Consider the following 288,358-nt stretch of genomic DNA (forward strand, 5'->3'; position numbering starts at 1 on the left):
TTCTCCCTCCCTCGAAAATTTTCCCTCGTTTTGAGTACTTTTTAGCACTTTTCCAAAAAATTTTTGAAAAAAAGTGCTTATTAGTTTCACTCTGTCCGTCCGTCCGTGTGTCTGTTTACAAAAGTTCTACACCCTTGAAGATAGAAAGCTGAAATTTTGTGTGTACATAGATCTTTACTAGAAACTTATTTCCGTAGAACAAAGTTTTTACCTATTTTCCCTCCCCCCTCTAGAAGTTATACCCCCCCCAAAACCCTAGAAATGGCCTTTTTTAAATATTTGTTGCAATGAAACCATAAGCATTTTTGAAATTTTGCAAACACATAAAGGCAGCGGCTTGCTTCCCCTTGCGCGGTATACTATAGTTAAACTTTAGAAAAACAAAATGGCCGTTCAAATTTACCGTTATCTAAAGTCTTTTTTTTCTAATTTTTTGATATCGTTCTTCTTCTAAACCCCAGCATGTAGCAGCTTGAAATTTTAGGGGCTTTTAGACATTAACAAATAGTTCATTTCGTTAGAAAAAAATTTTTTTCCATCCTCCCCCTCTCAAGTTATCGTTTCTTGAAATTTGTAAAATTTGAATTTTTGACACCTTATATTTCCGAAACCGCAAGCTTTTTCAAAATTCTATAAACACAAAAAGCTAACGGTAAATTCCATGATATTAAAAAATATAATTATTTTTCTTAATTCACACAATTAACCCTTAAAATCGAGCATTATGTTAACCCCTCTTTCTATTAATTTTTGCTTTATTTCAAAACTGCATCTGTGCATCATCCTAAATATATGCAATCCTAGAAAGAGTATCGTATATGAATGAAAATATTTTTAACAGTGTGTTAGATATACATAGACTGCATTTAAAAGCAGAATTTTCGCTTGCTGAAGGGAAAAGTGCTACAATGCAAACCATTGGTTTGACCCAACTTTATTTTAAATAGAATTTTAATTATTAAGAGCTACTGTTTTAATCGACAAAAGTCGTTATACAAAATTAAAGAAAAATACAATTTAACTTATAATTTGTGTTGCAATATTTCTATGTTATTTTATTCATTTGTTTACTATTAAAATACTAAACAATATTTGCCCCTAAAGGTATGCATTTTTACTCTCTATACTCCTTAAAGATTTTAACATTTATTCTTCTTCAATAATTTGAATTTAATTTTAAATAGAAAAAAAAGGAGCATTCAAAGAGAAAAATTCATTAAAATACGATAGAAAAAGAATCCTTGTGTGTTTTTACGTAAAAATAAAAAATCGAAATTAAAAAAAAACGTTTGTCATTACACAAATGAAAAATAAACTACAAAATTAAAAAAAAAAAAAAAATTAACAACAAATCATTCATTTGCAATTTTTCTACTTTCAGTTGATTAGAAAAAGGCAAACAGATCTATTTCAAAGAAAAATACAAAAAAAAAAGACTCATTTCCGTCTTGTCATTGAAAACAGAACATCTTAAAAATCTAAAGGTACTTATTATTCGTTACTAATTGTTTGCTATATATATTATCTTAATCCAAAAAATTTTCTTTCATCCCCAATCCACATCTCCTTTAGAATATTATGTGAAAATAAAATGGTAAAAAAAATCAATTTTTTATCTCTTGAAATATATTTTTTGTTTTTTTGATGTTATTTCTTAAAAATTCTAGAATTATATTAAAAAATGGTTATATAGCTATTCTAACATATTTAGGTACAAGAGAACAAGTATCCCATAAACATAGAAACGCACGAATAAAAAAGAATATTAAATGTAAAACGTGTAATTCGTTATTTAGAGCGTGAAAGTTTAAGTCAATTCTTGCGAATAAAATTTAATAAACCCTCATAATCTAAGCCTTCTTTTTAAGGAGATTATGTTTGAAAAATACAGTTGGCTCCAATTGAACTGAAACTATAATGAAAAGATATTGTTTAAAATGAAAAATTTGGGGGAAAAATATTTTTCTACTCAACTAAACTAATCGCCAATTTTACTGTAATAACATGGCAACTCTTATATTAATTTGTAACCAGTTGAACGAAATTCATTGAACTTTCAAGCCTATAAGTTGTTAAGAAATAATCAATTTCAAATGGAATTACATTTAAAAATTATATTGAGATTTTTTATTTTATATGCTTACTTCTACCTCTATTCATTCAGCTTGTAATGTGACATCGGACCGTCGAACTCCTATTTGTTTTCAATTTATTCTATTGTTCAGAAAATTGAAGTTAAATTCCAAAAATATCATTTTCTTATTTCATCTATACGTGTATATTTAATCATTCAATTATTAGAATATTTATGTATTTTAATATTATCATGAAATTCCTATAATTTTTAAATTTAATATTTCCTGATTTTTATATTAAAGAAAAAAAAACTCAAAAGGAAATATATAAATACATAGGTAAATATTACAAAATTAAAGCTCATAAATTCCTTATACAAGGTAATCTCCGCTATCACTTTTATTACTACACGTAGACACACAATTTCATATATACGCACGCATTCATATACATACTGAAATTCATTTTAATATATAAAGAAACCCTCAGAAATTTTGGTAGTATATATAGGAGACTACTAAGAAAAATGTAAAACAAAAAAAAAAAAATTGCGTGCCATAACGCAATTAAAAAACAATGAAGGGAAAAAATAAAATAAAAAAAAAAAAAGAAAGAAATCACATCAAAATCGTAATATTTTACAACACAATTGGGGGCGTCATCGTTTTATGTACACATTTATAGCGAAATATAAAGAAAAGTAAAACAAAAAAACATAAAAAAAAAAGTGAAAATCCAAAACAACTGTAAAAATGTAAAATATGTAGATTCCTACAAGGTATTATTAACGCTCTCAAAATCTGTTCAGGAAATCTTAACCATTTAAACAATGTACGTATAGATATGTTGATCCTTTTTAAATTATCATATATATACTCGTACATATACTAGTATTAAGTAATGTTCACGTATTTTAATATAAATTACTATACATATGTTATTTCTGTTATTTATACACGTTTCAGTTCATTAAAATTTATTTTTCCTCGTAATGTGCCTTATACCGAAAACATTTCAATAATAATGTTAATTTAATAATTAGCTCTTAAAATGAATGTACATAAGTGTGTGCATGTAAATAAAATTTTTGGACATTATTGTGAATTAAATTGTTTCTTATATTTTCCTCGAATTAATTATAATTATCTCTTCTAGGGTATTCTTTCTCCCTTCTCTCTCAATGAACAAGTCAAGTAAAGAGAGAAAAGTCATATAAAATTTTTAATATGCAATTGCAAGTAAATTTTACTGTTATGATGTGATATTAGTAACATTACCACTCTTATTATCTACCTTTCTCTCAAATTTCTTTACATTACAATGTTGAAATAAAATTTTATTAAAAACTCTCTCTCTGAAATTCCTTCACCATAGTAGTATTTGAATTTTATTTATAAATTCAAACAAACAAAATTTATTTTATTTTTTCTATTTTTATTTTTCATTATTTTCAGTGTTTTGTTATTTTTGCCTTGGTTTTTTTGGTTTCGTAACCATATAAATATTGATAAAATGATGGAAAATTGTTTAAATCCATGTAAACGAGTAAAAATTCAGCCGGTGCCGGTAAACACAAAAAAAAAATTCATTATAAAATTTAACGAAATAAATTTTATTTTTCAAAATCATTTATAGAAAGTTATTGGAGATACAAACACCAACTCGAAGGAAATACCGGAAATAAATACTAATATGGAAACAGCACCATCTGCAGCTGGAAAAGAAGTCAATTTTAATGAAATTGAAGTAAACAAATGTTGCTATTGCATTAGAAAAGAAATTAAAATTTTTTTAATTATTTACAGAATGTCTTAACGGATATTCCAGCACCACCAATTGAAGAACCTGCAACATTAGCAGCAAGAATGAAAGCAGCAGATTTCGCTGTAAATATTAATCTGCACCAAAAATAAATTTTAGATTAAAACTGTTAAACATTGAATATTAAATAGGTTACTGAATATAAAAGAGCTGATGAAAGTGTTAATCCACCATGTTATTTACCACAACCAGAAGATTCAGCACCAGTATGCAATAATATTGAACCAATGGGTCCAGTTGGTCCATGGGCAACAGGAAAAGTTGATTGGAGTCCTTTGGGTGGTTTAACTGGAACACGTCCTGTTGTTGATCAATATTCAATAACAAGATACAGTACAAATGAATGGCGACAAAAGAATAAAGATATTTTTAATGAAGCATTTAATACTTTCGAGAATGCCGCAAAGTAGAAAACATTTATCAAATATTTTTTCATTTCAAAATATTGATTTATAAAATTATTTTCAGAGTTATCAATGATGGCAAGGATACTATAAATAGAACCAATGCTTTAATAGATAAGTCTCAGAATGAGACAACAAAAATGGTAAGAGAAAGAGCTCAATTAGTTGCACGTTGGAAAGAATCATTGGAGAGGGCAATTAAAGCGATGGCTGAAGAAATATCAACAATGGAAGTACAAAGAGCTCGCTTAAAATCATCACTAACCATTCTAAAAACACCACATCTAATTGGTAATATTACAACACTGTCAATACACTCATAAATGTTTCTTGAATTGATTTTTTTAATATTTACTAAAGCCAGTGAATGTCTTGCTTTGCGTTCAACTCGACCTGATAAAGAACTTATTCGTGACAGACCTGAAGAAGAATTAATCAGAGAACTTGCAATGATATCTGAAATTCGAGTACTTCTCGAGAAAACATTGGCTGATATCACACAACAACAAATTGAAAATCGTGCAGCCAGAAACCGTTTAGAATATGATTGGAGTGATAAAAAAGATGCATATGAATTGGAATTGCTTAATGTTTCCTACAATAATTTTTCCAAAACCACTGTTTTCAGACCAGGAGCAACACGTCTCGATGCAGAGTAATTTTTTATTAATTTCATATTTTATAATCGTCTATTAAGAATTTCTCTCAAAAAAGGCAATCATCTCAGGAATACTGGGAACATTTTACAAAAGAAACCTTAGATGAAAGTGAACGGTGTAGACAAATGTCTGTAAGTATGAAGTAAATATTTGCTATATTGTGAAACACGTTAAATGCTAATGAAATCATACATTTAGATAAATTTACGGAGCACTTTAGATGCTCTTTTAATGAATGCTGCTCGAGATCTTAGAAATCAAGCGGATACTGTTGAAAAAGCTTTCCATGAGAGAATTGATTGCATGCAGGAAAATGTTAATCGACTCGAAAATGAACTAAAATATGTACTTACATTTCAGCATTTTCAAAAATCTAGTTTCTAATTTTAACATTCTCCTTCTTTTTATATTTTTTAGTGCCTTCAAACATTGGCCGACACCGAAAATAGAATTATAGCTTTGCGAGAGGGTATGGTGTCTTTGGATAAAGTTGCAAAATTAACTCAATCAAGATTATATAATAAAAATAGTCGACCACATGTTGAAAATTGTCGTGATCATACATTAAATGGTCTTGTTAATGAAGTTAAAATTACACAAGATGGTGTTAGTTCAATATTAGCAGCAATGGAACAGTCTCAACAGTCCAAGTTGCGTTTAATGAATACAAGAAGTGACTTGGAGCGTGATTTAATGTTAAAGAAAAGATGTTTAGTAATTGATCGTCAACGTTGTATGCTTTTAAGATCACTTTTTCCATCAACTAAGACTTTGACTGGATTATAAGAATTCCTTTAAAATACAGAATTCATAATTATGTGCTTATGTGTGTTTTAAAAATATTTCAACCGGAGTGAGAAAATTGCAAATTTTTTAGTGTTGTGAGGCACCGTTTTTTACATATTGTAGTATTAATAAAACAAAATTAAAAATTTAATTATTTTTCTGTTCCTTAAATATTTGAAATTCGTATTTTACAGCAGATCTTGTTTAGCTTTTCAAAATACTGTTCTTTTCAACCGAGAGGGTCGAAAATATGTGTACAATTAAATTTTATCAATTAAAGCTACACAAATATTAATTCAACTTACGGAATTTTGTGATAAGTTCAACTTACCTGAAAGGAAAAAGAAAAATAAATAATTAATTTCAATTATAAATAATAATATTATGTATGAAAATAGTACATAAAATTTCAAATAGATGGCAATAATTTAAAATTATTTAAAATTAAGCAACAAATTTTCAACCGCGCAAGGTGTTCTAATACATCTTGGGATTTTTAATCTTATGAACTAAGTGACACTGTAACAATTTTCAATGATCTACAAGCTCTTACTAAAATGTTACTTATTCTGTGAGAGGAGAAGTAAAATATATGATATTGTTCATTTATAAATTTACTCTTATGTCGGCGAATAAAATGGCAGTTTAAGTCATATATTGTATATTGTAACCACGGCCACACGAAAGAGTTATGGTTTTACGCTTAATATGGATTGTAAAATTGCGTTCTTCGTTATGTAATCGCGTTTCTAGTATCATGCGTTTTATTAGTAAAAAATGTAGACTAACAAGCACGAAGAATTAATTAATGCGAATAATAAAATTTATTTAGTTTTAAATAAATTGAATATGAAAACTTGAATGAGAATATCGAAAATGGCTGTCTGTCATCGGTCAGAAACTAACTTCTAATAATTATTTTCACTGCCGCTATAGACTTGTTATTAACACAAAAAAAAATATTTGTATTAACAAAACAAATGTCAATATATATGTTTGGACATGAGCTGCCATTACTCGCTCACGTGATGTGCGGATAAACTATAAATTATTAGTTCGGTTATTTTCGAATTATTTACAATTCTCTAATTATTTAGATTTTTTTTTTACAGAAATATGGTCCCACAATACGATCTCATATTGTCAATGGAATGACTGACAATTCCAATTACAAATAAGTTTTACACTTCATATTATTTTTTATTATAACAATTTTTAACATTATCTTTATTAAATCATAAATTTACAATATAAAATTACGGTATAAAATTACGATAATTATAATAGAAACACCTTTTTTTTTTATATTCTTATAAATTAATTTACTTTGCTATTGTTATAAATTATGGATATAAGTACGTATATGCATACATGTGTACATATATTATGTACAATACAATAGTGTATTGTAACAGAGGCAAAGAAAAAAACCTCTACTTGAACATTTTTAAATTTTTATTAGAAAAAATTATGAAAAAAAAAAATAATGAATATTACAATAAGTTTGTGTGTGTGCAAACATATTTTGTGATTAAATAATATATTCAGTATTGTGTTGGTACTTGAAAATTCATATAGCAATTAAATATTATAAAAGAATCTATTTATAGTTCTTTACATAGATATTGAATGAAACAGGATATTTTTCAGAACTAAAATTTAATATTGATTGATTAGTAAGACAAAAAAATATGTATATTTTGGGAACTTCCTTATTTTATTACGAAGAAGAAATTCTTTTGCATATTGTAATATGGCTCCTTTTACATGTGCATGTCTTTTTGAATAACAAAGTTCAGAAATTCATAATATATGTAAGTACAATTAGATAATGTACACGGGCATTTATTAATATAAGATGTTGCACGACAAACATGAAAATACGATTAAAATCAGATACGTATTACAAGCAAAGTAATTATGGCAAAAATTCCTTTATATAAAAATAATGTGCTTATTGGTATTACTCTGCCATATTTCTGTCCGGGCATTTACTTATAAAGATTTCACATCCTTTAGGAAAGCAAAAACGAAAATTTTTACTTACAAAATATTTGTCTTTAGTTTGAATCCAAATTAATGTGTCCAGTATTAATAAAATGTTGTCGCATTTATGTCAAAATCATAAACACACATTTAAATAAAAATTTAAATTATAATTTTCAGTTTGTATTTAACATTTTATCTTTCCTCTTTTCAAACTCACATCTTTCCAAGTCTTTTCAAACTCACTTTATTTAACTGGTATTAAATGGAGGATTAAATTTACAATTTTATAATAATTTTAAACAACTGCACCATAACTAGTACATGAACTTTTAAAATGTAATTATTTTCTATAGAACACGTAGAAAAGAATATCATCTAGAATTCTAGATACTCGAATACTTATAAAAATCTTTCTGGAATTTATTAAAATATTTAATAATAAATTCCCGGTTGATACTTGAAAAAAAGCTGATAAAAACCTATACAAAAGTATAAACATTGTATTTTAATACCAAATTATCATATTTTGTTGCTTAACACAAAGTTTAAGATGAAGGAAATTATTTTCCATAAAGAAAAAAAATAAAAATATAAGAATTTTTCCCTAAAGACCTTTTTAACACTAAAACACTTTGAAATTTAATTCAATCACTCATAATTTTTTAATAGGAGTCATTAATGAAAAATGACGACAAAATTTTTTTTTTTTTGTTAGTTACACTACCCTGAATAAAATTCTTTTATTTTTGAAAAATATTTCGAAAACAAAAATAACAAGGAAATTATTTTAATAAAGTAGATCATAAGGTTATACAAGTATTGCAAAGAAAAAAAAATGTGTAATACTTAAAATTTCGTTATTGGAATGCAAAAAATTTTTGTGCTTAAAATACCATTAAAAATATAAATAATCAATAACCGTGTCCATATACAAGTTATCACCGTCTTTAGTTACATATTCAAGTGGTATCAAATTACATCTTCAGTACGATACTAATTTCTGTTCACATGAAAATTGCTGACACAGCGTCTGCAATCGAACATGTTTAAACATGAAGAAATTACGAAATTATCGTTCCCATCAAAAATGCTGACGAAACGTCTATAATTTTGCACGAGGCCGGAAATGAACTTAATTTTAATTACTATAAATACTGTTAGATTTTAAGATATGATTTAGTCTAAAATTGGTGTTAATAAGAATAGAATATTATAATTAAACTATCAATTCGAATTTAAGTAATTGTAAAATTTAATTTTTAAGTAATAGTTGTGACATTGTGTGAAATAAAATTATTTTTTTATAATCGAATCAAGATAGTTTAATAACTGGCGCCCAACGTGACTTGAATCGTGAAATCGCAAAACTCTTCGTTAAATTTTAAAAGAAAAGAAGAAAAATAAGCATATCGCGATAAAAGTGTACCCAACTATAGTGCGCGTATTGTGGAAATCCGAAGTGAAATAAAAAGAAAAAGGAACTGAAGCAAACCGTACTTACAAAAAAGTGTTGAAGATTGTGCCGCAGTAGGACGTTTACGAGAATAAAAGTTCACGTCTAAAAAGGACAAACACAACTCAACCGCTATTCGCATTACTCACCAAGACTCAAACAGATGAATTACGTTTTTTTCCTGTAAGTAGTTTTTCATTACACTTAATCTTAAAAACTTAACTGAGGGAAACTAACTGCATCTCACTGAATAAGCTTTAAAAATATAGAAGCTTCGTTAATTTTAAAAAAAAAATTAAGATTTAAAAAAAATTGAAGTGATAAATGAAAATTAAATTGAAAATTTGAAAAATTAATCAATTAACCGATAATAAATTGAAAAATTAAAATTTAACCAATAAATATTTAATACAAAAAATAAAACAAAAGTAATTAAAAATTTAAATGAAACCAGTAAAAAATTAATAAGATTAACCAATTAAATTTTATATTACCAAGAAATATTTAATTAAAAAATAAAACAAAAGTAATCAGAAATTTAAATAAAACCAGTGAAAAATTAATAAGATTAACCAACTAAAAACTTAAATTTAACAAAAAATTTGAAATTAATCGACAAAATTTGAAAGAAAAATATAATTTAAAAGTTTAAAACCGCGTAATAGAATAATTTAATTAGTGAAATTACCTTAATAAAAAGTTAAAAATGGAACAAATAATGGAAGAGCTCAAAAAATTAAATGGAGCCATCAATGCTCAAATTGAACAAAGCAAACGGTTTGAAATTCGCCTAGCAAAACTAGAGGCTCAGTTCAATACACCACAACCGCAGGTAACAAATTTGGCAGCACCGAAAAGTGAAGACGACCTGAAACAAATATCGAGACTTCCGGACTGTGTCAAAGATTTACAAACCTTTGATGGCGATGCAGTGCAGTATGTATCATGGGTGCACAGCGTAGAATCAATTCTACGAGATTACGAAGTTGTCAGAAACAAACCCATATACAGAGCAATATTACAAGCTATTAGAGGAAAAATTAGAGGTAGAGCAGATGCAGCTCTAATATCGTACAACCTGTTCGACGAAGAATGGGCCGCAATCAAGCAGTGTTTGTCCCTGCATTATGCCGACAAACGGGACATACGCACATTGGAGCACCAAATGAGCACACTGACGCAGGGAAGATCAACCATAGATGAATTCTACGCCAGAGTCAACCATCAATTCTCCCTCATAATCAATAAGATCAAGACCGAGAATTATACAAAAGAAACTATAGACGTATTGATAGAATCACAAAGAAACAGAGCACTGGACGTATTTATCCGAGGGCTCAATGGGGAATTGTCCAGGTACTTGATGCTTCAGAAACCGTCAACTCTGCCAGAAGCATATTCAACGTGTCTAGAGCTCCAGAACTATAGTTGCCGAAACTTCGCTATACACAACAGGAATGATAACAACAGAATCACTGTACCATTCAACAAAATGTCCATGAAACGACAACAACCAAGTGCTGGGAACCCAAGGTCGTATCAACCAGAACAGCCATTAACAGTGGAACAACGGAACTTGGCTTACAACATTCAACATCAGAGAGAATCGCAACCTCCACCTAGACCGCCAAAACCGTTAGAGAAGATGGACGTTGACCGATCCATACAAACACGTCAGGTTAATTATATGAACCGGCCAGACAACTACAGGGGAATATACAAGAGGCCACCATCAGTAGGCAACATGCCTAGCAATAAGCACCAAAGGCTATTCAATATGGAAACACTTGAAGACGACGTAGATGACCACCCAGAAGAATGCAGCGAATATGACGAAGAACCAGCATATGCAGATGATGAGGTTCAAGAAGTAAATTTTATGACGGACGCCTTTCAAGCGTTCCTTACTTAGAATTCAAGACAAAAAACAACCAGCTCCTAAAATTTCTAGTCGACACAGGAGCTAATAAAAATTTTGTAAGAGAAGAGATCGCGACAAATGCCAAACCAACAACAAAACCATTCAAGATACGTTCAGCTGGAGGAGATATAACAATCACCAAGAAGATCGGAGGAAGATTTTTTCAGAGTCTGGGAAACAACACCTTCATTGAATTTTTTGTTTTGCCAGGATTGAAGACCTTTGATGGTATAATTGGAGACGACACGCTTAAGAAGCTCGAAGCCATTATAGACAGAAAGAACAACACCTTAAGGATCAAGCCAGATATAAAAATTCCGTTAAAGGCAAAGGCATCAGCTCAAGTCAACACCATCGAAATCGGGGCAGACCATTTACCGAAGGCAATCCAAGAAAAAATTATGGGAATAATAAGGAAATACGAGAAAATATTTGGCCCAATAAACGACAGGGAAATAATAGACACACAAGTGAAAGCAGAAATTAAAACTACTACTGATGATCCCATATACACCAAGTCATATCCATACCCAGCCAATATGAGGAAGGAAGTAGAGGAACAAATCAAAAAGCTGCTAGAGGATGGAATTATCCGCCCTTCGAAAAGCCCTTACAACTCACCGATCTGGGTAGTAGCCAAGAAACCCGACTCATCAGGTGTGAAGAAGTATAGAATGGTTATCGACTTTAAACGACTTAACGCAGTAACGGTACCAGACACATATCCTATACCGGATATTACAAGCACACTAGCAAGCCTAGGCCAGGCCAAATTCTTTACAACATTAGATCTGACATCCGGATTCCACCAAATCATGATGCACAAAAAGGACATTCCCAAGACGGCTTTTTCAACAATGAATGGAAAATACGAATTCCTAAGACTACCATTCGGGCTGAGGAATGCGCCTTCAATATTCCAACGCATGATAGATGATGTTCTAAAGGATCAGATAGGCAAAAGCTGCTACGTATACATCGACGACGTTATCATATATGGAAAAACGGAGGAGGAACATTTAAGGAACATTGAAACGATTTTTAGCATATTGGAAAAAGCTAACCTGAAGGTCAACCTGGAAAAAACAAAATTCTTCAACACCGAGACAGAATTTCTTGGATATATAGTCACAAGCGAAGGAATCAAACCCGATCCCAGAAAAGTGGCGGCCATTCAGAACATCATGCCACCGACAAATTTGAAGGACCTAAAATCATTCTTGGGACTCACATCATATTATCGCAGATTTATTCAAGATTTTGCAAAAGTGGCGAAACCACTAACGAGCTTAACAAGAGGCGAAAACGCACAAATAAAGGCCAATCAATCTAAGAAAGTTGGAATCAAATTGAATGCAGAAGAGTTAAAGGCATTTAACAGGCTGAAAGAATTACTTATATCTTCAGAAGTCCTAATATTTCCAAATTTCGAGAAGCCGTTCATCCTAACAACCGATGCTTCCGACACAGCTATTGGAGCGGTGTTATCACAAGGTTTCTTTTTAGACTAGCAGTCACTAGAATTACAGCATTTCCGAAAATCTTCGAATTCAAAGGCGCAATAGCAACCATTAAACAAGGACAAGGTCAAATCTTGGAAGGAAATTTCAATTTGGTGCACATCATTGATTTAAAGAGCTATGACGAGGTTATACAACAAATCATTCCTTTGGTTGATGGAATCAACTCGACCAGCATAATGAAACCACAGTTAGAACACCAACTGGCTCAAATAATGGAATTTCTGACTAAATTGAGAAGCAGCAAATCAAGAGTTCAACGGTCAATAAATTGGATTGGTACAGCATGGAAATGGCTGGCAGGAACACCAGACGCCACAGACTGGGACAACATCGTTACAAGCCAAGACAAGCTGATACAAAATAATAATCAACAGTACAAAATAAATCGTGAAGTTATGAGGATAACAAACCAAGTAGTAGAAAGATTTAACCACATTTTGGAACATGTAGGGAACTTAGATCATCGATCCGAACAAATAATATTTAACAAACTTGGAATCATAAAAGAAGCCTTGGGAGAAATCGTGTTAGCGACAGAATTAGCAAAAAATGGAATTGTCAACACAAATCTTCTTAGCAGGATTGAAATCCAAAAAATACTGAAGGAGATCGATACACTACCCTACGTCAACGAAATTGAGGCAATAGAATACGCAAAACCACAGGTAGTAACCAATGGACGAGAAATTCTCTACATATTATCAATACCGAAGACAGGCAACCAGTACTATGACCACATTATAGCGAGATCAACAATCCGAAACTCCCAACAAGTCTACCTCGAATATCAGGAACTTCTCGTGAAAGATGACGTATATGGCATATCGACAAAATGCGAGAATTTAAGAAACATCACCATATGCGAAAGAAGTAAAATTCGAAAACTGGACGAAGGACACTGTATGTATCAACTGCTAAAGGGAATAAACGCCAGTTGCAGCCTTCAATACAATAAGGAAGAAATCATAGAAACCATAAGTGAAAATATCATCTTTCTCAATAATTTCAATGGGGAGCTAACAAGTGGCAACACGAGCAAACACTTAACTGGAAGCTTTATGATACAGCATACCAACGAAACCGTTCACATAAAAGGTCAGAAATTTACAAGCGAATCTGCCACCACGTCGCAAGTTTTACCACCTGTTCTTCAAGAAAATTTAAAAGAAGGAGATATCAAGCTAAGCCTCGACTACATTCACGATCTTCATATCAGCAACACAAAACAACTTCAGAAGCTAATACCAAGGAGCCAACTCTCTATAGCATCCGATATTACTATAGGACTCGTCATCATTGCAGACATCATCATTTGGGTCATCAAGAAAAACATCAGCAAGGTTGTGAGAAAACGCACTCCAACAGTGGTTCCTACTATAGAGATTCCGCAAATTTCAGTCATAGAAGCACCAAAATTCCAGCTTGATCTACGGGACGCAGATCTTTGAAGGGGGAGGAGTTATCACCGTCTTTAGTTACATATTCAAGTGGTATCAAATTACATCTTCAGTACGATACTAATTTCTGTTCACATGAAAATTGCTGACACAGCGTCTGCAATCGAACATGTTTAAACATGAAGAAATTACGAAATTATCGTTCCCATCAAAAATGCTGACGAAACGTCTATAATTTTGCACGAGGCCGGAAATGAACTTAATTTTAATTACTATAAATACTGTTAGATTTTAAGATATGATTTAGTCTAAAATTGGTGTTAATAAGAATAGAATATTATAATTAAACTATCAATTCGAATTTAAGTAATTGTAAAATTTAATTTTTAAGTAATAGTTGTGACATTGTGTGAAATAAAATTATTTTTTTATAATCGAATCAAGATAGTTTAATAACTTACATAACCGCCCATTATTATCGAATATTACAAAACCTGAGCTGTTTATAAAAAAATTTTCAAAATAAAAATTCCATTTCCAACCATTTTTTGTATTAAAACTTTGAAAATCTTCTTACCGTATACTCTGTTTGCTGACGATTTTCCATTCTTTTCTTAAAAATGATTTTAAATATTTTATAAAAAAAGAAAAAGTAGATCCTTTCTTTAAAATACTTTAAAAATGAATAAAATTTAAAAGAAAAAAAACCAAGTGAAAAAATGTGATTACATTATTATACACGTACAAATATAAATTTTCAATTCCTAAACCATAAACAGAAAATATTCGAGATTAAAATCTCATCTTATGTATAACAAAAAAAAAAATAATATATAAGAAAAGTTTTTCTTTTTAACAAACGCGTTATTGTACAGAAAAAAAATTCTGAAATGGTAAAGGAAAACAAAAAAAAAACAAAAAAGTTATTCTTATTTGTTGTTCAATTTGGATCATGGAAAATGGGTACATAAAAATGGTTATACAATGGTAAAACGAATAAAGAAACCAAAAACAGAAAGAACGGCAAAAAAAAAAGTGAATATTTCCGGATGCTTTAAAAGAGTTTATACGACACTTTTCTTTTGCTTTTGTTTTTTTGACTTTTTTGTTTTGGTTTTTTTTTTTTTTTTTGAGAACTGCACATAAAAATTTATTAAATGTAATGTATACATTTATTTTCTACCTTTTTGAAAGCATCTCACTATTTCTTTTTGAACATTACAATTAGATTTCCAATTTTTTTTTTTTTTTTTTGAATTTTGTCTTATTGCTTTTAAAATTTTTCAAGGCTCTATGACTATTTAGCATATTTCCAAGAAAATTGGAAAATTTTTATTTAATTCAACGCTGCCCGTCGGTATATAACGTTTAGCAAACTATTACCGCGCTTAAGATTAAAAATTGAAATTTAATAAAAAATAGCAGATTTTTGGGAGAAATTCCCCTTAAAGAAAATTTTATTCATAGCTTATCCCTCGGCCAAGAAATACAACAGCATAAATTTCTTTTTAACTCTTCATACCAACTTCTTCATTCTATACCGTAAAATATAACAGAAAAATGTCGGTATAATAAAATGAATAACGCTAGTAATCTGGCAAATAAAGCGTTTAATTCGATCATATATTACATACATTGGTACTTTTGATTAACTTTTTCTTTTCATCCTATAGTTATGCAATTTGAAAAAATTTACAAAACACAAAATCGAATAAATTTGATTTTACCGAAAACAAAAATTTTTTTTTTGGCAATTTTAAGGAAATTTGCTACATTATTAACTATTTTTTTTTTTCACTAGAGTAAAATTTTTCAAAAAATTTTAAAATTGAAAAAAAAATATTCAAAATAAATTTTAAACAAGCAAAAAAAACAATCACAACTTGAAAAATATTTCTTTTTAAAAAAAATTCTATAATAATTTCAGCAATCAACATTTAAATAAGTAAAAGGCGCAAAAATATACTATAGCCACCACACATTGATGGTTCTCTCACTAAAGCAAGACTCATCTAGTTTTATTTATGTCAACAATTATATATCTGGAACAATTATATATCTGGAATCTGCAACAATTATATAGTTCTATATATTAAAGATTAGAAATTAGGAAAATATTTAACATTAAATTTAAATGAAATTGATTGACGAATTGGACTTAGTGTGCAAATTTTTATAAAATGATTGAAATTTCTAGATATGTAAAGAGGCGAGATTTATTTAAATAAGATGTCATATTTTTGTAAGTTCCGAATTAAATATATTTTATTTTTAAGGCTTTCAAAATTTCATAAGATATAAAAGTTGAAAAGAGTCCTTGTTAAGACAATATTCACTTCGAATAAATGGAAATCAAACCCCGCTTTGTCAACTCAAATCCTGCTTAATTAAGTATTTTTCTATTGTTCTGCTGAAATAAGCTATTCCCCAGCTTTAATTTTGAATATTTCTGTCTGAGCTCGTAATAATGAATATTTTTATCATATTTTCAATTGACTATTGTTCCTAATACAAAATTTATTATTTTTATTCTACATTATTAAATAATATTTAACATTTATAATTAAAGACACATAAAATGGTATTGTGAGAGAAAACAAAAACAGTAAATATATTCGCATGACATTAAATATACTTTTTTGCATAACTAATCTACTATAGAAACCGTTCAGTAAACTTTTAAATTATTAATATTAAATATTCATTAATAATTAATTTTTCATTTTGACTAGCTGACCATATTCCAGAGATCATAAACAACATACTATGCACATACTATAGAAATTTAATCTTTATAGCGAAATTTATTAAAAATATTTTATTTTTCTTCTCCATATCTGGTAACATTATATACAAATAAATTATGCATGTATTTTAAAAATATTTTTCTTTTGATCTGTAAAGCCTGTATGAGTGTATAACAGAGAAAATGAATTCATAAAAGAAAATTTTTTTTTTTTTAATATAAAAGGAATTTTGTATGAAAAAAGATGAATGCATCCATAATGTAATTTTTTTTTTTGTTATTTTGTTTTTAAAACCAAGCGATTAAAAGATAACACTTTTTAAGTTTAAATGGAATGAAAAGACAGAAATCAAAAATAATAATTGAAGCAATTAAAAAGAAGAATAAGAAAAAAATATTGTACAAATTTTCATATGGCAATAAAAATTTTTTTAAAATGTCCTTGCATGTACATAGAAAAAATCCTTCACAAACATCTATTTTTAACACAATATATAAAAAGAAATAGTACAACAAAATGGAATCAAAATTTAAAATTAAAAAAATAAGGAAAAAATTCAAAATTTTATTTTAAAAATGTTGAAAACAAAATTTTCGCTGTATGATGGTAAAAATTTAATTTGGTTTTTAAATTCTTGTAACGACAGTGTAAATAAAAATTTTAAGTGACAAGCCATTTAGTTCAGAAGTAGTGGAGAACATTTTTACTCTTATAGACCATGTTTAAAGTAGCAGGAATAAGGGAGGCCGCATAACTTTTGAAATTTTTATTTTAAATTTATGAAATATAGTTATTTGTAAATTATGTGTGCCTGTATCTAAATATCAAGAAGATAAAAAAGAAGAGATGGGGCCGTACAAGAAATTCAAAGAGGCCGGATAACCACCTGGAGGCCCCGGGGTGTCCACCTCTAAATTTTCCTTGATTATTATCTAAATTTATTAGATTTTTCTTTGAAATCTCTTGTTTTTCTAACAAATCATTTTACGTGTGAATTTTAAAAAAAAATCATCAAGTTGTGATTCACAATATTTCGTTCAAAATTTCAAAACCTGAAAGCATATAAAATATTTTTCTGTAATAATAAAAAATTTTTTAGATATTCTTGGATCGTGTATCTCGTCTTTATGCTCACTTTTTGTTCACTTTTCAATCAGAATTCTCAGTTTTTTCTAATTGTTATTTTACTTTTCCAATAAGATTGCTCATTGTTTCAATTAGATTTTCTATTGGATCGCTTTATCGTCTCATTTTCAAAAATAAAGTGAATACATTTTGTATGCATCCAAGAAAAAAAAACGAGATACGCAATACCAAATAATTTTTCTCACTCCAAAATTACATTGTACAAGTATATAATAGTTACTCACATTCTTCTCACTTTCCGAGTAAAAAAGCAAGATACACGATCAGGCCCTTAAATTTTAAAAAGGCAAAAATACAAAAAGTGACGCCCAAAAACCCAATTATAATTTATGAAAAAATGACACCAAATGAATTTTTATTAAAAAAATTAATAAAAAAAATACAGTAAAATCTTTAGGGTCTATTTTTTATACATGTTGCGGTGAGTTTACCTTTCTTTTTCACATGAAAAGAAATTAAGCTAAACCAAAATTCATGCACATAGAAAAAACATGTTTGTATTAAACTTTTTCTATAAGACATCTACTTCTTATGAACTAACTTCAATTTAACCACTATCAATTACACAGACTATTAAGAAGAAATAGAAATAAAGCCGTTCAACTTAGAGATCAACAGAATTGCAAAGCCAATAATTTCTTTTAATTACGAATGAATTTCTCCTTTCTACCAGATTTCAAATAAAATTTTCTAATTTATAATTCTTATTCATTGAATTGGAAAAAAAAAATTGAAAATTCATTTTCAATATTTAAAAAGAAATTGAGCAAAATTTCACTCAAATAAATTCTTAATGATAAAAGAAGAAATTTATAAAAAAAAAAAACAAACTATAAAAAACGAGTAAAACGATTAAAGTTTTCCTTTTTCAATATTTTTTTTTTCTAACCATCATAAAAGAATTCTCTCTTTCTCTCTGTCTCTCTATATTTTTACTACCATAAATTCAAAAAACCGTAAAGTAATAAAGTCCAAGATTTGCACTTTATTTAAACCATAAGGAAAGTAAGAAAAAACTAAATGGTTTTTAAAAAGAAAAGAAAAAAAAAGTACACTTTGGAACCACAAAATGAAATTTCTTTTTTTCTAACCATAAGTAATATATTTTGTTTCTTTATAGTTCTCAATCTTGTTCAGGGTTACCAGGGTTGATTTTTTGAAAAAACGGTACAATTTGTTCCAAAGATGAAGAAAATAATGTAAACTATTGTTTGAGTGAAGATATTTTGAACTAGAATCTAAAATTCGAATAGCTTGTTTGGTACACAAAGCCTTAGAACACCGCAAAGTACGCACACTTTGCCGTTTTGAGAGTAAACCAAACTTTTCATTCCAATTTTATTCGAACATTTTATAAAAATTTCAAAAGCTAAAGTATACTACAAATGTACTGTAACAAATGTTTGAAAAGTGTTGCCAACTTTCAACAGCCAGATACATGATTAATTTCCAGTTCAAGTGTTATCAAAAGAATTTGACTACAAAATAAGTATGAAGACATTTTTATTGTTCAATAGCAATTTCCCTTACTGTAGTGGGGTGTAAAGTACACGTAAATTTCAGAAAGGAGTAAAAGAGTATGCATGGTAACTCTGAATTCTTCTTTTAAAATGAACTTAAATTGTAAGGAAAATGGAATTTTTTGTTTTTTATTCTTAAAGATGTTTTGTAGTTCAACTAAATGAAAAAAGAAAACAACACAAAAAAAAATAAAAAAATTAAATCAGAATAAAAATGAAAACATTAACCTATTTCTTTTTCAGTTTTTCAACTTCGTTCACCGATACCTTGCAATTATTGAAAGAAGGTTTTTCAATAAAAAAAAAAGAAAAAAATACTGATATTTTTTTTTGGTTTTGCACTCTTACACAATTTTAATTTAAACTATACAATCAATTGATTTCTCTGTCACTATAAACACCATCTAACTCTAGTTGTTGTAAGAAATTATTGACTTTGTGTCATTAATATGCAGCAGTCAGGTGAATATTTTCAGTTATAAGAAAAGAAATAAACCAAACAAAGCTAATTGTTTTGTTGGTTTATCCAATTTGAAGAGCAATTTTGTAGGATTCTTGAGGAATAAGTAAAATCGATCCTTTTTTCATTTTAAAATGTTATAGAAAATGTTATAGAAAGCAATTTTGAGTTATAGAAATTTGATAATTTGTAAAAATTTTAAATTTTTAGTTTTAATTGTTTTCTAAAATTTTTAAAATTGAAAGTTGCAGATCTCCCCAAATTAATTCTCATTTTTAATGAACCGTAATGGGTTAATTAATTTTAATTTTCCTACTCATCGATCGCATACACGCACAAACATTAATTTTCTCTTGAAATTAGATTTTTTTCTTAATGTCACTTAAATTTCTAAATCTTACAACTTATATCCGAAAATATTCAATTTTTAATTGTACAGAAGAAATTTTCAAATCAATTTTTCAATCTCACAATTAAAACTTTCGCATTTTATAAGTAAAAAAACTTGAATACCTTCATCACATCACAAATAAAGATGACAACTAGCGACATAAAAAAAAGATGACAACTACAAGAGAACATTTTATGACACATTTTTCAAGAGTGAAAACTGAAAGAGAAAAAAATAAATTGTGTTGCCATATCAATTGAAAATTATTTTGTACGAACTGAAAAACTCTTCATATTTCAAAAAAAAAAAAAAAATTTTCAACTAAACTAAAAATGTGTCTATCTAAAACTACTTATCCGCCTACTCACCTAAATATTATTTTACATGCTTTTATAAATAAATATCCATAAATATATATATATAGGTATATTTTATAATGGATACCCTTTAACCATTTTTTTTACAAAAGCAAAGCTTTTCTTTCATTTCACTTATTTTTTTTTTTTTTTTGTGCAGGAAAACAAAATATTTTCCTTCCTGACAAAAAGAATTCTTCAATCAAAATTTACCATTTACAATATAAGTACGTTTTATATGTAATAATAAATATATATATATATATAATAACAATAATAATAACAGTTACATTAAAATACTTAAAGAATAAGAAATTTTTCGCAAATAAACGAAAAAAAAAATTTTTTTAAAACTAAAATCTACTAAATGTGTATACCTTGTGCAAATATGTAAGTTTATCCAGTTGTGTATATGTCTGTTTATATATGCATTATATACGAATTGAAGTTTAAAATGTAAAAGAGAACGAAAACTTCAAATAACTTTTGAGAAAAAAAAAAAAGAAAATTTTTTTTTATCGCATTACAAAACTTGTTATTCTTCTTTTTCTCTCCTTGTTTACCTTTCTTCTGGTTCCATTGTTGACTTGTTTGTTTGTATATGGTATGTAGGTAGGTGGGTAGGTATACGTCAAAACGTATAAATTTAATCGTCTTACTACCCCTTTTATTTTGTTGTTTATTATTATTGTTATTTTTTGATGTTATTTCTTATTCGTTTGTTCTTTATTTTTAAAATCCTTTTAAAATGTCCTTAGAAATTGAAAATTTTCTTTCGTTTTCTTAGTGTTTTTTTTTTATTTCTTTGTATTTCACTTTAATATTATTTTTTCTGTTCATTTTTTATTATTTTATCTATTGTTATCAAGTACCTACGTCAAATTATTGTATTTGAATAATTATGTACAATATAGTACGAAGAAGAGTTGCCATATTTTCGTTAAAAAAGAAAAAACAAAAACCGAAAAAAATGATCATAATTTAAAAGAAAATTTGGATGAATCTTTTGGAGTCAAAATTTTTAATTACCATCGGGTCTTAATTAAATTTTTTGATTCGAATTCTTGATTGCAATATTCTAACCAATTCGCTATTATGGGGCCGATACGTTCAGAATAATAAATATAAATTAATTTTTCTGTTTATACCTTGTAACCTTGTATTATTGTATTCTGTAATTTGTTATACATTATTTTGAGTGATGGGTTAAAAATTAGTCAAAAATTTCCTAATATTAACGGTATTGGGTTAATGGTGTAATTAATTAATTTTTAGCTCATTTCATCTAAATTTTAGGGGATTGTCTTTTATGCACCATTTTCCATTCAAATTACTAGATTTTGTATATTAATTAATTAAAATTTTTGAGATACAAAAAGTATCCTAAAGCTCTTATAGAATTTCTATTGCTTACAATTTCTCCTCCACTTCCACCAGTTAAAATTTATTTCATCAAATATTTAATATCACATTCAAAAATGTATTTGTTTGCAAATAATTGGCAATTCCCATGCATATACAAAGCTTATATGGCTTATATTTTTATGTTTATCAAATAACTAATAAGTAAATAAAAAGAAAATTTACCTTTAAAACAATAATCTTCGTTGTTAAAATAAAAAAAGGACATAACAAAGAAAATAGATAAAATATCAGAGAAAAGAAAATTTTTGAATAGTACAAAAGGATAATGGTGTAACCGTGGAAGGATTACAAAAGTAATTTGAAAAAAAAAAAATAAAAATAACAAAAGAGAGAAATAAAAATTAAGAAAACGCGGAAAAATAGAAAATTATTAAAATAATCAGGGGTTTAGTTGAAAGTGAACGTTTACGAAAGACAAGGAAGCATTTGCTTTATTTTATCATTAATTTTTTGTTTCCTTCTTCTTCTTCTTCTTCTTTATGCAAAAGACCTTCATTCATTTTGTTCATTTGTTGAGCTATTTTTCAATAATGAATTGTTCATTTTATTGAATTGAGTTTAATTAATTTTATTCGTTATTAAAAATTTTCATTTTATTTTACTTTTTTTTTCAATACCCAGTAAAATTTACAGTTTATTAAATTGAAGAGTATCTGCTTAATTATATTAGAGGCATGCTAATTAATCTTTAAAATTTTATGATAAAAACATTTCCATGAAAACTAGAACCAAAATAACGAGATTCATAATAGGATAAATTTTTTTTACAAAATCTAGATTCAAGGCGAATCTACTGAGGGACTCAGGCAGAAATGCTAATTTTTTGCTTTCGCAATTACTGCTTGATTATTAAATTGTTGCACACACAACTATTAAACTATTGTAACAATTGAAATCGAATGCGTTTAAAAATTGTAATCAGTTTGCAAAAAAAGTTTGATTGCCTAATTGCAAGCGGCCATACAGTCGCATGTATCACACAATCCTGAACCCTAATAATTCCCTACCGGAATTCTTTGATGAAAGTATAAAGCTACAAACAGCATTGAATATTGAATTTTTAGAAACTTCAGACTATAGAAATCAATAGCTTACGCGGTATCTATGACATCATCGTTACCATCTATATAAATTTGTTTGAGCGACTTTTACAGAAAAATACAGAGTTTCATGCGAGTTTTAAAATTCTAGTATTATTTAATAAAATTATAGGAATTCCATTAATTTTTAAAGTTATTAATTGTAATTAAACACTAAAACTTAAATATTTTTCACAATAAAAAAGTAAAAATAAAATATATAAAATAAAAAAAATAATAAAATAAAAAATTCTCAAAAATCTGAAATAAATCATATTGTTCTTACCTACTTTATTAAGGCACAAACAAACTACTACATTAAGCCTATAAATTTCCTACCAATATTGAAATAAAAAATTTATTAATGATTTTATATTTTTATTTTTATAAATGCTATTTTAATAAATAACTTCCAATTAAACAGAATATTAATTGGAGAAATAAAACAAATAAATACAAACAAAAGGATTAAAATTTATGAAAGTATTTAGTAATGTGAGTGAATAACTTATGGCGTAACAAAACTCATGATAACTTTAGTTCATTTGTAAAAATTCTTACTCATACTTCAAAAATGACATCAAACATCTGAGAATATTTTAGTCGTTTCCTATTTATTTTATAATAAAATAATCTACTTAAAGTTTATGAACATAAATTAATTATTTTTTTCCAAGGAAATTTCATATAGAGGTGAAACTTCTAATTAACAAAATTTTGATTTAATATTTTTAATATTAAACAGTTTTTTTCTTATTATTAGAAAACTTTGGAATTTTACTAACACTTTAATCAAAGAGCAAATTGTGTTATCCTTGGGATCCAAAAAAAAGGTAGTCTAAAAAATTTTATTTAAATAATATGAGAAAATTCTATTAAAGTTTGATTAATTTTGTTAAGTATGTGAATTTGTTATATTTCGTTTAAGATTTCTCCTTTTATGAAGCTTCCAAACTAGTTATTTATTATTACAGTTATATGGATAATAGCACACATCACTACCAATTTTACTTATACTTGTATAAGTAATAACTGCAGAGAGCCTTGATTATTTTCTTAGGCATATGATGAGTTATACTTTGGGCTACTCTCCTTTAAAACTGAAACAGTTCAGCTCTCTCTAACCTCGCACAAGACTGACCATAGGCAAATCTAATAAATCTCTTCAGTTGTCTCTTCTAAACAGCTTTGACTATGACTGATTTTGAATAAAATTATTTAAAGAAAAAAAATTATATTAAAAATTTTATAGACTTATTCCAAATTTTTCTATATTGAGGAGACTTTGTGCGAGGGATTGCTGTATTATCTGATTTCTTGAAATAAATAGAAATATAGATAAACTGAAAGTATTTTAGCGGTTCAGTTTAACTGCACTATTTAATTAATAATATAATATTTCTCAATCTAGCACAAATTCTTTTTATGTGAAGCAAATCATAGACAACAATTTTGCTCCGACAACCGAAGACATGTGATTTAATTAATTAGAAATTTAGAATTTCTATTTAATCTTTATTTGTTATACAGTTGGTTCGAACGATTTTGCAGAAATAATTTGAAACATTTGTGTAAGACAAAACCATATTTTTAAAAAAAAAAAAAATTGTAAATTTTGACATAGCAAACTGAAAAAATTAAAAAATATTTGCTCTCTCTCAGAGAATAAATATGCTTAACTATATGTACTGTATGTCAAAATTAAATTGTTATATAAAATCTTAAAGGCAAACGTCAAAATTAAATTGTTATATAAAATTTCTTTTTTTTATATATTTTCTTTGTTTTCTTATATAAAATGTGTTAATTAAAAGGATTTAATTAAGACCGGTTTAAATCTAATTAAGAACAGTTATGTTTTTTTTTTCTCTCTCTCCCTTTATGTCCTCTCTCAATTTTTTTTTTTGTTCTTACAATTTCGTATATTTCGTATACATATATTCAAATAAGAAAACAACTGAGAGAAAAAAAAAAATCAATCATATGATGACTTTGAGAAAAGCACTCGCATAAATTAATTTTGAAAGCGACCTAATTTATTTATCAAGAAAAAAATGAGAAGAAAGAAAACAAAAACTTGTTATAATAGAAGCCAGTTATACCTAAAACATATTTAACTTTTAACATTTTACCTTCTCATACTTATTTACCTCATTAATTTACATTTAGTTTTTTTTTTTTCTATTTTGTTTTCTGTGAAAAATTTTCTACAACAGCAATAACAGCACGAAAACAAAAAAAAAAATCTCTAGAGCTCATAGAAAGCCCATTTAATCAAAGAGTTTTCGCTTCTTTTGTCTATTATTTTTTTCTCTTGTTTTTTCTCTCTCTCTCTCTGTATGTATATATATATTCATATTTCATATAAATAAGCATTCTTTTTTCAGCTCACATAAAAATTTCTCTATTCAAATCAAAAAAAAAAAAAGACAAAAAAAATTCGTATATATATAATAAGCGTTGAAGTGCTACAATGAAAGAAGAAGAAGAAAAATGAAAAAAAAAGAAGAGAAGAAAAAGTTATTTTCATCATCGTTTTTTTAGCTTCCTTTTTTATCCTTTTCACTTTTTACTTTTTCTTTTGCTTATTTAATATTTTTCTGTTTTTCTATTTTTTTCCCTCAGTTTTTTTTTCTTATTTTTATATTGTTTATCACCGTGACCGGTAAAATTTTTCTCTTTTTTTTTCATTTCTAATTTTCTCTTCTGTCGATTTCTTCTGCGACCCCTCCCACTATCTCTTTTTTTTTCGTTTTTCGTATATGCATATTATATAAGTTATTTGTTTTTGTGTTAAGACAAAATTGTTTTGATGATATTGTTAATATTTATAAACATGCAATTTATATTATATAAGAATTTATGTATATAAATAAAAACTAAAATAACTTCAATATGTAAAAAAAGAATATTTACTTATATGGTAAAAGTATAATACTTATGTATGTATCTATTATATATGAATTTTTTTTTGTTGATATTAACGCCAACACTACTACCGCACCATCTTTTTTAAAAAAAAAAAGGTATAATAGTAATATATCTATTCAGAAACCAGTAAAAAATAAAAAAATAATACCAAAAATGGAATAATCATTGGAAAAGTTGGCCTTAAATATTGTAGGATACTCTTAAGTATTTAACAAAAGCAAATAATATATAAAAGGTCTAAGATCATAAGCTTAGTTCAACTTGATTTGCTTAAAATTTTGATTAATTTTTTATTCTGATATATTCAGCAATAAAGACTTATTAGCTGAATTGTATAACAATAACGTTTTACTATGAAATTCAGTTCATAAGTTCTTATTGTTAAAGTATTTGTTTTGCTCACATGGTGTAATATGAGCTGAATCATACAGCATTAACGAGTTACTGCATAGTTTAGCTCCCACAAATCCTTTCAGTTGAATACGGACAAAATTCAGCAATTAGAATATGTGAGCTGAATTGTTTAATAAAGCTTTTTTATCCCGTTTTCATATTTCATTATAATTTCGGATATCCTGAATATATTTACAATAACAATACGTTTGTTTTTTCAATTGAATTTCAAATGATTAACCTCTACAAAATATTTTAGAAAAAATTATATTTTTGGTATTATTAACGAAATCTCATAAATACTATGTAAAACTTTTAAATATAATTAATTTTTCGGTATAAAAATAACCTTAATTTTAATACAAACTCAATAACAGGCGGAAAATAAACAATAAGTTAAAAAAAAAATGAAAAAAAAATTCCCATACCATACATTTTACTACTTAAAATTCAGAACAACTAAACATATAATATACATATATATTTACATTAACTTTATATATGTATGTATTTATGTTTGTATACCTATGCGATAATGGATGGCAGTCGAATATATAAATGGCAAGTTAAAATGAAAAAAATTGTTAAAAAAGAAAACATTTTAATCAGCTGTTATGTACCAGGGATAAAATGAAAAAAAAAAAAAAGTGAACAAAAGATATGTAATAGATCACCCTAATGCGGCAAAAATCCTGGGCAATACATCAACATTTTATATTAAGTACTTATAGTTAGTTAATATGTGTGTAAATAAATAGGTAAACTTTCGATATACATATATAGCATGCCTATACTTCACATAAATATTATATAATGTATACAAATGTACCTACATACATTAATATTTAAAGAAAAAATTAAAAAATTTATATATATGAATGTAGATTAAATTTTTAAATAATTCCTGAAATTTGTAAGATATTGGATGAATTTCATAAATTTTGTGAAAAAATATTAAAAAATTGCTTTGAAAAATCACTGCACTCTTCTGACCCAAACAAGCAATTTTTTCAGTTTACTGGTGGTATATGTAATATTTGCTTTTCAATAGATTTCTCAATAATTTTATTCTCTACTGGTTTAATACTGATGCTCACTCATTAATATTTGTTTTCAAAAAAATTCAAATTTTCGTGGCAATTCTAAATTGTTGTGGAAATTTTGAAAAATTACAGCTTATGCTTATCATTTCTAAATATTTGCGATTCATGAAATTACGCGACTTCTTTATATTTTTCAAAATATTGTAAAAATTGTAATGTTGTAAAAATAAATTGCATATTTTTCCAATATTTTAAATTTCTTGCCCAAAAAATTGGATATTTGCCCAGTGTACATTTTAGCTTATAAGCATATTATAGTCGTTTTAGAGAATTTTTACTAAAAATTTCAAAATGAAAATAATTTCAAGAACTTTCTTAAAGCTATAATTCTTATATCGTACACGCGTAGTCAAAATTGCATATTTTTAGGGGAACGTTGTTCTGGAATTTTCTAATAAAAATCTTGAAATTTCCTGATATTGGGACACTACAAAAGCAATACAAATTTGGAAATACTAAAACAGTTATGCTTATCAATATGCCTTTTATATTGAATTTCGAATAATATTGAAACGAGTTTAGCAAATTGAATTTCAAGTAAAAAATTATGAAAATTTCATGAAATTTCGATATATTAGAAATGGCATTAGAAATTAGGACTTCATCTGTTATATTATTAATTCGGGTATGTTAGAATAGACCCAGAAACAAAAATTATACAAACAAACAGAAAAACATAAGTAAAAATTAATAATAATAACGATAATAATAAAAAGAAACAACAAAATTCATTCACTCATTTCATTCATTATCCTACTCCGGAAAAAAACCAAATAATAATATGTGGGACCATTTAATTTTCTAAACAGAGCATATGTATAATATATAATCTTTTTTATATGATTGAATGAATTCTTTATTGGTTGTTGCCAGGAGGCCTCATTTTAAAACAGAACATTAAAATTATTTCAGTTCCAACACAAATCCATATCCATTCCACATTTAACTCAAAAATTATAACTTAAAAATTTATAATCTATACACAAGATGGTAAACATATTTTATACACATACAAATATACATACATATGTATATACACATATTGTTTAATAATATATGGAGTAAATATAGGCAAGCATGCATATTATATAAAATGAAATATAATTTTTAAAAATAAAAACAATAAGAAATTGGTAAGCCGGAGCTGATTTAAATTATTATATTTATGTGTATGCATTTAAAAATTTACATACATACATATATTTACAATGTATAGAGATTTTCATCCTTTTTTCATTTATTCTCTCTCTCTTTCTTCGTCTCTCTCTCTTTATTAATTATTAAAAAAAAGGATATAAGAGTTATACACAGAGCTTAAGTAAAGTAATAAAGGAGCGTGATAGAAATTTTAAAAATATAAAGAAAAAATAACAGAAAAAAATGTAGAAACAGTAACAACAACAACAACAATAACAGTTGTTGAACTGATTTATAAAAAAAAAACAACAAATTTTCTTTTTTTTTGTTACTCCATATAAAAACAACAAATATAAAAAAATAAGGATACAAGCTTAAGGGTATGCATACACAAGGATTTCATATTTTATTAAACAAAACGGTATAAGTGTTTACATATATTTGTATATGTATATACATTTACTTATATTTTATATTTATAGAGTAATATTGTTCTTGTATGTAGTGTCTCATACTCCAACAATGTCAACAAATTATAAAACAAAATGTAGCTTACAGGAGCTATTTTGATAATTTATAAATTTAACAAATATAGTTTTAAATAGATTCCCACCCTACCCTATCATGGGATGGTACAAAATATAATTAATCTTGTATAAAAAATATCACAGATTTCGGTTGAAATCCAACCAATGAAATATCTTAAATCTAATATTATTAACAAATTGTATAGGGGTCAGATAAATTATAGTATTGAGTGTTCTTTATTCGCTCCAATACGTCATTTTGTGTATAACCCCATAAGAGAGTCAGTGTAAATCAATTATGCTCAATAAGTGTGTGTATATGAATCGAAAAGCAATTAATTGAATCAATTTTGTTTTTTACCAATTCTTTATACTCTTATTAAATTCTTTAGAATTTAGACTCTTATTTAAATCTATTTTAGTTACATAGTTTTTAAAAGAATACTACGATTTGATTTCAATTTTAATCAATTTTAATATTAATGGTCGAGACATTTTTGAGCAGTTGCATTTTTAGAAAACTCACTTCCAAAATCTTCTGTAAATTGAAAAATTGCCAAATTGAATTCGGAGAAAATTTAGCACTTTTATATTTTAATCAAATTTTAATTCAAATTTGGATTAATTTTCAAAAAATTCACTTTCGAATTTGAAAGTTCGATGCTCTATATGAATCTAATTTTAGCAATTTACACGTAAAATTTTCAAAATAAATTTCAATAAAATATTAAAATATTTACCGCAGAGAATTGGAATTTTAAATGATAATAAGGAGACCAGATTTTGCTGCAATAATTCAATTTTTTAGTTTCTGATTATATAATCTTTCGACACACCCTGAATATTTAAATATTCAAACACATTTACATACATTTGTACAAATCTTAAAGGCAATATGTTACCCTATTTTTGTTTTTCATATTTTTCATTTATCCAAATGATATTTTAACTTTTTATTTGATTTGATTTCTTTCCCTCTCTCTCTCTCTTTCATTTTTCTTTTGATTTATGAACTATGGAATGAGTAACTCAAACGATAAGGTAAGAGAAAGGGTATATAAGAAGGGGGGGGGGGAGGAAAAAAATATGTTGAAGGAAGAGGAAGAGAAAATATGCTACAAATTTCTATAGATTCATTGTATATTTTTCTTTTTTTTTGGAATATAATAATGTTATTCCTGTCTTATCCTACCAGACTGCCTACAACCCGGTTTTTTTTTGTGTGTTCTTTGTACCGTTTTAATGTACATGAAAATATAAATGTGCGTATATGTACTTTTATGCAGTTATTTAGGGCAGACACGTCTCTTAATTCTATACGTTTTTATTTTTCTTTTACATTTGGTGTTTTTTCTTCGTTTTTTTTTTTTTGGTTCCTTATTCCATTGCCTTTCATGTTTTTAATGTAACTAAAATCTCTGCAGACGATTCTATTAAAGTTAAATTTTATATCTCTGTTTTTTTTTTTCGTTTCAAGTTTTTCTCCTTATTCTTTTCCCAGCCTCCGCTTTCTTTACGTGTTTTCTATTAAAGCTTTCTACTGTGTACATTTTCTATATATATAAAATGTTCTTTTGCATGTTCTTTCTAGAGAATTAAGAATAAGTATATATATTTTTCTTTCTGTAAAAAAAAAAACTAAGATATTATATAAGAGTGCAAGATTAAAATAGGAAGTAAACACGAAAAAAAAAAACAAGTTATAAGAATAAAAATTGGCAAAATTCCCTTATTTTCTTTAAAAGTACAAATGTAGATGCAATTTGAAAAATCTTTAAAAGAGCAGACAAAGAGGTAAATTGAAAGGAGTTGTTTTTTTAAGCATAAATCTCTGGAAAAAATTGATAAATTAAAAACTATTAGTCTTTGTTAAACAAGAAATTTCAAGAAGATATTAAAAAAATTTATAAAAAAAAATGAGTATATGAAATATAAGTAAAAATTAAAAAATAACAAAAATTTAGGAAGAAATTTATGAGAAAAATGTCAAAATATTAATTTCGAAAATTGGTTGATGAAAAATCAATAAAATAAAAAGCAACTATACAACTGTAATATATTGCACAACACGTGCTCAGGCGGCAGTCAACATTTCACGTCTTATTCATAGACCGTGTATATATTTTTATAGAGCGTGTGCTCAGGCGATGGTTAAGATTTCACGATTGCGAAAATTTGAGCTATTTGCAAGATTTTATTGAGCTATTTTGCAAGTTTAGCGTGCACAGGCGGCAGTTAAAATTTCACGTCTATGAAAATTTACGAAAGTAAAGCTATAGTTTTGTAAGATTTTCTCAAATATCACATACCCAACCAGAATATTTTGCTTCACCATATTAAGTATTGCCTTTATTGTATATTAGGTATTATGAGTGGTATATCAAGAAACTAAGTCGCCGGCCAAAATTATTCGAATGTTATTACTAATTATTAATGCAATGGGTAGACGCTTATTTTTTATTATTAATTCTAATAAGAATAACTAAAGGAAATTTTTTTATTCAACTATAGAACAGATGGATGACGTAACCAAAGGAACGAGTCAAGACAGAAAAATTTAAAAAAAAATCGAATGTTTTTTTGGAAAGTGGGAACCTGTTTCAGAAAAAATGACAATTTAATTGTTTATCGTAATAATTTAATTAAATTTTTTATATTCCATAAAATCCTTAAAATGTAAAACAGTACTGAGAGCAAAACAGTTTAAAAAATCTATGAACCCTAGTCGATTTTTGTATACATTCAAATGTCAAACGTAATTATAGTTCAAACGTTACACATATCGTATACTTTATAATATATTATTTAATAAAAAACGAAAAAAATTTTTTTTTTGAATTACAATGAATAAAATTTATTGAATCTAGGACAAATTAATACCAACCACAATTAAATATATGAAAAAAAAATAGAATGAAAATAGAAACATGGTGTTTTTTCTCTACTTTTTTTTTTGAGCACCGCACAACGAAACAGAATGCAAAATCATAACTAAATGCAGATGACATACATTATGACATTGCAATACAAATTGTACTTAACAAACTATCAACCTAGAATAATAAATTTCAAGAGTTTCTATACTACATTTTTATGATGTTTTTTTTTTTTTTAATAATTTACGTTTATGTATTCAGAATTTTAAAAATGTCAACATGTCAACCAAAGAAAACAAAAAAAAAAAAAAATGAATTTAATAAAAAATTTCATTTGCTAACAATTTAAAATCGCATTATTTTTATAAAAACAGGGAAAAAAAACAATGCGATGATCAAATCATGTGCTTGTAATTAATCAAATTAAAAAGTTTTTGTGATGTTTATTAAATTAAATGCAATATAGAGCAAAAAAATTTAGTAGAAGAAATCAGGTGGGAGCAGTAAGTTATCGATCACATCCAATTCGGGATACGTAAACTCCTAAAATATATGAAATTTTCTGTTATTGGTTAAGATTTCAACTGTTTCAGTAAATTTATGAAAAATTTTTCAAATAATTTTGTGCCAGTAATCAGAGTTAAGTCATAACATACAATAAAACCTGCTACAGTTATATGCAATGCAATAGGCAAAAATCCATAACAGAAAAGAATCATTTCCTGTTTGTCAATTCAATCAATTCAAAAAGTCAAAATATGAAACTTTCACGCGTTTGTTTAATATTGTTTTAAATATGGACGAAAAGGCAACAAGAATTGCCCTCGATTAATCGAATCCAAGAACAGAACTTATAGTTCATTAAATTTTTATTAAAACCAGTTTAGTTAATAACAATAAAAATAGGTTCATTGCCTTTCCGTAACATATAAAGAAATTCTGTGGAAAATTCGACATTCAAAATTTGTTGTGATAACAATACCTTCCTTATTGTGTATGAGGCTACTTTCAAAATTTGTCTATTTATATTCCATAAAAATTAAATTTAAACTATGTACACAAAACGAGTAATTATCTTAAAAATTCCATGTACCAATATAGCAGGTATGCTTATGAAAAAGCTATTTAAGATTATGGCAATTCAAGCGTACAATTCAGGTATTAAAGATTAAAAAAAAAAAATTATTGAATTTATAATTTACAAATTAAACACTAATTGTTTTACATAAGACTAAAAACTAAGCTAACTAATTAAAATATAATAAATTTGACATTTTAGTTTCATTAATAAAATATGAGTCACATACATTCGAACCTTAAATTTTAAATGCATAAAATGCAATATAAAATGCACACCAGCGCGTAAACGTAACATTTGTAATTTGAACGTATGCTGTTATTGAAATATAGTTGAATCTCTATTATATATCATTACTCCTGCATAGTTATTAAAATTTAATATAATATAATAGAAATATAACAGTTATTACACACAATTATATACATCTTTATTTTAACATTACTAGAGCCTTATGAGTAAAATTTCAATGTTATTTTAAAGTGATCACTAGAAAACGTCAAAATACCTAGAGGCGGGCCTGTATACGACCATAAAACTTGTGATAAATTTTACCGAGAATTTAAAATATAAAAATTAATTATTTTACATGAATTTCATTTCATAATATTGCTCAAATTAGTAAATTTTAAAGAATTTATAAGGAAAATGCCTTTTTCAAAAAAAAATTTTTTTAAATATTTTAAAATAATAAAATTCTTAACAATCTTAAATTCTAACGTTAAATTTCAAATTGATTGAGTCGAGGAGCATGAAAATACCCAGAAATTCAAAATAAAACCTAAATTTTTTGTCATACTGTAAGTATAAGTGTTATAAAATGTTATAAAATATACTCAACACGCAAAGTAGATCAAAGAGAAAAAAAAATTTTTCTCAAATATTTTCATTTTCTACTTTTATTTTTTTTTTTCTCAAATATAATTTCTGTGTTAAAGATTTTTCTAAATTTTTTTTTTTGGTTTTTATTTTGTAAAATTGTAACTTTTACAATTTCATTTTATTTATGAAAATCTCAGTTAATTTTTTCTTTATTTTTTGTTTCCAAGTGGTTAGAATGTCAAGCATTTTTCACTTAATTTCGTTTTTCTTCTTTTTTCTCAAGTTTTTTGAAGAGTTAATAAAAAATAAAAACCTTGGTTTAATCCTAATAAGTTATTACATAAATATTACATTCATACAAATAAATGGGACATTTGTATATGTGTGTGTGTGATTATTAGAATTTGTATGTGTGTTTTTTTCATAATTACTTTACAAACTATTAATCACGTTTTAAATATTCTTGTTACACATAGGAAAAAAAAAATTTTATAATTTTTTTTATCATAAAACTTTAACATTTTTCCTAAAAAGTATTTCAACTATTTGAAAAATTTTCCGTATTCAATTTTTTATGCAAAAAAAAAATGTAGAAAAGTAAAAAGTTGAAAAAAGAAACAAAATTTTTTTTTGCATTCGTTCAAAATGTTCCCTACATAAAAAAAAATGCTAAGACAAATATAGGCACGTACATTTAAAAAAAAAAAAAAACATTTTTCTAATTTTATCTCTTTCTCTCCCAATAGAGAAAATTGAATAAAACAATTTAGGTGTAATCAAACAATAAAAAAAAAATCGCAAATCTTTCTTTGTCTAGGAATTTGAAGTCGGAAGATAGAAATGTAGTTTGTATTAATGGTAAAATGTAACGGTGATATTGATGGCACAGGATTTGAGTTTATAAATAGCTGAAATTTCATTTGAAATATTATAAATTTCTTATATAAATCTGGTTAAGTTGCAAAAGTTAGATAAGTAGAAAAAAAGATTTTTCAATTGATTTTTCAATTGATAGCAAATTGCAAAAAAAAAAAAAAAAAAAACAACAAAATCAATTTCATTTAACCAGAATTATGTTCTTTCAACTCAAAATGTTTCGGCTTTTGGACACAGAAATATTTTATTGATTTCAGTATCCGGTACTGAATTCAGTATAGATTTTTGAATATGTACTTATAAAGCTTTTATTACTTTGCTATTCATTATAATAGGAAATTTTCAATTTAGTCTCACCAGATTTTTAACGTCATAAAGATTAACGTCGAAAACAGAGAAAATATCAAACAAAATACTCAAAAAATGTTCAATTTTAATTTGAATTCGAGAAAAATCTATAAAATTTAATTAAATCAACAAAAAATTGATTATTTTCATACAATTAAAGCACAAGTCAGCATAAAATATGAAAAATATTAATATGCATCTAATATTAATTTCAAATTTTAGAACATTAATAGCTCTACGATAATCGAAGAATTAGAATTCTTTTGTGAGTTTTATTTTTTCTTCTGTATGCCAAATAAAGTTTCTTTTTCGCCTCAAAGCACCTTTTCTCATTCATATTTTCTTTTTATTTTTAAATTTATTTAATAATAATTAAACGACAAGCGTTCCATAACAATTCTTTTTTATAAAAAGATGAAAAAATGAATTGTTTTTCATTAAATTTTAAAATAATTTTAAAATTTTAATTAATAATTCGTATCGTACACACATTTAATATTTAGTTTAAAAAATTTGTCATTAAATTCTAATTTTTTCTCAAAAACAACAAAAAAAAAATTATAATATTTAAGTCTGCTCTAAATTCTAAACACTTCAATAATCTAAAAACAACAATATTCTCTCATTTCACAGAATTTTGTTTTGTGTTTTTTTATTTATTTTTTTACTTTTTTATTGCATCCCCTATATATATGCAATATTTTTAAATAAATGTTAAAGAAAAAAAAAATTTTCTGAAATTTATTTAACTAAAAAAACTAAAAATACGACAAAAAAAATGCTGTTAGGCAATGTACACACTACACACACCACGCACAAAATATACTTGGCATCGTACAAGTATAAGAGAGGAAGAACAAAAAGAAAGCAACAAAAAGAAAAAAGAGAGGAAAAAAAATAAAATTTATAATTTTAATTTTTGCTTAAACACAATTCTTTCACTCTTCAAAAAATAAAATTTTCTTGTTTTCTCTTCTCTTTTTTTTTCTCTTGTTTTCTTTTTCAAAACTAAAGCATATACACGACATACATACACTTTATTAACCTTGATGTAGGATGATGGAAATGGTGCTGATGATGCTGACGGTAAAACTAACAAAAATACTTGAGTAAAAAAAATAACTTGTATTTTTTTAAATATTCTCGCACATGTAAATGTAGGTATAATCGAGAAAAGGGAAAAAAAATTTACAAATGTAATACATACATGCATACATCATTATAAACATAATCTCTAACATAATATGTATGTATGTTTATGCAATGTTTGATTATGTAAGGATATAAAAATATATTTTATTATTTACCTAAATAGAAGTATGCGACATTATGTTAGCCCGCATGTATTATGAGAAATGTGGGAGAATATAAAATTATATTAATATATATGTATATATATAACCATATTAGTAAATATTCTGCAGGTAAATATTAAAAGATGAAAAAAATTTTTGTTATTTGTTTGAACCTACATACATTGGGATAAGGCTAATAAAATAAAAATGTTATTTTTTGCCGAAAATATGACTGTGTCAATGTTAATCAGTGTTAATATTCGAGAGACGAGAATAAAATTATTATAATTTGAAATGTAAGTAAGAGAACAATGAATTTCGCGGAAACTTACAAAAACAAAAAGTTTCTCTAAATTGGTCATCTAGTTTCCGGAAATAAGAAAATTAAGAATAAAATGACTTTACTGTTAAATCAGAATTTCTATAATTTTCCGACCGAAAATTAGAACTTGCTATATATAAAATATAAATGTATTTATATAGTAAATCGAAAGTGTGACATGATCGCCTAAGTCAGTTTCTTATTTCTTAATTTCTTCCAGCCAGTTTCTTCACTTTATGGTAGTTTGTGAAAATACCTGAAAGATTCTAGAACTATAGTCAATTTTAAATTGGGAATCTTTTACTTTTTTTAACAGATTTTAATATTTAATGTGAGTGAATCTTCATTGTTAATTATTGGATTGATTCGTCATGGAGCTAATCAGCGGATCTAAATTTCTTATGTATCAAATAATGAAAATTTCCATCAACGTTATAAAAGGCGGAACAATACTTTAACACACCTGTAATACATATTTATGTTACATACAAGCAAAATTGCAAGGAACTGAAACAAAAAGAGGGAATTATAAAAAACTAAATTAATATAGGTAAATTAAAAATGATAAAAATCAAAAAGGAAAAAAAAATTTCTAAAAATTGTTTGCTAACATGCTTGTAACGTTGAATAAGAACAAAGAAAAAAAATAACAATTTATGTATAAATTTTTTAAGAGGTAAATAGAATCTCGGTTTATTCAAGGAAATGTAAAATAGCGCACAGGTACTCGTATATATAGAGAAACACACACTACATAACATATGAAATCATACTCTTGATCATCTTCATCAAAATTCTTGTTATCACCCATATGACACAATATATATTATATGAAAATATTGAGCAAATGTAAAAAGAACGCATAAAATTCTCGAGGGCCGAAAAAAAACAAAAACAAGATAACAAAAACTAGTAGCATGAAAAGGTTAAAATAATTAAAGTGAATTTGAAGTTGCTTTTGAATTTCATTTTTTTTATTTTATGCGAATATTTAAATTTTTAATTTTATATTTTAAAAAATATAAAAATCGAAATTTTAATAATTAATAATGAAAATTTAAATGGAAGCACAACATCAGTGAGAAGCTCATCTACTGTCATAAAACAAAATTTGAATCGTCCTTTCTTAAACAGCGATGCGCATAAATATGAATATTTAATTGCTCTACTATAGCATTTTATTAAAGAGAAAATTGCTTATGGCAATAGATTAAATTACTTGTGTTTAAATGATTTGCTTGCATGAAGTAAAATTGGCTAATTAAAATTTGAAGGTAAAATTGAATTGCTATTTTAGGCGATTGTAGTTGCCTATATAAAAAGACAGTGACTTATATAATATCCCATTCAGAAATTATATTTTGAAAAAAAAAAATTAAAGTCAATTTGAATTAATCAATTCTTAAAGCGGTTTTTCATAACTCAAACCAAAATCGATAATATTATGGACATTTCAATGAACTATATACATAATATTATGGAACGGCTACTTGTAATTTAAAGCTGATAATTCGTGTGTAAGAAAAGTGATGAGCAAACTGATCGGAACAGACAAAGAAATAGAAAAATCAATCGATATATGAAAAGAATTACCTAGTGGCACAACAATTACTAGCACATATGTTTTTTATTTTCCTTTTAAATAACATCATCTTACTGTTAATTGTTTTGGAACGATATGCCAATTAAAATGTCATTTAATCTATTCAATCAATATCATATTATACTATGATTTACGATTTTTCTACACATATTATTGTACCATGACTCAATAAGCTAAACATTAAGTACATATATTGTGTACATGAAGCCGTAATATATGCAATTTTTCCACAAGTTAACTACGTTATCATTATAAAAAAATTTGATAGGATAAATTATGTAACATAACTGTTATACATATTTAACTTAACTTCAATATAAAAAATAAATAAATCAGTATCTAAAAATTTTACGATATACTGCAAAAACAAAATAAAGATACTTTGCCATAAATATTCTTATACCATAAAATTGAACAAAAACCGTTCTTCGAATACAAGTCTATTTAAAAGCATAGGGTAAATATGTGTGTATATATACATGTTATGTATACATGGTTAAAATAAATTTCAATGACACATTTTAAAATATATATGTACTTAAAGTTGATTTTCTATTCTGTTCCTTAAATAATGTAGAATTTTATCCCTTACGGCGATGGCTCAAATACGCGTTTTTAAATAAAAAAAAAAAAACATTTTTTTTTGGGTATCTTTTTCAAAATTGTTTTTGTATAATACATAAATAAATAAAAGCCCAAGCAAACAAGCAAAAGACAAAAAAAAAAAAACGAAATAACACAACAGTAGACTGACTTACACAATAACGCTCACAACTGACAAGCATAAAATTAAAATTGGATCGTAAGAAAATTTTATATATATTTTTTTTTGTTTCATACTCCCTCCCCATTTTCGTCAGAATATTTTTCCGTACAATTTAAAATAAAAAAAAAATTAAAAAGAGAAAAATAAAATATTTAATATACACCAGCCCTCATACAACCTCATACAACAAAACATATAAAATTCAAGGAAATCACACCGAAAGCGATTTAAAGTAGAGAATTAAAAAGAAAAAAGAAAAAAAAAATAAATGGTAAGGAACAACAAGACAAAACAAAAAAAAATAAAATTAACGATATTAAAAATAAAAGGATGCGAAAAAAAAATGACACAATTTCACACAGAGAGTTTAGAAGGACCCAAATGCTACCCGTTTTCACTTTTAAAATTATTTTATTATTTTTGTTTTTGTTCTTTTTCAAATAAATTTCATTACGATTTTTTTTTTTTTTTGAAAAGGGGAATATGCAAAGTTTTTCTTTTGATAATTTAAAAATTAATTTAATAACTGTGCTAAAATAGTGCTAAAAAATTTCTTTTAATATTTTAAACTAAATTTGTATAACAGTTTTGTTAATAAAATGCATATTTACTGATCTCATAAAATATTATACAAAAATTTCTCAATTATCTACCCTCAATTTATTTCTACTTCCCTGCCCGTTTTTATTTATAAAATAAGAGAGTAAAAATTATAAACCCATTGTATTTAAAACTCTCTCTATAATTTCTTTTATGCAATATTTTTAAATAAAATAAATAAAGAGCACGTGTAACAGAGCACAATATTATTATACAACAAATGAATATTCTAGAAATTTGTTAAAACTGTAATATACTAAAATTTTTAATCTTAATATTACACACAAATTAATAGATCAATAGTAGCGTATCGTATTTACTCAAAAATAAAACAATAAAACTGTGCTTTGCTTTTATGCAACCATTTCTACATATACAATATTTAATATTATGTTGTGAGAGAAAAATAATAATTATTTTTAATTACTCTCACATCAGTCCATTGGGGAAAATATTGTCTTTTTATTTTACAATACAATACAATATAAATGCAATGCGATGCGAACTTTTTTGAAATTGTTTTTCGTTTAAGAGTGAAATTCATACATAATAATATTATTTCTAAAGTTTCAGTTGCGTAATCTATTGGGACATGTTCTCATTTTATATAAACATAACATATGAGGTAGATATAGATTGTATGTTTCAAGTGTTAAATAAATTTTATTAAAATTTTATACATTTACATAATACAGATGAAATAAATCGTTTCATTAAAGAATAACATGTACGGAGATAAAAAGAAATTTATATTTTAAAATTATTATAAATTTATTATAGTATTTAAATACGAGTATATATTAAATAATTGAATTTAAATAATAATATTAATTAAAATGGAAATATCGCGTTTAGATACTACAAGAGCAATTCTGTATAATATGTGGGTATATTGTTTATTTATCAATTTCAAACGCTAGAAAATATGAAAAGATTTTACGATTATTTGTCATTTTTAAATATTAATTAGTTTTCGCAAAATGTCAAAAGAATTTTATAATCTTTTAAAATTCTACTCTCAAATAAAATCTCTTTTAAATTGTTGTAAACTTTTCTATTGAATTTTGTATGGCTACCCACAAAAAAAGTCACTTAAAGTAAAAACAAAAAGGAAATTTTCTCTTAAATTTTTTTTCTTCTTATATTTCCGACTGTAAAATTATTTTCTCTTTTTGTTCGCTATTTTAAACAATGAATAATTTATAATTTTTTTTTTTTTTTGAAAACGGATTCGCATTCAGAAACAAAAGGGTAGTTTCCTTCAATTTTTTTAAAAACTATTTGAAAAATTTCAAAAGAAAAGAACATTGTGTGTGCTTCTTTACTTTTTGGTCTGATTTTATTTTGCATTTTAAAAGACGCTAAATACTTTTTTTTTTGTAGTATTTTGAAGAAAGATTTCAATTGCAATTTGTTATATTTAATATGCTTATTGTAGTTTAATTGAAATTGTAATTAAAAAATAATTAATAACCAATTTAAATAAAATCATTATTTTTGCTGTGTAAATTAATGAGATTTGAAACTTATAAGCAATTGTTCGAAATCGAGAGAACTATAAGAATTCTAATAAATCTTCAAATTTCTTAGAATTTTTATAATTCTCTCTATATAGTATACTTTCTTTTCGCAAATACGCTGTCAGTGCAATTTTTTTTCAAAGTAAACACAGAAAGCAATTAAAATTCTTAGAAAACATCAGAAAGCTGTTAGGGTAATGGTTCAGCACAGACCAAAACTTTACGTTTCTTACTTTAACAAATGTTAACGCCTTTTTAAATCAAGAAAATAATTTCTCTTCTAAAAATTTTTGCTCAAGCCTGAATTCGTGAATTCTATACAAAACCAAAGAACAAAATCGCTCCTTTATCTCTTATTTATTAAATATAAAAAAATTTATTTTTCACATTTAATAGCAATATCGTAAAAGATCAATATACAAAATCAGATAACAAAATGATTAATTAATAGATTTCCGTTAATTATTCGGTTCCATATAAATTCAAAATCTTTATGTAATGGTTAATCCAAAGGTTATCCAAAAACGAAATTATCCGAAGGATAAAGAGTTATTTTGTCTCATAAATTTGGTTTTTTTTTTTTGCAAAATTCAAGTTATAATTTTTGTAAAATTTTTTGTTTTGCAAAAAAAAAATATTCGTGAGTTTGAATTAATTACAACATTGTAATTGTATCTTAAAATTTACAAAAATTTCTAAATGTACTTGTATTTTATCAGAAATTTTTAATTTATGTAAGCAGTCATTAAAACAAAATAAAAAAAAACTTAATATGCATTAATATATGCATAAATTTTTTTTTTTCATTATTTTACATGTGTTGTAGGGAATAAATTCAATATTAATAACATAGAGAGAAAAAAAAACTGTTTTTTACGAGTACCAATGACGTCAATTCAAATGCTTTCATATTTATTAATAAAAACTGAAATGAAAAATTTTTTTTTGCTATATATTTCGATAAAAAATGAAACAAAATGAAATGAAACATAATGATTTTTTTAGCAATTCAATACAAACTGAATAGATATAACAATAGAGAATTGAAAGAGAGGCTCAAATGGCAGTAACAAAATTTTGCTTCAGTTCATTTTGCTTTTGAGGTTTCGTGAAAGACTTTTCATTGGAGTTTTATGAGCGTTTCATGATGAGCGGCTCAGAAACAAAGTGGCCTAACACTTCCTCCCAAAATTTTTGTGACAATATGCGGGGGCTTAGGCCGCTTTTGCACTGGAAAAAATTAAATTTTGGGTTGGAAATATTTGTCATTTTTGTCGATAAAATTAAAATTGAACCATAATTTTACACACTAAAAAAAGCAAAAATTTTTCGGGAGTGAGTTAGGCCACTTTGAGTCTCAACCTCTCAGATATTTAATTTTAAATTAATTGCAACTAATTATATACTTAATCATGGAATCTAAAATTATTCTCAGTTCATTCTAATTTCATTCTCAGTTTATTCATGTTCAAAAAGAGAACATAATTTAATAATCTCAATTGCATAATCTGTGGTTGAGAGCGGAGTACAGTACGCAGCTATTAAATATTACTCATAATTTCCTTTCACAAAATAAAAGCAATTAATTCACCATGAACAATTTAAATAATTAAAAATCTCATTTAATAATCTTCTATATATTGATTTTTTAATCAATAATAATAGTTATTGAATATATATATATTTATTAATTAATTTATAATTTAAGAAAATAAAAATTTTTTTATAATCATGTTTTTTCAGCAGGATATTTCACATGTTATTAATGAATGTTCTGATAAAAAAACAGGATTTTCACAATAATTAATGGCATGTTAAAATTTTAAATATATATATATATATATATATATATATATATTATGTAACATTATTTAAAGAATATTACACAATATTTTATAATAACATATTATATTGTGTAACCTTGATTTAATTTTAACAGCATGACTACTATACGGTCACTTTTATTCTTATTTCAATCAAAATTGTAAAAGGATGAACTCTGCATTGTTAAAATAAAACCATTCATTTTACTTTCAATTAATTCTTTTCATTATGTTTTTTTTTTTGTTTAAATATTTTATTCAATAATTTTCTGAAATAATATTGTGTTAGTGTAAAAGTATTTAATTTTATTTTATTCTTGCCATTTCCCTCTTACAATATACGAGTACAATAGTTTTTCATTGCTTTTAAGCACCAGTTTTTTGCTTCATTTCATTTATTTAATTTTTTTAAGCGCTTGCATGTGTAGGTGTGTATTGTTAATATTGAAAATCAAACAATTTGAATTGTGACAAATTCATTTGCTGCAAAAATTTCATGTTATTTAAACCTTACACACCAATTTCTTGTATGTATAATTTTCTATATATATGTATATATGCATATGTATATAAGCAAATAATATAATATATGTAAGCAAAATTTATATAATATATGTAAAAAATGTAATCAAAAGTTTAAAGGTTATAAATGTATGTATAAGCATGCACAGAAATCGATTTTCATCAAACAAGAAAAATAAAAAAAAAAATGGAAAACTAAATGGCATTCATTTCATTAGAATTTTTAAGCATTTCAAATGAAAATTCAGATTGTTTGAAAATTTAATTGCCATTCAATGGGTAGAATCAAAAATAATGAATTAAATTCGAATTTTCAGAAAATATTTCATTAAATTTTGGCCATCATTTGTTATACTGCCCATTATCAATTGACAAAAATTAGAAGCAAATACTAGAATTATGTAATCCAGCCATCGGCTAAATACTGCCCATATATGGCACGCTATCGATTCAAGTTCAGAATGCGGCCCATCATTCTGCTTGCAAGAATAAAATATTTTTGAGATCTCAATCATACAATTTCGACTTCCGTAGAAATTTATTATTTGTCAAAACAAAACAATCAATAAAGCCAGTTGAAAATATTATTTCTGCTTCTAAGTAGGTAATGTAAGAAACTCGAGTGGTACTCTATACTCATATTCGCATAGTACATATTTGCCTATAACTCACAAAAGTTTGCCGACAGTTGATGTAATCCATTCTATGTTTAATGCTATCAGAAATCATCAAGACTCCAAAAATTCAAGTTGAACCCCTTGAACTTACACCATTTGCATTAACTTTTAAGGATTAATAGAAAAATTTTGACTCAAAGTAAGAATTTTTTTTTCAATTAAAATAAATTGTGAATAATTTGGAAACAAATTTGATGAAATTAGAATTTTATAACCAAAGCTGCTAGGCAAATAAATTAAAAATTATTTTTCTTTTATTAAAATTTCAATTAAAAAAATTTTCTATAAAATTTTAATAAAAGTGATTTTAAACTTTCCAAAAAAAAAAAATCAAATCAATGCTATTGCATAATCAATAAAAAATTTCGAAAAATTTTTTTTTAAAATTTTTTTTGTTCATCTAAATTTTATATTGAAAAATTAAAAAAACTTTTTATTTCAAAAAAAAAAAATCTTTTTTTTTTTCTACAAGAGCTCCAAAATTTTTTTAACCAATTTTGCAAATAAGAAAATGCCATTATTTTTTAACCACAATTTTTTCACAAAAAAAAAATTTCTCCAACAATATTCGATGCAAATTGGTGATGGTACAAACCTAAATACAAGTAAAACTATTATTATATAAGAATATTAAGGATATTTGAGACTAAAGAACAGAAAAAGAAATTTGAAATTCTAAAATTTTATTTTCAATTTTATACTAATTCTATCGGAATGGTGCATTATGAGAGTGAAAACAAAAGAGAAAAATTATGTCAAATGCATTTTTTATATTTTAATTTCTCAAATTTTTAGATACTTTAAATTTCGTTTATTCATTCTGTTTCGAAAGATTAATTTGTTCATTAATCATTGGTTTTGTTACTTGGATACTATATGATTGTTCTATTTATTCTAATTTATGGCATAGTTCCATTTTCGTTTAGGATTTTCTCTTTATTTAATGACAATATATATAGGGAAATTTATTATTTTATAAAACTAATACCATTAAATTTTTGATGTTTTTTTTTTTTTTTTTGCATAACTCCCCCTCTAAATTAAATAGTTATACAATTACATAACCTAATTAATTATTGTTGTAATAGATAAGAGAGGAGGAATATATTGGATTAGAGAAATCGAAATTCATTTCGAATTTTCGAAACAAAACTTAAAATTTATCTAGGAATTTTGCATATATGCATATGTAACTTAAGAATATTATAATACTCCATGTATAAATATACATATATACATAATTTATATAGAAATACATAATATATACATATAAATAAGAATATAAGATCGATCATTAAAAGTACATTAAACTTTTTATATTAAAATGAAAATTTATTTTGAATTTTATACAATAATTCCCAGTAAAATATTAACATTATTGAATGCCGCAAGTAAAATAAATGCATAATTATTAATTATTCACATTTATGACATTAAGGCATAAAGTAATGAAATTTATTTGCTTAAAAAATCATTTTTAATCGATTAAACCATATTTTCCACACCAATAACTATACCAACAAACGAATAAAATCAGGGAAATACAAAAAAAGAAGATCAAAATATTAAACACAGAATTTATTTTAAAGAATATTATAACAGATGGTATAACAGATATTTTTAGTAATGTATATAAAATTTTTTTGTTCATAAATTTTAACAAACTACAGTAATTAAGAGAAACGAAAATTTATTATCGAATTCTGTTTTTTGTATTATTAACTAGAAATGTTAATAATGATAACAATTATCGGCATGCAACTAGAATAATATATTCTCATTTGGCACTACAATATATATTTTCATTCTCATAATAAATTTACTTTTAAAATATCTTTTGAGATATTTCACTCATATTTAATTTAATTTAAGAGTATACTAAAGAAATCGTTTCTCTAATGAGAGTCTAAAATTAAAAACAAAGAGATATTATTATTTATAACCTCATATCTCTTTGTATAAATTAACAATTTCAATTATGATTTATTGTAAACCATAGTAGTCGATTATTAAATGTTCAGATTATGATTTATTACGAGCCAGTGGTCGATACAATTGCCAAAAAAGTAACTGTATTCTTGATAAAACAATATATTCCCCTTTAGAAAAAGAAATTTTCAACTCTTAAAATTTAATAAAATGGTAAGTCCTGTTACCATAACTAAACAAAAAAACAATTAAATTTTCTATTTTCTATCTAACGAGTGAATGCCCTCTCTTCTTAATACTAATGAGAGACACAGAAATTACATATTTACATAGCTCTACACAAAAACTTCTTCAAATATTATTTATAAAGAGGCAAACAAAACAATCAATCTTTTATAACAAAGAAATTGGAAATATAAACTTAGATTACGAGTACAACTATTTACCACTCTACTTAAAAAGAAGAAAAATCTCTTAAGCAAATATTTTATTTAAACAATCGTTTATATTCTTATTACTATTCTATACATTACTCTCATATTATAATAATGATAATATAACATATAAATATACACACATATAAAATCTCTTTTCACTTTAAATCTTCTCATTGTGATTACAAACTAATGATGTCTTGTTATGTTTTAATCACTCAAAATATAAAATGAATATTTTTCTCATGCCATATGAATAATAAAATCCTAAATTTTAAAATTCAGAACAACTACAAAATAAATTTATCTTTCGAGATCTGTGAGGAAATTCTGATTAGAATTTAAAAATTTTCTAATCATATAGAGGACAAAAAATCATATTCTTTAAATTTTTAAACTGACCAGATTTTTTTTTTACGGTATTAAAGTATTTTTAATAAATTTGCATATTTTGATTATTTTGATGCTATATCGTACTACTACCACAACTACAAATTTTGTTAAAAACTGCTACTGCAAATAATGCAATTTTGTTTCTTCCCTTTAAGAATAGAAAATCCTTTTTTCTTTTCTCTTGTTTTAGTTTTATAATTTTTTTATTTTCTAAACCTTACCATTTTTATTTATTTCACCAGAGTAATATTGTTGTTAGAAGAGAATATAAAATTTCTCTCATACATGTACCTAATAATGATTTTCATTCCTCAACAAAATTTATATTGAGAATTTTTTTAATACTAAACCAAAGAAAAATAGAAGAAAAACAAATGATAACAAGAAAATAAGAAAAATTAATTCATAAAAAAATAATCGTACAGACAAGGAGATTCTTTTTATTTTTAATTCATTACATATTTATTTCACATGTTATTTACATATATATGTATAAATACAAAATTTATGTATAAGTAAATGTGTGAGTATTTCAGCATATTATAAAAATTTATTGAAAATAATAGAAAGGTACATTTTATATAAATTATATACATGCATATACACATACACATTAATATTTTTTAAACATTTTTCAGATCAAAATGTTTTTTTTTTGTCTGGTGTGGTGAAATGAGAAATTTCAATGATTTATTTTAAGAAAATTTACAGTACTATTTAAAAATATTTGAACTACATACAATGTATAAGAAAAAAATTTTTAAAATTTATATTGTGATTAAGCTGTCTTATACTTCCATATTCTACGAAGTTATTGAATCTATAATGAAAAGGATTAATTGATCACTTAAAATCTAGGGAGTTTAATAAAATTAGATCAATGTGATTGTTACTATGAGCGCCAAAAGAGTAAATGTTTTACTTTTAGTATTAACTGTTGGTATTAGATAGCCTAATAATATATCTTGCCTTGTCATTCAACTTTTTTCATTGAATTTCAAATGGGAATTTTTATTTTTTAATTTGAAAGGTAATTTTTACAAATATAACTTACTTATTTTTTAATTAAATTTTCTGATTTTGTTTAAAATATCGATTTATAACTTGTCATCTTCAAAAACAAAATGAATGAATGGTGACAAAATTTTGTAAAGACTTTGATAATAAAACGAGAAAAATAATACGAATAAAATTGTCCTCACTTGAAAATTATATTTTACGAACACTACATTATACACAACCACTTTCTAAAATTTAATAAGAATTAGTTTAAGTTGAGCATCAATATGTTTCAATAAAATTATAATAAAAATAAAATAAAATGAAATAAATTTTTAAAATAGAACCCATTAAATACATTAACTATGCATTCAAAGAACTTTTTAATTTTGTTTAAATTTTTAGTCGAATTTCGAAAATTCTTGAATAAAATAAAAATTTAATTATAAATTAAATCCCAAGCTAATCATTATATATGCTAAAACGAAAATAATGTAAACGTATTCTTAATTTTAAAATTCTATATTCATGGAAAACACAATTAAGTTTAAAAATCTAAGAGTATAAATAAATTCAATTGAAATTGCCTGAACAATGTGATAAGATCTAACTTGTTACGAGTATCAATTTGTAAGCCAAAACCGAAAAAAATCAAAACCGATTATTTATTAGACAGCTTAACAAAATTTTAAATAAATTATAAAATTTTTTTAATAAAATATCTGAAAATTTTCTACTCAAAATTTCAACTTATTGAAAATTAAAAGTGTTATTAGAACCTATACACTAAAATATCGATTTTGTGACAAAATCATTTCTTAAATTAAAAAAACAAAAACTAATCTAGCTTATCTAAACAGAAATGTTTCTATTTCAGCTATATACATATTTGTATATAATTACTTATACATACATCATTTATAAATTATGTATACACACACATAATGTATAAGTACATAATATACATATGAAAGCAAGTACATATTATGAATGTTTTATTATCAATAAAACATGTCCTTAATCCATGAAAAATAAAAAAATAAATTTCAATTTTTTGGTTTTTCTTTCAATTTTATGTCCTTTTTGAATATTTTTATAAGCTTTTCGGTTATATTTAGGTTATACCATACATACATATACAGTCTAGTCAAATTGATTTAAATTTTTTGTAAAAAAAAAAATAAAATTTAAAGTTTTTAATTAAAAAAAATATTTTTTCTATTATCATTAATATTCTTTTTTGAAATTTATTTGAATTTTTTAGATTTTCAATTATCTTCATTATTTTATGCACATAAAATACTTAGATATGAATTTTATATTCTTTTAGATTTTTTGTATAACAAAAATTACATTGAAAACTAAATATGTATAAAATAATTGAAAATATTATTGAAAATATTAAATTTTAAGAATATTTGTTATAAAAATCAAATAAAAAATTTAAAATTTATGAAATATGGTTGAAATTTTTTTCATATAAATGCAAGTATAAAAATTTCTTTTAATAATACATGAAATAATATAGATTTATGAACGACCGTAAAACACTTTTAAACCTTATTGCAAAATAGAAAAAATTTATTATAAGAAATTATTAAATATAACCCAAAGACATAATAAAAAACATGTTAAATTCAAAAAGTGAAAAACTGGTGTTTATCCGGAACAAGCACCAAACAGACAACACCCTTTTCTTTTTTGGAAAATTACTGTTAAAATTTATATTATTTCTCTGTTTTGTACTTATTCTATTAAATTCATTTCTCTTTATCTTACTCTTTAAATAAAAACTGAGAAATCAATTACAAAGAGAATTTATCAATCGACTACAATACATTTCTAAAAATGATAAAATTAGTAATTACTCAGTAATTAAAATTATTTTTCAAAAGATAAAGATGAGTAGGAATACACCATAACTTCATTTATTTTCATTTTCACCATTTTAGATTTGAGAACAAAAACACAAGCTACACGTAAAATACATTCAAGCCAAAAAAAATTACAGAACTTCAACGAGTATTAAGAAAAAAGAGAAAAATTTTTTTATTACATGACACTAAAATTAACACCTACTGATAAATTTATTTCAGTGCTCCCCTCAACTCGATAAATGAGTGTATTTCAGATCGTTTAAAAATCAATTTTACAACTATTTTTATCTTTCACTTTTACTCTCACTTTTTTTTTCTCTCTTTTTGTTTTTCCTTTAAATTACCTTGAATTTTTAAACATTTTGCTGTCAACTTGAAAATAATTTTTTTTTTATTTTTTATCCATTTATAATTTAGTTAAAACACATTTTTAAATAGAAAAAAAGTATAGAAAAAAAAAAACCGAAATTACAAACCCCAATTTGTAAAAAAAAAAAACGAAAAATTGAATTTGTAAAAGAGAAAAAAAAAATTGGACACGCTTGACACTTGACCGTTTTATATATAAAAAAAAAAAACAAAAAAAAGAGCAAATAAAAATAAAAATTTTTTCTATATTTAATTTTCTAATGCATTTTATCACGCGATTTCAAATGCACTCATGCACTTTTCCCTTAAAAAATAGAAGAAAAAAATATCGAAAGTAAAAACCAATTTACTTTTTTATTGGTGCGACAACACATGTACCTTGTTACACATTACAAATTAATGAAAGACGACAAATACAAGTAGAAGAGAATTTTGAATTTTTTTCTTGTTGTTGTTTTTAAAGTTTTCACATTTGTTTCAGAAATTGAAAATTGGATTTGCAGTTCGAAAAGAAACAAAAAAAAAATTCTAAAAGTTTACTTTTACACAAAATAATTCTTGAACGAATTTCAAAAATAATTGGTAAACCAATTAAATTTAAAAGAAAACGAGAATTTAAAAAAAAGTTTTAAGTGCATCTAGTTTACATTTTTTTTTTAAGTTGAAAACTGAAACAAGTTGATTGCTTGTAAATATTTTTATAAAACCTGAATAAGAAAAAAAATGTTTAATATTTGATTTTATTAAAAATCTTTCTTAAAATATACGGAAAAATATTTTATTACAATTTACCAGAAATACAAATAAAAATTTTTCTCAGTGTACCATACAGAAACTTGTCACTGATTTAAAGATTGCAATTAACAAGTTGCTCAAAATTCAATTTATTGGAAGGAAAAGTGTACGTACAGGTACTTTTTGCCAATAAGGTTATACTCGTCAAAAAAACATCGTCGCGTCCAAATGAATCAAATTCAAAATTCACATTTAGTTTTTAAAAAAAAAAATGGTTATTGTTAATATTTTTAACCGTAACATTTATTGATCAAATTTTGACAAAGCACACCCAGAACTATGTAAAATTGAGACATTGGAATAAAATAGAGAAACAACAAGAACATGATTTAGGAACAACAAAAACCTGAGCTAGGAAACAACAAAGGAATATTCTTTCTGTTAACCACATAAATAATTTAAATACAAATCTTAAATATAAAAATTTGCTGTGTTGACAATAAATTGAAATTAAATAAAATTTAGCAAACCTTTAGAACTTTAACAATTAAGAACTCAGTATACAATTGAAAATGAATTATTAGCCATTCAGTAAATGAGACTATTTAACATTAAAAACAAAAATGTTTCAAACAATTGTTTCAAATCACAAAACTTATTTAACTGATTCTGAAAACTTTTTAAGAAAATTGCATATAATACGGCTCATTTCCATATTTTCAATTATTTTATTTCTAAAACTGCATTCGCTTCAACAGAAAGAAAAACAAAATCTAAATTTTCTTCAATTATCATGTTTAAATAACATCAATTATTTTTTTTTTAATTTTGCGACTATTTTATATTTTTTGTCGCCTACAGGCATGCAATTTTCTTTTCTTTTATTTAATTACATTTTATTTTATATTTTCACAATATTCAAGGTGAGTAATGTGTATATTCGGATATATTATAAAATAAAGTGTGCTGATTGAAATATGCATGGACACATTTATTTTCCTAAAAGATACGTAAATAAAAAAATTACTATAGAAAACGTACAAGCATATCTAGAGGACAATTAATAGACTTAAGAAAAAAATCGGTTTCTGTCAGATAAGTGTTTTTTTTTTCTTTTATTTCATTGATTTAGTTTGCAGCACATTTCTAAAATAAATTTCAAAAAAAAAAAAAATATTGTTTGTAGGTTCATTGCGTTAGTCCGTTCATCCTTTTACAAATTTTAACATTCCCATATATTATAGAGAACACTGATATTGTAAAGGTAAATATTTTGATCCAGATTTGAATTATTTCAAGATTCATCCTAAATTTATGCAATTTTATATGGTTATATGAAAATCATTTCAATAAGAAATTCTTTTCATTATTAAGAGATCTTTAGTTTACATTTGATATTTTGAATTGCTTTAAAAGGAAATGTGCTTAATTTGCTAGCCATAGATTTGACCGACTACTGTTTTGTATTTTCAAAAATTAAATCAATTATTTACACTGTGTGTCACTATTACTCTTTTCATTTTAATTTTCTCTAATTTTTTTACGAAAAAAAAAATTTTTACATAATTATGGAGTTTCAAATATTTATAAATACATTCATATGCATACACATATAGCTATATAATGTATGTGTATGTAGGTAAACGCATTTGTATATGAAAAAAAAAATACATATGCATAATCTTCTTGCTATTTTATTCTGTTGAAGGCTAAATACTATGAAAGACACAAAAGCGATAATATAGAGAAAACTGAACAGAACGGAACGGAAACGAAAGATAAAAATCCTGTTCTAAATTATTTACTATATATGTAAATCCATATGTATGTATATGTATGTGCATTAAATGAATAGTTGAAAAAAAAATTTTATGTCATTTTTTTTTTATTATTTTTTATTATTTTTATTTTAATTGTCCTTAAGTTTTTAAATAACAAAACATTCTTAAAAACAATGTGACTGAAATAGAGAAAGGAAAACAAAAAGTAATTCTGAAAATTGTTATAAAATACATGGAGGTTATAAACTGGAGAGATGGAAAATACAAAAAAAAACAAAATTCTGGCAGCAATGTTTTATCTGTCTTATCCTTTTTTTAGTACATTTATATTTAAAATTTAAAATATATATATATATACACACAACAATGGACGTATAGCAAGAGGATACTTAATGAACATCCTCTTTTTATTGTTTTTAAAGAACACAACACACACACACACACAAGAGCAAGAACAAAAATAATAGACGAATGTAAAATTCAACAACAATTATAAAAGAATAAAACAAAAACTGAGAGCCTCTTCCGAATTTCTTTTTCTTATTTTTTTTTTCATATTTTTTGTTTTCTTTGGTTTTCTATGATTACATAAGGGGTGATACTATAAATAATATGTTAAAATTGATTGGCACTACAACAGTCCTGCCACCACCTACAATATACGTACATTATGATCGTTGCAACAGGGCTAAAAGTAAAATTTTACTTAAAAATATTTTGTATTTTATGGGCATCTCAGTGTAATAGCCTAAACACTAAGAACTTATTTTGAATTATGAAAATAAAACTGCATAGCAATAAGTTTGTGTTCTTTTGGATTAAACCCAAAAATAAATGAGTTGCATACCTATTTCTTCGTGCCGTTTTTGCAAAAAATATAATTAATACTTCAAATACACTTCGGACACAAAAATATTGTCCGCCATTCAAGGTATTCTTTTCTAGTACATATTTTTTAAACATTATTTGAATTCTAAGTGAAAAAATGTATTTATTTTGTGACCAATATTAACTACAGTTTGCCTAGTATTGATCGAAACGAGTTACAAGGCCAATGAATGAAAGGCCAATGAATGAAAGGCCAATGTCTGGACAGAACAGCAGTTGAGACAACATTCCCCTTACATGCAAACTCCAATTACATTCAACTGATGAATTAAGATGAAAACTTTTAATAATGACACTGTACCAGTGTTATATAATTATAGTTTAAAATATTTACACGGAATGGATTATAAAAAATATCATGCAACTGCTGCAATTCACCCCAATAATAAATTTATTATTCAATGTTATTCAAAGCTTAGTCCATTACATAATATAAATTTGAACGAAAAGGACTTTTTTATTCAAAAAAATGGAATTTAAAATTCAAAACCAAATGATATTGTTGTCAACCTTTATGCATTACATAAAATAATATTTTATATATAATTTGATTTGTAGAGCTTTTATGTTGACCATATGTGGCTGATTTTATTATAAAAACACAAAAATTTATTTCAAATGATGAGAAATTTGCAATATTCCAAATACTGTGCAAAAGGGTGGTCTCTTCTTATTATATAGAAATTTGTTTGCATATGCGTAGAAAAAAATCTATTTGCGAAAGTGGAATGGTGTATCTTCCTTAAAATCGCAACATATGCAGAAGAGTTTAAAAAATGAAAATTCGACGAATTGAAACTAAACCAATTGAGAGATCAAAAGCAATCTTTAATATCTGTAAGTTTCAAAGAAAAAAATTCATTTTATTAAATTTAAATTCGCAACGGAACTTCCAATTAATCAAAAATCTATAAAATTTCGTTATGTTTCGGCTTTTTAAATTCAAATCTAGCCAATATAGCATTACTTTGATAATATGAGAATTAATTTTTCGTTCCACCCTACTGCATATATCCACAATATAATTGAAACTGTCATGAAATATGAATGACTTTTTACAACACACTCACACTAATTAAATTTTTTTAACATATTTCTCATGTGGTACCAAATCACCCTATATAATCCTTAAAATAGTACTAAAAACAAAACTTTTGTATATAAAAAAACGAGTACAATGTATGAGAGGGAAAAGAATAGAAGCATTTTTTTTAAGTGCTGCAATTTTATTCTTTTTTCTTTTCACATAAAACTTTTTTTTCTTGTTTTTTACTTGTTGTAATTTTCTAAAATTTTTTAAGACACGAGCTCTTATTTAAGAGAAAAAATTAAGTGAGATGATTTTAATTTAAGAAAATTTTATATGACAAAGAGAAGAGGACAAGAGACAGCTATACAAAATGAATAACTGTAATTATTTTAAAATTATATGCACATGGCAAAAGTATAAGGACGTTATTCAATAGACAGTTTTCATTTTTAGTTTTCATTTTTCTTGTTTTTTTTTTATTTATTTATGGAAAACCACCAGTTCGGAAAGCCAACAATACTAGACAAGTTGGTGTGAGAAAGTGTGCAATTGGGATAAAAACTAAGAGCTTTCGAACCATTCAAAATATTTTCCAAACAAAACAGCCCAAAAAATTTTAATTTATGTGCAATTATCGTAATAGAAGTTAAATTTAACAGAGAATTTTTATCGTAATAGAATCGTAAATTTAATAGAGAGAATCATCGATATCAAGACGATTAAAGTAAAATATCAATATGCTGAAAATTCCAGGCACATGCAAAGATTTAAGCATAAAGAAGAACTCATTTTCGGCAAACAAACTCTTCTTGATCATCTAACTTTAAAAGTACTGGCGTTTAAAATACGAAATATGACTGAACATATTCCTTGTCAAATTAAATTAAATTTTCATCTTAATTACTACTCCAATTGTAAAAAAATTAAAATTAATTATCACGATTACCTTATACATAAGTATGCTGCCACAATCCCACAATTTGAAAATAATTTCTTGAGTTTTCATTTCATTATTCAGATTTTTGTTTAGTTAGAATATTTTGAATATTTTCTAATGAGAATTCAGGATAATCTCAACATAAATTGTTCGGGTGTTTTACAACCCAATTCATTTTCATTTGGTTGAATTTCTTTTAAGATATAAGGTCAAATTTCATTCATTTTATTGCCACATTTATCACGGTATCCTTCTAAAAAATCTTATATTACATGTAAAATTACTTAATTTATGGCATATTTCAAGAGCAACTTCTGTTAATTCAAGATTTGATATAGAATCTGCTCCCAAAATTTCATTAAAACATTTTCTCATTTCCCAACCATCATTATTTGCTCGTTGTAAATTTTCAATATATTGAAAATCATGAAGATTTATGTTAATATTTTTATCATCGTCCTGTTAAATATTTTGTAAAGATAACATGAATTTTATTTTTGAATGTCATAAATACAGATTTAATTAAATTATTATAAAAAGTACATGTTCCTGGACAACTAAATTTATGAAATATTTTTTAATAATATTATTAATCAAATTATTTAAAATTGACATTGAATTCAAAAGCAATATTGTTTTTATAATTTCATTGTTTATGGGAATTTTAAACTTTTAGGAAATACTAAAGCGTTCTGTAAGACGGGACCTCAGTTCATGCAATTTGGATTGCATAAAGCGAAAATTACACCTCGTCTAACCCACAACTTATTATTAATGAAATTTTTCTGTTAGAGCAAGTAATTGAAATAAAATTTGCATATTTTGGCTTTTGTAACACTAAAAGTAAGTTGGTGTTCTGCATTTAATGTGGCTGTAATTTTGTGATGTTTTAAGGTGCTTTGAAAGCTTTTATAATATTAATTTAAAATTTTATTCGTTCCTCTCACATATAATTTTTATAGATTATTTTGTTAAATTTTATTAATCCAAAAAAAAAGGATACTGTAGTCCTGATAAATTCTCTTTTGCACTCATGTATCGGATATTTCATTCCAATACGAAATACCTTATACATATGTTGCGACAATCCCTAGCAACAACGGCAATATTGAAAATTTTTAACAATTAAAAAGGACTTTTATTATCTAAAAATTTCACACCTATTAATGTACATTAATTTTTCCAAATAGAAATAAATTGTTTATCTGATACTCCATGAAAATATTAGTTACTACAATTAATTGAAAGTGATAATACAATTTAATAGAATCGATAAAAATAGCAAAATAGGATAAATGATTTAAGGGTAAATGATTTTGAATTCAAGTTAAAATAAAAGTATAATAGGAAATTGTGGTGAATTTAGATTAAGTGTATATTTTTAATACAAATTAATTATTTGAAGAATGCAATCGAATATTTTAATCTCATTGAGATTACCATAATATTATGTACATACACTAAACGTTCTCAATTCCTGATTTATTAAAATATTAAAATATTATTTAAATTCAATTAACATAAAATGACAATAAAATATAAATTATATTCCAATTAAGACTATAATTATAACAATTTTTATTTAATCATTTAAGCATGTAAATTTCGATAATATTAACATTTTTGCATATATATTTAGTTTTCTATTTTGAATTATTTAAAATGCATCGAATTTTGAATTTCGACGGAAACACATTTGGTTTTGTATAGGATTTGAGTTGAGGAAATTTTGATATTTTGAGTAGCGGAAACATCTAAGGATGAGTACTTACGAGAGTATGAGGATTTTTCTCAAAATAGTCTATGTAGTCAAAATGATATGATCCTAAAACGTCACAATTAAGTAATTTGTCAAATTTACCGAAAAAGTATTAATTTACACCAGGCTCAGTATGTTTTCCCAAAAATTATTGAATAAAGTATTTTACCAAATTTTTCTTCATTCAACTTATTTGAAAAAGTTTCTTAATAAATTTTAGAATTAAATATAGAAACGGTTTCGACATTTTAAGTTTATAAAATCGTACAAAATGCTGAAATGTAATTTCAAAGATTTTTAATTAATCTCTTTTTCAAAATTATATTAAAACTTTGCCCTAAAAATATAGTTAATTCTGACAAAAAAAAAAACAAAGTAATAACTATTATAAAAAGAAGAAAATTGTATTTTTGGGTTCATATAATTAAGGTTTTGACAGCCATTTTTTTAAATACATATAGTTTACAAGTAATCATATTTATTCTGCATCATTATTACAATCCTTCAATCCTCAAAAATTTTTGAGAGAACCGCTATTAACTGAGACAGATAATTAATCTTTAAAATAATGATTTAGTGTTATAATTCATGTAATATATGTAATCAGTCTTAAATGAGTAAGCATTGTTAATCAAAATATACCCTTTTAGCCTTAAAAATTACTACAATTTACTTTTCTAATTTTGACCGTATTTTTGAATACATTGGAATTTTTTTCGAATTTCAATAAAGTTTTACAATCATAAAAGTAAAACAGATGAGAGACAAAAAAATTTTCTCAACAAATATTTGCAATTAACATTTCTAATAAACTGAGAATTTTTTCCCCCAAAAAAAAATATTTTTCACCTTATTTAACCAAATTATTAAAAATATACAAAAGTCATTAACTTCAATTGGTTTTCTTCAACAAATTTCTGACACATAAAGAGAATCACATCTCTTCGCATTTATTTTACACAAAAACAAAGAAAACATAAAAATAAGAGTAAAATAAATGTACTCATTTGAACAATTTCACTAAATTTTTGGACTCACTTTAAAATTGTGCTGCATACAATGTAGAGCACGAAATTACAAACAATTTATGCTTATACCCTTTATAAACTCTCATTGAGGTCAAAGTAAATAAAGTTTAATTTTGTTTTCTTGCACCAAATACATAGCTACACAGTTTTGGATTAAACAAAAACGAAAGTAAAATTTTAATAATATTGTCAAATACTAATAAAAATTCTTTGAACAAAAACTAATTTAAAATTTGTTTAGACCCTTTTTACAAAAAAAGAACAAGGAAAATAAACAATAAAAAAATAAAGAGAAAATATTTTAATCGAAATGAAGAGGCAACTTTTTCTCTTGTTTGTTTTGGTTTTCTTTTGCGTTGTTTCTCTCCAAGTTTTGGAAATAATATTACAAGGCTTTTTTGTATATAATCATAAAATTCTTCCAAGCAAAAAATTTTAAGTATTATAATTTTTTTTTTCGTAATTTTTTATGATATCATAATATTGTCATCTTGATGTTACGCCTTGTGAGGATGCAAAAAACGAAACCAAATATTTTTATTTGTTTTTTATACAAATTTATTTTATTTTAAATTTTAATTCAAGAAAATATTTAGTTTAATTTGATAAATTAATAAAATCTCACTAAATCTGAAGCAAACTAAAATTAATACTCGAATTTGGTTTAGAATGATTCCTAGATTATAAAATTCTAGCTATCACTATTGATAAAATCCGACATTCTAAGTAGAATTCAAATTACGTTTATTTCAAGTGTGAATACTTCCATTCTATGAAAAAAAAAATTAAATTAAATTTTTAAATTCAATTCAAATTTATGAAAGGCTGCACCTTTTCTTATAGAAAATTCTGATTCAGTGAATCAGTTAAATTAATTATTAATTTTAATACAAGACCAAAATTGGAATACTGAAGTAAAATTATAGTAAAGCAGAATTACCAGATTATACTCGTACCAACACATATAAGTTAAAATTCTGTATGAAATCAGAAATTTTTATCAAATATCAATAAGTTTAACTAGAATATATCTAAGCATTATTCAAGATCAAAAACATACTCGCTTAATTTTATATTTTAAAAATTTTCAATTTAAATAATTCACGCGAGTGAACACTTAAAAAGAATCCCCTTTAAATTTATTTTCAAATTAAAATCAAAATGTTACACAAACAATTAAAATCCTCTAAAACTTATTGTTTAATTATTTCAATAATTAAATCCCACCTATTTCTTATTCTAAATTGAAAATATTTTAAGATAAATAATCAATTTTTATTTTTCTAAATCCTTTATTCCCTTATTAAACAAATCTTTTTAAAAAAAAATTTATTCCTATATTTTCATTTATGCAAAAATAATTTTTTTCAATTTTTCTCTCTCTATAAATAAAAAATAAACACCATTTACTCGGAAATAATTCAAATATTATTATTATCCTTTCTTTTTTTTTTTTTTGTTCAAAAAATTTTCTCTCATTTCATTAGAATAATAGCAGCAGATAAAAAACCATAATAAATATAAAAAATACAAAAACAGAAGTAGAAACAAAAAAGTTTTTATTAGCTTTTACACTTTCTGATCTTTTCATCTTTATTTGTTTAGGGCTATAAAATATATATATATATATATATCCTTACAATTTTATGACATTTTATAAGTTAAATTATTACTTTTACCTTTAACTATATTATAATACATAAAATGCCTAGTCTTACACTATTTTAGAAAATTCTATTTTCTGCTTTAGGAATATTTATGTAAAATAAATTTAGTAATTTTACGTTTGTTTTGCTATAGCAGTTCTAAATTTATTTTCATTCATTTAAATTGATTGACGGGACAAAAGGGTTAGCTATACAGCAATTATTAATATAGTTAAAAATAAATATGGAAATTCTTAAAATAGTTTCATAGTATTATATATAGAGCTATTAGAAATGGGGATATTTTGAAATAAATATAAAGAAAGGTGATTTAAGGAAGAAATTTCGTTGGCAAATAATAGCACTCACAATGTTATTAAATGTGTAAATTTTCATATAAGCAAAAATATACGTTATGTACCTCTTTCAGTAGGGTAAACTGCTGTAATTAACTTGAAACAAAATCGAGTTTTGACAAATATTGATTTTTTTCTGTGCACCTTGTTTAAATAGTTAATATAATACATAAAATTTTAAGTTTTCAAAATAAATCTAAACAAAATCTTAATCAAAAATTTTAGCAAAAAAAAATTTTACAAACTCGGATTTGATTGCAGTTTTTTAAATGTTTCTAAAAATAGCTTCATAAATCTTTAAATTTATAATGTAAATCATAAAATTTTATACTTATTTTGAATACTAATATTATTTAATATTATAATTTCGAACATGAACCCAATATATAACATACTCCCACTTCAAACGTGTATACAAAATTAAATTCAAATCACTAATCTAAATTATATTTTAAAAATAAAATTTCTAAACTAAATAGCAATAAATAATTTTTTCGTGCCTTCTACAAATATTTATTCGAACTTAATTTCGAAATCAAAACCTACGCCTGTAAATAGAATTATACATATATATATATGAAATGATAATGCATACATACACGTTTACCTTTTATAACAAAAGAAATTAAAACATAATAATTAGGGCTATTAAATTTAATTTAACGATTTCAAAAGAGCATTAAAATTATAGAACATAAAATATTTCCTACTCGTTTATACATATATACGTTAATATACAGGAATTATACACCACACTATATAACATTAAAATAAATTAAGAAACATTATCTTCGTGGTATTGATTATTATATAATACGAGTATTATAAAAAAAAATGAGTGACCATTCCATATAACAATTATATTTAGAGAAATTGCTACATATGTATATACGAATACAACAAATATATTCAATATTATTATTTATTTATTATTTCAAATATCTTAACGCATAATAAATTATAATTGACAAAAGAAAAAAGAGAAAATTGTCATTAAAAATAATAATAAATCAGCAAAAGTAATAAATTTTGCTGACAAATCGAATAGAATAATAATGAAATTAGGATACTCGTGAGAAAATATTATTACCGTTATTAAAATTAATTATTTTTAATATTTCAATGATTTACCAAAAGAATTTTAAAACGTTCCACCGTACCTTCTAGTTACGAAAACACTTATATTTTAATAGAATAAAACCCAAAATATTAAAATAGTTTATGTACTTAATAAGATTTAGTCGCCTATTGATATGCAATATTTTTTTATGAATTATCAATTCTGTGAAATTCTCTATCGTTGTCCGTCCACTCACGGTCGAAAATTGAAATTGAAATATCAAATTTAAGCAATAAATAAATTTTACCTAGGAAATCTTGAAAGTGGTCATATTTTAGCAAAAGAATTCAAGAATTCAAGAAATATTACATACCTCTCTAAAAACTTTTTAATTTTAATTAAGTCCATAATTGCCTGATATGAACAAATTATGTAAGTCTTAAAGTACAAGAGCAATAAAGAATACAACAAACAACTTCACTTTGTCGTAATAATAGATCATTAATTTTCTCAATAATTTTTTTGTTTTTATAAATTTTATTTGTTTTTATAATTTTCTTCAAAAAAAAAATGAAAAATATCAACTCAATTAAAATAATACAAAGGAGGAAATCATATTATAAAAATTAATTTTGAAATTAATTTAAAAATTTTTATTATAAATATTCTCATTCAGTACAGTACTAGACTAAACTTTTGTTTTCTCTTTCTTATTCAAGTAAATCTACCCCAATACCAATTACCTGATATGCATCTGACTACCGTGAATAAGAAATCTAAATCATTGATAAAATTTTACGCCTATCATTTTTCATTTCTCTTTTTTTTTTGTTTCACTTTGCGTTTTCTTTTTTTGGTTCTCTTCTTTGAATTTAGTATCGATTGTTGTTTTGTTTTTTTTTTCTTTATTTTATTCGATTCGATTGATATAATAATGAAAATCAATCGATTGTTAAACATTTTCATTCAATATTTTTATGAAAAGAGAAAAAAGAAAATAAAAAGAAAACAATAATAAAATAAGAATAAAAAATTGTAAGTCAACTTTTTCTCAAGTATAATTTTTATTAAGCGTATATAAGCGTTTTATTTTTTATTCTCTTTTCTTCGTATAACTTTGAATTCTATGTGTAGGTGGTGGGGTATATATAGGGGTTTTATATTCAATTTTTATTCTTTTCGTATATATACTACACCTATTTAAAGAGTTCTTATTGAAAATGAGATTATATATTGAGAGAGTGAATGAAAATAAAGAAAATGGGAAAAAATAAAAAGCAAAAAATAAAAAAAAAATTATTTCTATACATTTTTCTTTTTCTTTTTTCCTTCGCCAATTTTTCTATTTGATTAGAAAATTATCACTCATTTTATCTATAATGCATATAGTTATGTATATGTTTGTATAAAATTACATGGTATATAATATAAGCTATAATAAAAGAATAATGAGGAGGCGTTTTTATGTTAGAAAAAAATAAATGATACCGTTAATAAAATTGTATGTTAAACTTAAACACGGTTATTTTCGAATACATGCAATAAAAGCGATATAAAGAGTAATGGTGTAAGGTCGCGTACAAATATATAAACAATTATTATATGAACATTTTTTGGAAATTTAAGTTGTGAATTTAAATACTTTTTAATATTAGAAAACGAATGACAAACTGGAACATTCAAAAATATCTATTATAACAGCTGTTCTATAACTATGCAATTATCACTTTGACTATATTACCGCTTAATTATTTATTTTCTAAACTAAATACAAATAATTATGTTCAAAAATAGTTTATGTTCTCTTTTCAAATTCTTGTGATACAAATATCTCCTTAAACCTTCTATAATTGTAGAATAATAGATGAATGTAATCTAGTAGCAATGTGACTAAAGTTGTTTCAATAAAATACAACAAGAGTATAAATTATATAGTGTCATAGAAAAAATGCCAAATTATGGTTTTCATTTAAATAGCGTTAAAAACAAGGTCGAATTATATTTAATAATCTAATTTTTTTCTCATTAAATTTTTCTCCAAAAAATTATTACATTTTGTGTATTTTACATACATTTCTGACAAGCAATTTGACGCATAATATATAAAAAATTTCATATTATCGAAATTTGTAAAAAATTTACTCAGTAGTTCTCAAATGGCTATGCATTATGAGAACAAATATTTTTTGGAAATTCTAATTTAAAAATTAAAGAACCAATTATAGTTAGTAGAATAATAAGAGCAATATTATTTTATCTATTATTTTATTTTAAACAAGGTAAAACCAGTGAATTGTCTTAAAGCAATCATTTCGACATTCTCTGTCGTAAAAACTTCCAATGCTCATTGATTAACTATTTCATTTATATTATTAAAAGTATTATAAAATAGAATAGATTCTCAACTGGACAATATTTGTGGACCGATATAGTGTAAAAGAATAAAAAAATGTTTTTTTTTCATTTCTATTTTCATTACAAATTCTTATCGCAAAGAATTCACAAAAGCATTCATATGAAAATCTTAAAATAAAATATCCATTCAAAACTATTTTTTAACAAAATTGTCACGTACAAAAAATTTTTATTATTATCCTTATAATTTGTTTTTGATGCGTATCTATGTATGTAAACATTTAAACATCTTTACTTATTATATCGAAATATTTATTTAATAATAGAAGAAAATTAAAATATAATGTTAGTTAAAAATCTTGGTAAACTTCTAATCAAATAAGTCTTTTCATATAGTACACTCGATTAAAGAGTATTTTATAAGTCTAAAAATATCTCTTAATAATATTTTCTCTTGCTCTCCCGAAAATAGTGCGACAATAACTAGTTAATATTGTGGTTGGACATTGTTATTTACTGAACATCGCAGTGAATTGTTGTTGATAAAATTTCAACCTTAGAGTAAATTAGAGTTTTGAACGCACTCTGGGAACTACTTAAACACTCCCAAATTAAAATTTAATTGGGAGTGTTTAGAGAATTAAAAATAAATATAAATTTTTTATTAATAAAAAAATAAAAAAAGAAAAGAAAACTTACCTCAACAGATATTGTAAATAATGGTGCATGAACTGGACCAGTTTGTGATTCTAATTTATAAACAAGTCCATGACGTAATTCATTTAACATAGCAACAGTATTTTTAGGTTGTGGTATACGCTCTTTACCAGCTCGGGATTTTTTCTTTGGTGTTGCTGATGATGATTTACCGGATATTGAACGACGTCGTTTACGTGTCGATTTTGTAAACGATGTTGACGATGAATTAACAACGAACGACGATGATGACGATGTTGACGATACATGATGATGATGATGATGTCGATGATTATTATAACGACGAGAATATATTGAAGATGGTGAATGATGCCGATAATCACGTTGATATTTATTACGATCATTTCCACCATTACGAGATTTTGTAAATGATGTTGATATTGTTGATACCATTGATTGTAAAGTATGTGTTGTATTATTATTATTGTTATTATTATTATTGTTATTATTATTATTGTTATTATTATTATTAATTGTTGATGTTAATAAATTATTATTATTATTTGTTGATTGCGTTGTATTATGTAAATTATTTGTTGTTACAATTGCAGATGGTAATTTAATAATATCATTTGTATTATTTGATACAGAAGCAGTAGATACAGTTGCCGATGATTTTATTGTTGGCAATAATAATGATGATAATGATGTTGATGATTGTAATGGTGATGATGATAATGTTGATGACGATGTTGATGATGATATTGTTGTTGAAGATAATTTCAATGCATTTGTTGAGGAGCAATAAGGATGAGAAGAAAAACCATTATTTTTATTATCGGACATTAGATTATTATTATTGTTATTTTTATTGTTATTGTTATTGTTACTGTTACTACTAATTTTATTATTGTTATTCATTATTTGTATTTCCAGTGTATTAACAATTAAATTTGATTTTTTAGCATCAGTACCCAAAAATTTTGATCCCTCGTAGCGTCTTTTTGTTGTCACTTTACGACTATGATTATAACCGTTCATATTTTTTTGTGATGATGGTGGCAATTGCGAACGCGGTTGTTGCGTTGCTAATGGTGTTGTTGGCACCCCAGTTGAATTAAAAGTCGTCGAAGGTGGTGGTGGCAAATGAATCTATAAATTTTATTTTATTTTCCAATTTATTTCATTTTCGTTTCAACATCCATGTACAATCATTGCAATTTCGAATAATTAAATATGTAAGAAACATACAAAAAAAAGAAAAAGAAATAAAAATTAATTAATTGGAATTATTTTAAAAAAATTTATTTTATTTTTAGAAATTTTTAATTTATAGAAAAATTAAATATCATGGATTTTATGATAGAATACAAGAAATTAAAAGAAAAATTAATATTTAAAGAAAATCACCAAAACAATAACAAAAAAAAAACAAAATACACTTAAAAATAATAAAGATATTTAATATAAATATATTTATGTACAAATATAAAAATAATATGCTATAATATTGGAATTAATCACATTGCATACACATTTATATTATATAATAAGATAAAATTATACAGTAAACATAGAAAGCAAACAAACACACACATTTATTATGTATAAAAATAATATTTTGTTTGATTATATTTATTTTTGTATATGATTTATGATAATTATGACTGATTTTGGTTACAAAAATATTAATAGAATAAAAATTATTTATATATTTTTATATAACATCTAAATATATACATATAATATTTATATATATATATACAAATTATGTAAGAAGTTTATACCATTTAAAAGATTAATTATTTTAATTATTTTCAAAATTCATTGGTTATATAGATTAAAATGAAATTATGTTTTCCTTCAATAGAATTTTTATTTTTTTAAATTTTATTTAATTTTATGAAATTACTGTAAAACAATAATTGATATAATAAAGAAATATGTATAAATTAATTAATAATTATAAATAAATTTAATAAAAAATAATTCAAAATTTAATTTAAATTAATTAAATTATATGTGAATAATTAAAACTAAAAAAAACAATTAAAAGTTTAAATTGATCTAAAAACAATTTGTCAAATATAGTAAGGAGATTTTTGGGGTAAAACAGATCACCATTTTGATGCATTCTAGGTTTTAAAACTGAATCTATCAAACTTTTTTATTCATCATGCATAATACTTTTGATACAGGTCTAATAATTCTTATTTATTTAGAGCACAAATTTTGATTAAGAGTATTAATTCATTATTAATAATCTAATTTATTCTAAAGCGGAATCACGACTCATAGATGAAAATTACTAACTGTCTTAGTAATTTGGAAATTTTTTGTAAAATTTCTGCATCACAAAGACTATTTAATTAGTTATTATTCAAGATATTTAAAATAGGGAATGAACTACAATTCACAAACGAATTTTAATTAAAAATTTAATTTTTCACAATATTTTAATAGAAATTTGTCAATCAGGAAAGTTTAAAAAATTATTTATAAAATTATGGGATATTGTCTTTAGACCAAATTGTATTTTAAAAATTAGTATTGTAGATTCGTACGGCGGCGGCAGCAGTGCATCGCGACCGCGTATAAGGATCTATTGTGCGCCCTAATTAGTGTTAAAAATAATTTAAATATATTTTAAATTAATTATTAAATCAAGAAGTTATTACAAAACTGGAAAACTATACTCGCTTTAGAAAAATACGAAAGGTTATAACTTTTATGTAGAACCACTTTCATAGATTTAATTGAATCTAATTAATATTTACTTGAAATTATCTTTGACGAAGTGAAGAAAAATTACTCTAAATGATCCACTTTAAATTTTAGAATATTATCCGAAATGAAGAAAAATATCTTATACTAATATAAAAATCATTCATACCTATAATAATTATTAACCAGGTTATTAAGCGAGCTTGTAAAACAATTACAAAAAAATTTTTGGCAAAAAGTCTTTTGCGTCTTAATTACTTTTTTTTTTCCTTTTAAAATTTCATAAATTAAATTGCCTATAAAAATTATTTTTAAAAATTATTTTACACAATTTACGTGTAAGCTTACTCTATATAATATAAAAAATGTTTACATGAAAAAATTCATATACCATTCAGCATACACACACCAATTATTTAAAAAAAAAATAAAAATTTAAAAAAAATTTTTTTTTTTTTGCAATATCTTTACATTGTATGGGAACTTTGGAGAGATTTATATAAAGCATCAAAAATCATTTATTTATTTTCAATTATCACAATCTAAGATACTTTATTTTTTTCTCATCCTCTCATTGTTTTTTTTTTCTTCTCTTTATAATATCATCTAGAATAAATAAATCAAAATTGACAAAATCACTATATTTCACTCTATGTGACATCCTTAATAAATTATTGAACCTATAATATAGAAGTTGCCGTATATGTAAAAACATAATACATAAATACACCGGTATATAGTGAGCACTGATAAAGAAAACTCTATATAAAATGTATATATGGTAGAGTATGAGTATAGTTTTGTAAAATGGCATAAAATTCAAGTGTATAACAAAAATAAGAGTAGGATGTACCAATATAATTGAATGAACAAATATGTTTATGTTACATACATATATATATATACATATACATAGTTATAAAAATAATTTATTACGCCTCATTTTATGCTTTAAATTAATTTTCTTTTTGTATAGTGAAAAATTGTCGTTTATACAATATAATAATAATAAAAGAAAATAATTGTATATAAAATATTATAGAAAAGAGAATGCTAATACAAAAAAAAAATTGAGAGAGAGAGAGAGGAAGAGAGACAGAGTGAGAAAAAAAAATGTTAATATCCTGGATCATATATAACTTAATTATTTTAATAATAATTTAAGAATAAAAGTAGATTAATAACTAAATTACTATTATGTATGGATAAAGAATTTTCATCAATATAACAGTATGAATATACAGATATATAGATGCAGGTATGCATTATTTTATATATATAATAAGTCTTCGTAAATTTAATATCCTTTTATATTTAATAATTTAAAATAAAGAGAAAATATAGAATAAAAATTTTCATATAAAAAATAAAATATACAAGAAATTTGGTATAAAAAGTACAAAGAGTATTCAAAGTAATTTATCTTAGTTAATATGGAGAAGGCATATTTATAAGCTCACTTTACAATAAAAAATAAAAATATCGAATACGCTATATGAAAAAAAACAAAAAGGATTACAACATATTTGAACCTTTTTTTTTTGTTTTCTTTAAAAAAGGATCTCCGTTAATTTTTCACTTATCTTAACACTTATGTAACATATAATTATTACATTGCATAGTTATATTTATATAGTTATAATATTTAGGAAATTTTTTTGTATGTACACACATAATTATCGAGTACATATACTCATAGAACATATAAGCTTTACGTATAGAAGGTTTGAAAGTTTTGTAATTTTCTCTTTATGTAAAGATTAATATGAAATTTATTTTTAATGAGTGTATATAGGTGAATATTCCAATAAGTGGTTAGAACACTTACTGATACATATTATACGAGTATTAAAATATTTCTGAAATGGAAGTAATTTCAGAATTACTTGTATAAATAAGAATTGTTAGAAAAATTAAAGAATAAGGTGCAGTTTTGTAATTTTATAATAAAGAATTTTACAATTTTATTTATTTTTTTGGTCGAAATATATGACCCTATGTCGAATTTATGACGAAATATATGTCGAATTAATTTTTTCAATTTCAAATTTTGTCTTTAAATGTACTTATTATTCGATAATTGCCAGAGCTAGCATAAAATTACTTTAAAAAATAAGATTATTTCAAAATTTTTAAAGAGAAATTTCATTATTCTGAAATATTTTCAAAGATAATATCCAGTTAGCCCATATTTATTTAACAGACAATATACTAAAACTATCATTTTTCAATATGCATTGTACAACTTCCATTTTAGGGTACTTTTTTATCGTATACGAAAAATACCCCTGCGGTTCATATTATAATTGCTAGTAAAGGTTTAAAAGAATTTATATTATGGCACCCTGTATATAAATAATTCATTTTAAATTAATTAAAATTTCATTACATTTTTATCTTAATTTTGTTTCCTTTATTAACGGTGTATAAAAGAAATATTCAATGTTACACCTGCGGCTTTATTTCACCTATTATGTTATGAAAAATCTATTTAAATTCCATTTTGTCTATTTTTTGTTGATTTTCTTTTCCAAAATTGTATACTCTTTTGTCACCTTCACCTTTATAACCTATATATGGTATGTGTCATAGTTTCTTTTTTTGTTTAATAATTTAAATTAATATTTGAAAAGGTCGAAGAAAACAATTTCTTAATAAGTAAAACAAGTTTCATAGCCGACATTACCTATGTAGAAATTAACTAAAATCCGATGGTCCGAAATCGAGAATGCATATCCAGAAAATAGCAATTTTGCAGTAAAATGAATTGGAAATTTTTTGAAAATTTTATGAAAGAATCGTCTACCAGCTATATGACACATTCAATACAAAAAATATTTAAAAAAAAAATTTTAAATTTCTAATTCCAAAATTTTCTAAATATTGATTTCATATTATTTTTATTATTTAACACTTAAAACTCTCACTATAGATAGATTACCCCGAAATTTTTTTTACATATATATACAAGTCGATGTATAAAAATTCCTTTTAGGACATTTAACTGTATTAACAGTAGTTTATATACTAAAGAGCTGGGTAATTTCAAATGGTAAACGATCCTAATTTGAATTAATTAAGATTAAATTTAATGTTCTATTGCAATTTATTAAATAAGAATATACAAAGTAGATCTTCTGATTGAATGATTTTGAAATTTTAATAAACTAAAACAAACGTTCTCAATTAAATTTCGTATTTTCCGACTAAATTAAATTCTAAATTTGATTTCTGATATTTGAGTAAAAGATGAAAGATTTTTACATTTTTATCTTCCAATTTCGAAACTAATTGAACTATATAACAATGAAAATTTTGACAGAACACTAATGTAAGACTCTATTTATGATAAAATTAATTTTAGAAGTAAAATTAAGAATTTTTAAATTCGAATTACATAATTTTTGCTTCAAGCCACCAAATTACATATCATACAAAAAAAAATTTTTCTTGTTTTAAAATTTCGAAAGACTTAATAAAATTTTCCAAATATATTTAAATTTAAATATTCCATATCTCTTTTCTTCTGGGTATATTTTTTGTTAAATTTATAGATTTAAATGTAAGTTTCAACGGTACATAATATACATATGTGTATCAATACATATATATATATGTATATAATAAATAGCTGCGGGTAGCTGTGCATAACCGCACATATAATACGAGTATATTAAAAAAAAAGAAAGAAAACCCTAAAAATCCATTTAAAAATCAATACCATAAGGGCAATATTGGAAAAAAAAACTAAAAGAAAAAAAATTACTAACGAAAAATTATTGAAAAATTTTTGGCCTATAAAACCTATTGATTCTTTTTTTTAATTTCATTTTATGGCAAAACCTATACTTTTGATGTAGGGATACTATGTAATAAATACATATATGTATAACATATGTATAAATTATATACTTAATATTTATCTTAAAATAATTTGTTTTTATATAATCTACTTAATTTAAATTGTAAAGGGAATGGAAAAATTATTTATGCTTGCATTTATATATATGTACATATAATGTGTATATGTATTCGTTAATGTACACAATATGGGTACTTCAACAAAGCAGAAAAAAAAAATCACATTTTTCCCCACATTTTATCACTTGACAACGTTTTGTTGTTACCTCCCTCTCACTTATATGAATTTTTAAGATATTTGGTGCTTTTTAGTATATTAATAAAGCTTAATCGGCAAAAAAAAAAATCATATACATATAAGAATTCATGGAAATTTTTTTAAACATGAAAAGAATGACAAACAAAGGAATTTTATTAATTTTTTTTTTTCATCCTTAATTAGTTACACATAATATTATTCCTCTTATTTAATTATTGTATAACATTTACATTATGTAGAAAACGCAAGCTTCAATATTATGAATGAATTCAGTGATATTATAAAATTTTGCTATGGGTACAACAAAGACACGAATATATGAAAAAATGAACAATTTTATGAAAAGAGCGCCTTAATAAAGAAATAAAGAGAACTTGCCTCGATTCTATTTCTGATTGCGATTTTAATAAAATTCAATTTTCTGATCCTCTTAAATGATTTGAAAACAAAATTAAAAATTAATTTTAGTTGCCCGGTTCAAATTTAGTTTATTGCTGAAATTTTGCATATATATGAGATTATTCGTGCTTTATATACGTGAAAACTATGGGGACTACAAAACTGTCATGAAATTCGATTAACTAGAAGCCAGTAAACGGCGATTCTCTATATAATTCTCTATTTATATTAAAATTTTCGAAATTATGTAATATTGCAAAAAGTACTATTCTAAAGTAATGTTGTAGGGAGTAGTATTTAAAAAGTTTGAAATTATTATGTAATTTTTCCATTTCTTAATTAAATATTTAATAACAAACAATAAAAATAATTATTTACAAAACCATTTTAATTAAAATATTAAGTAATTCAAATTCTGACACATTGTTTATAACATTGCTTTGATATTTGCAAAATTGGAATATAAGAAATTTTACACATAGGCACATGCTTCATAATTTAAAAAAATAGTACAATTGAGAAACAATATAATTTACAAAAATTTCACAGTATGTTTTAATATGTTTTTTTTTATTGAAGAGGGAATTTCCTCGCTCCGCCCACCATAGCCAACCATGGCTTATTGTAGCCCTCTCATATCCAACTTACATTACTCTGGTCCGAAGCAAATAACCTGACATATCTCTCAGGTAGTTGGACGCGAACTTCCCAGCTTCACTCAAAACAGTAAATATGTTAGATTTAATAGAAAAAACTGGCCTAGCTGATTCAAATTTAAAAATTTCAAGAAAAGTTCCAATTCCCTATAGTTGCTCAATGAAAATTTTTCCAAATTTTGACTTAAGTATCTCAATTGGTTGTTAACAGAAGTGCTAATTTAAATTAATTAAGTCGAGCTAAGCAGTTTTTCTCTTTATATTTAATAACATTTTAACGCTTTATTCTAAATTATTTAACCTAAAACCTTATTCAAAATTAAATTTAATCTTCAAACTCAATTTAATCGAAAGATTCTCTTTAACTTCTTAATTATCTAATTTCTTTCAAAGCGGAATTTGACTCTTTATTAAAATGGCACTAACAACAATATAACATAAATGCAAAGAATACTTAATAATCTATTCTATAATTATTTACAAAATTTTAAAATCAATTTTAAAATTTCCTAAAAATAATTTCCCTATAAACAAATAATTTTATATTTATTCAAAATATTTTAATCTATGCTACAGCAAATATTAATTTGCATTATAACATCAATATAAATATTAATTTAATAAATAACACAATTATATATATACTAAATTTGCATGATAATTTATAACAATAACTGTTATACTATACTTATTTCTACTATTAAATCACTTATTTAATAAATGATTAATTTTTCAATTCACATTCATTAGAATTCTATTATATTTTAACAAATAGAACAAAAACGCAAACACCATGGTAATACGATTAATAAACATATAAACAAATTATACATATAAACAAATTATAAATTCAAATTGTATATAAGTAGATATTTAATTTTAAAACTAAATAATTCCAATAATAAACACAATAATTTTCATGCAATAAATAATTAAAAAATTTTTACATATTATATTTGAAATTTTTATTACTATAAAAATAAATTATGGGTTTTCCGTTCTATGACCAATTTCACTTTAAATTAAATATCTTACTAATTTTATAGAAAAATCACTTAATAAAATGATAAATTAGAAATGATCTACCGATAAACAAAAAAAAAAATAGTAAATCTTTAAAAAATGTAAAAAATATCAAAACCAAAAAGTACTATAAAAAATACCCCGACGCCATTTAATCTATCATAAGATTTGTTGCAATTTTTTTTTCTCTTGTCTAATTTCCAAATTCAAATTTCAACCTTTTTTGCTTTAAATATTTTCAAATGAAATTTTTTATTTTATTTTACTTTCTATATGGGTTCCTTGAAAAATTGCACCTACCAAAAAATTTTAAACATAAATAAAAATAATTTATAATAAATTTAAACTGCTCCTTTTTTTTTAGATACACTTTAAAAAATATCTTGATAAATTAAAGCAAACTGTAAAAAACAAGAAAGAACTTTGGATACAACTTAAATGTTGTAAAAATTCATGACATCGAAAAAAAAAAATTTATTCTTTTCTATTCTGAAATTGTCTTTTTTCCTCTTCTATGGCTTATATCTATATCTATACTGCCTCCAAAATTTCAAACTTTTCAGCCGAAATTTTTCTTTTCAATTTTTTTTTTTTTGTTCTGTTCCTTTCTTCTTGTCTTCAGTTCAAGGAATTGTTATTATTTTTTTGTATTTTCATTTCTAATTCTAAGTTCCTCATCTGAAATTGTTAGACAATCGTACTCGAAAATATGAAAAAATACACACAGAATTCATTTAAACTATGAGCCAACAAAAAGATAAAATATAAAAGAGATTTTTTATAGTTTTTTCTAGTTATCTTTTTGTCGTCTCCATGGCATTTTCGGTCTTTTTCTTCTTTTTTTTTGGAAAATAACTTTATCCTAACCTGTCTCGTGTAATACAATATAATAACTTATAGCTTACAAGCAATATAGCCGAAAATGAACTTAATAAAAACTCGACTCCATATATTATAAATTTATTGTATTTCAGAGGAGAAAAACAAAAAAAAATATTATGCAATTGAATAAAATAATTTTAAAAATCCTTTTTATCTCAAATATAAAATTCCTAGATATAAAATGAAAAAAAATTCTCCAATATTTTTATCCTTTTTATAATTTTTAAAATTATATAAATAAAATTCGATATTGCATATACGTAGGCGTTATTACCATTAATATACCTTTAGTAGAACAGCAAAATATACTTGAATTATTTTTCCTACACACATTGATATATATGTATATACAACCATACAAATATGAACATGCACATTCTCTTATACAAATATTATTATAACCTACACTGCGAAAAAAAAGAAAGAAAAGACTGCATTTTATTTTATTCCAATGTACGTGCATACACAATCAAAATTATTATATAAAATTTTTTGGTAAATAATAAAAATAAGAAGAAGAAAATTGATATATAACTACTGCACAAAAATTTTTTGTGAATGGGCTAGTGTGTGTGCATTATAAACACACATAAACACAAGTATATAGGTATACGGCAACCGTATATTTTAGGATTTTGTTTTTATCTCTACGGTTTGGCTTAAATGATAACGTCGCTTGAAGTTTTTTTCCTATTTTATATTGAATTTTTGCCAAAAAAAAAAGAAGAATTTTGTATAATTTTTTTTATCTTTTTTTATTACAATTTTATTTTGTTGTTTTGATTCTTCTAATTGTGGAAATGACATGAATACATTCATTATACAATATAAACTTTTTACTACGGCACAAATACTAATACAACGTGTATTTGTACGTATATGTGAAAATATTACGTATAACTATAAATGAATAACATAACGGATCCATTAAATTTGTAAGTTGAGTTAAGCAAAAATGAGAAAAAAACAAACAAAGTGTAGTGCGACAATTTTATCCAACAAAACGTCATCAATTATTTGTTTTTCAGAACATTTCAAAACTGTGAAGATCATTTGTTACGTAATTTTAATTATATTCAGTTACAAATATATTCGATGTACAATGGTCAAATAATAAAATTAACCCCCATTAAGTTGACAGCTGATAATTTGCGTAACGGTTTACAGAAAACAATTTCAGAATCCGATTTAGAGTGACAGTCGATAATTTTTACGTTCCTCGAATTTTCGTCACGAACACAAAACCGAATTTAGTATTTAATTTTAGTTGGAGCAGTTTCAACCATAAAGAAATAAATAAAGAATTTTATTAAAAATTGTAATAAAAATTGATAGCCACAATGACAACCAATTTCAGCATATAAAAAAGCAAAATATTATCCAAAAACTTCAAAGACATACGTATATACACGCAGACATCTGAGCACTCATTCATTTTCTTCATTTTTGATACAAAAACACAAATGATATTTTGAATTTAAGAGAAAATATTGAAAGGAAATAAACGGTTCATTGAAGAAACACTAAAAACTCCGAATACAATTTTTCAAACCATTTAATTTTCTTTTTTTCTCTCCTTTCATCCTTTTTTTCGGAAAAACTTTTATTTTTGGTTTAACATTTACCATTATTGATTTCAAATTTTTGTTATTTTTTTTTTGTTTTTTTAATTATCTGTTGTATATTAAGATAAAGAAGTTTACTAAAGTTGAATTTCTCACCAAATTTTTTTATTAATTTAAGTTAAATATTATTTTGGCACTTTAAACCTACTATAATTACAGGTTTATTAACTAAACTGGTGCTGAGTTCATGGGACTATATTTATTCCATATTTATATATAAATCCAAAAGATAACATGCGGTTAATGGACAAAATCAATATTGAATGGAAGAAAAAGAATTATTGTATTCACTTGTTTAAATTTCTTCTGGAATGAAAGGTGACCAACTTTCAAAAAAGACGATCAACATCTACATATATCCAATTTACGAGTTAATGGATAAACTAGTAGGATAGCTTCCTTAAGACTTTTCAAGACAATGAACTTAAGAGATTCAGTAAAAATTTAGAGTCCCTTTGTTTAACCAATTTCGGACGCAGTATAGTGATTGACAACAAATCTAATCCATGGAGATGAGCTCCATCTATCCAACCAGAATATGTGAAATCATTTTTTTAACCACTGCATACCAAATAGTCAAAAATATTTAAAATTCAAATCAATTTCAACAAATCAATTATCACAAAAAATTTAATAAATTAAGAGGCCCGAAGTATACACTCGGTAGCCTATTTCCACCGTAAAACAATGAAATTTCAAAAATAAAAATTATTTTTCACAGTATCACAATTTAATCTGTATTTAATTTAAATTATCGCTTAGAAAAGATCAAATTTTTTTATTTAATTTTCAATGATTTGGAAAAATAAAAGGAAAGATACTAATGAATTTCTCATACAACAGTTACAATTGACTGATTGGTCAATTTATAAATTAAAAATTTGGAATGACCACGCATTAAATAAGATAATCTAAATTACTCATTATTTTAAAAAAAATAATAATAAAAAATAAATAAATAAATAATTTAAAAAAAATCATTTCCATATCTTGAAATTAATTTTCATTTTCTCTACATTAATATTGCTAGTTTAAATTTCTTCAAATTTCTTAAAGAACTTGGTTATCGCCTCATGTACCAGCTTATAATAATAAAAAATATTTTCTTAAATTTTTGTATGTGCTTTATGACACACAAATTATGATACAAATTTAGGTTATACCATTTCTGTTATACTTGCACTATAATACTAACAAAAAAAAAATTATTCTACTTATATACTCGTAACGTTAACATTATTCAACGTCATCACCTATATCGCGTTTCATTTTAAAAAGAAAATTATCAAGGCAGATAATATATGAAGGCATATTTTATTCATTGGCATAAAATTAAGGGAAAATTAAATTACATCAAAGCAATTTAATTATTTATAACAAAAAAAAAAAAGAAGAAAGCAAGGAGAACACAATGTAAGAGTATGCATAAATTTGTGTACATTTGTACAGGTACCATTTATATAATATGCAAATTAATTTAAAGATAATATTGTAATAATACCGCAAAATATACAAACGTTTTAACTTTAATACTCAAACAAAAGGCACAAAACAAAAAAAAAATTACAATGTCGCAAGAATTCTTTTTTGTTTTTTGCCCTCCCCACGAATACTTAATGTTGTACCATTAAAAGAAAATGTAAGGATGTGGATGATTTTTATTTTTGCATTTAAATTGCTTATATGGCACAGTTTTATATAATTTCAAGTACTAATTTTTTTATTCAAAGAAAAATTTCTGTACAAAGATCATTTTAATTCTACAATGACTTTAGAACCAATCTAATTATACTATTGTAATGAATATTTAAAAAAAAACAGTGAATACTTTAAAAATTAAATTTGTTATTTGAATTGTAGATATTCTTTAAGTGTAGCCAGTTCCGAAGACAAGGTTTTTATATATGTAGTATACAGCACAGATCGCAGAGGGTGTATATGTGCCCGTCTGAAAAATTTAACAGGCCGATGTTCTTCTGTATTAAAAATCAATTTTAAATAAAAAATTTGTAAGTGATTTTTTGCCAGAGTATAATAAGATGCGATTATTTTAATGTTCTTTCATTGCAAATATTTGTGGTTCTTTAGTAAATAACACTTTTGCGGACAAGTTTAAAATTTCACTTGATGAAAATGAAAAGCCACCCGAAAGACATCTTATGCTCAATATTGTATCAATCTAAAGGATAACCATACTTTGTTACCGTAAAATTAGCCATTTAATAAATAATTTCAAAAGCGGTTTCAGAGCTGTAACAACCAGTTGCAAAGCGTCCTTTAAATTTTATGTATGCCAGCTTGCAAAATTTTCTGGCAAAAATTTTCTTTCCAAAATTTTGTGGCATAATCTTGTTTTTGTGTAGTAAAAACTTCAATGGAAGCCAGTTTAAATTATTTTGTACGCTCAAAAATTTCTCTGCAGAAATTTAAAATTCAATACATACATTGTTACTCCTTAGAAATTCTTGATTTTCTGTCTAATTTATTTCTTATAATTATCATACAGTTGCCGTTTCTTTAATATCAAAACTTATTAAACTTGTTAGGCCTTGAGTTCAATTGAATATTACCTATTTTGATCACTCTTAACAGCATAACTTCTTTGTAACATAACTCTTAAAGTTCAATGTGTTACACTAAATCAGTTAGTCATGTAAGTCCTAATCAACTCTTACCCTTTCGTACTAAATGCTCTCTTTTTCTTCTGATAATTTATTCAATTTCATAAAATTCGGACATCGAAAATCAATTTTAAAATAAAGCCCCATAAAATAAAATCTAAGACCTCCCGTGAACCATAAAAATAACTAAATAAAAAAAAAAATTTTTTACAAAATATTTCTACATATAACTAAAATTTCTAAAAAAAAGCAAAACCGAATAAAGCATAAAACCTGATTATAAACTATGGTACCAAATATCTCAATATTTTCCATCCTCTTATATAGTTTATTTCCGGTATCATAATATTTTAAATTACGTCATAAAATTTGTTTTCATTTTGTTTCTTCTCCTATTATTTTTAGTTTTCGACTTTAAAATCCCTGTATAATTTTTGTTACTATTCAATTCTTTACACACACACACATCACACACATATTATATAGACACAAAAAGATACCACCGTTCTGTTATTATTTTTGTTGTTATATTTGAAAATGCCATCTATCCTGGACCATTTAATTTGGTATTTTTTGTTTTTCCTATTCCTGTTTCTTTTAAATTTATAGTCCTCATACCGAAACAAAAAAAAAAATCAACAAAATTACATTTATCTATGTATAAACTTATAATCGTGTAATATTATAGTGTAGTAGAAGCGAAATATACACGAATATTATCCACCCACCGTAAAATTACGAAAAGATTGTTGAAAAGGCAATAAAAAGGATATAAGTGTATATATGAAAACCGAAAAAAAAAAGATATAGAAGAGAAAAACAGGAAAAAAGAAATGAAAATAATAAGAAAAACAGAACAACAGAAAAACTAAAACAAAAATATTATTATTGGTCAGCATTACTATGCATAAAAGAATAAAAAAAATTAGGTTATATAGCCAGTCAGCCTCTCAATAAAAAAAAACAGCGGCTGTATATAAAATTAAATATATATGAAATATTTTGTTACCGTTATCATTCTGGACATATCCATATATACAATATGTTATACATAAATATTTAATATACATTCAAGTGTATATGAAAATCCAATAATAATCCTGTTATGCTGATATAAATTTTATAAAAGGATTTTTTCTCTCATACCATCATTCTTACATAAAAAAAAAAAACAAAGAAAAAAAACAAAATCCTCATATTCATTTTATTCTTCTTGCCTTAACTATTTTTCTTTTTGTTTATATAGACATTGTAGACATAATTTGAACAGAAGGACAAAAAGAATGTAGAGGAGAAAAAGAATTTGTTTCAAAATGATTGGAATTTTTCTAAGAATAGAAAATGATTTTTCCATATATACTCTAATAAACAAGTATATATATGCGATTAATTCCAATATATATATATATTTTGGAATATATATATATACACTAAAATTTATTTGATCCTTATAATAGTAGAGGACAAATTCTTTTTATTAAGTAAATTAATATGTTCTTTATTATTATTAAATTTAATGGTTATCATTATAAATTATGATTAATTACTTAGTTATATAATGACAGTATTATATCATTCTAATAATAATAATTATTACTTACATAGTTTTTTTTTTTTTTTTGATAAGATTAAATAGCAGTGAATGAGAATTAAAGATAAATGATTTGAAGAATATAAGAATTTTAGAAAATTTTGAATGACGTATGCACATATACTTATAAATAATGAATAATTGAGAGAATTATAATGTAATATATATACATATGTGTATATTCTCTCTTTTTGAATTGAATGAAATGTGAGAAATATTTGACATATCAGATTTGTTATTAACATAAAATTCTTAAATTAAATGTCAATATTGTCAAAACTTCTATCCCGCTTTTGAAAATTACTTGTACTATAATGTATAATGATCGAATTTAGAAGTTAGTTGCGTGATTTAAGAAAAATAATAATATTTTTTGATGACATGGCATTTACAATTAGCTTTCTGCATGTACAGAAATTTGGAAAACTTTGCAGTTTCGGAAGGGCGAGGCGATAATTTGAGAGGAGGCGGAAGAAAATTTTCTTCTAACAAAATAAGCTATTTATTAACATCTAAGAGCTGCTAAAAACTTTAGGTCTTTACATATTCTCGTTTAGAAGAAAGACGATATAAAAAAAATTTAAAAAAAAAACAGACTTTAGATAACTGATAATATTAACGGCCCATTTAAGTTTCTTTAAAGTTTAGCTATGATATACCGTTGTAGAAGAAGCCCACCACTTTGGAGGTTCATTTATATAAGAATAACCGTTATAGAATTTTCAAATAGTTTGTGATTTCGTTACAAAAAAAAATAGTCGAAAATGCCACTTTTAGGACTTTGAGGGGTTTTAACTTAAGGATTATATAAGACGGGAAGAGGATATTAAAAATATAGAAAGTAAAAATTTCTTTCTACACAAATAAGTTTTTAGTAAAAATTTCTGTACATATGAAATTTCAGCTTTTAATCTTCGACGTTATAGAAATTTTGTAAACATATCCATGGACGGCCGAATGAACGAACAGAGTGAAACTTATTAGAACATTTTTTTAAATTTTTTTTTTTGGAAAAGCGCTAAAAATGAACAAATTTACGAAAAATAAATTTTGTTGACTAATCTAAAATAATTCAATTCAAATGAATCCTATATAATAAACTCTTTAAATTTTTAAATAAAATATTAAAATATTACAATTTTTTTTAATTATTACTTTTATTCATTACAAATTCATATAATTATAAAATTTATTATTTAACCTTTATTGAACCCAATTAAAATATTTCCTCCTTCAAAAACTTCCTTCTTCATTATAATATAAAGATATCTATACTTATATTATACTATATTGTACATAGGATATAATTACAAACTTTAAAATATTTATTCCGCTCTAATGTCCATTAATTACTAATATAATTAACATATAATATATATAGCTTATATTACACATTAATTAAAATTAGATATAATTATCAAATAATGCTAATTAATTTGTATATCATGTATAGATTCTTAGACATATAAATATGTCATTGATAAATAAAATGAGTGATTGATGTTTTCTTGTCTATAGATTTTTAAAAGTTTAAAGGACAAAAATTGTAATTTAATTTAATAGTATGTGCTTCTTGAAAAAATATGACCCAAAAATCACATTTTGAAAATTTTAACTTTTAAAATTAGAAAAATTGATTTGAAATATCGGTTTGTTTCAAGGTGCAATTCGAAAGCCTGGTATTTCATAAGAAATCAATTTTCACTTTAAAAATGATTGGAGAACTCAACAACTATTTTTGATTTAATTGTAGTAAGGCATTTTCATGATTTTGAAGAACTACATTATGAAGAGGAGAGTGAATGAAAGGAATTTCACTTTATAAAAGTAATTTCAAAAATAAGTTAAGAAACACATATAGCCCTTTATTATTTTAAATTAGAGCTAAAAATTTAATAATTCAATTTGTATAACAAAATGTCAAATTTTTAAAAAATACTTTTCCCCATTTCAATTTAATAAAATTAAAATATTTATTTAAACATTTTAATATTATTATTTAATAAATATGTCATTTGAATGAAAATTAATTTAAATAAACACACACACATTTATACAAAGGATTCTTTCTATATGTATGTTATTTTTATACACAGAAAAATATTTATTCCTAAAGAAGAAGAAGAAGCAAAAAAAAAACATTTCCATTTTTTATTTATTCAACATTTTTACATAATTTTATTATTTTGTCGCCTTTAACTATAAATTATACATAAAAAAAAAATACCCTCAAAATAAAAAACGAGAAGAAAAACAAAGAAGAAATGTGGACAAAAAAAAAACTATACGAAATAAATTTAAGGTCATTACAATCACTAAATGGAATAACTGTAAATAAATCGGGATCTCCCCCGAAAGTGTAATTTTATTTACATACACATTTACAAAAAGGTACTAGAATACGTAATAATAAAATGAATTTTTTTTTTTTTTTAGGAAAAAGAAAGGATAAATTTTAACAAAAATAAATAAAAAAAAAAAGCAAAGAGGAAATATGAAAAGAGTATAAATCGGTCATGGAATAGTTATTTTAAGGTGTTAAATTTTTATTAGTTTTCAGTTTTTTTTTAAATTTAAGGACCATGTAGAAATTGCGTTGACCAAAAAGAACCCCTTTCTTACCTTTACAAAAAGGAAATTGTTTCAACTTTTACTACCATTAAAATTCGATTCAAAAATATATGAGCTCAAATGCTGTGGTAGCTCAATCAATAACAAGCCAAACAAACAGATGAAATATATAAGTCGTTAGTTAAGAGAAAAATTCAAGTAAGTGAAAAAATCTAAAATTGAAATTCTCTTACAAAAAAAAAAAACAGAATTAGTAGATATTTGAAAATAATATTCACGCATGGACAAAGTAATCGAATAGCGTGTACCCGGATTATGAGGAAATAAATCGAAAATTATTCTAAATTGCATTTATAATTCGACAAAATATACAATATTTTTAATTTAATTTTGGTTTTATTGTACACAATATTTCAAATGAAAAGATTTTTAATCTTATAAATTCTTTAAAAATTTAAATTCCCAAAAAAAGAACAAAATTCCCGTTGCAGCACCAAATCCTTAAATTCAAACTATTATTTCAATTCAATTAAATTATTTATTGAAAGAAATATTTTCAATTTATTATTGGCCTATAATTTAAATACCAATATGCCAAAGGTAATCAGTTCCCATTCAGTTCAATAATACTCCATAATATTGATTCCATTGATAAAATAAAATCTTTAATACAATACCTCAGAAAATAAAAATTTTTATAGCCATATATAAAATGTCTTTATTCATTTTATTTACTTTTTAGTCATAGATGATTTTCAACATGGGAATTGAAAAATATAAAAATTATATATTAGTACACATCCTATAATATGCATATGGTGTATAATAAAAATATCCTTCTATTTTCTTATCTTTATTTCAAATCCTTCAGGTCATAATTTTTATGTCTAAGATCTTAATCAAAATTTTTATGTAGAAAAAAATATCACTTTAATAAAAAAATCTTTTTGTTTAATAAAACTTAAAAGATTCTTGAAACTTAAGGTTTTGTACAAATTTATGAATTCTATTTTTAATCTTTAAATACATAAAAAATAGTATGAACCATGACATACTAGTAGGAAATATAACACACTATTAAACATGTTTGCGTATCTTTCTATCACAAGTTACCGGAGTATTAACTTTGTAATATGTTAAGTATGTTAAATTCTAGTATTCTAAGCTGCGATTTATATTCAATACTGCGTAATAATTATTCCCGAACTTTTAACGATCAAATAGTGATATTAATCAGATTATTAATATCAGTAATAATTTGTTTCTAAGAATGTTATAACACTCAAAATTTTTTAACAGTTTATGTTTAAAAGTAATTTTTAAATTTTTATAGCTAATTGTAAAGACTGAAAGTAATTAAAAATTCTGAATTGTACATATTTATTAGAAAAACATTTTTACAGCTGCTTACACAAATTACATGATTTGTAGTTATTTGCTAAAAATTACTTTAAATTTCCACCTGTGCCCAAATTATTATAATTGAGAGAGAAATAGTTTTATGTATTATGCTGCATACCTTCATCAAATATAATCAAATACAAATATTCCTAATTTACTCGAAGGACAACAATTATATTCTTTTTCAATTTTCAATTAAATAATATACACAATCTAATTACATACATGTACACAATATGTACATACATTATTGTCTATGTACTTGATCACATACATATGTATATAGAAATTTCGAAAGAATTGAGAATTTAATATCAATTATTACAATAGACCGAAATGACATCGTACACAACCCAAATGTTAATCGACCCAAATTTAATAAAATACAAAATGAAAATAAAAAAAAAAATCAATTTTAAAATTAAAAAATTTATAATTTCCACACATAATGTTACCATATTGTTGACTTTTTATAATATTTTCATGCATATACACACACACACACATTCATATCATATTGTGTTCATTCACTTGTTATTTATTTGGTGTCTCATTCATTTCTAGTGCAAATTCACATATTTATTTTAATTTTAAATTATTTTATTTTCACTTCTTGAACTACAAAAATAAACGATTTTCTTTTTTGTTTTAGCTTTAGTTTTCTTTTATTCTATTTTTATATTCTAGGTAATTATTGAGAATGAGTTAAAAATAAATGTTTACCAATTCAAGAATCGATTTATAACCTTAATGTTTTATTTTATATGTATACAATATCAATGGAAGTTAACTAAACCGTGACAATTTTCGTAACATAAGCAACACAAATATTATACACAGTTCTGAATTCAAAACAGGAGATGAAATTTGAAGAAGAGGGCGGTACTTTTTGAAAACATCAAAAATTGCAAATTTGTCATGTTAAATTACAAAGGTATAACTAAGTGATGCCGGATATTTGATTTTCACCAAATGACCGTCGTTTGACATTTTCAAAATGACATTGAAATGAACAACTACTAATATTAGGCCAGAATGTCATAAATGATAATATAAAAGCAAATGTTAAGTCATTAAAAAATTATAATTTTCTTTAAAAAAAAATATACAAGAAATTTAATTTGATTTTATTGAATTTTTAAACTATCTTCTAAAATTTCTTAAAACCCACCGGGTATATGGAATTTGACAACTCTCTGTTTAAGTTTCACTGATTAAATTTCAAAGAACTAAGAAAACGAACTAAATGAATGAGATTTGTAAGCAAAAATTTCAGTGTTGCCTCACAGTTTTTTGATAATTAAATTAAATTGAATAAATTATAAAAGTAGAAAGAAAGGAAAAGTCAAACTATGCTCCATAATTGTTATTGAAAAGTGGGCCGGATTATTGTGATCTTGTCAAATTTTTTATACTTTCTCTTTGTAATTTTATTGTTTTCTTTCTTTTTGTAATAATCAAAAATGTCAAATGAATTTGTAGTCAACTTACAAATGACGTTTCCGATTACGTGCTTCTCTCGTGCAGAAATTTAAGACCGATTATAATTTTCTTTTACTAGTTTCAAGTTTTTTTTTTTATTTTTAATTTTTGTATATTTTAATATAATTTGTAAAGGAAAAACAAAAATTGTAAAACTAAGGAAATTCAACTAAAGATAAAATTCGATAAAAATTTTTCTACATGTCAAACGGAAGCCATAAAAAAATATTTTTGCTTTACTTTTTTTTTTAACCTTTTCTATTTTTTTTTCCACAATTTTTGTTGTTATTTTCTTGATTTTATAAAATCAACCAAAGAGAATAAATTGCATACATATAGGATGAAAACTAACTGAAAGAAAGTTATGATGGAATGCCGTAGGTCATAATTTTAAAGTTGCATTATAAAACATTAGTGTTCAAACTATAGCACATCCCATAAATACAAAATTTGAGTTTATTATATAAAATAATAGTAAAAAAATCCGAACTCTGTAATAAAAATTTTAATAAAGTTTTTAAGTTAATGGCATATTTATTCAATACCATATACAATAAAACCGATTCATTTTATAACTTTAAGAAAAAGGGTTACTTAATATGTGGTAGTTTTATGAAACTATTTTAGTACATTGGTCATAAATATCGAAATAAATTATACAAATTTTTAAAACAAATAAGAATTCTAACAAAAACAAATATCAATGAAAAATATACGACCGAGTGTAAACTTTACATTATGCGGTGGGGAACAAAAATTTTTAATATCAAACACTTAAAGATATTGATCGCAATTAAAGAACTGATTTTAGGATACATAACTGATAAATTATACGTAATTTAAAGAGTAATTAGAAATTACAACTTATAGAGTAATTGAAATATAGCAGAGTATACAATACTAAATTGAATTCATAAACAGTTTGAGAATTCAATTTTAAATAGTTTACTTTGGTAGATCTAAATATGTAAGTATATATTATTGCACCCCATATAGGAACACTATTATAAAATAAAATAATGATTCCAATCGTTGGGGCAATTGCATCACGAAAAGCTTTCTCTCATCTTATTCATTTTGGAACTACTTCAATTGTAAAAGCGTAGATCTACCGAGTTTTTACATTGAATTTTCTAATATCGCATGATAATAATACGAAATTGATTAATTTTTAAAATACACACATAACAGTTATAACAGTTTCACTTTAAGGGTGCAATATAACACAATATTGTTCATGAATATAATAGCTAACCATATTTGTAAAATTTAAAGAACCAGTTAAAACAAAATTTCGAATTGCAAAGAAACAAGATAATTTTAGAAAATTATTAAATGGCCATGGGGATTGAATAATAATTTTTCACTTTTCAGCATTTTTTCTTTTCTTGGTTTTGCTTGTAAATGCAGAATAAATGTAGAATAAAAGCTACTTTATACGTATATAAAATGTAAAATTTTCCAATATCTTTCTTTACTCTATTTTTGATTTAATTTGTGGTTAAAGTTTTTTTTTATGGAAACATCATGGAAATTTTTAATATTGTTGAAACATAAAATTGACTAAAAATTAAAAACTAAATTTAAATTTTCTGAAATATTTTTTATTTTTATTTTCTTCTCTCATATTAGTTCAACAAAATGTTAAATGTCTACTTAATCAAGATTAGGTAAACTGAAATTTTCCAGATTTTTAGTGACTGTAACCAGAAAAAAAAATTATTATTATTCATAAAATTATATGTAATGCGGTGGTGTACGTGTAACTAATTTTAAAATACCTAACAGTGTACCTTTTAAAACAAAAATGAACTGTCCAACATAATAATAAAAGATTAAACTTAAAATATAAAAATTTAGATTCGTTCAGAAAAGACTAAATAACAAATTCCTTATTCAGTTCTAAAGATGTAATTACTAAATTTAAAGATCAACCCCTCACATTATTTGTGACTCTCAAAATTTGACATATTTATGACATTGAGCTTTACGTTTATATAGGTACTTTTTCAAAATTTCTTTAGCTAAAAATAATTCTTTCAATTTTTAAGTTAGCAAGAAAGAGAAAGAAGTATAAATATCATAGCGAACAAGATTGGACCGTGACAAATGGGCCTCCTATCATAATATTCTATTTTATTTTTTGGTTTAGCAATATTTTATTAAAATTCAAAAAATAATCTTCTATATAGTTCGAAAAAAATTATGTATTTTATTAGCAAATTTTATTTATAAATTATGTGGGATAAAAAATATTAAAAATTTCGAAAATTTTATGTCAAATTTGCCAAATTATTTTAAAGATTTTGTATGTAAAACAAAACTTATGACAACAAGAATAGCATAGAAAAAAAAGTCATACCCATTGCATTTAAATAGAAATTTAATAATAAACCCAACACAATATTAATTGTTGTTAACAACGAAAAAATTATGCGTTTTCCTTTAAACATAACGACCGCACCCCCCTTTCGAAAAAGTTAGAAATTAACTAAATAACCAAAATTTTAATACTATTTAAACATGAAATTGGGCAAGTTATTAACACTTTACAAATATCACAAAATAAAAAGTAATCTAAAAAGAAAAATCCAAAATTAATGCATTTAACATTCTATACACCATTATTTATGTTATATAACAATAATAAATATATGCAATATATAGTTATATTGTATACATATATTTCCCCAATTATTATCGATAAATACTGCTTATGCAGTTTTATTTTATATACGAAAAACATTTTAATATTTCCCATATAAATAAATGACTACATCGTATGTATGCATGTCATGTATAAAATTTTATGAACTGCAGATGAAAATTGTTTACTAATTTATTCTTATATATACAATGAAAAAAAATTTTTTATTATTGAATTTTGAATTGAAATTTTTTACCAAAATTGCACCTGCACTTTATTACAATCCATAGTATAAAAATGCAATATAACAATAATATTTATAATAAATGAAAAGGTATAATAAAACGTAACCGAGTAAGTGGTTAAAAAAAAAATGGAAGGAAGAAAACAAAAAAAAAAAATTTTATTAACTCATTTAAAAAACAAAAAAATTATGGCTTTTAAACGTGATTTTTTTTTTTATATTACAACAATAAATAATAATTTCACTTTAATATTTATTTATAATATTACCAAAAATTTGTAAAATATAGGTGATAACGAGAATTATTTCCCCCTTTAACTAACAGTAAACTATAATAAATTATATACAAAAATAGAGCATTTTCATAAATTATTATTTAAAATATGTGCTTAATATTATGAAAAAGCAAAAAAAATTCTGAAATAATCCAAAAATTATTAGATTCTAAATTATATAAATTCACATATAAAATAGATATTTTCTGAATACATTCATCCCTCGCTTTACAGAACTAATATGTTCCAGAAATGTTTTCCGTAACTCGAATCATTTTATTTACATTACGTTACAACCACATAATTTTTTACCTAAACTTATATAGGTACATATATTTCTTGTTAATTTGCAAAAAATATTATTACAACATTAGACAACAAGAATCATTTTTGCATTTTAAAAATTTTCATTAAATCGAATTTTTTTTCCGTAAAAAGAGATTATAGTTTAATTTTTGAATTCTGTAAAACCGCAATTCCGTATAACGAACTTCCGTTAAGCAAGGGACAAATTTCAGTATGTCCGTTTTCCAATTAGTTTAGCACAACTGCTACATAACACTTATGAAAATGGTATTCGCTCACTTATTTCAAGAGAACTTGCGAAATTGCTGTAAATATATCATAAAACAAGCAAATATTTAATTTTTTTGAACGCTTGAAATTGATTATAAACTGAAATCTGAAACGTTTACCAGCTGTAAGTTTTCAAAAAACAGAATAAATCAAATTTCGAAAAATTTCGGCCAATTAGTTCTTCGAAATATTGATACTTTGCCATGATTGAAATTGTTCGATTCTCGAGAAATTTTGAGAAAATTATCTAGAACACTATGCTATACTTTATTTAAAAAATCAAAAAATATAAAATCGGCTCGTATTCAAAGTTAAATTTTTGTTGCCTGATATACACAACAAAAGTTGATCAATTCAGCATGTAAATCGATTGAGCCGAAAGTAAAATAAACGAGTATAATCAGAGAGGTGAACAGACCAACATTTCTCTAAAAATAATTTATTCAGAGTTCTTTAACAAGAGAAAATTTCCACGCTCTTCTCACCTCTTTTTCAATACAATTTATGCAATGCAGTCGATAAAAAAAAAATATAAGAAATACAGGAAAAAAATTACAATAATTGGAATCGAAATTTATTTAACAATGAAAAATTTTTCAAAAAAAAAAATACCCAAAAAATTTCATGCAAAACAAAATATCCTTTACAACTACTTAAATATTTTTTTTTTCTTCATATTCAAATAAACATGTACAAACGTAAATAAAGTAGAAAAAAAAAATATTCTTCCGACACGATTCATTAACAATCGAACTCTGAACTTGTATGTATATATGATTTTTCTCTTTTTCCTATATTTTTTATTATAAAGCATAAAATAAAAGTTTTGAAAATTTATTTGAAAAAAAAGTTTAAAAAGTTTGAATAGTTTCCCAAAAAAGAAAATCGTAAAAAATGAGGAATTTATCAATAAAATCGATTTAATTTGAAACTTTAGGAATATCAAATGAGATTTTTAGGTTATAACATTTTTGTTTTGGTCATTTTTATATTTTAAGTAAATAATTATTAGTTTCAAAGTTATTTAATATGATTTCCATTATTATTTTGTATTTGATTTAGTTTTATGTTAATTTTATATTTCAAAAAAAAAAACCCGAAGAAAAACCAATGTTTTGAATTATACCAGCCGTAAAAGTTTATTAAAGAAATGAAGAAATTGGTTATAAAATGGTTTATGATCTAACAGTTTCAATTGTTATACTCTTGAAATTTCAAATTTTATATTAAACGGAAGCACTTACAAGTAATTATTATAGTATAATATGAAATTAAAATTGAAATCTCATTAAATTTAAGCGTAAAGAATTTTTACTCCAGTAATATGAAAATCGAAAAAAGGTAGTCTGTGATCAAATCCTTCTAAATTAAATACTTTAAATATATAATTTTAAGCATTATTATTTAAATAATGTCATCCCTTTCATGCTCCACCATAATTATAGTCACTATCCTAGAAATCACTATTTTGCAAGTAAATTATATCATTTAAAGCTTAATATATTTTAATATATTATTTTTATCCATTATTTTCGGATAGCGAATAGCGTAGATTAAATTACAGAAAATTCGATTTTGAAGCAGAATGAATCGTATTGTCAAATTTTTTTTATTTTAGCCATTGTTGTTAATTTTAGAACGAAAAAAAATTAAAATTAAATTAATTTTAATGGCCAGTATTTTCACCAAATAAATTAATTGCATTTCATGTACTACTCAAATATTTTAATATATTATAAAACTTCAAACATTGTCAACTTAAAACTAAGATGGGCAATAATTATTTGTGCAACAACCCGTCAATCTATTTTTAAAAAAATTTCTTTCATTAAAGGGATCTTTTTAATTCAAATAAAGTGAGTTTATTCAAACGTATAAATAAAAAATTTTCATTTCTTCTTTTGATATTCTTCCCGATGTCGACTATCACTAATGTGCACCATGGTATCAAGTTTAAATTTTTTACAAAAAGTAAATGATCAAGTTGTAATATTCTTATACAACCGTTACTTATGTAGGCTTCTTCCTTTATCATTTCGAATGTATATAAGAACAATTTATTTTCTTATTCCCTTTTTCCTGTTTAAGTTTTTTAAAAGGAACTCATTTAAATAGAGGAAAAAAGAAAACAGCATCTTAATTAATTATTTAAACCTTAATTAAGAACAAACTTTTCTTACACAATTTTTTTTTTTTCATCTTAAAGATGAAGAAAAAAAAATTTTTTTTTTTTTCATTTTTACTAAATGTACTTGAAAGTTTTTGTCACAAGAAAACTTAAAAAAAAAACAAAATTGAGAAAAATTTTTTTTGCTCTTTTTTTTTGTTCTTCCTTGTTTGGTTAAAGAAAACTGGAAGCAAACAAACTGAAAAATTAAAAAAAATTTTTTTTTGTTTTTTTTTTTATAAGAGTCGAACATTTTCAATTATTAAAGCCGACGTCATTTACAAGTATGTGTAAGTGAAGAGCATTAAATATTTTCCTCACATCCTCCCATATTTCACAAATACACACACACATAAACATTAAATTCTATGAATGAGAAAATAGTACAAACTGGCATAGAAAACTTTAAATAAAAAAAAATAAGAGGAAAAATTTAACCAAAAACTTTTCCTAATTTTAAAAATTTTGTGTGTTTAAATGTACAAAATGGCTTGGGTAACGGTTGAATGACTGTTAATTGTGTTCGCAATTTTTATTTTGGTTTTATTGTTTTGGATTTTTTTTTGTCGCGAATTTTTCTAAAAAAAAAAAAGGAAATTAAATTTTTAATTTTTATAAAAGTAATTAAACAGAAACTCATAGAATTTACACGTTAATAAAAAAAAGATTTAAGAAATATTTCTTTAACTTACTCTTTATGTGTTCAGTGGAGCATTTCAATTAAATTAAATTCAATTGAGTTGTAAGAGAACCCCTACATTTCTAGCTCAAGGAATTCATTTAGAACATTCTGTTTAATAAGGATCAAAAATAAATTTTCATTTAAGATTGCATTTCGAATTAAGATTGCCCTCCTACACAATTCAATGTTCATCTTTACTTTATTGAAATTTATTTCAAATAAAAAATTATTAAATTACTACTACAATATTACTCGGACCTAATAGTGCAAAACTCCAATCATATCATCAAAAATAATATTATTACTCATCTCAATTCATATATTTAACTTAAAATTCCATATTATTCTACAATTATAACATTTATACTCAAAATTTACTTCAATATTACAAAGTGTAATATTTCTGTTTCTTACTTAATAATAATGAAAAATTTAACCTTACCATTCATAAATAAACAAAAGAATGGAAAAATTAAATTTTCTAATAAATCTCATTTCATTCAATATACACAAAAGTACAAACGAATATAAAATATTACACTTTAATCAATTTAAATTACCACATTCATAAATATTATGAATGCATAATCAATGATAAATGGTAATAAACCATATTTATTGGCAAAATTCATACAGCAGTAATACACGAGTATTTGTGAATTCAAAAAATTAAGGTTAAATATGACGTAAAGAGAAGATTTAGGAGCAAAAATAAAGGATGAAAAAATTTATTATAATTAAAAAATTTTCAATTTCATTTCAAAAAACAAAAGCACATCATTAATGAGCAAAAAAAAAAATTATTTTGAAATTGAAAAAGATGATTAAAACATTAAACTATTCTTAACTTGGAATAAGTTTAACTCCTAAATAATTCAATACAGTTACAGCGAATTATGTAGATAGTAATAAAACAAAAATCTCAATTAATACACTTAACCTCAATTTTTCAAATTAGTAATGCACAATTTAAGATAATTTGAATTCGAACACAAGCTCTGGAAATCCCATCTTGTAATTAGATTCTTGGAGTCCAATCATTTCAAGTTGTTGTTTTTGCTTATTCCAAGAAGGGAATTTTCATTTTTTCATTCAAACTTTTCATTTCACTGTGTTTTATTATTGTAATACTCACTCAGTTAAATTAAGTCGAATTAAATGAGAATAAGTTTTATGAAAAAATTCATGACGCAAGTACAAATTGCGTAATCATTACATCATCTAACTTTAATCACATATTTTTAAGCAAGTCATTGTAAAATTCACCTTAATATTGAGCAGGAAATGAAAATATTTTTTCTTTTTTTAAAAATAGAAAACTGATATGATTTTCCTAGATCCTTTTCTTTGGTATGTAAAACGGAAATTAGGTGTATATTTCACACGCCTTATACTATTTTAAATTCTCTAATTTATTTACAATATCAATACGCATATGCGTTTAAAAAATTAATAATCTCTTTTAGAACTCTATATATATATGAAGGATTCATTTTACAAAATTATAGAAATATAAAATAGGTACTCATAAAAGTAAATTTATGCATAAAACATATTATAGTATGTGTATATATGATAATTAATTTATTGCTAGCAATAATTTTGAATGACTTTAAATTGAATGAGTATATTAATAGAGTATATATAGAGCAATAAGTAGCAATTATTATAGCAGAAATACTTCAAAATAATTAATCATTTAATAATGGTTTAAAATCCATATAAGGGAAAATATTAGCCATTGGTTATAAACGCATTTTATAATGTGCAATAATTCTTAATTAAAAATTTTATGCTTTTGCAGTATTAAATCAATTTAGGTAGATTAGCTGGGTAATAAAACAAAATCCTATTATGGATGTGCTATAATTTCAAGGAACATGATTGCTTGAATTAATAGAATATAAGGCTGCGTTATCTTATTTTAAATGATTTTTTCTTATGTCAGGTCTTGTGAATAACATCCTTCGATTTAAAATAAATTCCAAGTAACATGTCGTACCAAATAATTAAATACTTCCCAACAATTGTATTATTTCGAAAAATTTAGAATTAAGATTAAGAAATTAAGAATTAAGAAATGTACTTGCTAGTTGCTTATAGTCAACTATAATGCACCGAAACAGTCAATTCTCACCATATTCCTATTAACATTATTTGTGAACTATTTCATATGGAAAATTAGAGTAATTAAATCAAACATTTTAAATTAAATTATTACGTACTAGACTCATTTAAAATTTTTATATATAAATATATAAAAATTACTAAAATGAATCCCCTCCCACCCACATAGAGCAATAATTTTTCATTTTTTCTTATTTTTTTCTTTCTTTTGCGAAAACAATTAATTACTAAAATGTCAAAAAAAAATCATTTTTGCAACAGCCAAAAAAATACAGTATTGGCGCTATAATAATAATTATCATATGTCACTCATTAACTGAACTTATTACAATTTTTTGTAATTATAGTATGTACACATAGTATCGTGGAAAAAAATTTCAAACCTAATTGATTCTTAAAGTAGCACATTTCCTTTTAACAAGGGAAATTTTTTTTTTTCATTAATTATTGCATACTTTTTGGGGAAGAACAAGAAGCTTTAACGTTATGTTAAAATCAGATGGTTATTTTTGGGGAGATAAGACAATTACTTATATTTTTTTATTAAAAGTAATCTACTCTATAAAAAACGGAAAGTATTTTGAGAACAGATTTCGAGAGTGATTGACTTAGAAGAGGAAGTAGTTAAGAAAAAATTGTCTTTACAATAAAAAAAAAACATTTTTTAATTTTTACAAATTCTTAAAATCTAAGACACATACGGCGTACCATCTAAGAAAACAACATTGGCCAAATTTTGAAAAAAAAGGCGGGTATTAGATAGCAATTAATTTGAACAGAATTATCATTACAATGTTTGACTATATGCTGAACCACAATAGAAGCTAAAAAATTCCGTATTTTTTAGATTTGCGGTATTTAAAAAATATTTGGGATTCCGACACATTAAATTGTCAAAAAATGGTATTTGAAGGAATTTCTCATTACTTCGAAAGGGACGAAAATAGGTAAAAATTTTATTTTAGAGAAAAAATTTTTCCCAAATTGTTAATAATTTTAGGTTCCTTTCTTAAAGTCCAAAAATTTTGTACAAAATCACGAAGACAGACATACAGGCGGAAAGAGTGGAATTGTTAATTTTATTGGAGAAGTGCTAATAACGAAATTTCAAATTGTTCTTTTCAAAACTCATAAAACTTTTATAATTATGCATTAAATTCATAAAAGTATGGAAGTATGTGATAAATTTTTATTTTAAATAAAAAATCAAATTTAATTAAGTTTAAAAAAGAAATTAAAATGTCAAAAGCATAAAGTAACTATATAAAATAATCACATTCATTATTATTAATTATAAGTACCTACAAAGTACTGTCCAACCAAGTACATATAATATTAATGTAGTGTACATAATTTTTTTTGGCATGCTAGAGCACTTTTCACATTTAATAAATAGTAAATTATGTGTTGCGATTAAAGTGCTACAACAATTAATTAATACGTCAGATTAAAAAATCATATACGAACACATGTGTAGTAAGTTTAGATACATGTTATAAGTGAATCTTTGAAAAAATTTATATGCATATACATTATTTATTTAATCTTTTATATTTATTTATAATTTTGTATTGCTCTAGCGAAGATATCCGAATATTGTTTATTCCAGAAAAAGCATTTGTTTAAAAATATTTAGGAAAATTGACACGTGCGTAAATTGTTACTTTTTTTAAAATCATTTGCAAATTAAATGAATACTAAATATTCTTCGGCTGTAATTAAATACAAAGAAGAAAATTTGTATTTAATTTAATTAAATACAAAGAAGAAAACAGATTCGATTATCTATTATACATAGTATAATAGTCGAAATTCGAAAGATTTTGAATTTTTGCAGTCAGGGTTAAAATCTGAGACGAAAATATAAAAAATTATTATACTCTAAAAATTTGTTTTCTAAAACTCAGAATCGAAATAAGGGCTGGATGGAATGTCAAGATTACGTATAAAATCGTATCGGAATTAGAGTTGGAAAATTTTGGAATTTACTCCGTGAACCTTCAAGTTCATTGCTATAGTATCACTCACGGTAAGACAAGAGTTATTAACCTTTTCCTTAATAACAAAAATTTTTATAAATAAATGTGATGTTTAATTAAGGCAATCAACATAAATTGTACAATGAGAAAAATTTTTAATTACAAATAATTTTTTTAATATTCTTTTAATCTAGACTTTTATATATATATACATAGAAAATTTATTATAGATGAATGTACAACATTTTTACAATTGACATAAAATTTTGAAAGTGCTAAAGCAAACATTAAAAAAAAATTTATTAATATGTAGGGGTACACGCATTCAATAGGAACTTTTGTATTATATTGAAGTATGATCGAAATTGGAGGAGAATTTCATTATTATTGTAGTGATTCTTAGCTTGAATTTAAATTCATACCGAAATCCAAATCAAACAGCAGTCAATAAATCTAGAAATGGCTACAAATTTATTTTAGTGTCAATATCGCATATTCTGAAACATTTTATATTTTATTAACATTTAATGAAAAACTAAAGTATTGTTATTAATGGTCATTCCATTATTAAATATTTTTGTTTTCTAATTAAAAATATTAGTTAATAAACAGTACAAATTTAATTTTATTTCTGAAAATAATGTAATACCTATAATTGGGTCTGTTTGCCTAATTTTAAATAAATGACAAGACTTTGAGAAATCATAACAAATGTTATTTAAATAAAAATATTATACATAGCTATTTATAATTTAATTAGAATCGAATTATAATTTAATTAAAAATTTGTATATAAAAATTAAACATTTATACAATAAACAAATTTAAAATTTTTAACACGTCTGCCCAATTGAATGTCATTAACATTTTTGTTATTTTGTATAAAAAAAAAAAAAAATTTTGTATATCTGTTTTCGAAATTAAAAAATTATTATATATTTTGTATGTAAGCTTATAAATTGTATGTAAAATTATAAAATGGTGGAAATCAAATTAAAATACCGTTTTATTTAAATTTAATTATATTAAAAATTTTTGAACAATTTTTTAGATCATTAATTTTAAAAATAATTCTAAAAAATTATATATGTATACATTTTTACTATAATCCTATAAATTTTCTATGTAGACAGAAAAACTATCCTGACATATTTGTTTAGACAATAATTTGCTGGTTCCGATCAAGCGCTAATAAATTAATGAATAAAAAATAAAGTTGAATAAATTTTTGAACTTCTTAAATACCAAAGATACAACTTAAAATTCTAAACGAAATTTAAAATCTTACATTATTTTATCCGGATATGTACAGACTAAATTTATGTTATGAGATATGTTTTATTCGAAACGAGCCTCATAATTGGAAATAGTTTTCACAAATAGGTTACAAAAGCATAATATAATTGGAAATTAAGTCATCTAGAGATGAGTGTTAAATAGCTTAACAAATTTAAAATTTGTAATTTTTGGAATATTTATAAAATATTGAGTTACGAAAAATTTCACCAAACTTTGGTTCGGCTAAAATTAAATAATTAAGTTCTTTTCGGCTTTTCTCTTATTAAATTTCAATAGAAGTAAAAAAATTTTAAAAAATTTGCTAAGCATGAAACAAATTATACAGTTTTTTTAATTTGAACATAATTTAATATAGAAAAACCAAGGTCTGGAATGTATAAAAGTATGGAAAGAATCTTTTCCAGTTACTAATACGTTGTAATGATAATATTTTGTGATATAAGCATATGTCGCCCAACCGAATAATATACACGCACACACAACATAATTATATAATTCCTGTGAAAACACATTAATATATTTATTGTACATTGTTTAAAATTTAAATCCTTTTAAACAAGATCCTTTTGTTAGACGTACAAACGAGAATTGTACTCGTATTATAATTTTAATTAAAACAGCAAAAAACAGGGAAAAAAACAAATTTTTTCTAACTTTAAAAATTATTCTTTGTTTCTTATTTTTATTTAATTATGAAATACTTTATAAAGAAATTTCATGCCAATTTAATTATTTTTAACATAAATGAATACAAAAAATTAATACACAATTATTTGACAAATAATTCTATATAAATACTTTCGGATTAGCGTGAAAAGATAGGTACAGTAGAATAGGGACCTAGAATTTAAACTCAAAATTATTTACTCACAATTTATGTTCTTTTAACACAGGTTCAATAAATTCAATTAGCATTAATAATATAAATTTTCAGTATTTCGAATTGCGTGACTCTTTATGAGACAGCAAATAATGTGATAAGAAATGACTATTTAAATAACAGTGTTGACATGGTGTATACACACAATTTTCCAAAAGTAATGATTTTCATGAAACGCATATGGATTTTTTATTAACTGAAGATTATAAAAAGAAACTATTAAAAAAATATTTCTAAGAATCGGAAAACGGGATCATAAAATCGATTATTTTCAAAGTTATTTTTTGTTAAAGAATTTAACAAATTTTTTGGTTTATATTTACATCATTCACTTTTTAAACTTTAAAGTTTTAAAAAGTTTTCTCTTCATATATCATAGGATTTACAATATTAATTTCTATATTTATTTTTAGTAAATTATCTACAATATAAATGAATAAATAAAAATAAAATAAGTGTAGAATTACCCATTTTTCCACTTTTAAAAATTGTATGTTATATTTAAACATATAAAGCTATAATATAGATAACTATGCTCATATATGCACTCACAAGCACATGCATAATTCCTTTCTTTTTTTTATGAATATCATATGCGATAAAACATCAAAAGTTAAATCATCAAAGGATTAATTTTATATGCATAAGGATAAAAAAACAAAGGAATAAATATTCAAGAAAATTTTTAAAATATGTATATAAAAAAATATAATAAAACATTATAAATACAGAAATACGATTTTATGCACATATATATATAGCATATTATGCACGTATACATATTCAATTTTTTTTGTTGAAGAAAAGTGAAATGAGATCACAGTGTTATACGGAATGAAATTTATCTTCGATGTGTAGAATATTGAATTTGAAATTATGTTTAAACTAGAATGTGATTTCCAGAATATAGTATATTAACATGCTGTATGCGTCAAATAGCAAAAGGTAAAAATTAATTAATACCGCGACACAAAAAACTGCTTTTAAATACTGCCCTGTAAAATACAGTATTTGATTTGCAATAATCTTGCATAGAACTTTAACCTTCACACAATTTCATTGCATACCGTAGAAACTCATATAGTTCGTGTTCGAAAATTAAATAAAATCTTATAACAACACAAATATACTATTTAGAGGTAACACAAATCGTATATTAAAATTAAAATCAATCTCATTTTACAATTTATTTTCATTCATTGTGGCTAAACAGCAGAATACGATATGTGTACTAAGTAAATGCATCTTTTTCTCTCTAGTATTAATAAAATACTATAAAATCTTTCCAATACTAACTAAATAAAAAAAATTAAGCAGCGAATTGTGATTGTACTATGAACAACTACCCGAAATAATCACAAGAGGAAGAAAAAAAATTATAAGGGACGTATATTCGAAGGGTATTATAAATTTGCCAATAGTATAACAAGTTTGTATGGATATCACAGAATTGACAATATCAACTATATTTCTTTTCGTTTTTTCATTACAACTTAAATTTTTGAAAAAATAATTAATATTAAATATTATAATATTTACATTATTCTCTTCAAAATGCAAAATTAAAACATAAAATGTTACGCAACAAAAAAAAGTAAACCAAATTTTTATTTACAAAACAACAGACAATTTCCCCTTCTGTTGAATCAACGAAAGTGTAATAACAACACCATGAAACTAATTTAATAACAAATTGTTATAAAAATTGCCTTCGGCCATATCAGAAATATTTTGTTGAACAAAAGTAAATATAAAAAAAAATTAACAAAAAATGAAAAATTAAATTTTTTTATATTAAAAACCTTTCATTTTACACTCAAAAATTAATAGTTTTCGAAATAAATATAACAATATTTATTTGTGAATGTATATCTTTTATACATTCGTATTTATAATATGCATGCATGGTATGTGTGCGGTAAATACATATATGAAAATGGTAATATATGTAAAATAGAAGTTATTTTTCATTAACACAATATTTGAGTTACAATATTTTTTATAGAATATTTACAACATAATATTGTCATGTATGCCAATATTATAACACTCCTGTGGCAATAAGGCAAATTTGTTCTTTGATTAAATTACAAGGTTTTTAATTTTTACCTTATTAATATTTAAATTAATTAAATATCAAAAAAAGAGATACCTAAAAATGTTGACAAATAATTTGGGGGAAATTTAATTTTTTAAACAAAAACAAATAAATTTCTTTTCTTGAAACTCTTTATAGTTTAATTAAAAACCCTCTTTATTACTCTTGTCTATTGAAAAAAAAAAACATATGATACTTGTATTATAAAATTAATAAACATTCTTTTTATATAATAAAGTATCTGATGCGTTCTCTTTTATTATTTAATAGATAATTAAGTGATACATATAAAAAATTCGCATTAAATATCCTTGAAATACAAAACCATTGTCATTCACACATAAAACTTAAATACACATATACATTTTTTATGTTAATATAAAAGTAAAGAAAATATCCTTTTCAAAAAATTCATTAACTTATTAACGTTTAATGATACAATGAAATATTAATTAAATTTTAATTATATATAGAGAAAGAAAAGAGAAATATCTTTAAATAAATCCTGCAATTCACACATATTCTTTTCTTATTGTATACAAAAATTTCATTCATTAACACATACTTTTAATAGATATTATGCACAACGTTAATATATGTATTTATAATATGTTCGTATAAAAAATAATATTAATTAAATTAAAACTAATTAATGTTTAATATAAAATCTATAAATAAATTTTTTTTCCATAGTAATTTGCATATTCTATTCTAATAATTAAAATGAGAAAATTTACTCATACTTATTATACTAGTATTTATAAATGTATCAATAAGTATGATTCTCCTTGTAACATATATGCATATTTATTCTCTCTTTTTACCTCTCTGTTATATTTTTAATAATAAACATTATTTGTTTTAAAGCTACCAACAGATATTATAATACCTAGATATTTATATATACAATTCAATATTCAATTTAGTTATATATATATATACATTAATATCACGCAAACCATAAGTTTTTAAAATAAACACAAAATCAACCATGATTCTCTATTTTTGGTTTATTGTCAACCATCATATGCTCATAAAATTCAATGAAGTCACAAAGCTCACACAATGAAATATCAACTTGACAACAAAAACAAAACAGAAATGAAAAGTACATATGCAAGTAAGAATATTAAATATAGAAATACTTATATATAGAAGAGAGAAAAATTAAATAACCGCGATTTTAAGCTACTTATACCTTATTATCTTTTTGTTTTTTTTTCATTTAATACCTCAACTAAGAATAAATAATGAACATTGTATAGTAAAATAATTTATATTTTAAAAATTGCTGTAATTACTATAAGTATACAGTTATATAGTCATAAAAAACAGTTTATTAACAGAAAATATCCTTTCGAGCAAAAAACAAACTGAAATTTTCAGGAAGAATCAAAGTAAACATAACAACAACTAATTAATGAACCGTACATAAAAAAGACAGAAGGGCAACAGAAAAAAAAATTGCAAAAATAATAATTCACTTCATTACATACTTGTATACATTTATATATTCACAAAATACGTGAATATACGTAAAAAAAATCTTAAAGGTACACAAAGTTATAAAGAAAACAATATGTATTACATATTGTTGTATGCGTATTTATGTAAATATATAAATAGAATAAGCTCTAATAAAAGCGGCTAACCTTAAGAATTATTTCTTAACCTTAAATATTTCTGCCCTGTAACGATTACTAAAATTCTCTTTCTCTTTTTCTCTTTCTCTTTATTATTATAACTTTTACCTAATCCACCAATATCTAATATATTATCATGATCCCAATTAATCAATCCAATTTTGACATGACATATTATGGTACGAAAATGAGAAAACAAAACGAAAACAAAATAATCACATAATAAAATAAGAAACAAAAAAAGAAATATTTGTAAAGAGACATAAGGGAAATTATAAAACAAAAGAGAACCTTATTAGAACCGGATATCAAACATACTCGTGCAGGAGAAAACGGAAAACATACTTCAAAATTTTGTAAAAGAAAACCAAAACAAAATACAATTGAAGAAATCAATGGTTTACAAAGTAGCAAATTTCATTTTGAGAATTTGAGTAAAGAATTTTTTTGAGAATCCAAAATCCAAAATATAAACAAAGGTATCCTATTAAAGTTATTTTCTTAAAACAAATTATATTGCATACTTTTAGGGGATTCTATTTAAATTAATTAGACTAGTGTTAAGGTTTAGTTAAAAAAACTTAAACAGTAGCTGAAAATTAAAAATTTTGCTGTCGTTAACTCAAAAATACAAGGATCCGAAAAAAATGCTGTCCAAGTGAACAACAAAATTTCGGAAAAAAGGTGACTTGAACTCAGTACAAAAAGTTCTCAAAAAATGATTTTTTTTTGAATTTTGGATTACAACTTGGGAACTGCGGAAATAATTTTCTAAACAAAATGTTTTTCTTTTCGAAATATCAGTACTTTTTACGGTAATTTTGTAAACGAACTCACTTATACTATAAATAATATGTTCGTATAACAAGCACTATAAATTAACAAGTACTTTTTTACAAAATTTTTGAAAAATGTACTAAAAAATACATGTAGAACCTAAAGTGGTAGGAAAACATAAAATGTTTTGTTGATTGTTGTCATGTTCGTCGTAAGTCTTAAAACTCATAATACGAATGATTATTATTACTTATGGATCATGACCCAAAAAAAAAAAAAACAAAAAATGTAAGGAAAACTTGACGTAATTTGAGCTAATCATAATATTTTCTTCGATGTGCTGATAAGTAAAGTGTTTCTTTAATAAAACCAAGAAGAAAAAACAACAAAAAAAAACCATGGGACGAAAAGCATATTTTGTGGCCTTTTATATTATATTATATAAAATGATATACGTATATATGTATGCGCACAATATAAATAATTGACCTTTTCACATAAAGTAAAAGATACATATTTTTATTTATATATTTGTGTATACAAATATGTATATATTCACATATACATTTCTAACTTATGTAAGTTACACATTATTATATTTGTATTAGTTTACATCTTTTATAACTTATACAAGATACAAGAAAAATTGTCAAGAAAATATCCTTTTTCATGTGTCTATTTTATATTATTGTTAGATAATATAAAAATGTCAAATAAATAATAAAAATGTATTAAATTACAAGAGAAAAAAAAAAAAACAAAAATTATTTAATATTTCTGCAATTGCAAGACACACAGGAGTCATTTTTTTTATTATCCTTAAACAAAATTTGTAGGTTTTTAAATAGTCCTTCTATTTGACCATATAATAGTCATTTAATTTAACATAATATTATGAAAAGAATTGAATTTCAAGAATTTAATATTATTAAAATGGTCTAAGAAATTTTAAGAATTAAAATAGGATTTTTATGCAAAATTTTGAACAAACTTTTTATACAAACATTTACCAAATCGTACTACACAGCACTGAATTATATCATTGTAATTTCACTTTATATTAGGTGAAAAAGCCTTATATTAGGGAAAATATTTTCTTACGAAATATCGGTAGAAAAAACATTTAACTAAATTTATAATTATAACTAAATTTCAAGAAAATATTTTGAAATCTTTGCTTTACATTTAATTTAAAAAAGATTTTCCAGCTTAATTCTAAACAATTATGCAAAAAATTCAAAATTATAAAAAGTTAGCATAGGCATAAAAATGAAGGTAACATTTTTATTATTCTTGAAAAATTTGTAAAAACTGAACTTACATTAGTTTTTAGAAAACATAAAATTTCTTTAAAACATTTTACATAATGCCTTTAATAAATGGTCAAAATAAAAACAATTTTAATTGCAGTACAAGGGCTTTTAAAGCAAAAAATGTACGAAACAAATGTAAAAAATAAAACACATTAAAATTTTGAAGAGCATGAAATTACTTCTTTATAAAAAAAAATTCAAGGAAATAATTTAAAATTTTTAAATATAATTTCATCCCACTTGTTTTAGTAGAATTTTTTAAAATATTCCACGTAAGTTATAATTTCTCTTAACTTTGTTTTTGCGGAAAAAAACCAGAATATTAACAACGAATCACACTTGTAATATTGCAATTAAAAACTTTAATTATTAGCTGATGAATGAATTTTTGTTATTTATTTAAAAATTACTATTTAACATATACGAATAATATTGAATTTAATTCTTATAAAAATATTCAAAATGACTGCAGTTCGTCACAGTTTAAAGATTACAAAATTAAAACCAGAAATAAGGAACAAAGAATTACAATATTGAAAATTTAAAAATTTTAATCAATTATTAATTAAGAAATTTTTTTTTCACAATCTTTTCTCTTTCATTAATAATTAATCTTAACAATTTTACTATTTTCAACTCAGAAATATTAATCTATTTAATTACTATATAATATTAAGTGTTCAATAGCTTAAACAATCGATAACATACTAATTACATCATACGCTGGCAATCAGATCTAATAATAAAAACATTATTTTTCTATTAAATTAATTCCAAAATAAAGTATGTCAATTATATTGAATACACAATCTTATTTTGTATAACAAATTAAACCAATATCTCCATATATCTAGAAAAATAGTCTTCCCGTTTTTCTTCATATTTCAAGAAATAGTCCTCAATATTTTTCTCATTTAATTTTTCTTAAATAATATAATATGACAATAAAATAATTCTCTTTAGTTTTGCATTTACAGTACTGTTATATCACTATTTACTGTGCAATACTGTAAAAGATAATTAGAATACCATACCCATCCATTTTCCTCTCTCAAATATAAAAATGTTTTGAATATTGTATGATTATGACAATAATTGTAATTACTATATTGCATTGGAGCAAATAACGTATTGTAATAATTCAATACTGTTACTGTTATAATTACTCTCATATAAATATACGATGTTATATGAGTTATTTAAAATTTCTCTCATATAGTTACTCAAAATTTCTTATATATAATGAAATGATATTCAATTATATACTATTATAACACTATTACAATTAGAAATTATGAAGTGTTATACGCTTCTTCAATAATGTAATTTTAAAATATTATGTATTATGTAGTATATAAATAAAAGTATGTACAAATTAAATATAAACAAATTACAAAAGAAATCATAGAGTATACAAAATTAAAACGAAATCTGGTCAGAAATAAAATAAAAATATTTAATAAATAGGAAAAAAATTTTTTAAATTTTGTTTTTTGCTTTTATATCAATTTTTTTTTTTTTTAATTTTTTATTAAATTATCAACTTTTGTTTATGAAATTTTTAATAACTTTTTAATTTTCCATTATTTTCAAATAGTTTTTTTTTTTTTACTTTTTTTTCAATTTTGTTTTTTATTATTTTGTATGTAGTATATTCTTACCTCACTAGATCTTTTAATTTTAATTCGTCCCATAATTCAAAATATATTAAACATGTGTACAGATTTTTTTTTTAAATGTTAATTTAAATTAAAATAAGACAAAAAAAACAAAAACAAATATAAAGTTGTTTTTACAAAATAAATATTGTAATTTGTTTGTAATAGTCTTTTTTTGTTTTTTATATATATATTTTTTTTAAATTTAATCGTGTGTAGAAAAAAATTTTATTAAAATAAAATTAATATTAAATTATTTTATTTGATTTTTTTTTATTTAGTTTAGTATTTAATATATATAAGTATTTATAGAATAAACAAACAAATCTAAATTAGAATTTTAACAGTATATATATAATAAAAAATATTTTCTATATATATAATTAAAGTACAGTCAAAATAATGTGAATATTGTATATATATATAAATATATAGAGTTGTTTAATTAATTAAATATAACAGTATAATAGTTAAAATAAACATTCAATTATGTATTATATGTATATATAAAAAAAAATGGAAAAAAAAATAAAAAAACAACAAATTACACGGTGCTTTTTATAATATATTTATTTTATTGTTTTTTGGTTTTAAATTAACATAAACATAAATTTTGTATTTATATTTTAAAGTTTTATTTATACAGTTATATAAATTTATATATTACAAATTAAAGAAAAGAGTCAGAAACAGAAAATTCTATAACACAAAATAGTATACAATATATTATAGTTATATTGTTATACAACGTATAATAGTTATATTTAAAAGAAAGTGTCAAAAAAATAAATCATATATAATTTCGTATATATATAATACTTATTTAATAAAAAAAAACTAGAACCATTTTTTTCTTAATTAAATTTTTTAATTATATTTTTTTTTTAATTGTCATATAAGTTAATAAAATTTTTATCACATTTTATATTTAAAAATATTTTATTTAATTTTTTTTTTTTTTTAATATTTAAAATTTAAAGCTTTATTTATATTTTATTTTTAAAAATTATATTTTTTTATTATTTTAAAATATTTCAATTTATTATAACTGTACATATATATGTATACGCGATTAATTAATTTTAATTTTAATTATTTTTTTTTCTCATTTTATTAAATATATTCGAGATTTATAAAAAAATATATACTCGTATATATATATATTTTATATAAAAAATTGCAACAACATCATCAACAACAATATTTATAACAACGATAATAATAATAATAACAATAATATTATTATTAATTAATTTATTTTTAATTTATAATATTAATTTTAATAGTATGTATATAGAAAATTAATAAGAATTTAATTGAATAATTAAAAAAAAAAAACATAGGTGCCAACATTATTTGTAAATGCAAAATTATTTGTCTTTTTATATTCTAATAAAATTAATTTAATTAATTTTAAATTGTATATAAACGCGAGTAAAATATAGAAATAGAAAATTTTTCTTAAGAATATTAATTAGTTATGAATTTTTTTTATTTAAAACATGAATTAAACACAGTATTTAGGGGTTGCCAACATTATTAAAACCAGACATTTTTTATTTTCTCAATAATGAAATTCGTGTATATAGAACGGAACAAATAGAAAATTAGATTTTGATTTTTATTATTGTTTTTATTATATTATTATTTATTTTTTCTGTATAATATATTCAGAAATTTGAATATTTTGTATAATTAATATTTAAAATAGTTTTCAAAAAATATTTTTGTAATTAATAATTTTTTTGGTTTTGTAATTTTAAGAATAACAATTTTTAAATCTTTTAAATCTTTTTATTTCATTTTGTTTATTTATTATTTTTTTTTCACTTTTATAATTTATTAAATAATTTTTTTAATTTTTTTTTTTTATTTAATGTTATGGGTGTATGGCATATCATTTATCTTTATAAATTTTATTTTTATTTTTATAAAAATGTTTTAATGGTTTTCGATTCGGTTGGATTATTATTAATTTTTAATTTGCTCTACTTATTTTTATTTGTATATGTATATATATATATATACATGTAAAATTTCGATTCCCTATTTAAAAATTGTAAAATAATTCATAATTAATTTTATAATTTTTTTTTTTCATTTATTAATAATAATATTAATTTTATATTTGATTTTAAGTTATTTGAAATAAATTAACAACAACGAAAAAAAAAACTAAATAACTTTTTTTATTTTATTTTTATTTTTTTTTTTGTAATATATTAAGAATATTTAATGCGCTCGATTCTATTACACTCTAGATGCCCTTTTTCAGTTTTTCATAATATCAAAAATTTTTGAATAAATTACGTACAACTGCAAAAATATAATTGTTTTACATATATATATATATATATATACATATATATATACATATACATATATACATATGTGCATATGTACAATTATTTTTATTATATATTTTTCATTTATTTCTTTTTTTTTGTGTCTATATTTTATTATTTTATTAAATATTAATAAATGAATTGCATATAATTGTTGTGTATATATATATATACGTATTTATGTGTGTGCATAATATATCATATGCATATATGAAATATTACAATAAATACTATATACATTAATTATTATTAAATGATTCTTCTTCTTCATTTGATCTTTTGCATGGATTATTCTTAAATGCAATATAAAAATACATTATATGTATATGTTAAATGGAAAGTGTTGCCATAATACTATAAAATTTGAAATTAAAAATGAGAATTTTTAGTGATATAATAAAATTTATCTATAAATGTTATACAATGTGTCGAATTTAGTGATATAGTATATACATGAAATTAAAATTAAAATTTAATTAAAAATTAAATTTGGCTTAATAAATAAATTTATAACCTATAAAATATTCTTTTGTAATTGAATTTTGGTTTTTTTTTTAATATAATTTACATAACGTTCCTATTTCTTAACAACAATCATTGAGTATTCGTGTTTATTATTCTTTAATTTTATTTCGAGTCTCATTCGGCTTTTCCGAATATTGTAATTTGCTTGTATGTACTTAAGTACTTAAGTAATTTTCTTTTAATTTAGCATTTGCTGTCATAAACTTTTAAATGAAATGACAGCAATGTTTGTTTTAATGCAGCTAAAAACAGCTTTAAATATATTATATTTGAGCAATTTTTGGGTAATTACTAATATTATATCAGTACTAATATTATATTAGTACTCGTATTAATTGTATTTCATTTAAAAGCAAATAAGTAGACAGAAATTTCCAGTGGACAGAAAAATATTTGTCATCAAATAAGAGGTAAATTAATAAATTTGCCATTAATGCCCTGTCTAATAAAATACTTATATTTGGTAAATACGAGTATGACATTGATTAGATGAATTGAAATCGTTATAATTGAAAATAATCGTTAATACAATATTATTTAATTTCATATACTATTGTTGTTTTATGATTAACTTCATAATACCACATTTATATTTTAACATCAATTACAATTGAATACATACTTGTAGAGTTAAATTTTCAATTAAATAATATATCTTAAAAAGATTAAACTAAATTCTTAACCGAATTTTCTAATTATCTAATTTATATACTAATATAAATTTTACACTACTCTAATTACAGTTTTTATATTAAAAATTCCTAATACATGGCAACACTTTTATTATATTTAAATTAAAAGAAATAATTTGCGTTTATTATTTTATATTGCTATTTATTTTTCTGTTTTTCTTTTTTCAATATTTTTATAACAAGGAAAAAGGTATGGTGATTTTTAGCGTGTAACAATAAAAATAATTAAAGAAAACGAATTTTACAAATATAGAATCATAAATTAGCAAAATATAAATTTGGCAGATCAAAAATTACTTGTACTGTAAAAGATGAGAAATTATAAGGAAAATAAAATAAGAAAAAAAAAAGAAAATTATTTAGAATTATAGAAAAATTTAAATAAAATTTTCTTAAACAGACAGAGTAATCCTATGGGGTACTAATGCAAAAAAAACGTAGAATTAGTTTAGATGAGTGTATATATAATTATATAATATATTGGCAATATCGTTTAATCGCATACCAAAAAAATTTTGATCAATGCATTTGATTTTTGATGAAATTAATTTTATTTCTATTAAATATATCCAAAATTTTCAAATTTTTCTTCAGTAATTTTCGGAATAGCAAAATTTTGCATCATTACGTTCATTCATTATTAACATGCGTCATACAATAATCATATTGATTTATGCAACGTTTCAGCAATCTAGCATCCATGTGATCATATATACATATATATATATATGAAATTTCGGTATATAGAGACCATAGCAAAGTTTTATAAAAGTTCCAAATATCAAAGCAAATTTTATTGGGATCAATAATGTTCTCGGCGGAAAACTACTTTTTTTATGGTAATAAAGCTGTCACGTACTATTTTTTTTTTTTCATGAATAATAAAATTATAACAATAATTTTGTGATGGTTCGTTAATTTTTTGCGTGTATATATAAAAAAAAAAAAACAAAAGAAAGCACAAAATTTTTCATATAGAAATGACACTAAAAGTTATTTAGCAATAAAAATCTTGACGACATAATAAAATTTTTATTTCGAAAAATAACTAAAAAAAAAAAATGTTCTAAATAAAAACAAAAAGTCTCATTTACAAGTTCAATAAAAGATGAGCGAACTACTTAGTTAATAAATTTTTTTTTTTTTAATGTCAGACATTATTTTATATAAGAATATGTTAAGAAATTTTTTTTTTTTTGTCTAATATCAGAGATCAAAAGAAATTGAAATAGTTCGTTGATAATTGTGCGCAAGTATAACAATCTAAAGATTTCGAATTGTCGTTCCTTATCTTGTCAACTTGATTTGAATAGAAAATTAAAAATCAGTCAAAAAGCAATCCCAACCAAATGGACTCTATTTCAAAGAGTATGCTTTATTCATAATTCTAATTTATATTTATAATAATTATAACTTTTCCTTGTCTAACGTTACGGTAAACAACTATTTCCTTGTAAGTTAAATGCGGCGGTTTACATATTGTATAGATTTTTAATTTTCATAGATTTTAAATATTTTTGGAGAAATTTTTTTCATTTGCATATTCACGAAATTTTAATAAAATTTCTTACTATTTGAATACCATATATCAATTAAGATTGATTTAAGGGCCTCATATAGTCACTCAAAAATCTCTCCATGTAAACAACCAACAAAAAGCAATGGTTAAAAGAATTCAGAAGAACATCTTAAAATTATAACTATAAGTCAGAATTTCATTTTGAGGATATCATTTTTTCGACAAGAAATTATGCATATGTGAAACATGTAAACCAAAAATTTCACATAATAATTAGTACCATAAAAATTTCAGTTTTTAAAACAATTTACAAGGTTATAAACGAAAAATCAATTTATTTAAATTTTTATTATCGTACAAATATGTATAATAAGTTATGTGTAATTCTTTTTTTTTTATTTTAATAATTTTGAACTATTTTTGGAATACATTTTCATACAATATAACACTATCATATATAGACATCTATAAGTTTATGTATATATACAGCATAGTGCATATTGTACATTGTATACTTAATTAGCAGAAGAGAGTTGTGCATATTATACAAAAATCACTTATCTTTTCTTTTATATTTTTGTTTATAAATACAAAAGCTAATCATGATTCAAATACAAATAAAATATACAGTTATATAGCTAATATTTATGTACAATTCTTAAATATACATATATTGAAAACTATAATATATACAAAAATAAAAAATTTTATACATGTTCCTAATTTAAATAACAAAATAATTTTTATTGCACATAAAAAAAAAATCAAAATATTCTTTAGCATTAAATCTTTGCAGTGAACTGCTTCGACAAACAAAAAAAAAAAACAAACATTTTTTTTTTGGTATGGTAATGATGCATTTTTAAAGGATTTTCTTTACTTCTATTAACATATTAGTCATATACACATCCATTTATCATGAAGTCATATAATTATGAAAATTATGCATATACTTATTCGCGATTAAAGGGTGTTTTTCAAATTCTGGACAGAAATTGAAATTGTCTAAAAGTATAATAAAATTTTATTCAAAAATTTTTTTAATAGATGACGCTAAGATTTTAAAATTATTTCGAACATAAGTATAGCAATGGTGGCACGTTTCTTATCGAAGCGCATTTTATTGTTGTCAAATATCATTTAAAGAGTTTGCGATACAAAATTTGTTAGCAGTTCAGAAAGTGGCCCTAATCAATTGTGACGATTTTACGGAGGCATAAAAGGCATTAATTCGAACTAAATTCGAATAATATGATAGGGCAGTTTAAATATAACTCCATTCAATTGCCAGAATACATTCATCCGTTAGTGTCAAAAGTGAACTCACAATTTGACATTTGGGTTTAGTTCTTAATTTTTTTTTTAAGAAAAAAAGAAGACACCCTTTATATAAATGATTCAAATTTTAAAATATGCTAGAAACTTTTTTTTTAAAAAAAAAAAATACAAATATAAAATATTTTGTTGCTGAATGCTGATGATACGATGATTTTTCAAAGTTTAATTTTAAAACGAAAAAAAAAAATTGTTTTTGGTTCCCCATTATAAATTGTTATACAGTACTGATCAATATAAAGTGGACAATATTCTGATATATACATACATCTAAAACTCAAGCGAAGTTATAAGAAATTTTATTATAAAACTAAACCCGCAGTTTTCCGCATTCAGAAAAAAATTGGGTTTCGTCAAAAAAAATCTATTGGAAGAAAACGTTATAAAGTTGATTACGTAAGTAAAAGCAATTCCAATTTAAAAAAAAAAAAACATGTTTATATTTCTAGGCACTCTTTCATAAGATTTAACTCTTTCATAAGATGATGTTTCGACTTTGAAAGCTTCAGTTTTTATCGAACCTGATCTTCAGAAATTTGACGAAAAATTTGAGTGTTTGACGAAATCAACCATAGTACTGTAATAATATTTCTTGCAATATTAGGGTGGGGAGAGGCAAAGAACTACTTAAATGTTCACATACATCTATCGTGGCTTTTCGTCCATTTTAAAAATATCATAAAATGACATTCACAAATTGATTTCTTCTAATAAATTGTACTTCTATGTGTAAATTTGAAATAAATGCAAAATGAAGCATTAATAAATGAAGCTTATAGTAATGAAAGCATACTTCCTTTTCTTGTTGCTTCATTTAAAAAATTTCAATGTAAAATAATTTTAGGAATTTAAAATTTAATATAAATACATACAAATATACAAAAGTATTTACATACATGTACATACAAAATAATTTTACTATGAGCAGATTTCATGATGAAGGTTATTATATTTCTTTTATACAAGAATTTTAGATTTTAAATAGCTTTATATTTTGATACATGAATAAAATTACATGTTCATAAAAGTTTACAAAAAGTATTCTGGCATTTCATTACTAAGCCATATACATAAGCCTTTTTTGCTAGAAAAACGACAAATACAAAAGGTTTAAATTTATAAGGAAATCTTCAAAAATAAATTTGTTCAATTCTACAAGCCCAACTAATTTAATATTGTTTGCTCAATATCCCCGTTTTTACTACAAATACTTAGCTATAGACTCCTCAAAAAAAACTCCCAAAAATTTTAATTGCTTAATAAATGTTCCAAAAGGAATACCAAGGAATATAGCAACTTTTGTTTTAAGTGTCCATCATGACCGAAAAATAAGTTTCATATATGAGCTAAAAAATACTTCTGATGATTTATTTAAAAAAAATAACATAGATCACAAAGAGTTTCGAATAGTTTGACATTTGGCTGTATAACATTTAACTTGTTATACATTTAGAATGTTATTTAAAGTTAAATAGAACAGAAATACAACTAAACTTAATACAAAATATTTATTGCCATTTTTGCAAGATATTCGTTTGAAAATTTTTAAAAACTATTGATTAATTTCTCTTTAATAATACTAATTTCACTATTGTCTATAAAAATTACTTTTATGTTAACCAAGTCGTAATAATTTTAATGTTATACCATATATATAACACATTTTTTTAATAATTAATTGATAATTTCTTAATGAAAACCAAAAATTTTTAATTATATTAAACAAGAATTTCCTCTTGTTTCATAATAAGAATGTTTACAAATCTATTATTGTTCTAACAAATGTACTGTAACTCGTTATTTTAACAAGATTTCTTTGATCTAAAATAAATTAGTTTTTGAATAAGAAAACATAAATTTACTTAAAATATTTAACAAAAAGTTCCCAATGATTCATTTTCGAACTAATTATATCTACTTATATCGAAGACTACACCACAATATATATACATATACTACAAAATACATGATAAAATCTTTGAAACAAAAAAAAAATATAAAATAAATTAAAAAACATTAAAAAAATGTAAAAAAAAAAACAGCCTGACGTCAAATTTTTCAATTTTTTTAATGAAAATAAAAAAAAAGAAAGCGAAAATCAAATTAATTATTGTGGGTAATTATAAAATTTATATTTTAATCTATCGATTAGTTTTACATATGTTTATATGTACAAACCGACGCACATAACATAATAAAAAAAAAGTATTCTCGAATAGTGGCAATTATCAATATTAATTAAAAATAGAAAAAATTATTATCGTATAGAAACCGGAAAGAAACGTATGTGACAAATTAGAATTTAGCAAAATTTTTACACCATATTTTCAATCATAAAATTAATTAAATAATTTGCTCTGCAGAACAGATTCCAAAAAAAATAAAAAATAATAAATCATTTCAGCATAGCGAATTTTTAATGATCCATAAAGAAAATATTTTGAAATTAATTTGCATAACAAAAATATTGATCTGGTTATTTTACAATATATAAAATTATTCATAATACAAAAGTTTTCACAATATTTTTAGAATATTCTTTCAAATAGCAACATTTGCAGATTTTCTGAAAATTGAAACTGATATATTACAAGCAAAAACATTGTAGCTAAGCTGACACTAAACTCTATTTGGCAAAAATTCAAAGAGCTTATCCACTATAATTATACAAAAACGTTTTTGCAATCCTTAGAAAAACAGCTTCAAGTATAGAACGCTCGAAAATTAACAGAAAGTGAAATATATTGCCGAAATCGCTTTTTAAATCAAAAATTTCAAAACTATTGCTTTCATTAAATTCCGGAAACAGTTTACGTCCAAAACCTATTTACATATATAAAATATAATAAAATTAAGCAATAAATCGGAAAAGAAACTAAAAAAACTTTCACTTTTTTTCGTAAATATGGGCACAATAATTGAGTCATGCTTCATTTATCTTAATCACAATATAATTAAAAAAAAAACTAAATTCTTTCATTTATTGCAAATATGAAAATCAAATATAAGTACTTATATAAAAATGACCTACATATTTAACAAAATAAATAACATTAAATACGTAAATTTATTAATTCAAATTTTAAAAAAATAAATTGAGGGAAACTTTTATATTAATAATTTAATTTTATATATTAACAACATTATGTACTTAAAATTTACATATGTATATAAACACAAATGTCTATATAGTCTAGTCTTTAGAAATGACACGCGTCGTAATAACATAAAAATAAAACACTCTCAGCTGTCTTTTAGATTTAGTGCCTTGAAACACATACAATACGAAACTAATAAATTACATTAACGTATACTACATGTATATACGAGTACATATAAAAATAGGTGTATATTTCGGTGTACAATGCGTACTGTATATTATGCATTTCTTTACACCTAGGAAATACCAAAATGAATAGAAAATTTTAATAGTTTTCCGTTTGCAAAAAATTTATAATTGAAAAAATATAAAAAAGATTAGCAAAAAATAATTTTGCGATTTATATTGCGGAGCCCAATCTAAAATAATTCCTAGACGCATTTTATATTATTTTATATATGCAAAAAAAAACCCTTAGAACTTAATTAAATTCTATTGAAATTTAAAAAAAATATAATAATTTATTTGGATAAAATCCAAAAAAATATTGTACAAACATTAGAACAAAAGAATAAAATTTAAAATTCTTGGGATTTATAAATTTTTTTTACCATAATGAAAATTAAAATCCAATGCACCATTTTGTGAAACATATACAAAATTTTAAACAAATAAAAATTTAATTTTTTAAAAATTAAATTAACTAAAATTTAAATTAATGTATAGAATAAGAATAGCAAATATAGTACATACAAAAATATTGAAAATAAAATTCAAAGAATCAAATGAATTATGGTAGAAGGGTCACTTAATTTATACCTTAGTATTAAAGAGCGGAAATTATTGAGTAAAACTATTAAATTAATTCGAATTTATTTAAAATACATGATTTTAAAATATTTATGATCTTGACTAGGTGATTTCAAAAGCCCTTATTTAAATATCGAAGCTTAAAATTATTAAGAATCTTCATTTCATTTTTACAAGCAACTATCAGGCCTCAATACAACTCTATAAATATTTGCATTAAAAATCTATTCAAAAAACTTCAATTCAAAAAAACACCCAGTTAATTTTTTTAAATAGCGAACTGATGGTTCAGAAATAAAAACCTATTCCCTATTATAAATTTTTTTTTTCATTTTTTTTTGCAATGTATGCTCTTTACTACTAATAATTAATTTTTTTGGCTATAATTTTATTTAACGCATATATTTGTTCATATTTATGGTGTACAAGTACACACACACAAAAAAAAAAAAACAAAATAAACAAATGAAAAAATAGATCTATTTTAGAAAAATAATGAAAAGAAAAATTCTATAAAATCAAATTATATTCAAGGGACAGATAATTATAATAATATTCAGTACAGTGTGATTCAATTTTCATATTTTTGAAATAAATTGGTATATTTGCTTTTTTGTCTTGATACCTCTGAATCGGCATGCAATCGAAATGATCTGATAGACCTTTATAAGTATTTGGGCAAATTCTTTAAAAATTTTCATCTTTGAATGCAGTAAGCTCTGGAAAATATCCCAGGAAATTGTCATCTCTGGACAAAAGTCATAATGACTATTGTCATATTTATTTCAAAATTTTTGTAAGTTTCTCATTAAAAAATTTCAATGTTAAAATGGACTCAGAGAATAACAGAACTTAAACTTGTTATCATATGTCGACCTATTCAAAATTTAATTAAATAAAAAATTTTTAAGAAAATTAACTAATATTCGAATTTATTTGAAAATATTGAAATTTGCTGACTTGACTTTATATAATTTAGTGTTAATTTTTAATTATAACAGAAATGAAAATTGTAATTTTTAATTTTCATTTTAGACTTAAACATTATTAAAATACGCCCCTGTATTTCAATTAATTATTAAAGAGAATAAGAAAAAAGAAAATATCTACATAAATTTAACAGAACAACAGAAATAAAAAATAAAATTAATTTACAGCTGCTGCTCATCATATATGCATTTTATATTTTTTCATCACTTTTCCACAATAATGATAATCAATAATTATATTAATTATAATAATGATAAAATTATTATATTAAAAAAAAATGATATTGATAATCAATGTTATTGACCAATTATGCATTGAAAAATAAAATACAGAAAAATCTGTTCTAAATTTTTGAATTCTATTTCATTATTATTATTTTTATTCAAATGATAAAATGAATACATAAGAATTAATGAAATTACATTCATATTTTATTCTAATAATTAAATTACATTATAAATTATGGTATTTTTTTTTCTTTTCAAAAAAAAAAAAAGTGTGGTATGCAATACCCATAGCCAAAATATTTTCAATAAATAAAAACAATTATAGAACATTAAAATATTTCCTTCATATTGTAATTTTGAAATAAATATGATCTATTTAAAGATTTTTAGCATAAAAACGCAAATTGTATAAATTAGAAATTAAATTTGAAATAACTAACGAAGTACATAGATTGTAGAAAACTGAAATGATGAAACTATTTTAGGATTTACGGGAAAATTACAACGATATGGCTATACTAACAGTGCAAAGACAACGGATACCAGCGACACTAAAGAATCATATCCAACTAAATGCGAATATCTAAATGCTACCTAATTTGCATTTAATATACATATATAAGTTGAAATACTATTATAAATATATATTCTGGCAATAACATTTTGAATCTTAACAACCCTACAATCTAACTATAACATTCATTTTCAATGAAAATTAAAATTTAATAAAAACAACTTTTAACATTATAATACCCAACCAAACCACTCACTAGTCACTTACGAGTATATATGTATAAGTACTTATAAATTTAATTTAAATTTAATATTGAAAAATTTTTCATTTATTCAAAATTGTTATATTCATTTCAGAATCTGATGAGAATATTTAATGAGAACAAAAAGGAAAATGATATTAAACAAAAAACAAGAACTAAAATAAATAATAATTTTTTGCAACATCAAAAACAATAAATAATCAATTCATTTTTTCCACCCCCGTTTTTATTTTCTCGACAATTTTCTCATTTTCTGATTTTCATTACTTTTTTTTCTCTCTTGCCCCTCTTCAATTACACTTTTACATTACATTTTACACACAATTTTTTACCCCCTTTTTATTCTCTTACTTCTAAAAATTTGAAAGTATGGAAAGTAAAATTACTTATATAGTTTAAAAAAAAGTAGTGTTGAAAAGGTAGGAGATGAAGGAGGGGGGTGTTCCCGCAAAACTTCGATTTAATGCATTTTTTTTTGCTTTCTTTTTTTTATAAATGGCAAACAAATTGCATTAAAAATTAAATTAAAATTATACTTTTCGAAAGCAAGAGAGAGTATTGGAAAAAAAAATTAAAAGCAAAATGAAAAACGAAATGGGGGCAGAAGAGCAGAAAAAGAAAGAAATAAAGAAAGGAGATAAAAATCCTATTAAAAATTAACTAAAATATTATAATAAAAACAATAAAATACCGTGGAAGAAATCTAATGAAGTTCATCTTTTCCAATTCTTACTTTTCTTTTACGAGTACGTTCTTATATACCTATATACATATAAGGTATATATACAAATTCATATATAAATACGAAATGCAGTTAAGTTGAAGAAAATTAAATAAATTTTCTTTTTTATTATAACATCTATAATACAACGTTTAAGTGTTCATGACCGTCAGGACATAAAATTTATTTTAATATTTTCCGAGACTTGAAATGAAAATTAATATGGGAAAAAAAACATTTTGTAAATAAATGCGATAAAATGAATAAGAAAATAAAATTCAAGAATAGAATTGTATTCGACTATATTATATGTATATATATACATTTTATTATAGTTATATAGGTAAATTGAATTATTTGTCACTTTTAATATAAAATAGTTACATATAACAAGAATACGAGCTTTGTTTACATTCGACAGTGTTCAGTGAAGTAACAATTATTATAAAAATGAGAACAATTTCCATTTCACATTACATTTTTTGTAAACTCAAACAGAGAAAGTAAAACTTTGTTTAGATTTAATTTAATAAGATTTGTTATATAATTGAGAGCATTATTGTGATAACTGGTATCTCCAGTCACATTAAACATGAATAATTAATTGTAAAATTTGGAAAATTCAATTACAGTTGTCGAAGCTATTTTATACGGCCAAAATTTAAAAAGTAAAATAGACGTATATTGCAACTTCACAACTACTGTAACTGATTCGAACTGCACAACAAATTTCCAGTATCAAAGTAAATGTATCGAGAAGGACTCTATATGAATGTCACCGTGCTTACTCTAAAAAAAATTTATTATCGCTTGTATTTGCTTCATATTTTAATCTTCACTAAATTTTATTGTAAAGCCACTACACTACATACACGTACTTATGTACATATACTTAAAGGAAATCATAATTTGAGAATATTATTTTTATTTTAGAAAATTTCGTCCTTTAGTAATAAATCCTTAAATTTCATCGTGCCGTAATAAAATAAATTTTCCTTTTTTTTTTTTTTTGTATTTTTATGATTATTATTATGATGATTAGAAACTATAAAAAGGAATTATCAAATTTTTATTTGTTAGTTTTAATGTTGAGAATTTTTTTTTTTTGTTTTTTCCTTTTGCTTATTTAATATTTATATACCTGATCGTAACACAGATCCCAAATATTAATAATTGATTGAATCTTTATTATTGTTTCTTATTTAATTGAAATTGATTATATGCATTTATGTATATAATTATAGAATGGACACATGCATATTACATATATGAAAAATGAAACAATTGTGCCATAAAAATGATAGTAGCTTCATTTTTATTGCAATTCAGAGAAAAAAAAAGACAATTTCGTGAATTTTGTAAAATATGACTTAATCTTTAAGATGAAAAAAATTTATGTGATTATTTGCGAGATCTACGAAATTAGTTCAAATCACTAGAATTCTATTTAGAATTTAATAGAATGATAAGAGAATTTAGATTTAATTGAATGAATAAAGAATTAAAATTAATTCAATTGATTTTTCACTATTGCGGTAAAGTATTTTCCTCAAACGTTAAAACTAAGCGACTTTTATCTTCTACTGCCAAATAGCACAGAGAAATATCCAGTCTTAAATTTCCTCTCAAAATTCAAGAAATCATCATACAATTTCTAAAAACTTTAAAAATTTTCGATAATAGTAAAGAAATAACGGTGAATGTCTTATAATTTAACTGACCCATTTAGAGATCTAGTTTAGCGATTATGTAAATTTTTTTTTTCTATTTTATTTTCCCTATGCAATAAGAGGACATAATAAAAATAACTTCTGAAACTATATATGTATTAAATTTATTTGGAATGGTTTTATAAATATTCTCAGAAGTTGTTGCTTTATCACATATATATATATGTATATATATATGTTGGAAATTAAAATAGTATTGATATATCAACCTAAATCTTGTTAATCAACTTGAATAAATGATTTTGTATTGATATTAAATGTATACATACATATGAAAATTGATAAAGTAATTTTATATTTTGATTACAATTTAAATTGATGAATTTTTTTCAATTTTTTTCTTATAAACTTATAAATTAATTTCAACAAAGAATAAAATAAATTTGTTTCAAATATAGAATTATTAAAAACAAATATAGAATTTCATATACAACATGTTATATAAGAAACTTAAAATATAATATACTAGCTATTATGGTTTCAATTATATTTTGAGGCAACTAGAACATAATATATGCAAATAATAAATTTTAAATAACTCATATGTATACACGTATGTATGTGTTCAATAAATATTATATATATATTATTGAAATTTATTTGATTCCAATCCAAATATTAAATAACAAAATTTCCCATATAGAAAATCTATATATTAAAAATAATATAAAAGAATATTTTCATATGTGATTTTTGAACGTGTACATAAGAAATAACGCAAAAAAAAATATGAAATAAAAATTCACTTCATATTCACCATTTAATTCTTATAATACCTACAAAATATACGACTATGGTAGAAAATGAAAAAGCAATAAACATTTTTTTTTTCAACTTAATACCATTAATGATTTAAATCGCATTAGAATACATAAATAGCATGTAAAAATGTACTATTCTGTATTCATATAACATAAATGTTGCATAAACAATATTGAGAAACAAAAATTATTATGATATTGTAAAATAAAAAAACACAAAGAATATTTTACGATTTAATCATCATAATTGATGCAAAATTATGTACTGATAAAGAACTTAAGTATAGAGAAAACAATAATAAAGATGAAGAATTTTTCATAGTGAAAATATTATGGAAATAGTTGAATAATACGCATCTTTTGTTACATATCATAAATAAACTGTTTTATATTCATAGTAATAAATGTAAAAGTGTATACATAATTCTAGTAAATTCAATACTGGTAAACAGAACAGTGTTAATGTAATCAATTTAAATTAACCCTATGAATAACAATTATAGTTAAATTCTCACATATATTATAAATCAATTCTAAGTAGTTTAACAGAATTTCAAGTTGAATAAATGTAAAATACACAGTCATTACCGTAGCTTCTTAAAAAATAATGTCAAAATAATTAAGATTTCGGGATTGTGCTTCGTTCTTTTTCAATTTACAATTTAAATATTTTCATTTAGGATTGCAACTAAAAAATTGTCAAAATTATGAAATAATAAATTTTAGTATAGCAGAGAATATTATTTTCGATTATATTTTAATAGTAGAGAAATTTTATTCATACGTAAAGCAACAGCATACGTAAAGCAGCATACTTATTACATAATGAAAATTTAACAACATAAAAAAGAAAAATTATTTATTTTAAAAAGAATTTCCTTCAACTTTTCATCATATAAAATATATGATTGAAAATTAAAAAAATTTATTTCGTAGACACGGTACAACTTTCTCTATATTTTAACTGAAATTTTCTATATCAAAGTACATAATTTATAAAAAAAAAATATCATCACAGAAATCAATCAAATATGTTAGATCAATTGTAATTCATATATATACATGTGTTTTCCAATATAATCTTAAAAACTCTTATGTAATAAGCGAAGATATATAAGACATTTAAATAGAATTTAAATTTATATTTTCCTCATTACATTATAATATTAATAATACTATATATATACACGAATCACATGTAAAGGAACGATTCGTGCAAGGAAAATAAAATTTCAAAAACGGAAAAAATTGAAAAAAAAAAATGAAAATTTTAAATTTTCTTTAGAATTATACCACATTTATTATTCAATTTACAAACGTATGTGATAATATGGTATATATGAAAAATAAATTGAAATTTTTTATATTTTTCTTTTTTATAATAATTAGTGATTGAAAACGTGATTTAATAAATTGAAAAATAATATTATAAGAATTTATTAATAAATTTAAAATAAATATTTTATATATTGTAAGTGTATGTAATAGAATAATAATAAAAATCTCATCATATAATAAATATTTAAAGGTGACGTGGAAAATACCTGAATTAATAACATTATTTTTTAAAATTTAGTAATTGAGAGAACTATATTGTAACTGTATAAATGTACGATTATTTTGTGAAAACAAAATTATTAATTGAATAAAAACAACCACCTACCAAAGTACTGATTAAAAAGTCTACATTAACATCTGAATTAACCCCAAAAATTAATATCAACCTTTATTAAAATGAATTATCAAACTATAAAGTTATTAAATTCAGTACATTTTATTACACTTACATTCATTACATTTTTTCATATCCTTACGAAAACTTAAAATTTCAAATTGAGACATATGAGATTCAAAAATTAATGATTTTAAATAATTTATAAAATTATCTGAACATTGTAAATGTACGATTTAATTTACAAATTGAAACAAACCCAAATTATTTAAATATTAAATCTATTTAAATAAAATAAAGACTTATTTAATAATAATTAGCCTTAAAATATTTTATTTACTTGTTGCTATAATTACTACACAAATTCACTATTAACTAATTTCGAGAAAAAATTAATTATAAAATGAAGTGTCTGTAAACGTAGGAATTAACAATAAAATGAATAAAATTAAAACACTCAATTAATTAAAATTAATTACGAAAATTAAATCACAATTAACAGTATCCTTACTATTCTATTATTTAATAGTAACCTTACTTACTAAATTTATAAAAACAATTCCCTTATTAACTTAAAAATTTCTTTAACAATTCAAATGAAAGAAAATATTTTTTTACTATATTCTTTATTTCCATAAAATTAATTGCATACATTTAGGCAAACATAAAATAAATTTTCTCAATCTTATCTGTATAATATAATTTTCTATAATAAGGTAAACTATAACGAAATCTTAATTTCAAAAACGCATAACGAAAAAATAATAAAAAATTAAAAAATTTTAAAATATTTTTACAAAATTTAAAAAAAAAATTTTTCTTGAATACGAATTTCTAATTCCAAATATTAAATATTCAATTAGGAGAAAAATAAAAATTTAAGAAAAATATTTATGAAAAGAAATCATTTGTATTAAAATAAATTATATGAAAAACGTCCCTTATGAATAATTAAAATTCCAATTATAATATTCGACTCAATTAATTATAGTTTGGTTTATAAAACTTGCATAAGTTTATGAAGAAAATACTTTAAAAACAAAAATTATACACATTACAACAACTGTAATATTTCTGTATCAGAAATTTTAAGAAATTTTTCAATATTTTTTTTTAAATTCTTATTTAATTAAATTGAAATAATTTCATTTATTTCAATTGGGTATATATAAATTCATACATATATGTATGTATACGTATATGCATAATTGAAAAAAAAACTTGGTAAAAAGTTTTAATACTACAAGGATTTTCGTAAGTTTTCCAATATTTTAATTTTATTTAATATTTTAATATTAAAGCAATCATACATAAATAATATAAAATAAATTTTTTAATTGCATTTAACTTAAATACAGATTTTTTTTTTAATTATTATTAAAATTTTCTAAATTGGGGAAATAAAGTATTTATTACGTAACTGAAAACCACATGAAATTTTCTTATATCATTTTAATTAAATTTAGTTCTTTATAATTATGTAGGTGTTGAAAATTTTAGTCACAGTGCAATTATTACAACTATATGAAAATATTTCAATAATTGGAAAATAATTAAATTTATAAATTTTGTTTATTTTTTCTACAATATCGTATAATTTTAAAATTAAATATTTTAACAAACTTTTAAATGAAATTTCTTGAGATCACTATTAAATTTTTAAAAAGTAATCACATTTCAATTTAAAATTCCAATATTATTCAAAGTTATAGAGAAATAATTATTTTTAATAATTTTAATATGAAACTTTATCTTTAATAATCAAAATGTTATATGAAAAATTTTAAAGAAAACAATGTTTGAAGGGAAAATATATCTTGTATTACAATATATAAGTAATCCAAATTGAATATAAAATTTTGCTTTCTCGTTACTGTCCTCACTAAATTTTCTTAATTAAATGAAGATTTTAAATTTAAAGTTTTAAAATAAAATTTTCTGAACTAAGTCCTCAAATTTTCGAATAATACTGAAATAATTGATTAAGCAACATAAAATTTTTGAATACACTGCAATATTAAGTTAACAATGAAATTTTGCTCTGCTTACTTTAGAATCGAACACCCAGACCAAACTGTACAAAATCAATCAAATTTGTAATGAAATTAATAACTACTAAATTTGAGTAAAGGATTTTTTGCTACAAAAGTCAATTATATTTAATTATGATAAGTTTTATAATGCGACAAAATTAACAGTTTGGGCACATAAAACAAAATTGTATACTCTCATTTTAATGAAAATGTAAAGCTTATGGTATTGTTTTCATTTTGCATTTAATATTTTACCGTATTCATCGTTAGAGAGATACAAAATCTATTCCTCATGAGCATTATAATTTTGCAGTATGTGACACCTAAATGTCTTCAAAATTTCTTCTTTAAATCCCATAAATATTATTAATCCTTTATTCAGTTTAAATAACAATTTTGAATTTATATTATTCGAACAAATAATTCTTTATTTAATTTGTTCAATAAAGCTAAAAAATATGTAGTTACATGAACAAAATCTATATCTACATACATGTATTAAAAGTATACTTTTATACAAATATTAAAATTAATTAATTTTGTCTTTATTTACTTTGTCTTTAGATATGAAAACATACCACAATCTAGCAACACAAAATTAGATTTTTTTTCAACAAAAAATTAAACTAAATTACTTGTATAAAATTTCTTATATTTAATTTAGTAAAAAAAATTACACTTTATTCCAAGAAATAAATAAAAAAAAAAAAAAACAGATTTAACTCAAAATGTTATCAAATCATATTAAGTATTATCTTAACTAACCATATGTGATATATTCTTATAACTTTTCCACTGATTTGAGGGAGAAAAATGTAAGAAACATGAAAATGAAAAAAAAAATAAAACCTCCTTCGTTAATTTACCACACCAAACACTATGATAACTTTTACTTACATAACAGTAAATTATTTTATATATTTACCTCATATATTTTAGAATTTGTAAGTGAATTTTTGAATTAAACCAAAAGAAAGAGGAAAAAAAAAACCTTGTGAATTTAACTAGAACTGAAGTTTCTTGTTAAATATACAATTTATAAATATTAAATTATTTCATGTATATGTACGTATACTGATATAAAAACATCCGTTATACATACACACATACAAACATATTACAAAAATTTCATTCATATATCGGAAAAAAAATTTAAGAAGAATAAAAAAAAGTATTTTACAAGAACGAAAAAGAAAAAATTTAATAAGCAATATTTATGTACATATATATATAGAGATGTATATGTATTTGTATATACGTTGTATACAAATTATAGGAAACAGTATTTAAGGAATCCTTAAAATAAATCCTTAAAATGTACTTGAAATGTACATTTTAATACACATGTTCTCTTATGTAATTTCTGTTTTCATTTTCTTTTTTGTTATTATTTTGTTTTCATAGCTAACAAGAATGGAAAAAGTATAATAAATAAAATTGCATACATATATACACATATATATATATATATATAAAGTACCTGTATATACGCATATATATATAAGGGTTGGTTTGTGTTAAGAGCCCTATTTTTGCTGAATGTTTAAAGTAGATTTCATTTTTTAATTATCTTTAATTTTTTTTTTTTTTGCAGCCGTTCGCAATATTTACAAAATTTTTATATACAAGTAGTATAAAATAAATATAAAATTTACTGATCATAAAAAAATACAAAAAAAAATTGCATAAATTATGGCAATTTTGAAAATTAATACCTGATGTAAATTTAAAAAAAAAAAGTAAGTGTACAAAATATTTTAACAACAAAATACAAGCATTTTTGTTAAAGTTTTTGAGTACTGTACGTAACAATTACTTTTTTTCAAACAGAGAAATTTCAAAAGCAGTATTGTATATAGCAAGCTATATATAGCAAACTATATATCAGGTAAAGGTGGCTGAGATACATGACTCTAAAACAAGAGAATCCAAAATCCTGGCAAATCGTAAAAATAAAAAAATTGTGGTAAAGCTTAGAAAACTTGGAGCAAAACTGTAATAAAGAAGTCGAATTTAATAGCATAATTTAAGTAAAATGTAATCGAATAATTTATTTAAGGTAAAACCAGTAGAGAGACCATGTAAAGGCTTCCTCGAATCGGGGGAAATCTAGTTTATATTACAAAAAATTAAAAGCATAGAATCAAAAAACAAAAAACATTTCGTTTTTGTTATACGCGCACCCACCATTCACTAAAACTGCATGAAATTATAAACGTGTTCCCCTTTTTTGGCTCTTCGTGAATTTTAGAAAACACAAGGAAATTACTTGTATTCTAAACAAAAATAACAAAAAAATATCATTACAAAATACCAAATTACAAATGTAGATCCTGTGTACTGTACTCATAACCATATATATGTATATATGAGTGCATAAATATAGTACACTTTAGAATATAGCAAGCAACTATGTGTGTAATCTTGACTTGAACAAAAAAAATATATTTTATCTTCATGGTTTCTTAATTTTACAATTTTTTTTTTTTATGAGTTATTAGATAAGAAAAAATTGTTTTCCTTTTCTTTTACTTTCATTTTTCTTATTGTATTGATACAAAAGGGACATTCACCCAAGATATCACGGTACCGGGTACGCACATATGGCGCATATACTTATGTACATACAAGTAAAATCCAAGACATTTATAAATTTATACAATGTATTAATGTGATATATATAAATATTGTGTTGTGGCATTTCTTGGAGAGAAAGAAATTTGTTTTTTATATTGAAAATTTAATATTGTAATTATTTTAAATAGTTAATGTACGAGAATAAATTTCAAATTTGTTTTGCAGCTTTCTTTTACACTTCAAAAGTTGAATTCTGCTTTCTCAAGAAAAATTTTTTTAATATTCATTTCTTTAAGGATTTATACAGGATATATAAATTTTTATTAGATTATAAGAAATCATTTTTTTCCTCTTATCTTTTCTTCTATTATTTTCTTCTTATATCTGAAGGAAATAATTTTTATTTATGAATTATAAACGCTTACACTTTATAAATTTTTTATTGAAAATAAAATTTTTAAATTTTTATAATATGGAAGTAAAATATTTGGTTATCGTATATTAAAAATTTTTTTTTAAGTTTTATATATCAAAACATAAATAACCCGAGCGAAAAATAAAATAATTTTTGTAAGTCATAGAGTATTAATCAAAGTTCTAGTAAAAGTAAACGATATACTGCATTTAATGCATTTTATTGCAGCAATGGAATTACTCATCTTTGACAATTTACTCATCAATGACAAAGACATCTTTGATCTTTGAAAATTTTCTTCAACAAAATTGTAGAACCTCTTTAAAACTTTGTATGCCGTTCTCAAGCAATTTTTGAATCATACCATAACAGAACTTTTTGGTGCTCTTTTCACCACGCCGTGTCGAATAAAGTTTGCTCAAGTTCTCGAGATATCTTGTTAAAATATTAGTGGGAAAAAGTTAAAAAACAGGAGACAAAAAGTTCATATACCGCCGAAAACTTTTAAACTTAAATTAGCTTGTAAATGCATACGTATAAAGTTTCTCTACATTAAAACAGACTACATATTATAATCTACAAATTTTCTTTTAATAAAATACATAATATCATAATATAAAATCAATTCGATTAAGAAATTCAGCCACGAATTATTCTGGCAATCAACAATAGCAAATTTCACCAAATCAAATGCGCTATCTAAAATACACTGACAAAAATGACAATTTTTTACCGACATACTTATTAAAATAAAAAAAAATAAAACAAACATAATTCAATTAAATTAATATTCTTCCTGTTAATGAAATTAATAAATTTACTCCAATGTTATTGCAGCTAAAAAAAAAAATTATCGAAATTTAGAAAAATTCCTTACATCATTATAAAACTTTATAAAAGATTTTTCTTTCTCATTATTTATTAACATTATAAAATTGAGAAAAGGAAAATTTCATTTTTTCCATTATCATTTCAATTTTATCAAATCAATCCTTGTTACTCTCTTTCACACATATATGACGTATACTTTTTATTCTTTTCGAAACAGAAACGAATATTCATTTTAAAACTTATAATCTCTGTTAATCATTTCCACCAAAAAAAAAAAAAAAACAAAAAATTTTTGTATTCGTAAAAAGGATTCTTCCTTTTACATTAACTAATTTGAATTTTCAAAAAAAAACAGTGTCATAAAATTATAGAGAATATTAAAAGTTTACTTTGTCTTATTCTGTTCTGTTTATCCTTTGTATTGTTATTATTGTAATTTCTTCAACATTTATAATGTAAAAATCCTCTAAAAGAATTTAATTACTTTTCTGTATACATATGCGTATACTTTCTCAAAGGCAAACAAACATATGTGAACAAAAAAAAAAAAGCAGAAAGAAAAAATTTTTAATCTTTACATAATTTTTTTTTTTAATTTCTTTTCAATCTCTTGTGAATTACAGATACAAGAATACCTACATTATATGACAATATTAAATTTCGAACAAAATTTTGTTCTGAAACGCAATATGATATTAATGTCTGATCAAATAAGAGAATAACATTATACATAAAATATTTGAGTAAATTTAATGTGTTATACTACGAAATGTGGAGCAATAATATTCAGTTCAATAACATATAATTAAATTTTGTAGAATAATTTGAAACTCATAACATCATGTAAAGGTGAAAAAAACCTAAAAGCGTATATAATAAAATTTTAATTTGTATTTGTTTTATTGAAACACTTTGTACTCTAATATAAAAAACATTAGAGAGAGAAAGAGAGCAAAAAAAAAGTAAATACAAAAAAAAAAAACCAATTAAATGTTGTTGAATTTTGCAAATAAATTTCAAAAAATATTTATACAAAATTGTTTACTTTAATTTTCTGACAATATTATACCATATGATGTATACTCATACATATATATGCAAGTATAACTTTATATTGTATATAAAAACCGTCGGTATATCATTGTCATTAGCATCTTTAAATTAAAAATACTTCGTGTTGTTCAAAATGAGCTCATTATTTTAGTAATATTTAAAAATATTTTCAATATGAATTCAAAAATTATAGTTATAAAATATACCTATATACAATATACATATATGAGGTAACTATACATTTATGCGAATATAAACTATGAAGTAAAGATAATAGAAACAAGAAGATGTTAATTTCCATACAAACAGAGCTGAAATATTGAAATCAACTTGTTTTACCAATAAACTTATTTGAAATTCAGTAAAATCGTATTGGACGCCACATTAAATCATATAACAAAAATTTATAAGGACGTCAACGAGCATGTAGTTGATTACATTGAACTGAAATAAAATCCCGATGAATTCATTGAATTGATATTTGCATAATTAGAAAAAGAATGTGAGTAAATTTTAAATAAATAATCAAAATACAATTCTAGAAGTTAAAGAAGCATATCAGCATTGTTGTACTGAATATATTCGTGAAATTTTGGACATAAACAAAACAAAAATACTTAATTAAGTTTTCTCATACCTTCAATAATAAATTTTTCTTTAAACAATAATTTATTTCGACTTAATTTTAATTAATTATTTTATCATAAATTTTATTTTAATTAATGCTCTTACACAATACACTCATATATAAAATTTTTTAAAAATTGTTGTACGCCCAAATGTATGCAATTTTAACATTTTTTTATTGCTTTCGGAAACAATATTTTAATTGATGATTTTTTCAAATTTCCGGCTAAAATATTAAAATAATAATTAATTATAAAACTTTATATATTAATTTTAATTTTAAATTAATTATAAAATATTTCAAATTGAATGAAGGGGAAGTTTTGACAGAAAAAAGGTATATTTAAATATTTTTTTTTTAAAAAAAGTATAAATTTCAAAATATGTATATGTCAAAAACTTTAAAATAATCAATTTATTTTAATATTTCCTGATAATTTTTCTCTCTATTGTTAATAGAATTTATTTATGTATAAATGTAGATTTTATTATTAATAGTTATTAAAAAAAAAATAAAAGGTTTTTTAACCTAAAATTTCATGTTCTTTAAAATTTAAATTAATTTATCACAACTGCCTTCCCCCCCCCCCCCCCACTCCTTCAATTGAATTTCGACTTATGATCAAATTTTTTAATTGATTAAAATAAAAATAATGGTTAAGATTTTAAGATAAATGATGTTGAATTTTTAATAAATCAAAGAGTTTTATAATTTTAAAATTGGAATATTAAAATTTGTTTTTTGCAATTAAATGAGAATTTAATTAAATTCAAAAAGGTAAAAAATTAATATTGAAAAATTAATTGTTTAATTAAATAAAAAATAAATTTCTTCTTCTGAACTTTATGAGTGGATTATAAAAAGTTACCACTACGGTTACAATATTCTTGATCAACGTCGAAGTCTAAACCAACTTAGGCTATTTATGGCTGTCTATTTGACAATTCCATATTCAAATTAACTAACTAAATTCATTAAATTTTTTAATATTAAAATTATTTGATTTAGATAATTAAATACTGTAAAGCTTCAAATATGCTGTAAATATTTACAAATAAGTTGAATTTTGTCTTAGCACCATATTTACTGCGATTTTAAAGTCAAATCACCATATGGTCGATTTTTTGAAACTCGTGAAATCACAAGTATGCTGGCAAAATAAACTCTATACCTATTCCAATTTTTTTTCATAAACCCTATACTTAAATACAAATAACAATATAATAAAAATATTAATGTAATAATAAAGTAATAGTTATTTAGAATTAAATAAATATGATATTGAAAATTTAAGAATTCAATAAAAATTTTCTCAAAAAGAAAAAATACATCAAATAAAAAAAACAAAAAATTCTGTTAAAATAAAATAATTTCACCTCCGTATCAAAGATATCCTGTCACACAAATCATAATCGTCATATCATATTGTAATAATTATAATAGTAAAATTTTTACAATAATAAAATAAAAGTGAATAAATTTATAAGTATATGTGTATATAAAAGTAGATGTATGTATATGTGTATGTATAAGTAAATAGAATAAAATATTAAATAGCATAGTTGACTTCTACAATATAAAATGTCAATTTATATTATTCTTATTATTCATTTGATTGCTTCCACGTTTCCTATTCGTATTTTTCGCCTTAAATATATTATAAATGAATTTACATACATATATTCTTACATATATACGCAATATAACATTTATGAAATAAAATATTTTTTCATAATACAATACCTATGTAAATGCAAGTATATAATATATATATATATATATGAATATTGTAGTACATTTACTTGCATATTATTATATTTAATAAATAAATTTTTTTTTTGTATCTATTTATATTCATTGAATTTCCTGATAACAATCATTTGATTGAAATATTATATTACTATTACATTCATTTATAGAAATGAACACCCCATCAGAGACATATTTCTTAGAATTTTTATCACTCAAATAGGAATACAAGAACAAAAAAAAATTTATATTTATATATATTTATATTTATGTATTTGTATAGAAATGTACAAGTATTTTAATAAAAAAGAAAGAAGTAAAAAGGCAGAAAATATTTAGCATAAAAAAAGATGTGGAAACAAACAAATAAGTGAGAATAAATTAAATATACAATATGAATAGTAAATAGTATGAATATCTTTGTATATATTTAGATCTATACATACATATATATATATATATTCAAAAATAAAGTAGTTTTTTTAAGAGAGAAATATGCAATTTACATAAAATCATTCAAAACTTTTACCATAAAATATACATTGTATTGTGTATTGTGTATATATCTTATATACATATTTTATATTTTTATAGGAGGCGATCCTTATTGAAATAAAATTTAAATCTGGGAAATTTATAACATATATATATATGGTATTTTATATTTAGTCATAAGAAAATGTTATAAATATAAATTATTCTCTTATACTAAACATTTTAATTCAAATTCATTGAAATTATTTTTAATTTAACAAATATTGTTTATTTAAAAATCCTGTACTAAAAGTAAAATACCCTGGGCATTTAAATCTCAAAAATATCATATTAATTTAAAATTCAACTTAAAAATGATAATTAGTGAATTTTGTACCAGTTCATTATTTCAGCAATTCTGATGTCTGTAATAACAAATGAGTCTTTTTCTATAATACAAATTCAATATTTTAATATTAGCTTATGATCTTATTCTTATAAATCATATTGTACTTATAACCTGTAATTGGGGATACTTCTTTTCAATTTTTGCGGGAAATTAATTCAAGTCAAATTGGTATACTATATTATTTATAAATTATTCAAGTATACTATTAGAATATATTTAAAATATATACAATTAAATAATAAATACTAAATAATTTTTTCTATACTCCTCCAATTTCTCAATTTATTTTCATAATTTTAATTTCTTGTTTATTTGTTTACATGATTTACATAATCATCATATAATATATGCATATAATTACAGACATATATGCATGTAAATCTATGTATATGCACAATATTATCATAAAGATAAATTAAATAAATTTATAATTTAGATTCCTTCAAAAAAAAAAAGAGAATTATTTACATAAGTATATTATAATATAAAAATTAAAATAATATGCAAAAATTATACATTATTTCATACAAGTATATTTATATACAAGTACATATATCCTTGCACATATATATATGTGTATGTGACATATATCACAACGAATATTAACTGATAAAAGTTACTTTGTTTATGTAACTTTTTCCTTTTGAAACAAATAAATAAGAAGAAACAATCTTATAAGAAATTTATTCAAATTTATTAGGAAAAGAATGAGAATTTCTTTCAAAAATTTCCATTGTTCTATTGCTCATTATAATAGGATTGTTATTACTTACTGTCATTATTTCGAAAAATACAAGTATCTATGTAAGTGCATACTTATTTACTTGCATATATGTTCATAAAGAAATGTAAGGGATGGAGATTGAATTAAAAAATTTTTGATAAATAATAATAAAGTTAATTTATTGGAAATAATGATCTTTATTATAATAAATAAAATTTCATGAATTAAAATTAATATTTTTATTATTTTTACTTATATTGCAATATTGTTATAAAAAGAGTTATAAAAAAGAAAACTCCAATTTGAGTAGTTCCAGTATTAATTATTGTTCTTAAACTTTAGTCATAGAAATTATAAACTACACAGATTGAAATATTGCAGTATTTGCAGTATTCAATATTTGCATATTTGGTATTCGCTAAGAATTAAAATCTCAAAAATATTCAAATTTTTGAAATTAAGCAACTAAAAATTTATTAAAATTTAATGTTATTCTTCAATAAATAATAAAATTTAATGGTAAGAAATTCGATGGTTTTGTAGTTCAACGAACTTGCGAAAATTTTTTTTATTTAATCGCAAAAAAAAACTATAAAATTATTAGTTTCATTGATTTTTTAAAAGATACAATAAACATACACATACACACACATAATATATGTAAGGGAATATATTTATTATTTTACAGAAAAAAACAGAATAGATTAGAATACATACTTGCTTTCAGAAATAGTAATAAGAATTCGTGATCTCAAAATTGCAGTAATAATATATAATAGCTATCTATTATATAAATATGGTATTCAGCAATACCGTTTATTACAAATTACAAATATCGTTATTGTCCATTGTAAAAACCAAAATATCTACGTACATAAAGCTTTCTTTTATTTTTATATCTAAAGCTCAAATCCGATCCAGGACTCTCAACAAAAAATTAATTTGGCTCATTTAACGAAATCGGACACGAAAATCGTATATGTCCAATATAATTTTTTGGCTTTGATTTTCAATTTGAATTGGAAATTTGGAACTTTTTCTCATACAATCGTTTTGAAATTCATATATGTATAGCCTATCGGACAATACATCTCTCTTTATACGAGTCGCGCAAATTTCAATAAAATTTTGGGAATATTCGTATTATAACGTTATAAGTGTTTGGTACACATAATATTAATTTTATCATAAACTAATCATATAAATTTGATATATCTTTAAAATAGACGCCAAAATAAAAATTTAAACAAATATACATATACATATATATATATCTATATATATATTTTTTAATTATGAATATTAAATAACTTAATATTCATAAATTTTTAAATAAAAACATACATGAGTCAAAGAATCATCTCATTGATTTTTCTTATAAAAATGGTAGATTGTTTATTTAATTCCCATATTTAATTAGATTTTTAAGAATCTAATGTAAAACTCGAAATAATCTCATTTCTTTCCCATATATATAATTTTTATATATAAATTAACTTTAATGTTAACATAAAAATAAATAAAAGTTTGTTTTATAACACTACGCGTTTTATGCATAAATAAGAAATATTATGTATACTACACTCAAAAAAAAAAAAAATTTAATTGAAATAAATTCCCTTTTCTTCTTTTCATTTCTTTCTGTTTTTTGTTACTTTAAAAAGATATTAGAAAGATTTATTACCTTATTATATTTATTATCGTATCAAAATTTACAGTATATTGAAATCATTTACCGCATATAACAGTAAGAAATACACCTATAAATATATTACTACACTTATAAAAAGTAATAGTGGAAAATTTTAGAATGGATTTGAAAATCAAAAGATAAAATAACAGAAAGAAAAAAAAAACAATAAATTGGAGTAAATATACTACAATAATGATAAAATGACATCATTGCTACTATATAAAAATTAAAAAATAAAAATAATAAAAAAAAAATAAATAAAGTAAAAAATCTTTTTATCATTTCCTTTACTTCTCTTTTATTTGCTTACTTCACTTTTCATTTTCTCATTTTATTTCGTCTTCTTTTTGTTTTATTTTTTTTTTTCTTTTCTTTTCTCATTCTTCTTTCACATTCATTCACAATGGTATGTCGTATATATGTACAATATTTATTTAATTTTGAAGGTTATGTTTTATTTTTTTTTTCTTATTTTTGTTTTTTTTTTTGTTCTGATTCAATCTTTGGTTGAGAATGAAAAAGGCGCGTGGAAAATTTGATTGATGTTTCCCTTTTGTTTTTTTTTTTTGTTTTCTCTTCATTTGTATTTTTTTTTTATACTCGTACATACAAATACGCGTATGTACATTCGTAAGAAAAATACACACATACATTTGCAATTTATTTTATGAAAATTTTACCTTGGAACACACACATTTGTACATTATTCTTATTTATTTATATATTTGTATAAAATGATAGGAATATTATTTTGAAAATTGAACAAATAAATTTCCCGGTTTTTCCCATTTTCTTCCATTTTTTTTTTGTATTTTCAGATTTATTTCTATATTTTATTATTATTTTATTTTCATTGAAATAAAAAACAAAAGCAAAAAAGTAAAGTTTCTCTTTCTAATATCGTAAATGGGAGAACTCATTTTATAATTTCTTTTATATATATTTTGATATTATTTTAAGTCACGTGATATTTTTTTTCTTATTTTCACGGTATTTTTCGATTTTTTGTTTTGCATGAAACAGGAGATTAGCACGGAGAAGGAATTGATATTTAACTAATTTTTTTAATAAAATACGCTTTACGTACATAATATATTAATAAGTGTGCATTATATAAGAAAAATTAATTGAAACGGAAGTCACTTTAAATGGATTTATTAGAAAAAAAATAGGAATTTAAGTCATAAAACACTTAAATACTTAAAGAGTTGTATATGTATTTAATTTTTTAATATTTTATTCAACCAGAATTATCGGAATATGTTCATAAATTAAGTTGTATTAGAAATAGAAATTCGGAGCTCCAATGAAATTACAAGAAATTTTTAAAATGATTAGCACAGTTTTAAAAGACATTGAGATAATTATAGTATAATACTACAAATGGAATCCAAAAAGAACTGAAACAACTCAAATTGTTAATCTCAAATGAATCCTTAGAGAACAAAAACTTGTAATTTGAAATAAAAAATTGGCCGATGTATGTATATTTGGGGTTTCTTATATTGAGCCTTGCATAGGCAACTTACATGCCCTTATGTTAAATTCTTATGCTCTTTTTTCTTAATTACTAAAATGGATTAGAATTTTTTTGCAGTACCTATTTAAATAAAGTATATAAGTATGTAAGTAATATTTTATCATAAATGAGCTTTTCATTACTCTTTTATTAATCAATTCATAATTCAATTTTCTTCATTCAATATTTAATTGAGAAAAATTTATTCTTATAAAAAAAAAATTAGCATTCATATTCAAAAAAATTAACTTATTTATAAACAAAGTTAAACAATCTATATATTAATACTTTTATATATGTTTAATTGATAATTAAATAATTTCGAAAAATCTAATATTTTCAAATGAAAAGGAAAATATAAAGAAAAATATCCTTTAAGATTTTCATTTTACGTTTTTATTTTATTGATTTACTCAGCATGTTTCTGAACACTAAAAGGAAAAAATTAAAGAAACGTTCTTTGAATATATTAATGGGGTTTTTTACATCTTATCTTATAAACATTTACATAAATTACTCCATCAAGAATGATAGAAAAGAAGAAGAAGAAGTTAGAAAAGGAGAAGTAGAAGTAAAAGATATTTTATTAATAGCCATAACGAATCATTTTTTTAGAATAACCGGTAATATAAGACAAGCAGCAGATTCAAAGAAAGAAAATAGCAAATGTAAAAGAATAATTTTTTTTTCTTTATTTTTTTATACAAAAATTTGTAAGAGTATTTTTTTTTAGAAATTACTTATTCGATAGCAACAAACGGTTAATTTTAAAACTAACAGAGGCTTTTATTAGAATTTAATCATCATTAGACTTGTGTAAGGATAGCTCTAACAAGTCAAAGTTATTTTCAAAAAATTTCCATCTTTAGCACTATATTTTAATACTCTTAATATTATTGTGCATACTTGCACAGTTTTCTCAATTGTACACCAACAAATCACCAATTTAGAATTTTCAGAGAATGCTGACAGCAAAAAAAGAAAAGTAACGACTGACTTCTTATACAACGATGCAGTATAGCCTAACATTACAGTTACAAAATGACCGTTCAAAAGCCTGTTTCAATTTTTCTTTTTTTTTCATCCTAAATGTATGCAATAGTTTCATATATATTGATATTGGTTTCTTATATTTCGAATTGTTTTGTTAGAAAAAAAATATATTCACGTGTTCAAGGGAACAATGCTACTTTGAAAACCTTTGATTTGATTCGAATTTATTTTTTATAATTATTTTTGTTAATAGGAAAACCTAATGTTCACTGCAATCAATGTAACTCAATTGGCCTAAATCACCGCCCGCGTCTTTTATCAATTCATTGTACCAAACTAAGTCACTAAAATAATTAATTTTGCCATTCGCTACTCTGATTCATTAGGCTGAATGTTTAACTTAATCAGCCGTCTGATAATAACAATTTTCTAAATTTTATATCCAAAATTAAAATAAATGATCAAAAGGGAAACCATTTTTTTCTAATTATTCAGAATTTTGTTAATTAATATAAATTTATATCTGATCTATATATTGAAATATAAGCAATTCTACAGAATCTTATTACAAAATTTCGTTTTCATTCATTAATTGTCCAAAATTAACTTTTTTTTTCTTCTTTAATATCACAAGTTATGGCCAAAAACCAAATGACAGAGCAATTAAACTCTTGATTTATTTCTTTAAATTTTCTTAACATATTTCAGTGTAATAATTAATTTAAATCTTTTTAATAATAAAAGATTTTTCTTGAAGAAAAAAAATCAAATAAATTTAACAAAATATAAAAGAATTTATTGTTTTTGCGTTACAATAACGCAAATAACACAAAAAGGAATAATTTTTTGTTTGTTTTTCATTTTATAACATTTATTATTTTTCAAAAAATTATTATTAATTGATTTATATTTTAATCCATAAAAGAATTTTTTAAAAGAATAAATTCGAAATTATTTTAAAAGATAAAAGATTTTTAACGGGGGCAAAAAATCAACATTTTTTTTTTTATACATAAATGATTTTAAATAAACATTCAAAAACATTAAAAACATTTGAAATAAATTAGAAATACAAAAAAAAAAATAATTAAGACATTTATTAACCAGTTCAAAAAAAAATGAAAATTTTTCCTTAAACATTTGGTAGAAAAATTTTCAAAAATTTTATAAAAGAAGCCTTGAACAAATTCAGTACATGTTTCAGGTATAAGTATAGTAAATAAGAAAGATTTCGTAGCCAACAGAAGCCAATTTATTTTATCAATCAAAAAATTTTATAAATTGCATCACTAATATGAAGTTTTCCACTGTCTTGGTAAATCTGCAAAGTTTTTAAAAATTTATTTAGTTTTGGCCATAGTCAGATTGGTCCAGTTCACAAAGTGTTACTGAAATGATTTCTAAAATATTATTTAAAGAAAATTCTCATAACCATTACAGTAGAGTACTTGTATTATAATTTTTTTTCATTTAAAGTACATATATACTTGTGGAACTCATGAGACTTTTTCAGAATTTAATGTAGACTTAAAATAAATTCCTTTACCAAATTTAGTCAAATTTTTTTTAACATGAAAATATATTTGTGCTTGCGATCCTCCAAAATCAAGTTGTTTTTTTTTAATACTTCTATCATTGCCGCCAGTTAGATCAATATGGAATAATAGAAACCAAAATTAAAATAAGAACATATCAAAATCTCAGTATCTCATTTCAACTTATTAGAAAATGATAAAAATCTATGATTAATTCAAATAATTATAGCAAACCGCAACTCGTACCCTAAAAATATCTAAATTATATATTGTATACTAATACATATGTACATCTACATGTACATCTACTGTTTGTTAATATTATTAATTAATAAAATAGAATATGTTTGAAGAATAAATTGTACTATTAAAGCACACATATACTTAATATGCGTGAAGAATATTTGAATTATTCTCGTAATTTGCAAAAACACATTTTAGAATATTATTTAATAAAACAAAAAAAAAACACCCAATTTTATAATCAATTTTATAATTTACGAATTTTTTAATATTGTTTTTCTTAGTTATATTACGTATGTGGACACGGTCTCTAATGTTATTATTTTTGATAATAAATCACAGAAAATTTATCTTTTATTAATTTAAGACATTACGATGTCATATAGATGGTACATACATCGATATATTATCCGGATGTATAGTAACAAAAATGTTGAAAGACATTTTAATCAAACGAAAATTCTTGCCAAAATGAGAAAAATAAATAATGTGAACATTTTCATTACATAGCACATAAAAAAAAAAAATTCAAATTTATTGCATTAATTTAAAAATATTTTAAAAAGATCATTTCATTTCTATAAGAATTTTAAATTAGTTTTAGTTTAACAATTTTTAATTCAATTTTTGCTATTTGTGATTTTTTTCTTTATTTGAAATAAGTAGTAGATGGTTCGTAGTACATACATAAGTAGTACAAAAAGTTCTTGCAGTATTTTTAGTGGCATCTTTAAAACCCATAAAAATTCGAACAAAACATATTTCAATTGTGCAAAACAAGAATTAAGAACTAGAATCAGAAATTAGTCTTCGGAATTAGAATCATTAAAAAAGTTTAAAATTTGTCACTGTTTCCAACCACGCCTGGGAAAATTACTATTTTTTGAGTAAGTCGATTAGATTTTCACCCTATTTTTCTATAAATCAATCTGCATTATGGTCTGTCAGTGTAACAATGCCAATAAAATAAAAAATTTTTGTATTAAAATTTATAAAATCTAAAATAATTGAATTTTTTTTTTAAATAATAAAATTTACAAAAATTATTTTTCTTAAATTTATTTTTTTATCATAATTGAAAACAATAGTTTAATATTTTTCTTTTATAAATAACTAAGCCTGTAGTCTTTTTAAATTTAAATGAAAATTTTTGTAATTTATAATGCGTATTTTTCATTTCCATTTTCTTCTTTTGTTATAAAAAATAATAGAGACCATAAAAAGATGGCAAAAAAAAAAAAACAAAAAAATGTTTACCAATGTGACACCAAAACAGTAAAAATTATACAAATTTCGTCGTCACTTACAAGCTAACGATAGGGTCAGACAACACTTAAATTATTGTATTTTTTTGTTTTCTTTTCAACCTATAAAATCAAATGTTTCAGACACTATAAGTATTGATTTGCAAAAAAAAAAAATCGCGAAATATTAAATTGAAAAGGTGAAATCAAAGTGGGTTCCTTTAAAAAAAAAAATCTAGAAGTTTAAAAATAAAATAAAAAAAAAATCTTTTTTTTTAAAATATTGAAAAATTACGGAAATATAAAAATGAAAATGAAATGAAGCGATTAAGAAATTATTGAAAAATAAATATTTAAAAAAGAAAATGGAAAAGAATTAAGACTTGCTAGGGCGAAGATAGAAAGAAAATTAGAAGAAAAACCTCTTTTGTAATTTATTAAATGCAAAATACAATAAGCACAAAAAAAAAAATCATGAATTCTAATATTTCAAGAAAAAATTTATTTTCTTATTTACATAAAAACCAATAAAACCATACAAAAACAATACCGTCGGCCATTTCAAAAAAAATAACGTGAAACATTTTAAAAATATCTATAGTTATGAAAAATATTATTTTATATTTAATTTAGTCACAATATTAGTTAGGGCAAGGAAATACTGAAATGTCTTTAATCCTACTGTCACTTGATAGGTATGGTTACTAAAAATCTTTTGAGCGTCCCAAATAAGCTTGAAGTAAGACAAGTCTTCGAACATAAAGTATTAGAATAATTTTATCCATTAAAAAATTTTAATCATGTTTATTTTTATAGGAATGAAAATAAGCTCCATTTAAAACTAACATAGATTCAAGTTGTTGGGACATAGAATATTTGAATACCGTTCAAAGCCCTAAAGCAATTTCCTGTTATAAGGACGTCACAACTCGTCCTATGTCATCAAAATAGATTGTGAACCTGATTGAGTGTATTCCCAATCCAATGGATAATCGACTTAACTCAAAATCCAGTTGACGTCACGTTAATGTCACGTCATAAAAATCTGCGTCTGCAGATCCGAACGTAATTGTGTCGATTACAAATAAACATATACAACACTTGACTTTTATTATAATAATTATGACCGAAATGACACTTTTTGTCAGTATTATTTTACATTTCATTGCATAAGTTAAACAAAATGGTGTCATTTACTATAAAATTTGTTGAACCATCGCATTATTGCAATAAGCAAAATATTACGTAAAAGTCGCACTTTGGCCTAATAAATTGACAAACAAGGTTGCACGACCTTAACATTTTTTCTTTGAAGCTATACATAAAATCAAAAATATATATGTATAAAACGGAAACAATTAAAGTTTTGGAGGATAATATTGCTATAAATCATTACTTCCAATTTGCCAAATATCACATGAGAAATGCTCGGTTGAATGACAGACAATTGGAGCTTGGTAATTTCAACAAAAAAGTAAGATGATTTTATGAGATAAGATGAACTTTGTAAATACAAATTTATTTTATTATCAAAGTTTATTCAAGTATACTTTTTAGTTTGGAGGAATTTTAATATTGCATAAATTTCAAAAAGAATACATATATGTAAAGGGTGGGTTATTCAGAAATTTTTCAAACTTAACAATAAGTACTTAAATAGAATATCAAAGAAAAAGACCAGTCAAATTAAGGTACTGTTTTATTTTAAAATTAATTCCTTTACATACATATATAAGTACATAATAATATTCGATATTTTTTTGAAAAAAAAAAGGTAAAGTTAATAAAAACAAAAGAAATTGTTAAACAAAACTTTTTTAATTTTAGCAACATATTTGCATAATTACCTCTTTCGAACACATATGTATACACATTTATATATTTTATAAGGAATATGATTGTAAATAGTCATAATAAATACAAATATATGCATAAATGAGTATTATTTTTAGCATATTTCCTCATTTGGAGTCCTCCAGAAAAACTTGCTTAATAGCTTCTGAATGTCCGTTTTTACAAAGTTTTTCCTTACTTCAACAACAAAAGCAATTATATAATGAATGTGCAGGCAATTAGATCGTAAAAAAAATATTATTTCCTTCAAGTCATTTTAATTTATTGAAAAATCTTGAAAATTCAAATTTTTAAAATGTGTTTTCCATATGCAGGACAAAATAAGTATTAGAAATAAAATTATTTCTAATTTTTTCACTTTCGGATTCGGTCACTTATTAATGACGTTTATTTTTTCAAATCCAGGAACATTTCACTGGACTTAATGGAAATCCATTTACGAGCATATGCATTACAGAAAAAATCGTAAAAAAAATCCCCTAAATATATGCAACGTCTTATAAAGTAAAAAAAAAAAAAGCATTATTTTAATTTTTTTTTCTATTAATTAATACCCTATATTTTTTTATATAGCAAGTGTGGCGAGACCAGACGAGATAATCTTCGAAACATTGGGAATTTAGATAGATTCCTCAAGAGAATCGGGTGGCTTAGATAGTCCACCTGTAATCTTACGACCAATAACAGTCTAGTGATCACGGGTTAATGGTAGGAAAACGGCACATTTGTGAATGCAATTGTTAAATTAAAATGTGCTATTTTATAAGCCATTAATTGTTAGGTCAACTATGTTTTTGTATACTTTTGCATTGTACAAAGACACAGAATTTACTGTTTATTTAAATAACAAATTTCATAATAGAACCAACAAAATATAATTTGAAATTTACTGTATAAATATTTGTACCAATGTATGTAAAACATATATATGCAGTATGTACGTTATGTGATTATTTTTGATAATATTTATCATAATATATATTATATGTATATAACGCGTGTACATGTATGTATAGATATTTGTAAATTTGCATCTATTCTAATAAAAAATTTATGAAAAAGTAACTATGAATTGAAACTAAAAATATGCAAATGCTTAAATACAAACGTACATGTAAAATATACTCGTAACTATAATGTATTTAATAAATGTTTTTCTGAACTGAATATATGTAAGTAAAATTTTTAAATAATTATACATATATGTATATAATGAAAAACAAAACAGAATCTCGTATCACCATTACAAATTTACTATTATTTTACGCTTATATTATAATAGTGCACATTTGAGTAGGGGCAAAAAAAAATTTTTAACAGAATAATAATATGATAATATATACAAATAATATTATGTTGTATAAGTACTTGTATATAATGTAAGACGGACATGATATACACCTACAGTTGCGGACTCTATTTAATTGTATATTTTATAAATTAAAAATCGAATTTGTGTATTTAAATTTTACACGAAATGTTTGCTTCAAAATTGTTTTATTTATGAAAATATTTTTATATTAACATGGAAAATTAGAAGATCTTATCTTAATAGAAAAAATTAGATATAGTGTTAAAGTTTCATTCGATATATCACTCTTTTAGTCTCCTCATAGTAAAAAAATTCTTATTTTTTCCAATAATGAGGAGACCCACTCACATTCAGTTGAGTTGTAAGAGAAGAGAATGAGACTCTTAATACTTAATAGAACTGTATGAATTTTACTTTTTCATTTAAATTTCTCAATGTGTAATATTGTGTGCATTACTGTATATACCATACATCTGCATATATATATACGTACAATAAATCTCATACTTATAAGTTAAGCATAAGCATATTATTGTGTAGATATACAACGAATATTGTAATGATATAACCTCAAATAATTTACTTGAAAATAAAGAAAAAATATAATATATGCAAAGTAAATAACAAGAATGAGTTAAGTAAATATGCATATAAGTATAAAATGAAAAGTATAAAAGAATCCGTGAGAAAAGGAAAGAAAAATGTCAAGAAAGAAAACAAAAATAAAAAAAAAACTTCATATCCTTATGTTTAGTTTTCCTTTAGCTTACAAAATAGCGGTAAATCATTGTAAATTAACTTTTATATTTTTACCTACGTATATTTTTATATTTAACCGTTAATCGAGAAGTTCATGTGATAAACGTCATTTATCGCTTTTTGAAAGTGACGTAAACAAAAAATTGTCGTCTTCAACAACAATTGTTCTCTATTTTTATTTTACTTTAATAATTAAAGTAATTAAAGAAAAATTATTTTTCTTATATACATACATGCAAATTTAACTTAGAATGACGATATTTTAAATTAAATATTCGAACTTTTAATATTAAATGTAATTTTGTTTAGTATTTTGAAAAAAGCGGAGTATCGAATACAAAACAAACCACAATTCTGAAGCGGATTTATAAAAATTTGATTTTGGCTCAAATTTCAATTGCAATTATGGATTGCGGCACTTGGAAATCAAATTCATCAAATTCAAAGCCGTTGGAAATTAATGTAGTTATAAACTAAAATCTAGTTGTAATCTAGTTTGGTTTCTACTAGAAATTTTAAACTCAATACTGAACTGACAAAAATTTTTAAATTTTTAATTGATAATTGAAATTTGAAAACTATTTTCCAAGTGTTCCGAAAAATCAAATTCATTGCAAATTTTTAAACAATTTTATTAATATAATTTTTCTAGAAATTAAAAAATCAGTAGCATTTTTTAATGACAAAATTTATTTGCAATATCCCTAAGTATTCAAATATTTACTTTAATAATAGTCACAAAAGTTATTCAAAATTAATTTACCTTTCAGTTTTTGAACCCAAAAGTGGGTAAAAGGTACCATATTCATGAAAATCTAGAAAATTTCAAATAAATTGAATATGCCATAAAAAATTATTTTTTTTATTTGAAACATTTAAAAAGAAGGGGAGTGTGAGTTGAAAATCAAAAAAAAAAATGAGAAACGCATAGTTTATAAATTTATTATTAAACTAAAGAAAAACTTTTTGCAATTTTGGTTTCATTTTTAACATATTAATTTATTTTTTTATTATTTTCTTCATTTTCATTATAAATCAGTGGTTAAACGGAATCGGGTCGTAATTGTTTATATAGAAATTGTCTGTTCAATTAGCAAGAAATTTAAATTGTTAGTAAAATATTTAATAAATAACAGAAAATTGTTATTGCAAAGAAGTGAATAGGTCGGTCAGCGGTATGACGATTCCTACCAGCGTTTAAATAAAAAATGCTAAGAAAGTATTCACTAAGAATTTTAGTGTTTTTGAAATTGTATACGGCCTCTTAAAATTTTTTGCTCAATTCTTAACAAAGGTGAATTTTAAATTAGAGCTTACAATTCAAAAACCTTAATATATATATATGCTAATTACTAGTTACTAATTATTGCTATGCTAATTACTAATTTAATCATTTTTTAGCCCTTTTCCAAAAAATTTTTGAAAAAAAATGCTTATTAGTTTCACTCTGTCCGTCCGCCCGTCCGTCCGTGGACACTTTTTTTGTTTACAAAACTTCTACACCCTTGAAGATAGAAAGCTGAAATTTTGTATGTACATAGATCTTTACTAGAAACTTATTTCCGTAGAACAAAATTTTTACCTATCTCCCCCCCTCTAGAAGTTATACCCCCCCCCCCCCCCACAACCCTAAAAATTGGCTTTTTTACCTATTTGTTGCAATGAAGCCATAAGCATTTTTGAAATTTTGCAAAAACATAAAGGCAGCGGCTTGCTTCCCCTAGCGCGGTATACTATAGTTAAACTTTAGAAAAACAAAATGGCCGTTCAAATTTACCGTTATCTAAAGTCCTTTTTTCCAATTTTTTGATATCGTTTTTCTTCTAAACCCCAGCATGTAGCAGCTTGAAATTTAAGGGGCTTTTAGACATTCATAAACAGTTCATTTCGTTAGAAGAAAATTTTTTTCCATCTCCTCCCCCTCTCAAGTTATCGTCTCTTGAAATTTGTAAAATTTGAATTTTTGACACCTTATATTTCCAGAAACCGCAAGCTTTTTCAAATTTCTATAAACACAAAAAGCTAACGGTAAACTCCATGACATTAAAAAATATAATTATTTTTCTTAACTCACACAATTAACCTTTCAAATCGAGCATTATGTTAACCCCTCTTTCTATTAATTTTTGCTTTATTTCAAAGACTTTATGTATGCATCATCCTAAATATATGCAATCCTACAACTAGCTTTGTATATGAATGAAAATAATTTTAATAATGCGATAGGTATACATAGACTGTATTTAAAAGCAGAATTTTCACTTGTTGAAGGGAAAAGTGCTACAATATTAACCATTGGTTTGACCCAACTTTATTTCTATATTATTATACTAATGGCATTATTAAATTTTCAAAAACCAAGTTAACAAGTAATTTTTACTATGGGTATTTCAAGACCATCAACTGTGATGACATTTTCGAAAATCACCACTGTTTATTTGTATTACAGCTTGTTTATATTGTAATAAGTATATATTTATAAAATTCATGTGAACACTTTGTGTATTCTTGTAAATTTTTATAAGAAATTTCAAGAATATTTTCTTAAATAATTGAAAAGAACACGTGAATTTTACGCATATTTATTTTATGCTGTAATTAATTTGTAATTTTCAAAATTTTTTTTTTTTCTTTTTGCAAAAATATAGGAACGAAAAGTTTTTTGAAGAATTTTATTTTTTTTTAAATAAAAATTCAAATCAGAAGATGAAGTGAAACTTATAATCAAGAAACGAAAAAGCAAGGATAGAAAATTGTCACAGATGGTATTCATGCATTTAATAGTGACGTAAAACAGAAACGGTAACCACTTAATATACAAGTCAACATAAAAATGTAAAATAATTTACCGCTTATGTAATAATCGTAGCATATATGTACAAGTAGCTTATATTATGTGCAATTAATGCACTTGCGTCTTAAAGTATGCATACTAATTTGTTTAATATCAGTAACAGTTGCGCATAGAATAAATCAAATTTAATTTTCAATTTAGTTTGCCTAAATTAATATTCTGTCATATTATTACCGTTATTGTTGAAATATAGTGTTGCTGCTATCATTGTATATTAAAAGTATATACTATAAATTGTAAAATTGTCATTTAAGTTCTAGTTTTTTGCAATGCATTAAGGGTCCTCTTGTATTTTCTATTAAATTTAATAACATATAGTAGAATCGAGACAGACAAACTAACTAACAGATTTTGTTTTTTAATTAAAAATTTGTTTAAAAATAAATAATATACTTTTATACAAAATAATTTTGAAATTCAAATTTCATATACATATAATTATTATGCAAATAAGTTCATATATGTATGTATGTGTACACATTTTCAGTATTATTACAAAATTATTAAAAAATGTGTTTGTTTATAAGAGCAAGAAAATTAAATTATTTTCTCTAAACGCATTATTTATATTTGTATATATGTTTTCCTGTTTGTATATGCAATAATATTTGTTTGTACTATTAGAGTGCTATAAATTCTTAAGTATACCGAATTTGCAATTTCGATTCAATTTATAAGCTATACACATCTATTAATATTTATAAACGCAAATATATACAAGTATATTTATTAACATGAATATTAAAATTATTAAGATAAATGGATTGTAAATATATACAGAAAAACAAAAAAAAAAAAAAAAAAGAATAAAATGTAAAAAAAGGAAAATTAATTTTAATTTAAAAATAAAAAAAAAAAAACCAAAATATTATATTTGTCTAAAAATTATTTTCAAAATAATTTTCAAATTTTGATATTTTGGAAGAAAGCCATCAAGGTTTATTATCAATAAAAATATTTTTATTAGAATTTAATTGTAATAAATAGATTTATAAGTATAAAATAATTACTATATGATGTGTAAAAATAATAATATTCTCAATTTAAATTCTTATGTAAGATATAAAAATTATATTTATATATTGTAAATGATGTAACATATATGTAAGAGTTATAAATTTTGTATATCTTATAAATTATTTAGATCGTTTGTTTGCTTGAAACTATTTATAGTTTTTCATTATTTTAATCGAATTCCAAAAGGGATATAAGATGCGCCATCTACATAACATATACGAATTTCTAAATAAACCACAGTATATGAAAATGTCATCGAAATAGCTCTGCAAAGTTTTGACTTAAGTGGTCCATAAAACAAAAAAAATTTTGAATTTCCTCCTTTGTAAAGGAAAAAATCAGAGATTTCTCCTGTAAATTTTCAAAGTTGAAAGGAAATAATTTGATGACTTTTAGAATGAAATCAAGTTTTGCCAAAAAACCAAATAAAGCAAAGAGCAGAATAAAAACAGGACATTACTCCTACTGCCTTATTTCTGAATCCGTTCAATCGCCCTAATGCAAGAATAGAATCAATTTTTGAGCACACTCCCATTGCATTATTTGCAACTTATTACACATCTTAGGTCTTACAGAAAAAAAAATATTTGTAACTACTTTTATTTTTATTATTCTTGGGCAACAAAATTTTACATAAACTTTTCATGTGTATATTAATAACAAAAACAACTATTGCAATATTTTTTATACAATATAATATTTCATACAATGTAACATGTATGTACATACATATAAGTATATGAAAAAAAACTCATTAAAAACTTCTTAACATCAACTAAAATAAAAATTCACTATATACAAACAATGAAAAAAAACGATGAAAATCAATAATCTTCTAACAATATTGGGTACATTTTGCGTTATATATTAAATAAGAAGAAATATTCATGAGTTTTTAAATTTATACTTATAAAAATAAGTTATAAATTGTTTCATACATACTTATATATACATGTATATAAATAATTAATATGTAAATTATTGTAATAAGCGTACATACTCCAAATATATATATTTTGTTGTTGTACTTTAAATATATCATTTTTTAATATAAAAATTCCGAAACTTTTTGATACATCAATCAAAAAATTTTTAACGCAATATTGATATACTTAAGTATGCATGGACTTTTTTTAATTTTAGGTAAAAAGAAATTAGTAAGCATAAAAGATTCACATAATAAGAAAACAAAGTTCCAATTCTCTTATATTTTAAGATATTAAAAATATTTAGGATGATTTCCCTCCCAAAACTATATTTTATATTATCCTTCATTGATCTAATATATACTTATGTTTCATTTGAGTGTAGCTCATGGAAGGCCCAATTTGAACAATAAGCAAAACTTAATAACACATTTATCTTATACAGAAGCAAAGAAGTAATTTCAAAATTATGAAAAATTTTAAAAACACAATATTCGACAAATTAATTTCAAATTATTTCCAAATTCCAGTATTTCAATTCCTTTTGAATTACAAACATTGGATACATTCAAAATTTGTAGCAACAGCGGCTTACATTCTTTCACTAATTCTCTATACACATTTCACTATTCAATTACATACATATATACTTATATCAAATTTTGAATAGTATATTGCATATTGAACAATAATTGTTTTATTATTAATGCACGGAGTAAAGTGTCCAATAATTTTTATACGTATAGCAGTAAAATTTGTCATACAATATTGAATGACCCTAAATGATTTATAAATTCATTTCACTCCAGCAAAAATTATATTAAAAATGTCACAATAATCATGTATTTAATTATTTTACATTTTTGTTCAAGTAATTTTCATATTGTTCACAAGTAAATAAATTATATAAATTGTTAAATTGATTTTTGTATACGTACTTCAATTTTTAGCAAAGCATAGTGATTTTCTATATATAAGTATGTAAATTTAATAAATATATTTCATAAATTGTAATTTGTAATCAAAAAAATTTAAAATTCAAATTTATAAAATAAAAATTTATAATAATTAGCTATGTACATAGGAAAATGAAAATTTTCCTTTTATAATTTTTTAAAATAACATTCATACATATATTCGCACACATTCATAATAATAAAAACACACAAAATAAAAATGAAATGCAATTTTTCTTATACATGATCGAGCCTAAACTTATGCAATATTATTATTCGATTTTCTTCTTGTCCACGAATAAAATAATTTATTATAAAATTTATTGTAGTTTATTGCGTATTGTAGCAATAAAAAAAGAAATAATGTAAAAAAAGAAAATTTAATAAAAAAAAATATACTCAGCTAAAAAGTCAATACTCTAATTATTATTTAAAAATAAATTTGATTTTTTAATTTTATAACGTCTGCTAATAATTTAATTTCTAATTGTATAACACATAATACTCGTATTTATATGATAAGTATTTAGCCCCTTCTTTAACAACATATAGAGAATTTATACTACATTTAAAATTTTATAATTTTTTTTTGTATTTTCCCAACATATTTAATAATTGAAGCCATACGAATCGAAATTATACAATTATGTAAGTATATATATATATATATATATATATAATATGTATTTAAATATTATTTGTTGTTGCTTTCAGTTTATTATATATAAAAAAAAATAAAAATAATTATTATTTAATATTTAAAGCATTTTACCAATTTTTTTTTAACAATAAAATGATTGAAAAAGAAAATAATGAAAATTTTCAATATAAAAATAAAATATAAATATATGTATATATACATACATATATTTCAACAATATATATATATAATTAATAATTAAACTACTTACAATATTTTGTAATTTTTGTTCAATTTTATAATATGTTTATGTTAATTTAAAACGAAATTTCTCTTTGTTCTTTTTTATTAATTTTGGAGAAAATTTTTCAAATTTTAATTTTTCATATTTATATTTTTTAATTATATAATTTGATAATATAATAATTTATTATATTGATTATTTATAATTAAAAATAAATTAAATATAAAATATATTAAAGACATATATAAAATGTGATTTTACAGTAATATAATAATAAACAGAGCATTCCTCAAATAGTACCGTTAATTGGTAATTCTGTAATTTTTCGATGTTTTTCTTAAATTACAGAATTATGTATTAAAAAAAGTACATTTAAAATAAACAAGTAAAAAACATTTAAAATATTTAATTAAAAAAATAAAATCAATCAAATTAATTAATTTTTAACATGGCTTTTGTTTAATAATTTAACGGTCCTGTATTATTTTCAGCCCATTTATTTACAGAATGCTATTTGAGGTACGCTATTTCTTCTTATAAGAAATTTTGAAATATATAAGGCAAGCGAATTAAAATATAATGCAAAAATTTAATCGCAGCATTGCAAGGCAATTAAAATAAAAAAAAACTTGCATTGAGTATTCGTGAAAAAATCGAACAAAATAAGTGTGGTGAGTTTTTTTTTTAATAGAAAAAATAGTTATGTGTCAAATATATTAGCAAAAAGTGTAGCTACTTTTGTGAATTTAATTTCTAATTGAAAATATTTTAATTTAAAATATGCGTGTTTTTAAATATAGAGCAAATTTTAACCATTTCATTGTCATTATCAATATTATCAATACTAATCTATAATAGGCACCATACTATTAATTCCTTACAGCTAAGATCTATTCATTTTTCGATTTTATCCATCAAATCGACTTTTTCAAATACCTCTATTAGTTTTTGTTTTAAGTTTGCAAAACCAAATTTGTAAGTTCTTTGCAAAAAATTTTACATGCAAATTTTCTTCTTCATTTCAATTGTTTCATTCAATTTCATTGAACTTACTAGGAAATAAGATAAGAATTTAAAAATATATTACATGATACTTATAACGCATTAAAATCAAGTGGGTGGATATTTTTCTTCACTATATGAATATCCAAAGAAAATAAAAATTAATATAAAGATTTTTCTCTTTTAATTCTATTTTTGAATATTTTGCTTTTTTAATTTTAAAATTCAAAGAAATGTGATTGATTAATGTAATATTCAAAATGAATTAAAAAGATAATAAGTTTTTTTGCTGTTACTAAAAAAAAAATTTTTTTTTGTCTTCACTGAGAAATTTTATTAAAATTGAATTTACTTATTCAATCTATTCGAATATCGAAGAATTCGCTTGAATGAAAATCATTCTAATCATTGTTATTAAACATAAACTCAATTTCGATCGAAACAAATCCCTCCAAATGTTAAATTTTCTGTATACTATTCTAGTAAAGTAGAGTACTAGTTTCTGTATACTGTTCTAGTAAAGTAGAATACATATAACTTAATGAATCCAATTTCAATAATTCTAATTGTTTGAAATATAAAACTTTTTTGAGCTTGATTGACATTCTTATAAAAACTTTTCTATTTATTTCTCTCAATATTTCATACATTTGGAAGGTTGATAAAATACAAAGTAAAATCTCTATAAAATTCTTATCGCTTTATAGTAAACCTTTCCGACAATAATGAATAACAATAATCAATTCAATAAATTTTTTAGTGCAGATACTAGGACATTAGTATTAAATGTATACGAGAGTAAACAAGTTTAATTATTTAAAATTTTCAAATCCCTATCTCTAAAATCATAACGAGTCTCCTCATTGTTATTATTTAAGGTAATGCATGCTATTCCTTAAGGTAATATAATATTGAGTTAGAGTATGCAAAATTTGATTCAAATCACAACTTATCTATTCTTATTCACCCTTAGCCATCAGATAAGACTATTCTCGTATTGAAACTTATTGTGTAATAATCAAAAGTACTTATTGTGCAATAATATTCACATGCATAAACATATTTAATTATATTATATTATAATTATATTATAAATAAGATAATTAAATTAAATAAAAAATTGTTATTTAGAGAAGCTTTTTTTTACAAATTTACAATTGAAATTTAAAAAAAAAATAAAGCATTTTAATGACACAGTCATGCTTCGTAATGACTCTGGCATAACCTTAAATAATTTTAAATCTTTTATAATATGGTAACTCGCTTTATGAAATTCATTTTTTATTATTAAAATTTCGTTGTCCATAATTTCATATAATAGAGACTCTAGGATTTGTTTACACAATTATTTTTTTTTTTTGCTGGTTTAATGAAAATTTAATTCCCGCAATGATTAGGAATAGTTTAATATTTAAAATTATTATTAAAAAATACAATATTTCCAATAGAATTAAATTCAAATTATTTTTAAAAGTGAAAAAAAAAATTGCTGAATTAAAATTTCTAGTAGATTTGCCATGATTAACAAAACTCAGCGTTTTATGAAATTTCACAATTCTTGAAATGATATTGGGATTCATTTAGAATGTTATACTATATACATTATTTTAAAATGTTAATGCTATACATTAAGAAGTAGGATTATATAAGTTTCTTGGGATCAATGAGAAATAGCTAAATTGCTTTGTTTCTATATATAATTTTTTTGTTTAAACATTTCAATAATCAACCTATAAGCATCATAAATTTCTTTTGATTTGATAAACAAAAAATATTTCTCACAACATTAATTCCTCAATTCAAATCAAGTTCCAATCTATATTTCTGCACATTGTGGATGATATATTAATGGATTTTATCTCATTATAGGCGAAAATAATTAGAATATTTTAATTAGTTGCAAATTAATTGCAATTACAAGTATAATAAAACATTTTCCACACCCTATTACTGAGATCAAATATATTTTATTATCATTGAATAAAATTCATCAAATAATTATAATTATTTAATAATATTTACACATACTTAATATCGTAAAATTTTTAAAATGTAAAAATTACAAGATAATTTTGCATTGGTAATTACTTATGTGAATTTTAATTTCTTACTTACGCGTTTCAGTGTTTTACATGCAAATAATCTTAAAGAATTTAATAACGAATTGAAAATAAATATTTTCACTTTTTATATTTCAATTAGTTTCTTTTTTTAGCAATTCAATTTCGCAATAAGAATATTTCCAATTTAGTAGGAATAACCGATTCAGTCTACTTTTAAATTTTGATTGAAATATAAAATATTCACTAAAATTGAAAAAATTCGGAAACGTTGATATTGTAGCATTAAATTCAAATTTTATAAATTTTAAATATTATTACACCATTAACAAAATAAAATAAGTTACGTTTTGTGAAATGCATTTTGACCGTTTTGTCTTGGATTTACACTATTCGCTATCTAAACAATTTAAAATTGCAATAAATTTAACTAATCAACGAAATTTCAGATAAATTTTCTATCTGAATTTAAAATATGTATTTAAAAAATATATGGCACTAGGAAGATTTATAGACTATTATACTGTAATATTACTATAACAAGTAAATATGTGTAGCTTTAAATATTTAGCTATTTTAGTTTGATTAAAATATACTTTCATTTTTTTATAACTTTATAAGATAATGTCAAATTTTTTTTTAGCAAAACGTAAAATATTCAAGATACATTTTTACAAGAATAACAGATTTCTTAAGTACGAAAACTTTTCAACAAAATATAAATCACAACAATACTACTTAAAGTATACCGATATTATCTTATATAGAATAATATTAGGACAGCGACTTTGAAAATCCAAATATCAACTAAAATCATTTCGTAAATTCCTTCAAAAAATTTTGTTAAATACTTATGACATTAAATTCTAAAATTAGTCATAAGTACAGTCTTTATAAGTATAAAGAAATTTTAATTGTTCTTATGTTAGGTTAGTGTACGGGTATATATATATAATATTTTAATAATAAATTTTATAGCAATTATACTAAAAAAAAAAAAAACAAATCTAATTTTTGTATACAAAAGATATTTAAAAATAAAAATTTTTTAATTATCAAACTATAAGTAATAAAAATTATTCAAAATACATATTGTCATAAAGGTATATATATATACGTATATGTATGTACTGTCATAACACATTCCTCTACCATTATAATAAATTAATTTTTATTTTATAATTTTAAATAGTAAGTATATAAGTATAGTAATTAACACATAATATGATTTTATTGTTGAAGTACTTCAGTATATTAAAAATAAAAAATGAATAAAAAATACAAAATTTTTAAATTCGTGATTTTAAGTGTTTCATACAGCTATAAATATAAAATAAAACATGATTTTTCAAAAAACATAAAAAAAAATAAAATTATTAGATTTCTTTTTTAATTTCATTAAAACTAAATATAATTAGTGAGAGTTAATTAATTGTTTATATATTACAGTAAGTATATATACTTAATAATATTATACAAGAATGTAGTTAGGCACTTATAACTTGGTATGTGGGTATACTTAATTATATAAACATAAAAATATACAAAAATACAAGAATTAATTACACAAAACTGAAAACTAAAGAGAATATTATGTTTTTTATCAAATTACTATTTATAAATTTAGTTTACTTGAAAATATAAAAATAAAAAATTATTAAATTAAAAAAAGAATTTGATTTTTTTTTTTTGCTTTTGTTTTATATACAAAATAAGTGAAACTACAAAATATAATAATTAAAATTAAATAAGTGAAAAGAAAAACACACATAAAAATTAAAAATAAAAAATAATTATACTTAAATTAAATAAAAAAAAGTAAATAAAAAATGCTACTTACATGCGGCGATAAATATGTACCGTTGAGCATTTTTTTTTTTTGTATTCTCAAAAAAGAAAAAAAAAATAATTTATATATATATATGAAATAAAATTAAAATATATATGTATATATATATTTAGATTATAATATACAATATTATTATATAAGATATACTTGTATATAAAATATAAATATTTATATATTTTAATTTTTAATTACTTCAAGTGTTTATACTAATTATTTTTTACTTTTTTGGTCTTTTCTTGTTATTTATTTATTTTTTATTAAAACCCGAAATCCAATTTGTTTTCTTTTTTTCTTTATAATTATTAATTTATTATTTTATATATTAAAAACATTAATTATTTTTATCATTTTTTTTTTAATTTTTTTAATTAACTGATTTTTGTTTTTATTTTTTTTAGATTTTCTTTGTTTTAATATTATGTAATTGATTTTGTTATATAATATATTATATATTATTTTACTATTATATTTTAAAAATACACATATATTTTATTATATTTAGTATTTGTATTATGTATATAGAAATTTCATATAAAAAAAGGGAATAAAATTTGAGAAATTTTTTTAAGTAAACAAATTATTTAATTAAAAAAATAAGTATATATATTTTTTATAAAAATATTTTTATCAATTTATAAAATATATAATCATATAAAATTAAATTTTTTATTAATTAATATTAATAATTTTTATAATTGATGTTTTTTGAATTCAAATAAAAATTCAATTAATTAATAATAGATATATTTATTTTAGAAAGTAATTATATTATAATATCAAAAATATTCAAATAAAATAATGCTATAGAATAATATAAGAACATTATTATAAATACAATGTATACGTATAGCATATATTTATTCATATATAAGTGAGTATATCTATTTATAAACAATTTATACTTAATAAATTATATCAAAAATAAATCATTTTGTTTCACATAAGAATGTTTATATATTATATATCAATATAAATATATATTTCATATATTATGTAGAATATATTTTAATATTTCAAAAAAAAAAAAAAAATTCAAAATTTTGATCGATTTTTGTTTTGTTTGCTAGTTTTCTTTAAAGAATTTATTATTATATATTATGCTAAATTTTATTTTAAATTTAGGTAAATGTTTTTTTTTTTTATTTATAACTATTTAGTATATTTATAATCATATAATATATATAGTTAATATAGTATATTTTAATATTGAGACTATCAAAATAAATTTATTTAAGATATTTATATAATGTATATATATATGTATATATTATTATGTATATATATTTTATAGTATGTAATATTAAATAAAAAAAAAATAAACAATAGTAAAATAAATATATATATATATATACATTTATGTTTCTCAAGATAATAAATATATTAAAAACATAATTTTTTTTTTATAACATCTGTTCAAAAATAATATCAAAATTTATATTAGATACTTTTATTATATCAAAAATATAATTATACGTATGTATATTAAATTGTATATTTATATATAGATAACATGTAGTATATTTACTACTTACTTGAGATGAAAAAAAAGTTTAAATTTAAAACTATTAGTTATGTTTTTATTTCCTAAAACAAAAAAAAAAAATTAAAATTATAGTGAGACATGTGCGCCGGCCGGATGACAACACAAAAAAAATATATAAAGGAATAGAATTATTCTTTTTTTAGTTTATTTTGTAAATTTATATGACGTATAAGTATAAATCTAGTTTAAATATTTAAATATGTAAAATTATGCTCTTTAAGAAATATTTTACATTTATCATTTGTAATATTGAAATTCAAAGTGATTTGTTCTAAAATATTTTTTTTAAGATGTAGAAATGCAAAAAATTGGACAAAATTTCGTTAATTATTTCAGAAATTTAAAATTCTTTTAAAAATTAATAATCGAATCCCTTGTACCGAAATACTTAAATCTGAATAAATGTAAAATAAGTTTTAGAAATTTTCATTACATAACAATTAAGTATGGTGAATTAGAGATTTCAACCAAAAAATAAAATGTTTAAAATTATTAAATAAGTAAATTTATTTTTGCCTAAATAAAATAAATTGTGTCTCACACTATTAATTATTAAGCTTTTTATTAAATATAAATTTATTTGAAATATAATTTGTTCAATAAAAATTATGTAAAAATTTTGTCCGATAAAATTAATGAAACTCTTACAAAAAAAAAATTAAATTACATGAGTTTTTAATTGCTATTATAACTGTATAATAAATTGTACAAATAAATTTGTTGGTTTCGTATATAAAAAATGTAAATCCCGAAAAGTTAAACTTGGAAAATAATTACCTTAGTATTACTTAATAAAAATATATAACTTATTATGAAATATATGACTTGTATAAGAATTTTACAAAAAATAGTCACTCATTATATATTATAATTATTACATAATAACCATATTTTATATATTCTTTGTAATATGTACATTCAATTTTATTAATCAAAAACTAAAAAAAAAAAATGTGTCATAACCAATTGTGTATGAGAAAAAAAAATAAATAAGAAAATATATAAGTACTTAGTATATTTTAAAAATATACAATAAGAATAGATTAGAATTTAAAAAATATATATAAAATAAGTAATTAAAAAAATATTTGAGTTAAAAACAAGAAAAAATAAATAAGAAGTTCTTAAAATATTAAAAATAATATGAAATATAAATTAATTACAATAATTTCATTTTAAAAATCTAAAACATAATCAATATACAAAATCTAGGAAAAGAAAAGAAAATTAAGTAACAACCAATTAACCAAAAAAAAACAAAGGACACGATTTTATAAGTGGCACTTTACTATTTTTTTTAATCTCTTTTTCATATTTAAACTAACTAACAAAGAATTAAGTACTTAATGGTAAACCTGCTCATTAATTATAATTTTTTTATGGTCTAAACTAAATTATTATTTTAATTTTATTTGAAAAATTATAATTAAATGAAATATATAATTAAACTTAATAATTAAAATATAATTGAAAATAATAAAAAAAAAATAAAATAAATGTAGCAAATAAATCATATGCCGAATATAAAATGAATAATTAAATAGGTAAACCTAAGTATACTCAAATTATGTATATATATATATATATTTATATATATATACAAGTAATTAATTATTAATTACATGTGAATTTTTAATTTTTATTTTCTCACTATAATAACCAACAACAAAAAAATCAACAAAATATGTATTGAAAAAAAAAAAAAAACAAAAAATGAATTTAAACTATTTTTAAGTGTACATAATGAGTGTATGTACATATGTATGTATATTTATTTAAATATATAAAATATAAGTAATAAAAAGCCTCTTTTCTTCTAAATACAAAATTTTTCTTATTTTCTCATTTTTTTTTTTTGCTTTTTTTAATTATTATAAACATCAGAACGAACAAAACAGAAAAAATGAAATTAAAATCAAAATAAATTAAAAATATATTAAATAAAAACCTATTTGTAAATAAAATATTTTTAGAATTTGTGATTTATTTTATTTTTTTTTTTTTATTTTTTCTTTCTTTTTCAAATATTAAAATGTGTGATTATAAAATTTCTTTTCTTATTTAAATAATGGATTATATAATAAGTATATAATTTAACTAACAATGGAAATGTTAACTATTTTATATTATATATATATAAATAAGAAATAATATAATATTATGTAAGTAGTTAAGGTAGTATATAAGGTTTATATAATGTGTATAACAAATGAATGTGGTGTAAGTTCCTTTTAAAATTCAATTTAATATATAAGTAGGTATAATTGCAATAGCAAAAGGCACACTCTCTTCATTCTTATATTTTGTGATTAAGCAGGGTATTTTTCAAATTTATTTATTTTTCAAATAAGTTAACGTAATTAGATTTTTAATAAATTCATTCAAAAATCAAATAAAATAAAAAAATTGTATTGAATAAATAATAAAAGAATATTTTTTTTAAAATCAAAAATATCTAAATTGCCATTAAAATTATTAAGAATCAAAAATAATGAATTAAAATTGAATAAAACACAAAAAAAAAATAATGATGGTACTAAATAAAAATTACCGAATCAAGAAAAAATATAAATAAGTACAATAACAATATTTATATAAAACAACATAACTATTTTAAAAATGAATTAAATAAGAAGAAAAGAAAAAAATTAATAAAATAATATATTGTATAATTATGTATAAGTAAAAGTAAAAAGGTAGATACCCACTAAATGGAATCTAAATAAGATGCTTTATTATAAATGGGGTATAATGTATAATAAATTATGTATATATATGCATTATAAAAATAGCGATATGGGTAGGTGTATAAAAATATATAATATATATATATATTCTGTTCCTATATGTTAAATAGGTATACCATGATAAATATATAAAACTATAAAAAATGTGTGTTTTCTAAAAACAGAAGAAAAAAAATAAAAATTATGTATATATATATATAAGTATGTATAATAAATATGTGGGTATATATATATATATAATATTTAATATGGAAAAGACGAGAAAAAAAAAAGCCAGGACGAATAAAACGTCCTTGTGATATTATTTTTTTTTTTTTGTTTTCTTTTCAATTCCTACCTCCTTCGCTAAATATTATAGCTTTTAAGTGTACATTCTTTTATTATTATTTGTTTTTTTTTTTTTGTTTATTTTTTTAATATCTCCTAAATTTTTAATTTTTTATTATATTTTTTTTTTTTATAATTATTTTTTGTACCACTTTATTATTTATAATATTACTTTAATATTTTGTAATATTATTATTTATATATGTATATTGTTATAAAATATTGATTGACATTTAAATTATTTATATTCCGAAATAGGAGAGATAGAGAGATAGAACAAAAAAAACATAAAGTATAAAATGAAAATTTTTCACCGACTCTTTTTTTTTGATAATTAAATTTTTTTTTGTATTATTTTTTTTGTTGTATTTTTAAAAATAAATACTTGATGTTAAATTTTATATATAATTAAAATATAATTATAATTATAATATTTAAATATTTACTTCTTAATTATTTTTTTCTTGTTTTTTTTACAATACAATTACAAAAAAAAAAAGAAGAAGGAGAGCCAAAAAAAAAATTAGATAGGAGAACGTTTTAGGATACCAACAACATTTAAATAGTATTAAAGAAAATATTTTTTTTTTTTTTGTTAAAATAATTATAATCAAAACAGAATGCAAATAAAATCACTTTTTTTTATTTTTTTTTTATTGTTCTTTTTTTTTCGTTTTATTTTTATGCAAAAAGGACAATATTTCCTCGGTAAATTTTCTTCCTTTTTTTTTTCTTTTATTAAAATTGTAATGTATTAGCTATGTATGTAGGTATTTTTTTTAACATTGTATATGTATTATAATTTATGTAGATATGTATTTTATAATAATACATAAATGGAATAATATAAATTGATATATTATGTATAAGTATAAAGATTGTATATTATATATGTGTTATAATGTAACTATACTAAAATATATATTTAAATATGTAGATATTTATATATTATGTATGTATATTTATATTATTTTGTTTCCTTATTTTTTTATCATCATTTCATATATAATAAAGAAGAAGAAAAAACAAGGAACTCTTGCAAAAAAAAACACAAAATATAACAAAAAAAAAAAATACCAAAAATATTTATAAGAAAAAAGATTATAATGTAGTATCCCCGCAAGAATAACAAAAAAACAGAAACGTAAAAAAGCACAAAAAAAAAATATTACACTGGTATTTTAAAAACACTAAATAGATACAGAATTATCGATATTTATACAAAAAAAAAAAAAAAATGAAAAGAAATGTTCTTTTTATAAACTTTTTTTTTTTTTTATAAATTATTCGATTTGATTTTACTTTATTTATTTTTATATATTTTATTTGAATTATTATACATTTATTTTAACTTTTTATTCTCTTTCAATATATTTATTTCGTAAACTTATTATTTTATTTAACTTTACAATATTGTGTAGTAGCTCTAATGTGAAGATAATTATTATGTTCGGATTTTTTTTTTCTTTTTAATTCACGCAACAACGAATCAACCAAACAATTAGAAAGTTGACAATCGAATGAAAGCCTCCTTTTTTTTCTGTTTCATTTGCTATTCTTGTTTCTTTCCCTTAAAAAAAAAAAAAGAAATATAGAGCAAAAACGAAAAAAAGTCAAAAAAAAATTCTGACAGACCCTCTAGCTAAAAATTATGTAGAAAAAAAAAAAATTTCATTGAAACATGACAAGGTAGGAAAAAATACACAAGTTGTTATTTTCTTTTTCTTGTTTTTTAGAATGCGCAATTCAAGTAAATAATAAAAAATTCACATTTACTCTTTTTTTATATTTAAGAATATTTTTTGGGAAGAGTTCAGAAATTTGGATAATTAGAACATTTATTTTTCCAATTTTGTAAAATTTCAGTATATTTTGAAGTATGTAAAATGAAAGAGATTACGATTTCTTCCCTTAATAGCACAATCATTTAATGTTCAAGAATATTAACCCAGCATTTACACATACAAGTTACTTGCATGCAAGTTTGTATAATATTAATTGTCAATTAGTTTTTCGAAATGTCAAATTACTTGCTATTATGACGTAGGCGTTTAGCAAGTTAATTTTTGAAAATGTCTTTGAGAAGAAAACAACTAGCAATATATATAATTGTTTATAAATTTTAGAAACCATAAGTTTGCTAAGTTTAATTTTTTCAAAACAAAATTCAAAAATTTTAAATTAAAAAAAAAAAAAAATCAAAACAACAAATTTTTTTTTTGTGAATTTCTCAATATGTCAAATTACTTGCTCAAATTACTGGCAGCAAAATTTTCTTGCAAGTTGAACTGCAAGTAAACAAGCAAGTAGAAATATTTCAATGTGTTAGTAAAATTTTTGTATGTATTGCAACTTTCTTGCAAATAACTTGTACGTGTAAATGCTGGGTTAGGGTTTGAAAAAATATTTGGAGTTTGGAAACCAATTTTCGCTTGATTCTAAATTGGTGCACATGTGAGCAACTTAAATTTATTGCATCAACTGAAAGCTTTAGTTAAAAAATATACAAGTTGTTTGATTACTTGAAGAAATGCAATAATACAGTATTGAATGAATGCATAAAAAATAACTTAAATAAGCAGTAAAACAATTGCAAAAGTAGCGGAGCTCTCATTTAATCTTAAATGAGTACAATGTATTGTTTTTAAGTCTTTACTTTTAATTCATCACCTCTCATTTAACACCATTTTTGAATGCTACAAATTTTAACTTTATTTCCCAAAAAAAAACTTTTTATTAGATAAATGATGAGAAGTGTGCAAATATTTGTCGATTAGCTGTATTTATTCGACGAAATTTTGTTAACATACGTGTTGTTCTCAAGGTTCGGCAGGAAATTAAAAAATTTTGAAATTAATAGAACTTGTCAAAAAATTTGAAAAAGAAAATATATTTTTTTCAAATTTCGCAACGGTCAGATGCGTTTTTGGTTTTTTTTTTAATTTTATATTGTCAGTATATAAATTGCAAATACGTATTGAAGGTGCTTTTTACATATACAGTAAAAATTTAAAATTAAATCTATAATAAAGTCTAATAATTTTTTACATATTAAACTAAACATAATTTGACAGATCAAATTAATCGCAGACTTTACGTTAAAATTTAGCAATATAGGCTATGAAAATGTGTAAACACTGATTGTCTGACGGCAAATAATTGAAATTACTCTATTCTAATCAAACTGTTCGCAAATATTATTTTGATTAGAATAGAGTAATTTCAATTATTTGCCGTCAGACAATCAGTGTTTACACATATCAAACTTTTATCAGACTCAGATTAAATCTTAGATTTTGTCGCAAATGCAAACAATACAAAAAAAAATTGCTGTCAAAAGTTTGACATCAAGTTAAAAAATGACTCTAAGATGAAATGTTCGTCAAATTTCATCTTAGATTATTTCTAGAGTAATTGACGGTAGCTCACACCTAAATTAATAAAATGCAGCTAAAGCATAATAGATATATTGAGTTTCTAAACGTAACTCAATAATTTTGACAAAAATAATTTAATAAAATAATTTGGCAACGTTTAAAAAATTTCATATGTCAAGAAAAGAATTAAAGTAAAACATTGTTTTTAATGTTTATTGCTGTTGTTTATAAATTTTTATATAGAAAAATAAAAGGTACAATTTAATAATTATGACTCAATTCGTTGAGTTAGACTTTCAATTAGAAAATGAAGTATTAGAGTGGTCTGAAGAATACAATATTGACAATGAAGCATTATTTGCTTTGATCAAAATTCTGAAATCACGATGGCCATCTCCAAATTCATTTAATAAGAACTTGAAAACTGACCGGGTAGTTCAATGTGACTATTCTGAAATATTTTTGGATACAGTTAACAGCATTGGAAATGGAAGTTTAAGAGAATACCTTGAAGATTTGAAGCATAATCAAAAAGCCATTCTAAATGAACTCAAATTTATTCGTAACGAAACGGATTTTGAGAATGAAAATGGCTCTGTTACATCGAAAAACGATTTTACTGAAAATGAAAAATTACTACGCTTCCCAATAGAAAGTTTGAATCATTTTCAATCATTAGAAGAGATTTGTTCGAGAAATGAAAAACTATATAAAAAAATGGTAAAATTGTAAACTTAAATAAATGAATAAGAAAACTTATGTTTTTCGTTATAGATAGAAATTTTCCTATCAAATGAAAAAGTTGAACATGGTATATCAATTCAAGAATTTTTAACTATAAATTTTAAGATGATTTTAGAAAAAAAACTAATGTTATATTTAGCAAAATTTTTTATAAATGTTTACCAGCTTGAAAGCTGCTCTATATTTAAATGCTTGAAAGGTAAGAACCTATTGTATATATACGATATATGTATATATTTTTTTCTATCCAATGCACCTTATTCTTTTCAGATGCATTTTTACAAAAATTTCCAAAAGAAAATGGAGAACAAATATTTAGTTCTATACTAATGTATTTTAAAAATCTTTTAATTAATGAAGAAGACTCAATTTTAGCTACTGAGTCGTAAGAAATTGAATCTTAATGTTTATAATATCAATTTTATAAATAAAAGAATTAAGATTTACGACATTTTACTTTCTTTTTAGAATATCTGCCGAAGAAACTAATGTCGAAGAACATTTATCAATTGATCTGGAATTAATATCTCTAGATTTGCCTTGCAATACAATTAAAGATTTGTTCAAATTTGAAGAGCAATGCAAAGAGTTAAATTTTGCATTGGTAAAAATAATTTGGTGGTAACAAAATTCAACTAAATGCAGAATATTTTAAATTTCTAGATATCGCTTTTTAAATCGGGTCCCAAAAATGATTGGAAATCTCTAATTTTTTTTGTAATGAAAAAGGTTTTCGGGCAAAATATAATCAGTGAAATAGAATGGGAAACCGCAAACGATAACAAAGTTGAAGTTAAATATTTAAATATCATAGAAGCTCTTGTCAGTAAGTTCAATTATAAGATAATTCTTTTTATTTTATTAGTATTTTTATTCCTTTAACTTTAAACTCACAAAAACATTTAGAATACGTGATAGAAAATTTTGAAGAAGTAACTTGTGAGGACGATATTGCAAAAATCGTAACAGAGTGGATAAAACTGGGAGATACTTTGAAACAACATGAAAATAAGTTAATGAAAAGAGCCTATTAATACAATGTACATATGAGAATTATTTTTTTTTCAACTTATTTTAGAAAATTAAAAATAGATTCGAAAGAAGATAATGTAATAGAAGTTGAACTGATCGGATCACCTACTTGTGATATTACTGAAAATACGGTAGAAATTTTAGATTATCATGAGGAATTTTTAGAAGAAGAGGAAAATTTATTTAATTTATTGCCTTGTAAAACAGAAAGCTCATTTAGGAAATTCGAAGAGGCAGTGCGAACAGATTCAAATTTTCAAGAAAAATTGGTAAATAAATTTTTAAATCTTTGATAGCACATGAAAATAAAATATAAATTTGTAAAATAAATTTCCTTCTGTTCAATTTCATATTTAATTTAAGAAAGAGTTATATTTTACAAAATATAACACTTTAGAATTGACTGATGATCGAGAAGATTTTTCTGACGACTCTAAAATTTCAATTCACTCAGGCAAGGCGTATGATTTTAAACCATTCATTGAATATAATATTCGAAAAATAGCATCAGATGAAGTGATTTCAATATTTCCAAGCTTTGCAAATGAAAAATTATATAAAAATGAATATTTAAATTGTAGTGACATTTCTGTATTGAAAATTCTTCAAGGTATTGTCTGAATGCTTTAATTTGGTGTTTAAATTTTTACGTAAAAAGAATTTTTTCCCGTGATAACGTTCATGTATTTTTTTATTTTTTCTGTTACAGAATGTACACAGCAAAAATTTGCATGTTTATCAACTACTTTTATCAAAAATCAGATCAATTTGTTTGTAAACAAAACAAAGGAAAATTTAAAAAATTGGAATATTATAAAAAAGACTGAGGAGTAAGTTTTCTTTCCATAAAATTAAAATACAATAATTTATTTGTACTAATAGATGTAGAATGAAATTGCAAAGTATTAAGCCAAGGGACATTATAACACCAGACAGTCATTCAATTCATTTGCAATCAATTTTTAATTTACCTCTAAATAATTTTGAAAGCCTTCAAGATTTTAATCTAAAGTGTTTAAACAACGAAGAAATGTCATTGAACCTGGTAATTTAACGAAAAGTTCTTTCTCAAATTTAATTTAGTGATTTTTTTTTAAATTTATTACAAAAGATGACGATGTTTCTCCAAGCTTCGGAATATGACTGCAATAAATTTGTTGATAAAAATTTGCGCAAATTAATAACAGAAAACTTAGGGGGTCGGTTAACATGGAATGGAATTCAGGAAAATATAGCAATGAAAGATTTTTATATTATGAAACTATTAATTGGTAAATATTAATAACTTATCGAGTTAAAGTTGCTTACAATATGTAACACTTTTTATATTCAAAAATAATCAAGATGCAACAAAAAAACATTTTCCGCAACAAAATGAGGAAGCAATTATTGAAAGCATTAAACTAGCTCTTAGACGTTTTAAAGATCGAGTTAGAAAGAGGAAAATTAGCATATCTTCGTAAGTTCAGTTTATCAAATTTCCCATTCAATATTATTTTGAATAAAATTTTGAAATGTCTTTATAGAATAGAAAACATAGACAAAGATAATAAAATTTATTTGGATGCGTCAGCGCAAAAAGAAGAGGAGATTGATAATGATATTACGCAATTAAAAAGGATACCATGTAGAACCATAAAAGAATTTCAAGATTTTGAAATATTTTGTAGAAAATGTAAAAATTTACAAACAAATTTAAAAAGATTATTTGATTCCAACCCTAATGTTGAGGATATAGTGAAATTTATATCAGAAAATTTAAAAAAAATTGTTATTGATTCAGTTTTAAGTAATTTTACGTACAATGGTTTGAAAAATAATATTGGAGTTAAGTATTACACTATAATTCGAATATTATTGGGTAAGATAAATTAAATTTCAGCTTTTCCATAAAGTCTACACAAATATTATTTTAATTTTAGATTCGTTAATAGTAAAAAATCCTTACATTTCGGAAGAAGAAGCGATAAAAGCTTTGAAAAAGGCCCTTTTACTTGCAAAAGATAGACAAAGATCAATGTACAAAAAAAGAAAAAAAAATTAACAAATAGTCTGATGCCAAAGATTCTATTAATGTAATTTTTTTTCAAAATTATATTTAACTTTTTTCAAATTAATTTAAAGCACTTTAAATTTTCCATAAAAGTTTTGAGTTCAAAAAATTTGCTTATTAATGTATTTATCAAAATTAAAGATTCTGATAATTTCGAATCTTTTCTTGATTATTTGACTTATTGCTAAAGTAAAATGTTTGTTTAAAGTATTTTAATTCTTGTTTAATTTCTTTTGTTTACATTTTTTTATAAAATTACCAGAAAATTATTATTTCATTAAAAATCCTTTAGTACTGCCACCTAAAAAATAGATTTCGAATTATTTTTGATTGAAACATGTATAAACTTCAATTTAACTTACAATTTAACAACTTTATCTTTACCACCAGAACCTACTCTGGATCCATCAGGTGCCCAATCAACACCAAAAACCTCGTCAGCATGACCGGGTAGTTCTTGCGCTAATTTTTTTGTAGCAACACTCCAAACTTTTAAAGTTGAATCTTTGCTGCCGCTGACTATAAGCCGAGAATCTGCTGACCAAGCTAAAGTGTAAACTGCCTGTACATGACCTCTAAACACACAAATGAAACCACCATCATGAGCTCTCCATAATCTTACTGATTTATCAAATGAAGCAGATGCAATCATTTTATTATCAGGCGAATATTTTACGTCGTTGACGACATTCTGATGGCCAGTCATTCTTTGAACTGATTGATTCTGATTTGCTCGCCACAAACTTAATGTAAAATCATCAGAACACGAAACTAAAGATTCAATACCATCTGGGCATACTTTTTGGTATCTTTCGAAGGCCATTTTTCTTAATTCATCCATTTTACAATTTTCATAACTTTTATTTCGATCTAAAACTGGATGATATGGACCCGTACGCAAAACGTAGTCTGTGCTTAATGCCAAATTATTAACCCAATGACCATGACCAGTAAATGTACGACATAAGGCACCATCCTCGGCTCTCCACATTTTTATAGTGCGATCTTTAGACGATGTATATAATAGGCCATTCCCTCCCCATCGAACTGCTGTTACAGATGCTGTATGGCCACTTATGACTCGTTCACATTTAACAGTTACAATGTCCCATATTCGGACGTCTCCATCTTGACCTGCACTAGCTAATCGTCTGCATTCAGGATTTTTATGATATGGTTCCCAACTTAGACAATTTATCCACTTTTTATGTCCAGTTAGTGATTTGCCCATTTGTTGACCTGTTTCTGGATCCCAAATTATAACTGTGCCAGCCTTACATGCACTTGCTAATTTCAGGCCATCAGGAGACCAAACTACACATAATACCCATTGTTTATGTCCTTTACATGTAAAATGCGGAGTTTCAGTATTTAAATCCCAAAGACGCACGGTTGTATCACCAGATCCACTAGCCAAATGTTTTCCATTGGGACTAAAACCTATTGAAACTACAGCCTCTGCATGACCTGGCATCGAACTCGTACATCTAGTTACTGGTCTAACTTTAAAAACTGCTTGTGGTTGATAAATAATATCGATAACATTTTCTGTGTCAATTTTTTTCAAATCAACTGTTTTACTGAGCGAAGTCACAATTTCATCGTCATTTGTAAAAAATTTATAAGGTATTGGTTCCTCATTTTCTAGTAACGCATTGCAAATCAGTCCCAATTGTTCAACATTTATTTCAGATGGGAGATCAAAAGGAGCCCCCGCTTCTATTCCTTCCTCAGATATAAATCTAGCTTGAAGTGTTTGCGGTACGATTTCCTTTTCGTTTGACTCATCCAGCTTCATTTTTTTCGAAGACATGATTCAATTAACTTCAATATACATGTGTAAACAAATTAAGTAACAAAACAATAAATTAGTGATGCCTTATTTTGATTAGTAACTATAAGACACTTTTGTTTATAAAAATTAAAAATAAAAATACAAAAACTTCACGTGGTTTAAAGAACGACTGTCACTGTAAAGTAGTAAACAAAAATAAAAAAACATTCAATACAGCGTTGCCAAATCATTTTTATTTACTTGGCGCAATTTAATTATAATTGACGTCACATTTTGATTTTATGCTAAAAAACACAGATATAGAATATTAAAGCATTTATAGTTGATTCTTTGCACACGGAAAGACAAATTTTTAGTTTTGCAACTGTTTGAATGTTTATTTATATTCTGTAGGTTCAAACAAAGCGCGCACTTATGCAACTCCGTGCTAATTAGTTTAGAATGAATTGACTATAAGGGTTCAGAAAGATATGCAATTTTTAGTTTTGCAATTACTGCTTCATTGTAAAAATCGTTGCGTAACTAAGCTATTGCGTCAATTCAAATCGAGCGCGTTAGCTAAAAAAATTGCAATTAGTTTGTAAAAATTGCAAACTGTGTGATTGCTTAATTGTATGTGATCATAGAGTTGAATGTGATCATTAATATAAATCTGTAGAATACAAATAAGAAATCAAACAATTACAAAACTAAAAATTGCATGACTACCTAAGCCCTTACTTCAATATTTAAAAATCGGATTCGCAATAAATTTCTGAGCTTGTTTCTTTCCCCTTTTCTTTTGCACCTGTTTCCTCTTTCCTGTTTTCGAGTGTTGCGTTTAGCAGTTCTTTAAAATATAATTTTTAAAAGAACTCATAGTTTTGTGACTTGTGTGTGATTACTTCATCTTTCATCATAGAAATTAAAAATTTGCATAAATAAATAATATTCACAAATTTTTTTAACTGTTTTACAAGCAAAACTTCCAAAACCATTTAAATTGTTTTTTACTTTAAATCCCAAACTTTGTACGAAATTATGTTTTATATAATTATACATTAAAAATAAAAATATTAAAACAATTTCAATTTTTATTTTTTTATTACTTTTATTAACTGTGTTTTATTTTTATTTTTTTTTTGTTAAATAACATCGAATGCCTGTATTTTATTTTATAAATGCTATATTATAAATTTAAAATAAGTAACTTAATTTAAAAAAAAATGTTAAATCTATTTAATATATTTATTACAATAATACACGTATAGGTTTTATATATTTTTTTTTATTTTATTTTTTTTACAAATATAATAGTGAATGCAATTGGTAAAGTTTTTTTAAATAAATTTTCTTTATAAAAATGTCTCGTTTTCGGTTTTTACAAAATAATTAAAATATTTATTACTAAATTTTTATTAATACAGTAGATTTAGATTTAAAAATTAAAAAATTAAAAAAAAAAGATTATGTAAATTTAAATTAATTTATTTGAATTCAGTTCTTAATATATAAGTGTGTATTTTTTAATTATTGATAAATTTTTAATCATATTCATTTAGACGCATCACTTGAAATTTTTAGAATAAAATCAATTTCAAATTTTTTTTATTGTTTAATGCATACATTTAGTATTAATTAATAATAGACCATCTTTTTAAGTCGTCTAAAGAATATGGGTGATATTAAATTTGAAAGAAATTTGAGATTTTCCAATGATGTAAATTTAATGGTATAAAATTTGAAAAAAAAAATACGATTTATATTTTTCTAAAAGTGATTTTTTTTTAACACGAGAAATAGAATATGTACATATGTATAATTATAAATTTTTATCGGAATTTAAGCAAATAATTTTCTTATATATTCATGTTAAGTAGTCTATTTGGAATTATTGATATTTTGCTCATAATTTATAACTCATTCAATTCTCTAAATGATATTGTTTTACAATATTATATAGTACTGTTTTTTTATATTATTTAAATTTTTTAAATGAATTATATTTTTGAAGAGCCAAACATAAAATATTACAAAAATTTCAATAACAGCATTTTTTTTCTACTAAATTTTTAATGTAAATTCACTAAGTATACTTTTTTAATATAAATTTTATAAAAAACACTACTAATTTACGTACAATTTACTTTTTAATATTTTCGATTCTTATGCTACCATTTTTTATATATTTAAAAAAAGAAAAAAGAAAACAAAAAAAGGATTATACAAAATTCATAAAAATTTTCTATTTGTATTTTATTCAATTTTTGCAAATTTTAATATATATTCATTAATTATATTTTAGAAAAAAAATTTCTATGCATCTTTCATGTATTTTGTATTCAATTATTAATTTATTTCAATTATTAATGATTTCAATTATTAATGAATATAACGATTTGGAAACTTTGTTAAAAAATTATAAATTTTATTTATCTAAAATTATTTAAAGAAAATTTAAAGGTGATTTAGGAAATATGATATCTGTAATATGCTAGATTTAAATTTGAATTAGACTAAAATGTATTTTCATTTTAAAAAATTTAGATTCTCAAGAGATAATAAATTTATATGTATATTAAAGTTTTGCATATTTTTATTATTAAACACTTTCTTTTGCAGCAAAAAAAAAAAATATAAAATTAATTTTGGGACCAAATAACATGAGCCCCCATATACGAGGAACATTAAAATTTTTTTTTAATTTATATCTGCTTTTATATGTGCACATGCAAATACATAAAAATAATATATTTATAAAAATAAATATATAAAAGCCAAATCAATTTATTAACTTTCATATTATTAAATAATTTTATATGTATATTTGTTTTTTCTTCTTACCGAAGGCCAATTATTTTATATTTCTTTAGATTCTTTGGTTTCAATATTATGCTTATAAAACAACATCTTTATACTCGTATTTTCTATTACGCCAACGTTTCGAATTTTTATTTTATATCTATTCTACAAGGAATGAATCCATCTCAATTTGTGGATAAGAATTAAAATGTTCAATTACTTGTTATTATTTATTTATTTATATATTTATAAAATATTTTTGACGACAATGAATTTTTATTAACTCATGAGGATGAATATAAAATAAAAATCTGAAACGTTTACGTGTTAGAAAACTTAATTTAATTCAAGTTGTTTTAATTATAAATACATAACTTATTGAAATCAAGAATTTAAAAAAAATTATAATCAACAATTATTGTATATTTTATATTTAATTCCATAATAAACATAAAATTAAAAAAAAAAAAAGTGAAAAATGTTCTTTTAAATTTTTTGCTTCAATTTATTGTAGAAGTTTCCGTTTTCGTCATAACTCGTTTCTAATTAATTATTATATTTTACATTTTTCCGAATTTATAGTAATATTATAATATTGAACAATTTTATAGTAATTATATCCATAATTAATATAATCGTCTTTTTTAAACAATAGAAAAGTTGTAGCAATAAATTTTGTTATTAAAATATTTTTAATTTAAAATATAAGAAAAAATATAATATTATAAATTAAAAAAATAGTGTATGTACACAATATAAAATTGTATTTTAAGAAATCATCACAAAATATTATATAATAACACTTATGCAAAGTGCAAATAAAATTTTTTACAACTTATTGTGACAACACAAATTATTTGTATAAAAATTCAATTCAGTTAAATTATAAAGTATATGTATATATGCATTATTAAATAATACGCTTAAAATAGTTTCCTTTATTTTAGCATAAATATTTTACTTTTAGTTTTTTTAACAATAAACCCTTTTTTTAAAGTCGATTTCACGATATTGTTATAAAATGAGGTTACTCAAATTAAAAAATATAAAATAATAAAATGAAAAACAATTCTATAATTAAAGTAAAAAAACAAGAGTAGGATTAAAGGATATTACAAGTGTGATAACATACATTAAAAAAATATTATTGAGACAAAAAATTTGAAAAATACATTTTGATTAAATAGAATTAAATAAAATTGAATTCGGACCCAATTTACAAACAAGCATAACTTTCTAAAACCGGGATGTTAAAATATGATTTTAAAATTTAAATATTACAAAAAAGTTTCGAAAAAAACATTTACTACATTTTATAAGTTTATTTTTCAAAATATAAGAATTAAAGTTTTGAAATAAACAAAATTCTTTAATAAAAGAAAATTTTAAATTAATAATTTCATAGTTTAATTAATTTTAATTAAAAAAAAATGTATTCATTAATACCGTGAAAAATTAAATGTTTTTATAATTGTAATAAAAGAACAATAAATGAAGAATTATAATAAAAGAAATTTTGTAATAAATTGTTACAAAATTAAAGGAATTTTAATAAATTTTTATAAAAAAATTTTGTATTGGATTTTTGTATTGTTAAATTTACAAAATAAGTAACAAGTTACTTATTTTGTATTAATATTTTGATTTTTCAATTTCAATGTACTATTGTAATAGACGAATATATCTTTGATCTTGAACGAGTTGATTCATTTTATGCGAAAATGTTGGAAAATCCTTAAATAAAAATAAAAAAAAACCATATTAAACATTTATTGAGCAAAAAGAAAGATACTTACGGTTGACAAACATATTTCTTCTACAAATTTTAAATTATTCGTGAATCCAACTGATAAAAATGATTCATGAAGTTTATTGATATTGACTTGGCCCATATCGAATAATACTTGAAGCAATAGCTCTTGATGTATTGCACCTTCAGGTATTAACATTAAATTCAATAATGCATATTGAAATGATTGTAATAAATTTGATTTAAAAAAATCTCTATAATATAATTGCCAACGTTCATTTAAATTTTGTAATGATATCAAAATTGTTCGAACTAAATGTGGATCATTTGAACAATTTACTAAACCTCTTCCATATGATGTTAAAATTGTTGATAATTGTTCAGAACGTTGTGGTAATTCATCAGGTAATGTTACAAAATCACTTGCACCAGGCGAAAATCCTCTTTGAGCTTGAGATTTAAAGAAATATTGCCAACGGTGTTGTAAAATTCTAAAAAAACAAAACGAAAACAAATATTTATTAACGAAAAAAAAATAATTACTAAACTTTTTTTATTTACCCATCAAATAATGCATATAATGCGTATGATATTTCAGCATAATCCATTAAATTTTTATCATGCAATAGTAAAGGTAAAACGTGGTCTAAAGACAATGTCAAAATCGATGGAATTAACGACATTGTTGAATTTCCCGGTTGTTCTACAACTAACAAAACCATTTGTAAAATGTTTTCTATTGACTTTAAACGACGCACCGATAACTGCTCCCTATATTATGAAACATTTTTAATTACTAGAAAATTTTATAAACAAAATAAATACCTTATTGTTGAATCAATGAATATAGTAAGCATTTCCCGAACAAAACTTATACCTAACTGCATTTGAAGTGTTCTTAAAACACTTAAGCAAAATTCTGACACACTGGCAGTGATTTCATTACTTACAGATCCGTAGTAATTAAATATAGATAACGCCATTGATATAATAGGCTGAAATAAAAGAAAAATAACAAAAAGAAATTATGAGCTAGTCATCAATGGTTTACCTTAACTGCATTAGTTAACATTTGTTTCACAGCCGTACTGCTTTCTCGAAAATAATCTAAAACCTCTTTTAAAATTGGTAAAATAGAAGTTGTTATAGTTATAATCTTCTGTTCTTGGCCATTACCCATCGTTGTGTAGTCTAGATCAGTAAAGTCATTGGATATACATTTAATGTACTCCTGTAAAGCTATGTTTCTTTTTTCAAAATCTTGTTGTTGACTGGGAACATTTTGCCATGGCAAAGTAAGACAATTTATAACAGTTTCATATATGGCGCAAATAACAGGTTTAGGTAAATGAGCTAGAACGGGACCACATTGAATGAGCTGCGTTATTGAATAACATTCAATCATAAATCGAGGTTTTATTACTGATGATATACTAAGAAGTAGTTGAGCTAAAAATATTTACAACATAATTAAATCAGAACAATTAAAGATTAAAAAAAATATTTACCTGCACATAATGACACAATTCGAGATTTTTGTTTAGAGCTTGGCAATAAAATTGAACCTACGTTCTCTATCAATTGTTTCAGTTCAGTTTCAGATTTCAAAAGAGGAGACAACGGGAGGAGACAACGAATGGCTGATAAAGTTTGAGCAAATCTAAAAGGAATAAAAAAATACAATATTAAAAATATACTATAAATATTTCACATTTTATACATACAATTCTACAAAATCAGACATCAACGGGGAATTTTCGCAATTGAGGCAATGTATTTTATTACTACTTAAAAATTTTACAGTATATAATAAACATTGGGTCATTTGTAATAAATTTTCTGAATATTTTCCAGAACCACCTTCAAGTACAGGTGCTAAACGAACTAATGTTTGACAAAGTGATGATAGATCGCGTAAATTACTATGTATAAAATGGCACTTTGTTTGATCATTTAAATCAATTGATGTATTATTATCAATTGATTTTTCTAATAATATTAATGTTTCAAATGGTCGTTGCCAATCATTGAAAACTTGTTCAAATACTGGAATTGGTCTTCCCTCAGCAACATATGCTATAACTTCAATACAAAGATTCAAATAATGTTGCCATTCAGTCTCCATCTATTTTAAAAAAATTATATGATAAATATTGTTATCTCCAATAATGTAAATTATTTTAAAATAAAACTTACATCTTCATCGAGGGTCTCGTTATCTAAAGTATCTAGTTCTTGTTCTTGATCAAATCTAAATTGCATTTTCTTTAAAATTCCACCAACAAGTAAATGCATTATTTCAGAGTAACGACCAAAAGACGTGGGAATTAAGGCTCTAATTATCGGCGACCATATTTCCAATCTTTCAGTAAAAGCTAGAGCTCCATTACCTAAAAATTTTTTATCGAAATTTATTTGCTGTTTACAATTTATTACGCATTTTAAAAGAATATTTGTTTGATCTTACGTACCTACAAATGTATAATTATATAAAGATAATAGTAATGAAGGAAATGTTTGCTCGTCAGCAACTAGTGTGACACAACATTTATCTGTGTACAGTCTTAACAGTTCAGTAAATCTGTCTTGATAAACTTCACTTGATTTATATAAATTACTATTATCTAATAAGTCTTTTATGCCCATCATTATAACTTGAGGTGATGGTATAGCACGTTGAAGATAAAATAATTCATTAATTACAGATATTGCAGAGCGACTAATTTTTTCACTTTGTTGATCACGCCACTTGCTTAAATTGAAAATATTCAATAAGAAGTAGTCGGAGATCAAATTATCTAAAGGAATCCATGAGAAAAAATGCTGAATACATGATAATAGATCTCGCGTCGAATTACTAAAAAAAATTTGTTAATATATTTCGTATCCAAAAAATTAAATTTAATATTAATTACTGCAATTGATTGTCATTTGGCAGTGATGCAACCATTACGGGATCTACATTAATATTAGAATTTAAAAGAATATCAGTTCCATTGAAATAATTAACTGTGATGGCTAAAAATTTATCTAATATATCGATAATTTCCGGTAAACACAATGAAATACTAAAATAAAAAAAAAATTTAATTTAAATGTAATTTAAAATATTTAATTTAAAATACCAATAACCATGAAAATATTAAAATATAATGCTCACCATGATTGAAAATACTTCTTTCTATCTGTAGGTAAATCATCCTTTAAACTAACAACCTCTTCAGAAGTAGTTTTCAATAATGTAATTCCTAATGAAAATTTATTCTGTGTTAATTGAATAACATGCGTTATATATGCTGGATGTTCATCCGGAAATTCACGTTTGCCAATTAAGGCAATTAATTGAGCTATAGTATTTCTTTGTCGACGAGGATAGCTACCATCTATTGGTAAATTTGCATAAAATCTCCATAATTGCTCTCTAAGAGTATTACGATCCAATGATTTTAAGGTTGACCATTTACGAACTATAGCATGTTCTAATGTTGATGCAGTAAAAAACCATAAATATTGATTTGTAGAGGTAGTATTATCTGTTAAGCTAACTAAACATTCATGAACCGATTCAGCACTATTTTTATATGTTATTAATTGTGTTTCAATTTCTCTTTTACGGATGTTATTTGTATTCGAAAGATAAAATTCATTCAATAATCCTTCCACTATAGATAGCGATAGTGGTGTAACCTAGAAATATACATTCCATAGATTTATAACTTTATTAAATTTTGAATAACAAAAAATGAAAATTTTGAGTATTTATTTAAAATTTCTTATTTTGAATTTTAAAGTACATTAACAAAAAAACAAAAGAATCAAAGCAGGAAACGAAACGGAGGTCATATTCTCATATAGATTATAGGCAATGATGAATAATCCATGATTAAAATATGGCGATATTCTCCAAATAAAAATAAGAACGAACTTAAGTATGTATCAACATATTCATGTACATACACATTATGTATCTACACATACAATATACAAAAATAATCTTCTATATCTTTCATATTGTAAACATAGAATGAAAAATAAATTATACTATAAAATATTTTCTTTGTGCACTCATATTAGGCAATTTAAGTTAAATATGACCTTATAAATTGAAAATTTACAAAATTTCAATTTTCCAATACTAAAGTGGGTAGCGAGCGAGTAGTTAATAAGGTAGAAAATGAAAAGGGTGTTAGCCAATTTTTTTTTTCTTTACCTCAACTTCTAAATATATGCTAAAATTTAATTTAACTTTACATAAACTAATATCAATTTGTATTCTAAATAACATAGTTCGATGTACTTACATTACAACATAAAAATAAATGTAATTAAAAAATATTTACTCACCATTTTTAATTGGAAAACGCAATTTGTACCAAAACTGATTATGTTTTGTTTAATTTTAAGTTTTTCCAAATATTCAAAATATTTTAATAATCTCGAAACATGAATAATGTCTTTTTATTATTTAATTTTTGAAATTCTTATGAATAAATATACTTAGAACTAATGGAAAATTTATTTTTGTTTAAAAAAAATAATAGTCTTGAACTTGATTTGAGAAAAATCTGAAGCAATAGAAAAAATTTCTTATCTTTTCGCTCATTCAATAGTCTGACATTTAATTTTTGACAATTTGTAAACAAAACAAAAAAAAGAGCTACTAGATTTAAAAAAAAAAAACTATGACACGTCGTAACTCGCCACACACGTTTGAAAAAAAGTGCATATAAAAACAAGGACCATTTTCTGAGTTTCTATTGCATACTAATGAACTATTAACTCTATTTTTCACTAATTAAACATATTTTTATCATGACTTTGTTGTGAAGCAATGTTTCCAATACATTTAATTTTGAGGGGGTGACGATTAACAAAAAAAAGTTAAGGAGAAAATAAAAAACTCACCATACAATTACATCCTAAATTTTTCAACATTGAACTACCACACACAAGTTCAACTAAACATAAAAAAAATTTGCTTACAACAATGCTTCTAGTATAAGGAAAATATTAACAGGAAAGCAGTAAATAAATATATTAATTATAGAGGCGGTTATAACACAGCTGCTAAATTAAACCTAATACAATTAAAAATAGTACAAAGCAATAGAAATTGATTTTATGTAATTTTCGTGCTTCCACAGCATATCATTGACATGCCAAACCGTTATTGTACTTTTTCTTTTGAGGTTTGCAAATAGCTCAATAGCCCGCACTGAGTCAAATATTATATGCTATCTTGGTAGTAAAGAAATTTGATTTAAGAAGTTAAATCGAATCGACAACGGTACTTTACTTTATTTTGAAAAGTATTATTAGGAACGTACATAATTTGTTTCTATGTTTATGTATTAGGTATTATTATTTTCATATTTATTAGTTTGTTACGGCAGAAATTTATAATTTTTATTTACAATATTATATAAACATTGTTAAATTTTTTATATACAGTTAAAAGACTTTGAAAAATTTGATTTAACTGCAGTAAGATATTAATTGAATGCACCCACGAACAAATATTTTTGTTAGAAACGAAATGTGCGATTCTCATATCTAACTCTTTGGTATTTACATCCATAAAATGCAATTTGTAACTTATTTAAGGTAAGAATTTAAAATTTAATTATAAAATCATTATTTAAAGTTATTATTATAATAAACATAAGTAAATTACGTTTATTTTTTAAGGTACATATAATTATAAGGAAATGGATAATAAAATTTTACTAGACTTTAGGTTATCAAAAGGTTGTGGATTAGAATTCATAAAATTAAGCAGACTTTAGAGGAATACGTCCTTAGAGGGCCAATTAGTTGGCCAATTGCTATTGCGACTCTATGCCTTAGAGTACATATTTTTTAAATGAATTTTAATATTAATTATTTTCCTATTTAAATATGTTACAATGTTACTGCATTTTCGAGCTAAAAATTGTATTTAAATTTTTTGTTGAAAACTTATTTTAAATTTTGTAAAAAGAACTGTACAATTATAAGTTTGTTAAACAATGTACATGATAGACAAATTTTGTCATTCATGATCGTTTCGCTTAGTTCGTTGATTTGAGGTTTATGAAATATAATGGTCAGAAAAAATTTTTTTATTAATAAAACACTTTTCACTAAATAAATTCTAAATTTAGAAATTTTTAAGAAAGTCAAATATAATATATTTTTTATTTAATTAAAACCAAATTTTAGTTAAGTTTTAAAAGAATAAATTAATAATATCCGATTTACATTGATCAACATATTTAAGACTTCATTATACCTCAGTAAAACTGGTACCGCTCTTATTTAATAAAATCTTGAAGTTTAAAATTTTCTAGTCAACAAATGAATATTGCTCAATAACAGGTTATATAAATTAATTGAATAAATCTAAAGTGCAAAATCTGAAAAAAACAGCACATTCAAAAATTAGAGATATGCTTTAGATTCTAAATGAATTTTTTGGTTTTTTTGTTTTATAACTACTGCAAAAATATAATTTAAAAAAACTTAACAGGAAAATATTGGATATTTTTAGAAGAATTACTCGAGTATGTTACAAATTTTTTCATTTCATAATTAATTTCATTTTTTCATTTCTCCTTCGTAAAACTATTATCCCTTTCATTTAATAACTTCTTAAAATTCAGAATTTTCTGGTCAACAAAATGAATATTAGTCTTTAATAACATTTTGCACATTTTTAATATGAAACAGGTCATATAAAACTTAATTCATATAGAACTTAGTATATTCATATAGAGCTTTAATATATTTTTAAGGATTAGAATTACTAAAGGGCTAAATAATTACTTGCCCTTCAATAATTGTTAAAACTTTTACAGCTTTATTAATTAATTATTTGTTATTAGAAGATAATTTAAGATAATCATGATTTTTGACAATATGCAAAATGCGTAGGTAAGTTTAATTAATAACTAAATTTTTTTTTATACTTTATTATGGCAAATATTTTTTATTTTCAAAAATTCTTCGTCTACACAATAATTCTAAATATATATATATATATACATGTATATATATATATATATATATATATATATATACATATATCATAATATGGTGAAAAAATATTAATTATATGTAGTTAAAATACATAAAAGTTGATATTATACTCTTATACAAAATATAATTTTATTTATAGAAACATAAAATAATTTTATTTATTATGCACATGCAAATGTGTACATATATATGTAATTAACTTTTACGTTTTAATTATATTTTGTTTCAAATAAATTTTTCAAATTCTAAATTTCATATTTTTATCTATTAAAACAAAAAAATTTTTTTTTAACATTCCCTTTTGAAAAATAGAAAGTTTTACCTTTAACAATTTTTGTATTGTTTTTTTTTCTTTCTTAATTATATTTATTTTGAAATTTGTTAAAAATATTAACATTTCCTTATTTAAATTTATTACCTAAAAAGATTTTTCAATTAATTAATTAAGATATAATTAGCGAGCGAAGTTTAGATGTTATTGAAAATTTGATAATTTCATTTATTTATTTTTTTAAATTATATCTTAATAGACTACTGAAATAATTTTTATGTAATAAATTATAAATTTGTTCAAACTAGGAAATTATACAATTTTAAGTTTTATATTATTTTTTTTTTGCTTAAATTTCAATTAATAAGTACATACATAAATAAAATATAATTTGCTTTTTTTTTCAATACAATTTCAAATATTTAAGGTACAGATTTTTTTTGTACTCTTAATTTATATATTAATATTTGAATGAACATTGCATAAATCTATTTCGTACATAATTATATTAAATAAATTTGTTTATAAAGAATTCAACAAAATATTGAATGAATAAAATAATTCATTAAGTTTTTTTTTTTGAATGCCCTTACAAACTATGCTATATAGCAATGTTTATGAAATATATTTTTTTACGAAAAAAAATTTCAAAGAAAAAATAATATTATAAATATTAAGTTATTTTATATAATAATATATGAAAATAGATTTAGAAACAGTTTGATAAATCAAAATTTTAGAAAATTAATTTAAAAGAATAAATCATGCATGATGCAAACATACAACATACACGGTCAAATCATTTCATAAAATTTTCAATATTTTAATTAAAATTTCTTAAATTTTATTAATATTTATGTTTTAATAATGAAATATCTATGTATTTCATATTTAATATAAATTACAATTATGTTTTATATTTTATTACATATAATTTATACAGTTATATGAAATTTAGAATAAAATATTTAAAAAACAAAAAATTTAATAATAAAAGAAATAAGTAATTATTGAAAATCAGTTTATAATCATTTAAAGAAGGAAATTGTAATGTAAGATAATTAATGTAAATAATACATGTATATATATATATATATATATATGTGTAAAATAAAATAAAAAAAATGCGTTGAATAATTTAATTAATAAAATGAAAAAAAAAAAAAAATTAAAAAATAGACTAGAAAAAAGCTCAATTTTTAATAATAAAATTTCTAAGAACAAGAACAAAAAAAGAATTACTTTTATATTTCAATAATTATAAATATTAGATTAGTTTTTAAATTTTGTTTTCTTAATTTAAATGGTGTCATAAAACTCATTAACCACTTCTTGTTTTTTAATTGCAATCATTTATTTTAAAAACTTACAATCTAAAAAGAGAAAATTTGTTTTTTTTTTTGTTGTTTTTTTAATTTTTTCGAAATATTTATAAGTAAAAGCATGTTTAAAATGTAATATTTTATGTTATTAAAATATAATTACATATTTAATAACATAATTTATATTATTAAGAGTATAATATTTAATTGATAATAAATTCGTTGTTAAAAGAAATTAAAAGAAAAAAAAAACATAAATAATTAATTAAATTTTCAAAATTGCACACATCTTTTATTAATAACTTTAATTATTATATTAAAAAAAAAAAATGAATTACTTTATGACCCAGAAACAGAGAATTTCAATTAAAATTTTAATATAAATTGAATATTAATTTTTTCGATTGTTTTTTTATTTCTTTTTATTTTGTAAAAATAATTCAATAGATTGCATATAATTTTAATATTTTTCATTTAAAAAATTTTTATTTTTAATTTAACAGTTCACATTTATTTTTATAACATTTATGTAATCATGATTTTATAAAAATTTTCCTTCTCGTTGTTTTTGTTCTTAAAAATAAAAATTTTAAATACACACATAATTGATTAAAACGCTAGTAATATAACTGTTTGGTGAATACAATTACAAAAATTAAATAAATTTTAAATACAATCAAAACATTGATAATCTTTTCATTTCAACTGTTTCTAGGCCATTTTGTTAGAAAAATAAAAATAAAAATCAATTTAACACAGCAAACTTTTAAAAATATTACATTTTTTTTTCGGTTTTTAATTTTAGATTTATATTATAAATTATATAACATGTACGTTTTTCTGTGATGTTAATTAATAAAAAAATATTTTATTATAGTTGGTATTTTTTTATAGATTTTTAATTTCGATTTCATGAATAGAAATAATATGTTCAATACAATAGCGCGTATAATATTGTTTACATATTGTACATATTATATAATAGTTATAAAATATAATTTAAAAAATACATAAATCTTAAATTTTGATAATTAAATTTTTAGAAGTTTAAAATTGAATTATTTTTAACGTGTTCAATTAAAATTTCGTTTTTTTTTTGTTTCTAAACTATTATGAAAAAAAATTCGATCAATTGACAAAAAGAAAAATAAGTATAAAAAATATAAAACTCCCATTTATTTTTTAGGTTGTTGTTTTTGCTTTTGTTGTTGATTTTGCTGTTTTCCACTGTTATTACCACCACCTTGTCCACCTTGTTGCTGTTTTTGTTGTTGACCAGCTGCCTGTTTACCAGATTGTTGTGGTTTTCCTGGTCCTTGAGGTTGGTTTTGTTGTGGTAACTGAATGGGCGGTGAAGTTGGAGTTGGTGCTGCAGCTGCATTCGAAGGAACAGGTACACCAGGTGAAGCAGGATTTGGGGAAGTTGGCGTTGAAGGTTGTTTATTAGGAGAAGCTGAATTTTGTTGATCGGATTGACTGCTAGTCCTTTCTTTTGATTTCTGTTGCTCACTTTGACTGTTAGTTCTTTGTTTTTGTTGCTCGGATTGACTATTAGTTCTTTGTTTCTGTTTTTGCTGCTGTTGTTGTTTTTGTTGTTCAGATTGACTATTGGTTCGCTCCTTTTGTTTTTGTTGCTGTTGTTGCTTCTGTTGCTCAGATTGACTATTAGTGCGCTCCTTTTGTTTTTGTTGCTCAGATTGACTATTAGTGCGCTCCTTTTGTTTTTGTTGCTGTTGTTGCTTCTGTTGCTCGGATTGGCTATTAGTGCGTTCTTTTTGCTTTTGCTGTTGTTGCTGCTTTTGTTGCTCAGATTGGCTATTAGTGCGCTCTTTTTGTTTTTGCTGTTGTTGTTGCTTCTGTTGCTCGGATTGACTATTGGTGCGCTCTTTTGGTCTTTGTTGCTGTTGTTGCCTCTGTTGCTCGGATTGACTGTTAGTTCTTTCTTTTTGCTTTTGTTGTTGCTGCTTTTGCTGCTCAGATTGACTAGTAGTTCGTTCTTTTTGTTGTTGTGGTGGCTGCTTTTGCTGCTCAGATTGACTAGTAGTTCGTTCTTTTTGTTGTTGTGGTGGCTGCTGTTTTTGCTGCTCTGATTGACTACTAGTTCTTTCTTTAGATTTTTGTTGTTGCTGTTGCTTTTGTTCCGATTGGCTATTTGTTCGTTCTTTGTGTTTTTGTTGTTGCTGTTGCTTTTGTTGCTCAGATTGACTAGTAGTACGTTCTTTTGCATTCTGTTGCTGCTGTTTTTGCTGCTCAGACTGACTAGCAGTTCTCTCTTTTGGCTTTTCATGTTGCTTTTGTTGTTCTGATTGGCTGCTAGTTCTTTCTTTAGACTTCTGTTGCTGCTGTTGTTTTTGTTGTTCAGATTGACTATTAGTTCGTTCTTTCTGTTTTTGCTGCTGCTGCTTTTGCTGTTCCGACTGACTAGTAGTCCTTTCTTTAGGTTTTTCTTGCTGTTGCTTTTGTTGCTCTGATTGACTATTAGTTCGTTCTTTTTGCTTTTGCTGCTGTTGCTGCTTTTGCTGTTCTGACTGACTAGTAGTCCTTTCTTTAGGTTTTTCTTGCTGTTGCTTTTGCTGCTCTGATTGACTGCTAGTCCTTTCTTTAGCTTTTTGCTGCTGTTTTTGTTGCTCCGATTGACTTGACGTTCTCTCCTTTTGTTTTGGTTGTTCAGCAGTTTTCTGTCCTTCAGTTTGTTGTTGAGGCCCAGGTGATTTTGATTTGTCTTTAGGTGCCTGAGCTTGTGATTGTGGTCCTGGAGATTTTGCTTTCGGTTGACCAGATTGTTGTGGACCTGGTGACTTAGCTTTTTGTCCTGATGGAGGACCTGGTGATTTAGACTTAGCTTTCTGTTGTTCACCTCTGCTTTGTGGTCCTGGTGATTTTGCTTTTTGGTTATTGGCTTGAATTGGTTTTATTTCAGCTTTTTTTAATGATTCTTCAACTTGGGTTGGCTCTTTAGATGGTTCTTTTTTGGATTCTTCTGGTATTTTAGGAACTTCTTTAGGTGGTTCTTCAATTTTAGGAGCTTCTTTAATTTGTTCTTGAAGCTTGGGAGCTTGTTTAATTTGATCTTCCAATTTGGGAGATTTCTCAGGCTGTTCTTGCTTGTTGGGGGCCTCTTTGGATGATTCCTGTTTTGGAATTTCTTTGGGCGGGTCTTGAGGTTTGGGGGTTTGTTTAGGTTGCTCTTGGGATTTGGGAGCTTCTTTGGATTGTTCTTGGGATTTAGCAGGTCCAGAAGGCAGTTCTTGTGTCTTCGGAACTTCTTTAACTTTTTCTTCTATTTTGGGAGATTCTTTGACTTGATCTTGTAATTTAGGAGATTCTGATGATTTCAGAGGTTCTTTTGGTTGTTCTGAAGGCTTTACAGCTTCCTTAGGTTGCTCTTGCGGTTTAGAAATTTCTTTGGGTAGTTCTTGCAATTTAGGAGTTTCTTTACCCCTATCTTCTGGTTTAGTAACCTCTTGTGTTTTAGCAACTTCTTTGATTTGTTCCTGCAATTTGGGAGTTTCTTTTGGCAATACTTCCAATTTTGGAACTGCTTTGGCTTTTTCATCAGCTTTTACTTGCTCTTGGGATTTAGATTTTTCTTGTTGTTGTCCTTGTGGTTTAGAAATATCTTTAGCTTGCTCAGTGACTTTGACTTGTTCACTAGGTAAGTCTTTTGGTTTTCCTTGCTCTTTTGGTGTTACTTTGGAGTTCTCTTTGGACTGTTCTTGGGACTTTTCACCTTCTTTAGGATGTTCTTGTGGTTTAGAAGCTTCTTTAGACGGTTCTTTCTGTTTATTCGCTTCCTTAGATTGAGCTTGCTGCTTCGGTCCTTCTTTAGATTTTTGATTTTTATTATGTTTAGCATCTTCTTTAGGTTTTTCTTGAGTTTTTATAGGTTCTTGTTGTTTAACCCCTTCTTTAGATGGTTCTTGTTTCTTGGAAGCTCCTTGTTCTTGCTTTTTGGGTCCCTCTTTCGGTGATTCAATGACAGTATCTTTCTTTTTACCTTGATTATCCTTTTTCTTTTCCTCACCTTTTACTTTTTCATTTTGTTTTTTATTTTGATCTTGTTTTTTATTATCTTGTTTTTGATTTGATTTTTGTTGCTTCTGTGATTTCGATTCGCCTGCTTCTTTTGGCTTCTGTTGATTAGGCTTTTCTTGAGTAACAGCTTTTTTAGCCTCCTCCTTAGTCTCTGAAACTTTTCCAACAATTTCATCTTTTGATGCATCCTCGAAATTTTCCACAAGCATTGGAACATCATCATCTTCTGTTGCATTGTTGTTCATTGATTTACCTGCAGCAGCATTAGCAAGACGTCTCAACTGAGCAACAGTGTCTTGTCCTAATTGAGGTAAAATTTCTGGTAGCATTTCCATTACCTTTTTGTTTTCGCCATGTCCAGTTATTGCAAAAGTATTAGCCGATAAGGAAGCTTGAGCTTTTGGATTATTAAAGTGGATAACACTTAAATCATCTTTGATTATGTTAACTTCTTCAATACCAGGTATATTACTAACAGCAAGTTTTTTTAATGAGCTTTGTAATTTTTTATCATCGGTAGCTGCTGTTTGATGTACAACCTTCTTCTTACGACGTGGGGTACCTTTACCACCGATTCTCACTTGCGATTGCAAACGTTTTAATTTATCAGAATTCATATTAATTTTTTTTCTTTGTTTTAAAAGCTTTAATTTTTAAATTTTATGTCCACTAAATTGAAATTCCGGATAAATTTTTAAGGAATATTCTAAAATACAATTTAAAAATAAATGTAATTATTCGAATTCTATAAAACTAAATTATTAAAATTTTACCATATAATATTCTATATAAGGTGAATTTTTTTAATTGAACTTACTTTACGGCGAAAAATATTTCTTGGTTGGGATGCACCGTTTTTCCTTTTATCTCTTATTAAAAACTATTCTATCAATAGAATTCATTTGTTATTTGCAAACTTTTTTAATTTAAAAAAATATAAATTTTTAAGTTTAATATAAAGCTGAAATTTAAATTTAATATAGAATTAAATTAAAAATTGAAGTTTCTATTGAATAATAAAATCCGGTGCACGTGTTTCACAAGTTATTGTACCCAACGATGGGAGAAAAGAAAGAATTTTCGCAAAGTAAAATAAAATTGTAAGATTCGATATTGTATAGTTATATTTTAGGAAAATACATTTAAATGAAAAAGAGAAAAGATTTTTCTTTCTAATTTTTCGTTATAAAAATAGAACATTTTTCTGTTTTTCTTGTTGTGCTTTCTAGAAGACATCTTGGTTGCTGTCAAGATTTTTTTTAAGGGCGAATATATTTTCACCGCGTAATATGAATATTATATTGATGTCAAAATTTACATACATAAATTGATAATGATCTATAATGATCTTTTTGGTTACATGATTTATCAATCATTTGTCCTGTTTCCAGATTGTATTTCAAAGCAAAAAGATTTGCGTAAAAAGCTTTATAAAATTACTGTTTTTAACCGTTTTTTTTTAGTTTCATATTTTAAAACTCAAAATTTTGATTTTTGATTTGAAATTTTAGCTTACAAACTGAATAATCATTTGATTATAAACTTTATATGAATACATGTTTGAAAAATGACGGTCAGCTTCAACCATGCTTACTTAAAATATTTACTAATAAAAATTATTTAAATTTAGTTATACAAATTTTGAAATCTATAATCTTTCGATCAGGTTAAATAATTGATGATAACATAAATATTTAATATGAATTTATTTAATATTATTTTATTAGTTAGCATTTAACATTATTATTATATTATAGTGTATCATAATAATATATAATTGGGTTTGGAATCATTGTTTTTATCATTTACATTTTTCTGAACCTATCATTCATTTTCGGTGTCATCATTAAAGCTTTTAAGGGTAGTACATACATGTACGTACATTGTATAAGATTTGTTGACTTTTATAAATTGATAATTTCTATTTTGCCTATTTCACGACGGTAGCAAAAAAAAAAACTTAATGTTAAAACATAATTAACGTAATTTGCAGACAGTCTAAATTATATTTGCATACACACAAACTACATACATACAATCAAAATTATAATTTGACTTTGAAATTTTTTCTCTTTCTTTTCGGTATAACGCAGAAATAGATAAAATTTTTAGCGGAAATGTTTCAATTATATTGGCATTGGATGGGCGCTAATAAAATATATATATGTAGGTATTTTTAATAAAAAATATAAGTACATATTTGTACATAAACGCCCTTACAAAGTTTTTAAAATATTTTTATTAAAGAACAAAAATACAATGCATACATTTAGAACCTGACCCCAATGCATACATTTAGAACCTGCGAATTATGGCATTTTATTTATTACCCAGTTTACACAAAATTAATAAACTTTTCATTGACTTTTTAATACTTATAAATTTCGTTTTCAATTAGAACTACATTATAATAATGAATATTATGTTATATTGCATAAGTGTCTTGACTCTTTTTTAGATAAATAACAGCGTACTGCATATTAGCATATTGTAATAACACACAATATACTAATGAATATAATACTAGGTATTAATATGAAAAACTTCCTTTTGGCTAATACAGCCAAAATTTTTTTTTACAGCCAAATACCTTTTATACTTTAGAGATCAAATTTTGTAGCTAATAAAAAGAAGTTGACATCGGGATCTCTTACAGCTCGTTGGGTTATTTTAGAGTTGAGTTTTTAGTTTAAATAATTTGATACAAATAAAAATGTTAAAAAAATCGACAAGTGAAGTTAAAATAAAATTTTGTATTTTGTTTTTGTTTATTAAGTTGGTGTAAGAGAGCCTATTAATATAATAACAGCGCCAATAACTAATTTCTGGATTACTGCGTTGTCTGAAGTATCATGCATTCCGATTATCGCAACGAATGTGATTTTTGATCAAATATGTCGAATCCATTAATATCCAGGCTTAGAATAGGAAGTAAATAATGTAATGGGAATTGTATAATATTTATTTGGATGGAATACTTATTTAAATACTAGTAGATATTTATATTATACAAAATTATTACCTACCAATCTATTAATATTGCATACAACTCAGGAATAGTCCCTTTCATTTTCTTCATTTTGAAAGTTGTACATACATAAATACTGGCACTTCTCCGATTGCTTATTAGTGATTTCTTATTTTGAGACTTTCTGTGCAAAGTTAAGAACAAGATACTTTGAATATCTTCAACACAATCCTTGTGTCTTTTGCCATGATTATTTTGTTTCAGCTGGGTCGTTAAAATTGAAATTTCATAACTAGATTTAGGCTTAAATGAAACGTTTCGATTTTTCTATGACAAAGATATTTTGGACTTTGTCAATTCCTTAATTATTTTTAAAAAGTTATCTGCTAACTGCATACTTTTACTGGATGTAATAGTTTAACTGGATGCTTTAACATTATAAAATTACAATGCTTCATTTCTCGGAGAAATAAACCTTGAATCATTTTACCAATATTGAGAAAAACAAGAAAGGCGAAAAAAAATTTTAAATGTTTAAAACTGAAAACGTCTTATTTTTCAATATTTCATTTTGACAATATTGATTTTAATGTCCTAAGTATCACATTAAAAACACTGCATCAACGCAGTCTCTTTGTGGTGTGGTCTGTACTGTAGTGTTGTGTGCTTTACAAAAATGCGCACTCTATCGGTTTTTTGCTATATAAAGTTAAAATTTATTTAAGCAACAGGTATCTGAAACAAAATATGTATGAATGAGTAAATAACTATTGAAATTTAGGATTTGAACTACTACTACCGGCTTATTTAGTAGACCGGACTCCGGCGGTAGATTCTATAAAGTATGTGAACGTACTGCCTGACTATTATCTGAGTAATAGGTAAATTAGTATTTTAGTAAATTAAGTCAAAAACTGTAATAAAACTAGTAGAATTCCTTACAATAATATTTTATATTGAAATTAATTTGTATTGGAACCATATTGAATTGTATTTTGCATTGAACGTTTTTGATTTGGCGTCAGTATTTTTTAAGAAAAAAATTTTTATACTTACTCTTATATTAGTAGTTCTAACATATGTTTGTCACATCATTCGCTTTACATAATACTGAGCTATCAAATTTTTTAAAATTTCTTCGAAGTTTAACCATAGATATTGTATTTCTTATGGTCACTTTTTAATTTTTTAAAATTAAAATCTGAAAAGTTGTTTGGCATTGCTAAGATAATAACATTTTTCATGAGTAGTTGAGTTTACCAATTTTTTTTTTAAATCATATTAGGAACGCAACGCTATTCTATATAACTTCAGATGCACCACAACTGCAAGCCAGCAATGTTATTTGACGTATATGTATTTGAAGTCGAAGAATGTTAATTGTAATGACATTAGTTTGACAACATCAGTTCAAATTTATATAAAGATTTAAGACGTTTTAAAACGAATAAAATATTTAAAATTTCATTAAAATTGTTCAAAATTTTTTTTTAAAATGGATAAACAAATAATTCGTTTTGAAACAGAAGTAGATTGTTATGGATTTAGTCTTGAACAATTTAAGCTAGAAGGTATTAAAACTTAGCTAACAGGCACAAAACTAAAAAATAATTTTGTTTTTTAGGTAGAATTCTTGCAAAAAAAACATTAGAAAATTGTATCGATAATTTTAAAAACAAATTGATAGAGAAGTTGGAAAATGCTAATGCCTCACCTGAAACCATTGCTAAATTAAATGAATACCAATTCAATGATTTGTGTATGAAAATTTTTAATAGTTTTGAAGCACAGTTTAAGAATTTCGATGAACTTGTTGAAAGAGCATTTTCATTGTCAGAAAATATGATATATGGTTGCTATGAAAGTTGTTCAAAATTTACTGAAGCAGATGAAGAATTTTTAAAAAATGAAATACAGGAGTGCGAGTTATGGTATATGCAGGTAATCCAATTGATACATGTATACATAATTTATAAGAAAGGTAAAAATAATTATAAAATTTAATTTTAAGAATAAGTATATGTTACTTGCCATGAAGACAGAGTTAGAATCTTATAAAGACCTTGAACCTGTTATTCTTAAGGAAGCACAATTAGTTCAACATTTAGAAAATGTGTTGGAAATATTTCAAAATGATTGTAAATTAAACGATAGTTTAATTGAAACCATAAATGTTTTTAAGTAATTTTGACGAAGTAAAAATATATAAATGGTTATGCGAAAAAAAATACACAAACATAATTTTTCAATACAAAACCTAAATCTTATACTATTGCACAGTATGAATTAAAAAATTTTTAAAGTAGGTATGTAGGTATGATAATTTTTTAATCTTACATCAATTTCGAAAAACATTCATAAATATTCATTTAGCGTAAGTATAAACCACTTATACCGAATTACTTCATTAATACATATTCTATCAAGATCTTAACGTAATTAAGTAATTTTTGTCTACTAATTTGCCCTTTCTGAAGCGTATTACAAAATTTCGAATTATGTATTTTTATTTTTTCATCGTGATTGAAATTTTTAACATTTTGCTATTCAAAATAATTAACTCTAGTTAAAATTGTTTAAAATAACAATATTACAGGAATTCATGTACATGTTCTTGTGCAGTTATTATCATCCTCTTAAACGTAAACATTTACCGAATCTGTCACGTTTCGGACAACCGGTCAAATTTAAAATTCTGTCATCAAGTGCCATTGTCGTACTTTCTGTTTCGTTATTTATTCTATTTGAAGTTGATACAAAACTTGTTATTTGCTTAGATTTCACTTTTTGTTCTTCTATGATTCTGTTTCTTATTTCCTTATATTCATCAGGAAAAAAAATGTCTTTTTCTTTTTTAATTAACTTGATTTTCTTAATAATGCTTTCCTCAGATTGTTCAAAAATATCCTTTTGTTCAATTATGTGTTCACAATTTATTAAATTTATAAAGAAAAGAAGAAAATATAATTTTGATAGAAGTTTAACGGAATTATTCAATACCATTTTTATGATTAATCATTGATGTCTAATAAAATACTAAAAAATTAAATAAAATAACTATAAATGTAAAACATTAATAGTGTAATATGAATGACATCATCGAAAAAACCACAGAACATTGTGCATACACAAAATATGTTAAAAATTTTATCATAACTCATGGGAATAACCAAAAGTAGGAGGATAATAAAAGAGCTTTAAATACGCAATTACATATTTATTTAGTAGAATTTTGAAAGGAAAATAAAAGATTTATGTAGTTGAAATCGAAGAAGTAAAGTAAGAGAATAATCCCTCTTATCTCATGGAATATTAATTTTAGTTCCGTAAGTTTAGTTAAAAATTTTTTTTGGATACGCTTTTGTTCTATGCAAAAATTGATTTTAAAAATGTATTATATTTGTTGCAATTAAGACTTCGGGGCGTAAATTTTGGTGCTTTTTATGTAATTGTAATATAAAAAGCATTATTTAGTATCAATAAAATATTTAGGTAAGTAAACAATAAAGAAAAGAATATAATTCTTAATTAAAAGTCATAAAAAATAAAAGTTGAGAATTATTTTGCTCTTTAATTATTACAAAATAGTACTTTTATGAATGTTACAATTAAAATTGTGGGTTTGTAAAAACAACTACCAATCTTCAATATTTAGATTTTCAACTTCATCATTTATATTAACTTTTTCTTTTGCAACTTTTGGCTTTGCTTTCTTTTCTTTGCCTTTGTTTATTATTTTTTTTGTTTTATTTTTAGTTTTATTAGTTTTTTTATTGTTTTTACTGTTTTCTTTATCATTTCGTTCCACAATATTTTCCTCCTCGCTTTCGCTTTCTTTGCCAAAGAAGTCATCTGAATCACTATCAGAATTTACGTTTAGATCTCCGACATCTTCATTCAATTTTTTCTTTTTTATTACAGGAATATTAAATTCACTTATTTCAGATGTATTTGCGGCTTGCCTTTTTCTTTTAGCTAAATAAGTTTTAGACCAGTTTTTGTAGAACAAGCTTAAAGGAGTGCCTTTATTTCGAATAGTTGACTCCCATGCATTAATTTTTGCTGTTTCACTTAAGTTAAAGTTAACACTCTTCCTTTCACTTTCTATAAATTTCGAATTTTCTTGTATTTTATCCAAAAGTTGCTTTAACTTTCGATTTGTATTACTATCTTTATTATGTTTAATGAATTTTCTTAGTAGCATAACTGATGGTACAATTAAATCAGGATAAGCTATTGAAGCTGACAGATGGTCTAAATATTCGTACGTTAACGAACAAATTTGATCAATTACTTCTTTTTTGAAATTATTATCATTAATTTGACTTTTGCTAACACGAAGTATACATGTAAAATCCAATGCCTTGAAAGACTCACCGGTACTTGATTTTTTGAAAAGATTTCCTTTTAGTATTTCAAAAATAAATGGAAGTATCGGTATAAATACGTTTGCTTGTTTTGACAATATTATGAGAGCTTTAATACAATGAAATCGCAATGGATAAAATTGTATTGTCGGTGTACATTTAATTAAGCCAATTGTTAAATTAACTAAAGGATAAACCAAAGGTTTTAAATCTGGTTGCTCTTCACTAAAACCCAACATTTCTGCCCAAAATTTAATAGAATTAACATATTGCCAATTATAAATTGCTTGATATGATTGCTTCTTTTTCAATATAATAGCATTTCTCAAATGAATTGCCAATTGTCTAATGTAAAGAAAAGCATGCTGGTATGCAAGTTTTGTATCCAATAAAAACAATTCAATCAAAGAACGACGCATAAAATTTATGCCAGCTAAAGTGTTGGGGCTTACAAATTTGCAATTTCTTATATAGGAAATGTACATCGCTTTCAAAACATGATTTAATAAAATTTTCTGCTGACTTCTAGTAATTTTCAAAATACACAAAAATGAGAGCACTCGTACGGGATCTTCTTGTGACGTACTCCATAAATTGATTAAAGTTTTTAGTAATGATTTTGAAACAATTGAGAAGCTTGAAACAAAAGACGACATTTGATGTAAGTGTTTTAGAAGTAATGTAGTCATATACGCATTGGTGGTACGTTCCATTAGGCCAGCTACATTAACAAAATAATGTCTAAGAGAATTTTTTACTTTACGCCATTTATCACTTTTTTGTAAATTTTTGTTAGATTTTTCATTTATATCTAAATATCGATTCATGCTAGGATATAAATGTACAATGCACAATTGAATCGCTGCATTAAATGTAGATGGATTTTCGATTTTGTACATTGACTTTTTTGTTTCATCATCTGAAATACTATTCAAAGCAGCATTAAAGGCTGACATAGCATTTTGTATAAATTTTGCAGTGGGATTGGGTTTCATCAATTCATTTTGCCATTCTTTAATGATTTTCAATGTTATTTTACCAGTATATTCAGCAGGTTTATCTTCTTCATCTTCACTTTCGTCTTCTTCTTCTTCATCACTTGCTACTTCTAGCATAGATGCAGGAATGTGGATATTTTCATCATTATTGGTTTCAGGATTTTCCTCATCATCTGATTCATCTAAATCAAAGTTTAGTAAATTTTTATCCTTCTCATCGGCATCTGATAAATCCAACATTTCTGATTTTTCATCTTGTGGTTTTGTTTTAATTTTTTTTGAATTATTTTTGTGGTTTCTAATCGATTTCTTTTTATTTAACATTATAAAAGCTTTTGCAATTTTCAAACTAGCTCAAATTATATATAAATGAAATTTTAACAATATTTTTATTGCAAATTTAAAATAAAATTTCATACAGCACGTGTATGAAAGTTGAAATGTTTTTGTTTGTTTGGAAAATGACAACTGAGATACGCCACTTGCGGAACATATGGGTACTTCTAAAAAATGTTGCCAGCTTCTAAATATTCGTAGGGTTTCCGTTGTTTAAATCAGAGATCACTTAATGGATTTTGGGGAATCCGGGTGATAGTTATAGCTTACCGCTGGTTATTCTTATAATATCTTGTAAAAAAATAATGATTCAAAAGCTTCAAGGGCTTGAAACTCAACAGTCTGTTCGTGTATCTGCCTTTTTTCCTCACTTTTTATTTAGTTTCAAATCAGAATTCTTAGTATTTTCCAATTGATGTAACACTTTTCCAATAAGATTACTAATTTTTTCCATTGGATTTTTGCATTTTTTTTCAAATTATCGACTGAACATCTCACTTTCAAAAACAAAGTGGATAAATTTCGTATGCATTTTAGAAAACCAGATACGCAATACCAAATAATTCTCACTCGAAAATTACATTATATAAGTATATGATAGTTACTCACTTTCTTCTCAATTTCCGAGCAAAATACCGAGATGACGATCAGGCTCTAAAATTTGTCCAAAAAACGTATAATGTCAATGTCACTTCATTTTGACAGTTCGATTACGAATTTTGACATTCTTGATAATGATTAAAGCACATGAAAATTTATAAACAAAATAATGAACTTTTCCATTAGTTTCTAAATCAAATCCTGCTTTTAATTTAAATATGACTTCAAGATTAATTGTGAAAAATTTGCCGAAAAATGTAATTTGTTGGTTTATAATGTTCAATTAATTCTTAACATTATTTCGTTTTAGATTACTGAAACTAAACTTAAGGAAATTTTTGAAGAAAAAGGCTCCATTACTGATATACAGTTGAAGTATACTAAAGATGGAGTTTTTAGGCAATTTGCTTTTATTGGGTATGAAAATGAGGAAGATGCGAACGCCGCTTTAAAGTATTTCAATAATATTTTCATACAAACTGCAAAAATAAAAGTAGAACCTTGCGCTGCGTTGGGTAGCGAACAGAAACCAAAATCATGGAGCAAACATGCTGTGGACAGTAATACTTATCGTAAACTACACGGGATCGATGAATTAGAACGTGCTGAAAAGAAAAAGCAGCAATCGGAAGTTAATACTAAAAAAAAAAATAAAATTGATGAAATTGTGGGTGAGTATAAGGATGACCCAGAATTTCAGGAGTTTATGAAAGTACATGATAAAAATCGTAACTTGTGGCAAAATGATGATGACATCTTTAAAGAAATCGATAGTAAAGTTCGTGTAGAATCTAAGGGAAAGAAAGGTAACAATAATGACTCTGGTTTACTTAAAGAAAATAATATCTCAGAAAATGAAAATTATGAAAATAACAAGAGCTGGAAAGAGGATCCCAATTTGAGTTCAACAAATGAAAGTGAGAATGAAGAATCTGAAGAAAGAAATCAGTCAAAATTGGCTCTACAAAATGAAGTAAGTGATCTGGATTACATGAAATCCCTTATGAAAAAAGATCATGTCACAAAAACTGAAAAGAAGCAATCTTTGAAAGAATCTAAAAAATCAGTAGATTTATTTACAATCAAAATTCGGAATATTCCTTTAGCAATAAAAAAGAAAGATATTTTGAAATTTTTTCAACCTCTAAAACCTTTTTCTGTTAGAATCCCTATTAATTCCCGAGGTTTCTGTTATGTTGGTTTCAAACAAGAAAAGGATTTTAAAAAGGCAATGCTAAAAGATAAAAGCTTCATTAAAGGAAAACAAGTATATTTTGTTAATTTTACAGAAAGAAATAAAATTACGAAAGATAAAAAAGAACAATGCAGTAGTAACAAGGTTTTAGATACAACTGGTAAATGGGCTAAACAAGAAGGAAATCTGGAAAATGAAGAGGATATATCCGAATCTGGAAAAATTTTTTTTAGAAACCTGTCGTATACAATTTCTGAAGATGATATTCAAAATTTGTTTAGTAAATATGGGCCTATTGCGGAAATAAGCTTACCAATAGATCCTATCACTAGGAAAATAAAAGGTTTTGGAACGGTGACTTATGTGATGCCAGAACATGCTGTTTTGGCTTTTAACGAATTAGATGGAACAACTTTTCATGGCAGATTATTGCACTTGATTCCGGGGAAAGCAAACGATAATATGGAAGATCACGAAAATACAGAAAACTTATCATTTAAAGAGAAGAAAGCTTTAAAATTAAAAAAGTCTGCCGGGCAAAATCATAATTGGAATATTTTATTTATGGGGTCTAACGCTGTTGCTGATATTTTAGCCAAACAATTTGAAACAACTAAAGAAACCGTAATATTTTAATAATATATTTTTTTGCATATATGGCTTATGATAATCTATTTTCAGATTTTGGATGCTAACACTGGAGGTTCCAGTGCTGCTGTAAGATTAGCGCTTGGTGAAACTCAAATTGTTTTAGAAATGAAAAAGTTTCTTGAAGATAATAGTGTTCAATTAGATGCGTTTGAAACAACAAATAAAAAACGATCTAAAACAGTTATATTAGCGAAAAATTTACCCGCTGGTACAACTACCGATGAATTAAATCCATTATTTTCAAAATTTGGGCTTATAGGAAGAATTGTTTTACCTCCAAGTGGTGTAACTGCAATCATTGAATATTTAGATCCTTCTGAGGCAAAAAAGGCTTTCTATAAATTAGCTTACAGTAAATTTAAACATTTACCTTTGTATTTGGAATGGGCTCCAGAAAATACATTTAAGGATTCAAAAGGTAATGAAAAGTTAATTCAAGAAGTTGAAAATAAGAAAAAATCTGAGAACGGAGATGAAAATGAAAACCAAGAAAAAGAAGAACTTCAATCTTCCGTGCTGGAAAAGGAAAATATTGAAAATGTTTCTGAAGTAATCGAAGATGACAATGACAATGATGAACCAGAACCGGGAACGACATTATTTTTGAGAAATTTGAACTTTGGTACAAGAGAAGATACAGTAAAAAACCATTTCAAACATTTGGGTCCAATACATCTGGCTCAAGTAGCCATGCGAAAGGATCCAAAAAATCCAAAAAATATTACTTCTCTAGGTTACGGATTTATTCAATTCAAAAAGAGATCTACAGCTGAATTAGCACTTAAAGAAATGCAATTTACTAATATTGAAGGTAACAGAGTGGAACTAAAACGTAGTGATAGAACATTAAAGTAAGTTAGTTCTACAAAACTTCGCAATAATTGTAACAATTGGTTAATTTAAATAACTTTTTTTGATTCGTTAGAATTGATCCAAAAGCTGCGAAGAAAAAAGCTCAGAAACTTGAACAAACTGGGTCAAAAATTTTAATTAGAAACATTCCCTTTCAAGCGAAAACTAAAGAAATTTTTGAAATATTCAAGTAAGTTTATTAAGCTTGTTTGTTTCATCATATAATCATTAGTTTTGTAATTATCTTTATATCTTTATATTATCTGGTTACTTATTTTAGGGCATTTGGTGAATTACGTTCTGTGAGATTACCAAAAAAAACAACACCTGGGGAGCAATCGCTTCGTGGTTTTGGTTTCGTAGATTATTTGAGTAAAAGTGATGCAAAAAAAGCTTTTGAAACTTTAAGTGGTAGTACTCACTTGTACGGTAGAAGACTAGTTTTGGAATGGGCAAAGAATGACGAGAATGATGTAACAGAATTGAGAAAAAGAACGGCTGAATCTTTTAAAGATGGTACAAGTAAAAAATTGAAAAATTCAAACAAAGCAGTTTTCGACACCTCAAATATAGATGAAGTTTTTAATGAAAATGACGAAATGAGTTAACAAAAATAATTTATGAAATTGTTAATAAATTTGATCAAAGTTAATAATATTTTTATATTTATTATTTATTATTGGTTTTGTTTTTCGTATTCGCTTTTCCATTCTTGACTTATACCGGGTGTAGTATACCTTATGCATAATATATATGTATGTATAATATATGTACATAGATAAGTGTATCGCACTCAGGTAGAACACTGATCAAATCTACGGGTGTTTTTATATAATTGTTTTGGTTTTATTCTTTCTCTCATTGATTTTCGTAACAAATCTAGAAAACCGGTTTCTTATTAGTATTTATTCCTTCAATTTAAGAAATATATCTTTATATATGTATATATATATTTATGTAAATACCATGCGTATACACATATTAAGATTTTTTCTTTCATATTTTAATTCTATAGTAACAATTTGTTTTGGCACACTAAATAATGTAGGTACATAGTCAAATGTTTATATTCTATTTCCGTCTTTTCAGAATATAAACTTAATATTTTATAATAAAATATACAAAAGTATTAATCAGTTCGAAATGACTCTGTATTTCGATTCAAGAGTTCAATTTTTTGATAGTGATGCAGTTAGTACTGTTGGAAGATGGCACCCAAATGAACCAATTTTTGCTATAGCTTCTTTTAGTCAAGATCGTGGAGGTTCAGTCACAATTTTTGATGACTCTGTAAGAAAAATTTCATTGTAAATTCATAAAAATATTTATGCATATTAATTAATGAAAATATATTCTTAAGTGTTCACATTTTATAGTTTTGTATTAATTTTTTAAGGGTGAACCATTAAATGAAGTTACCTATCCAGTTCATCAAGTTTCTCAAGCTACTGCTTTGGCATGGCACCCAGATAATCGACTTTTAGTTGCCGGTTGGGAGAGTGGTGAAATTCATTGTTGGTTTGAAGGAAACCGCGAATTTTCAAGTGTTCAAGGACCGCACAAAGTTCCCATTATTTTAATGGAATTTAGTGAAAAAGGTGGAAGAATGGTTACAGCCGATTCGGTAACGTTTATTATACATTTATGACGTGTGACTTTTGAAATTTATATAATGCTCCTTTGTTGTAGATGGGATTATTAACTGGTTGGCGTTGTGATGGTCAGTACCAGTTTTTAACTATGTTCTCACATGATTTAAAGGATTCTTTGTTACACATAACATTTCGTAGGACGGTAGAGAGCCCTCTTAGGACAGAATTAACTAATTTGGCAAAAGCTGCTGTAGGTTAGTTACTTTTTGTGAATTTTTAGTGAAAATAAAATGTAGGGACTTACATATACACATATGTAAGTGTATTATGTTGGTAACTATGTATATACATACTTAATTATGTACATACATATGTTTGTATATACATATGTATATTTGTTCATAAATTTCCAAACAATATTTATAACACTGTGCAATATTTTCATGCTCATACACACGTAGCTGGTGATGAAGATGCGCTAGATATTTTGACTAATTGGAGACCTAGAACAGCTGCAAGAAATTTAACACATTCCGGTGTAAAAGATAATCATAGTTTTTATGTTGGAACAAGAGCAGGGATAGTCCTTTATTTTAATCAAGCTGGCATATGCACCGAAGCTTTAAAAAACAAATCGTCTCCTATAACGCAAATTTTATGGCATCCAAAAAGGTATTAAAATTACAAATATTGGCAACTTAGGCAACTGAAATGCAATGCAAATCATGGCAATTGAAATGCAAATCAATAGTGGTTTCACGTTCATTTTGGTATCAAATTATTAGTGATTTTGGTTCATTTCGGTTTTTCTGATTCGCTTTCAACACCGAGTTTCTTATACTTAACTATGCCGTAAATTTAAACCGTATAATAACTTAATACTTATATTGCAAAAATAGTATTAGATCAAATTTATATTCAAATGTTTGTATACATATACATACATACATAAATACATATCTATAATTCTAGGGATGCTATAGTTTGTCTAATGGAGGATATGACAGTTGCTCATTATTTATCAGAATCATCCGGTTCATTAACAGAATTAGATCGGGTAAAATTAAGTGGAAAAATACCTGGTAATAATGGAGAAATTTCATGGGCAGCGAACTCTTTAGCGATAATTACAGGTAATTTGAAACTTTAATTTTTAATTATGCATATGTAAATAACAAAAAACAAAAACTATTTTATCGTTATTTATGTATTCATACTTATGTATATTAATAAATAAATTCTATATTTTAGGTGATTTCACTGTTCGCATATGGGACATTGATACTAGCGATAATTTTTTATTACCTATGAATTTACCAAGTGTTGAAGGTAAAATTATTCTTAGAGTTTTTTGGTCTTACTTTGAATTGAAAGTTTAATAACTTTCTTGTTAAGAAGTTCCATATATACCTTACATATTATATATGACACTGTTTATACAAGCCGCATAAAATAAGCGAATTTTAAAGTGTATGCGTTAATCAATATTGATACTTTAAAAAAAACTTAAAAAGATTTAACATTTAATTTTTTTATTTTCTTGTTTTTTTCTATTTTGAAGATACAAAACCATTATCTGATTCAATTTTACCAGAAGGAACAAATAAAAATGGAATTTATAGTAATTCTGGAATATTACAATATACAACAAATACATCAGTTAGCCATAATACAAAAACAACAAATGAAGTATTTACGTGTATTGCTTATTGTCCAGATAATCAAACTTTATGTGCTGGAACCAATCAAGGAAATTTATATACATGGAAACGTACATCAAGTGTAGCAACAGTAGTAACATCTAGTAATTATTCAAGTGATATGCCTGAAACAACTTGGCAATTAAACAATATTTCAGCAGTAAGAGGTGCTATCAAACAATGTTATTGGGGTATAAATGAAATAATGAAACCATGTATATTAGTTAATTGTGTTTCAAATGTTTATGTACTTAAGGTAAGAAAATATAAATTATATTATAGACATATATACATACATACATATATAATATGCTCTTTTGTATTCTTAAACGGATTCCAAATTAATTTTAAAGCAATATAAAAATTTAACTAAAAAAGAAAATTGTCAATTAACTTTAATTTTATATTTAAATAACAAAACAAATTTAAGGTTTTTGATATTTTATTAAAATTCTTTCTATGTATTTAGGATTAAAGTTTTAAATTTTATTTTTTTTAGGAAAATATTTTATTATTTATTAAATAATTTTTAAATTATATTATTTATTTGTTATATATAGGAACAACCTTTATTATCATGCTATCGACGAAATATTTGGGCTGTACAAAGAAGTGCTAATCAAGTGTATGTTGAACATTCAATTGGAAAAACAACAACAGTTCATGCTGATATTTCAATAACAAATTTAGCTTTAACAGAATTAAATTTAATATTAAGTAATGGTAAAACAATTGTCGTTTATCGTATAAATAAGGATGATGATTTAGTATTAGGAACAACAGCAGTAATTGGACCCGGTGGAACAATAACTTCAACATCTACAATTGAAAATGATAAAATTTTATCAATTAAACAAATGCAAACATTTCAATGCGAATGTTTAGATGTACATATACATCAGCAAAGTAGTCAAATATATTGTTTAACAAGTCGTGATATAAAAATTTATTCATTGGGTGGTGTTGTTTTAAAGGAAATACAATCAAATGATAATGAAGGTAAAAATTAACAAGTAAAATAGATTTAAATAAATAAATTAATTGTGATGGTATTTAATAAATATAATGAGAAAAATTCTAATAATTTATGTGCACATTTGAATACTAGCTTAAAATTCTTAATAATTTATGATTAATAATTTTTTGAATTATCATATTTTAGGTCTTATACATAGTTTACCTTTATTGTGTCTCAAATCATTTAACAATTTTTTAAAATATATTTCTATATTATGCATCCTATGTTAAATTGACAGAGCAATGAATTATTTTTAGATCACATAAAATTACATATAAGAGGCGAAGTTTAAAATATTAGATGAGTGGTAATAATTAAAATTAGTTTATTTTTATGCTGTTAAGTTGTTTGGCATTATTGTGAATCCCAGTTATGAATTGCTGCACTTTAGAGTGAAATAAATTTAGTTTATTTTGTAAGTTAGTATTAAGGTTACTAGATTTATAAGCTTTTAAATTTTTTTATTCTATCATAATTAATGGTTCAACATAATCAATTAATTGAACAATCTTGTTTAACATAAATAATTGTAAATTGCATTTCTTATATAACAATAATTATTACAATACGTTAAAAAAATTATTCAAGTATCCTTAAATTATTTAGACTATTTTCCTATATGGAAAATGGAAGACGATATTATTTTTTCTGGTATCCAAAATTTATTTAGTTTTATAGTTATTTACTTGTAGAAATGTTATATAAAGTTTTAATTTCATCTAAAAATAATACTCATAATAATATATATAAATATATACTATTCTTATATACAAATAATATACATACATATATGTGTATACATGTGCAACAATATTCTCATAGGGTCATTTTCATATCCTTAAGTCTTCCAATAATTACTTTTTTATATATTTCATAATATGATGTTACATGAATTCGCTTTGAAGCGTTTTCTACACACAACAATTATTTTTAATTTTGCAATAGTGAAACAAGTCCCAAGGCAATAAGTTTCATTTGAATTCTTAATTTACTATAAATATTTGGCTGCAATATTGATCCGTTGTGCTAATATAAAAAATTATTATAATGTAGCTAAAATATAAGAAATATACATATATGGGAAAATAAATTTTATAAAAAGTTATTGCAAAACTTACATTAACTGCAATTGAAATTTTTTTAAAAATTTTGTACATCTTCCATTCAATTTCAAATTTATTGCAAATTTTGCAAAATGTAAAAGAAGAACAAAGTGATTTTAGCGTCTTTTAAATATTGGCACCTTTACTGTTTCTCCTTAATTAAGTAAAAACTATATTGTGCACACTGTCGGAGTTGAATTACTTGTGAAAGAAATAATATATATGTAGATGATGTTAGATTCAACTAAGTGTTTTACTAGTAGATTAAACTTACGTATTCTATTTAAAATGTATATTAAATATTAATTAACTTATACAATAAAATACTTCCCATTATTTAAATGCTATTTGAATTTTTAGATTTAGAACTAATATACATTTTCATTTTTTCATTTACAGGAAAAGTTATTGGTTGTGATATTACCAGTCATTATTTAACGATTTTCACAATGAATGGTTATATAAAACTATTTGATATTTCAAGGCATGAACCAAAACAAATGATTAATCCAAAAAGTGGTTATGATTTATTTGAAAGTTTTGGTGAATTTATTTTAGCAAAATGTAATTCAAATGGTAGTCAATTGGCATTGATAATTGCAAATGAAAGTTTAATGCCTGATGGTAAAATATATTGTTGGGATTTTGAACGTGATATTATACGATCATATGATTTTTTAAAAGATTCTAATAATAATGATAAAAATATTGATGAAAATAATAGTGACAATAATGATAAAATAAGAATGCTACAACAAAATTCTAATGATAATAATTTAAATAATAGTAACAATAAATGGATAGCAAGGTAAATATTAAATATAAAAATTCAATTCAAATTTGTATATTGAGAGCTTATACTTAGTTTAATTTTATTTAATACTAAAAATTTTAAAAATCCACTTATTAATAAACCAATAACATCCGTAAGCAAATCTCTTACAAATATTTAATTTATTTAAATTTGTTATTTAATAATAGGTTACCAATTAATTTTTATTGGGATACCGATGATAATCGATTATTAGCTATAGAAGCACGTTCAATTCATCATCAACAATCTCAATCAAAAAAATTTAATGGTGCATTAATAAATAAAGATGAATCTAATAAAAAATTAGAAAATTATATAAAAGATACAAAAATTTCAACAATGAAAACAGAAGAACGTGGTGAAAATTTAAATGGTACTATTAATAATCATATTGGAGCAATTGGTGGTACAAATGAAATATCAGGATTAATTACAGATACACAAACATTTGTTATGTTTACAACTGAAAAATGTTTTATTAAATTATTAGAAATTATTAATTTGCCGCCAGGAGAACAATTGGTTAATCTTTGTACACCGAATGTGGTAATGTTTACTATTTAAAAACTATAATTGCTTATAAAAATTTTTATTAAATTATAAAAATTTTTAAATTTTAGATTACATTAAATATTAGTATTATAAATCAAATAACATTACGAGATTTTAAAGGTTTAGAAAATTGTGATGAAAATACTCGAAAAATGGTACTGGATTTTAGTTTAAATGTTGCTCTAGGGAATATGGATATGGCATTTCGGTGCGTATACAGAAAATATACACAAATATTATTCATATTGATCTTTTAGAAAAGATTTAAATTTTTTTTTGCTTTATGTGCTCATATTGTGTGTATGTGTACTTTATATGTACAATTTTGTATTATTAACAACAAAATTTCGGATCTAAGTTCTTTTTAAAATCAAATTTTAGTTATTTTTATTTACACAAAAAAAATTCTTTTTGTTTATTTTCATATGTAGATGCATCCGGTCAATACAATCGGAAGTTGTATGGAAAAATTTAGCAAGAATGTGTGTACAAACCGGACGTTTAGATGTGGCAAAAGTATGTCTGGGACATTTAAAAAAATCACAAAGCGTTAGAGCATTACGTCAAGCAATGGAAGATGATACATTAGAGAAGGATGCTAAAACAGCTGTATTAGCTATTGAATTAGGTATGATTGATGAAGCACAAACTTTATACCGGAAATGTGGACGATTTGATTTGTTAAATAAATTGCTACAAGCATGTGGAAAAATTGATGAGGTAAAAAATTTTTGCTTTTTTTTTCGAATTTTTTTCTGAATTAAGGCATTTATATATACGTTAATAGTAAAATGAAAAGCTTGTACACATGTTTTTTTAATTCAACAATTTTTTTCTTCTATACATTCTATAGAATTAAATATTTTGAATATAGTTTTCAAAATGTTCTTTATATCGGCATAATAAAATCATACTATTGCATAGTTATTTTGTATTGAATGAATTTTTTGAATTTTCATTTAGGCTCTTCAAATTGCTGAACAAGGTGATAGAGTTCATTTAAAAAATACTTATTTTAAAAAAGCTGAAATATTACGTGATAAAGGAGATATCAAAGGTGCACTAGAATATTATGAAAAGACTCAAAATAAAGTACAAAATGTTACTCATTGTTTATTGGATGATCCAGCAACATTAAAAGTATGTTAAAAAATTCAAAATATGAAACTTATATCAGAGCATTCAGTATGAGTGATTTGAATTAATGAATTTATTTTAATTTTAGAAATATATGCAAAATACAAAGGATCCGGAAATGTTAAAATGGTGGGGACAATATATTGAAAGTACTGGTGATATGGATTCTGCATTTAAAGTCTATCAAAAAGCAGAAGATTGGTTTTCACAGGTAATTAATAAATGCAGTTGTTACTTTAAATAACAATGATAAATTAGTAAATTTTAAAATTTTGTTTTATTAGGTAAAAATTTTATGTTTTCTTGGTCAATTATCGAAAGCTGATTCAATTGCCCGTCAATCTGGTGATCGTGCAGCATGTTATCATTTAGCACGTCACTATGAAAATATTGGAAAATATCAAGAAGCTATACATTTTTACACAAGAGCTCAAACATATAGTAATGCTGTACGTATTTGTAAAGAAAATGATTTTCAAGATGAATTATGGACAGTTGCTAATTCAGCAAGATCACGTGATAAAGCGATTGCTGCTGCTTACTTTGAAGAATGTGGTGTTTATAAAAAAGCTGTTGAATTATATCATCGTGCAGGAATGTTACATAAAGCAGTAGAAATGGCATTTGCATCAAAACAACCAGAAACCTTGCAAGTAATTGCATCTGAATTAACAGCTGATTCTGATCCAGAATTAGTAAATCGATGTGCAGAATTTTTCATAAGTATTGAACAAGCACCAAAAGCTGTACAATTATTAGCAAAATCAAAACAATTTGAACGTGCTATAAAAATATGTAATGATTTTGGTGTACCCATGACTGAAAGTTTATCAGAATTATTAACACCAAATAAAGATGAAATTGAAGAAAGTTTAAGACAACATTTATTATTACAAATTGGTGAATTATTGCAAATTCAAGGTGATTATCATACAGCAACAAAAAAATTTACTCAAGCTGGTGATAAAGTTCGTGCAATGAAAAGTTTATTAAAATCTGGCGATACAGAAAAAATAATATTTTTTGCTGGTATGTCAAGACAACGTGAAGTTTATATAATGGCTGCTAATTATTTACAAGCATTAAATTGGCAAAATGATCCAAAAATATTAAAAAATATTGTAACATTTTATTCTAAAGGACAAGCATATGATTCATTAGCTAATTTTTATGCGACATGTGCTCAAGTTGAAATCGATGAATTTCGTGATTATGAAAAAGCTTTAAAAGCAATGCAAGAAGCTGCAAAATGTTTGAGTAAAGTTGCAAATACACAACGTGCTGCAGATAATTTACAAAATACAATTGTTGAAGTTAAAAATGTATTAAGTATTCAAGAAGCATTAGAATCCGGTGATAATCAATCAGTGATTGCCGGTTGTCGCAATATGTTAGGTGAGATGAATAATAAGATCTATAATAATAGTATAATAATTTTATTTTAAAATTTGAATAGTGAAACCAGAACGACCACCAATACGTCAATCAGATATATTAGCAATGTTAGTACAAGCACTTGCTTATTCAAAATTATATGTTGAAGCAGTTGGTGCATTAAGAGAATTAGCATTAAAGGATCCTGCCTGGAGTAGTCGAGGTTTATTAGATAAACAATTGGTACAAAAAATTGCAAAAGAATGTGACATGGATTTTGAAGCTATTTGGGCATCAGGTTATAGACATTTACAAACTGATGAAGATCAAAATCCAGAAAATTTAAATGATGCAGAAGAAATACAAGAGCACATCGAGTAAAATATTTTTAGAATTATAATATGCAAAATATTCAAGTCATAAAAATTTAAAATTTTACAAAGTTTTTATTTGTTTTTTTAAGTTTCAATTAATTATTAAGTAAGAATATTTTAAAAATGTGGTAAGACCATGTAGAATCTTGTCATTTTTTTTTATTTTAAAGTGTGTCATAATTTTTTTTTTTAGTTTTTCATCTTAATAAAACGTATGTATTGAATAATAAAGTTTAAATGTTGTGGTTTAATTTGCTTTGCATGAAAATTACTACTGAAATGTTTTTTAATCTAAATTTAACTTTCTTATTAGTGTAAATAATGTTTAAATTCTTCATTATTCATTGTTAATAGAATTAATTTATACCATTCATTAATATTTTAATAGAAATATTAAGGCTTTTTATATCGTTAAATAAATTCTCCAAAGTTTTCTACTTAAAAATTAATTTGTTATACAGTCATGGTAATTTAAATGATGATATTTTGTTTGGTGAAACAATATTCTAAAATGTTAAACTCTGTAGTTGTAATAATGTTATGCCTTTTAAATTGTAATTATAAGAAATTTTGAAAATTTGTGTTCCGTATGCCTTTCGGTCAACATAAATTTCATATATAGCACATAATATTTAAGTATCCTAAAGGTTAACGTACTTCAAACAAATTAAACAGGGAACAGATCATTCACATTACAGAAAAAAAAATTTTTTTTTATATATTTTGTTTTGATTTGTTTAAAGCGATGTAAGAATTAGCAAAAAATTTTAAATATAATTTATTTTAATCCTAATTTTAGCCGTATTCAAAATTCGAATATTAACCAACTCTTGTGTATCATTGCTTACATACTTGTGTTAATTGTATATCAAAACATCCTGGGTATATAAACTTTGACTTTATCAGGACTGTTTTAATCTTTTTAATATCCTTAATGTGTCCTTTGTTTTTTTTTTTTTTTTTTTTTTGAAGCAAAAGGGAAGAAAAACAAGCAAAATTATAAAAAATTTAAGTAAAACACATTGCAAACGAAGAATCCTTAAGGATTTATTTATTACCCATTGGAAAAAACAGGAATTTATTAATTTCTGTTTTCTAACTTATTTACTTCGTTTTTTTTATAACGCAGAATTTATAGGTATTTTTCTCTGTGTTGAGGGATTTAATAATAATATAGAAAAATAAGGACTTTGGCTTCACTTTTAATTCTCAAATGAAATTACGACATATTTTTCATTTGTTATCGTTTTTCTTTTTATAAAAGAAATCATGAACATTTGTAAAGATAATTTTAGATTTTTGATGTTTTGATCTTTACAACTGATTTGGTCCTTTTTTTTGTTTGCAAAGGGTCACTACACTACACACTGATCTAAATGAGTTCAAAAATTTTTTAAATATTTGCTTGTCTGTATTTTATTTTTTTTTTTATCCTTTTGAATTACTTTTATCTTGATTGCTTAATTATTTTCAACGGGATTCTTTTTATCAGTACGCGGAAGTTTTGTTGCGAAATAAAAAGTTTGTCTCATAAATTTTTGCCAAAAAATTTTTTTTAATACTAATCGTAAATTAAATTTTTCTCTCATTTAAAATTTATTTCTTTATAGATTATTGCTTAAAGCGATAAAGTTTAAAAGAATTTTTTGTAAAAATAAGATTTTAAAATATTTTGTTTACCAAAGATTTAAATTGCAATTATTTAAATTAGGTAAATTTTTTAAATTATTTATTGAAATAGAATTAAATTTATAAGAAATAAATGTTTTATGCATGAATAAAATTTTGTTCATTTAATTCTAAGAACTCGAGTACAGAATTTGTGATTTAATCAATAGTTTTAAATTAACTTAATGGGTCTACGCAGTACCTTTATGTACATATAGTAGATAATATTATGTACTCCTAGTGAAGTCTCATATCATTAATGTTTGAAATTATTATTGTATACTGGTAAATTAATCTTTTACTTAACCGAACAAATGTACACCTATTACTTATACACTGGAAAGTACATGAAACTGCTCACTAAGTTTACTAAGTAAATCATTTTAAGGCTTTTTAAGATTTAGTACATTATGAAGGTTCTAATTCATTTATTAATGAGATTTTCATTCAAACTTGGTCGCAAATATAGGAGAACGAAAAGTGTATTAAATCCTTAAAATTAATCTATATAATAAATTTTAAATTCATTTTCAAATTAAATTAATTCTGTTAGTAATATGGAGTAACTTTAATAAAGTACAAATATTTTAGGCCCCCAAATATTAATGTTAAAATTTGTTATTGCATTTCAATTTATTTTTTTACAAATTGTTACAGTAGACATAATTATTGTAAATTGCAGTATACATGCGTCTTATGTTGATTTTCAGGCGCATTTAAAATCTTAAGACTGTAAATCTTAAGTGTTTTGAATTCTATTGATTGTTAATTTTTGTTAAATTTTTAATAAATTCTTTTATAAAATATGATTAAAGAGCACCACATATGAATACGAATTTTAAATTCCTTATATTTCTGCCTTGACTCGTCGTTTTGGGTTTGTTATCTATCTGTTCTGCAGTTTTGTGAAAGAATCGTTGTTTATTTACCTTTCTCTTTTTGAATTTTATATAAATATATAATATCTTTGTAAGTATCCTTTGTAAAATTGTAATTTCAATATCAAAAATAAATTTCATATTAAAATATCGGTAAAATATCCTTTTTTTCTTGCTTATAGCACAATATAAAGAGTCGATTAAATTCACATGAATTCATATGAATTTATATTTATGCATACGCCTTTTAAACTCAAATATTAACTGTGATTATAGCAAATAAATATCCTCGAAATCGCCTTAAAACAAAATCTTCAAATGATTCCGTATACTCGTAACTACTTAAAAATACTATTGAAATTATTTTAATTTTTCAAAAAAAGATTATATATTTTGTAAATGTTTTATATTAAAAGAGATTAATTATAATAGTTTTCCATAGCTTCTTTAATTTTCATGAACAAATTAAGAAATTTACAAATTTTAACTAGTGCATGAATAATAAAGGAGTGTAATATGGGGTGAACGAGTCGTTAATGTTTATGCAGTATATGAAAATTTTTAACAGTTAATTGTATAACTCTTTAGGTACTGTTTACATATAAGACTTTCATCAGACCCAAATTAAATCTTAGATTTTGTCGTACAATGTAAACAATTACTTATACTTTATTATAAGGATCTCTCCTTAGTATAAATAAATAATCACAAACACAAATTACAAAATAAATCATTTAATATAATGAAAAGATAAGTGCTTTAAAATTTATTTTCTCTATTGAGTTTCTTAATCTATAAGAAAACATAAATCTTAACATTGTGGTCAATTTACTATTTGCAAATTATTTAATATAGTAAAGTTTACATTTTCTTAGATTGACATTGTGAATTTGTGTGTAAAATTTATAAGAAAGTTGTTGAATAATTAGAAATATGCATTTATTTCCTATGTGAAGGAGTCTGAATGCACAATTGCAAATTGTTAAAAATATGGTGATTCCGAGAATTTGCATGCAGTTATGTCCTATAATACATAAACACTAGTACAGATGATAAAACTCTTATGCTATTCCTAACAGCATGAAACGTGTTTGCTCAAAAATTACGTACGCATATAGAAAAAAGTGTGATGAAGCTTTAGGTTCCTTAATGTTTTACAGAACTCACTAGAACACAAAGTTTTAGTTGATTTGATTTCTGTGATCGCAACAAAAGGATCTGATAGAAAAATTGCTATTAATATAAAGTGCTTAACATAGTTCGGTTTATTGTAAATGTAAAAATTAGAAGAGGTAAATTTTTAATAAATTTGGAAATTCAATTTATTGGGGAGCTATTTTGGAATCAGAAATTTATACTTATAAAAAGCTTCTTTAACTCTTAAAGTTCAGTTAGAAAACGCGTTTTTGAAGAATTTCAAAATGTTTAGTTTATATAGAATCACAAAGTGAATATGATAATTGAAACATAATTAGAACCATGCGGTACGTTATTTCGAGCATTAGTTGCCATATAGCTTACATTTACATAAAAATGCAACTGTCAAATGCAAGGAGCTGTACACAAAAAACAAATTGAACAAGTGGAGTTGTTAAGCAGTCTATATACATTTACGTAAATATGTTAACGGTAAGTAGTAATAATTGAGCTTAAGGGATTATTAATTTACAAAATATATTGAGGAGACCTTAAGTTAAATTTAAAAAAAAAAATAATAATAAGAATGACAAAATGTATAGAATTTTTCAACCCATTACTTATGATCAATCATTACTTACGTCTATCTATAATAATTAACAAAGTGTTGTCAAATAAGAAAATTAAATAAATCGTATATTGCCGATTTCTATATTAAAATGTAATTGAAAAGGATATAATTACAATTATGGACTTGGATTTCTTAAAAATAAAATCAAATACCTTCACTTTTATTTAAAATATAAAATCTTTTAACATTCATTTTGTATAATTAACAAATGAAATAAATAGAATTACGTATACATACGTGTATACAAGGTGTTTCGAATAAGGTGATTAGATAATTTCAGGAATGATTCTTTGATAAATTTGCAGCAAAAAATTGTATGGGGGTGGGAAGGTGAATGGGGGGGAGGTGCAGATATGCTCATTTTCGAGCTACAGTATGTTGAGAAAAAAGATATCAGATTTTTCTTGCATATAAAAAAATGCTTGTAATTTCGGAACAATGCGACAAAGAGTAACCATCGAGAGCCTGTTTTACAGGTGATTGATTGTTTTTTAATTTCTGTCTTACAAATCATATGATTTAAGCCATAGTTTTCGAGATAAACCTCGTCAAAGTCAGATTTTTTTTTTTAAAAATCAAAATTTCTCAAAATTTTTTTTGACGTCGATGCACGTCGATGCATTACGACGAGAGCTGAAGCTTAACTCATATAACATTTTCCTATATCTCTCTTAGTTTTGCAAATAAAACGTGTTAAATGTTTTTATAAAATAAAAAACAACATCCTGCCCCACCCATAAAATTTTTTCCTGTAAGTTGGTCAAAGAATCATCCCTGAAATTATTTGCCATCTTATGTGAAACACCTTATATTTGTATACATAAATCTATTCTGATTTAACCTAAAACATATACTACTTTATACGTTAATAAAATATTTAAATATAAATATAAAATGAATATAAATCTGATTACTTATTTTATATTTAAAAATTTATACAAAGCGATTTTCTAAAAACACTATAATTAAATATATTCAATTACATATGTGTGTGTATAAAATTTAAAATTTATTTAGAAAATTGTAATATTCAATAAGTAATATTTTTATATATAAACTGTTATACTTCATATACATATGTATATATAATGTAGTTCAGAAATTTAATTTGCTTTTGAATCCATAATTTTTTAATTAAAAGATATTTGATTTATTCATTGATGCAAAATTAGTAAATATATTTTAAAATATAGAGAGTGATAAAAGAGCACACTCGAAAGGATAACTAAAGGGCGTAATAAAATTTCTTTTCATATATATTATAATATTATATTTTATTTAATTAATTAATTGAAACGAATATTTATATATTATGAATTTTATACATAAGAATTTCTATATGATATATGTACGAATATATATTAATTAAATAGCTCATATACATACATACAATGAATTAGATAAAATTATTTTTGATTTAATAAGCATCATATTCTGTAATTTAATAAAAAAAAAAGATTTTATTAAATTTTAAAATTAATTTTTAAAGTATAAAAACTGGGAACAAAATTTATAAATTTTGTATTAATAAAATTATTTTTGCAAATTTTCTCGCAAAATATATTTGAAAATTGTACGAAAATTATGGCGTTTAAGTAGTATGTTAATATTCTTTAATTGAAATTTGTTTAACACATTGAGTCCTAATGTAGCACTGGTGAGCATTTTAAAAAAGACAAATTTTTTTTCTAAACTCCAAAGCAATAAGTAACGAAAAGAAGAATTTAATGTCATTAAAGAAAGAAAACAGAAATGTAATAATTTTATAGCTTTTTTAATTGTATATATTTTCTTGAAACTCAGGGCTAGTTTCTTTTAATTCAATTATTGCATACTTCCCATACTTCAAGGGAAGAATTTAATGTATAAGTAATAGGTTCAATCGCAAATGCAATTCTTTGTGTAGCATTTGCGATTTACTCATCGATAATATAGAATAACACTTGTGCATTCAACATAAAATATGAGTTTATAAAAATTTTGCCTAAATTTATGCAATATAGATTTTTATATTAGAAATTATATTCTTAGTTAATTTAATAATATGTAATTCTATTCTTAGTACATAATTTATGTATAATATAATAAAAATATTAAAAACATTATATTTGGGATTTGAAACTATCCCGGGTATACACGTTTAGACTGGTCCATATTATACATAACTAATTAATTCCTGGCTAACTAATTAAATAATTATAGCTATATTTATAATATAGTAACATATACTGAAGAATTATTTAAATAGCCTTTAAGAAAGGATTTATTAATATAAAATTTTCTCACACTTAGAATTACTTTATATTCCAAAACTCGTTTTAACAAAATATTTATTCATAAGTAAGAATTCAGCTGTGAATTCTTTACACAACTATATGGTTATTTTATATGATTATGGAAAATATTATTTTAATGAAGTTTTTTTGTTTGAAAATTGAAACTACAAGAAAAATTTTACTTTAATTTTAGTAAAAAAAAAACATTAACTTTCAAACTTTTTTTCCGAGTTAAGACAATGTTCTTAGCGTTACTGTATAGTATAATGTTGGAGGGAATATGATTTTCAGGCAAATGTTTGAATATTTAACAGCGGCAACACAATCTACATATTCAATAATTGATTTTCTTGGAAATTCCAAATATGTTCTTAAGAGAAATTTTGTATACTTGATTTTGCAATAAATACAAAAAATTTGTGATATTTATCACGTTTTCTTTAATTAATATTGCAATAATTTAAGCTTAAATTTAAATCTTACAATAATATATAGTTAATACCAAGATTTTCCCAAAATTTTGGTCTTTAATTTAGTTATAGTATTTAGTTTCAATATTTGGTTTCATATTATATGACAAGTTTTTCAATTACTACTCATAATTAGTTGAAATAAGCATAGAGATTTCAATAAAATTAATAAATTTTTGATCAGTCGGTTGCACATGGAAAAATAATTCTATGTTAAATGATTTTTTCGTTTTATAAAGAACATTATTTAATTTTATATTCAAAAATGTTATCCAATATGTTGCCAACAAGAAGATGGAAAAATTTTCTTTTACTTCTGTCTAAAAATTTTTCAAAAAAAAATAATTGTGCATGTTACAAGTTGCATATTGAAAAATAATTGAAATTTTATTAACAAAAAAAAAAAATTATATTTTGTGAAGATTTGATAGGAAAATTTGCTGCAATTTTTATTGCTTTCCATAATTTCCTTTCTTAACAAAAAAAAAAAATTTGAGAAGGTTGTAAATGAATTTTCATAAAACGTAAAATTTAAATTTTTTTTTTTAAAAACCACCAAATTGGAAAAAAACATAGGATTTTATTCAATTGAAAATTTAAAGGAATATTGGAAGCACTATACATTTTGCTAGAAAATTTGTATATACACTTGTTAATTGTAGGTTTCGTTATTAGTTATGCATGGAACTCCTACGTTGCGATACATTTTTGTTTATCTTGAGTTTCTAGAATTAAATATGTTCAGAGGAGATTTCTCTGTTTCGAATTGCAAGCATTTGGCTGCTGGTTAAAGTTAAAAAATTTTAGAAAAAATGTGTAAATTTTTGATGGTGGAGACATTCAATATTTCGAAATTAATACAAAAATTTGATGTCTCTTAAACTAATAAACTTTAATCCGTATTTCTTTCATTCCTCTTTTCCTTGGCAATCAGATAGCCACATTTTGTGCATCTAAATAATAATTATTCTCGTGTTTAATTACTAATTAAAAAACTATGATATTAGAAATGTAACCTGTACATATTTGATCATAAGACTGTTCAATAAAATTTAAACTGTTATACAATCGCTTCGTAAATTTTCAATACACGTATAATATAATTTGTAAATACCCTTTACATATACATGTGAATTTTGAATACTGCGTGTTTAAAGGAACAATGATATTTCCTTACTTTATTTTTAGAAATATCTTGCATTTTACAAAACAAAACAAAGAAATTTAATATTATATAGTTTTCCTTTTTCACAAAGAAACCTCTTTAATATATAAAGGTGAACTTTTTAAATAATAATTGAGCGAAAATTCCCTTATAAATTATTACGGATACAATCTGTTTGTTTTCTCTTTTTTTTTTGGCCCGTCTTCAAAAAGAAAAAGATTCCAGGTTTTTGTTCTTTAGTTGCAAGAAAATATTTAAAAATTTTTAACCTTTAAGAGTTTTTTTAAAATTTTTTCTAAAAAAAAAAGTAGTAAAATTGTCTTTATGTTTTCTCTTTTAAGGATAAAATTGAAATTGTGAATATTTTTATGATTTTTTTTTTATTCTCATATTTTTCTCTTTTTTGTTTTAAATGTTTTTGAATTTTAAATATTAAAGAAACAATTTTTAGTTTTTAATAAGTTATTTGCATAGTTTTGTATACATAATAGTTACATAGTTTTTGTGTCCTGCATATAGAATTTTGTGTTGTTATCGAATGTCCTTGCGATTTTCCATTATATCGATACTCAATAACTTAATAAATAAAATAAATAATATTATTTAAATTTTTCAAGCAAAAGTAATCTTAAATTTAATTCAAATAGTAGATTATTTACATACATACACATAAAAGTGTGTTGTAAGAAAATATAAATGAATTAATATAATTTTAGTAATTTTAAAATAATAGAATAGAAAATCTAGAAATTTTATTGTTTGAAATTTAAGTTAATATTATATAAGGTTTAGAATTTATCCTATTAATTAGTAAACGAAATATTCAAATTCTTTTGATATTTCATGTATATTGTAAAAATTTTACACTAAAATATCTACATAATTATAGGCGTTTATTAAAGAATTTTGTACAGATATTGTACACTCTTAGATATTGTAAATCTTAGTTAATGAATATATTAGGAAGATATTAATGCAAATTAGTTTAGAAAATATTTAAAATAAAATAAAGAAATTTTGAAAATTTTATTATGCATATAAGTTGAATTACTTCATAAGTTTTTGAATAAATTTAATAATATTAAATTAATTAAATAAATTTCTTGTTCTATCAATTTTTAATAATATGATTATTGCTGAAATATTTTAGTCAGGGATATTACAGGACTATAGCTAAATCAATATGCTGTTAGAAATATTAATAAGGCGAGGAATCAAATTATTGCACTTCAATTAATCCCAAAACTATATAGGGAAAAGTATAAACAGTTGACTGCTAATCATTTGACTGTTCTCTGGTTTCTCAAAAATTAGGTTAAATCAAAATTTTTCATAGTTTTATTAATGTATTTCATCGGAGTATTTCACTAAGTTTCAAAGTTTTGGACAAAAATATTATGATCTTCCTTTTTCAGAAATTAAATTTAAGTTTACATTAATATCTTTAAGTGCAATTTTTGCAAAATCTACTACCTAAATATTGAATAAAGGTTAATTATTCTACATTGCACTTTAATTACGTTTCCATCTTAAAATCTAGTTATAATATAATTGATTTTAAAATAAAATACGTTTTGTAATATTTTCAATATTATATTAATAGTGATATTAAAGCGACTAAAATATTAAGCTTTTCTCTCCAATTGTTGCACTCACATAAAAATTATTTGCTTCTGAACATAAAATTAATAATTTTATTACCATTTATACATATGTGGTATAACTATATAAAAACTTTGTCATTATGTTTAAATTATTTAAAATTATGACATAGTTAAACGAAACATTACAATTTTCTTTAACAATATTGCCGTCTTCATTGTTAAAAATACGGAAACAATGTTATAATAATATTACCACAACACTTGCCTTTATGCGAGAGCACAATGAATAAAGTTGGGTCAAACCAATGGTTTGTATTGTAGCACTTTTCCCTTCAGCAAGTGAAAATTCTGCTTTTAAATACAGTCTATGTATACCTATCAAACTATTAAAATTATTTTCATTCATATACAAAACTATTTCTAGAATTGCATATATTTAGGATGACGCATATATGCAGTGTTTGAAATAAAGCAAAAATTAATATAAAAAGGGGTTAACATAATGCTCGATTTTAAGGTTTAATTATGTGAGTTAAGAAAAATAATTATATTTTTTAATTTCATGGAATTTTTATGTTTATAGAAATTTGAAAAAGCTTGCGGTTTCGGAAATATAAGGTGTCAAAAATTCAAATTTTACAAATTTCAAGAGGCCATAACTTGAGAGGGGAAGGAGATGGAAAAAAATTTTCTTCTAACGAAATGAACTATTTGTTAATGTCTAAAAGCCCATAAAATTTCAAGCTTCTACAGGCTGGGGTCTAGAAAATAAACGACATCAAAAATTTGGAAAAAACGGACTTTAGATAACGGTAAATTTGAGCGGCCATTTTGTTTTTCTAAAGTTAACCTTTAGTATACCCCGCTAGGGGAAGTAAGCCACTGCCTTTCTGCGTTTGCAAAATTTGAAAAATCCTTATGGTTTCATTGCACTAAATAGTTAAAGAATGGCATTTTTAGGGTTTTGGGGGGGTATAACTTCTAAAGGGGGGGAGATAGGTAAAAATTTTGTTCCACGAAAATAAGTTTCTAGTAAAAATCTATGTACGTACAAAATTTCAGCTTTCTATCTTCAAGGGTGTAGAAGTTTTGTAAACAGACACACGGACGGACGGACGGACGGACGGACGGACGGACGGACGGACAGAGTGAAACTAATAAGCACTTTTTTTTCAAAAATTTTTTGGAAAAGTGCTAAAAACCATTTTATCATATAATTTCTCTTGGTTTAGTTTATTTCCTTTATTATTATTTTGATTTTTTTGTTTTTTTTTTTATATGCAAGTGTTTTTAATTAAAAGAGCTTAAATAAGAAATATAAAAGAGAAAAATTTATACAATATATAAAGAAAATATTAATGATAAAATGAGAGGGAAAAGAAGAATTTCAACTTAATAATAGTTTTGTGGTTGTAAAATATTTTTTGTCTCTAAATGAGTATTATAAAATTTTCAAATGCATTTCATTACTCAAGTCATATATAGGAAAAAAACAAAAGCAATCATAGTGTGGTTGAAAATGAAAACAAAACGAATGAAAAACTTATAATTTTTTTTTCTAATTTCCAGACAGCATATGGAAAATAAAATATTGTGAAATTAATAAGTTAAAAATTTTTCGATTTAATTAAATCGAGTTTACAATGAGAAAACAAAATGAAAATTTCATATTTTCATTAAGTAAAATTCACTGCCACAACAATAGTTACTCAAATTATTATTAAATGTTTTATAAGGTATAAATACGGATCGCCTGGAAGAGTTTATCAAAAATTATAATTTTTATTTTCAATGTGGTGGTAATATAAGTAATAATCACGGTTATCCTAATGTAGAAAGTGATGTAGAGAATAATTTGCTGATAATTTCTTCATAACCCTGTAACTCAGTTGGTAGAATGCCTATCTGGAAAGCGGTATGGTCCTGGTTCGAGTTCGTTTTATTATTTGGTTTCCGTAATTTGTCTGCTCTGCAGTTGTATGAAAAAATTTTTTATTTCCATTTACATACAATCTGATATTTATAGTTGGCAAGTATAATATAAAGTCACAATGAGTGTATACGCAGCAGCGTTAAGTTACGAGCAAAATTATGCAGAGCGCTGCATTTTAAATTTTTCAATTTCACTTGTATATTAAAAATGTCTTTCTTTTTAGGTTGTAGACCAAATTCAAACTTTTTATTATAAATACATTGTATAACAGTGACTTAGAATTTATTTAAAAAGTAAAACTTTCCAAATAATCTGTGTGGTATTAATTTTTTTCTTTTTAAATATAAAAATTTTCTAATAAAACAATTGTTTGCGGGGACTTTATAGAAAAATATACGTGTATTTATTTTTTATTTTCAAATTACACTATTGTATTAATAGTATGTGAGTTTTCTTATGACCAAAAATAAATAGAAACAAAATAAAATTAAAAATTTCTCCAAAAATTTTAATTTAAAATTTTAAATTGTATGTGCGAGAATTAAATTTCATGTTACAAAATACAAGAGTGTTAAGTAAGAAAAAAAATTGGAATTATACACTAAAAATAATAGTATTATTTTTGTGGTGACTTTTAGTTACATCTAATAAATTATAACTACATATTATATAACAATTATTATATTTAAACGTAACACAGCTGTAGCAAATATGGCTTATATCGAATGTTTCTAAATCAAGAAGTGACTTCATGCGAAAAATTTAATGTATAAGAAAATGCGTCGGATATGTTATATTTCAAATATATATACCGAGAGTGTTTGTTACATGAGATTTAAATGATCGATAGCATGTTATTTTTATTTTAATGAAAAATTCAATAAAATTTTTAATTTGAATCCTTGTAGGATTATAAATACTGTAATATAACAGTTCACGCCTCGGGTCATAATTATTTTCGTAATATTTATATAGGTTATAGAAAAATAATGATATTTTGCATTGATAGAAATCAAAACTTGTCATTTACGAAAGACTCGTGAAAATGATTTCCTTTTTGTTTTACATAACGACATCAGTGAAAGAAAATCATTTGTATATAAAATAAATTTAATTTAACATTGTATACTATTATTGCCAGTCTATATATTGTAAACAGTCTTTTAAAATGTATATTTGTATTTCGTAATTTGTCTTCTTAGAACATATACAACGCATATATATATATACATATATACATATTATGTTACATAAAATAAATTATGCCTTACTTTATTCGTTTAAAATTTTAACAAGTTTTTGAAATAATTATTTTTAAAATAAACGCCACGAGCTGAATTTGAATAAAGTGAATCAATTACAAGTGTATATATTTTAGATCTACTTATAATAATTTTGTCAGTGATTTGACATGATGACAATTTTTTAATAAAATATTATTGAAGATGTAAAATATTATTTATTTTACAAATTTACAAATATAAAATTTAATGAAATAAAACAGATTTTAAATATTGTAACCTCAACATATTGTATAACACTTTTATAATTGAATATATTTTTTGAGTTTAATATTTTATATACTCAAAGCATTATATTGAGTTGAGAAATTCTATTTTACATGTTTATTTGATTTTAAATTTATATTCTGAATTTACTTTGCAATATTATTTATATTTCATGCTGTTATGATTATAAATATATATTTATTAAAATTAACATACTATCTTTAATATAGCTATATTACACATTTAAATTAAAAATATTTTAAGAAGTATATGAGACACTTAATAATGACATTTTTAAAGTTAATATATAATGGCTTCTTATTAAATGAATTGACAGGACAATTACTATTATATGGTTTATACAGAAATATACATTTACACCTCTGTCTCTTTCCCACTCTCTTCCTCTCTATAAATGTTCAAATTTTAGCTAAGAACAATGAAATTCAATTGTTTATAGTATAAGGTATATACAGGTTTCTTTAAATTTACGACACATACAATAATTATATTCTCCGACATTATAAATGTAATAAAGTTCTCTCATATAAAGATCAATTGACAATTAAATTGCATTTATTGGCAATTGTCTGAAATATTTATCTCATATACATACATACATGTATGAATATGTATATTTTGTATAAAAGTAAATAATGAAAACTAATATAATTTTTTAAAATTACTTTTTCATTTCTTCTCTTTTATTTTGATTTTATTTACTAATATTTTTTTTTTATGAGTTAAAAGAATAATATTGTAAAATTTTTAATAATAAATTTTTCAATTCTTTTTTTCTCTCTATATATTTTGTGACATGAACAAAAAAATACATTACGTATATGATATATATCTGTAGATATGTAAAAAAAAAGAGAGGTATTTTAAGTTAATTAGAGCATTCATAAGATAATGATGATTTTAATTAAGTAAAACAAATGAGTATTTGCTGGCCGCTTGATTATGCACAATATTGTATGTAAAAATTTCCTGTGTGTGTATTGCTGCAAATTATAATATAATTTAAAATTATCAACCGGTTTATTATTGGAAAGAGGAATTATTTGCAAAAAAACCATAAAATATTTAATCATATCTTATCAGAGTTAAGAATACAAAACAAGTTTTCCTTCTTCGAAAGTAAATTAAAAAGGCTTTAAAGTAAATATACTGAATTTTATAATTATGGAGCTTCCATATCGGAAACGCAAATAATAATAACATTGCATAAATAACAGATAACAAATCGGAATTTCAATCTGAAATGCAGTATAATACAATATTAATGTTTTATTAATAATATTTGAGTTAAGTGCATTTTGTCAAATATGGATGGAGAATGTACTTATTGATATTCTTGTTAAAATTACAATTTTACTCAAACTATTAAGGGTCCAAATGTAATCAATTGGTACTAAAAAATATCGTCTATACTTGAAATTTTTTAAATTTCAAAAATTGAGTTATAAATGGAAAAGTTTTTTTCTATTTTTAACATTTTAATCACTTTTTCAACACTTATTTATTTCATTTTTCTAAAAAGTACAATATGCTCTTAGTATTATTACTATATGCCCTTTTCTACAATATATATGAGATTGTATATATATATTGGTGAGTGCATATATTGTTATACATTTTTTTTTTTAAATTGTTTACGTTTCCTTTTCCCTTTTGTGTTTTCTTTTTGTTAATTTTTATTTTTCTTTACTGACAATTTCAGATACTCCAAAAGTGGTTTTGTAAAGTTCATATTGGTCTATAGCGACCAATAATAAGAATTGTGGTCAAATAAAAATGTTTATTGAACAAATTCAAAAGAAAAGTCAAAAAAAGAGAGAAATAATGAAATAAAACGACAATAATAATAAAAAAAAAAATTCCAATAAGAAAAATAAATAAAAGAAAAATAAAAATTAGATGGACAAAAGAAATTGTGTGAGAAAATATTGCCAAGAGAGTGATCACATGATTTTTACTTAAAGTTTTCTAAATCTTTATCCAAAATAAACGATGGTATGGATGACCCCTATACAATATTATTACATACATTTGATATATAAAAATTCATTAATAAAAGTTAGGGGAACGAATATAAGCAATGTTGAACTCATAATATTTCAAATTTTAATCAAACTATTTTTGAAGATTATTTTCTGTAATTTTATTAAATTACGAGACATTTTGTAGATTATGTAGTTTATATGAATTGTTAGAACAAAGAGAAAAATGTAAGACGATTGAAGAAAAATTTCAATTTTAAATTTTGCATTGCAGCTATTTTAAATTTTTAGACATACGAGTATGAATAATTGAGCTTATTTAATATATTTAAAAAACTAAATTAGTATAAATACAAAAAAAAATATTACTATTTAATACAAAAAATTTTAACAAAAAATTTTAACAAAATTTGTAAATTTTGCATACTTTTAGGGGCATTTAATATTTATTTAATGTTAACCAATACAAGATGACAAAACTGATTTTAGTCATTGAAATTTTCAGTCTTTTCATTATGTGACGATATTCGCATATTTTGAACCTTGGAAACTCTTTTCAATTTCATTAAACAAGATCTTTACTATGCAAATTCATGTCGGAGCATATCATTATAAAATATTTCAGTGCACATTGTTACACTTACTTGCATTTAAACAAATAAAAATTTTTGGTTTCAGTATTTTTAAGTTGCCGTGTTGATCAACACACATAAACAAGAAAAAATGAATTTTTTATATTGAAATATTTGAATTCGTTAGAATTATTGTTTGCTATGGGGTTAACATTAAAATTGAAAAATAATTCACAATTATTACACAGACATGACGTGTACCCAGATGTATGCTAAAAAATCGTATGCTAAATATCGTATATTTTCAAGTCTTAACTTATTTAATTTGGCTCTTTAATTTATACGTATACTTCGAAGACAAGGCTATCTTGTGCTGTTTAATATCAGTTTAATATAAATTAGAAAAACTATTACAAAAAATTCGCCATCCGAATAACATTATAAAAATTTAAATTTTTGAAATTCAAGTTAAAATTTTGCTTAATTAATCGATATGACATTCGATTATTTGTGTTGTTAGTTATCCTTATCAGATTATACTTATATATATATATGTATATACGCGTGTTAAAACAACAAATCTATTCAAAAGGATTTGTTTAGGTCTTACATTTGTTTTTCTTGTTTTTTTTTTTTTGCTTTTTTAATATTGTTTTACTATTGTTGTTTAAAAAGATTTTCTTTATTCTATTCTTAATATTGTTTAATTCTCAGAGGGTATCAAATAAACTGAAACTCTTATAAAAAGTAAAAAAGAAAATATTTGTTTTGGGTTTTTCTACTTTTTTCTTTTTATTGTATTTTTCTTTTTATTAAGGATAATAATAGAGAAAATAACAAGATAGCAAATAAATACCAAAGGACTTATTAAGTAAACATTTCAATTTTGTTTTGTCGATTTTTGTTTATGGTAAAGATTTTTTGTATTTTATTTTATTTAATATTGTTTTCAAAAAAAAAAAAAAAAAAAAACAATTTTTTTTGTATTAATAAAAGAATAAAATTCTTTAAAAGTGGTTATTGATATTTTTTGGTTAACATTCAATATTTAATTTTTTTTTATAATCTAATTATGGTTTTCAATATTATGTTAATTTGTGTGGTGAGTATGTGGTTAATGAAAAGTACAAAATATAGAAAATGTAAAATCTTTAACGAAATTACCTTATTCGTTTCATTCTGTCTATCCTTGCGTTTGTTTACAAAGTTCCAGCATTCCTTAAGGTGTAGGAAACTAAAATTTTGTGTTGCAACGAGTTTCGCTGGATAATTTATTTCTTTAAAAAGGACATATTTTTTTTTACGATATCCTAGCAAGAGCATGAATTTTTAACAACCTACTAATTTAATTGAAATTGCAAATTTCTATAATAGCAAGTCAGTAACGTTATTAATGTCAAAAAGATATTAGTCAGAGAATATAATTAAATATTAATAATAATTTTTTTTTTCTATTCGGTGAAAAAATCTCGAAAGACGTAGAACGACGACGCTACCTGCCTTTTTCTTCCGACAGTGGGGGAGCGTGACTCCTACCCCAAAAAAAATCACCTAAACTCTGAACGGATAAAACTGGTCCTAAAGACCAACTATTACTTCTGCGCTAACTTGATTTTTCCGTACAGGAATTAAATACGTTCCATAATAAAATTGATATTTTGTGTTAAGACCTTTCGAAATATTTAAAATAACCACAATAAATGTGTAATTATAATTTAGGTAATTTACTATTGCTTTTTAAAGTTACAGGCCGCAATAATTATGACGTTGTAGCTGTGCAAAGGCATGCTTTTTTTTTAAATTACTATTTTCAATTGAAATATGCTACTTTACAAACCATTTATTTTATCCGAATTATTTAAAGTTGAGAAATTAATGTCAATATCTAAATTAGTTGTTACAATGAGTTAATGAGTGGCTCGATTTAAATCCACATATATGAAATGACACGGAGTCGTTTCTTCACTATTTTTATATATATATATTTTTTTTCCTATGTTTTAGTAAAGTTTAGTTAAGGTATTGTGTCTTTTAACACAATCAAAACTATTTTTATTCCACACATATTTTGGTCAAAAGTAAGTAAAAGAACTACAATTTCTGCCCCATAGAATTTTTTAAATTAAGTATAATACATTTGCAAAGAGAATAAATAGAGGAATACTTTTGCTTAGCATACAATTCATATAATAAGTTGAATAAAATATTTCCGTTCACCAACCTAATTTTAAAAGGCAATTCATCACTTGTGGCCCCTATACTATAAGTTATATTACATTAGCTTTACAGACTTTATAAATGTAGATTTATATACAAAAAATAATAACAAAATTTTCTCTATGATATTAAACAATTCAATGATATTTTTTAGTTCTAAATTTAATTCATTTTATTTTTTGATAATATTAATACCATATACATAAATTATTAATTAATTTAATTCCTTTAATAAAGTGCATTAATGGTATATTTTTGGCACTGAAACGAATCATAATTATATGAATTAGAATATATGTATGTATGTATTATGTATATGTATATTTTAATATAAATTTTATAATATGAGAAAAATGAAGAGAAAATACACAAATAATAATTATAATAATTTCGAAATGCTTTTAAAAATAAATTCAATTAATTTTAATACAAAAGCGATTTTACGTATATTCAATTTCACGTATATACAAATACATATATATATATATTAATGTATATTTACCAACAAAAATTATGTATGAAATAGAATATAATATTATTGAATTAATAGTTAAAATTTTTAATTAAATTTTAAAAATTTTTAAAATTTAAAAATACTTTGAAATTTTTTTTTTCAAAATATATAGACCACATATATTTTTTCACCACTACCATATGTACATGCATACATTGCAATTTTGTTATCTTTTCAACCGATGCGACTAAATATTGTTGAAAAACTTGGTATTCATTAAGGAAAGTGAGAAAAAAAGAGAGGGGGGAAAAATTAATTACACCGTTTACAATTTCAAAAATATTTTTAAATTCATTCAAAAATGCTATGGTCACTTTCAATGCTCTCTTATATACTTTTTGTTTTTTCTTTATTATTATTATATAAAATACCGCAAATAATACTGGGTAAAATTTTAAACTTTAATTGTTTTATTTTTTGTTTAGCAATGTGAGAATATAAAAATAAAAATTTTGATTGTGATTGATCCTATAAAATTAATTTTTCGTTTTGGTCTCATTTTTAAAATAATGAGAAATTTAGAATTACAGAAAAAGAATCAATATGTGAAATTTGGAAATTGTAAAAATTTATTTTCTCATATGTAAATAAAATTTTATGCTCTTTCACCTCACAATGGTAAGAATATGTATTATTGTATTCAATTGCATGCATGAGTAGAAATTACGCTCTTTTCTTTAACTGAGAGAAATTTATCTCTGTACAGCAATTCATTCGGTATTTATTTATTATTGTTATTTATTGGCAATTTTTCAAACAGAATCAATGGACAATAAACTTTTAAAGTTCTGCCTTAACATTAAAAATTATTATGACTTTACTTTTAAAATATCACACAAGCTGAGCGTATTGGATTAAAGATTACTTTTATTAACAATAATTATTGTACTAAACACGTTGTTACATATAATAATTATATTGTTAACACTTCGTACTAAATGCCAGCTATACATATGCGCATTGATATGATACATAATTTCGCGTTTGTATTTTAAGGTACATATATAATAAATTAAAATTGCATATTTTTAGGGGAACATTATTCAATTGTTAGAGAACCTTTAAGTGAAATCACTTTAATAATATTACATTTTTTTTTCTATAAAACTGAACACAATTAATTATTTCCTACGGAATAATATTAAAATTTAAAAAATACAAAAAAATACATTAATAAAATTATTTGCTCTTATATGTTTTACAGGCGCTGAAGAAAAAGAATTTAATATTAGAAAAATTGTTAAAATTCTCTACTGAATTTCAAGTATCTATCATCTAATCTTATTTTTTTTTTTTTAGTTGTAATTATATTGTATTTGTATAAGTGCACATAATTATATTTACTCTTACATTTGTGGTAAACTAAGAATATTTGTGTTTTTTTCTTAATTTTAAACGCTAAATGTTTTAACTTTTTTCTCTTCTTATATTTTTTTTTGTTGCTATAAATTTTTTTCTATTTTTACAGATGCATCAAAATGAATAGTTTAAATTTTATTTTAGTTTTTGTATTGTTTTTCATTTTTGTCTTATTTTTTCGTAAAATGCTTGTAATTAATAGAAGAAGAACAAAAAAAATACGCAATACTGGTGATTTATATTAAACAATTTTGAAAATAATTGTATAAAAAGTTTTTAGCCTTTAGGTTCAACTTTGTATAATAAATTTGCCGAAAAATTTAATGCCATGGAAATATTGCTAGTTTACACAGGACGTTAAGGATTTTGTGTCATATACTAAAGCAAAATGGATTTGTTTTTTAATTTTTACAAATATTTTTCAAATTTAAGTGTTTCGTTCCGGATTGTTGAGTGTTCATCAATTCCTTGATTTGGAAATAAAATATTTTGAAAAGAATGATTTGACTTATTGTTAATTCAGCAAATAGCAACATTTTTTGTCCTGTTATATTTCCTAATGTTGAACATGTGCTGTGTAATAGGATGCGAAATTGTTCAAAAGATTTTCTACCATATGTTTGATTTTTCATTTTATTCTTCATTTATTGTGACAAAACTATGATAATAACTGTTGTAATGTACAATTTTTGAATTTTTTTGAAAATTAAATAGTAAAAGGAGACGAAACGAGATTGAATAATAAAACGATTTTAATTTTTTAAATAGAAATTAAGATGATTTTAGGTAATTTTATAACAGTTATAAAAATTTTCATTATAATTTCCAGAAAAAAGAAAAATAATTTTTGTATTTTTTTTTTGTGGTAAGTCTAAAGAAATTACTTTGTTTTTTGCTTCATTTTTATAACATTATTTCATTTACAATGCATATTTATAGGGAAAAAGTGTTGCTAGAGAAAAAAAAAACAATAATACCAACTATTTTAACATTGTTACTATTTTTTTATTAAAAAACCAAAAAAAAATTTTTTGTTTTATAAAATTAAATATGCTATTGTAATAGTGAATGCTTATGTATAACAGAAAATGCTTTTAAGGTTCGGTCAAGTTTTTTTTTTGTTAGATCTAAATCTTTATATTTTTCTCTTGAAACTGTTCATGTTTTCATTGCACTCAACTCATTTAAGGTATGAGCGAACAAAAACGAAAAACAAAACAACGGTGATAAAAACATTTAAACAAATAAAAAGCAAAAAATATACAAACAAGAGAACGAAAAAAAAAAAACCTGTAATAAGGAAAACATAAGGGAAAACTAAAAAAAAACTTAAACGATATGGTATGGCCCCGTCATGAAAAAAGCATTTGTTCGACAAATAATGACTAAAAAAAAAAATAATACATTGTGGTTAATGTAATGACCAAAGGTGAAAAAACATTGAAACAATATCAAGGAATGATATGCTATACACAAACATTTATATGAAAAGAAATGAAAATGAGAAAGAAAACTTATTTAATATTTCATGATAATAATAGGATATTAAACTTAATTATGCGCTATTTAATATTAATGCATGTATATGTGTGAAGTTTTATGTATATATGATGTACAGCATATTGCTTAAATTAATGAGATATAGGAAAGAAAAGCATTATACTATTGGATGCAGTAATGTCCTTGTAAAAAAATAAAGAATTTGAATAAATTCAGTATTTGAAAATTAAAAAATTTCAATATTTTTGAATACAATTAAATTTTCTTATAATTTTTAAATTTGATTAGTAATAAATTTTTATTTTAAATCCGCTATTAAAGTATTTTCTAATTGATTTAATTTAGCACAACAATAACTTATTAATTTTGTCTCTTTCTTATAGAAATGTTTATTATAAAATAGGAGAGGAAAAAATAATGATGAATTATTGTGTTTTTTACTATTTATATAAGATTTCACTCTCTCTCTTTGAAATTTTCAAGAAAACAGTACTATCATGACACAACATTATGATTTTATGAACAGTAAACAGTAAGAAGAAATTTTTTTCTGATTATTTGAAATAAATTTTCTCTCTTTCTCTTAAATATTTTAGAAACAGTAAAAGTAAACAGTAATGCTGAAGTATTTCTCTCATTATTTATTTAATTTAATAATTATGACGCTGGGCGTTGCAAAAGTGAACAATAATTAATTTTGCGTTTATGAGGTTAAAGAACGTTTAAAAGATCTGTACTTTGGCAATTAGCTCAGTGCCGGAGCAAAGCTCGTATAAAATTTTTAACATACAATTTTTGCTGCAATAAAAATCTTCTAATACGAATCAAAAGTTAAAATGTGATTAAAGTCCTAAATGACAACTTTGATATGACATAAATTTCATAATAATTAAGGATTTTAATATTTATAAAATTATCTTTGAAATATGATGCTTCATTACTTTTGCTCAAACACTGAATGTCATGTCGTCACAAATGTTTTGACAAAATGTTTAAAATATCAACAAAAACTACCGAATAATTACAAACGTATTGGCAAAATAATAAGATTTTTATAAAAATATTATTATTTCTTTTTTTGTAACCTTCTAAATTTTATATTGCAAATAGTGCAAAAATGTACTATTAAAAGAACAAAAAAAAAATAAAATAAAATATTGCAAAAAAAAAAACTACAATTTTTTTTTTATTTCTCTCTTCTCTAAAATTTCAACAAAAGCGGTAGTAGAACAATGCAATAGTCAGCACCAGAAGTAATTTTCAAGCTATTAGTCCACTGTTAAAAGAATCGAAGAGAAAAAATTAAAAAAAAAAAAAACAATTTTATCGAAAACGTAAACTGTTATAAAATTTTCTATATACTTAAATATAATGTGGTATAACAGGTACATACATATTATATATTGGGTAATTTTGTTACATTTATCCAATAATTATTATAAAAGCATTATGTGTAAAATGTATACATATATATATATTTGTTTTAAAATATGCATCACCATTACCTTGTGTGTCATGGTATAATATACAATTAGTATTATTGTTATACTCTTTTATAGTTATATAATATTGTAACTTTCTATTATATTTGTGTCTATGCGATGCTATTTTGATAATGTATTTTTTTTTTTGTTTTTTATAATGTGTGCGTTTGTATGAACTGCAAAAACATATATATGTAGTAATGTGGTATACATGTAATGTGGTATATTGAAGAACTATATTTGTAATTTTTTTTTTATACTTTTATCACATTCAACATATTATTAAACTGCAAATACGTGAGTATCCGTAGTTTTTTAAAACAAAAAAAAATTTTTTGTTTTTCTCTGGAAAATATAAAATTTAATCACAATGAAAATAATGGTAAAAAGTTGACTAAAAATAACATTCATTTTATGCATTTGTTACGATAGTTTTTTTGGACTTTATTTTTTTACATATTTTTTGAAATGATAATGAAAAATTTGGTTAATTTTTTTTTTTTGGTTGCTTTTGCTGTCAAATAGGTACATATAGAACTTTACAATGTCAATTACATTAAATATTTATAAAATTGTTTTCAAGAGTATAAGGTATTTGTGGCCAAATAGTTATTTAAATAAAGGATTAAAATTTAAAAGAAAAATGTAATAATATTTATTTTGATCTTGAATATATGCAATCATTATTTGCATGTAGACTTGCGAGTTTAATTTTAATTTTATGAATGACGAGATTTTGTTTAAATAATTAATAATGTTCTCGTTTCATATTATTAACATAGAATCAGTTATTGTATATAAAAGAGCCGCTGCGGGAGGCATTTCCCACATTTCTTCTAGTATGTGGCATTATATTGTTTTATATGAAAAATAAACTTCAAATATAATTAATACTCGTATCTAAATTGATATATGTTTACTTTTATTTTTATATATAAAGCAGGTCTTATAAATAGCATTTAATTTGCAAACTACTCTAATTTAAGCAAATGTAAGCAGTGTCATACTCATCATAGATAATTTTTCATTCTAGTCGAAATTATGGCCAACAAACGTATTTTGTTTTGCAATGATTGCCAACAGAAGTCAGTCAATAAATAATGCGTTTCTTTTACAAGAATGTAATATTTCAAACTATTCCTTAGAAATTTTGAGGGGTTTTTAAATGTTATACGCTGTTATAGAGGATATCTGGTATTTAAACCTTGGATGGCAATAACAACGAGAAATAAGTAATTTTGCAAACTAATTGCCAAATTTTGTCCACAAGTTATAAAAACGGAGTTGATTTTTTCTTTACTACTGCAACATGCAAAAGATTTAGTAAATTAAATCGATGTAGATTTAATATGAATTTAGTATTTCTTCAATATTATTATATACTTCCGTATTTTTGCCTTTAATATTAATTATCAAAAGATCAAGGAAATCTTCCATTTAAAAATACAAAACAAATATAACTATTTATAAAAACCAAAATACGGAATTAATATGGATTTAAAAAAAATATAAGAAATTTATTTTAAAATTTATAATTGAAAAGAAAACTGTTATACAAAAAAAAAGGAAGCATATAATATATAATAGGCATTTCTTTTAATTGAAACCATAATTGCCAATTCAATTCAAATATAGTCAAAGTGTAATTTCTATAATTTTTATTGAATTTTTCATTCAAAATGTGTCGAAAACTATTCATTTGCTTTATATGTATTCTGTATTTACTTGAAATAGGAAACTAATTGATACTTGATTGAATTAATTTCTATTAAAAAAAAAAATTCAAAAGAATCTCTTTTATGAACATATATACATATATGTTGTTTTGTAAGAGTTTTTTTAAAAATCAGAGATCTATTGATATTCCAATTATATTTTTCAGCACCAGCTAATTTGTAATTGTGTTCAATAGTTTTAATTGAATTAATTTTGTTAACAATAAATAAATTTGTCTTTTTATATACACACGTATACAATGTAATCAAATTGATTTTTATTTCATTTATATTCCACAAAATGTAAAGTATAAGTGTTATATAATTTAAGAATAAAGTTTAGTTAATATTGTAAGAAAATTTGTTTGAAAAATTTGACACAAAATAGTTCTAACTAAATATACTATTCTCGGAGATTTTTTTGATATCGTCTTGAACTAATTTCAGTGCATACGCATTATTTTTAATTATTTCAAAAATTTAGGGTACTGAGGCATGCATATTAATTATTTTTGCTAATTATAATTCAGAATTTTACAATCTTTAATGAAACAATAATTTTAATGGTCATATTTCTAGTATTGCTCAATTTGATCAATATCAGTCATAGTTTTTATGAAGCAAATTGTAATACAGAAAATATTTTTACAATTTTGTAGTATAAATAGACTGGTTTTTAAACATTTCCAATTTTATTTAACAGGATTACATGCAACCGAATCTCATTAAAGAAATTTTTAAATTTCAATATTCTAAAGGTCATTAAGTTTAGACATTATACTTCATTATTATTTCAAATCAATAAAACTAGCCTCAGAATTTTTTTTTTTAAATAGCCAAATTTTCATTTTATTTATTCAATTTATCGTCTTTTATATTTTCATCTTAATCTCTTTTATATTCCTAAATAATTTTCCTATGTAATACGAAGCTTGTTTTAAAAACATTTTATTGTGTGATTTTCCAATTTTCTTTGTCACAAAGTAGTTAATCATTTAAAAAAAAATTTTAATAAAAAAAGTCTTTTATTCATTACGTACTATATAAAGCTTTGAATATAGAAAGAGGAAACAAAACACCCTTAGAATCTTTCAGAGTGCATAATTACATTAACAAAATAAATACTATAAATATACACAGACAAGAGACGAATATTTTTTTGTTTTTTTTTTATAACAAAAATTACGCTTTTATTCTAAATTCTATATTATATAGATGGGAATCCCATCATTCAAAGAATCAAAATCTGGAAATTTTATCTAGATTAATAACATGTACTGGCTTTTTCTATTATATATACATATATAAAATGTACATGGAAGGTAAAACGGTAGCTAAATAAATAAGGGAGAAAAAATTTCTTTTTTAAAAGGGTCAAAAAGGATGTTGTTTTTTTTTTTAGTTGCTTCTTTATTATTTTGATTTGATTAATGAAAAAATTTATTTTAAGTAGAATTTGTTATTGTGCTTACATGATTCATTAGAAATCATTATAAATTATTAGAGAAATCTATTTGTAATTATTAGTAATTCCTCTAGTCTTTTTTGTATATGGATAGGTACATTGTACATATATATACATTAAATGGCGGCAAATTTCATTTGAAATTTTCATTCATTAAAATTCTAATTGATATTTTATTTTATTTGAATATGGTTATATAATATGTGTGAGTATAATTAGAATTTATGGTGTTAGAATCGTTTGTGGTTTTTAAACCCCACCATATACACATATTTAATGTCTTTTAACATTAGACCTCATATTTATTTATTTAATAATCATTTTATATTATTTCGTGTCTTTCGCGTTTAATTACCTATATAAATAAAATAAATTAAAAGAATTATTTATGAGATTTTCATTTATTAACTTAAATTTTTTATAGAATTAGAATTATTTAAATAAATTTAAAGGGATTCGTTTGCAAATAAAAATTTCAAATAAGAATTCGCAGATAGAAATTTTAGCTTTACGCGGTGTCATTATTATTTAAAGGATGTCTAAATTCCTTGGACATAATATTGTTCATTGAACTAGAATTATAATAAGATTTCTTGTCAAATTCAAGAATGGTTTCTTATATGGTATACTAGATTGTTTCTCGATTTGTATGTGATAAACCTAATTTAAATTAAGAAATTAAAATTTGAACTGAAAATTCCTAGAAAACCAAAAAAATATTTGGAAATAATAAGAACTTAAATGTTATTCCAAATTCTTTACAATAATTTTCGAATAAATTACATTTAATCAAAACCTTATACGAGGATTTAATATGGAAAAATACGGCTATTAATTTCATTCTGTTTCTATTTGCCAACAGCAGCCTGTTTACAAAATTTCTATACTGCTCAAGATAAAAGCCTTGAAGCATTATTAGAATTTAAACACAACATTTAATTATACACTTTAATTATATATTTTATCAGTTTGTATGAATGTGCAAGGTATAATCCACAATATTTTATGTTCAACAAATTAAGTGTAATATTTAGGCAGTTTATACCATTATAACAGATTATTAAATATTATAAATTTAACAATTCCATCTTGAAAATTAAGGAAAAAAAAATAAATAAATAAAAATATCAAAACAGTTTAAGGATTTGATCAATATTTAAAATTGAAAATTTTTAACTCTCATTTAATCTGATTTCATTTTAAATTTGGTATACCTTATATCCTTTATTTTTTTTCTGAATTGGAGCATTTGTTTTCTTCAAAATTTACTTCAATTTGTTGAAAAAACAAACTGTGCAATAAAAAACATAACAGTTGGACTAGTTTACTGAAAGGTATCTGGATTTAAATTTGTTTAATTTTTGGAGTCTGCTGTTAATGATTTTGTTAATTATACATGGATGAATAACTTCGTTAATGGATGAATTAATGCAATTGGATTTTAGTACTTGAGTTGAAATTGAAGAAAATTTTAATTAAAACATTTATATAATCGAGTTGTTTTGAATCACTGTAAAATCAACGTGGTTGTTTGATAATTGAGCTATTTTCCTTTAAATATTATGGGGCACGAATGGAATTTTTTATAAACTTATTAATAGAACATGTGAATATCTACCTAACCACTAGTTTCAGTTATTCAATTATTTAAACGGCTTCTAGACGTTCTAGAATCAACTCATCTCCATATGATATTATAAACTTTATTATAAATTTCTGTAAAAGTAAGCAAATGTAGATAGTCAGTATTTCATCTTATTTTATAAGATGAGATACTGATTTATTCTTATATTTTTTAAATAACTCGTAATTAACCACTATAATTAACTATTGAATATTTCTGAAAATGCAGTTCTTAAAGTTAGAACTGCAAAGCTTTAAAAACTTTACTTTGAATTTGTTCATAAAGCTTTGGAAAGCTTTGCAGTTGTAACCATAAGACTTGCATTTCGTATTATTATGCAATCATATCATAAAATTCTCGTTCCCCTCTTAGAATATGGAAAATATATATAGGATTTTTGGACAGAAAACAAATTAACCAATGTGATAAACAAGTGAGAATCTGAAATTGACTTACGCGTTGTCAAAATCAAATTTTAATTTTCCAACAACATTATAAATTAAATTACAATTTCAGGATATAGTCATCCAACAAAAAATTGTTTTGTTCGATTATAAAGTGCAATGTTTTTTAGTCAATCTACAAAATTTTTTTTTGTTTTGTGTGTCCTCAATACCTTGTAATTCCTGTTATTTTTAAAAGAAAAAAAAAATTTTTTTTTTTTTCATTTTGTTTATCTTGTCTTAAAAGTCAAGTGGAAAATCGGATAAAATTCTATACTTTAATATACATATTTCACCTGTTCATACATACATATATATATATATATATATAGTTATATACTTGTACGAGTATCAATATGTGTATGATGTATATATACATATATAAGACCAAAAAATTAAAACCAAATGAAAAATTCAAAAGCTCTTATTTATTTTTTTTTTTGCCAGATTTCTGGAAGCATTTGCTAAAATTCATTATACATACACACACACGTGTATGTATATAGGAGGAATAACATAGGGCTTAGGTATAAAGAAATGAATGCAAGTTGAGTTGTGCAGGGAATCTTGCTATGTATGTATATTTGTGTATGCAGGAGTGTATATATGTGTGTATAAGTATTATATGCAATTTATTCTCGTTAAATGACAATTCAGTTGTCATTTTTTTTTTATTCTATTTTTTTTGCCAGTTGCTTGTCTTTTTTTTTCCTCCTTGTTCAAATCTTTTTTTTTTTTTAATGTTTTTCTTTTCATTCTTGTTTTCATTTTTCAGAAATTTTCATTTATTGTATTGCACTTACTTGTATTTTTCTTCTTTTGTGTATGTCTTGATCTGGAGGAAAATGCATTCAAAATTAAATTTAAGCTGTTTTCGTTTTACCTTTTCTAAAAGACGATTATTTTCAATGTAAAAAGTTTTCATGTATATTTTTTTTTGTTTTTGCATTCTATACGAAGATTTTCCAAATGCATATGAATTTAATTTTATTACTTTAAGGTTTTGTCTCTTCTTGAATGATTTTAAAGAATTACAGACTTTAAAAAATAAATAAATAATAGTATTGCATTTAGAGAAAAAAAGGAAATTTAAATTTTAAAAGATTAAAGATTTTTTGAATTTAATTTTGCTTTTTAATTTTTTCTAGGTTTTTTGAGCCTTATGTAAATTTAATAAATTATTTTTGTTTTGTTTTTCTTTTGGTATAAAATAATTTTGTTTTGGTATTAACAGATGTTTGACATGTAAAATAGAATAGCCACTAGGTTTTTCGTAATTAAATTTGGAAAGAAAATTTTCTTCAAAGAAACGAATAGCAAAATTTTCGAAATTAATGAAGCCATTTGTTACATAATCGGCCTTAAATAACATGTTCCTATTTTTGTTGTTGGTTAGCGAAATCGGGGCTATTTTGCAATGAGCGTAATGTCTTGTAATAAAGGAGGTTTTCATCATCATAAATAGAAGATTTTGGAAACTGAAGTACTCACAAGCTGCCTTAAATTACAGATTCCGATGTAAAGATTAAAACAATTTGGGTTGTATAAGCTGTTTATGTTGTTGACTAGTAAAATCTAGCCTATTTTATTTAATTTATGAAAAATCTCTAGTTAAAAATTTATTTGAATTGTATTTTATTATTGAAATTAATCCAAAATTAATTATTCAAGGTGAAAATTAAAAAACCAAAAATTTTTATGAAAAATTTGTTCAATCTTTTTTTTTTTGTTGGATTTCAAATTTAATAGGAAATTAAAGATTTTTATTTTTAAAATAATTATGATTTTACACGTTTAAATATTTGTAGTATGATTTTTAATGAAATAAATTTATGCTAATCACATTGTTAATTTTATAATAATTAATTAACTTCTATCTGGATTATGTTAATTAATTACGTGATTTTTTTCATAATTTTTTTATGCATTTCCAATTTGAAATAATTTAATAAAAATTAGATTTAATTAATTATTCTAAACAAAAAAATATAATCTAATTAATGATATAAAAGCACTGGTACAATTAGAATGGTATAAATAGAGTAGGAGACAAAAAACGCCTTAGAACAATGGAAATATCATTATAATGATTAATAACGTGGAATACGGGACCTTGCGGTAGAAGATTTACCATAGATTTATTCTTGCTTAAATGTGGAAGCCTGTTTCATTTGCATTAAGCCTCAAAATTAATCACGTAAAATCAATCATAGAATGATAATTGGTAACCCACCATTTGTTACGATATTAGAATAAATATTCAGAAACAAAAAATTTTCAGCCCTTACTTTATCAATTTGAGTTTTTTTTTAATTTAAAACACTAATCCGCCCTTATGAGCCTTTTAATGTCATAGAAAACATCGTAATTATCTATAAAAGTTCTGTAATTCCTAAGTTATTCTAAGGTCCTCTACATATCTGTGTACATCTCGTATATATAGAGCATAACATAAGATTCATTTTATTAGAGTGTTTATTATGAATATTTCATTTTCAATTTTATGTGAAAAACAAAATGATAATATTGAAAATTTATGGTTATTTCTTACGATTGTACTTTATTAGTACCCCTTACCATAAAATTTTTTTTTTATCCTTTCATTTTTGTACTTTAAAATGCAAGGGAATCAAAAACAAAATATATATATCAAAGAAATAAGAAAATTATTTTTATAACTGTAGCACCTGATTAGAATTTCATTAAAAAATAAAAACCTTTACACGTACTTAAAATAAAATGATTATTTTGGATATTTGTGAAGAATTGGTTTGGGGAAACAATATATATAACAGTATAATATAATGATCCCAAAAAAAAAATCAATGAACTCTCTTTCCTAAAAATATATAAAATGGAATGGAAATTAAAAATTATTATAGAAAAAAAAAACTTAGATGTGGTCAACATATAACCGAGTAGATTTAATATGTCGAGCTTCTCTCTCATGGCCAGCAGGGAAGGGGGATGATTCCTTTGAGGTGGCTTTATTCACCAACGGCTTCAAGAATGAGAACGACGGCGTTGCTGGAGTTTTCTTCTCGACGCGCCATATTGATAGTATGCGAGATCTTGGGGAGTCTTCCTGTTGAGCCCAGTAATGTCGCAATAGTGACCGACAGTTGGGCAACAATTCTAGCACTAAGGTTGCCTTATACTCTATTATTAAAGCCAATGTTGATGTGAGTGCGATGATTTGCGCTCGTCATAGTGCTATATTTCTTTGGGTCCCCGGTTACCATAATATAGCAGGAAATAAACGGGCAAATGATTTGACTAGGTGTGGCATAGACATTGACATTTCCGGGCAGAACAAGTTTTTGTTCCCATAAATACAGTGAAAATGAACATATATAGACATTATCTATCAAGCGACGAACGCGGGTAGAAAGTTGTGTACGCATGTGGGACGGCAAGAAAAATGTGGCTAAAATACGACCTTGAGAAATCGGATGGGCTTTTGGTGATGTCTCGAAGGGGGGAGAGGGACATTGCCTGTTTGACGGTATTCTACACGGAATACTGGCCGTTGGGTGGAATGCGGCTAGACTAGTATTAAATCTCAGCAGTCTCCGAGGTACAACAAATTTAGAGTGGTCCGCAAGTTCAGAATGGCCATAAGAATTACTTATAAATTTTGATTTTTGCCACCTTTTCGACTTTTTTTCTATAATCAAGAGAATTTCCAATAAAGAGATCAAAATGTTATATTATAAAATATTCGATTCGAATATAATACTTTCTGTAATGTACACAGGGGGGGTCAGCAAAAAAAAGAAAACAATATTTCTAAATATTGAAGAGCTCTTACTTTCTTCTCTTTTGCTTTGTTTTTTTTCTTTTCTCGCACAGCTATTAAAAATCAATTAACAAAATAAATATTTGAAATTAATTTTTATAAAATATAAAAAAAAAAGAAAATAATAAAGTAAAAATGGAATTTTATTCAAACTCTTTCTATATATACTTTTTTTATTACTCTCAAATCAATATGTGCACGGTATATAAAATTTGTTCATTTATAATTTAGGAGCAATAATAAAATTTCACTATATTAACCTTATAAACCAGTTACACGATTTTCTTAAAAACATTTTTTCTTTTTTTCTTTACCTGAATAATAATTTATTTTTACATACAACCATAAATTTGTACACTATACATACGTATAAACATTGAGTTATTTCCCTTCCATCTGTTTTGTGTCTTAAGAGGTTTTTGGAACGATTTGTACTTATATAATGTTTAAAAACACACAAAAAAGGTAAGAATTATTTTTATTATGGTCCACGCAATAAAAAATTGATTTTCAATATCCTTAAATACATCGTTAAAAGGTTAAAATAATTTTCCTTTTTAATGAAGAGAAAAACAAAAAAAAATATTAAAGGGTCACTTTTAATGTCAGACATTTCAAAACTTTGTAAAGTGTTATTTTTTTACTCTTTCTCATTTACGAATAATTTATTGCCGCATTTTATATTTTAGAAGTGATTGAAATGTATTTAAAAAAGTGATTTGGTTTTTGTTGATTAAATTTGAATACGAAAAGTTTTAATGAATTTTGTTAATGTGTTCTGTAATTATTTTATTACAGGATCGTTAGACATATTAACGTAAGTTTTTAAAGAATTATTAAAGGTAAACATTTAATTATATTAAAAATTATTAATTTTAAATGCATTTTGTATGGTCGAAAAATTTTCCCGATGTGATTTCACACTGATACGATGAACCGGTTTATATACAGCGCTAATAAATTGTTTTGGCGGACATTACAGTGACAGTCTCCAATAGGTTTAAACATGCCGAATAGGCGAAGTGGAGGGTCTGAAAAACTAACAGAATCTCAATGACCATGAGGTAACGGAATTAATTTATCTTGATTTGTCCAGTTTTAGAAAGACTCTTCAGATCACTAGATTATATAGGCATACTTTTTGAAGTAAATTAACAAAATGCTCCTTAATATCCAAATGTAAGTGGTATACACACCGAAATATTATTTATTTTATCATGTACAGATATATTATTTATTTTAGAAGCTGCCTCTCCAACAAGATCGCCATCAGCTCAATATGTCATAAAATTTTGGCGATTAGAAAAACAAAAACAACATCAACAAGATTTAAATAATGTTAATATAAACGATTTAATAAACACCCATTAGAAAAACTTTTTGATATAAAGCAATTTCAGTAATAAGGAAATTGTGAAAAGTTTTTTATTTTCCCCTAAAAGTATGCAACATTTGTTAAAATTTTCAACATAACAGCTATTATTGAATGCTCTTACAATTTTCCAAATTTTAAACCCTTTACTTTGATTTTTTTTTATTCTAAATCGTCATTCGTTTACAATAGCATATTAATTAAATTTTAGTATCACAATTCAAAGTCCATTTGAATTGTGATACTCTAATGTATGTGTATAGAAATATATGTATTAAAATACTAAATTATACAACAAAACAAGAACTAGTAGCTTACTTAAATAATATTAGTATATTATTTTTTTCTTACTCACAAATTTTCATACATAATTACAACTTATTTTATTATGAATATGTGTGTATATTTGATGTAAACGGCTTCATAACACCCAAATCAAATAAGATGATATGGTGACGACGAATAATTTTTGTTAAGAAAAGGAATAAATAAAAATTATTCTCTATATACACACTCACTCGTATTATTTTTTATAAGAATGGGATAAAAAAACACAACAAACCCTTTAGTATCAGCAAAAGAAAAAAGTGAACAAACAACTGACTCCAAAAAAAAAAAACAAAAAACAAAAACTGAATAAAATGATGAAGAGAAAATAAGAAAAATAAGGATAACAAATTGCTTTAAAATTAACTGTGATAGCTTTATTTTTTCTCTTATATTTTCTTCATTTTTATATTAAAACCCTATATGTACAACTCATATACTTATATATATCAACACACTACTCGTATATTGTATAAATGTATAAAAAGATCAAATAAATCGCTTTATTTTTTATTCATTTTTTAAGAAGTACGTTTTCAATTTTTTATTTTGTTATTTTTATAATTTTTTTTTAAATATTTTCTTTGTTGTTGTTATTGTATAACATTTCCCATATTCGTTTATATTTACATACATATATAAATGTAAGTTATTAAACTATCTTGATTCGATTATAAAAAAATAATTTTATTTCACACAATGTCACAACTATTACTTAAAAATTAAATTTTACAATTACTTAAATTCGAATTGATAGTTTAATTATAATATTCTATTCTTATTAACACCAATTTTAGACTAAATCATATCTTAAAATCTAACAGTATTTATAGTAATTAAAATTAAGTTCATTTCCGGCCTCGTGCAAAATTATAGACGTTTCGTCAGCATTTTTGATGGGAACGATAATTTCGTAATTTCTTCATGTTTAAACATGTTCGATTGCAGACGCTGTGTCAGCAATTTTCATGTGAACAGAAATTAGTATCGTACTGAAGATGTAATTTGATACCACTTGAATATGTAACTAAAGACGGTGATAACTCCTCCCCCTTCAAAGATCTGCGTCCCGTAGATCAAGCTGGAATTTTGGTGCTTCTATGACTGAAATTTGCGGAATCTCTATAGTAGGAACCACTGTTGGAGTGCGTTTTCTCACAACCTTGCTGATGTTTTTCTTGATGACCCAAATGATGATGACTGCAATGATGACGAGTCCTATAGTAATATCGGATGCTATAGAGAGTTGGCTCCTTGGTATTAGCTTCTGAAGTTGTTTTGTGTTGCTGATATGAAGATCGTGAATGTAGTCGAGGCTTAGCTTGATATCTCCTTCTTTTAAATTTTCTTGAAGAACAGGTGGTAAAACTTGCGACGTGGTGGCAGATTCGCTTGTAAATTTCTGACCTTTTATGTGAACGGTTTCGTTGGTATGCTGTATCATAAAGCTTCCAGTTAAGTGTTTGCTCGTGTTGCCACTTGTTAGCTCCCCATTGAAATTATTGAGAAAGATGATATTTTCACTTATGGTTTCTATGATTTCTTCCTTATTGTATTGAAGGCTGCAACTGGCGTTTATTCCCTTTAGCAGTTGATACATACAGTGTCCTTCGTCCAGTTTTCGAATTTTACTTCTTTCGCATATGGTGATGTTTCTTAAATTCTCGCATTTTGTCGATATGCCATATACGTCATCTTTCACGAGAAGTTCCTGATATTCGAGGTAGACTTGTTGGGAGTTTCGGATTGTTGATCTCGCTATAATGTGGTCATAGTACTGGTTGCCTGTCTTCGGTATTGATAATATGTAGAGAATTTCTCGTCCATTGGTTACTACCTGTGGTTTTGCGTATTCTATTGCCTCAATTTCGTTGACGTAGGGTAGTGTATCGATCTCCTTCAGTATTTTTTGGATTTCAATCCTGCTAAGAAGATTTGTGTTGACAATTCCATTTTTTGCTAATTCTGTCGCTAACACGATTTCTCCCAAGGCTTCTTTTATGATTCCAAGTTTGTTAAATATTATTTGTTCGGATCGATGATCTAAGTTCCCTACATGTTCCAAAATATGGTTAAATCTTTCTACTACTTGGTTTGTTATCCTCATAACTTCACGATTTATTTTGTACTGTTGATTATTATTTTGTATCAGCTTGTCTTGGCTTGTAACGATGTTGTCCCAGTCTGTGGCGTCTGGTGTTCCTGCCAGCCATTTCCATGCTGTACCAATCCAATTTATTGACCGTTGAACTCTTGATTTGCTGCTTCTCAATTTAGTCAGAAATTCCATTATTTGAGCCAGTTGGTGTTCTAACTGTGGTTTCATTATGCTGGTCGAGTTGATTCCATCAACCAAAGGAATGATTTGTTGTATAACCTCGTCATAGCTCTTTAAATCAATGATGTGCACCAAATTGAAATTTCCTTCCAAGATTTGACCTTGTCCTTGTTTAATGGTTGCTATTGCGCCTTTGAATTCGAAGATTTTCGGAAATGCTGTAATTCTAGTGACTGCTAGTCTAAAAAGAAACCTAAGGTTTTGATTATTAACATAATATTCTAATGTTATATGTTCTTGATGTGTGATTTATGGATTCTTTTTCCGGAAGCGGTAATAATGGTAGCTTTATTGTTTTTTGCCACAATCTCTTTCTTGTATATCGGTTTGTGCTTTGCCTTTAACGGAATTTTTATATCTGGCTTGATCCTTAAGGTGTTGTTCTTTCTGTCTATAATGGCTTCGAGCTTCTTAAGCGTGTCGTCTCCAATTATACCATCAAAGGTCTTCAATCCTGGCAAAACAAAAAATTCAATGAAGGTGTTGTTTCCCAGACTCTGAAAAAATCTTCCTCCGATCTTCTTGGTGATTGTTATATCTCCTCCAGCTGAACGTATCTTGAATGGTTTTGTTGTTGGTTTGGCATTTGTCGCGATCTCTTCTCTTACAAAATTTTTATTAGCTCCTGTGTCGACTAGAAATTTTAGGAGCTGGTTGTTTTTTGTCTTGAATTCTAAGTAAGGAACGCTTGAAAGGCGTCCGTCATAAAATTTACTTCTTGAACCTCATCATCTGCATATGCTGGTTCTTCGTCATATTCGCTGCATTCTTCTGGGTGGTCATCTACGTCGTCTTCAAGTGTTTCCATATTGAATAGCCTTTGGTGCTTATTGCTAGGCATGTTGCCTACTGATGGTGGCCTCTTGTATATTCCCCTGTAGTTGTCTGGCCGGTTCATATAATTAACCTGACGTGTTTGTATGGATCGGTCAACGTCCATCTTCTCTAACGGTTTTGGCGGTCTAGGTGGAGGTTGCGATTCTCTCTGATGTTGAATGTTGTAAGCCAAGTTCCGTTGTTCCACTGTTAATGGCTGTTCTGGTTGATACGACCTTGGGTTCCCAGCACTTGGTTGTTGTCGTTTCATGGACATTTTGTTGAATGGTACAGTGATTCTGTTGTTATCATTCCTGTTGTGTATAGCGAAGTTTCGGCAACTATAGTTCTGGAGCTCTAGACACGTTGAATATGCTTCTGGCAGAGTTGACGGTTTCTGAAGCATCAAGTACCTGGACAATTCCCCATTGAGCCCTCGGATAAATACGTCCAGTGCTCTGTTTCTTTGTGATTCTATCAATACGTCTATAGTTTCTTTTGTATAATTCTCGGTCTTGATCTTATTGATTATGAGGGAGAATTGATGGTTGACTCTGGCGTAGAATTCATCTATGGTTGATCTTCCCTGCGTCAGTGTGCTCATTTGGTGCTCCAATGTGCGTATGTCCCGTTTGTCGGCATAATGCAGGGACAAACACTGCTTGATTGCGGCCCATTCTTCGTCGAACAGGTTGTACGATATTAGAGCTGCATCTGCTCTACCTCTAATTTTTCCTCTAATAGCTTGTAATATTGCTCTGTATATGGGTTTGTTTCTGACAACTTCGTAATCTCGTAGAATTGATTCTACGCTGTGCACCCATGATACATACTGCACTGCATCGCCATCAAAGGTTTGTAAATCTTTGACACAGTCCGGAAGTCTCGATATTTGTTTCAGGTCGTCTTCACTTTTCGGTGCTGCCAAATTTGTTACCTGCGGTTGTGGTGTATTGAACTGAGCCTCTAGTTTTGCTAGGCGAATTTCAAACCGTTTGCTTTGTTCAATTTGAGCATTGATGGCTCCATTTAATTTTTTGAGCTCTTCCATTATTTGTTCCATTTTTAACTTTTTATTAAGGTAATTTCACTAATTAAATTATTCTATTACGCGGTTTTAAACTTTTAAATTATATTTTTCTTTCAAATTTTGTCGATTAATTTCAAATTTTTTGTTAAATTTAAGTTTTTAGTTGGTTAATCTTATTAATTTTTCACTGGTTTTATTTAAATTTCTGATTACTTTGTTTTATTTTTTAATTAAATATTTCTTGGTAATATAAAATTTAATTGGTTAATCTTATTAATTTTTTACTGGTTTCATTTAAATTTTTAATTACTTTTGTTTTATTTTTTGTATTAAATATTTATTGGTTAAATTTTAATTTTTCAATTTATTATCGGTTAATTGATTAATTTTTCAAATTTTCAATTTAATTTTCATTTATCACTTCAATTTTTTTTAAATCTTAATTTTTTTAAAATTAACGAAGCTTCTATATTTTTAAAGCTTATTCAGTGAGATGCAGTTAGTTTCCCTCAGTTAAGTTTTTAAGATTAAGTGTAATGAAAAACTACTTACAGGAAAAAAACGTAATTCATCTGTTTGAGTCTTGGTGAGTAATGCGAATAGCGGTTGAGTTGTGTTTGTCCTTTTTAGACGTGAACTTTTATTCTCGTAAACGTCCTACTGCGGCACAATCTTCAACACTTTTTTGTAAGTACGGTTTGCTTCAGTTCCTTTTTCTTTTTATTTCACTTCGGATTTCCACAATACGCGCACTATAGTTGGGTACACTTTTATCGCGATATGCTTATTTTTCTTCTTTTCTTTCAAAATTTAACGAAGAGTTTTGCGATTTCACGATTCAAGTCACGTTGGGCGCCAGTTATTAAACTATCTTGATTCGATTATAAAAAAATAATTTTATTTCACACAATGTCACAACTATTACTTAAAAATTAAATTTTACAATTACTTAAATTCGAATTGATAGTTTAATTATAATATTCTATTCTTATTAACACCAATTTTAGACTAAATCATATCTTAAAATCTAACAGTATTTATAGTAATTAAAATTAAGTTCATTTCCGGCCTCGTGCAAAATTATAGACGTTTCGTCAGCATTTTTGATGGGAACGATAATTTCGTAATTTCTTCATGTTTAAACATGTTCGATTGCAGACGCTGTGTCAGCAATTTTCATGTGAACAGAAATTAGTATCGTACTGAAGATGTAATTTGATACCACTTGAATATGTAACTAAAGACGGTGATAACTTGTATAATAATACATATATTTGTTTTCAATAAAATTTTACAAAGGATTATTATTATGTGTACTCGCTGGTTGTGTAAAAAAAGCACAAGAACCCTTTAAATTTAAATGAAAAAAAAAATATGAATACCCACATACACAATATACGAGTATATAATTATTATGTGTGTATATTGTGCATGTATAAATATTTTAATCGGAAAATTAATGATTAAATCATTGATATGACCATTTCACATACATATAATATATACGTATATGAGAATACATCACATGGGAGTATGTACATGTTTGCAGTTGTGTACAGAATTGCAAATGTTATTTGCATTTTGTGTTGCGTTATTTCTTTTTATAATAAAGAAATAAGGGATCTATTTTATTTTCCCTGAAATTGATTACCTATTGAAATACATTTGAAGTTAAAGAAAATTTCATTATATATTGGTTAATTATATAATATAATATGAAGGATATCTTAACATTTTTGATCTATTTTTTTGTTATTTTGCTACAATTTATAAATATAAGGTTATTTATGTAAGTTAAGTGTTGTATGATGGGGGGAAATTAAATAAATTTATGTAATTTTAATTTTCAATCATAGGAGTGTTAATATTTTGTAATTTAATTTATAATAGATTAATTATTAATAGTAAAGTGAGGAATTTCATAAATAATTGTATGTAAAATATTGCAATTCAATGTAGCGTTTAAACTTTCCGAAAATCGAGTTGACAGCACCAAAAACTTTTATAAACCAAATCTACCTTCTGGAAGACGGATATATAAGTAGCTCTGGGTTGAAGAAAAGTGGTTGTTCTAAAAGAGTTTATCTGTATATTCATAGAAGATGAAAATGTGCAACAAACTTAAAAGTGCATTTTTCATTGTTATAAAACTAGGCTGTACAAAATTTGCTGATACTTTTTTATTATTACGTAATTAGAAGCTTATAATTCTAAATAATTTTCAAAATAAATTTTAATGAGTGAATTAACAAGATTATAAATATTTTTTTAATAAACCACTCAATAGATTTCCTTACGTATAATTAAGAATTTGAAATTTTGAATTAAATAAAAAAATAAGATCCCTTTCTTCGTTTTTAATTGTTTATATTCTTTTGAATGTTTAAGGAAACATAATATTACTTGCGGACCACCATTCATATAAATACAAAAACATATAAAATTCTGCATAAAGACAATTACATATTTCACATATGTACATTGGTTTGCTTCTTATCGCATGGTGTTATCAATACCAATTCTATTTTAAAATAAAATCTTTTTTAAATAATGAAAAATTTTATTTTAAATTTCAAGTTTTAATTGCTATTCAGATTTTAATCTTATAGAATTTTACGATCTAATATATAGCATTGAGTTAAAAGACCTAAAATAAAAAATATAACAAATTTTAAATATAAAAAAAAATTTGTATAACACTTAAATCTTGGAATTTTAGCATTTATTTAAGATCCATTATAACTTTATTGTATCGGAGATTAGGGCCGCTTCCGCAATGAAAGTAATTATTTAAAAAGTAATTATTTTTCAATGTTTTAGTGACCAATTAAAAATGTTCTTGATTATATACTTAAAAATATATAATCTTGATAATATTTGGCAATAATCGAAGTTTTATTATTAAAATTTTAAAATAATTTAATAGGTATTTTTATTCCATTTTAAAATCACTGCTATTTTGCTATAAAATAAATTATTATATTTTTGAACATAATTTTAGCTGAGCATAATTTGCTACAAGTTTTATTAATATTAATCAAATCTGCTAATATAACAAAATAAAAAATTTTGGATGAAGTTTTGATTTTTGTGTTATATTAAATTTTATGAATAAAGTTCTCAAACTTTTAAAATAAATTTTGTTATAATATTGTGAAGCTAGTTATTTTCTTATATAAATTTACTTAGATAATTAAAATCTTCTAAATTAAAAAAAGCATTTATTACCCTATAAATTCCATTTAGTTCTTTTATTATAAACTTTAACCATTTCAATAGCGAGATTTTTTTTTTATAAGAAAATAACTTCATAGTGAGAACCTCATACGTTGTGGATCAAAAATGTTGCCAAAAAATTTTTTTATTTCGAATATTGTTGGGAATATATTCACCTTATGGTAGCGAAAGAGCTAATTATAAAGCGAAAGCGTTAATTAAACACGAGAAATCGATGTAGATTTTATATATTCCCTTTGATATGCTATACAATGCTTAAAACGAAGTTATTTTACAAATAATAATTTTACGATTGGTTTACAAGCAGACCACAGAAATGTCATTGATTTTACGATAATAGTGGCATGAACATCATCATACTTTTATTGCAGCACAAAATTATTATTTATTTTAATTATATTTTAATGGTTATAATTTTGAATTTATTATCGCGAATATCTTCCCTTAATTGTTGATAATTGTTGAAGCAGAAAAAGACAATATAAAATAATTTTATGTGAATATTTCTTTTGTTCAAATAAATTTATGATATTAATGGTGTCCTATATTATTTTATTGATATGACGATTGATATTTTTAATGTGATAACAATAAATAATTATAATTGTATGTATTCTTAAAAATATTTTACAATATTCGAATTCACCAATTATAATCAAAATGTAAAACACTGTGAAATTGAATTAAACTAATGGTATGGAAGAAAATCTTTAAATAAGGTAACTTGTAAGAATATGAAAATAGCTTATGAGAATGTTAAGTTAACATTAAAAATTTCCTAGTGAACTTAACTTTTAAAGTGCGCGATGAAATTTTGAATAGATTCATCAACTCTATTCCAACTTCTCCGTAAGTATATTACGCACGACAGTATTTTAAAACAGTATGAAAGTACAAAGACAGTATGAAAGTGTGAAAGAGAAATATATAAGGAAGTAATTACAAAGAAAAAATATCTAAACGGAATTCATTTTACTCATATAACTTTATTTAGGGACACTGGAAAAATATTCCAGTGCGGTACGGTAGGAAAAATATTGCCAAAATACAACCTTAAAAAATCGGATGGGCTCCTGGCGACGTCTTGGAGGGACACTATTTTTCAGACGGCAGTCTACGCCAAATATGTTTTATGGTGAATCTGCTGCACCGGACACGTCAACAAATCAGCCAATATAAGTACTATGTGACCTTACATTTACTTAATATAAAAAGGCATAATATAAATAAAATTTCATTCAATATATTTTGTACACACTAACGAGGAAATTGCATATTTATAGGCACCTTACAATTATAAAATTCTCGATGTACACATAAAAATCTCATAAAATTTTAAAGTCAGTTATTTTTTTTTTACCATTTAAATGGTAATAATATGTTGTTTACCATTACTAATATAAAAAATGGTTTAAGGAATAAAACCAAAACACAAACACCATTTGATAAATTTAACTGACTATATAGTGTCTATATACATACAATTTTGTTTTTCTTTTCCATTAAATTAATTCAGCCATTCACTTTTTATACAACTCATGATAACTATTTGTGTAAATATGTGCATGTGTATAGGTAACGTCCTGACTTTTGTGACAGGACATAACATTTATACGTAAACAGTAAAATTTAACTTTTAATGGTACATAACTTTAATTTTCCTATTTCATTCTCTTTTTTTTTGTTTTTCTTATTTTATTCCATATAAATTTCATATTCAATTTATTTCATTTTTATTCGAAAATTATTAGCTTTTTCCTCAATTGAACAACGCGTCTCTATGGAAAAATGAATTTTCGAAAAAACAAAATAAATTTTATGAAGATTTTAAAGGCTTACAAAATAGTGCGGAGGAATAAGAGGAGGAGGAATTGAAAATGAAATTCTCTGTGATGATTTTTTTCATTAAATTTATTAGTTGCTTCAATTTCGAAATAGGAAAAATTATGAACATCACTTTGAGAATTAAAAAGGCAACATTAAAAGTACAAAAAAACAAAAAAAATTAAATAGAAAAATTAAGACGTCCACCATGGTGAATATAATTTATGTTACACTTAGAAGATGAATATTTTTCAATTATTCATGGCCATACAAGTACATGTGGATTTCTTCTTTTTATTCATATACAAGTACATAAATGCATGCTTACTTTATTTTTTCTTGTTATAGTTTAACTCATAATCTTAATGCGTTCAATGTCTAACACAATTTAATGTGAATACATGAGAGGATAAAGAGTATGGAAGTTAACATAAAATTTTTTATCAGATTAAGTATAATATATGTATATGTATTAATATTATATATATAACAGTTTTATATATTATAAAGAAAAGTAACTTTTTATTACATTTTAAATATTTTAAAATATTGCAATTACAATCAATTTTTTTAAGAAATTTAAATTCGAAACTATAAATTGAATGTAACTAAGATACGGGAGCTTTCAACCGACGAGTATAAGTATTTGCTGTTAAAATAAAACCTGGACTGAAGTATACAGTTACACAAATAAAAAAGGGAACACTTAAATTTATTTAAAAATAGAAAATTAATAATTATAAAATTTCAAAAAATTAACACAACGCAACACTCTAAACAACTTCGAAGTTATTAAGAGTTTAATTTGGTAAATGTGAAGAAAATAAGCCTGTATACATTTATGTACAAATATTACAGTTAAAGATTTGACGTCATTATTTTATATTCCATACCAAAATATAAAGCTACCGAAATAAATTCAACTACATATGATTACTCCATTCAACTATGCACCTTTATATAGTGTATTTGAAACTGTTATACATAGCCAATATGATATAGTTTTTGAGTTTTGTATGTTTTTAACGGAAATACTATAAGTGTAATGCTTCATCACCATAAAAATAATAATAATTTCAATATGATAAATTAAATGAGATAAATTAAAGAGTTTTTTTCTCAGACCTCTTTTTTGTGCTTCTACAAAATGTTATGCATTAAAGTAAACGCTTGATAAATTAATATAGTTTAAAAATATGTGCCGCCAATTATCATATTCTGGACTAAAAAAATATTACAATAAATACAATCTTAAACAAAAAAAAATAATTTATTCATTTCAATTATTTTCTTAATACCTATAAGATTCAAAGTGTTCTGTTTCTTCATATAGAAATCTCAATCGAACGCAATTTCCGAATTAATAATTTATAACTTTTATAAATAACTCTGTTATACTTCTTCCTTATATAAATACAAACATAAATGTTACACTTAAAAACTTAAATTTCATATTGCTGTATTAATATTGAGTCCTCTTTGATTTATATTCATTAAAAAGGATTGAAAATTCATGATATAAACAAAAAACAAACCACAAAAAATATGCAAGAACAAGAAAAGGAAAAAAAAAAGCTGAAAACAAACGGAAAATTTACCGCTTAAGGAAATTAGAATTTTTTTCCAATGTACTCTTACATTCCATGGGTAAAAGAAAATTTTTATTCTACACTCTCATTTCAAACAATCTTTATTACTTACCTATTTCATTCTATTATAGGTAAAAGTTATTTCATGTATGTACATAGGTGTACCAAAGTAAATGAACAGAAACAAAATGCATAAGCAATACAATTTTCTTTTTCCTACATAAATAGATACCTACATAAATATAAATTAAGAAAATATTGGAAAAATAGAACAGTACAGAAAGAGCAAATCATATCAATATGTGGACGATATGTGGAATAATATTGGAACATGATGATAAACTCTGACTGACCAAGAAATGATTTATTTGATTTCATATTAAAATATTTTATACACATTATGTACATGTACATACATAAATTATAGCACTATATATACATACATACGTACTTGTATATTTAAAGAACCAAGGACGAAATAATTCATTTATGATGTCCAGTTTTTTTGCCACTTTTATTCTACAATAATATTTTCATTTTAAGAACATGAAATTGATCTATCTACCCGGTAAGCATTTTTTCATTTTATTGATTTTATAATTTTAAATTAATGATAATATATTTTATATTTGAAAATATATATAAATAAATTGTTTTGCAAAATTGTATAAACTACAAATTTATTTGGAATTGCGAATAAAAGAGTTAATAAAGTTTTGGTATTTTAACAGGTTTGCAGCTCTCTGTATGCGATATTTTGTTTTGAATCGATTAAGTAGGAACATTTTATCAGGTTATGTATGTGTGCATATACATGTAGATTATCGTCGGAAAAATACAATTTTCCTCATAAATTTAATTTGACCCATTCAATTATTTTTAGAAATATTATTGGTTTGTAATAAGAAAAGGTGCACGGAAATTAATAAAAACAAAATTGATGTGGCAAAATTGTAAGATCTATGATAAATGAATAGATAAATCCATCCTTTTATTTTGTAAATTGTGTTTAGCTCTTCAATTAATTTAAACCTAACTCATAACGGAAATAAAATTCCTTATTTTCCGAACCGAAAAATTTTGTCCTAAACGAACAATAGAATCTTTTAACAATTAAATAAAATCATGTCTGAACTTAAAATTAAAAAAAAAACATGGTTATTAATTTTAAAACCCATTACGACTTCTATTTAAATATTTACATTTATTCATTAAGTTGTGCTGTCCTACTGGGTAAAGGTATATTCCAAGTTAAATATTGCAATGAATCAAAAGTTTAATATGTTTGTATATGGTAAGGAATACATGTATAAAAGAAGATGATGATGATGATGATTAAAACGATGATAAAAAATGATAATGTATAGAAGAAAATGAAAGATGGCATAAAAGTTTATGACACGTACGATCATAAGTCTTGTTTTAATAATGAAATAGACATAAATTTTTTGATAGTTTTCGTGGAATTTTGAAATTTTTCTTCTTCTTTATATTTTATTGCAATTTCTTTTCATATTAATGTGCAAGTTTAGTTTGAATATTGAGTTTTTCCCCAATGTCTTTCACAGAGGAATGAATGTATTAGAAAAGCAATTAAAAGAAAGTGTGTATAAAGAAAATTATCGAGCATTTGAAAATTTTGGAATTTTTTTAACTTTGAAGAAGAAAATCAAATATTTTTTCTGATTTTATGATTTTAAAGATATTTAAGGTTTTTATATCGATTCACTATTTTTTACGTATTAGCAATGAAAATATAGTATTTTTGGAAAAATTATCCATTTCCATTGCGTATGCAGAGCGGTGTCTGGAAAGAGCGGGTCAATATGCGTGGTTATAAAATTTTTCTTTTTATAATTGCGACTGTCCTAAATAGCGCTGAAATATATCAAAAAGTAAATAATTAAATGTAAAACCAATGTAAAATCAATTAGGAATTCTTTAATTTTAGTGGTCTTGAATTACAAAGTTTGATGTTAAACACAAAAAACTGCAAATAACATTTTCAGAAACTAAGGATTCTTGGAAATAACACAGTTTTTTAAATGATGACATCAAACATTTTTCCCTTTTGTATATAGTTGAATTGCCACAAACAATCAGTCTGTCAAATCTGATGACATGCCACAATTTAAATTTATTGTTACTATAACACAACTATACTTTGACATTTTGAGAGAATCACAATCTTATTCTCAATTATTATTACTCAACTTTTTTACTTCCTCGAATTAATTTTAAACTTTTTAAATTTAAATTACTCACCAAAAACTTAAGTTATTCTTTTCTTTTTTGCAATAAAGATCACGATAACTTCTCTTTGCCTTTAGAAAATCAAATTACCATAGTTATGTACCCATTTCACAGTTAACTTAATATAGGTACCTTAATAATATTTTTTTTTTGCATAAAATATTTTTCCTTAGAATATTTTTTCTCTCTAAAACTTATAGTCTCAAGTGTACTGTTTTTCATTGTGTGATAAAAAAAAAAGATGTTATATATTAAATATTTAAGTGTTTGTATAAATACCGTTATGCTAAAGTCAAATATACAAATACAATAAAAATAAAAGAATAATAAAAAAACAAAATAAAATAAAACTGAACATAATAAAATATCATCTTAATTTTTCTTATCATGATGATGGGAAAGGATGAAATTTCAAAATACAAAAATAAAATAAAAAAAAAAAAACACTTTTATATAAAATTTCTCACCCTGTATAATAAAAAAATCTTGTTAAGATTTTTACGTTGTCATCTCAATTTGTAATCTTATTAAGATTTTCGTTATTTTTCTTAATAAAATAAGACAACAATGAATGAAAGAAATGAAAATGAAAAAGAAATTAGATAATTCCACTTTACTCTAAGATATTTGACGAAATTTTAAAAATACTTGTTTTTTTTATATGCATTCTGTGATTCAAATGATTTTATAAAAATTGGCTTACGTTAGGTTAATTCGACACGGGCCTCAAAAGGTATTTCCAGGAAACCTAAGCCCGTTGTGACTGGATCTCACCGCTTCCGCCCCTCATTCGAACCAGCCCGAAGTTCTTAAAAACGGGCTGATATATTTAACATTTACATTGGCTAACTTAACATTTCTTCTTAAGATCTTTAACATTTACATTTGGTTTCGCGCCAAATTTAATAGAGAATTAATTTATTTCTTAATTTTCGAGGGTGTCTGTCTAAAATACAGGCAACAAAAAAGATAAAAAAAACTACATTTTTAATTTTTTAGCTTGTTTTTTAAGCACAAATTGGTATACATTTTTTTTAATTTTTTCTCATAAATCAGAGCTAAATTTGTAAATGCATGAAATTACGTACTTGGCAAATTATGTACTCTACGTAAATGTCAACAATATTAAAGATTTTTTACTTTAAATAATATTCAATTGCTGTGTCAAAACTTTTAAGGAATGTTTTTTTGGCTAAATTCCATTTTATACATAAAATTTTATTTTATGACTTTGGTAGGTTTTTTATGTTGTGCTTAACTTCGTGTTGATACCAAATACCTAATTGTATTACCATGAATCAGGAAAATTAACGAGTATCGGAGAGCTTATTTATAAAAAAAATTTATGCTCAGCTTATTCAAAGGATCATAAAGCAACACACTCTTATAGTTTTTTGGAAACATTGAATTTACTAAAGGCACTAATACAGTTATGAATGAAAAAATTTGTTTATAATACCAAAATATATTTATGATATTTTTATGTTTAAGAAGCATGAATGTATGATATATGTATTTAATGTAAATATGCACGAGTATACTTATGTATACGAATATATTGTGTGAATGTTACTCTACACCCCGGTTCATAAGAAAAGCTTAACAGTTTATCGTAAACTATAAATGTCTTAATTTTTTTTTCCTTGTTATTTTCTTTTAGATTTGCTTCATTATCCTGGGAAATAATCTTTAAAGCTTTGCCATCAAGTTAAGAAATTGCATTCTTTATTTTTTTTAATTTTTTATTTTTTTTTCTATGTTCTATTTTTATCGTTTAATGTCTGAATGTATTTATATTTTGGCTGTTTATTATTGTTGTTATTATATTTTATATAATAATAATAAAGGGACACAAAAAAAAAATGGATCTTGTATTTAGATTTTCTTCTTGCTTTGCATTCGATTTTTCCGGGTATTTTTTTTATTTTTTTTTTCTTTCCATTCGGTGACGCTAAAAATCGTGTCTAAGTGGATAAAGATCATCATAGATTTTAAAATTACTATCTTGATAGTACTTTTTTGTTATTGTGTTTTATTTTTTGTTTTCTGCTACTAGGAAAATAATAAATTAAATAAAATATTTTTTTCTTTTTGCCTTTAAATTACATAAAGAATAAAATAGTTTATTAGAAAATTTAGGCCTTGCTTTAAAAAAGTTAAAATGTTATTAAAAACTACTTGGAAAATGGAAATTTTTTTTTTAATAGTTCAATGAAAGTAAGTGAAAAAGAGAAAAATCAATGTAAAATTTTCTTTTAAAGGCACTCAATTAAAGGAGAATTTTTTTTTTTGTTTATATAATATGCACATACATAGATATTCTTGTATATTCATATGAAACACGATATAATCTAAAAATAATGATGATGTCATTGGTGCTTTAACAATAGTAAAATGGCATTATATACAAAAATAATTACTTTTATTTTTGACCTAATTTTAAATTTTATTTTTAAAAAAATTTTAGTTTTACTTTCTAATTAAAATGCAATATTGCTGTATATGTCGAAATATATACGTATATTTAGATATTTAATTCAATTATTGTAATAGTCGTAAGTTTAAGAAGAAAGGCGATTCTGTTTTTTATTTTGTCAAAGGCATAAAGGTGTGGTATGCAATCATTATTGCCTCTTCATTTATCGTAAATAATTATTATTTATTTATGGCAAAAGAAGAGGTTTGCTTAAAATTTTCTGAGTATTTTGCATACTCTTATTGAAAATTATTGTATTAGATATATCGAATTAAATTTGAATTCAATAAATTACATAGTTCTTATATAGGTGACTGATCCTCTCCGAAAATATACAACATATTTAATTAAAATTATCGTAAATCTGATAAAGTAACGTAATAAACAATAAGAATAATTCATTTTAAATATCGAATCAGCTCCGAGCAGTTCAGTTTTCCAACCGAATACAAAACGTTTTCAAAAACCTGAAATTAAGTCGGGCAAAACTAAAAAGTCATAATCTTTTAATTATTATCGTGAAATCTTCAACACCATCACTTAATAAATTAGTTATAAAGTATTAATTAAATACAATTAATAAAACCACAAATAATTAAACGTCTCTTAAGAAAATAATTCTAAAATCATCAAAATCAGTTTCATCTTATTAAAAATTTTATTTTAATTTAAATTGGCGTTGTAATGAAAAAATCTTCTATATGACGTATAGCTAGGGAATATTTTGATTGTTTTCAAAAATATTCATCAAAATATTGCATATATCACAGGCATTGCTTTACAACTACGTGTGTACATATAATAGAATCAACTAATACGCACATACACATATTCTTAAAAGTTAAGATAGAAAGATAAAATTATATCAAAAAATTTTAAAATCTAAATTAATAGTTAAAGTGAAAAGTAAACACATTTGTTCCCAATTGCTCAATAATATTTAGTTTGAAAATAAAATGTAAGTTATAAAAATTATATTTGTATATAATTGCAAAAAATATAAGAGAAGTCGAGTAATAGGAAACTAAAATAAAAGGAAACGGGAAACTTTTAATATGAGAATGAACAAAAGTTTAGAAAATTCAAGATGTAGAATTATGAAAATGAATAACTTGCGTTTATATAGACAATTTGTATAAATTAAGGATGCTGAGAATTTTCAAATAAAAGAGCTATTCAACTTATCAAAATATTTTAGTGTATCAGAATTCCATATAGAAAACGAGTAATAAAATTGTTTAGCATCTTTCATATATACGAGTAACTTTTCGGAAGTGATTAAATTAAGTTTTAACATCTTTCACTAACAATTAATCTCATATTTTTATTTTATTTTACTTGTGTGCAGGTCCGGTTCTTAATTGTTCGGCGCTCTACACAGTTTTCCAAATGTGCATTCCTCCCACCATCCGCTTTGGAAGCAATGGACAATATGCAATAAATACTGCACAACATAATAAATCACTTTCTTGTAACTTTGCAGAATTCTGAGAAGAAAAAGAAATTACTGAAAGTTTAATTCCAGTCTTTAATGACTTGTTATTAAGTTAATTTTTTCCTATTTGTCCTGATAAATAGAAATGAAAAAAATGCTTGGAAAACAAGTTGGAAAAAAATTTTATTTTTTAAAAATTAATTTTTTTTTTATGTTTTCAATGTGATTCGACGGCGCCCTTTGGAAATACTTACTTTGCATATTATAAAGTAGATTCGGCGCTGCTTGTGTGTTACAAAAAACTATGAATATTTAAAAAAAAATTTATTAAAATTCAATTATATTTTCATAACGCACTCACACATCTGCATAAATTTATACGAATATTTTACATAAATAGTGAGCTTAAATGTTTTAATAATAAAAAAGTTTGTAGACTGCAAAAATAATTTGAAAAGGAAAATATTTAAGACAGTTTTTTGTGAGTACATACCTAAATGAGAAATTTAAAGTCTCGCACAATTGAACTACCTGAACCATATTTTATTTTCATATCATAAATTCAATCAGTTAATAAAACTTTTAAATAGACCTTGTTTAAGAGATACTATTTAGTTTTCGACCCCTTAACTATTTAATTATTTTATTTAATTATTTCAACTAAACTAGCACATTTTCTGGAAATTTTATATAAAAACTCTGTTTGACAAATCAACAAGATTTGCTGGGAACCGAGTAGAATTTTATTAGGCGTCAATTTTATGTGTTTGACTTATCAACAAATTTGCTTAAAAATTTTAATATTTTAGCTCACAATATTTATAAAAGGTTAAATTGTTAAAATTTTCAAGAAAATCTGGATCGAAACTTAGACTTTTACTCTAAACGTATTATACAATTTCACCATATGAATAATAAGTGAAAATTTAACAATTACGCACTTTATTTAACAGTGGGAGTAGAAAACTACTTAGAAAATCCATTCGATTTTAGAAAAAGCAACGTCATAAAACTAATCAAATTTTTATTTTTCGGTTTGTATTAAACACAATTTCATTAGATTTCCTTAAATACGAAAAACATTTCAGACATCTGGTGTAACCCTCCAGTTAAGCCAATAAGAGTAGGTTAATGTTAAATTTTGTAAATATTATTCAGAAAATTTTCAATTCAGAGCTCAGAAAAAAAAATTTTTTTTTTTAATTTTTAATTTTAAATAAATTTTATTGTCGTCTTTATATTGAGTTTTTGAAAAGAGCAAAATTTTTTAAGAGGATTTGACCAATACTAAGGCTTTGCAAAAGTTATTTTATAAAAATTTGTTTTAACAATTTTTAATTTGTAAATGCACAACTATATAGAATTTAAAAAAAAAATCAAATTTTTGAAACAAATTTAGACAAAATAATTATGAGGAGCGAAATGGAATTTCTCTATTGAACTAATTTACATGTCTTCATAAATCACATTGAAAATTCGCCTTCATCAGAGTTTTTTTAAGAATTATATAACTTTTTTACTTTCCCACAGGAAATTTCTTATAATAAAGACTTGAAATCAAACACAAAATTTTTCGATATTAAACGATTTATATACAAAATATATTCGATCCTTGTTCTTGTTCTCTTCTGTATAAAAGAAGAAGACCTAAATGTTCTATAATAGAATTATTTATGCATATGAAACTTTTTTTTCTCATGCCTTTTTTATAAGCTTAGTCATCATATTTAATGGATTTTATACACGTGGTTGTTAATTTAGTGGTATAACAAATTAGCTCGTATAACAATCGCGTTTTTATATTTTATCTGCATAAAAACTTTTCTACAACTTCATCATAAAAAAAAAATTTTTACAAATAATCACCTTATATCTACTATAATATATGCAAATTGAAAATATAATTCCCATTTTATAATACATTAGTTATACGTTTTATATAATATTTAAAGAAGATTAGGTAGATTACATAAAAAGGATAAAACTTATAACTCTGTGATTGTCATGTAATTTTTGATTATAATATATTTATATACTCTATGAGTAGATATATTGTTATATGAAATGTTGTAATGTAAATTGTAATGTAAATATTACATATTTGTATATATTTATATAATATGTATAAAAATATAATTCGCTTATATTTAAAATGAAATAAAATGAAATTTTAGAAGTAAAGCTGAAAGTAAAGCTGAAAAAAAGGTAAATTTAAAGGAATGGGTAAAATTAGTGAAAAAGATAAGGTTACGATTTCTTAGTAAATATAAATTTACTTTTTGAGTAAATATGTATACATATGTATAACATTTATATTTGTAAATTAAATTGTACATGTAAAATTAAATTTGAACAAAAAATAAAAGGAAAATCAAATAGTTTAAGGCAGGTGTGGATAGTCGAGACCGATTCAAAAAAGCAGAATACAAAAAAAAAAGAAAACTGAAAACTTAAAAGTTGAAATTTAAATATAATTATTTTAAATTTTCTAAAAGCTCTTCTGTTTCAATGATTATAACAGAAAGATTTTGTTCAGTGACATGTTTAGAAATCAATATTAAGCAACCTAACATCCGCATATTAGGGATTTAAAAGAAAAATCAGTACGCATATAAGCATGGCTATTCAAAATTGTTGAATAAATTGTTAATTTTAAATTTAATTTTTTCCATTATATTATACTTGGTCTCCGTTCAGACTATGGAAGTCTTGCAGTATATTAAATACCTCATTACAATATTCTTATTTATTTTTCTTTGTTTCATTTCTTATTTACAATATATCATGCACCTCAATTAGCATGCAATTACAATTTTCATCGAGAACTTAAGAAAAATCATTCTATTATTGCTTCACTTATTTGTATTTGTTACGTGTTAACAACTAGCCTTAGAGGCTCACCAAATTTTACTAGTAAATTTTTTAAAATTTACAATTAGCACTATTTATACATTACTTATTAGCAGTTTAATTTTAGTTTCCAATTTAATATTAAAGTAATTAACTGTTCAATATCTTTACTTTCGCCTGCAAGACTACGAATTTGTTATACGGTCGATTGTCGGGTAAAATATGTTTTATCTGTATAACCAATATAATATTGTAGTCTATCCCTATAATAATCTTATTAACCTTAAATAACCTTATTATCCTTAATATGCACCATAAAAACATACAAAATACATACTATACGGCCCGCAAAATATATTAAGTTTAACTAAACAGGACAGATAATTATATATAATATAAACTATGATTTTAGAATTTGATGTGCAACAGTTTACTTTAGTAATTATGTTTAATTAAATTAAATATTTGAAATATAATTTTAGATGATGGTAAAGTTTTAATATATTTGCGGTATATACGTTCTTTAAAAGTGTACAAAAACAAAACAAAAAAAAAGTTTCTTTTTTTAGTTTAATTCCTTTTAAATTGAATTGATTGGGTGGTGGACGGTGGTGAGGTGGTATGAAAATAATTTAAGTAAATGTATATGTAGAATTAAAATAATTAAATTATCTTTCATACCATTTCCTTATTATTAGCTTAATTGACTATCAAAGTAATTTTTTAACCTTTTTTTTTGTTTTCTTTTTTTTTATTTTTCACAGAATTTTATTTGTGTAGGTTATATAAATTTTGGAATTTGTTTGATAAAATAATTAAATTGATTATTAAATTTCATTTTAATAAATTACACAAAGGTGTATTTAAAGTGAATAATTTTTGTAATATTATACTTGAATCTATACAGGTATGTATTTTAATTTATTCATTCATATAATATGCAATAATGAATTTAAATATAGAAAGCAGATATGTCAAATTATCTAATCTAATTTAAACAGATACGTTGTTTGGAATTTGTATAGCTTAAAGAATTAGAGAATTCTATTAATATTCTTTAATAAATAACTACAGTAAAATTTTGAAGATAAATAAACATCAGAATAATGAATAGCACTATTGGTGATTGAAAATTTAGGTCACAAATCGTCCAGTTTGAAAGCATATATATTTATTTTTGCATTATTTAAAGTAAAATTTTAGATAAGAATAAACAAGACCATACTGTATTTATGAAAAATTAAAAGCAGATAGAAATCTTTAAGTTCTCTAAGCTCTTAATTATAGACTAACGTTTAGAAATACCAATATTTTTATATGATTCGAAACTAAAAAATAAATTTACTTCAAATTAAATTTAAATTTGAATAAGTTTCCTAAATCTTGAAATTATTTGAAGATTATAATAATAAATGTATTAACAAAAAATCTGATGTGGTAAGCACATAACCGACCGCATTATGTATTGTCTAGTTAAATGAAAGTGCTACAGAATATTATAAAAATGTCTGTTAAATACTTGTTTCCAATTTTTAGGACATTAGTAAGCTTATAGCTAACATAGCGAGAAAAATGTAAATTTGGCACTTAGTAGAGTTTCACTTTGTGTTACCCGAATTCCCTGAAATGCTCTCCAGTTAGTTTCGGTAACAACGAGAACTCAAAAATCAAATTTCAAGAAATTCCATCAATTCGTTTCGTAGATATGGTGAAAAATTTAAAATCGGCCCGCAGATCAGTTTTTGAGCCCTGATCTTTAAAAAAATTTACATCTTCATTGTTTTAATACGAGGAATTCAAATATTAAATTTCAACGAAATCGGTTGATTATTTCTCTTTATATACACAAAAATTTATATTTGGCCCGTAGTAAATGTCTAGTTGGCGATGCCTGATTTCTTCCAAAACAGGCCCGCTAAAAAGTGCAGTTCCCGAGGTCTGATATATACCAAAAGTTGATCAATCCGTGCCATGGTGGAAATAAACTTACATATAAAATTTCATCAAAATCGGTTCAGCCGAACTTGAGATACACGCGTGCACACACAGACCGACAGACCAACAGACCGACAGGTTGCTAAAAATAGTTTATTTATACTTCCCTACTATGGAGAAGTGCATTCCGACCGAAAACTTGATATGCAAAATTTGTTGCCATCACATAACTTACCTATTGTTTACACAATACGGTCGGTAAAAATTACTTAAAGTACTAATTCTTAATACGACCCTGTCTAAATAGAATTGAAAGAATACATAATACATAGCCCACTTTAAAAATCTTAAAAAAAAAATAAACTTTAATAAGAGAAAAATGTTAAAAATTATATTACAACATTTACATTTAAAATGATAACTATCGAGAATTTAATGTTTTAATATTTGTTCATACATATTTTACTTAATAATTTAATAAAAAATTATTTATATAAAAACACAATAATTGTGTTTAGAAGATTATGAATTTAAATTTTTTCGATGATTCTATCATATTCATAATATTTAAGAGATAAATTCAATTGCCTTTAGGAATTAAATTTCAAAAGAAATTTAAAATGATAAAAGGATTATAATTAATTCTATTTATTTTGATTTTTTGATTTCTACATAATAATTATTATACATAAATATAGAAATGTTGTTGATATTATTTTAAAAATGAATGAATAAAATATGTATGCAGAGTTGTTCCTAAATTATAAGTATCCAAAGGTAAGACAAGAGCATATATTAATGAAATTATTTAAAGGATTTCTAGAATTTTCTTACAATTTTCTTTTAATCAAATTTCTTTTGATTTGAATACACTACATTATGAATTCTACATAAATTTCATTCTTTGTTTTGAAAATTGAATAAATATTCTTTTCTTATTAATTAATTTAAAATTTTTAATTCAATTCTGATTTTTAAGAGAGATTTTATTCTTTTACATTAAAAATTTTAGTTATAATAAGTTCGATTACCAAGTATTCGTGTAATAATTATACTCAATCGACTTATAGGTGTTATAATGTTGCTTATTACTTATTTGCTAACATTATAACTTTATAGGTATAATAATTTCGGGGTACATAAATTGCTGTTTGGGAGCTAAATTACCTGTGATCCTTACGTTATATCGTGTAGTTTTAATTTTATAAGAGTTATTTTAATAAAATTATTGAAAAAATTTATAGGTTTAACTAAATGGAAATAACACCCAATTTCACCGAATTTTAAAAAATAATTAACTTTAAATATAGAAATACGCTTATTTACATTAAATACCCCAAATATTATGTAGGGGCATAATAAATGTATAGTTATAAACATTTTAATCAAAAATACCATATTTTGACCTAAATCTGTATGAAATATAATTATTATTATAAATCTTAAAATAATTTGAGATCATCATCCAATTGTTGCAAATATATTTATATACGAGATTACTTTATATATAATTATTAAAATAGATTTCAATTTTAATCAAAATTATCAAACTAAAATAGATATGTAATTAAGATTACAACTTAATTGATTTTAATATTATGAGAATATAAATTTTATAAAATAATTATAATGTGAGAATTTTCATACTATTCAAAAGAAAATACTACATACCTACATGTTATATTTATTTTATATATTATTTCAAAATATATTTTAATAATTTAAAAAGATTAAAAATCAAAACAACTAGGGCATTAATATAAAATACTTAAATTAATTTCACAGAATTTATGTATGTATTTTAAATATTTCTCAAATATTTAGAAAATTAATTTAAGAGCATGTGTTAACCTTTCCGTTAAAATAATAAAATATAATTTCTTAATGCAATCGCTGAACAATTAAATTGATAGCGCAGACAAACAGAACTACGGTTGAGTATGGAAAATTAGAAAAATTTTTTCTTCCATAAATTGTTCTCAAATAAGTTAACATATTAGTAATTTTATAGAAACTAACATTTAAATTATATCTTTGAATAAAACTTTAAAAACTAAAAGCTACAAAAATTTTTTTTTTAAACACTATGCCTAATTACAAAAAAATTTATAAATTTAATGGGAGAATTTTGGTACCTACACAAATTATCAAAAATTTTAATACTTCCGCAATAACTTTTGTTTCATTAAATAATAAAAAAAAATTTTAAATTTGTATGTATTGTTCAGGTATATACATACATATATACTTTAAAAAGTCATGAAATAAAAAGGAAAAATTAACAAACTTTCATAATGCAATAAAATTTATTTTCCTGTTTTTCGTTTTTTTTTTCTCTCCTCAAATGAAAAAGTTTTAATTCAACAAGTTTCATTGTTTATTTTATTTTTTTTTTAATAACATTTTGCTAAAATAAATCGGTTTTTTGAACTTTAAAAAATAAATATCCTTTATTTTATATTTTGTGTATATATGGGTATGTAATGTCCTTGCATTTTTAACCCATACAACGCTTTAAAATTAATAAAACAATTTTAATTTAAATCTGTTGTAAATAATCAATGGAAAAAATTTAATAAAAAAAAAAAATTTTAATTATTTTTGTATTTAAATTTTATATAGAATATTTTGAATTCAATAAATTTAATAATTTAAAAAATTATGTGATTTTAAATTTAATATTTCTTGTAATGAGTTTGAATATATGAACGAAATCTCGGCCGAATAACATGCTTAAAATCTTAATTTGTTGATAAATGAAAAAAAAAAGGTCATTTCTAAAACCTATCAAGTTATATTATGTAAACATATTTCAAGAACTCTTCTACTATCTCTCCTATCCCTCACACATTATTGAGGCAAAGTATATAGAAGCTCTTGAAAATTAAAAGTGAATTTTAAGGTAAAGGTTAAAATTATTCCTTATTGCTTATTCTTCTAATTTAATTCGAAATATTTCGAGTACTTTTGCTAGCATAAATTTAACGTTGAAATTTTTTAAGTTTTTCTCTTTCTTTTTTTTTTTGTTAAATTTATTTCTTTATTTATTTTCAGATTACAATCACGTTCCATATTGTTAAATGCACTGTCTAACATAGAAAATTTATTACTTAAGTTTTTTTTATGCATTTCAAAAGAAGATGAAGAAAAAAAAATAAAATTGTATTTAAAAAATACCATTATTTTCTGATTTTATTAAAATAACAATTTACGGAAAAGTGTTTGCACAATAAAATAAAAATTTTTTTTTATTAGTTATTTTATATATGTATGTATGTATGATTTCACAAAATGTTTACTAAATTTTTAAGTATATGTTCGGATGAGAAAGGGTACAAAAATTTATAAAATAAAGTTGTTGGCTAGAATTCATATTCCTTCCTATATTGGCTGTAATTGTATTTGTATAACGTACATTTGAATATTTAATTAGAATAAAAATAAATATGTAAATATAAACACAAACTGATTTTAATTTTTAAATTTAATACATAATAAGTTTTTCGAAAAAATTTTAATTAAACCAATACTTAAGACAAAAGATTATAATCGATTTATGTTAGATGCGCCGCATATAGCGATTTACGTTACTGAAATATGAATAAATTGGCCAGGAACAGCCAAAATTTTCACTCTTCATAATTTAAAATTTGAATTTGATAATACAAATACCATTAGAGATAGAAATAATGACGTTTTCAAAATTTGTAAAGCTTTTCTTTAGAAAATGAAAGAATTATGTTAAATTTTTTATGCCTCAATCACATTCAAATCAGCTTAATCAATTAATAAAAGCATAGGAAGAATAAATTTCAGAATCAGAATAAAAGAACGAGATTTTAGCAATTTCTAATAACGCTGAACGGTTTATTTGCATACAAAGAGGAGGACAATGATCTCTAGGTATGTGCGTATATAACTATCATTGAATTGTAAAAAGTACACAATATAGCCAAAAACGTTCTTAATGACTGTAACTCACACAAAATTCATTCTATCAACCATTTCTGGACATGCAATCAATAACAGTTCTTTTATAAAAAAAAATCGATTTTATGGATTAAAATCAACTACTTTTGTAAAAAAAAAAACGACGTAAATTACTTTAAATAAAAGGTTCTCATAAATAATATTACAGTTAAATTTCTTTTTAATTACAATAAATTCCAATAGATTAAGGATATTTTTTTTTTCATTTCTCGGTTTTATTTATTGTGAATCAATCGATTTATACATACTTATATATTATATGTAAATATGTGTGTAAAATTTTTTATTTCATTTCAAATAATTTCGAGATAGTATTAAAACGGAGAAGAAGAAGAAGAAAAAGATGAATGGAGAATATTAAACTTTTATAATAAAATGAAAGCTCTATCATTTCTTGAATATTTTTTGACTGACATTGCTGAATGCAATAAAATAATCTTTAATATTTTATCACTTTTTGTTCCTGAGGCCAGTTTTCCAAATACTCCAATAAGAATGGATATTGTTGTAGTTTGAATCTTTTTTCTCTTTTTTTCGATTTTTCCTTTGTTTTTTTTTTTTTTTTTTTTGAAAAGGAGACAATAAATTTTTGTTTCCTGGTCTTTTGAATATTTTATTGTACATTCAACTTACATTGAAATTTTTCAACAATGTATTTTATAGAGCTGTACAAGGTACGGCAGAATGAAAATAAAAATAAAAAAAAAAAAAATAAAGAAAACAATACATTAAAAAACAGAAAAATTATGCATAAAATACACAAAGGATTCACCCATTTTGTCATGTTCATCCAACCAAAGCTTTAACCAAGTTTAACCCATAAATCAAATTTTTATTGAAAACAAACGGATGAACAGAAAATATGAACATATAAAATAAATTTTTTATTATTATTTTTTTTTTTTTTTGTATTTTTATTTTCAAAAATGACAAAAGATAGTTCAATTGATATTTATTGGTTATGGTCTTAGTTGAGAGTCCTTTAACCTCCCCAGGATTATAACAACATTGAAAAAAAAAAAATAAAATTGAAATACAAATGAAATAAAAAAAAAACGGAAAAAAACAGAAAGTTAAGGTAACAATCGGGTAATTTTTAATGAATTAATATTTTTGTTTTGTGTTATTGGGTAGCTTTTTTTATAAATTTTTAAATTATAAATTTTTCATATCACCAACAAATACTTGATTTATGTTTTCCTTTTTTATTCCTATTAAATATTTTGTCATAAATATCAGTCGGTATAAATTTAAATAAAATGCAAATGAATAAATTTTTATCTAACAAATGCAAAATATGTATATGTAATAAAACAAAAATAATCAAAATTGGATCAGCCAAAACTTTGTAGAACTTAGTACAACTCAACTTGTTGCAGTTGAGCTGTACAAAATTCTAATATTCTCAAGAGAAATACAGTCAACAATTTGGTCTTTACTTATATGTATCAAATTATAAAATAAAAGCTTCCCAAAATATAAGGAAAATATAAGACTCTTATGATAAGTTTTTCTTTCACAGGTTTCATTCCTCTTTTGAAATATTTTTTGCTTCATTATTTCAGAACCTTATGTAAACTCATTACAGCTCATTAAAGTGTCTGTAAAATATAATATAAACTTGAATTAAAAGTCATATTTGTAATTTGTTTCAAAATATTCCTGTATGTGAACTCTGCTTATCTTTATATTTAGAATGTTCAGACAGACTATACGATAACAAAACTAAAAATTTTTAGATTTCATATTGATAGTTCTTTTTTTACTTAGTATAATAACACTCTCATAACAATTTTCAAGAATTATTAAAAATTAAAAATAATTGTCGAAAATGTAATACCTTTAGAGTAACTTTGTAGAACTATGTAAATTCAATTAATTTAAACCAGTAGGTTCAACTATTTATTTAAATCAACTTAACTTGCAAGAATGTCAAACTTAACAGATTTTAATACATGGATATTACTACCATATTTTATTAAAAATATCATTTTTGTATTAATTTTGCATTCAATTTTATACCTATCGTAACATTCAAAATGTCGATTTGTTTAAATAAAACCTCTTTACAAATAAAAAAAAAACCTTAAAAATTTCATAAATATTTGATGAACTGAACGGAAGTTTATCATAATTTTTTGTTTTTCTTTTTTTTTATATTATTGTAAAATTTTTCTCTACATGTCCTTTTATTGTTGACAGAAAATAATTCAAAAAAGATCGTTTTTTAAAAAAAAGACAATGAGAAAAGTAAGGAAAATCGAAAACTACTTTTAATTTTTTTTAATAGGTCGAAAACTGAAATGGTGTGTAAATGAAACTAAGTAAACATTATTAATATTTTATTGTATTTAAATTGATGATTTAAAAAAAAGTAATAAATGTTAAGAATTTTTATATATTTTATCATAATTATAAAGTGTTACAAAGTAAACCAGAGACTTATATAAAAAGTGAAATTAAAGTACGTAATTGGGGTATAAAATTATAACTGCTTACGTAATATTTACAACAAGAACCAATTATAAACGTTTTATAATATAATGAGAATGCAATGAAAATTATTTATAAAAAAGCAACAATACGATCTCAATAAAAAGTTTATGATGACATAGATTCATGAATGAAGGGTTCAATAGCTAGTAAACAAAAAGTTGAAAGGAAACCCACGAAACTGTTGTATAATATGTTAAAATTCAATTAATAATTTAATCCAAAAATTCGAAAATTTATGAGAATAAACAATTTAACGCTCAGAAATCAGTCACGGTTTTTACTGAATAAAAGCAGGTAAAAGCATAAAAATATTAAAAGAAAAATTTTAGATTAAAATTCTTTTTTAAAATAGAATATGTATATTTTAAAACCACATTTATTCTATTTGTTTCATTAGGTTAACCACAGTATTCAAACAAATTTAAAGTTTACCATAGAAGATGATTGTACGTTTTATACCTAGTAAGAATAAAAATTCCTGACATTGTATAGGAATTCATACACATAACTTTAGTTCTTTAATTACAGAAGAAAACCAAAATCACGTCAATTGAATCATCAAGGTAATTCAAGAAACCAAAATCTAGGTAATTAGCACGTGATTCGTATACGACACAAACACGAACTTTGTACTTTCTACTGCTGAATTTACTTTTATTCCTGAATTACTATTTCTGGAAATTAAATTTTATACTTCATTTTGAAGTAATTTTTAATAAATGAATTTATGTTCAAAATTTCAAGTTTGAATAGAATTTACAAATTTGTCTTCACTTTTATTAGTCTTTATATTTTTCCAGTTTTTTCGTAGATTTCCAACAAAATTAGTTAAACTAGGTATTCAAATAAAAATTCCAAATAAAAAATCCATTCAAAATGTTAGATTTGAATACTTTAGTAATATTATATTAGGTATTAGTTAATTCTTTTATCTTTGTATATTATAATAATCTTTATATAAAAATCATATAGATGCAAAAAAAAATTGATTTATTAAAAATATTTTCTTCGCGTATTATAAATATTCAGTAGGTATACTTAAACATATGAGAGTATATAGGCAGATATATAACAAATAATATTAAACAAAAAACAAAATATTTAAGATTTAATTCAATTCAATTGAAATTAAACTCTATTCAATATTGAAATTTAATTGATAAATTTGATATACAATGTATGATCCTAACATAAAGAAATTTTTTTCGAAATAGAAGTATGTATGTACATATACGCAAAATTTAAAATTACAGCATCAATTCAATTATTGGTAAACCTTTTCAATCTTTAATATTAAAATTAGGTTAAAAAGTTTGAGTAATACGTGTTTTAACTTCCTAATTACATGATTAGACTAATTAATAAATTTTTAAAGCAAAATAATACATACGTATTATGTACATATATCGGAACTAGCACATGTACGTAAATTATGCTTACTTAATTTAAATGCTTACGTAAATTAAAAATAATGTAAAAACAGTAACTTTTTAACAAAAATTAGTATTTTTAATGTTTAAGTTATATACATATCTTGTTGAAATAAATGCCTGCTAATAAAAACTAAACTGTGTTAGTTAAAAGTAATGCAATTATAAAAAAGGAAACTTATAAAATTTATGAAGAAAATTTTAAGTGTTTTTCATAAAACTGAATGACAACTTGCGGACACTTAATATTTGCTTCTTTTGCTAGAACTAGATGTATTTCATCAGTTTTTTTCCATTTCATTAAAAATAATAAAGGCCCACAAGCATTAGTTGCTCCTATTATCTCATCTGGTACCAGCCCTCTTTCAAAACCATTAAGTTTCTTCAATTTCGGATATTTATTTTTTTCTTGTTTTTCTAAAATAAGTATGCATGTGTGCATCATGTATGTATTACTTTAATATAAAATTGGATAAGGAAAACACTTGAACAAATTTAGGTACATTCATATTATTAAACTTACTAATTAGCGATTTTTCAAATTGTTCAATCAAACTTTCATGTATATTTTCCCTAGGTTCCCAGGTATTTTCATCTTTACTGTATCCATCCCATTTTATATAATACTCAACCTGGAAAGATTTTTATCATTTCTTAAATGTCAGAAAAATCAACATAGCAAATACACAATAGAAAGAATTATGGTTAAACGCAAATTAGATACAAAAATGGTTATTCCTAATATATGCATATAAAAATTTTGTGATCAAGATTTTACTTTAGAGCATTTTCAAAGTACTATGTGCACTTTGTCGTATCGCATAAAATTAATACTTACAATACCATGTCTCACTCTTCTTCCTTGAATTTTTTCAACTAAATATTCACCTTCCATCATTTTCAAAGAAATTTCAGTTTTTTTTAATATTTACCGAAATGAATTACTTGAAATGTAAAATTTTCAGAAATAAAAATTATAAAAATATTCGAACGCCAATTTAGTCTGCGAAATTAACGGTTAAATGTGAATTTTGACAATACAATGTCTATTTAAAATTAAGCTGTCATAAACCTTATTACGTACCTATGTTTACACGACAACTTTTACATTAAGGGTTGACTTTCGTTTCATTGTGGAGCCATCTTGATCAAAAAGCTTTTTGTGAATAGGCTAATAATGATCGCTTGCGTTTTTTCAGATCTCATACAAACTTTTCCATTTTCCCTCCGTAACACAAAAATTAAAATCATAAATTAGTTAGTTTTAAAATAGCTTAATTAAAAAATAAATATAAGTTACTTTTTGGCAATGTCGAGATATGTGTTAAAATATACGCAACTTGTCAAAATATTGAAAAATATTTTTTGGTGAAAAAAAAACACGTTCAGGATACAAAGCTTATTATTTTTTATTTCCTAACCGATTATTAATTATTTCTTAATCGAACTCTTTAAAAGTAGACAATAGGGTCGTTATTTATTAAAATTTAATTATGTTATTTTCTAATTTTTTTCTGACGAGAAGATTTATGAGAAGGATAATTTGTTTAAAAAATAAATGTCTCAATACATTTTATTGTCGCAGTAGTCACAGCAAAATATTATTTTCTACAGAAAAGAAAATGTTTTATTTTTTTTAAGCATTCCTTAAGAAATTTTTGGTAATTTACTTGTGCATAGTATACATGTATGGAATAAAAAACTTATTTTAGAGAATGTGAATTTAAAAATCAAAATATTTAATTTGAAAATTAGTACAGGTTTGAAATGTGAAAATAATCTTCAAAAGGAAGCAATCGTTGGAATGCTGATATATAACGGCTTTACTAACTATAAGAAAGTGTCATAAATAAATGAAAATGAATTAAAATACTAAAGAGAGATTATGAAGATAAAAATATAAAGTATTTAGAAGGTACTGAATGTCAGAATAAGAAGTAAGTGATTTGAGCACTAGGCGCAATTTGTAAATTTTTGACGATAACTACTGCGTTTGTTAATATTTAAATTGACATTATGCTAATTTTTGACTTTTTTCGTTAACATCGAAAATTGGGGATAGGCTGAAAACTTTAAGCAGAATGGTAATAATACTTGTTAATATAGTTTGTAATCTTAGCGCGCCAGATCAGATTAAAACGAAATGTCAAAAATCAAAATTTGTATCTCGATTTTTTTCCAATTCCTAAAACGAAAAAAAGTGCAGTGCTTCTGAGTTTAATTTTGGATTTGAGAATGCAATTTAAAGACGGTTTCAAAACTTTGCTTTTGAAAATATAAAAAACTCATACCTATGTAGCGTTCTGTTCAGGTAAGTTATTGATTTCTTTTTAGATTTCCGCAAAACAGCTTTACATTTAATTATTACGTATGTATGTATATGTATGTACTTTAAGTACGTATAAACTTGAAACTAATTTTTGTTTAGGGTTTCCATAATTTACTCAGCAATACATATTGTAAATAAATTTATCAAAACCCTTCATGTGTACATATGTACGTATGTATATCTGATCCATGTAACGTAATATGTACGGCATCTATTTATAATTACACTTAAAAGAACTTCTTTCCTTAGGTCATCAATCATCATACAAGATTAATTCAAGATTCCAGAATTTGCCATTTGCCTTGACAAAAAATAGTATATTTGTATGTATGTATGGATGTAGGCATTGGTTGGTATGGGTTGCGGGGTTTTGCTCAAAACAAGGCACTGGGCGCTTGCAGTGGCGGAGCACAATAGGTCTTATAGATCGCGGTGCACCATTGCTTTATTCTGTAATCTACAATGTTAATAGATACCTATCTAACTACATAATATACATTTATATTATGTACTTTGTAAATGCCTGTATATGAGCTTCAAAATTCATTTTCAAATTGAATATGGCTAAATCTAATTGATTGTAAAATTCATAACTTGAATCTTACACATTTTTTTAATTTAAGAAGCTATTCGTTATTTTAATTGTTTTAAATATTTGTATAAATAGCGATATTTAAAATTTAAAAGAAAAGAGAAAGCAAAAAAAAAGTAATTTTTAGTAAGAGAAGTGAAAAAAATTTGGTTTTGTAAAAAAAAAGGACAAAGAAGGAAATACAATTATTAAAAGAACCCAAGGCTTATTCAACTATTAAAAGGATAAAAACGCAGTAAAACAAAAATTTATTAAATTGAAAAAAAAAATGCTTGTAAACTACGGTTTTAAATAGCCAAAAAACTTTCCAAGGATACACACTTACCTACGTACATATTTAGGTTATGTACATCTAATAGAAACTTTATGTGAAAGAACGGTTAACTCTATTCTTTAATTATATGCATACATATGTATATGTATATAATATTTCTTTGTCGGCGTTAAAGTATAATTTTCTGCAAGAGCACGTAAAAAAAATCCAAATCCAATCTTTTATTTTATTTTGCTTTTGGCTATCGTATTGAAATTTAATTAGATAGCTAATTATTAGATTTTTTTTAAATACATACATGTACAATTTTGTGTATGAATTTTATTTATATGCCTATTGCCATCTGATAAGTAAAGAAATAATCATAGAACAAAATGATATTTGCTGAATTTATAAAAGTTTAGTAGGTATAAAATTATATTTATATATGTAATATTTTGATTTTGCGAGGTTTACAATTACTGTTATGTCACGATATTACAATTTATTTATATTTTTTTTGGGAATAGATTAAAAAAAATTGTAATTTCTGTGTATAACAATGTTTCCATGAACTACTTTTATATTTTAATATTTAAACCACAGGTGGTATATGTACTAAATAAGTAAATGAACAGTTTTATAATTTTAAAAATTCATCTGATTTTTCATTTACTTAACAAAAAAAGAAAAATATGAAACTGTTTAAAATATAATTGAAAGTTCTATGTTATGTCCTTGCTCCTTTTTTTATTTTGATAAATTTTTTTTCTTATTCAATACAAGCGGTTTTATTAAATATGTATGTTATATAAAATTTACATACATTTGTAAATTTAATATATACTAATGTTAGTATACATAGAGTTAATAATATTACATAATTTTATTTGAATAGCTATTTGCTATACCATTATGGCGGTATATGAAAAATTGCAATGTTTTCAGTCATATTTTCTTTGCTTTCAAAAAGTTTGTTCATTTTATATACATATAGGAGTTTTATTTTCTTATTTCATTCAAAAATTTTAATATTTACTACAATTGTATTAAATTTGAAATGCAACAATTTAATACACATGTTTGTAGACAACATGATTAAATTTATATTTATTGTATTGTGCATCCTTTGTATTATTAAAAAAATTATGTTATGATGACATTGTTTATGTATGAAATGTACATGTATATTATTTATATGCATTTTCTTATAATGCCAAAGTACAGGACAATAACATTACAGAATAAAGTATATTTTTTATGCGGACGAATAAAATTTTTTGAAAATAAGGATAATGCAATTCTAAAGGAGAATAAATTTAATTTTTTCATTTAAAAATAATTCTTTTTTTTCTTCAATACGCATGACAGCGAAATTAAAAAACGATTTGTCGAAATTTTCGTTAAATATTCTGTAAAGGGAACATGTATAATTCGTTTAATATAAGTTTGATAAAAATATAATAATGTACATACATATTGGTTTTGTATTATCAAACTTATTTTGTATGAATGGAATGTTTTTGTATAACTAGTATGATGATGCAACAATTCATTCTAAATATCCATTTAATATGTTATATTAATTTCAAAAATCAAAAACAGATTGATTTGTTGAAAGTGATTTATTTAATTTATGTATTTATTGCACACAACCAATTTTAACATTGATTATTGTAAATTTTTATAAATAAATTTTTTTTAAATTTTAGCAGTGTTATAAATTAATGTGCAACAATTACGACATTTTTTTAAATATTATTTAAAGTTATTCAGGAGAGGTTGTTCATTGCTTCTCTGGGGGCACATACATACATATAATTATATTTGTGGAATTACCTACATATTTCTGTTTCAGCACTGTTAAATTATAATTGAGGCACGATTACCGTTATGTTATATTCCGTTTATATCTTATAAAGAGTTTTGATCTTTAATTTCCAACTGATTGCATATCATCTTTTTAATTCAGTTAAAATTCTTCAGTAATGAGAAATATTGCGAAAAGCTCTTATTATATAATCACAAAATTTCATTAAGTGCTTAAAGTTAAAGTTAATTTGAACTAAATCATAATATCTTTTTACACGTGTAAATCTCATAAAAACTAAATTCATCCGATATAATACAAGAAAAGAGCATAGAACGATTAGCTGAAGACAAATATAATATTATCTATAATTGTTATAAAATTTTCCCAAAAATTATACAAAAATAAAAACAAAATCTTAAGTTCCAATATTTCTTCAACAAAAAAAAAAAAAATTAAAAATATGAAACCAGACGACAATATCAAGTACTTTTTTACATTATTAAATTTTTATAAAAAAAAACAAATAAAATCAAATTAAATTTGTTTAAAGATTTGAAAAATTTTCAAAACATGAACGATGTATGTATGTGTGTATGTATGTGGTATTGAAACTGTTCGCATTTTATGTTCCGATTTTCGGGTTGAAATCTTCAACAAATAAATTATCCAGAAAATGAGCTTTAATAAAATCAAAATCTTATTTTTGTTTTTATCGTCTACCAACATAATACAGTCGAGTTATTTTACATTAAAAATGTATTTAGTTTTATTTTTACGTTTTTTTTTTGTAACTTCACTCCACAGAAATAATATGTTCATCTCTTGCCCTTCGATTTGTGTGTATATTTGTTCCATCTTTTATTTCTTCAAAAAAATGTAAACTTAATTTTTTTTTATGGTAAAAATTGAAGAAGTTCGAAAAGGATAATAATAAGATTAGTGTTTACGTTTTAATAAAATATTAAAAAAAGTATCTTAATTTTTGTATTGTTTTTTTTTTTCTTGTAGATTTGAGTTATTATCAGCATAATCATGGTGTTTCATATCCTCTTAGAATAACAGCAAGTCTATGAAAAGAAAGGATTGCAAATTTTTTTTTTATCATCAGCAATCCCTAAACTGGTATGTCGTTAGATAACAGATTTTCAGTGTCAAACGTGCTTCATCGGAGATATTTTGGATTCCGTTTTATTGGTTTTTATGTTCACAGTCAGTTGCAGCAAGCTACGTGCATGAAGGGATACACATGTAATAATTACAAATAATAATTAAAAATTATTTATTTCCTTATTGATTTAAAGTATAAGTTTTTGCTAAAATCACTTCTGAAAGAATAATTTTGTAAGTGATTAAGTATATTTCACTGTAAATCAAAAATTTGTAAAAAGATCATTATAACTTGTTACTTTTGAAGATACCGAAAACGGATGGGATTAATTTTTTCAGATAATTTATAATCACCCATAAACTACACAATATTTACGGATTCATTAGTTCACATATGAATTTTTTCAATTTGAATAGAATATGTATATCTTTCTTTTTAAATTTAATACTTAAATACCAAAAGCAAAATATTTAGAAAAATATTCCGATTCATTACTCCGATTGAAGTAAAACAAGAACACTAGAATTTTTTTGTTAGTGAAAAAATTTTTTTAAACTTTAATAATATGATCAGAAAACATTTTGCAAAAAAAAAAAGAAAATAAATTATTTTCAGTTTTTATTTCTAATTTGATTTCTTTAATGTTCTTATATTTACACGGTGTGAATTTTTAATAGCACAGTAAGGTAACTAACCATCAGGTGAACAAAAATATTAAAATTCCATGGTCGGGTAATCGTTTGTTTTTTTTTTTATTACAAATTTTCTTTTATATTTTTTGTAAATTTGTCTTAAACCTCTTTTATACTACATATATACACGTTATTATAAATTTACTGTTTATTTTCTACTGTCGCTTATGCAGATTTTATTGTTTTATAAATTCTCTGTTAGGATGTTGATTAGTACCTTCCTCAACTACTTTTCTTTCAATGAACAAATTGCCGGTATATCTTAAGGATATATTTAAATGCTTTCATCATAGACATTCTCCATCCAATAAAAAGATCTGTCTCAATTCTTTAGAAATTTATAAGGAAAAAAATATATGTATGTAATATAAAATTAGAAGGAAATTCCTTTTTACGCAATCATCATCAGAAAATAAGAAAGCAAAATGACTTAAGGGTAAACAATATTTTTTTTTTCTTTTTTTCTTGAATAACTTATATTATCTGTTCTCTATATATTGTATCGAATTTTATAGTGTATATGTATCCGTGTTAGCTCAAGTGTATAAACGTTATGATTTTTTTTTCACAAGTTCTTTTGAAGAAATCAAATCTATGTATTTTTCAATGGAAATATTACTAGCAATTAGGGTAAGTGAAATTTCAAGGTTGTAAGGTTTAATATAAGTCAGGTCGAGGTTGTTTGGTAATAATTTAAGTATTTCCTTTAATAAATTTAAAAAGTTTTCTTTTTATTTTTGTTTTCTTTTCATCGAGTTTATAAGATGATTTTTGAAAGCAAATATAAAATTAAAGAAATCTTGATAGGGCTTATTAAAAAAAAAATCACTTTGATTTTAAGTATATGCTGCTATTTTGTTTTATTATTAAAAAATATAAATAAATTAAACTTGGCTACTATAGACATGACATTAAAATTGCAGCTATTAGGTTTTTATAAACAATTCAGTTAAGAAGTTCCTATAGCTTATTCACACCATTTTACTAAATGTAATTTTAAGTTCTAGGTGCTTTAGTTTTAAAATATGCCATAGAATCACCATAGAAGCCATAGAATAGAATTGTGTATATTTATACTAGTTCAGCGATTTCGAAATCTTAGGAAATTATTTAAATGCATTCTTCGATAACATCTTTTTGTAAATTTATATTTGAGACTTTATGGACTGTTTGAAAATCTCGAAATGTACAAATGCAAAATTAATGTTATTTATACATATATAATTTATTTCAACACACTGAAAATTAAAATCCACGTAAAAAAAATAAAAAAATAAATTTGATGGTATGGCTCTTCAATCTGTTTGTGTTGTCAGGCTCCAGGTTGTGTTGCTTCTTTAAGGTAAAGCTGTACCACATTGTGTTATTTAATTAACAATGAAAATTTATTGTCAATAAATGATTGTGTTAATTATAAAATGAAATTTTTAAGTTTAGAAATTCATTTATAATCGTACGAGCTCGTTTACATTTCAGATGATCACCTTCATGTCAGTACTCCATTTATTACTATAACAATTCTAAAAAACTCTTGTTACAATGCTATAATTTATAAGGAAACAATTACTTTTATTGTAATCTGAAAAATTACACGAATGTATGTAAGTATGTATGTGAATATTGCCTATTCAAAATAAGATTTTTTTATATTATAGTGGAAATTATAACAAATCTTTGTGTAACTTATGTTACATTACCGTTAATATTCATATCGTTAACAAAAAATTCCTTAGGGTATTTGTTTTTGCACTACGCTGATTGTTATTAAATTCTTATGAGATTTTTATACTGTCGTAGTTTCCGAATGTCAATAGAGAAGGTATGGTAAAATACTTAATCCTGTTGTGATCATAGATGAAGAGAAATTTTTTTGTCCTATAGATTTTGGTACGAATATTTTAAAATTTCTAAACAGGCAACCATAATTTTGTATTTTTGCATGTTGTATTTTTCACTGTGGTCGTTATTAATATTTTTTAACATTCTTAAAACTTTTAGTTTTCTAATAATTTTAAATTAAAAGTTCCAAATATGTATTAATTATTAAAAATAGATGCCCGATATTATAACTTCTTTTAGTTTTTCAATCACCTGATCCATTTTGCTTGATTGTCAAATTTACAACATAGGTGATTGATATTGTTGCATTTGGAGATTTATGAAACAAGATGTGATATTTTAAAATATTTCTCTCCTACACCTTTTTATACTGTGTACCATCCTGAAATATAATATTAATATTCCTTGTACAATCATTTTTTTTTTTAATTTATTATAGTCGCATATTTTTGCACGAATATCCTAAAATTTATTTCTGAACTTAAAAATTTTTTTTTCCCAAATTGATTTGTTGTTTTTATTTTACTCCCATATATACTTGTATATTCAGAGGTGGTGGAAGTCGAAATCCAGTGAACTGAAGTGAACAGAGAATGATGATGATGAATTCAGTTTTTGTTTTTTCATCCTAAGGGGAATTTTGAAAGCAAAAGCAAAGAAGAAGAAAGAGAAAAAAATGATTCAAAATTGAATTTGAATCAACAGTAAGGTGTTTGAAGCAGACATAGAATTCATCTAAAATGTGTGTTGGTTTGTATATTTGCCTTTCTTCTTTTTTTTTTCTTTTTTCTTGTTTTCTCTTATTTGAATTTTTGTCGTTATTTTTCTTTTTAGTTAGCGGAACCAAGGATAACGTGTAAGTGTAGTAGGAAGATGCTTTTCACTTGAATTATTATTATTCTACCAAGTTTCTGTTGCTGTTCTTTTTTTTTTAACCTCATTTTATACAATATTTCTTTTTTTTCTTGTTGAGTGCAGAAAACTTTTTTATGCCAATGACGAGGATGAAAAAAACAATAAGAATTTGAATTGCCTCTAAGGAAGGATAATGTGTAAACAATTCTTATGTTTCTTTTCATGAATAATGTGTAATCAAAAGGCGTTTAAATTATATTTTTATTATAAAAGTATGTATAAGGAGAAGAAAACAAAAACATTAAACGAAAATATTATATGATTTAGAAGTTATTGATGTCAATTTATTGATTTAAATTCCTTAAATCGTCAAGAATGTGGAATAACAAGAAGAAAGTTATAACAAATTCAAAAATATATTGGGTATGCTATATAAATATGTGCAATATAAATATATCAAGTATATATGTACTTGAATATATACATAAATTTGTTTTTAATGTTATCATTTTAAATTTTAGAATTTTATGGAAATCAATTTCATCATGTGGTTATAACGTTAATGTAACAAAATATATCGATAATATTAAGGATATACACAAAGCTCATAACATTGTATATATTTTGAATGAAGGAGGAATATATGTACGAAAATTTTAATATTTATTATAATAATAGTATTGTTGAAATTATTTGAAATATTTTTAAAAAAATATTTACGTACATATGTATGAGTATGTACACAATATGACATGTATGTAAAATTTATAAGCTAGGGAAGATTTGAAATTTTTATTTTTTATGATTTCTCTATTTGAATTGTTTAACCATTTATAGTCAAATAATGTGTAATGATCTATAAATTTAAATTATAATTGTGGTAATGGTTAAAATGTTTTCCGATAAGCAATAATGTGAATATAATGTTAATATTAATTTAATTTAGTATTGCTTTTTATCTACACCATAATTTTATTAGATGAGTACATATACATTAAATTTGATTTTAATTAATTATTTTGGTCATACTATAATTACTTGCCTTTTTCTCAAATTTTGTATTTACGTACTTTGATTTTTATGCTTAATTATTTTTAGAGATGCCAAATAATAATTTACTTGCATTATTTTGTGCTGTTTAAGTAATTTTATATAAAACTCAGTCGTATTAGAGTTTTTTTGGCTTAAGAACAATAGCGTATTAAATTTAAGAAATTAATTAAGTGAATTTTCAACTTTTTATTATGTTAAAGATTTTTAGTCTTTAAATATTTTACAAATTTTCATGTAACCTTTCCATTTAAGCAAAATTATCTAATTAAGAAAATTAATATTAAATTTTTCAATATTTTGCTTTCAAATATGATGAAGTTTAATATATTAATATTTATTCTTATTTTCATTTTTTTGAAAAAAATTTACATCTATGATCCTTTAGAGGTAATATTATTTAAATTCGCCAAATTTAACAAAATTTCCTTAATTTAACAAAAAATTTCTATTCGTAATTTCGACTGTTCTAAGTTTAGCAAATTAAAAAGTGAAAAACATCCCTGAAAAAATTTTGTTTATTATGTTTTAGGAAAACCTACTTTAATTTCGGAACATTTCTAAATTTAAAAAAAATTTAAATAAAAGCGAACAAAAGAAATTTTTTACCAAGTTTAGTTTCTTGTGATTTACATAGATGTGTTTTGTGTAAACGGAATCAAATAATTTATGTAATCAACCGTAGCCTAATACAAACGTAATGATATTGCTTAAATTGAAATTTCAAATATAACAATTTTAATGAGAGAACAATGACGATACTTATTTCAAAATATTTTTAGCATATTATTACTAATTTAAAACAATCAACAATTTATATTAATGAATTTTGCTCTTACAAAATACCAAAAGCTTTAACACCATTTTGACAAGTAATTTCTCACTTTTACAATTATTTTTTTTTTCACTAACTATACTTTAACCATTATAAAATACATTATTTTCTATATAATAAATCAAATTTTTCATTTTGGAAATTTTTTTTTTCATTTTAGAAGCAAAAACAATTGGGAAAGAGAATAACCGAAAAAAAAGAATTAAAAAAAGTGAAAAACATACATTTTCCAAATACTAATCATCGGCTTACCACTTTTGTTTAAAATTGTGAATGAATTCAGGGGCGAAAAGAAAAAGCAGCAAGAAAAAAGGAGTTAAATTGTATGTATGGTACTTATAGCAATAAGATATTTTAAGCAAACACAATTTATACATTAGCTATTTGTATGAATATGTGTTAAAAAAGTTTTTTGACTTTGCGGTTTTTTTAACCAATATTTTTTATTTTTTTTTATATTTTGTTCTGCTATCTACTTTTTAGTCGGAAAACTTTATTTCAAATTGTAGAAATTAAAAACTTTTATTCTATAAAGATAGAACAATGTTTAACAAAAAACGAGAAAAAAAATAAGTTTTGAAAGATACTTATATATACTAAGGATAAAATTATAAGATTTTGCAATTTATAAAAATTACAACGTAGAAATAATGAATAAATGTATAATGTTTGTTTAAATAAGGATCGTATAATCGGGAAAGTTATTCAAAAATAGTTACCATAATATGGAGGTATGATTCAGAATTTTTCAGAATTTTTATGTAAAATAGAAAACTAACAATTCCATTATGCAATTTACTTAATTAAATTATTGGTTAAATGAAGGTTGTCTTTTCGATTGTATTTAGAATACTGCAATGTTAGAAAAAAAATTCGATTGAATAATTATGAATTATAGTCTAGATAGTCGTAATTTTATGTATTTTTTGTAAGACAGATTCAATGTTATGTATTTAGGGAGTCCATTTATATGTTAGCAGACTATTGAGCTACTAAGTACTAATTAAAATCAGACTACTTAGGGTTTTTCTTTTCAATTAAGCAGATAATAATTAATTTTTAATATAAATGTTTTATAAACGGGAAAACTATTTTGAATGTTTTAAAAGTATTATCGTTACTGTACAAAGTAATACCAATACAAAGAAATAAAAATAAATGAGATTTTTTTCTCAAAAGAGTTGAAATTAGTTTTCTTGGGCTGTCAAATTGTTTTTTTTTTTTCGAATTCGTTTTTATTTTTTAACAGTTTTAAAAATTTTATTTTACTTTTTATTTAAAATTTTCTCTTGTCTTTATCATGTGGTTTTTCCCTTTTATGTAAACGTGTTGAGATCTGTTCTTATTTACCAAAAAAGAAAACTATTAAAAAAATGTTTTGCAATAAGGAAAGGGAAAAATTTAAATTTAACAAGTTTTTAAATCATTCTTCATGATCTATTTTAGTATTCTGCATAGATTTTACTCTCTGTAATATTTAAAATTAAATCGTGTTTTGCAAATATACATAATTTCTTTTACTGGATAATAGTAAAATAAAAAAGATATACATAATAGTTTTACTGGGTAAAAAAATCATTGTATATTTGTTGAATACAAATTAAAATTAAGTATAAATAACTTATTAAATTCTTTCTTAAAAATCATTTTTGTTATTTAAACAATATTAAATTTTCGTAATTGTTTTGTGGAAGTAACAAAAATTGTCAAATTTGATTATGCGAAACATATTTTTATTTCTATTGTTTTTCTCATTTGTCGATGGTAAAATTTTAAAAAATAAATAAAAAAGAAATAAAAAATTCAATGAAATAATTCAATTAAAATGTTTTAATAATTACATTGTTCATATAATTTTATTTAAATATTCATAATCACTTTTTTTTAGATAGTATTTCGATTGCAACAAATCTTGGACTACAATTTTGTAAAAATAATAGTTATTAGTTATGTAAAAATACGAGGCAGTTTATAATATAGTAAATGATACAAGATTCCTAAATAAAGTCAATGCCCTAAACCTAAAGCATATATTAAAGATTTTAATAACGATCTGCTGAATAAAAATCAGAAAAAATTTAAAAGTAATTTTATACCATTATAAAATTAAAAAAAATATTTTTTGCAAAAGTTTTCAATTTTCTTTTTGGAATATTGAAGTTTTTGTCAAGATTTAATTGGTCTAATGAGAATTTTTCAGACTTACATTTTTTTTGTAAAATATTGCCTTATATTTTGTATAATTAAAAATACTATATTATTTTGTATACATATAGTCAAATAGAATCTATTCATCTTTTGCGGTCTCACGTGAATAACCTTTGTAATAGTAATTTTGCAATATTAGGCCAAGCAATAAAATAAATTAAATTTTTTATGTTACAGAAGAAGAATTTTTGAGGTCAAAAATTACATTGAATGACACTTTAATTTAGTTATTAAAAAAATATTTACATATTTATTTTTTAATTTATTTCAAGGACTAAAAAATCAACAGATTTTTGTCATTTTATTGTATCCATGCTCTATATATATATGTATGTATGTAATAATGTCGTTTTAAATAAAGGAATAAATCGTAAAATATTTATTAAATTTAAATTTTTCGAAAAAAACCTTAAAAACCTTAAATATATTTTTTTTTTAAATTCAATATCTATTGTTTTAGTGTCTTCGCATATATATACATACACACATATGCATATTTGTGTTTTGAAAATAAATTAAAATTTAATTTTACTAAAATATTATGCAGATGTAATCTTTCTAATGGCCAATTATATTTGACAGATTTTTGACTTCTATTTTATATGTGCATGCTATGAATACTGGAAAATTGTAAAAATGATATGGAGTTGCACCATTCTTTTAAAAACACCATTTGTTTTTTTTTGTAAATCTGAGATTTAATTTTCATTTTAAATATTTTCTGTTCGAAGAATGTAGGACGCGGAACACTTGGTGTTAAATAATGAAGTAATTGTTTTGTATTTTGTATAATTTGTACGAAATATGCTTTAATAATTAAAAAATTTTTAAGATTTTACAATATTTATAAATTTTAGGTTGTCGATGAGAGTATTAATCAGGTAGCATGATTTGAATATAGTTGACATAATCATAGGAAGAATTTTTGGGTGTTTCGGATTAAAATCAAGACATTTATGAACGGTAAATTAATAACAAAATAATAAAACTAACTTGATTTTGCAATATTAATATAAAGTCTTTTTATTTTAGGTTGGCAGTGATAGGTATTCCTATGAATCAAAAATCCTATGAATCAAAAATAAAGGCATAGAAATAATCGTTGAAAAATGTATAAATGAGACTACTTACAAAATTTTAAATCGTGGTACATACTTTAAGATTTAATATTGCAGTAACTTCTATCATTTAAAAAAAAAGTTCCATTTAAAATACAATTGAATTAATTCTTACCTATTTCTAAATGTTTACATTTTTTCCTTTTCGTGTTCTAATTATTATTAATATTTGAACATGAATGATTTACTAGAATGAATACATGATGTCTAAGCACCAAAAAAGAATTTTTTTCTTTTTTGGTTTTTTTTTTGTTATGTTCTATTCAAAAATTACATTTGAATTCTTTACAATTTTTATTTGTAATACTTTTAAATTTTCATTTTTTTTTTACTTTCTTCATGCTTTTGTGATCCTTATGTAGATTTTACAATTTATACAATAATATATAAAATTATGTATATTATATAAGTAAAACTATTAGTTCAAAATAAGTCATTAACTCCCATATGCATCGTTATCAAATACTTTTTGACATTCATGTCTAATGTATGTAAAAATATATCTAATAAAAGTTGTTCTTATTATTGCATACAATATATGCATGCATGTTAACACTCATCTATACTTACATATACTTAAGTTCATTCATGTTATGTGAAATATAACACACTTTTTATACATGTATATCCTTTTTTTAGAAGCAACTGTAATATTAAATTGAACATTATGTCTTCGAAAATGAAAACACAAGTTTGTGAATATTAGGTCAATAACATAAAAAACAAGAAAAAGAATGAAAAAAGTAAAAATGATGTAAAACAAAAATAATAAGATAAAGAGGAGAAAGAGGAAAAAACGTAAAATCAATTTGTAAGTCCTTTTTTACTTCCTTTTTGTAATAATAATATGTTCACTTAAATAAAAGACATCATGTTATTTTAGTTTACTTTACATATTTTTTTTTGTAAATGAGGAGTATATGTATTTGTATCTTTCGGAACAAAATCGGAACAATTTTGGATGGTTTTCAAATATACCAAAAAAAAAATGATAGGACTGTCATAATATAAAATATA

General features: G+C 23.6%; 12 protein-coding genes and 1 long non-coding RNA gene across 18 annotated transcripts; 7 read left to right on the plus strand and 6 right to left on the minus strand.

The window, feature by feature from the left end:
- The first annotated feature begins 3,588 nt into the window (after positions 1-3,588).
- LOC129613311 (tektin-4) lies at positions 3,589-5,756 on the plus strand. The gene is made up of 9 exons (XM_055527312.1): positions 3,589-3,642; positions 3,712-3,822; positions 3,882-3,962; positions 4,029-4,303; positions 4,366-4,592; positions 4,662-4,956; positions 5,016-5,091; positions 5,159-5,305; positions 5,378-5,756. The coding sequence occupies exons 1-9, from the start codon at positions 3,589-3,591 to the stop codon at positions 5,744-5,746; spliced, it is 1,635 nt and encodes a 544-aa protein (XP_055383287.1). The 3' UTR covers positions 5,747-5,756.
- Positions 5,757-5,939: 183 nt separating this feature from the next.
- Positions 5,940-163,063, minus strand: LOC129613273 (GATA zinc finger domain-containing protein 8-like). 5 transcript variants are annotated; one of them, XM_055527267.1, is made up of 5 exons: positions 162,781-163,063; positions 161,489-162,236; positions 156,853-156,898; positions 64,648-65,757; positions 5,940-6,077 (listed from the first exon to the last, which is right to left on the minus strand). In XM_055527267.1, exons 3-5 carry the CDS (start codon positions 156,880-156,882, stop codon positions 6,069-6,071), a joined length of 1,149 nt encoding a protein of 382 aa, XP_055383242.1. In that variant the 5' UTR covers positions 156,883-156,898; positions 161,489-162,236; positions 162,781-163,063; the 3' UTR covers positions 5,940-6,068. The 5 variants fall into 5 exon arrangements, with proteins under 5 accessions (XP_055383242.1, XP_055383243.1, XP_055383244.1 ...); XM_055527268.1 differs by lacking the exon at positions 162,781-163,063 and adding an exon at positions 162,556-162,576; XM_055527269.1 differs by lacking the exon at positions 162,781-163,063 and adding an exon at positions 162,556-162,572 and having other exon boundaries at positions 161,489-161,649.
- Positions 163,064-165,073: 2,010 nt separating this feature from the next.
- LOC129613143 (uncharacterized) lies at positions 165,074-166,633 on the plus strand. The gene is made up of 6 exons (XM_055527096.1): positions 165,074-165,575; positions 165,630-165,798; positions 165,870-165,984; positions 166,068-166,203; positions 166,263-166,425; positions 166,506-166,633. The coding sequence occupies exons 1-6, from the start codon at positions 165,126-165,128 to the stop codon at positions 166,631-166,633; spliced, it is 1,161 nt and encodes a 386-aa protein (XP_055383071.1). The 5' UTR covers positions 165,074-165,125.
- Positions 166,634-166,645: 12 nt separating this feature from the next.
- LOC129613141 (uncharacterized) lies at positions 166,646-168,809 on the plus strand. Its single transcript, XM_055527094.1, has 8 exons — positions 166,646-166,900; positions 166,995-167,241; positions 167,341-167,461; positions 167,514-167,676; positions 167,743-167,902; positions 167,976-168,090; positions 168,158-168,492; positions 168,554-168,809. Exons 1-8 carry the CDS (start codon positions 166,646-166,648, stop codon positions 168,673-168,675), a joined length of 1,518 nt encoding a protein of 505 aa, XP_055383069.1. The 3' UTR covers positions 168,676-168,809.
- Positions 168,810-168,827: 18 nt separating this feature from the next.
- LOC129613142 (protein Notchless) lies at positions 168,828-170,621 on the minus strand. Its single transcript, XM_055527095.1, has 2 exons — positions 169,047-170,621; positions 168,828-168,985 (listed from the first exon to the last, which is right to left on the minus strand). The coding sequence occupies exons 1-2, from the start codon at positions 170,495-170,497 to the stop codon at positions 168,973-168,975; spliced, it is 1,464 nt and encodes a 487-aa protein (XP_055383070.1). The 5' UTR covers positions 170,498-170,621; the 3' UTR covers positions 168,828-168,972.
- Positions 170,622-174,781: 4,160 nt separating this feature from the next.
- LOC129613185 (exportin-6-A) lies at positions 174,782-179,490 on the minus strand. The gene is made up of 12 exons (XM_055527150.1): positions 179,355-179,490; positions 178,171-178,697; positions 177,926-178,078; positions 177,482-177,867; positions 177,207-177,400; positions 176,735-177,135; positions 176,519-176,670; positions 176,062-176,459; positions 175,836-176,005; positions 175,572-175,781; positions 175,057-175,501; positions 174,782-174,994 (listed from the first exon to the last, which is right to left on the minus strand). The coding sequence occupies exons 1-12, from the start codon at positions 179,355-179,357 to the stop codon at positions 174,923-174,925; spliced, it is 3,111 nt and encodes a 1,036-aa protein (XP_055383125.1). The 5' UTR covers positions 179,358-179,490; the 3' UTR covers positions 174,782-174,922.
- Positions 179,491-184,166: 4,676 nt separating this feature from the next.
- LOC129613279 (putative uncharacterized protein DDB_G0271606) lies at positions 184,167-190,858 on the minus strand. 2 transcript variants are annotated; one of them, XM_055527278.1, is made up of 2 exons: positions 190,682-190,858; positions 184,167-188,361 (listed from the first exon to the last, which is right to left on the minus strand). In XM_055527278.1, exon 2 carries the CDS (start codon positions 188,270-188,272, stop codon positions 184,796-184,798), a length of 3,477 nt encoding a protein of 1,158 aa, XP_055383253.1. In that variant the 5' UTR covers positions 188,273-188,361; positions 190,682-190,858; the 3' UTR covers positions 184,167-184,795. The 2 variants fall into 2 exon arrangements, with proteins under 2 accessions (XP_055383253.1, XP_055383251.1); XM_055527276.1 differs by lacking the exon at positions 190,682-190,858 and adding an exon at positions 188,473-188,766.
- A 1,202-nt stretch (positions 190,859-192,060) lies between these two features.
- On the plus strand, positions 192,061-192,813 carry LOC129613281 (uncharacterized). Its single transcript, XM_055527280.1, has 3 exons — positions 192,061-192,194; positions 192,248-192,564; positions 192,635-192,813. Exons 1-3 carry the CDS (start codon positions 192,119-192,121, stop codon positions 192,806-192,808), a joined length of 567 nt encoding a protein of 188 aa, XP_055383255.1. The 5' UTR covers positions 192,061-192,118; the 3' UTR covers positions 192,809-192,813.
- Positions 192,814-194,168: 1,355 nt separating this feature from the next.
- On the minus strand, positions 194,169-196,410 carry LOC129613280 (nucleolar complex protein 2 homolog). Its single transcript, XM_055527279.1, has one exon. The coding sequence runs from the start codon at positions 196,310-196,312 to the stop codon at positions 194,258-194,260; it is 2,055 nt and encodes a 684-aa protein (XP_055383254.1). The 5' UTR covers positions 196,313-196,410; the 3' UTR covers positions 194,169-194,257.
- A 631-nt stretch (positions 196,411-197,041) lies between these two features.
- On the plus strand, positions 197,042-200,264 carry LOC129613159 (probable RNA-binding protein 19). Its single transcript, XM_055527116.1, has 5 exons — positions 197,042-197,181; positions 197,235-198,743; positions 198,801-199,621; positions 199,696-199,812; positions 199,903-200,264. Exons 1-5 carry the CDS (start codon positions 197,143-197,145, stop codon positions 200,228-200,230), a joined length of 2,814 nt encoding a protein of 937 aa, XP_055383091.1. The 5' UTR covers positions 197,042-197,142; the 3' UTR covers positions 200,231-200,264.
- Positions 200,265-200,687: 423 nt separating this feature from the next.
- LOC129613313 (intraflagellar transport protein 140 homolog) lies at positions 200,688-209,293 on the plus strand. The gene is made up of 16 exons (XM_055527313.1): positions 200,688-200,912; positions 201,019-201,246; positions 201,312-201,468; positions 201,676-201,886; positions 202,187-202,347; positions 202,466-202,543; positions 202,776-203,170; positions 203,475-203,913; positions 205,435-205,738; positions 206,008-206,395; positions 206,470-206,609; positions 206,833-207,121; positions 207,365-207,541; positions 207,627-207,749; positions 207,823-208,933; positions 208,995-209,293. The coding sequence occupies exons 1-16, from the start codon at positions 200,766-200,768 to the stop codon at positions 209,291-209,293; spliced, it is 4,647 nt and encodes a 1,548-aa protein (XP_055383288.1). The 5' UTR covers positions 200,688-200,765.
- Positions 209,294-272,564: 63,271 nt separating this feature from the next.
- LOC129613130 (chromobox protein homolog 5-like) lies at positions 272,565-273,647 on the minus strand. The gene is made up of 3 exons (XM_055527078.1): positions 273,488-273,647; positions 273,173-273,281; positions 272,565-273,066 (listed from the first exon to the last, which is right to left on the minus strand). Exons 1-3 carry the CDS (start codon positions 273,545-273,547, stop codon positions 272,837-272,839), a joined length of 399 nt encoding a protein of 132 aa, XP_055383053.1. The 5' UTR covers positions 273,548-273,647; the 3' UTR covers positions 272,565-272,836.
- A 9,005-nt stretch (positions 273,648-282,652) lies between these two features.
- Positions 282,653-287,188, plus strand: LOC129613265 (uncharacterized). Its single transcript, XR_008697296.1, has 4 exons — positions 282,653-282,775; positions 284,176-284,338; positions 286,806-286,991; positions 287,081-287,188. It is a non-coding gene; the product is annotated as an uncharacterized LOC129613265 (long non-coding RNA).
- Positions 287,189-288,358: the final 1,170 nt, after the last annotated feature.

The sequence above is a fragment of the Condylostylus longicornis genome, unplaced genomic scaffold (genome assembly GCF_029603195.1).
Source record: "Condylostylus longicornis isolate FDR11 unplaced genomic scaffold, ASM2960319v2 ptg000081l, whole genome shotgun sequence".
Taxonomy (NCBI): Eukaryota; Metazoa; Arthropoda; class Insecta; order Diptera; family Dolichopodidae; genus Condylostylus; species Condylostylus longicornis.

Bases quoted from the DNA above. Each gene is read 5' to 3' on its own strand.
- LOC129613142 (XM_055527095.1), bottom strand. From the start codon at position 170,497: ATGTCTTCGAAAAAAATGAAGCTGGATGAGTCAAACGAAAAGGAAATC.
- LOC129613185 (XM_055527150.1), bottom strand. The intron at 176,006-176,061 runs GTAAACCATTGA...CTTTTATTTCAG, and splicing joins TGTTAACTAATGCAGTTAAG to CCTATTATATCAATGGCGTT. The intron at 175,782-175,835 runs GTATTTATTTTG...TTCATAATATAG, and splicing joins TTCATTGATTCAACAATAAG to GGAGCAGTTATCGGTGCGTC.
- LOC129613273 (XM_055527266.1), bottom strand. From the start codon at position 106,101: ATGGGACGAATTAAAATTAAAAGATCTAGTGAG. The intron at 65,758-106,068 runs GTAAGAATATAC...TAAAATTTATAG, and splicing joins AAATTAAAAGATCTAGTGAG to ATTCATTTGCCACCACCACC.
- LOC129613311 (XM_055527312.1), top strand. From the start codon at position 3,589: ATGATGGAAAATTGTTTAAATCCATGTAAACGAGTAAAAATTCAGCCG. The intron at 3,823-3,881 runs GTAAACAAATGT...AATTATTTACAG, and splicing joins TCAATTTTAATGAAATTGAA to AATGTCTTAACGGATATTCC. The intron at 4,593-4,661 runs GTAATATTACAA...TATTTACTAAAG, and splicing joins AAAAACACCACATCTAATTG to CCAGTGAATGTCTTGCTTTG.
- LOC129613159 (XM_055527116.1), top strand. From the start codon at position 197,143: ATGACTTCAAGATTAATTGTGAAAAATTTGCCGAAAAAT. The intron at 198,744-198,800 runs GTAATATTTTAA...ATCTATTTTCAG, and splicing joins TTGAAACAACTAAAGAAACC to ATTTTGGATGCTAACACTGG. The intron at 199,622-199,695 runs GTAAGTTAGTTC...TTGATTCGTTAG, and splicing joins CGTAGTGATAGAACATTAAA to AATTGATCCAAAAGCTGCGA.
- LOC129613280 (XM_055527279.1), bottom strand. From the start codon at position 196,312: ATGTTAAATAAAAAGAAATCGATTAGAAACCACAAAAATAATTCAAAA.
- LOC129613313 (XM_055527313.1), top strand. From the start codon at position 200,766: ATGACTCTGTATTTCGATTCAAGAGTTCAATTTTTTGATAGTGATGCA. The intron at 201,469-201,675 runs GTTAGTTACTTT...ATACACACGTAG, and splicing joins TTTGGCAAAAGCTGCTGTAG to CTGGTGATGAAGATGCGCTA. The intron at 206,396-206,469 runs GTAATGTTTACT...TTTAAATTTTAG, and splicing joins ATCTTTGTACACCGAATGTG to ATTACATTAAATATTAGTAT.
- LOC129613143 (XM_055527096.1), top strand. From the start codon at position 165,126: ATGACTCAATTCGTTGAGTTAGACTTTCAATTAGAAAATGAAGTATTA. The intron at 165,799-165,869 runs GTAAGAACCTAT...TATTCTTTTCAG, and splicing joins TATATTTAAATGCTTGAAAG to ATGCATTTTTACAAAAATTT. The intron at 165,985-166,067 runs GTAAGAAATTGA...CTTTCTTTTTAG, and splicing joins TCAATTTTAGCTACTGAGTC to AATATCTGCCGAAGAAACTA.
- LOC129613141 (XM_055527094.1), top strand. From the start codon at position 166,646: ATGAGAATTATTTTTTTTTCAACTTATTTTAGAAAATTAAAAATAGAT. The intron at 167,242-167,340 runs GTATTGTCTGAA...TTTCTGTTACAG, and splicing joins TGTATTGAAAATTCTTCAAG to AATGTACACAGCAAAAATTT. The intron at 168,091-168,157 runs GTAAGTTCAGTT...ATGTCTTTATAG, and splicing joins AGGAAAATTAGCATATCTTC to AATAGAAAACATAGACAAAG.
- LOC129613130 (XM_055527078.1), bottom strand. From the start codon at position 273,547: ATGATGGAAGGTGAATATTTAGTTGAAAAAATTCAAGGAAGAAGAGTG. The intron at 273,282-273,487 runs GTAAGTATTAAT...AAATCTTTCCAG, and splicing joins GAAGAGTGAGACATGGTATT to GTTGAGTATTATATAAAATG. The intron at 273,067-273,172 runs GTAAGTTTAATA...TACTTATTTTAG, and splicing joins ATTTGAAAAATCGCTAATTA to AAAAACAAGAAAAAAATAAA.
- LOC129613279 (XM_055527278.1), bottom strand. From the start codon at position 188,272: ATGAATTCTGATAAATTAAAACGTTTGCAATCGCAAGTGAGAATCGGT.
- LOC129613281 (XM_055527280.1), top strand. From the start codon at position 192,119: ATGGATAAACAAATAATTCGTTTTGAAACAGAAGTAGATTGTTATGGA. The intron at 192,195-192,247 runs GTATTAAAACTT...TTTGTTTTTTAG, and splicing joins TGAACAATTTAAGCTAGAAG to GTAGAATTCTTGCAAAAAAA. The intron at 192,565-192,634 runs GTAATCCAATTG...TTTAATTTTAAG, and splicing joins GCGAGTTATGGTATATGCAG to AATAAGTATATGTTACTTGC.